At 49.7% G+C, this 238,115-nt stretch overlaps 7 protein-coding genes across 24 annotated transcripts; 3 read left to right on the forward strand and 4 right to left on the reverse strand.

Annotated features, from left to right (window-relative positions):
• The first annotated feature begins 30,538 nt into the window (after nucleotides 1-30,538).
• Nucleotides 30,539-116,494, forward strand: RAPGEF1 (Rap guanine nucleotide exchange factor 1). 6 transcript variants are annotated; one of them, XM_082775642.1, is made up of 27 exons: nucleotides 30,566-30,720; nucleotides 32,311-32,550; nucleotides 62,792-62,931; nucleotides 67,590-67,768; nucleotides 70,923-71,079; nucleotides 75,893-75,981; nucleotides 76,373-76,525; nucleotides 78,023-78,146; nucleotides 79,456-79,639; nucleotides 80,213-80,716; nucleotides 86,125-86,327; nucleotides 89,100-89,258; nucleotides 98,491-98,772; nucleotides 100,035-100,127; nucleotides 101,675-101,763; nucleotides 103,121-103,232; nucleotides 104,798-104,873; nucleotides 107,894-107,978; nucleotides 109,267-109,359; nucleotides 109,739-109,924; nucleotides 110,083-110,167; nucleotides 110,383-110,477; nucleotides 110,953-111,031; nucleotides 111,175-111,276; nucleotides 111,675-111,772; nucleotides 112,801-112,929; nucleotides 113,421-116,494. In XM_082775642.1, the coding sequence occupies exons 2-27, from the start codon at nucleotides 32,532-32,534 to the stop codon at nucleotides 113,569-113,571; spliced, it is 3,666 nt and encodes a 1,221-aa protein (XP_082631768.1). In that variant the 5' UTR covers nucleotides 30,566-30,720; nucleotides 32,311-32,531; the 3' UTR covers nucleotides 113,572-116,494. The 6 variants fall into 6 exon arrangements, with proteins under 6 accessions (XP_082631766.1, XP_082631767.1, XP_082631769.1 ...); XM_082775640.1 differs by lacking the exon at nucleotides 32,311-32,550 and having other exon boundaries at nucleotides 30,539-30,720; XM_082775641.1 differs by lacking the exon at nucleotides 32,311-32,550 and having other exon boundaries at nucleotides 30,539-30,720; nucleotides 89,103-89,258.
• A 787-nt stretch (nucleotides 116,495-117,281) lies between these two features.
• PRRT1B (proline rich transmembrane protein 1B) lies at nucleotides 117,282-118,717 on the reverse strand. Its single transcript, XM_082775648.1, has 3 exons — nucleotides 118,406-118,717; nucleotides 118,166-118,300; nucleotides 117,282-118,072 (listed from the first exon to the last, which is right to left on the reverse strand). The coding sequence occupies exons 1-3, from the start codon at nucleotides 118,631-118,633 to the stop codon at nucleotides 117,926-117,928; spliced, it is 510 nt and encodes a 169-aa protein (XP_082631774.1). The 5' UTR covers nucleotides 118,634-118,717; the 3' UTR covers nucleotides 117,282-117,925.
• A 190-nt stretch (nucleotides 118,718-118,907) lies between these two features.
• On the forward strand, nucleotides 118,908-123,735 carry UCK1 (uridine-cytidine kinase 1). The gene is made up of 7 exons (XM_082775324.1): nucleotides 118,908-119,036; nucleotides 119,116-119,275; nucleotides 120,173-120,269; nucleotides 120,393-120,535; nucleotides 120,638-120,732; nucleotides 121,739-121,787; nucleotides 122,199-123,735. Exons 1-7 carry the CDS (start codon nucleotides 118,920-118,922, stop codon nucleotides 122,384-122,386), a joined length of 849 nt encoding a protein of 282 aa, XP_082631450.1. The 5' UTR covers nucleotides 118,908-118,919; the 3' UTR covers nucleotides 122,387-123,735.
• An 85-nt stretch (nucleotides 123,736-123,820) lies between these two features.
• POMT1 (protein O-mannosyltransferase 1) lies at nucleotides 123,821-138,843 on the reverse strand. Of its 3 annotated transcripts, none has more exons than XM_082775461.1 (21): nucleotides 138,742-138,843; nucleotides 138,222-138,346; nucleotides 137,420-137,563; nucleotides 137,026-137,132; nucleotides 136,369-136,419; nucleotides 135,862-136,008; nucleotides 134,843-134,954; nucleotides 134,182-134,247; nucleotides 133,513-133,606; nucleotides 132,892-133,047; nucleotides 132,156-132,286; nucleotides 131,812-131,907; nucleotides 130,358-130,450; nucleotides 129,188-129,284; nucleotides 129,004-129,096; nucleotides 128,385-128,505; nucleotides 127,928-128,025; nucleotides 127,303-127,416; nucleotides 126,663-126,789; nucleotides 125,843-126,020; nucleotides 123,822-125,615 (listed from the first exon to the last, which is right to left on the reverse strand). In XM_082775461.1, exons 3-21 carry the CDS (start codon nucleotides 137,539-137,541, stop codon nucleotides 125,441-125,443), a joined length of 2,178 nt encoding a protein of 725 aa, XP_082631587.1. In that variant the 5' UTR covers nucleotides 137,542-137,563; nucleotides 138,222-138,346; nucleotides 138,742-138,843; the 3' UTR covers nucleotides 123,822-125,440. The 3 variants fall into 3 exon arrangements, with proteins under 3 accessions (XP_082631589.1, XP_082631587.1, XP_082631588.1); XM_082775462.1 differs by having other exon boundaries at nucleotides 138,222-138,342; nucleotides 138,742-138,832; XM_082775463.1 differs by lacking the exons at nucleotides 138,222-138,346; nucleotides 138,742-138,843 and adding an exon at nucleotides 138,081-138,203 and having other exon boundaries at nucleotides 123,821-125,615.
• A 278-nt stretch (nucleotides 138,844-139,121) lies between these two features.
• PRRC2B (proline rich coiled-coil 2B) lies at nucleotides 139,122-188,369 on the reverse strand. Of its 10 annotated transcripts, none has more exons than XM_082775840.1 (32): nucleotides 188,141-188,369; nucleotides 174,769-174,932; nucleotides 173,793-173,970; nucleotides 173,478-173,580; nucleotides 172,403-172,475; nucleotides 169,472-169,615; nucleotides 168,984-169,225; nucleotides 168,434-168,555; nucleotides 167,842-167,981; nucleotides 167,146-167,236; nucleotides 166,567-166,759; nucleotides 165,863-166,178; nucleotides 165,009-165,199; nucleotides 162,297-162,504; nucleotides 161,147-161,366; nucleotides 158,457-160,520; nucleotides 156,732-156,931; nucleotides 155,957-156,102; nucleotides 154,656-154,797; nucleotides 153,965-154,047; nucleotides 153,080-153,271; nucleotides 152,746-152,940; nucleotides 152,216-152,302; nucleotides 151,158-151,262; nucleotides 150,386-150,578; nucleotides 149,309-149,406; nucleotides 148,815-148,942; nucleotides 147,515-147,755; nucleotides 145,819-145,995; nucleotides 145,072-145,163; nucleotides 144,348-144,468; nucleotides 139,122-143,917 (listed from the first exon to the last, which is right to left on the reverse strand). In XM_082775840.1, exons 2-32 carry the CDS (start codon nucleotides 174,881-174,883, stop codon nucleotides 143,777-143,779), a joined length of 6,741 nt encoding a protein of 2,246 aa, XP_082631966.1. In that variant the 5' UTR covers nucleotides 174,884-174,932; nucleotides 188,141-188,369; the 3' UTR covers nucleotides 139,122-143,776. The 10 variants fall into 10 exon arrangements, 9 of the variants coding, with proteins under 9 accessions (XP_082631966.1, XP_082631965.1, XP_082631969.1 ...); XM_082775839.1 differs by having other exon boundaries at nucleotides 144,348-144,429; nucleotides 153,080-153,268; nucleotides 174,769-174,936; XM_082775843.1 differs by having other exon boundaries at nucleotides 153,080-153,268; nucleotides 174,769-174,936.
• Nucleotides 188,370-205,690: 17,321 nt separating this feature from the next.
• Nucleotides 205,691-219,461, reverse strand: PLPP7 (phospholipid phosphatase 7 (inactive)). 2 transcript variants are annotated; one of them, XM_082775738.1, is made up of 4 exons: nucleotides 219,337-219,461; nucleotides 218,143-218,331; nucleotides 216,859-217,331; nucleotides 205,691-206,516 (listed from the first exon to the last, which is right to left on the reverse strand). In XM_082775738.1, the coding sequence occupies exons 3-4, from the start codon at nucleotides 217,307-217,309 to the stop codon at nucleotides 206,152-206,154; spliced, it is 816 nt and encodes a 271-aa protein (XP_082631864.1). In that variant the 5' UTR covers nucleotides 217,310-217,331; nucleotides 218,143-218,331; nucleotides 219,337-219,461; the 3' UTR covers nucleotides 205,691-206,151. The 2 variants fall into 2 exon arrangements, with proteins under 2 accessions (XP_082631864.1, XP_082631863.1); XM_082775737.1 differs by having other exon boundaries at nucleotides 218,138-218,331.
• Nucleotides 219,462-222,517: 3,056 nt separating this feature from the next.
• On the forward strand, nucleotides 222,518-234,952 carry FAM78A (family with sequence similarity 78 member A). The gene is made up of 2 exons (XM_082775739.1): nucleotides 222,518-223,352; nucleotides 230,821-234,952. The coding sequence occupies exons 1-2, from the start codon at nucleotides 223,090-223,092 to the stop codon at nucleotides 231,347-231,349; spliced, it is 792 nt and encodes a 263-aa protein (XP_082631865.1). The 5' UTR covers nucleotides 222,518-223,089; the 3' UTR covers nucleotides 231,350-234,952.
• Nucleotides 234,953-238,115: the final 3,163 nt, after the last annotated feature.

A 238,115-nucleotide genomic window follows, 5' to 3' on the forward strand; every position in this document is an offset into this window, starting at 1 on the left:
GCTACGAACCCCAGCCAATTTTCCATCACCCATAGACCAGGAAGTCTCTGGTCCTGTCCTGGCTGAACGTTTGCTGGCCTGGGACTGTTGTGGTTTCAGTGTCTTCTTTGGTATTTTCTTGAGAACTCTGTTTCATCTGTCACCTCTTGATAGCTAATTTGGCTGTGCCACCTGTCCTTCCTGCTGGTGCACCCTCCTTTCCTTTACAAGCCACGAAGGTTTTAGTGTTAAGCTTGCTTTGGGGAGCCAGTAAAGAGGTGACGCATTGTCACCTGGCTGATTTTTAAAATAAGTTGACAATGAAGTGTAATGCTGCAGGAGGATTTTCAGGTGCCTTCTGCTTGTGTGAAAAGCTTCTGGTGCAGAAAGAACAGATATCCCTATCAGAGGCTTTAGTGGTCGCAAGGTTTGATTTCATTTTAGCAATGAATGTTGCGTAAAGTTAACCACGTTGTCTGAAAGGGGGCTGAGGGGGAAGAACAGGAAGGGGAGGCATCCCTTTGTTTGTAGTGGAGTGAAATCGGGTGTTCAGAGACCTCAAAGCACTCATCTCATTTTATTTGAACCAACAGCATTCACGAGACAATGCATTTAATAGCTGTGGAACCTGAAAAGTGAAGAAAATTGAGCATCACCCTGTACCTGTATGGTGCTGGCTGAGCTGTGTTTGCTGCTAACACAAAGGACCGAGCTTCCACAGACAGCTTCTTGTCGTGCGGACTGAGTGGTGCAGGAGTTTCAGCTTCCTAGCTGCAGGACTCGGGCGAGACTGGCTGTTATTAAAGACAGAGGTACTTGAAAGAGAATACATGTTTATGACTTCCTGTGGAGGCACAACACTGTGTATGAACAATGAGCGTATATTTGTTTGAGGATGTTGGTAGGTGACATTCGATTCTTTTTTTTAAACTCCCCCCTCCAGGCACCAAAGAGAAGTTGCCCCAGGAGGGAGATAATGGCTTTTCAAATCCAGCTGCAGCTGAACTACCTAATGAAAACTTGTGCTGCTATTTGACCCAAGCAGCCTTCTGGGTACAAAGATCACCCAAGACAGAACAACGTGTGCATCTTGGATGAGAGAGAGCCTTGTAAATAAGCAGCCCCGTGTCCCGCTACTGTACTAATTAGAAGGCCTGGGTTTCTGACGGTGTAAGCATTTCTTTCGTTAATAAAAAGGTCATAATGTGGTATCCAACCTGCTTTAGGCACTGCTGTCTGCTCCATTTTGTTTATACTTAAATAATGGTGTAGAAAGCAAATTCCAAAGTTCACAGAAGTATTATATATGGAATCGGCTATTGGCACTTGGAGATAATTAGTTTTAGAAAACAGCATCAGGCAGACCGTGTTAATTGAGCCTGAAATTTTAAACCTGTAATTGGCAAGTCTGATGGAGAGTCATAAAAATCACTGTAGGTACCCAAGTACAAAGATAATTGTCTTACAGAAACGCGACTCAAACCTGTTTGTGTTTCTTCCCCTCAGAAACTGCAGTTGGAGGGAGTCTGCTCCCATCGCACGCCTTGAGAAGGAACAGCACTTCCTATCCCTGTAATCTTTTGAAGTGCAACAGGTTGGAATATTTCCGTTTCAGGGAGTGGAATTTAACCATGTAAATTAATATAAGCTTCTAAATTTCAGCAGTTTGGATGCGGTACGTGCTTGTCTCTGCTCATTGTCCTGGAACTTGGAATGCTTGGTGGTGAGTGCCTGATTGAGATGCCAGTTTCCAAGCCAAGCAAAAGCTCTCTTCGAGTTTTGAATGCAAGGAATAGAAGCTGGGAGATGGGTTTGAACTGGAAAGCCCTTTTCACAGTACAGCACGTTGCTGTTCTTCCCCAGCTCTGCAGCTTCGGTACTGGACACTAATATTTCCCACCCTTGGTTAAAAGGGACGGGAGGCAAAAAGCAGTTGAGTTACGTGATGAGCAACTTACGTTTTAGTTTTTTCATTGGAGTTTGTTGCAGCTTTTAAAACCACTCACATCTTAAGGCAAACAGCAAAGACCATGATCCCTAAAGAGCAGTTGGCTCTCACTTCTGCATGTTCTAGACCTGCATTTCTTAGGGCATTGCACAGCCAGCAGCAGCCGAATCTAACAGAGAAAATGAAATTAAGTCATGTGCTGAAACAACTTTGCTGCTTTTAGTGGCTCGGGTAATGGGTTGTATTCTATCGAGCTGCATTGTTCCGACGTTTTTTATAGGGCAATGATACATTAAAGTCAGCCAATTCCTAGAAAAATGCATCGCCTCACCCTGCCCGGTGTCAGCTTGGCGCGCCCTGCCCTAATCAGAGCATGCACTTCTATTGCACCCTGATGGGAAGAAATCCCTTTTTATTTTTCCATGTGTAAACCCCGCCTACTGTTCTTTGTAGAGCTTGCAAGTGCTAAAGGTTACAAAATCCATCTTTTCTCTAAGAAAGCAACTTAATTAATGTGAAAGTGTTTCTCCCATGAAGGGAACCCTCAGCAGCTATGCAGTGTGTATTGCAGCCAGCTCCCCGCTTCCCTCCCAGCACCCCTCCCCAAACCACTTTAATTTCTCTGCCAATATTGGACAAATGTAACAGGCTGACTTTTTAATTTTCTACTCCCAGGTCTCCCTTGTCCCCTCATGCATTTTTCATCACAGCTCGTGGCTCCCTCCCTGCCTGCCCTGTGAACAATATTGATCGACTGATTAAGCCATCAAGCCGTGGCAAACAACTTTAATTTTCGAACCAAAGCCTTTTAGTTCTCTTCCCTTTCTTGTATATTTGTTACCTTCTTATGAAGTTTTAAATGCCTCCTTGGAAACAAATAGGATTTTTAAATTAGTCCCTGGGTTAATTGGGAGCTGCGCGCTACCAATAGCAATCCCCATTAAAATACTAACCCAAAAAGTGTAAAAAGAGAGAACGGGATGTGTGAGGTACTGATTCAAAGCCAGAATCATTTCTCCAAGCGCTTGGGGAAGGACTAAAAGGATGTTTGTGGTGCTGGCCTCTTCTCTTCGGTCTTTCCTAGTAGCCTGGTGGTAAATTTTGTGGAGGCCGCAGGGCAGGTACTGGCTCCCTGTTGCTGTGTGTGACCTTATTGGAGGTGCATGTCATAGATTTAGTTCAAGTACATGCAACAGGGCGACAGATCAGCCTCAAAGCTGCCTCCTAATGCAGGTTTTATCCGTGAATTTAGCACCTTAATCTGCTTCCTGGGCTCCTTCCCTGAGCTCAGCGTAGGGCCTGGCTCCTGAGTCGGGCTCAGACCAACCAGGCCACACGCAAGCCTCTCATTCCCCTGCTTTATCACTAATGTGCTATGAGGCAGGGCTTTTGTTCTTTAACCTCACCGGGTGTCCTTCAGAAGAGGAGATTTTCTGCAAGTAAATGGGGAAAGCGACTGCCTGGGGGGATTTGGTTGCACCAGAAGCACGCTGCTCTGCGGTGGTAGCCCTGGGGCAGCAGGAACACGACTTGGGGGTACTGGGGCTGTGTCACCTCTTGTTCTGAGGAGCTCTGAATCTGGTTTGAGTATCAGATAGTTCCTGCAAAAACGTGTGTTGTGAACTTGTTAGAATTTCTGAGGTTGTCTTTTCCCTTCCCTTTTGAAATCAAGTGATAAAAACAAAAGTCGTCTTGTTAACACAAGGAGAGCAGCGAACCCACTGGAAGGTCAGTGGCGTGTTCCTTCTCCAGAACCAGCATTTTTTGTTTGTTTTTTAATTTGGCATTTGTCATCTGTAAAGCTCAACGGTGGTACTAATACCTGATTACCAGTTTTATATGGTAAAAATGAAAGGAGAGAAAAAACTGAGGTACGGCATGGGAGTATAAACGGTCTTTTGTTATGCGCTGAGTTGTAAGAAGGCAGGGACAGCTGAGCATTCCTCATTTTATTTACTTGTTTATGTCAATAAGGAGACTAATTCAAACTGAGAGTCCTTGTAGTTGGCACTAGAGAGTTTTGTGCTGATCAAAAAGTTGCTCTGAAAAGCAGAGGGCTGGGATCAAGGATGAGGAGGGTTTGTTACTCAGATTCTGGGGCTGCTTGTGTTGGGTTTTAAACGTGGCTGCTTGCACCGTGCTTGGGTCTGCCTTTGTTCAGCGTCTAAGATGAGTTCCTGCAAGTGAACTTAGGAATATTTCCCGTAAAACAACAAAAAAGTGAAATTATTATTAGCAAGATAATTTCAAATTCATGAGAACAAATATCTGCATCGGGAACATGATTGTAACAGTTGCACTCGTGAAGCAGTGGCGCAGGCTGGGAGCTGTGTATTCGGGTACAATTAACCTCTGGCACCCACGTTTCAGCTCTCGAGTTCTCACAACAAGCTGCTCATTTGGAATCCACAGGTGAAGAATTATTAGCAGGAAATATCACCATGGCCTCGGTATAAAAATAAAATTGATAGCGGGGAGAAGAAGCCTGTGCTTGTACAGTGCTGCCATGCCCTTGCCTCTCGCCATCTGCACATCCTGCGTGCGTTTGGGTTTTGTTAAGGTATTTTTAGCTCTTTTTCTTTCCTTACAGCCTGTCTACCATTGACAATCCCCTTTAAAATGCTGAGAAGAAAGCAAGAGGCTTCTCTTTTTAAAGGAGCTGGCATCCCATCGGCCGGGGCTTGAGGATGACAATGAACGGCAGCCTCCCCTGAGCTCCAAACAATCCAGCAGCAGCTCCGGGAAGAGGCAACCTGCGGGCCCCATTCCTTTTCCTCGAGACAAAGCAGCCGGGCAGTCAGCTCTGCTTACAGATGCAGAGGCCAGAGCCCACAGGGGGGACCTGAAGGTGAGTGAAATGTCAGCGGAGGAAGGCAAACCCTGCAGCCTCTGGTCTGGGGCTGAGAATTGTGTGAGTCCTGCTGGAGGAGCGGGCTTCACTCACAGCAAAAGGCTCTGCCAGTGTCTGGGGGCTGCAGCCAGGTCAGGTCCCGGGATGCTGGGCTTGGGCAAGAACTGCTGAAGCAGGACCTTCGTGTCCAGGAGGCTGGGTTACGTTTTGTTCTCTCACTGAGTTTCTATTCAAGCTAGCTCACTCTTTTATAAACCCCATTCTTGTGCTGCGTTCCTCCTGAGCCAAGAGGTGACTGTTCCTGCACAATGCTGACGCGCTCCCAAAACACTTGCTCCTAAATTTCCCAAATCTGGTTTTCTGACTCAGATTGCAGCCAGGTTAAGGGAGGGAGAGAAAACTTACCAGCACGTCACTTAAAGATCTGTTCTGCTCACGCACGGGGTGAGTTCCCTGAGTTTTGAACGCCAATCCCCCGTTTGTTGCTGCAGAGGGGAAAGGGCTGGTGCTGGTGTGCGATGTGCTCGCGCTCCTCCCTCCCACACAGTCCCACTGCCACCACTGCACACGCTGTGAGGCAACAGCCATGAAAGATTACAGTAAAATTAGATTCTTATATTAAATATTTTTTCTCCTACTGAAAAACATATGGAAGTTAAACCAAGAGTATCTAACGAGACATGCCAAGAAGCAAAGCTGCTAAGCACTTCAGATTTTTTTTTTATTTTTACTGTTCACCTCACATAATTAGACATCCATGAAATTGAAACAGAATACTGTGATATTATATTTTTACATTCTTAAAGGAGCAGGCGGTGATCGCTAAAAAATGTTCATGTTCAAAATTCACTTGTGTCAATCGCATTGGGAAATTGGAGGCATGCTCCCTTTCATTACTGGGGCTGATACTAGGGTCTGCAAGTGTCCAGGGGGTGTTGCCTTCTGCAAAAGTCTTCCATGCTTGTTCCAGAGGTTATAAAACTGTAACTCTGATTGTGTTTAGCTCTAATCCTTGGGTATAATCCTATGGTGTGCCCACGTTTGACATCTCTGTTTCTGAACCAATTTGCTTGGGCTGTTAATAATCCCCTTCTTGGCTGTCCTCTGTTAATGGACTGTTACAAAATTCAGTGAAAAGATTAATATTTATTTTTAATCTAAGCACATTTGTAAAGGGTTTTCTTGGGGTTGGGGGGGAAAGGACATGATTCACCACCATTTGAAAAGCAAATACGTGCCTTTTCCTTGCACGATCTGAACTAGGAAAGAGCTGAGCTCTCTCTTTTTTAATACAACCCAACTTATAGCCCATGGAAGAAAAATCAATACACCCTTACCCAAGTTATCAGAAATACTGAAAATATTCATCATTAAATAGTGGTGATGTAAACAAAAAGTAACACCTTCAGCCATTGAGATTAAAAGTGTATTTGCTTCATTTTTTTTTTCCAAGTGCAGTGCCTGAAGAGCTCAGTGCGAGTAGGGTGTGAAGTTCTGTTTGATGGAGACACAGCGAGGAGAAAGGAAAGCTTCTACAGAGCATTCAGAAGGCAAAGTATTAAAAAATAAATAGAAAAAAACTCAGAGACCCTGATTTGTAGGCTGCATTTTAAGTTGGTGCTGCCAACCAAAGCTTTCCCTTGAAAGACTGTTAACAAAGAAAAACATCCTGGTCTGTTTTATTGCCGTTTCCATTCTGTTGTTTTACCAGCTTTAAGTAAAAGCTGTTCATCCTTAGATTGCGATTCAAAAAAAGTAACTCCACGCATTTAGATAGATGCCTGGCATTTTGGCCTCTTCCTTTTGAAGAAGCTGCAAAAATTGGGCTTTATTTCCTAACCTTTCCTATTGTGCCTGAAGGTGAAGTCCCCTGGCTTGCAGCATGCTCCGATGTCAGTTCAGAGGTGGGTTTTGGCACCTGTGCTCCCGTCTGTCCTCCAGGTTTGTGCTTAGGTTTCAGCAGCTCCCCCCCTGTGCTCGGTGCTTGTAGGACGAGGAGGATTTCCTGACGCAGGGCCCTGCCCTGCAGCGAGCAGAGGACAGGGGAGGTGTATTTCATAACAGCGCTGGGTTTTATTGGCCATGGAAAATTGAATTTCTTTAAAATGTAAATTTTGAGAATGGTTATATTTTATCATTCATCCCCGAGGTCTCGCAGGTTTTACAAACCCGTTTTAATCTTGGATTGATTGATGTCAATGGGAGTTTTCCATCGGCTTCAATAGATCTTGGCCAGGTCCCAGGGTGCAGCAATGCAACGATCCCTGGGAGGGAACGCAGCAGCTGCTAAGCCTCGTGAGGTGATGCTCTTGGACAAGAGGAGACGCTTTATCAGCCTGAATAAAATAGAGGTAGGCATCTGTGAACCCCCGAAACAGTACGAGGTCGGAGACGGCTCTGGGCAAAGAGCCTGGATCCCACTGTCGCTTCTAATAACGCCTCCAAGGATGTCAGCCACGTCCTCTGTGTGAAGGTGGGATGTGCAGGAGAGCCAAGGCTCTGTGTGTGTGTGTGCCCAGGACTTTTGGTGTGACACAGGCCCATGGGGAAAGGCGGTGATGTGCTCCGAGGGGCGTCCGTGTGGGCTGGGAGCACCGGGCAAGCAGTGCTGAACACTGGAGGCTCATTTCACGGCCTCACCGTGCCAGAGCAGGGGTTGAAGCCTGGTGATGCTGAGGGAGAAAAAATAGAGTCAGGTTCAGGCCTTAAGAGAAGGGGTCGGGGTTCGATCCATGCACAGCACCAAGGCAGGGAGGGTACCAGGCCCCCAGCACAGGCTGGAGGAGCGTGGGGCTGTCCCAGGCTCTCTTCTCTCCCTCCATTCAGCCCTCTGTTCGAGGCGTGCTTCTCCCAACAGGATCGAATTATGTCCCATTAAATTTCTCCATGTCATTTCTTTAACTAGCTGTGCAAACGAAAATGCTGTTGTGCGTGTTGCATGTATTGGTATTTGCTCAGGGACCATCTTAAAGAAATATCCTAATATGCGGTGTAATGTAGACATAAATCACTTTGCCTTTTGGTAATGCGCTTGATCAATCTGTGCTACGGATCCCCCCGCTCCCCCCATTTGTAATGATCTGTCCGTCTTTGGCGTGAGATTAATAGTAGCTGCTTCAAGAGCATTAAGATGACATTATCTCAAAAAAGAGCAAATGCTGTTTGAATTGGGGATTGTAATGGGATCGACGTTCCTAGGTTCGGTGGGAGAAGGTGGCTGCTTGTGGGAGAGCTCCTGCCTCCAGCCTGAGCTCAGGTGGGTGTTAAATGCAGCAAAGTGCCAGGGTTTGTGCCCTGCTTTGGGAGGGATGGCATCGAGGGGCCACGTGTGACACAGCCCCATGAAATGCTGAAGACTCAAGCCCATCACCCAAGGGTTTGTGGACCAGGAGACTGCACAGACGTGGGACTCACAGGCGCCTTCGCACACAGCCCTGTGTGAAGAGCTGATAGATTTTCTTTTAAAGATCTAAAAGCCAAGGGGTGAGACCCCAGGGGACACTTTAAAGCCACCATCCTTCCTTCACGCGCTTTCAGGAAGAGCAATGCCAGCAAAAGCCAAGCTCGCTGCAACCTTCTCTCTCCTCCTTAGCTCCCCCCTTGTTTCCGAGCTCTGCTTTTGAGGACCTTTGCACAAGCGACACGTGGATGTCCTCTGCGTGTCCTGCTTTGAACCGTTCGGTTGCAGCGTTTTCTCCCAAGCTCGGTGCTAAAAATACTTTGAAGGTAAGCCCTGGAGTGGCTCTCTTCACCGGTGCCTTCTCCTCCTGCCCAGGCAATTTCCCCCACAGAAGAGCCCTTTTCTCCCAGAGGAAACTTGGTATTGATCTCGCCACTTTGTGAAGGGAGGGGAAACACACGGCACCTTTCATCTTCCCCTCTGGTGGAGTGATCCCGGTGTTGGTTTTGTGTTTGATGACCGGAGGATTTTAATCCGGCAGGATCGGAAATCTTTACCTGATCAAAGCCTCCTCCTGCCCAGCGAGGGCTTCAGCCGGGAGCTGCAGCAGGAGCAGGCGGGTGGAAAAATGGGGTAGCAGGAGGGGTGCCCGCTCCCTGCAGGTCCCCCCGTGGTGGGGAAGTGCCTCGGGTGTTTCTGGGGTGGGATCACCAAATGAGCTCGGTCAGGCATCGCACGGGGCCCCTGCAGCAATCTCCTGAACAAAATCCAAACTATTGTGTGTTTGTTTTAATTCCCCCCTCTCTTCCCTTTCTTCATTAACTCAGTCGTTTTTGAGCGTGAACACCCAAGCTGTAAATCTGAGGCAATTTAGCGGGTTAGGTGAACTGTGAAAAGCAGATTTGCACAATTTGCAGATTGCTTGTTGAGGTGAGAGCTAATGCTGCTGACTCACGGGCTGATCTGATGCTGCTGGCAATCCCTCCCCAGCCTCCATCTACTTCCACCCAGCCCTTCACCCCGCTCAGCTTTTGGCAGCATCCAAAGTTTATTCCAAGAACAGAAGTTTTCTGGATCCAGCGAAGCCACCTGTTTTCCCCGAACGGTGCAAATCCATCATCGCCTCTTCCAGAGCCTGGCCCCTGATCTCCTTCTAAGTGGCCTCGGCTTTGAGCAGACATTAGTATTCCGGCGGGCCAGCCACTGCCGGCGGCAGCGGGAGGAAGACGGGCACTTGATCTTTATTCATAATCCGGAGCAGTGTTTGCTCTTCACAGCCCGGCTGCTGCAGTGCTGCCAGAGCCAGCTCTGGCTGAGCCGCAGAGGCCCTTCCCGTTGCTTTCAGGCCCTGACGATTTTTGGCATTTGGGGTCATTTTCTGTGCTCAGCCTCTCACCCAGCCCACAATAACCCTCCTGAGCCCACAGTCCTTTCCCAGGGCAAACCTCAGAGGTACCAGCTTGTGTGGCAGCAGGCACCTCTTTGTCTGCCTGCCCCATTTTCCCTCCCCGTTGTGGCCACCACTTGCCGGTCATGGGAATTTTTGTAAAAATAAATAAAATAAAATCTCACTTCTCACTGCAGCTTGCATCCTGCTCCACAGGCTCACGAGCTCTGCATGTTTAGCAGCATCTCCCCAGGTGCAGCGAGCAGCTGCTGGGCTGGGGCTCGTTGGCATGAGGGAGTGAGGGACTCAGGGGGATTTGGGGCTCCTCCAGAGCTGTTTTCCAGCCCAGCACCCCCGGCTGAAAGCACAGAGCTGTCCCCGGCACCCACGGCACGGCTGCCACGAGAGAAATGCCTTGGGAGCTCCAGCCCCGTGCTGCCCAGGGAGGCAGTGATAGATTAATCTGAGCAAAGATTAATCAATAATTTATTCTGGTGTTTTCACTCACCTGGGGCTCAGGCAGGCTTTGATATGATTTGATGGGGTCGGACCCACCTTGCTTTAATTAAACGTGATGCCGAAAATTAAAAGGAAAACCTATTGGCTACTGGAAACGAAATCAATCTGTGATCGGTAACGAGAGGCTGATTAAAGAGGTGATACCCGGGAACGAAAGGACATGTTCAGCAGACGCTTTCCGAAGGCCAGATTAGCGGGACGTATTGAATGTAAATACACCCATCGGCGTTGTGTCACGGCGTGGCCTTTAGCGAGGGAGCTGTTTGTGTGCGGTGATAAATGGCCTGGCCACAGGCTGTGAGGGCTCAGCGCGGCGCTGGGTGCTCTGCTGGAGAGTTTTGGGGCAGAGCCCGGCTCTCCTCAGCACCCGCTGCCCCTCAATGGTGGGTATGGGCAGGGCTGGGAGATGCCAGCAACTTTCTGGAAGTGAAGGTGTGGGGGCATCGTGAAGCAGGCTCCAGACTGGCCCCGTAGGGCCTGCAGTGAGGTGCTGAGCAGTGCTGTGACCGCCCCGGGAGGCCCTCTGAGGCCTGACACGGCATGGAGGTGGTGGAGGCTCCTGGTGACAGCACCCGCCTTGGGATTAGGAGGGTCTCGGGGGCTCCCGGGTGAAATAGGGCTGTTTTGGGGACCTTGTGGGACACTTTGGGCTGTGGTCTTGGTGGATGGCTCTGCCAACATGCCCCCCAGCGGTGTCACCGGGTGCCTCTCCCCGTGTCCCCTGCCAGGGTGTGCTGAGGGAGAGCCCGGCCTGGTGCTGGCTCCCGGCTGCCACTCGTGGCAGTCAAAGCCCAGAGGGTCCCTTGGGTGCAGGGGCAGCACGTTGTGCCCTGCAGGGACAGACTTCTCCGAAAAGCAAGGAGAAAAGACATTTTAGTGTTTCCTCTCACTCCAATCTACCTCTGACCCTGTTTCTGTGGGGCAGGGGGTGAAAGTGGCATTGTGCCAGTCCCCCTTCATGCCCCGCTGTCTTCTGCATCTGCAGCTCTGCGAAAGACGCCTGCAGAGCACCACCGAGAGGTGGGAGAGGGCCCTTTCCTTCCTTTATTGCTCTTTCCCAACTTCCCCATCACCTCGCAGAGGGCAGAGGCTGCGGGCCTGGCTGAGGGGCTGCAGGGCCCCCATTAGAGAGGGGTCACAGCCGGGGCCAAGCACACCCCACACATTAGTGCCATCATAGTCTGGATCTGGGGGGTGAAAAGGGAGAGGGACCTCTCTGGGAACAAGGTGACTTGCCTTAAAATAAGCTTTTGGCATCAATTATTAACACACAGGATCTTGGAAGGAGCCGGGGAGCGGGAGCGCGTCCATCAGCCGCTAGCAGAGCAGGGCCGGGGCCGGCGCGCGGGGGGCAGCACGCGGGGGGCTGAGCGCCGCTGCCTCGCTCGGGCTTTGATTCCTCGCTGACAGCGCGCTGAAGGATTGATCTGAGCGGGGATACATAATTCATGAGCCTTCCCTTTTTTTTTTTTCTTTCTTTTTTTTTTTTTTTTTCCTTGAGCAGCTGTGAATTTTGAAGCGCGAGCTCTGCAGAGCAGACGCTGTTGGGACTAAAGGAACAGTTTGAGGAGAAAGCTGTATATTTTTGTTGTTGTTGTTGTCTGTTGCCGTTTATAATCTTTAATCTCCTTTCTCTTTGTCACCTTCCCTGTTTTTTCCCCTCCCGAGGCCCGTTCGGCTCATCTGGCCCCCGCACGTGGCTGTGCTGCAGCACCCCAGCCCTGGTGCCTGCACGGTGCTGGGCACAGGGTGCAGGAACCCCCCTGCCCAAAAAGATGCACCCCCGGAGGAACACAGCACGGCTTCTGCTTTGGGAAACAAGCGCCAGGGCAGCTGTCTGCGTGGTGAAGTGGGTGGGAGAGGTGATGGCTTGGGGGCATTGGTAAAAGAGCCTGGGGAGGCTCCGTGGGGGCTGCGATTTTTGTGACCTTTGCTGTCCTTTTGGGCTTGGGGTAGGGGGCTGTGCTGGGAGAAGAGCTGGCTGCAAGCCCTGCAGGGATATCTGCCTGTCCTGGGCTGGGACAGGGATGGGAACCATGGGGTCCCGCAAAAAACTGCCCCTGGTGTAACTGAATTCTGCTGCGACGATGTTCAGATGCTTTAAATGACGTGTTTTTAGCAGGTTATCTCACAGTGTTTGTTAGCTGGGACCCATGGCTTCACCAGCTCCTTAAAATCAAGTGTCCAAAGCTGCAAACGACATAATGAGAAGAGCTCCTGGCCCAACGTGGCTGCTGAATGCCCTGTGAAGCCCAGTGCTGTAAAACTGCGCCAAAATCCCATGCAGCAACTCCAGGTGATCCCAGGGAGCCCACAGCCCACCAGGAAGGGAAACGTGGTTCAAAAAGCATCGTAAGGGAAAACCAACGGCAAAACTACCCTGCTGTAAGTCAGCCCAGAGCTGTAGCTCTGGCTTCTGCATTGGTTTGCAGATGGGTTCATCTTGGCAATGTGGGGGCAGAAGGGGATCTGCCCCTTGCTCGGCACCGTGACAGGGCTGTGACTGGTTCCCCCTCCTCTGAAAACAGCTCTGCCACCAGCCGGGGCCCCTGTGTCCTGTTTTGTGTCTTCTTCCACAGGCTGAGCTTGGCTCCATCACTCCAAAAAGTTCTTGTGTGCCAGAACAGCAAAGCCAACACAAAACATTAATTGGAATATTTCCGGGTAACAGGGGATGACGGTGTCCTGGGATTTTTTGCATCACTTTACCTGGCTTGTACAGTTTCTTATTTTTCCATCCCGTCCATAGATGGGGTGAAGCCTTCTGCTCGTTCCTCCCAGAGCAGGGGCTTTGGGACCCTTCCCATCGCATCCTGCAGGTCCCTGCACCCTGGGGCCAGTGGGCTCCAGCTGGAGAGGAGGGAGAGGGTGCCTGCAGGAAGCTGGAGGGGGGGATTCTTGTTTTAGTTTGGTTTTCAGAAGGCTGGGGCAGGCTTTACAATTGCCTTTCTTTTGCTAGGTGGTCAAGTAATGTGAAGAGCCACCCACTCACACAGCTCCGGAGAGGAACTACAGACACTCCTTGCACAAGAAACATTTCATAGGGGCCTGGCAGTGTCTGGTGAGGCTCCTTCCAGGACACACCTGGGGTCTGGAGGTGGCAGGGGACAGCAGAGCAATTCTTGCTATTCAATTCTTTGCCCGTTATGTGGAGGAGGGAGGGACTGGGAGAACAAAGTTCACCTGCACCTTGCTGTGTGCACGAGCACCCCTCTGTCTCCAGCACCATGGCGGAAACCCTTGGAGCCCTCCTGCCCCGCTCACCACCACGCAGCAGCTGCTGCCCCAAGCAGGCAGCCAGCTCGGCCCCTAATTAAAAGGCAGCAATCAGTCCCAGCATCCAGATGCCAGCTCGGTGTAGCTGGGCTTTGTTTCTCCCTTCGGTGGCTGAATAATGTTCGTGACAGCGCTTCCTCCACGCTGGGCAGTGGAAGCTTTCCTTCAAGGGTTCGCCGCGCTCAGCCGCAGCCGCCTGCCACGGCGGAGGCACAGCTGTGAGGGGAGAGCGGGATAAACACTTGAAACGAGAAATGAAGGAGGCTTCAAACATCTCCACTGCCTGCGGAACAGAGTCCTGTTTCCCGCTCCCTTTCTGAGAGCCGCAGAGATCACACGGAGATGCTCAGAACAGGTGGAAATCTGTGGCGAGGCGTAATTTATTCGTAAAATAATGTGTAGTCGTTCCTGTAAAGTGTTGGGGTTGGCAGGGTCGCTGCGATGCAGATGAATCCCTCTTACCCATCCCAATTTCCCCTCAGCCAGGTGGTGGGATTGGAGGCAGGGCAGCAGTGAGTGCCTCTCCCAGGGCTGGAGCCATGCAGCCAAGCCCGGCAAGGCGAGGCTCCAAAAAATCTGCTTGGGGCATGGTGCTGGGCGGGCAGGTCAATGGCAAAGGTGCTCCCTGAGGAGCTGTGCCATGGGGATGGGGCCCCAGTGGCATCGACCCCATGGGAGGCGCCTCTTCTGGCACTGTGTGACCAGGACACCAAGGGGGTGCCCCCTCGGGGCTCCCCAGCCACCACGAGGGAGGGAGCGGGGTTGTGGTGCAATTTGGGAGGTTGTCCACCAAGGACTGGGGACATTCAGCATCTGCCCTGTGTCTTCTGGGGTACCCCTAGGAGCCGAGAGGTGCTGTGGGTGTTGCCGTGCGATGCCACGATTTTCACACCCCCAGCTCTGCTGGTGGCATCGTCCCTCTGCAAAACCACTGGCACGAAAAGCCAGTGGGGAGCGAGACATCTCGTGAAAGGGGGAAACCCGCTTCGTTAATCGATGGGAGATCAAATGCTCCTCGCAGGAGCATCGTGCTGCAATTACAGTTATGAGATTCCCGGGCACTTAACACATCGCTGCTAATTAATTTGCCGTGTTAGAGCATCTAACTGTGCTAGCGAAGGGCTGAGCGCTGGCTGCCACCGAGGAGGCCCCGCACCAACCTGCCCCATGCAGAAATGAACCATGACGAGAGCGGATGGGCAGCGTCAGCATGGAGGAAACACCAGCAAGAAGGCAAGAAAGAAACTTTTTAACTTTTTTTTTTTTTTCCTGAATCCGTGCTGGTGGTTTGGGAAACCACAATTTCTTTGCCCTTAGCGCTTTTTGCTTTGAAATCCCATCATAAATGTGAATGACGCCCGCAGCGCGGTGGTGAAGGGGGCATCCCCACATCCTCCCCAGCTCAGGGCTCCCAAAATGGTCACCCAAGATGAGTGCAGGTCTCGGTGCCACCTCCCAGGGCCACCTGCCCTGTGTGATGCCACCCCCACTGCCCGCTGTGTCCCCCAGCACCCCTGTTCTTTGTAGCTCTCACCACGAATCTGACTTTTAGTACAAAAAAAGCAGTAGAGAAGTGATGCTGGATGCTCAAAGGGCTCCTGAGACGGGACCTTGCCCACAGCCCCGTTCCTGCACGTGTTGCTGTGGCCTCTCCGGGGCTCTGGTCCTGCCTGGGCACCTCCGGCTTGCTGCTGGCTCGTGAACAGCCCCGAGCGCTTTACGTGGCCTTGGAAAGACGCCCGGTCTGCTCTTGCTCAACGCCAGGATTTCATTAGCTTGCAATCAAATATTAGGGCTTGTGCTGCATGTTTGATTACATTTCTAATGCTGCTGCCGCCCCCGGGGGCCGGGAGCTGGGAATCGCTTCTCCACCTGAACGCGGAGGATGCGGAGAGGCTCCTGCATGCACCGGCCCCGAGAACAGCCGGGAAGCCCCCAGGGGGCTGAGATGCCTCCAGGAGCACAGCTCAGGGCAAACACCACCCATGGTGCTGGGCAGCAGCTGCCCCGTGGTGCTGGATGAAGCTGCTCCTTCCAGCCCTCCCCAAGACTCGCGCTTGGCTCTGGTCAAGCTCCCATCGTTTCCACGATCCCTTCTCCACCCTGCAGCTCACACCTTCAGGACAAACGTGGGTTTTCCTGCAGAGTCAGGAGCCGGGATCTCCAGCCCCAGGTTGTGACCCACCACCGGTTTGGGACCAGCAGGGACCAGGTCATCACTGCACGCCGCTTGTACCCCGCAGGTAAATCACTCACGAGGTGGGGCATGGGATGTGTCAGGCTGGAAGGGGCCCAGGAGGAGCCCTGGCTCCTCTCCCTCTTCTTTTGTGTGTGCAAAAGTTATGAAAAAAAAAAAAAGACAAAAAAAAAACCAACAAAACCCAACAAACCAAACCCAACTAGTTCCTCAGCTTCAGTTGGACGGAGGCCCAAAACACAGTCTGGCGAGGCCTCACGCAGCGCAGATGGAAATCCTATATGGGGCTACTGACTCACTGCACTAAAAACAACCCGGGAGGCGATGGTAAAGGGGGTGGCAGCTCCCAGAGAAACCCTCCCCGCGGGCCCTGGTCCCCTGGGGGATGCTCCGGGTGGGGACCGCTCCCAGTGAGAGCCATGGCAGGTTGAGGAGGGGACGCGATCGACTGGGGCTCCTGGTTACTGATTTCCCATCCCTCCCCGATGCACGGAGCTTTTCAATCCATCCAGGTCATGGCCCGCTTGAGTGGGGCCAGCCAAGGGTTTGACACTAACGATATGTTAATGAGGCTGGGCCAATCAATGCCCCCTTAACCAGGTGATCAATCCCCACTGTCGGTGTCCCTGGTTTCGGGCTGCACAGGAGCATCCCTCTCCTTTGACAGTGAGGGAGTCTCTGAACTGGCTTGTGATGGTGGGGCCAGACTTATTAGGGTTTATAATTTAAAAAATAATAATTAAAGAAATTTAATTTATCTTTTTGTGTGTGACTGGAGCATCCTTTTGAATCCAAGTGCTGCTCTCTGGCCTGGTAATGAGTCAAAGCTCGTTGGCAGCAGGGGTTTGGGGCACATGGGCCAGGTGGAGGGGATGGGGATGCTGCACCCCCAGACCCCATCAGCATCTCCATCCCCTCCGCTTCCCCTGCTCAGTTTCGTGCCACCAGCGAGGTCCTGCAGGGCTGGCGCTGTGCCCTTGGGCGTCCTCGCATCTGCCCCAGCCGCTCCTGCTTCTCACCCAGCACCTCCCTGGCAGGAGACATCCCAAACCCTCTGCCATGGGTCACGTCACCACCAGGGTCACTGGGACGTGTCTCATCCTGCACCAGCAGAGCCATGGGCACCTTCGGCAGCTCCTTTTGGGAGCTTTCACACCACGGCCACCCGCGCCGCTGCGTCGGCAGCGATGGGAGAGGCTCCGTGGCACAGACGTGGAGGCGGCAGCGAAGCTCTCCTACGGTACGAGTTCCCCCCGTTAGTCATGCAGCTCTGGGATGTTTACATGCCTCTCTGATTTAGTTGAGGCAATTGCTTTTAAGGGCTGATTATTTATGGATCTATAGTACACAGTGCCAGCGGGAATAAATTTCCCCATCTAAATAAGTTATTTTCCCAGCACGGCGCGCTCCCCTTGCAATAGATGCACCCACCCCTTCATTGCCCAGCCCAGCACAGCAGCAGGTGCCTGTCAGCACAGTGCAGCTCATGGCACGGCATGGCACAGCATGGCACGGCACGGTATGGCACGGCACGGCGTGGTGCCTGCTCCTCCTGCTCCTCCAGCCTGGGCTTCCCACTCTCCTCCCTGCTGGCTCAGGTGCCTGCCACAAAACGGTGACTTTTGGGGGGGTTTTCTTCTCCCATCTTCTCTAGCAGCTGTAAGCAGATGCACAAGAAACACTGGGAAAAGGGCAGGGGCTTTGATCCCCTCTGATATTTTCTATCTCAGCCCTATGATTGTATTTCAGTGTCGATTATTTTTGGCTCCGGGAATTTCCTGAGCTTGATGTGGTTCGCCCATCTCTCTTTCAGCTTCTCACCCACTCTCCTCTTGCACCTACGTGAGGTGTTTTTTTTCCACCTCCATCTCCCTCGGGCGAGGATTTCGGCAGCTCGGCTCACCCCTGCATGGGGAAAACCCTTGAGCAACCTCAAGTCCTTGCACCACAAAATCCTCTCCTCCTCATCCCCATGTGCCACACGAAGCCTCCCCTGCACCTGGGCAAGGCTGGGTGCTGGGCAAGGCCACGGGGTGGTACCAGAGGCAGTAAAGATTTGGATGTGTGTGGGGTCGAGGCACCGGCTGCTGTTCCTGGCAGGTCAGTTATTCCTAAGCGCCTTCCCCATCTACCTGTCAGCCCCAATATCGTTGTTAATTGCAGCGCACATCCAGGTTCAGCTAATGCGATGTGAGTGCCCCGCTGGCCTGTCATTAGCAGCAGAGGCCGGGGCTGATGTGATTACGGGTCCTGCTGTCCTCGCCCCCGGCCCTGCTGACCAAGGAGCCAGCGGGGGCAGGCTCCAGCCCCAGAAGTTTGATGTCACCCGCGGAAGGACGCTGATTCCTGGTGCAAAGCCAGCACGGAGGCAGAAATTAGGTCCAGCAGGATGGCTGATAGCAGGTCATTTCCTTGTGCTGTGATGCTGTAATGTTTTTGATCCCCAAATCATGCTGGATTTATGGCTGTGATGTCCCCAGACCTGGCGGGTGACACCCACGGATAGGACCATCCCATTGCAGCCGCGCTCTGTGGCAGTGGGTGCACCCCAGCATTTGGGGACACCCCTGGGCACCAATATCGGCCCCTGCTTGTGTCCATCCCATCCTGCTCCCCCCAGCACCCTTCTCCTGGGACTGGAGTGTCCCCAGTCCCGGCTGTGCCCCGGCACTGCTCTGATTCCAGCCTGGAGCTGGCATCACCCCTCTAAGGGCTGAGCTCTGCCTTATCTCTGTGCTCACCCCAGGTGCTGCTTTCCCACCAGCGCGCTCCCTTCATCAGTGAGAACTGTCTTTCCTTAACACTTATTAAGCCCTAATTTTCATCTTATTCATTACTACAGAGTCATTAAGCCGGTGAGGAATTAAATGAGGTGAAATGAAAAGAATTGAAAGAAGACTGGAGGGTCTGGGGGGGTTGGCTTTTATTTTTTATTTTTTAAAGACACCAGAAAATAATCTCCCTGGATTAAACGGGGGACCGCAGAAGGGCACATAAGACTTAACGAAGAGGCTCTAATTAAGAAGCAGCACCACGCGCCCCCGAGGCATGCTGTCTGCAGAGGTGGCCACGAGACCAGCCGGCCCCGTCGGTGAGCACACATGGTGTGAGCACCGTGGCTCTGAGAGCGAGTGAGGGGTGCCTGGTGGCAATGGTGAGGCCTCCAAACACAGCCTCTGCTGGTGGCAGCGCTCTTGGTGCTGGAGCTTTTTGGGGAGAGACACATCTCTGTGCTTCTGGGGTTTGTGGGGGGCTAAACACAGCGGGGTGGGTGCATTTAGGGCTGTTAACTGGTGTATTAGTGCATCAGTATGCATTAGTATAGTATGTAGTGTACTTGTATTATTTTAGTTGATATTTATATTAATAAATGAGCATGTTTAGGGTGCGTATCGATAGATCCACACATGTAAAGCCATTGGGTTCACAAACAGCCATCAGCCTGTGAAGTCACCACCAGCTCTTTCCGCCGAGGGCAGCTTTCTGCCAGCCTCACGGAGCCTGCACATGGGGTTTTTGGGGCGCTTTGGACTCAGAGGTGGCAGTGTCCGTCTGCCTGTCCCTGTCCCCGCCGTGCCTTTGCTCTCCCTCCCCTGCCAGCCCTGGGCATGGCATTGCTCTGGGACCGGCTGTCTCTGAAGCTGAACCAAGCATCCAGACCCCTTTTCGCCCCCATTTCCTGACCCTCCCAGTGCTGTAGCCACTGGGCAGAGCGGGGAAATCAGCTGCCGCCGGGGCAGCTTGCACCAGCGCACCGCTTTTGTGTTCCTATTGTTTTTTCCTCAGACGGCATTAAAATAAGGGCTACGCGGAGCAATGTCAAACCTGCCGAAGGAATCCCAACTCTCTGGTGACTTCATTAGCTCCGGCGCCTCCAGTCAGCGGAGGCACGGGGCTTGATGAGCGCGCCGCGGGTTTTCTGCTCTCACCCTCTCGCATGCACCAACCTCATTAGCGGGGAGCGTGGCACGCTCAGGAGCCCCATTTGGGTGCCGTCCCCACGCGTTTCGTCGTCCTTCCCGACTCACTGCCCTGCCACCTCCAGTGCCACCAGCAGAGCACGCAGAGCCCTGCTGTGATTGCGGGGATTTGGGACCCAGCATCCTCCCCCAGCACTGCAGAGGGGTCTTGGGGACACCAAGATGTCTGGCCCCAAGGCAAAAGGACCGTGTTTGCATCACGTCACTCTCACTGGTCTGCACTGGTGGTACTGGTTGAGAGCCACCTCCATGCACAGGGAGATGTCTCCGTGAAGCCCCCCCAGCCTGGCGTTCCCGGGGCCCTCTCCTGCTTCTCTCCTGCCTCATGGGTGTGGGTTTGTTGCCTCCCCACCTCCCCCAGCCCTGCTTCACAGTCAGCATTCCCTATTTACATGGTGACCCCGCTGGTCTCCCATTCATTTTGATGCATTCAGGATCGTAAGAGGCTGTTATTTTATGATGGATTAACGATGCTGTATTTGCTTTTAGCCTGTTTTACGGTGCCCCAAGTTCCTCGGCTATAACTCTTCTGTTTACTTGTTTTATTATCCTGACAGGCTGCTCCTGGAGGTTTCTGCGAAGACACCCGCTGTCCCCACCATGAGCCTCTCCGGAGAGGCTGGGGCAGGGATCCCACCCCGGGAGAGGTGCAGGCTGTGGTGTGTGGGGTCCAGCTGGGTGCCCTGAGCACTGCAGGATGCTCTGCAGACAGGGGGGAGGCAGCTGGGGATGTGTGTGTGGGGGAAATTGTGACTGCTTTTGTCTGGCATCCGTCTCGATGCGTCCTCCTGCCCGTGTGCAAGGAGCCAAGGGCTTAGGAGAGGAGGTGTGGAGCCGGCACCGCTGCAGGAGGTCACATCCATCCCCTCTGTCCTCACTGCTGGGGCTCTCCTCCAGCCTCCCCTGGACACATGTGCTGCTGGACACCCCTTTGCTGCCCAGACAAGGCGTAGGTGAGGTTTGGCTGGAAGGCAAGCCCAGCTTCGTGGCTCTCCCACCTTCAGGGTGACCTTGGTGGCAGCCCTGGACCCGCTCCTCCACCACCTCCCTTCCACGGGCTGCTCCTCTCCATCCTCGCGTGGTCCCCAGGGGCTGGTGTAGTTGTGGTGAAGAACCTGAGCACTAATAACTCCCATTAGCACCTTTTGGCTGATGGACGTCAGTGCCGAGGGCCAGATTCAATTTCGGCTGCAAGCCCGACTGCTCATTTCCAGTTGCAAAGATCAACCGGGAGCTTCGGGGATTAGAGCGGTGGGTGGAGGGGGAAACGAGAAATGAAAGAGGAAGATAAACATAAAAGTCACACAAAACAAATAGCTGGCAGTAACTCCATTAAATCAGGCATTTTAAAAGGAAATATTAAAATATTAACTATGTAATTAAGTATTTATTAATTAAAAAGGAAGCCAGCCGCATTAAGCTGAGCACAGCCCTAATCATGAGCAAATTCTTGTTTAGCTCAGCTGCCCGTTCAGCAGAGCTGGGACCCAGACCTCGACCTGGCTCCCCAAGACCTTGGGACCGGGAAGCAGATTCCCGGTGAACATAGAAGGGGAAAAATCCCCTTAACGGCCCCATTTTCCCTGCCGTTTGGGGTGTCCAGCAGCACACCATCCCTGCTCAGCGGTGGGGCAGCAAGAAGGGACAGGGCTGTCGGCTCCGGTGCTTGGCCTCACAGGCTCTGCTGGGGACAGTTCCTACTTATTTTGTGACATCTTCTGAAGGTCTTTCCCAACATGGATGATTCAATCATTGTATATTGCACCGGGGGATGATCAGATTAAATATTTGGAAGAAATTTTGTGGAGAGGGCGGTCAGACGTTGGAACGGGCTGCCCAGGGTGGTTGGTGGAGCCCCCATCCCTGAAGGTATTTAAGAACGGTGTAGACATGGCACTAAGGGACGTGGCTTAGTGATGGCACTTGGTGATCCTGAAGGTCTTTTCCAGCCTGGGTGGTTCTGTGATCCAAGAGTGCTGGGGCCAGCGCCCTGCTGGTTTTGGCACCCTGAACCCCAGGAGGTGAATCCTTACATCAGGGACTGCGATGAAAATGGCCCAAGGGAGAGCTCAGCACCCAAGCAAACGTCCAAAGGGAGACCTCAGCACCCAGCCAGCCACCGCTCAGGTGGGCTGCACCTTCTGGGCGGTGGGATCCCATCCCAGCACCGTTCCTGGCTGACGTTTGGCAGGAACCCCTCTCCCTGCTGGACATTCCCAGGTGTCCCGCGGCCACCCCGTCCCCACGTGAGGACCCGGTGCCACCAGCCCCGGAGCTGTCACTCGTGCGGCGATGCCGGGGTCACATTGAGCCCTCCCGGCCCCGCAGTGGGCAGCGGGAGCTGTCTGCTGCCTCTGACAACTCATCCGTCACGGAGCAGGGCCAGCGGCTGCGAGATGCCACGGAAGGGAGAGAATTAAAAGAGGGAGAGAGAAAGAGCAATCAATACATTATTTAACAGCGGGAATGCAAATGACAAAAAATTAATGAGGCCTCTCCCCCCCTCCCCGCCCCCTCCCCCAGCCCTCCTTTGCAGTGAGATTGCTGACAAATTCTCTGGAAAATATCAAAACAGCCGGAGGGTGTAACCTGCCAGAGTGATGCACCATTATCTATTATTGATGGAAACCTTGACAAGTTCCCTTTAAAAAAAAGGAGAGAGAAAGGGAGGGAGAGAGGGAAAAAAAAAATGCATCTAATCTTTGTTTTAAAGCTACAGTTGCTCGTTTTCTCTCCCCCGAGGGTGGACGAGCTGCAGAAGTCCTCCCGGCACGGCTCTGCCCAGCGATGCTCCCAGCCTGCGGGCTGGGATTGATGGGGATGTGAGGCAGGGTGGTGGTTGTTCCCTCTTCCCTCAGCCCCACAAAGAGCCTTTTAAGCCTCATTTAAAGATGCAAGGGGGCTGAGCTGATGGAGATGGCACTCGGGATTGTGTTTGGGGAGAATTTGGGGAGCCTGGAGCGGAGGGAGCAGAGGATCAAAGGAAGCCCACAGGAGAGGCTGGTCATGGCATAGGGGCTGAATTCCTTCTAGGAAAAGAGACTAGGGGAAAAAATAGCCATCAAGTCCCCAAAGTGAGTCAGAACCACTGCTGAGTGCCAGCGAGGCAAGAGACCCCAGGAGCCAGCAAGCAGCAGCTATCGAGCATGCTGGCGAGCGACACACTGCAGGGATTAATACTTTATAAATGTCACTGGCCTCCTGACAGGCTCCTCTATAATCCTTTTCTTCAGCCTCTTACAGCAAAACCCTCCAAACAACCCGCGTCCCTCCTCCCACCTGTTCCACCGTCCCCATGCCAGCATCCCTGCCCCGCCTTGCCCTGAGTTGGTGGCCTGGCTCCCTTTTTACTCAGGTTCCTCTTTCCAGAGCTTGCCACCAGGAAAGCAGCGCCCTTCACCGTGCCTCAGTTTCTCAGGGCACACATGGAGACAGCCACGGGCACTCAGTGAGGGCCAGAGCTGAAGGGCACGACGCTGGTGCCAACTATTTTTATTCACTGCTGCTTTTTTTATGGCTCCTCAGGTGCCTTTCTCTCATCTCACGGCCGAGTCCCTCAAGGACGCCGAGGGATCTGTTCCAGGCAGATGCTGAAATCCAGCCCCGACATCCCAACCCGCCAGCTGGGAGCTGCAGGAATTTCCCCCGGAGGTTTGTTTCTCTGCCTTGATGTCCCGTGTCCAGCAGAGCCCACCTCAGAAACCCCAACGAAGGTACAAGCTCCTGGGCAGGACAGCCTGTACCCCACTCAGCGGGTGCCAGTGTTGCTCTGATTTAAGTCCCAGCAGTGCAGGTCCTCCTGAAGCTATATGGCCTTGTGGCCACGAGTCCTGTGGCTCTGCCCGTTGGGGTTCCCTGTTCCCATTTTGGGAGGTGTTGTCCTCTCACCACGTTGACATCTCTCGTCTTGGTGCCACAAGGGCACAGCTGCTCCCCTCTCCACGCCAGCCGTTGCTTTGTATGCCTCTGCCGTGCCCTCCTTATCGTCACCTCCATCCCATCCCCTCTTAAACTAAATAGTCCTAAAGCTTTTTAATCTCTTCTCATGGATTATTGATACTATTTGTTGCACTCCTTTGGATCTTTTCCATTCCTGCTGTAGCTGTGCTGAGGCAGGGTGATGAGAGCTGACTCCTGCTGAAGGTGAAGTTGACAGAGTCACAGAGTCACGGCGGCGTTTTCAGCTTTGCTGCCTCTCCCTCACTGCCAAATCCCGCTGGCTTTGGGGAAGGGGCAGCTTCTGCTCGTTGTGTTGTGTCCCTGAACCTGTCAGCAGCGATCCCAAGCTCTTCCCTGTGAGCTTGCTGCGAGCTTAGACCCCATCCATGAGCAGCAGGAGCTCGGTTTTGTTCCCTGGGTGCTTGTGTTGGAGTTAGGTGATATCCACGGTCACGGTGGGGCTGGGTTTGGGCTGGCGTGGGTGCTGAGGCAGCGTCCCCTGGGCAGGGGGTGGCAGGCAGCACACAGGCACCAGCTCAGCCAGGAGATGGCCAAATTCACACCCAGCTCATCTGGGGCCCTTGCAGATGGTGCCACCTGCCTGTTCGTTGAGCTTGTGGGGTGTCCCTGCTCTTTGTGCTCACCTGGGTGCTTCGTTAGTTAAATCAGTTAATTTTCTTGGTACAGGTAGGTCTGTGATGCCCTGATTTACCCCCTGGGTCTCCGTTAGGGTAGGGTTTGGCTTGTGCTGCCTTTCCAACCTGCTGGAAGGGCTGCTGAGAAGTTTTGTTTTCCTCCCGTCCCAGCTGCAAGGAGTTGAGCCTCGATGTCCACCCAAAGTGCTGCGTCTGGTCCCATCTCCCCATGCAGGCTGAAGCACTGAGGACCAGAAGAAGAAAAAGATGAGAACAAAGACAGTAACAAACTGGAGAGGTGGGTGCTGAGATACTCCAGATCCTGCAGGGGGGCTCCTTGACACACCTTGGGCAAGGAAAGCCGCTCTTCGTGGAGCCAAGGGTCACCCCCAGGCCAGCTGCAGGGGACAGAAAGCAGCCAGCACGGTCACTGGGGTGCTGCAAGCGCTGCATCCAGCCAGAGCATTGTTTTTGCTTGTCCACTCTCTGTCTGCTAAAGAAAGCTTTGTCTTTAAGTGGACTTAACAGAAAGTTTCTTTCTCTGCTTCTAACTTCATGCAAAAAAAAAAAAAAAATAATAAGAAGAAGAGTATTCCAACATAAAGTCTCAGACAGAATCAGAGGTCAAGTTTAAAAAAAAATGAAAAGGAGGAGGGGAAATGACACTAAACAAACCCTTGGTGCTGGCTTGACGACAAAGAGAAGCGCTCTGGGCTGAGAAATAATGGTTTGAAGTTCGCATCATTATCAGGGCTACGTGCCCCACATTTGCAATGCTGTCTGAAATGTATGCAAGCTGGGATTTGTGGTGTCACTGCACCAGCATGGGGGCTGGCCAGTCCCTACTTTGGGGACAGGACAACCAAAATCCAGACTGGCTCGAGCCATTTCAGCTCACTATCCCGTGCATTGCTGTGAGGACCTCAGAGGGGCTGGGGGAGGCTCGTTGGATAAGCGTGGTGCTGGCTGCCCAGCGGCTGCTTTCTCGGAACTGCAGTCCAGAGGAGTCTCTGCCTTTCTCTTCTAGCTGTAGAGGTGACACAGCCCTTTTACAAACGGGGAAACTGAGGCACGGGGCTGGCAGAGAGAGGGAGGCAGAAGCTGGGCTGTCACCTCCGATTACGTTTCTCTCTCAGTGACCTCTGCTTCCATAACGCGATTTTTATTATTTGACTTTGGAATATTGATTTTGATTTCCTTTTTTTGATTCGTTTTGGTTTCACTCTTTCCTGTAGGGAGGGATTTGGGTCACCTTCAGCTTCTGTAGCGGGAGGCAGGTCGGGTCACTTGTCCGAGGGAAACGGCCTGGCAGAAAAGCCAGGGTTTAGAGAGCGCTTGCGTATGGAGCAGTCATGGGACCTAGGGCTGTGTTTGTGTCTGAGGCCCTGAATCAGGCCCCTCCATGCACTCCCCGGAGAGCTGCTGAGCCCCCTGAATCTCCATAAGTCCCCCAGGCCACCCAGCCACTCATCTCTCCCTCCAGGAGCTCCTTCATGAGGCGATCATGAATCTTAGAGCAATGGAGCAGAGCTGGACATGGAGTGCCCCATCTCCATGCACAGCAGCACCAGCGTTGTCATTCGGACCCATCGCTTCTCCAAACCAGCTCCTGGTTGAAAGGGTTTGCCATGGAGGTGTGTCCAGCTTCCTTGTGTCCCTCCCATCTCCAGCAGCGCCCCATAACAATGCTTCAGAAGGAAAAACTCAGTCCTGCCAGGCAGGGCCTAAGGTAAATTCCCCCCAGACCCAATGACTGCAAGACAAGGGCAGTGCTGCCACCCCAACCCTGTGGGAACAGCAGCAGTTGGTGGTTGGAGAAAATTCTGCATGTTTTCATTTATTGTTTATTATTTTATTTCCCTTTAAATTTTATAGCTCCAGCTCCAGTGCCTGTCCATGGCCTCTGTGATGCGGAGTGGCAGCAGCTGATGTGCAAGCTGCGCTTGCACACGGATGGGGACCGTGTGTGTCTCTGAGCAGATATACTCAGAGTTTGCAAGTGAAACAGCTGCAAGCACTGACTGAAAGCTGGGAGGGCTCTTTCCACCTTCCCCCTCCTCAGCAGCAGAAACTCCAGGGCCAGGCCACAACCCAGGACTGAGGTCTGGCTGCATCGGCTCTGCTTGGAGCTGCTGCTCGCTGGGGACAGCGGGGAGGACAGGCCACCCGCTCGGCAAAGCCAGCAGCCAGGATCCTGCCGTGCACAGCAGAGGCCTTCACTGAATTACCTGCCACCGCCTCAATAACCTCCGAGAGGACGAGTTCTTTGTGGAAGGGCGGTCAGACATCAAACATGGAGTCAGTGCTGGCAGCAGCACCCTGCAGGATCGGGCAGCGTGTTGGCCTTACCCCTTTGCTCTTACCCAATTTACCTGTGGTTCGTGGTGATTCACATGCTTACTTCCACCGGGAAGTACAAACCCCAGCAGAGGGCTAAGGTTAATCCAAAGAACCTTTATAGCCTCTCCCTTTCCCCCCTCACCTTCCTAATTACTTTAAATATACACGAGGGCTGACAAAAATTTTTAATCTCCTTCTTTTTTGGTTTTTCTTTTTAAGGATCCTGGGGCATGGAGTTTTTCTCAGCCTTCCCTTGCGGTTCTGGTGGCTCATTCCTTTGGGAGATTTTTTTTTTTTCTTTTTTATTGGCGGGGGGGGACAGGCAGGGACGAGCCCACTGTCCCGGCCCCCGGTTCTGTGCTCCCAGGGGCTGCGCTGCCCATCCGCCGGCATCTGCCGCCCTCTAGAGCCCGCAGCCAAACGGCATTTTTTTTTTTTTAATTTATTTTTTTATTTTTCTAAAAAAAAGCCGGCAGGAAAAGCAAGTCCTGTCAGTGATGGGGCAGGATGGGGCACATCTGCCTGGGCCAGGAAGAAGTCCCAGCGGGTGCAGGATGAGATCCACAAGCTCCCAGCTGGGGAACCCACTCCTCGCCCAGCCCTGGCCACCAGCTTTCCACGCAGCAGCTCGTGTCTTGCTCCAGTGCATCAGGCTCTGGGGCCATCCTGCAGCCAGGACCAGCAGCCAGGTAGTAGCCATTGAACTGAAAAAAAAAAATGCAGAATGCTGAGGGTGAAACTGGGGATGCACTCTAAATCAAGATCCTTTTGCTTGTGTCAAGTTTGATGCAGCCCACAGCACTCATGTGCCTTTCCAGGGGCTGTCACAGATGCTCTGTCCTTGCCTGCTTCTTGGCCTTGGCTCCTGGATCTGTCTCCTTCTGCAGTGCTCCTCTGAGCCTCTTACACATCCCATCCATCTCTCCTTCCCTGAGCAATTCCTCTCCTCCTCATCTCCCCACACTTTATTCTGCCACCGCAGACCTCAGAGGAGTTGTGTTAACAGGCACTGAGAATCTTGTCCTTGTGCTTTAGTTTGCTTCCTCTAAAATATCTTCACCTCTTTCTAGTAGCAACGCTGCTCACCCTGCAGAATGCGTTTGTGTGGCAGGAGCAATATCGGGTCACAGTGGTGTGTCTGTCACTTGGGGTTCATCACGTATATTGAATAAGGCCTTTACAGGGAGCTGCTCATGTCTTACCCAAATCATTTAGCAAGGCCAGCGCTGGTCCAGAAGCACCGTGCAAGACGGCTGTTGGCTGAACTGCTTTTCCCTGCGCATTCCCAGTTATTCCTGCTACTGAGGCCCATTTAGCAGGGTTTGGGGGTGACCAGCTGCTATCTCCTGGCATTTCTGAGGGAAAGACCCTGCATCAGCCCAACCCTAACCCTGCAAGTGGAGAGGAGCAGACCCAGGTGAGGGATTGGGGCGGGAGGAAGCAGCTCGGGAGAAGGGAATGGCACTAGAGGGCAGGAGTGCTCTTCTCTAATTGCAGCAATGGTGTTGGCACTTCTTGCTCAACTTCCCCTGTTCAGTGGGTCAGCTGCAAAGTTCAGGGCCTCCAGTGACCCTGTGGGGTGCAGTCTGCCTGCGGGCCAGGGCAGAAGCAGAATGCCTCGGAGAGGTTTGGGCTCTGAGGCCAACTGCCTGCCCAAGTGCCGTTGGCACTTCTGCTGCCGGGTAGTTTCCCTCAGCAAAGAAAAGTCACAGAAAGGAGACTGAGGTTGGTAGCTCCCCTTGCGTGCCTCATGCTGCTGGGTGAGTATCAGTACTGGTACCAAGGCCTGATACCTTCTGCCTGATGTGGCAGTGGCGCCTGAAAAATTGGTTCTTTGCAGGACACCTCAGTGTTGCTTTCTCTTAAAGGCGACCAGAAGCCATCATCCCCTTTCCTCTCTCCTGAGCCTTCATCAAGAAACATCCTCACAGGAGCTTGCACCACTCTGTACCGCTGTGAAAAGCCTCGCCTCCCGTCCCAGCCCTCCTCCCGCCACCCCAGCCCAACTCTGCCCACACCAGCATGTTCACACCCACACAATCAAATCCAGGGTGTTTTTCCCCAGCCTGCTCACTGGGATATTTAGAAGCATCGGGTTCTCCCAGTATTGCAAGTTGCATCTTAATGCAGAAGGCAAAGGAAGCTTCAGCTTCCCCCACCAGTAATACAACACAGGAGGAGTGGGGCTTTTTATATCAGTGTCTATGAAAAACCCTTCCAATTCAGTAGCTGTTCTGTTTGTATCACACGTTATCGCACACGTTCGCCTTCTTCCTTGCACAAGTCTGACAACAGAGCGTGTAAGAATAGCAGCTTCTTACTTCATCTGGCTGCTTCCTGTGTGTGCTTGCGCTCGACTCTGCTCACATTAGCATCACCTGCCACGGCTCCTACTTTCTTTCACTGGCACAAGCGAGTCAAAACAGCTCAGTACAGCCACGTCAGCCGCCTCTTACACCCGTGTAAGTGAGAGAAGAATCTGTCCTTAATCTATTTTTCTTCAAGTCTGTTTAAAAAAAAAAAAAAAAAGGCGCAGTCAGGAACTCTCTGCTCAGGAATGGAGTTTTGTTGGAGCAGGCACAAGTCTCAAAAAAATTAATGGGTGAAGAATGCGCGCTCTCCTTCCCAGAGGTGTTCTCCTATAGCCTGTGCCAGCCCCACGTGTGTGAGGTGTTTAAAAAAAGCTGATGAAGTCACTTCAAACATCATGTGTAAAGCTTACGAAAATACCAGCCTCGTGAATGATTATTTTGATAGAGGGGGAAGTAAACAGCCTCTGCTGCCTCAACAAGCGCCGGAGATTTATTGGCCTGTAGCACAGCACACCACCTGCAAGTCAAGGTACTGCTGTGATGTTTATCCCTAATTAAGTCATAGAAACGAGTTCATTTTCAAATAGGCCCATAATCCTTTTATTGTGGCCTAGGGCCATCGCCACCAACTGCTGTCGTTTTCCACTAGGCAGAACCCACTTCTCTCCTGCACGTCGCCACACTCGTGTCCTGCCACCACTGTGTCCTGCACAGAGCTCTCAGTGCTTCCTGAGCACAATTTGCAGCCAGCACAGATGTGAGGACAGCAAACACGGAGCTATGGGGTTTATAGAAGCCGAGAGCTGGAGCGTGTTGCTGTCTACAGCCTCTGTGGGGCTGCTGGTGGTGGCGATGAGTGCCCCCGGGTTTGTTCGCAGCGAGCTGCGTGTGTAGAAGTCGAGGTGTCCGTGTGATGCCACGAGGATGCTGAGCACTGCTGTCCAACTGGCTAAAAACTAGGGTGAGGTTTGTGCAAATCCCACCGTCGCTCCCTGTTCATTAACTTCACTGCCAGCACCTCTAAAAGCAAGATTCTACCCCAATTTGTGAAAAAGGCAGAGCGCTCGGTAGGCCCACTGAGCTTTTGAAGGACTTCAGGATTCTTGGTTGGTCGTGGTGCTTAGGAACATGGTGCTTAGGGACATGGTGCTTAGGGACATGGTTTACTGGCTAACATTGCTAGTCGGGTGATGGTTGGATTAGGTATTGTGGTGGCTTTTTCCAATCCTGATGACTTTATGATTCTGTGATTGTGGTACAATTCTAAGGTTATGTTCAGGACGAAGCTCCCCTGAGAGCCCCAGGACCCTGAGGCACATCTCCACACTCCACCATCCCCCGGTGCCCTCACAGCACTCCTCAGAGCCCCGCACCTCCCCCGGCCCCACTGACACCCCAAGAAGACCCCTCGGAGCCCCCCCACACCCAAGAAGACCCCTCGGGGTCCCCCCACACCCACCTCCCCCAACCCCCAGCACCCCGAGGCTCCCTCCCAGTGCAGCCCAGCCCCTGAGGGGCCCTCCCCGAGGCGCCTCCCGCCAGGCCGGGCCCGGCCCCGCCCGGTGCCGGCGCTTCCCCGGCGGTGCCGGCAGGCGGAGCTGCGGCCCGGCCCGGCCCGGCTCGGCCCCGGCGCGTGTGTGTGCGTGTGCGGCGGGAGCCCCCGGGCCGCCTCTTCCCCTCAGCGGCCCGGCGGAGCTGGGCTTAACGGGGAAGAGGGTGGGTGGTGGGGTGGGGGGGGGGGTATAGGCAGGCAGGCTGGGCGGTGCGGGCGGGCAGCGCTGCCCTGCTCCGCCGCCGCAGCAGCAGCAGCAGCGCCTCTCTCCCGGATCGCAGCCGGCAGCAAGCAGAAGGAGAAGGAGGAGGAGGAGAAGGAGGAGGAGGAGGTGGCTCCTCCTGCACGGCCGGGCCTGAGCGCCGGAGCCCGGCTGCGACATGTCCGGCAAGCTGGAGAAAGCAGGTGAGGCGGCCGGGGAGGCTCCCGGGGGGGAGCCCGGCGGGGAGGCGGCGCTCGCCGGCCTCCCCTCACGGTGCGGCCCGGAGGAGCCGCTCGCCGAGGGCCTGGCGAGGCCCGGCTCGGCCCGGAGGGGGGGGAAGCGGGCAGGGCCCGGCACCCTGCGGCTCCCCGGGCCGCCCCGAGGCTCCTGTCACGGCGGCCGGGGCCGGGGGAGCGGCGGGGATGCTCTGCCCCCGCTGCCGCCCTCAGCCCCCCGCCGCGCTGCCCGGCTCGCACGCTGGTTTTTGTCAGGCTTTGTGTCTTCTTCTGGTCCGTTTTTGTCCTTTTTGTTTCCCTTTTCCCTTTGTGTTTCTGTCCTCTTTATTATTTTATTTATTTTTTTTTTTCTCCTCCTTCTTCTTTCTTCCCCTATCGTCCTTTCAATGTAGCAAAGCATCAGCAAAGCCAGGGCGCTGCAACGCTTTGGGGCCTACCCGCAGCGATTCATCGCAACTTCTCCAACTTTTCCTCTTCTGGGGGTTTGTGCGAGATCAGAAAAGGACGAGTCCGTGGGCAGAGGGCAGAGGGAACTTGCTCATTTTTTCCTCTTTTCTTGCAAGGCTCTCCCTCAGCCTGGGGCGCTTGCCTTCCAGCGGGGGCCGGGGGAGGCTGCTGAGCTGTCTCCTGCTGGCCCAGGGAGCGCTGAGCCCGGCCGTGTCGTCCCGCTGTGCTTCTGGAGTCGTGTCTGGTTCTCAGCTGGCACTTGGGGTGGCTGAAAGCCCCTGTTTCTTCCGTGTAGCGGGAGCAGTACGCTTAAAGATTCAATTAGTGTTTCGCAAAGCAAGCGCTGAGGTTATTTAGTCTAATTACGTTGCATTTAATTAGCGGAGAAAAAAAAAAACAATGCTGTTTTGTATTTATTTTTTTTATCGTAAGGAGCAGCTAGACACTTTCCTACTGGGGACCGCGCGGTAGCAGCGTGAGTCAGGATGTGTGAAGTACAGCATTCAGGCTTCCCAGGACAGCAGCCGCTGATTTAGGAAGATTCCTATTTCAAAGGAGTAGAGTTGGGAGCAGCCCTTCTCTGGTTTTGATCATTCAATCCCGGTTTGTTCTGGCTTCCGTGCTGTGCTCTACGAGAATACGTTCTCTTGTGCTACGGTTCTGGAGCAGCCTCAAGGGATGAGCAGACTGGCTGCCTGGCAGCCGGCTTTGAAGCGCAGCACATAGGCACGTTTCCAGCCCTCAGCACTAAGTCTCTGTCTCACAAGTGTGCATCGCATCACGGGACAAATGTTATTCCAGAAATATCACAGGTTAATCCGATGCACCAGCCCTGACACAGTATCGCAATGTCATGCTTTGCTTTGGGGTTCTGGCTCTCTCTTTCCGATGCTTACTGGTATATCGCTGCCGCTTTTTCTCCTGGAAGCAGGCAACTGCTTAAGGAAGGGGCTAGCGGCCTTTAGAGACCCGGGGCCAGCTCTAAAACAATTGCCACCTGTTAACATTAGAGGTGAATTTGGCTTGGGGTTTTAGTAAATGCTGATAGCGCTATAGACAGTAATTGCAGATGTATAAATAAGTGATCACGTTTTGTTTATTCGCGTGCAGTAAATAACCCTGTGAGAATAGTAAATATAACTCCACACCAGCGAAGCAGCGTGAAGAGTTCAAACATGGGAAGATGACTCTGTAGACACACACAAATGCAGCGCGGTTCCATAAACAATAGAACAGAAAGGCCAAAAATACCATACAAAAATCATACCCTGCGCAACCTAGAGACCCGACCTTGCAACACACTGAACTCCCATTGAAGAACTCAAGACATCATGCAGGATCCGTCCCCAGGTCAGTGCTGTAAATGTACAGTTTGAAGATGCAATGGGTGAAGGCTTGATGCGGAGGCGTTCTTTCTAGTGGGTGTGTATCGTGGTGATGATTTGCTGAATGAGAGAAACTGTAAATCTGGGAAACTGTCCTCTTCGAGCTGCTTTAATTTCTTTAAGACGGGTGTTATTTAAAAAAAAAAAAAAAAAAAAAATCCAGTCCAAACAAACTGGAGGAGAAGAGACGGGGAAGGGGAGGGAAGGAGGGCTGGAAGCCAGCTGTTTCTGTACAGGATGCTCTTGATCACTGTTCCTGAGTGTTTGAACTTGTGATTGACACAAACAGTTCAGATAATAACGTCACCGAATAAACAGAGTCTGTAATACTGCAGCAATACTGGAATAATATTTGTTGAAATGTATACAGTAGCAGAACAAAGGATACAGAGTCATGAAACAAATTCTGTGAGGTCTAAGGTCTGCCTATTTGTGTATATTTGTATTTGTTTTTTCCTTATGGGAACGGAAATGCATGCAAGGCTCGTTACGTTGTAAATAAAATAGACAGTTGCCCGATAATGAGTTATCGTGAATAGCTTCAGAATTGTTTTGGGCTTTGGTTTGACTCTGCATGAAGGAGAAAATGTTCATCGGGGCAGGCTGTGGGACTAGAAAGCATGTTTTAGGGGTGAGATCCCTAGAGATCTTACATGTATCTCTACTCCCTGGTTCTTTAAAACAAAACACGTTGTCAACACTTAATAATAGAAAAAATAAATAAAAGATAGTAGATAATAGCTACCATCTTGTCCACCAAGGAAGGGAGGACGAGGCTCCCTCTGGAGCCTCTCTGTACTGCTATTTAATCACCAGAAGGGCTACTGTAGGCTGATTCACAGCACTGCTTTGGAGCGCAGGGGAGCCATCTGGTAATGTCAAGCAGGACGGGACATCTCGTTTTTACTTCTTGTAGAATCCCCATTTCTTTAGGCTCCAGTCAGGAAGAGCTCCGAGTGTTTTCTGAAAGCAGATCTCCCTTTGACTTGAGGAGCAAGAACAGCATCCAGCCTTGGTTTTTCTTTACTCTAGAGGTGATGTGTTTGTACTTCTTGTCTCTACTTACAGAAGATACTCGCTCTCACCCTGCTTAGTTGTGTAGTTTTGATATAAAATCCAAAGCAGGGATGCCAGGAAAGCAGAGAAGGCCGTAGATTCTGCTTGGTTTTCCTGTTACCATGGCAATACATGAATTCCTGTATTTATTTACCTGATGGATTACACGCTCCAGGGAGTTGAACTATTCTGCATCATTCAGGGAGAATAAGGGAGCAGTAAGACACCATCAGGTCTAAAAATACAAGCTTTTCAGTGAAGAAAGTCCATTCAATAATGCCCTTTATTAAAGCCAAGGAACATATGGATGCTGTACTTTGAAGGCTTATTCTACTTGAAGTTTTCAATCTTAATCTTGTACTTTCCTGAAGGTTTTTCATATCCCTTGTAAGCTTGCCTTTTCAATAGCTGTCTGCTAAAGGTTGTTGGAGAGCACTGTTTCAAGCGTTCAGCTGCATGGAGCACAGTCAGTTATCTCTGTTCAGCTCAGGACTCAACTGGAGGTGTTTATTCCCCACAGACTGAAAATGCTGTTGTCTTCACCTTTTTCTGATAAGCATTTGCCTGATAAGCAAATTCATCTCTGAAGTTTCCTCCTTTAGTATTGGTGATATCAGCGTGGAGTGGTAATCCTAGGAGAGAGACCTCTGTTCTTAAAGCACATGGCAAAACAGAACAGTTCCGGGGGCCAGATCGTTCCTGTGTTGAGAGGAACTTCACTGTGTGTCCAGAGTCCTCCGTGCTGATTTACATCACTCTGAACTGTGCATCAGTCTGTTTTTTTGTACTGAGATGAAGTTTGCTTGGTTCTTCTTTCTGGAAAACGTATATATTTGAACTGTAGTCTTGTCTTTTTTTAAAAAATTTTTATTTTTTTTACACCTGTGCAGTTTTCTGCAGTTTCTCTTTTTCCAAGTTAAGTGCGGTTGAGTTAGCAGGCTCAGCTCTCTTGGTTCAGTTGTGGCCATACCTCTACACCGTGTGCTTGAGTTTAAGTGAAGGCTTTCACGTCAGTCACTTAGAAGTGTTGCAGTTGACCGGTATAAGTGGTTTTTCTACCGAGGTTTTTTAAACCAAGTAATAATTTTCTGTGAAATGCTTTACACGCTTTTATCATCTACTGCGTTTCCTATTACAGGCCCCTCAGACAGTGGCATCACAGCTGAATTTTCCTGTAACTTGTTTCAAAAGCATCAATAATGCTGTGTAGTTTTGTGTAGAGGCCAATGCAAGATGATCGTTACTTACTGCTTCCAAGAAAATGGCACAAAGAGTGTAATTTTACGTTTTGATAAGTCATCACGGCTTGACAGGTGTTGTGTTGTGTTGCACAGCTTCAGCGCTGGCGTGTTCAGAAATGTCGCCTGCAGGACGGCTGGTGCAAGGCCGAGATGGTCGTAGCAGTTCGAAGAAGGAAGTGGACGACCAGTGTGGAAAAAAAGACAGCTGAAGGCTCCTGGAATGCAAAGCAGCTGGGTTGTGCCTTAGTCAATGAAAAAGCAGAAACTGGAAACAATTGCTAAATTTATTTTCAGCGCAAGCAGTCGTTTTCCTTGAACCGCAATGACTAAATATATCTGTTTGTGTGATTTTCTGCGGTGGTAACTCTTACTGGCTCTTGCTGACCTCCTGGCAAGCAGAGAGATGAGTGGAAGGTTGCTTCAGCCAGAACGTCACACAAATGTCCCTCGCCTGGGTCCTCGTTTCGCTTGCAGAGAGTATTTTGTTTTAGTCAGGGACCTGTAATCTGTCAGCATGGCTTCAGTTGTTGCTCTGCATAGCATGAGTGGAAGAAACGAGGTATTTCTTTGGGAGATTGTACTTTGGTGTGACGTCTGTCTTCTTTTCTTTATTACCATTAGCAGATTGGAGCATTCAGCCATTGTGATAGCAGCGTGGAAGCGGTATTAAATTCACCCAGCTATTGCAGGAATATTAGCTTTGTTTGTTGCTTCTGTCTAAGTAACTGAAGCTTGGATTTCATGTTGTACAGTTGAGAAATGCTGGAGAAGATACTAGATTGGCGGGATGGTAAGAGAGAACAGCGTGTCATTCGCAGAGCTTTAGTAGGGATTAGATGGAAAGGGAGAGCTGGTTGGAGGAAACCGAGGTGCATTCACCTTTGCAAGTTGTAATCTGCAGCCCTAGGACTCTGTGCTGCGATAAAAGGAGACTGGCAAGGAGGAGGCAACTGGTGGCTTTCATGGCACCTTGTTCCAAGGCAAAGAGACAGAAGATGAATTGCAGCCATCCTGAAAAGCTGCAGGAATCCTGCAGGTTGGGACGTGCTGCTGCAGGAATGTGCTGCATTTCTGCTATTCACGTTCCTGCAGCATGACAAAGTTCCTGCTATAGTACCTGACCCATAGCATCCATTCTTAAAAACACATTGCTGAGCTCTTCTGGTGGCACTGGTGCTCCTAGAGGAAACTATTTCATCTATGTGAGAGAGAGACCAGGTCCCCACATACATGGGGATGCTTATGTGGCTTGAGGCATCCCAAGACAGTTGCTGGGTAAGGTTCTTGGTCCACTTCTGTTTGTGTTGCATATTTCACTGAAAGACAGGGCTGAGGCTCTGTGGGTCAAGCAGATGGGTGTTTTCCATGATCCTACTTTATCTGGTCTCTGCTGCTGTGTGTAGAGCTTTTTGGGTGTCATGAAAATACTGTGCATTTGGTGAGTCAAGTTAACATCGCGGTGTTGCTGTCGGTGTCTCTTAAGTATTTATTAATTTTTCTGGGGAGGGTGAAAGGTTAAAGCTTACTTCTACTCTGATGCTCTCGCTCTCTGAAGGCTTCATGTGGGGGTGCTCTTTGTTGCGTACCCAACATATGCACTTAGAATAAGTAAGAGCTTTAATTTCATCCCTTTTATGTACAAAAATATTGGATAATTCTGTATTGAAAGAGAACAGATGAGATTTTCCTTCTGGAAAGAAAGGAAGAAAAAAAAACAGTAGAGGTTTAAAGTCAAGGAATAGTTGCCGACAGCTGGTAAATGTTGGTGGAAAAAGGTTCTGCAACTTGGTTGGATGATTAAACCTTGACAGAGTTTTCCCAATAGACCAAGTACGCAGTTCTAGAGCTGTTAAATCGTAGTTTGCAGGTAGGCTGTAATTGGTGGCAAAGGAATGTGTTCGCAGTGTACAGCGTGCGTTGTTCCATCCCCTACCTTTTGATATTATTTTTTTTAATTGTGTTTCTCAGTCTACCAGCTTGTCCTGTCCTTACAGCCCATGAGGAGGTAAAATAGCCGCAGGAATTAATTCCATATTTAGAAAGTTTCCTTTACGAACCAAATGTCATGTAATAAAGGGCACCCAGGGAAATCAATATTTTCGTTCTGGTTGCATAGTACGTTCCAACATAGCTGTGTTCAGTCAGTCCTTCTGATGGCGGGCTCAGAAAGCAGGCAATACTGCTTAAAACACAGCTTTCACTGGGTGATATATTACGTTTTTATTTGTGTTCTAACTTTATTAACATAAGTTGGTCGGTTTGAGTACGGGGAAGGGCAGGTGGTTCCCAGCCACTCTTTGCTTAACTTCCAATGCAACTTCAGCAGTAATGAGTGCTGCAACTCTATAAATAAGGAACTTAAAAATTCCTTTTTGGATATGTTTTTATCACTTAAATGCCTTTTTTCACGTGTGGATTCTGTTTCTCTAATTCGAAGATGCTTTAAACTAAATTATGAACACACAAGAGTAGTTGATTTGAGGAATTAGGAAGGTCTACCACCAGGTTTGGTTAGAGCTCAGCTGTGAATTTACAGGGACCTACAGAAAATATAGAGCATTGGAGCAGGAGGTGGCTTGTCCATATAAATGTCCTCAGAAAGAGCACACGGAATTATATGTTCAGTTTGATGCCAGCTTTTTTCTGGAGCATGCCTGCCATGGTGATGGTTTGAGTTGACTCTTACAGCTTGGGGTTGCTCCTCCAAGGCTCCTACAGGGGAGAAGCTTGCTGCACCCAAAAAGCATTGTGTGTCTGAAAGTCCTATGACACTGAAACCTCTTCTTCAAGCTTTGTGAGCGATACCTAAGAGAACATAACCGGCAGAATTGGGGTTTCTCTGTTTTTGGCTTAATTTTGCGTGTGCTCTGTGGATAGCTGTTTGCTCTTCACCCCTCAGACCAGCAGCACTTCAGTCTCCTGCTCTGTCAGCCTGGTCTGTTGCAGTTTCCAGGAGAGACACTTAGGAAGGTTGGGGAAGCACCCTGTTCAGATGTCTTCAATTCATTTACGAAATGCTATTTAGAGTATGTTGTTTACAACGAGGTGGCTCTCTTGAACATGGCCAATGTTGTGAGACTCAGTTGGTCTGTGTCCTTTTAAAGAAGCACCGAGTCTCAACTCAGAACTTGCTGAGTCTGCTCAAAGGTGAGCTTCCTTCTTACCTGTGTACCCTTCTTAAATGATAACCTCTTTTCCTATGGAAATGTGGTTGCTCATCCATCATTGTGCTTTTATTACTGCAAAAGGGAAACGCAGCTGTCCTATGGCCAGTTTGGCCATCCAGCATCCAAGCGTGTCATTTCAGAATTGCTACCATGTGGTGCTTGTTCAGAGGAATGCCAAGGAAGATGCAAGGAAGCTGGGTTTCTTGTTTTGGAAGAAGAATAGACAGTTTGCTAGCTTTGGTGCTCATATTTAAAAAAAAAAAAAAAAAAAAAAAAAGTCTTTTTTAAGGCCTGGATGGTGCAGTTTGCTGTTTGATGATTGAACTAAGGTTGTGATTTTACGCTCTGTTGCTCAGGCATTCTGTCAATCTAAACACGTCTCAGCTGATCTTGCATTTTAAATTCACAAGCACAAGACAGATCTGACTATCCTCAGAAAATGAGGGAATTGTGCAGTTACTCTGTTTAACCTCTGCTGAGTTAGTTGATGCAGCCTTTGTGTATAAGCAAGGTCTGAGCATGGTAGGGTATAGGTTCTTTACAGCGTAGAAACTTCTCCTTTTTTCCTGACTTCTGGTACCAGCACACCTGTGTTAGTGAGTAAGCTTTTGCTTCTAAGTGTATGAAAGTCTGATAAAGTCATAAAAGAGAGATTTATGGTGATTCAGGAATTCAGAATTGCAGTTTTTGCGAAGCTGGCTTAACGTCGCACCTATGCTGAAATTCATACTGTTTGGCTTAGATCAAGTGTAAAACATTTTTTTAAAATACTTTTTAAAATAATTTATTTTGAATATAACTTTTGTTCCCATAGCTTCTAGTCCCTCAAGGATTCCTGCAATTGTCAAAACGTTTTAATGTTGATTACATTGTTTTGCCACCAGCTGTAGGAAGAGCCCATGAGACCGTGAGTAGTGCAAACCATAACGCTGAACATTCCCAGCTCATTTCGGGGGGGATGAGTGCCATCCTCCGGCAGGTTTCTGTCCCGTTGGGAAGTTGTTCTGCACCTTCCTTGGTCCTACAGTTACACAAAGCAAGGCGCTCTGCCTTAGTGAACTGTGTGCTGCGTGTGTGGCGAGGCTGCCAAACCTTGCCCCCAAAGACAAGAAGACCCCTTGCCCCTAGAAAATCCTGTCCTGTGCAAACTGAGAGAGCTAAGAGCAAACCCGTGCACCACAAGGGGAGGCCTGCAGGAGCTCCCTTAGTCTTCCCCCTGCTGCTGGTGGCAGATCTGTGAGCTAGCGAAGTTTTTATCTAATTTGCTGCAGCTTCCTGAAGGTGAAACAGATGCTAGACCTTTAAATTTCTTTGGATTCCCTTGTGCTGCTCAGCCTAGGGAGATGCGGAGTATCACGTTCCTTCAGCTGAGATGATTTGGCATCAGGCTGAAAGGTAAAAACACTGATAAACATGGTTTCCGTTGCTGCTAGAACAAAGACTGCTCGAATTGTGAACTGGTTGGCCTGGAGTGGGGAATGCCAAGGAAAAGCAAAATCCTTTGGAACAAAGGAAACGTGTGTCTGTGTGTCTCTTCTGGGGATGGGTTGGAGGAGGTGATCAAGGACACTGGGTTGCTGTTCAAAGCTGAATATCGCAGTAAAAATGGCAGGGCAAGAACAGAGAGACTTAAGGTCTTGTGACTGCCTGTGTATTTCTGTATAGACTTCAAACAAAGATGGTTTTGCTCCTGTCTGTCTCAGGTGAAAGCGTTTACACAAATTCTTTCAATATGCATTGGCAGCTCTTACTCCTAGGTTCTCTCCTGAATTGCAGCCTTGTTCGGGAGACCTCAAATCTTTGGTGTACATTTCACTGCAGTACGTCCAGGGCTCCTTGGAGACATCAGGGAGACCGCAAGTGATAGATGTGAAACTTTCCCTGAGCTTTCTCTTGGCTGGCAGCCTGGGAAGTGCCAAGGTGGAAGGGATCAAAACCATCCCCCTGACCAGGCGCTGGCGCAACCTGCGTCATTGCCCGGGGCTGTCTGGGTTGTGGCTTTTTCCCATGTGCAGCCACGTAAAGAATAAAAACACAGACCTGGCAGTCACTCCTTGTTGGCTGTGTCCAGAGTTCCCACCTGAGAGGGTGTTTTACACCTCGTGTTTGGGCTGAAGGCGACGTGATGCAGGAGGAGAAGCCAAGGGAGCATCCGAGGGATTATTCCTGGCAGCGGGGCAGGTGGGTTTGCCTGCACGGCGCTGGCAGCAAGGTGTGGGATCGTGTTAGCAGCAACCACAGCCACGTCTGAAGGGTGTTGATCGCTGATGTCATTGTTTTGATACCTCTTGAGTTCTCTGCATACTCACGGCTGCTGTAAATAATAACGTGTAAGCTTGCTGCCATGGGTCACTCGGTCTACTGGCAATAGCCAAAGAATTCCCACATCAAGCGAAAGCGTAACCGATCCCCAAATCGCTCTCAGCGCGATTGTTGTGTGAACACGGCTGTTGATTGAGGCCCGGATCTGAATCTGGTATCCAAAGTTGATGACTTATGCAAAACAGCATTCGCTGCGAGGTTACCGGTGTTGTGGCTTGCCCTGTGGGGAGAGCTAACAGGCTGTGGGTTTTTTATTATTATTTTCGTTTGTTTTTATCTTTTAACTCTTCTCAGATGAGGTGCTTCACATCTACAAGCTTTGGCAGCCCGGTGTAATGTTTCAAGTGTTATCACAACGGGGAAACAAAATCACAGGTGAAATATCACGGCTCAGCAGCGCCCGTTTGGGGAAGTTGTTGCTGGGTGGTGTGCCCAGAGCTGTAACTCTCCTGTGGTGCTGCTGCACACTGAGATCTTGGGTCTGGGGATGATAACAAAACACAGAGACTGGCTCCTCCTTCTGTCCTCCTGTGCCCTTGAAGGAGTCATTTGGTTAAATTCCTTAATATTTTTGCAGCTGTGGTTGTGGTTTATTAACTGATGCTGCCTTGAAGAAGAGCCTGTGTCTGCAGCAGGGTTTTCATTACTCATCTGTCAATACTTGCAGAGTGAAACAAATGGGTCTAGGTAGAGAGGCTTCTGCTCTTCTGGGTAAATGCTCCAGTTTATTTTTCTCCCTCCATCTTTTTTACTGAGGGAGACCGTACAGACAGTTCTTGGTGCAGCACGTGGTAGTGCTGTGCTGGATAGGAAGGTCTGGCCTGCTTTGTCTGTCGGGATTATTTTAAGCAATGATGTTTAGATTTTAGTAAATGAACCAGAAGGAATTGAAAACATCTCTCTTTCCCCAAATATTCTAACTCGTACAGCTGTAAATGCCCTTTATCCTGAATCAGACCCGCTGAAGAATTGCCAGTTTTCTCTTTTGCAATGGGCAAAATGGGATTTCTGGCCAGTGGTTTGACATTGTGCTTGTCAGGAGAAGTCCAGTTGAGATTATTATTTATTTTTCTTACATATTCCATAAAACTGAAAATGGAATAAACCACGATTGCTTTGTCTACTGAAGCAAGCTGCAGGTTTTGCAATAATTGTCTCGGCTTCTGGGCGAAATGTAGGAGGCAATTTATCTGCCTGGATTTCTTTTTTTGCATGCTGATTGGAAACAAAGGATGTCTTACTTCAAAACCCCTCCAGAAGAGGGATACCTGCTCCGAGAGACAGAAATGCAGCTGGTTTTCGTGTTGGTACGTAGTGTGGGAGAGCACAGGGCACTGACATTTTCTGCAGCAGGCACGTGGTCGCTGCGCTGCGCCTTGCCGGCACGGGGCAAAGCTGCAGCAGGAGGATGAGGGAGTGGACTCGAGGATCCGAGGGCACTGACTCATCCACATGCTGCTCTCGAGTCTCACACTTGACTGTGACAAATGTTTAACAGAGGAGCAGCCGGGCTAGCGAACAAGCGGACTCGGGAGCCCAAATTTAGTGCTGATCGCCTTCTGTGCGTTTGCATTTTGGGGAAAGTACTGGAGTCCTTGCCCCCTTTCCCTGTTGTGCCACCTGGTTTTGCTTTGTTTTCGTCCAACTTTGCAAAACACGGTGGGGAAAAAAGCATGTGCAGCAGTTCCTGGTGCAAGAAGACCCAGACAGAGCTGAGGCACAGCCTGGTTAAGGAAGCTGATAAGTGGAAGCCTTGCTGTGTGCCTTTGTACCTTGACCACATGAGGTGTTTGCAGGTAAATGGGTGCCAATTTCCGTAGTGCAGAGCTGCCTTCTGCGCTGGAGTTGCAGAAGTGTTTGAAAGCCTCTCCTGTGCGAGGCTGTGCTGTGTTACCCCAGCCTGCAGCGGGAGCGGAGGGAACCAAAATCTCTGCCAGGCTGAGCTCTTGATTAGCTGCAAGCGTGAGGACCTTGTTTGGAGATAAAAACTGGCCAGCGGGTATTTCCATGGGCTTCCCCCAGAATGAGCAATCTCAGCGTTAAGTGGATGCATTGCAGATTGATTTGAATGAGAGAGATAAGGACTTGGACTCGATGATCCTTGTGAGTCCTTTCCAACTCGGGATATTCTGTGAGTCTCTGAATTTCGAAATACCACTCTTTCAGTAGCCTTAATCTGCTGACCTGATGTGAAACAGTGGAAAATAGTTCAATTGAGGGAGAAAGGAAGAAAAGATCTGCACAGCGCAGTGGTAAGCGTGTTGGTCTGATCCCCACCCAATACTGTATTCTGCTGATTTGAAAGGTTTTTTGCTCTGTAATGACAAAGATAGCTTCCAAAATGTGGAGCAGAGCCATTGTAAACTCCCCAAGTGAGAAGAGTTAGTATCTAACACGACTTTTTAAACTATTTTCAGCTTGCTTATGCATCTTCGCACATCTTTAATCTGTGCACAGGTGTCAGTGCGTGTGTTTAGCCAGCTTTGACTGTGAAGTTTGGAAAAAAAAAAAAAAAAGAAATGGATAAAAAAGGCACAAGCTATGGAGTGTATGAGCAAGCATCGTATATAAATTCCATTGTTTTGTGTAGCTGTGCAGCCTATCAAATTCCAGCAGTGAGACTCTCTTTACAAACGCTTTTGTATTTTTTCTGTTGACTCATCCATCCAGCACTTGTAGTAGCACTTCAGTACTGTATTATAAAGCCGAAGGTTGAAACAAGGCTGTTCTTGAGCCGGTTTAATCAACAGATGCAATTAATACAATAATGTTTGTGCTGCCACCCAGTCTCGCTGGGACTGCATTGTGGGCAGCGTTGCCAGACAAGGAGATCTCTGTGGCCGGGGCCTCACTGTACGAGCAGAGCACGAAACGTTTGTGTTGAGCAGAAGATGAACAGTGAAAGAGCTTCAGACCGATCCATAGCTGGCAAGGGGCCTCCCTGGTGCTACAGGCAGCGTTAATGAGAGGTTGAAACGCAATCTGCAGCGCTTCTGATTTAGTGGATGGGTTTATGAAACGCTGGGATTTCTGCGTTACGGAGCAGCAGAAGCGTAAAAGGAAGGCTCAGATTGGTTTTGTTCGGTGTGAATGGATGCGGGGTGGTGGCGAAGGAAATACAGTTTGGACTCGGAGCTTTATTCTCACATGAGAACAATGCCAGTCCCAAACCAGTGCTTCTCGGATGCGTTTTACCCTGGGAACTTGCATAAAACGTCTTCCCTTTCAGCTGTTTCATTTTTAGCTGCATACAGGGTGTAACCATTGTTTAAGGGAGTGTCGGTGGCACGGAGCCAGTTGATAGGCAAACCCTATCATGAATTGTTTTAAAGAGAGCGCGATTTTCTGTGCTGAGATGTATCGATGGCTTTTCTCAGGGCAGTAAGTACACGCTGACTCCAGCAGTTGCCGGAGCAGCTGTTCATTATGGGTAAGCCATATGAAAAATCTTGTGAAAGCCTCAATATCAGTAGGAAGCAGCGCGAGCTTAAATGATCGCCACTCGAGTGTGGCAGAGCCGTGGCAGTAGCTGCTTTCATATTTTCGCTTGCTTGGAATTTTACATTGGAAAAAGTTTCTGGTTCTTACGGTGGCAAAGTCTGTAGGGTAGTTTACAGGGAGGTTTCTAACTTCAGGCTCGTTGATGGTTGTAAAGGCTTGCCTGGACGCTCCCCGTATCTTGCTCCAGGGTATGAATTTATTTGATTTAACCCAGGTGAGTTGATGGAGCAGCTTCTGTCTCTGTAAGGGTATCTCTCCTGGCTCTGTGGCTTCTAGGATTTCCTAACATCGTAGCACTGGTGTTACTTACACTGGGTTTCTGCCAAGTTCTGTATTAGGACTTGTGTTAGGACAGGGCACGTGCTTGTAATGCAGTTTCCTCCGTGTCCTGAGCTTCCTAATCGATAAGCTGTTTGTTTTTTTTTGGTATGGCCTGTCGCTGTTCTTAATCACGGAGCTGACTTTGGTTGATGCTGACAGCTTTCCAAACAAGTCCGTTTTGAATTAATGAACATTTTGGATCATTTCTGTAACTGCCAATTTCAGGAAAAACATTGTGATTTTGGTCTGAAAGCTTCGCCCTGTGCCAGCCGTGAGCAGCGGGGCCCCCTCTGGGTACGGGTGGCTGCAGCATCACCACTGACCTTCAGCTTGTGAAAAAGAAAAGTGTGCAAGAAATGCTGTGCTGCAGGCGTGAACCCTCCAGAGGCTGAGCATGCAGTGCTGGTGGGAAACCCTTCCGCCTGCAGCCGCCCTAGTGCACAAGCAGACCCGACGTGATGCCTTCCTTGCTCAGCTTCTGCGGGATTTCCAGCCCGTGGTTGGGTTACTTCCTTCATCCTACACTTGAACTCTGCGTTTGATTGCTTTTTATTTTGTATTGTTCCTCGTTGTCTGTGACACCAGGATGTGATTTCTTCTTTGTCACCTCTTCCCGCCTGTAGTTTTTCCCTGTGTGTAATTTTTTGATGCGTGTATTGTTTTTTGTACTGCATCCTGGCAGAGAGCTTGGGTCATGAAGTTTTGGTTCAGCAGGGTTGTCCTGGAGATGTAGAGGGATGTGCCCCAAATAGCGGGACGTGTCACAGCCAAGGGCAGTACACGCAGATCTTGCACAAGCAATAGGGCCGCTCTTGGTGCTGAGTGTGATGTGTCAGGGGATGCTTCACAGGGGTGGTTACAGGGGGTGTTCTGGCTCATTTGGAAAACAAGCTTCAGTTTCCTTTAATGTAATAATTTCATGAATCAAAAAGGGAAATGAGTAATAAACATTAAGGATTATTTAGAGCGTTATATTTTCAGAGCATCGTGCAATCATTTATTCTGTCCCTTTGACCCCATGCTGTCTGTAGCGAGGTGAGACCAGTAAGTACAGCTTCTGCCCCTGCCTCATTTACTGCTAGGGTTTAAGCTGTTGCTCTGGTCAGATGATGTCTACTTCTCCATAAGCTTCTGCTGGCTGTTCAGTTCATCGCTAGAGCTGCGTGCCCTCCCAGCGGGTTGGTAAGTCGTGTTTTAACACATTTCAGATCTCACCAGGCAGGGAGAGCGGCAGACGGTGCTGTGTAGGGGCAGCACTGCTTGTTTGTAGGAAGTGCAGGTGTGCACAGAGCATGCCACCTAGAGGAATGGAGCTGGCAAGGCTGGACGGAGCCACGCTTTGCTGGCAAAACAAAGGTGGCTGTGAGAGTGGCTGTGTCGAGACCTTCTCCGTGCAGTGCACGTTGTGGCCCTGCCTCTGGTACGAAGGTCCCTGCACAGCCAGCTTTCTATCAGCTCCTCAAAAAAAAGCTTCACAACTTTTTACCTGAGGTTCCTGTTGATGATTTAGCATTCTACTTACGTTGATCCTCATCTTTCACTGAGCCTCGAGAATCTGAAATTAAGTGGAGGATCTCACCTCAGATATTTTCTGGGAATTAGGGTGAGGAATCTAGCACAAGGTGTGAGCTGATGGGATAATGCTCTCTAAGCTCTGTGCTTTTTTTGGCTTGTATGTTGCAATTTCTTTTGCAGGAGACTAATAAATTTCCCAGAAGATTATCCTAATTTCCAAAGTCTCAAAGTCTGAGTTGTAATTAAGCACTTAATTTGATGAGGTTTTTTAAATGTGTTGCTGGTCTGCTGGCAGCTTGGGGAAATGGTTCCATCTGCAGCCCAGCTTCCCTCGTGTGGGTTCAAGCTCACAAAGCTGATGTATATTTAGAAGTGCCAGAACTTGAGCCTACCAGACAGGCCTCAGAAAATTGCTCCAAATTCATGCTTTCTGGATGGGTTAAAGCCAGATTTGAAAGAAGTCCACCTTCTTTGAAGAAGCTCAAGTGATCGTTAGGGAGATGGCAGATTTCCATTAACGCCTGGGCAGTGAGCAATTTTAATAATGCATCTGATTGCTTACAAATTACGCCGAGCTCCCCCATTTCCACAAATTGCAGCAATCATTCCATCCAAGAGGGAAGCTATTATTTTATTTCTTTGAAATGAAAACGCGTTTCTTTTTTAGTTCGTGTTTACCATCCTCTGTTCTTTGTGAGCTGAGCCTGCATCTTGCCTCTACTAGTGAGGTAGTTTCCCTGAGAGCCAGAAGCACAGAGTCAGCTGCTCTAACCGGGCTGTCGTCGTCGGAGGAAAGGTTTCATGGTGTCGTGCTGGTAAGCTCTGCTCTTCGTGGGACTCCCATGCAATGGTTTCTGTGGTCAGTGAACTGCTGAAAGCCAGAAAGGGACGGTAGCTTGTGCCAGTCCTGCAGCACGAGGGGCGGTGGTGGAGGTTTGGGAGGAGTGGTCCAGGTCCAGCTTTGATGCACCTCATGTGCAGTATGAGCAGTGCTTCGGCAGCCCAGAAGGGCACTCTCCAAACCCTGCTCACGTGCCCTGCTGAACTTCAGGTGCTGGAATATGGTGGCGAGGTTTTCCTGCGTGGGCTGAGCTAATTTTTCTTGCAGTCAGGGACGAGGAGCTTGTATATAGTCAGGAACAGTAACTCTACAGTGCAGTAATTTGATGATTTCCACCGTGTGTTCCTTTCTGTGGTCTCCTAGCCCAAGCCAGGCCACCATCCAATGTTGTGATCATCCAGCAAGCCAGGGAATTGTCAGGTAACCATGTGGCAGGCTTGACCAGACAGTATTTCCTCTTTAGGACACAAGTCTGGTTTTGATCCACGTTGGAGTAACGTGTGTCATAAGAAGGTCGTAACCAGTGACTTAGGCTCATGGGAATCTGATACAGAAATGATAACGACCAGGCAGAGGTTTTCTGTTTCATGCTATTTGAGGTCATAGCTTCCAGTTGACTCTGATAAAATTTGTGTCTTCTGCTAAGATTTCTCTCTGTTAATTTAGAAATCCTGCCCTTTTCAACCCTCCCCAGAGTTAAAACTTTTGTGCTCAAAACCTCAGAAGCAGGCTTGAAGACTTCATTATGCTGTGCCTTTGCGGTGACCCCCACATATTTCCATCGAGACATTAGGATGGCCTTCCCATTTCCTCCTATTCTCAGTTTAACTTTTCCTGTTATGGGAATACAAAAAAAAAGAAAAAAGAAGAAAAATGCAATTAGTCATATGTTAAAACAACCAGACGAAAGCCAGTAGGAAGAGCATCCTCTCAGTGATGCTTTATGGGGCTGCGGCCGGAGCTGTTGGGTATGTTGTCCACTCACACGTTTAACAGGCCTGCTCCGTGGCTCCCTCCTTACCACACATCCCTTTTTGCTGATAACTTTCTGTCCTCCAGGCTACTGACAGCTGTTGTCCACTCACTGCTAATTAAGAAAGCAGCATGAGCGATGGCAATGTGGTCTGGAGAGATTGAGCCCCCCTGGCTGCAGCAAAGCGTTTCAGCCTGATTAAAAAGTCTGAGTGACAGCTGAGCGGCCTTTTTTTTCCTCCCCTGTCTGTTGAGCTTCTCTGTAGATAGCCTGTTTGCTATCGAAACTCTCATGTCGGGCACCCTCTGTATCTCAGTGGTTTTTAGATCCTGTAACAATAAGCAATGTCAGAACAGATTTACTATTGAAAAAGGGGGCACGTGTGAAATTTAAGCGGCTATAAAGCCACGTATTTAACATGCAAAGCGTCGTGTACATCTGTGCTGTTACATAGAAATTCAAATGTAGGTCATTTTTTAAACGAAATGATGCTTACTTTGTTGAAAATGTAAAACTAGATAGAAAATCGAGATTATCATGAATGAACAGCACTTAAGTAGACGGATTGAGTGGATTTCAAAGATGCTCCCTGTTTGTTTAAGGATTTTCCTTGTCTGTTTTGTTTCCTTCTTTGGTTTCCTTGTTTTGTTTTCCCATGTTTTTCATCGGGTCTCAATGGGCGATCTTTTGCATACTGGTTGTGCTGTGATTTTCAAGATGCAGCAGGAGCATGGGCTTGAACTGTGGAATTCCCTTTCTGGGTTGTGCTTCTATGGAGATAAAATGGGAAGACTGACGTTAAGATAATAAAAGATTGTTGTTTTAACAGACATAGAATTAAGGTGATGGTGATTTGGTGGAAGCTGCCTCCTCCTGAACCAGTGATGCTCTCTGGAGCTGTTTACCCCCAGGAATATTATGACTCTGTATTTCAGACTAGACCTGCAAAATTCAATCTGAAATCTTGTTTGCAGGAAGTGGGGTCTGTGTACCCCCTAGCATGCTCTGCAGGCACTGCCCTTTCCTCTCATATCTGGACTCTAATTCCTTCCTGTTGTGATTTTTCTCATGCTTGGCTGTTACCTTTTATCTTGGAGGTGATTGTTTCATGATACAGTACCACAGCACAAGCAGATCTTCTCTTTAAAAGCACTGTGTGTATAGGAGTAAAATGGTTATGTTACAAATCACTGCCAGACTCGGCTCCTTAGGTGTGTGCAAATCCTTTAACTAATGATGTCTGCCACAGTACGATTGAACAGCAGAAACAAGTCTAGTGGGAGGAAGGTGAGCCTTTGACTCTACTTGCTCCTCGTCACCTTGCGTGCCCATCACTTTGCCTCGTGATCACCTTCTGAAGGAAATCCTGGAGCATTTGACTTCAGCTTTTCCAATAAAGAAGCGTTTTACGTGTGTTGAACAAGAGCTGCTCCACCGGTCAGCGCTGAAGATATTCAGCTGAATACTTTCAATACTAAAACGATAGGAAGTGCTGCAAAATGTGTTGTATTTATAACTAACCAAACCAGGCAGACTTTGGGGGATATGGGTGGTGCAGTGAAAGTGCTATGATGTCCTTGGGAAGCTTTTTGTTTTCACTTGAAGAGAGCAGATGCTGATATGATGCAAATAGAAGAGAAATCCTATCACCAGATCGGCCCCAAGTCCCCAAGCTGTAATCTGTAAATAAAGTGATTTATGGGTATTATAATGAAAATGGTGGTTTTTTCTCCAGACAAAATACTGTTTCCAGATAGAGCTCTCATTATTACACTCTGGTTTGGCTACTAATTTTACGAAATAAGCCTGGTAAATGTAAGGTTGGAAAACTAATGTTTCTTTATCCTCTGCCAGTAAGAATTTATGGAGACACCAAATCCCAATCCGTCTTGCTGTGGGAGCTAATTAAGACTATAAGGGAATGGTTTCTTGGTTCAAAATGTTGAAAACGACTGTAAGCATTCATTCTGTTACATCTGGAGAGCTTGTTACGGATGGCGAGATTGATTGTGCAGGCTCATTTGCTGCGAGCATCGGTTGTTTCCTTCCAGTAACCTGATTATTGCTTGGCCAGCTTTGCCAAACTGTTTACTACCTGCTGCTGGTGACTGGCAGTGCACGCTTCCAGCAGATTATAGGAATATTACACGGCTTCGGGATCGTGGTTAGTCCTTTTGTCCTTTGTTGTCAGTTAGGGTGACATCGGGAATGGAGCTGCCATCCTCCAGGTAGGTCTCCCACCAACAGCGACATGTTTTTACATCTGTTCTGCATTAGCTCTTCGTGTGACTGATGGCAAGCGTCAGTTGCTCTGGCTACCCACAGCTTATCCTTTTATGCCATGAATTTATGGCTGCCTAAAATGAAAAACCACCACGCGGTCATTTCAGAGGCACAGAGGTGGCGGATTTGACATTAAAGGGGTGACAGAAACATTCTGCAAATTCCTGTGTAAATTCCTAGGTGCCTGTTTGGTGGCAGGTTAGGCTTAGTTCAGCCTGAAGTACTAATGAAAGCCTAGAGCTCTGCTGCTAGCTCTGCAGTTGGTTTGCCTTCCACTGGGTGTGTGAATGGGCAAAGTATTTCAGTAGAGCTGGCGCTTCTTGGTTGGATGGTTTTGCAAATTTAGACATGGTTCTTAAGGGAGAGCAAATTTTCCGTGCAAAAATTTTGTGAACGGTCCACGGGGTGTTAGGGAGAGTGCCTGCAAGAAAATCTCCTTGGAGGTTTCTCAGCTACTTTTGTTCAGCAGAGCTGGACTTTATCTTTTAATCTTTAAGAAACAGCTTCGCATATATGTGAGAATTATCCCAAATATTTTCTTTTATTGCCAATTTGGATCCTAATTAGCTTAATCCACTTTGCAAGTGTACAGTGTTTACAGGAAGTTGATTGGGAATATGACGCTTGTGTTCCCAACGCTCACCTCGATTTGAATCGACTTACCTGGGTGGAAAAACCCTTTCATTTGGAAGTCTAAATTGTGAGGTTCTTGTGGCTTTGAGCATTATTACATTTTATCATGATAAATTACTGGTGTATTATGGTTTCAAGTGATCTCCCTTAAAGTATAGATTCTTACAGCTGCCAGAAAAACAGCTCAGCTCTTCTCCTGCTTCATTCTCTGCCAGCGAATAGCAAATTATCCTCACTGTGCTTGAAGTATTGAAGTCAAGGAAGCATTTTCTATAGATTTTTAATTCTCTTTTATAAGTGATGGAAGCCCTGTTGAAAACATCTTCTTTGAGGGGCTTCTTTCAAGGTTTCCGTATGAATGGGTTCAGCTTCACAATTTAATGTTGTGACTGCTATATACAGTGTTTCGTTTAGGTTTTTTAAATAAAATAGCAATCAGGCAGTTTTGTTGAGAGCTTTTGGGATCTATGGCTTGTGTATAATACAATGCTCAGGATGGATGTGGAAATGCTCTGTGTTGTTCAAAGTCACAGAGGCTGGAGGAGTCTTCTCTGGAGGAACTCAGGGCTCCTGATGTATTTTTATGCAGCAGGTCTTCCCAAGTCAATGTGCTTCTTTCAGATTTTTTTTGAGACATTTTTGTGTTTTGCAATGCTGTGTAAGATACATCGCTGGTTTTCAGGTTAATGAAGAATGATGGCACATTGAGTGCTTTCAAAGACTTTCCTGAGTGCAGAGTTGCCAGAAACGGAGTGGGAAAGATACCTTCCATCTGTCATTCTTCTACAGAAATCGGCAGTTCAGAAGTGGATGCAGCTGAGCGTTACTTGCTGAGCATCAGAGCAAGGTTAATGAGTACACGGAGAGCGACAGGGGGACACTTATCTCCTAAATGGGGAGGGAGACAAGTTGATTTTGTAGGATAAGTCTGTAAATAGGGCAGAGAGGAAAGGGGAGCTTCCCCAAAATGTATACTAAAATAAACGAGGTCTGAGCTCAGATCTGAAATCTTGCTATAAGACCGTGCAGGGCGGAGCGGGAGAGTGCTCCTTGCGGGGTGCAGGTGTTTGCTGAGGCCCCGCAGTCGCTGGTTGCAGTGTTTGGCTGCTTACACCCCTCTCCCACAGTACAAGACTACTGCCAAGCAGCACCCCATCTCCTCCTCTTCCTCCTCCTTTATTCCTCTTCATGTGCACACCGTGAATCGTCAGATAAGAACAGAGAAAATGTCAAGGACTGTGGGCTAGCACTGCTCCCCCCACCCTTTTCCCTTATTGCAGTGTCCTAGAGAGATACTATCCCAAGCATAAGTACTTCTTAATTCATCTGATATTAGGTAGCCATTATAAAGCTGTAAGATTTAGCTAGGCTGCCACAAAGCTTAGTCCTAGATGCTTCATACACTGCAAAATGGAATTATTAAACGTGGATCCTACCAAGTCAGTTCTTGCAGGTGGTGGTTGGCGCGTGGTTTACAGGGTTTTTTGTTGCCACGCTGCAGTGTGATTTTTGATACTTATTTTTTTTTGGCTTGTTGGCTGGGCCCAGTTGAAGGCTGCTGGTTTCTGACAGGGGAAGTACAGCTTCCCTTGGGACAGAGCTGCAGCTTGCGCGGGGTGGTCGTGCGTTATCAGATGGTGAGGTTAAACGCAGAAGGTCTGGGAGGTATTTACCCCGGTAAGAACGGCACCAGGGATGTTTTTATAAACACGCCTTTGTGTCTTTTGGAGCCCAGCTGCCACGAAACGCTAAATCCGCTGCAGAAGTCAGTATGTCACTGAATGGGTTTGACACCGAAAGAGCATGAAGTTAATCAGGCTAAAGCTCTGACAAAGCACCAGGCTTACCCCGACGGAAAGGCAAGCGCTCTCTGGACGCACTGGAGCGTAGCCCGGCCTGACCTGGGGCTGCCAGACCTCGCGCACGTCCTGGGGCCTCGTGGGCTGAAATTTCTCCTGGCAGACCGCTCCTCGCTTGCCAAATGGACCAAGTGAGCTCCCAAAATATTGCTTATTGTGCTGAAATCAGTATCGATTCACCTTTCGGCTCTGGTCAGCAGGATCGCCAGACGATCGCCTGTTTGTTTTGCGGAGACGTAAATAGCTTTGGCAGTTGTGGTTTTGCTGCTTTGTCAAAACCAACATTAAATCTAAGTACCGTAGAAAGTTATTTCTTATTTATAGATTCCTAAAGCCTCCCTGCCGCATAATGTGGGCAGGGGACTTTGAAACATGCTTTTTCACTGGATCGTGGCCTTTGAACGCGTTCGCCCTGTGGCCCCACAACAGGTACGTCCCACGGGCAGGAGCTCGCTTCTGAAACGTAATGCCCTGCTCTGCATGGGATGTGATAGCCGAGCTGGGAATTCAAGATTTATTCAGTGATAAATGAATTGTTTCAGCGTGGAGTGTGAAGAGATGCTGAGATAAGGTTCAACTTTGTCTCTGATAAAATACGGCTCTTCTTTTAGCTCCCTTTACCTATCACCCTCCTTGCTGTATGTTAGCATTAAAGGCGTTTCTTCTCGAAATGCAAGCTGACTTCCTGTATCAGTAAACTGGAAGCTCATTAAAAATTAGAAACTGGTTCTTAGTAGGGCCCACTTTTGGTAATTTCCAGGAACTGCTTAAATGCAGCCAGGGTGATTCCAAGAAATAAGGTTGCGCTGGAGCAAAGAGTTAAGCTCAGCTGTCCCCTTCTTAAGTGGGTTTTCAGACTCATCACTGCATTAGGCAACGTAATACTCAGAAATAGCTGGGAAATAGCTGCTTTTTCTTCAGCACTGAATTAACAAGTAAAATTCTAGCGAGTGTTTCCATGCTAGTGAGGCCTCAAGGCTTCAAAAGGCTTGATTGCGTTGTAGTCAGCATGTATTTCTTCAGATTCCTGCAGTGCTGCTGCTGGCACTTGTACGGATCTGTAAGGGTTTGCCTCTGCACAAGCTCGTTGTTCTCTTATCTTTTTTAAAAATATATATTTTTCTTGTTTTAAAGTCTGGATTTGCTGAGAAGACTGAGGAGAGCTGCAGGTATTTGTAGCCTTCGCTTTGAAACCTGTTATCTGTGGGAGTGATGTGAGCAGGCAGTTTTAATTCAGGCAGGGGGAGGTAGGACGAAATGGAATTGCCACCAAGAATTGTTTACTGCTGAAGAACCTTTTAATGTTTATGTGCAGTGGTGTGAAAGATGGACACCTCGCTTAGACTGCTTAAGCTCCCTTATGTTTCCTGCCACCACGGCCTAGGTATGTGCTAATCCTGCAGCTGACAAAGATGAGGGTTAGTATTTCCTCTTCCTCCTGGGCTGCTCAGTTCAATTAACATCTCGGTTTCCCTTTGCTGGAGGCACTGATGTTTCAAATTGTGCTTATAGAAGACTAAAATTTCCTACTGCCTGTAGGCAGGCAATAAAAGCCGTGGTTTGTTTGCAGATCCTATCAGGTGCAGAACCGAGGCTGTGGCCTGCAGCTCCTTAACCCTTTGTGGCAGCAGCACTACAACGGTGCGAGGGCAGCTTCTGACCCCATTGCAGCCGAAATCTCACACCTGCAGCCCTGCTCTGTCACTTTGCACGCAGGCTTGCCTCTCTGTGTGGAGACGGAGAGCTGGCCCTTTGGGGCAGCAGCACGGAGCACTTCAAAGGCGAGGGATTTGCATAGCCCTCCTGCGATGCTTTTGTGGGGTAAGCAATATGAGGGAAGTTTACACTGGTCTCGCAGCGCTGCTTCAGGAGGTGGTGCTGGCCCGGTTCCTGAAACTTCTCTCTGCCTTTCCCTCGCAGAAATGTGAGCCCCCAGCGTGGTGCGGCGGAGTTGTGCAGACTTGTTTAATCTCCCAGAACCCAGTATCTGCCTTTCAGCATCTGAGCCCCGGGGACACGGCGCCAGTCAGGACAGGGAGAAACGAGGAGTTAGCTCATCTCCTAGCGTTCATGGAAAAGAGCTTACATCACATTCTCACCTGGACTGCTGCCCTTAATCTATGGCACTCGCTAAAGAAGGAAATAAAATCGAGCGTGTTTAAGCACATATTTTCCATGTTTTGATCTTACTTCTTGAGCGCAGCCCAGAGGAGCGTGGGGAGTGCCTTTTGGGCAGTGGATAAGGTTACTCCCAAGCCTACTAGAAAACAAGGGTTAGCTTTGCAGTTCAGACCGAATGTGTAAAGAGTGTGTAATCAGAGGTCAAAAATAAAATGTCTATAATTAGCAGTGTCCAAAGCAACTGGAAATTGTGTCAGGCAGATCTGAGCCAGCTTTTCTTTTCCATCGCCTAATGAATGGGAGCTGAGGTTTCTCTCCAAGGATGAAAGAAGGCTGAGTAGTTTCCCATTCAAAACTGGTGCTGTGGGACCGATGCGAACTCAGGACTCATTTACTACCCTGTTTTTCTGCTTTTGAACCTGCGGGCAGGTTGTGAGCAATTAGGCTTTTCCCTAAAGCATCTAAAATACCAGGGTGGTTCTTGCTGTCCTGGAGAGCGCGGGTGACGACATTTTGTCACCTTGGAGATGGATAAACAGCTCCAGCAACACGGCCTTACAGCTTTTCAGGTCTGAGTTTCAAAGCTAGCAGCCGCCCGGCTGTAACACAAGTCTAGCGAAGGTTTTTTTCAATGTGGGGAAGAGTCTAAATGTAAAACAAGAAGAGGGGAGGCAGAGCTGAAGCTGGGATGGGTTGCAGGGCTTTTTGCTGGGCCGTGGCAGCAGCTGAATGGAAGGATGTAGCTGTGGCTCACACGCTCCCTGCAGCATGGAGTGACTCAGGTACTGCACACATACTTGAGCCTGCAGGGCTTTATTTTTAGCTGGCTGAATCACTGTCATGACTACAGCCTCATAAAGCCGTGAGACGAGTGGGGATGCCCACGGCCCCCATATTAAGGCATGTTTGGTGAACACAGACTCCCTTGCAACCGTTGTGATTTCTGCCTTCAGAGCTGCTTGCTGAAGTAATGCAGAATCTATGCCCTGTAGCTGGATTCTCTCTCTTTTCTTTTTTTTTTTTTTTTTTTTTTTTTTCCGATTTAAATGTTTAGTTAGCAGCCTCAGTGGTTTTTCTGCACAGACCATGGTGAGCGTGGACCCCAGCGGTCCTGTTGATGTTGGAGGCCGCTCGACTCTGGTGTTGTTTCAGTGTTGCTGGCACAGGGGAGCCACGAGTCGTGTTACCAGTGCTGTAATCCCATTAGCTCTCTCGGGCTCGCAGGGCTGTGCAAAATCAGTACTTAAATGGGAAATTACCAGCGACTCGCCAGATGCCGCACAAAGGTTTGCTAGTGATTCGGTAACCGGCAGCGTTTCTGCTTGCGAGCTGATAGGGAACCCGTCTGCTGCAGCGACTCTTTCAGATAAAGCAGAGCAGAAGCCCTGACTGCTGCTTATCAATGCATTACAGCATCTTTCAGAAAGAAGTCTCGAAGCTTTGGCGTGCTGGAGGAAACTGAACTAGAGCAGCAAAGTTCCGTTCCCATAAATTCCTTCCTTGTTCAATTAATCGTCGCTTTGTCCTTTTTTTTTCCTTTTCTTTTTTCCTGCAAACCAGTTGGGTAGCTACAATGTTTCCAGCAGCTGAAGGATTCCTAGTTTGTGCGTCTGCATGCAAGGTGATTCCTCTGTTCTGAAATATTTCAGGCTAAAAGAGGACGAGGAGGTAACCCCACGAGCTGCTCCAAACTCGCTGCTCAGTGTCTTGCGCCCTCTCTTCCTCACTGAAGATTTGCTTCCAAACATGCAGCTGGAAGGAAGAAGAGCCGTACCACTGGCACACCATAAAATTCCTGTCGTTGACTGATCCAATCCTTTCTGCTGCAGTCGGGAAACGTGGCTGAATTGATAAGCTGCCCTGCGAGCCTCCCAATTCCCTTGCAAACACTGCGAACTCTTTCCACATGAGGTTGCTGCAGCTGGAGATGTCTCATTCATGGTTGCTTAGAAAGAAAAAAAAAAAAAATCAAAATAAAAATGTGCTCTCTGACAAATAAAAATGTTTTGCTTCCTCTGGAGGCCCCAGAGGGCGGCATAAAAAATAATGAAGGCTGTGAGTCACTGAGCAGAGCCTGGCCAGCTGAGAGGGAACTGAGCCTCCCTTTTCCATAGAAGTTTGTGTGCTGTCATTGCACATCATTAATGCTCGCTGGTTTATGCTCATTCACTGTAATGTTGCCAAAAAAGAAAAAAGGGCAGTCGGTCTTTCCGCTTCCAAACGCTGGCTGCTTCGAAGGTGACGTGATGTTAAAGGAAAAGTTTCTCCAGCACTCGAGAGCCATTGTTTGATTCTCAGGCTGCCCCTCCTCTGCCGTTTTCCTCCAAAACCTGGCCGCTCTCCTAGCAAACAAATTCCCTGGAGGGGGCCTTGGAGCAGCTCACGGCCAGCTCCACCTAGGGTACAAAGGTTAGGGTGGGCACGCTTCCTGATTGACACGGGACCCTCCCTTTTTTTTTTTTTTTCTTTCTTTCTGAATCCCTTACCAGGTCTTTTTTGTCTCTGGATAAATTCTCTAACAGAATATTGAAATTCTCTGTCTTCTCTGTGTTCAGGATCTCAGCTCATCCTTTTGAGAGCGCACAGCATTACGCAAGTGCTGCGTATCAGCATCTTTAGGCTTCTAACCCATCCCTAGGACTTCTGAGAAGGGGGGCGTGAAATGAGGCAGAAAGCTGATGGAGGACTGAGCTATGCAGGGCAGGTGCAAAAGCCAAGAGCGTGCTTGGGGTTCCCCTCCTTTTCTGCTCCTTTCACCCTTGGAGGCCTCGTGCTTCCTCTCCGTCATCGTACACACGCGGTGACAGCCTGGGACTTCTTGCCTCAAGAAAGACAGAGATGCCCTCCACCACGAAAGGACTGGAAAAGGGCCCCTGCCATAGCCCTGCCTTGTCCACAGCACGCCGATGAGCTTCGGGTCCATCCTTCTGCCAGTTCCTCTGCAGAGGGGCTCAGCTGCTGGAGGATGCTCGAGGAGTTTCTGGTTAGAGCAACATTTCTGCACAGCTCAGAGGCTTCGGGTTTCCTTTATTTGTTCTTATTTTAGTGTTTGCATTACTGGAGAGCTTTCAGTTAGGGCAAAGGCCCCACAGCTCTGTGTACTTACAAGTGCCCACTAGATAAGCCCTTTGCTTAGAGCAAAGGTGGAAGGAAGGTGGCTGGGAAATCCAGTGATACTCATCTAAGATCTTTACAGATCCATGCTTTGCAGTATATTTTGCATTTACGGTCAGTAGCTCTTATCTGTCTGTTGTGAACTGGTTGTCCTCTTGTTTTCCTGGCAGCAGAATTGGGTCTGGAGGGGCAGGAACCCGTTCCCATCGCTGCTGCCTCGTCGGTAGCGCCGCAGCACCAAGTGGGCAGGCTCAGCAGAAAGGTCGTTTTCAACTCTCTCATTATTTTTCCCTTTTGCTTCTGAACCCTTAAAGTCCCTGTCATCGAGGGTTTAGTTGAAGCCTTGCAACTTGCCTTTTGTCTTCCACAAATGATCGAGCTGTGCCCAGGGGAACAAATGCCATTTTAATGGGCATTGTTGTGTAATTCATTACGTAAGTCACCTCTGTGTTCAAAGGACTCGTGGCACAAATGGCAGGAGCGCTTGATTAAAAATGTGCACAATAGCTTCATTACGACACTGGGAGAGATGTTCTCTGTTATTTTTAATCTGATAGCTTTTAAATATGTGCATCCAGCAGAGACCCAAATGGCCTTTAAAAAGGGAACCATTTGTGGGATAAGATTTTAGACTACTTCGTTCTTTCCAACGAGCCTGGAGAATCAGTGCAAGCTGGAAAATGAACTTTAATCCTTTTTTAAGGTTTTGTGTCCTCTAAAGCCTCACGATTTCTGTATGTGAGCAAATAGAGAGAGAAGGTGGAGGGTTTTGTTTTTCAGGTGAGGGATAGCTATGATCCTGTATTCTGTAGCTTAAGAAAAACACTGCATTTTCTATATATTCAATATGATGCCAATACCACCCAAGTTGAGCTGTTAAAAGGCACATCCATGCAGGTGCAGCCTGCCTGTCATCGAGCAGTGCTGTAGTAACACAAACCTTACCAAGAAGCCCAGAAGCAGACAAGGGGCTTTGCTCGTCCACCTCTGCAAGCTCCCATCAGATGGGGCAGCGCTCGCAGCTCGGGCAGGAGGTGGCCGGGAAAGTCTGCAGTGCCTGAGCTCTGCACGGCGCTGAACTTTCAGTTTGACTTCAAAGTAAGTAATACGCTGCCAGGCCAGGCTGGTGGAATTCACCATGAGTGTTTTGTCTTCATTTTGGTGTTCTTTCGAACCCAAGTGGGAAACAACCACTTCGCCATGGTGGCAGTGGTGTAGCCGTTGGGCTTTGACCTGCCAGCCTTCCCCTAAGCACTCCGGTTTCTTCACACGTAAGCTGGTTCATCCGCCTTCCCTCGTGCCCCTTAACCCCCTACCGCTTGAAATCTCTGGTTATTCATCCTCAGGCCAAGCTCTCAGCAAACCAAGGGGCAGCACGGCTGCATTGTGGCGGATGGAGCTGCGTATCCCTGCCTTCCCTTGGTGGGAAGGCCACGTCGAGCCGAGGCATGGAGCAAGGCTTCTCGTGTGTGTGCCCACCTCGGGGACACGAGCTTTGAGCCCAGCGAGGCCGTGACTCAACAGCTGGAGCGCGTTCAAACCCAGCAGAGCAGGAGCCTCATTAACAGGGAGGTGGAATTAGCCGTGAAATGGGTGACGTATGAAAACTCCCGGTCAGAAATAAGACACTCAAATCCGTAGTAAAGTGATTTTGAAGGGATTTTTATTCTCCAGTGGTGTGTGGCAGCAAAGCATCCAGACATGACATACGAGGGGATGGAAAGTCAGCGATTGCTTTGAGACAGAAAGGCTTTGATGCAGCATTTTCTTTTTTTTCCCCTATTCCAGCTGAAATCACCGCATCCAGCTTATTACCCTGTCTCTTCCCATTCATCTTACCAATGTTTGGACTTTTCAGAGAAGTACAGGTACCCTACTTCTGCAGCCCAGAAAGGAGAAAGAGGAGCTCAGAAGGTGGTGCTGGAATTCAGTGAAACGCTGCTGGGTATCCATCAACAGGAGAAGGGAGTAGTACGACAGTGATTTCTGACGGGCAGGCTGCCGAGCTCAGGAGCAACCTCAGGGCTGCATTGAGAGCCTGCTTCTTGCAGGCTGGCAGGAAGGTGCAGAGGGACAGGACAAGCATTTTGAGCACTGCCATGGCTCTGGTTTCTTCTTCTCTGTGTACGTTATCACATTTTTGGATCAGTGAAGGCAGGCTGCGCTGCTTGAACTTTTCACTGGGCAGACGTAGGACATGTTACATACTTATATGGGACATGGTGCACAGAAAGTGAGCTTCTCAGAGCAAACCAGTGCAACGGTAACGAATCTAAAAAGTCTTTCACAGCTGTGCTTCTTGCTTTTTTTCATCTGTAAAAGCTTTGGTCACTTTCACCTTTAATCTAGAATACATTCTTATTTCAGCGTGACTTCTCTTTTATACCGCTTCATCCAATTTCATTAAAATGCAAATTCTGTTCCTAGTGCTTGAATGATGTATCTGCTTGAAAGCCTTAAAGCCCATCACGCTGAATGTCTGTTGGCATTCAGTGAATATCATCACAGGAGCTCCGCAGCTTGGCTCTTGAATATCGGAAGAGGGACCAGGGACTGCGGCGTGATTTTGATGTTTGGAAATGGAGAGATTCTGCGCCAGAGTCACTGACTCACTCTGTGCTCTGTTTAGACAAGTTGCTTCACCTTTGCGCCTGCTTCCCATCTGCAGAATAAGGTTAAGACCCAACTGTTTGAGGGTGAAATAGATACGTTTGCAATGTGCTTGGAACAAGAAGAGCGCTATTTTAAGTGCTATGTGCAATTGAGTGTAAGAGCATATTGGTTGTGACTCATTTGTTTAACTACAAGTGCATCAGAAACTTATGAGCAGATGAGATCTGGAAAATGCCTATTGTAGATGGAAAGACGGTAGTAAAAAGCTGTGTGAACGTGTGATCGTCGAAGCAGGTCTTCATAGGGCTGTTCACACAATAACCTTTATTATTTCACAAATGTCAGCTGTTTTACTTCATTAGTACTATTTTAGGAAGTTCCCATTCTGCTCCAGCCACTTGTTCCTGTCCTTGCTCTGTAGATCTGTGTCCCCTCGGAGCACAGCCATGCAAATGATTCAGCACTGGATGTGGCAGAAAAGTAAAGAGGGCTAAGGGCAGTGGTCAGGCTGCTGTCAGCAGAAGAGAAACTTTCTTCACTGACAAGACGTTGCCTTTTTGAGGTGCCTCACTGTGCACTCTTACTGCTTGAACTGCTCGTGTGCTGCCAAAGTTGGGGAGAGATGTCTGGTGGGAAAGAGAAATGGAAATTGCAGCCTTCTGAAATCTTCTTCCCTTCCTAATTTCTTGTCTCTCCAAGGCTAAATTATCACCGTAAGCAACCAAGGGTTTTGTAGGTACTGAGTATTGTCTTACTCAGACAGTTTGGAGCTCACTGCTGTCCGTGGAGGAGCCAGACACAATTTGTTGTCTTTTCCCTGTAGATTAATTATTGTAATTGCCAGTCCTTTTAAAAATAAAGTCTGAGCCATGACTACTTTTGGCAAGCATGCATACCTGCATGTGTATAGCAATTCTCACATGACGTACCAAATAAATCCTTTTTTATTATGGAGCACGAGAGCATTATCGCAGCAGCCAGGGGCTGTTTTCAGTGGTGACCTTCAACACTGTGGAGCCAGAGAGGTTTTAAAGGTTTGGAGATCCCCTTGAGGATGTAAAGCAATGACGTAAATCGTTGCTAAGTTAGGGTGCCAGCTGCTGCCCGTGATTCTTCAGAGGCCAATTGATACGTCTGGGTTTATCTGCAGTGACCAAGGTTTTTAGTGCCTCCCTCCCCGGTGCATTAAACGGGACTTTATGGTACAAAGAAAACTTGGAGAACCCTGTAAATGGAGAGCAGGTCTGCAGCCAGACTGGGTTATAAATGGTGCTGATGCAGCTTTCCATTAATAGCACGGCTGAAAAAGTTTGATGCAGAGGAGCCGACTGACTGGAGTTTTGGCTGCAGTGAGGGTGTTAATAGTAGGGTCTTAACACCCTATCGGGAAAACACGTTTAAAGGGAGACAAGCGCCGGTTCCTTCCTTCAAGCTGTGGTTAGGTAAATTCTGAGTATTAGGAGTGGTGCTCGCGCTGGTGTGGTATTTAGCTGCTGGGTGCTAGGTTTGACTCAGCAGCCTTCTCTGCTTGCAGGCTGCATGCTAACGAGGTGGTGCAGTGCTGCGTCCAGCGGCTCTGCTGCTTTGACTCAGTACGGGCAGCACAGTCAATTCCCAAATAATGCAAAAAGAAAAATGAAACGTGCAGCAAAACTGCTTACTTTTCTCGATAATGTAGTTAAAGATAAGTTCAGTTCTGTTGAATTATCTGGGTCACTAGAGAGCAATTTAAACCTTCATTTATTAAAGTGCTGTTTGCTTAAAATACATTTGTAATTGCTCTGTACAAGGCAGCATGGTTTTATTTAGCTTGCTGGCTGAACAGATAAAAATACATTGCAACAGTAAGCCTGCATGTGGCACGACTGCGAACCTTTGAGACTTCTGCTTTCAGATGATCAGAAACCCTTGAAAATAGGATCTTCAGAAGCTCTGAGCAGTCCTGTAATTAAGCTTCTTCGGGGATGCACCAGCGCCAAAGTGCTTCCTTCTGTTCTCGTGGTTTGTGCGGGTACTTCTGGTGCGAAATCCACCATGAGTGACAGGGGCTGGTGTTTTTGCTCAGATATTTCATCGAGCCCCAACCAAACAGTGCTACCAAGCGGGTGGAGCTAGGGACCAGCAGCCTGGGAAGGGTGTGAGGTCGGACGGTGCTTTCCTTTCCTGAAGCTGCCTGTGTGGCCAGGGTGGTTCCTGACCCCGCGAGCAGGAGCTCAGGCAGCCCAGGTTCTTCCCCTGCTGTGTCAACAAGCCACTTCATCCCCTTGACTTAGCATCCTCATCTGCAAAAGAAGGACAGTGATTACCTCCTTTGTGAAGTACTCTGGGACCTGCTGGAGATAAGTGCTGTTCAGAGAGGAGTTTTTCCTTCTCTCTCCAAGGCGCAGAGCAATAGCAAGCCTGCTGTTCCTGCCTTGGCACTTCAGCCTTGCTGCCTCCGAGGGGAAGCAGGAAATGGTGGTGATATTGTGGTTGGAAACATAATAAAGAGCCACAATTATTTTTTTTTTTATCCTGTTCCACTCAATAAATTTACATGGTTGCAATGTTTTTCGTAGGCTGGTTTCCCAGATAATGCTGTAGCACAATTTCCCTGTTTTCAACAACTTCACCCTAATCCAGTAACGCATTTCTGTGTCTTTCTAGATTCTGAGCGTTCCCATCTCTCCTCGTTCACTATGAAGTTGAAGGGCAAGTTTCATTCACCAAAGATAAAGAGGACCCCTTCAAAGAAAGGAAAGCAAGCTGACCTGACAGTGAAAACACCAGAGAAGTCAGCGAACAAAGTAAGCAGATGAAGGACATATTCTGTTAGCCTTGCTGGTTTCTTGCTTGCTGATACTCAGTTTATCAAAATCTGCAGCCCTGCTTTCAGCGTGTGACTGTCCCATGCAGAATTCTGCAGATATGTCGGGGAACTTCAGGGTTACTTTACGGTTAGTTACAAACTATGCAATAAGAGACGTATTTTCCTTTTTTGAGATGCTGACGAGACCTCCTTCCATCATTATTTAAACATCTCCTTATGGAATGCAGCTTAATGCCTGACATCCTCCCAGCATGCACACCCTATGATTATTCTTACAGCTTCCAAATGACTGCCTGGTTTTGGGGCGTGATCCTTTAAAAAACCCCAAACCTAGGTGAGCAAATCCTTGAAGCTCGTCCAGAGACGTGTGCAATCTCTGATGACGTTAGCAGGGAGAGTCAACCAGGCGCATCGAAGGAGCAGCTGATTCCAGCACGCTGGTCCTCACGTCCAACATACTTCACGCCCTGTAGGAGCTGAGGGCTGAGCACTCCTTCCCAGCACAAACCTATCAGCGTTATCTCCTCTGCCGTTGTGACCCGATTGCATAGACTGGAGGCTCTCTCCGTAACAGTACTGTTGCAGTCAGTTTTCAAGCATAAATCTAAGCCAAAAGTTAAGAACAGTCGAGGTTATTTATGATAATTCAGGATCTTTCCCAGTTGTTGTTGAAAGCCTCATCCAATGTGCAGCGCCAGACGTGCAAACTTTTTTAGTTTATCTCTGCTGAGGATTGTTGTAGTGCTGTTGCGAGCAGTCAGCGAGATACAGTTATCTGACACTGTGCGATGTGCTTAACACCCAGCGGAATGGCTGCAGGGCTTCCCAGCCCTATTCTGCGCCATCGTAGGGGAGATGATGAGGCTTTTATTTTCCACACTGTAGTTTGTACCCCAGGAGGCAACAGGTATGCTTTCCAGGGAGCTGAGCACCTTGCTTTGCCCCACTGAACTCCTGCCAAGAAACATTAAAAAAAATCTGTGAGTTCTGTTTGAAGGCTTTTAAGTCCAACAATATTTCAGGACAGTATGTTGAGATCAGTTCAGAGGCGTACCATAGAATCACAGAATTTCTAGGTTGGAAGAGACCTCAAGATCATCGAGTCCAACCTCTGACCTAACGCTAGCAGTCCCCACTAAACCATATCCCTAAGCTCTACATCTAAACGTCTTTTGAAGACTTCCAGGGATGATGTAGAACATATTTCTGTTCTGCCAATGTGTTGTACTGTTTTACTGGGAAGTTTTCTCCCAGTGTTCTTTTTATTGATTGATTCACTGAAATGCTTGTGGAGGATGCATTGTTTTTTTTTCCTCTAAATTGATGTGTGATCAAAAATGAAATAAATTTAAATTAAATGCTGTTTTCAAAATGCGATTCTATAGCAAATATGTAGTGGCGTGTTAATTAAAGGCAAAGCTTTTGCTTTTCTTTCTTTCCTATAATAAACAGTGTAAGATAGATGACTAATAAAGCATGCTGAATATGTAGAACCTTTTTTTAATGTACAGAATGGGATTTTTTAATTGGAAAATAAAACACTTGAAATATTTTTTATTATTGCAGACAATTATTTAAGCTGTATACACTTTGTCCTGTGAAATATTGTTGATTCCTGGCTTATTCCATATCTATTTTAATAGCCACTGTCCAGCTAATCAGTTAGCTGGAAATAGTCAGCTCATTAGCTTTGTGTGGAGGGAGTGGGGAAGAGGATATGCCTGGATTGTCACCAGGGTCTCTCACTTGTGTACAAAGATTGGTTGATAAATAGGAGATTTTGTGTCAGAAGACACACTTGGTACGCTAAATAATCATCCTTTCCTCCCTCTCGAGTGCTAGGTGCTATTTTTATACTCCTGAAGTAGATAATCACTCTAGAAATAGCAATACTAAAAATTAATGTAAAATCACTACTTGTAACGTGAAGGTTATGCTCAGCACGCACACACCTCTTCTCCTCTTCCCCTTTATACCTCTACATGGGGAAAATAAAGGGATTTTTTTCCAGACCCTCCTTTTTTGGGCCATGTCTTTGATTCTTATCTGAGGGCATACTGGAGGAACAGTAGTGTCCTTCAACACTACATACAAAGTTATAATAGGATTTTCACTGCCAAAGTCTAGGGAAAAAATGGACTTTTCCTGCTTTTATAAGCAGTTGCATTCCATACGGCTCACTGTAACCCTTCTGTATCTCATCCCCGATGCATTTGTAATGTTTTTTTAAGGGAAACCTTTCAAAATCAGGCAGAAATACCTAACTGTGTCAGACAGGCAGGGAAGTGGGGAGGAGATGCTGCTTTGCCTGAACATTACATTTATCTCATTTAATTCCCCAGAGGGTCATTGCTGAATCCCACATGGCTCCCACAGTTACAGAGCTGCTCTGTCGTGGCGATAAGTTAGCTACTGAGGCAAGTTCATCTCTGCTGGGGAATTAAACAAGAGATCATCCCGGGTTTTCTCACCGACCCAGAAGGATTCCATCCCACGTTTACTTTGGCTTTAGGGGCACACTGCAATGTTTGGTGGAAGATCTTGGTATCATTACCCTTGTGAGATACTCCCATCCTGGTGGATTACTGTTCCCGTTTCTAGAGTTATTGCTGTTATTCTCAGGCCTTGGTGAGCCTGAACAGTGCTGAACACCAGAAACTTCAGCCTCAAAGATAAATACACGTTGATTTTGCTGAGCTCTGTAATAGAAGCTGCAGTTCTGAGTGGGGTATGCCAGATTTTTTGTATGATTACGTGTGTGTGTATTCACACATACCTATGAGGCCTTTGGACCTCAGAAGGGGATTCATAAAAAGCACTCCTCTAGGCTTGCTAACAAAAAAGCTAGCAGGAAAGTCATGAAAAATGGGCTGTCCCCCGAGCAGTGTCCGGTGGCTGGAGTTGCACACCTTGATGCGCTCAGCAGAACGCTTTGTGTTTCCACTTGTCATTCGCAGCCCTGAGTTATCAAGAGCCAGGCCCATCCCTGCTATGCTCTAGGAGAGTGTTTAAGCTATTAAGTCACAAGCCTTTCTGCAGGAAACAGTTGTTGAATGAATGCATAAACATTAATCAGAGCAGGAACTGCGATCCCCATTTTTTCACTTCTGTTTGAGAGCTCTGACCACTGGCCCACAGGCGTGCAGCTCATGGACTATACAGGCTCTCCCATCCCTCAAGTCTGCAGTCATTTCACACAAAGTGCCTCTCCATATCCTAGAATGGGCTGTGCAGTGGTGAGGGCACACACCTGAAGAATGGGAGATGGGATTTTTGACATCAGCAGCTTGCCAGGATGCTCCTCAGCAGTGGAGTTCAGGCGACTTGGAGCAGGGATTGAGGTGCCTGGTGAGCATCATCATCAGAAGCTGAAGCATCAGCAGAGTTTGGGCACTTCCCAGAAGAGATGGAACATGATAGAGTGGCTTGCAGGTCTTGGATTTGGACTTGGGCTTCTAAAATCAGAGCTAGATGGGACTTGAGATTAATTCTTTTATGGAACTGGCCCCAAATTACTGACCAATGCTGCCTATAAATTGTTCTTCCTTAAACCTTTCAGGCTGCTGGCCTGATTTTGGAGAACAGCAGCATTTTAACAGCTGACAAGAGTATGGGGAGCACACAATGCCCATAAGTCATTAATTCTTGAGGCTGAATTTACTGAAGAGATAATGGATGAAACCTGACTCTGCTAAGCTCTCGGCTCCTTTCCTAGCAGTATTCAGTAGTTAATTTAAATCTCACTTAGGAACTACTTGCGGCACTAGAAGTCCTCCAGGCATACTCTGTTAAACTTTTAAAATATATATCCCTGTCCAGATTGCCATTAGGATATCATATATCATTTATTAATTTCTTTTTTTAATGTTGGCAATGGCACGGAGGTTGGTGACCACAGCTCAGCTTTATTCCAATGAATTTTTCTCTTCTTTAGCATTCCCTCACCGGTGCCAAAACTTGGCTTTCACAGTCTGTCCTGTGGAAAGTGTGCGAGTTCCCTTGTTACAGCAGCAGCACAAAATGAATTAGACTGGAGATTGGAAAGGAGGTTTTTATTTGGAAATGGAGAGACAAGACTGTAGCCTTGTTTCAAACGAGTAGGCATATAGCAATCAGCTGAACTACTCAGGATGATAAAGGTGAACACCATACGTGTCACTGTCAGGGTTGGAGGCATCTTGTCGGGATTGTTTTGGAGTCTGAGATTTGTATGGGTTCTTTTCAGGAGGACAGCTTTATTAAAACAGGTAGTCGTTGCCTCTTGTCTTTCATTATCATTACTTATCTGCACTTAGTATATTTTTTTCTTTCACTCTCCCAGTTTGGTGCGTTGGTTTCGAAGTAATGCCCTAGAAGACATCAGTAGTGTGAATCTTAGCCAAAAACTGATCTCGATTAGCCTTCAATTTGGAATGTGCATCTTGTAATTCAGAAAGTCAAAATGTTGGTTCAATTTTGCACTATTTTCTTGAAAGAGTAAGAATTAAATTTGAAGTGTTTGTGGTGGAAGGGGTTTTCTCCAGTCTTCTGAAGCAGAGTATTTCTCTTGAGTTTTCGCTGTCCTTCAGGTAAGTTAAAGTAACTTTGCCCTTAAAAATGCTGAGGTTTTAATATTTCTCTCCCTTTCTTCTCTAGAACGTATCGTGGCTAGAGGAAAAGGAGAAGGAGGTTGTCAGTGCATTGCGCTACTTTAAGACTATTGTGGACAAAATGGCAATTGATAAGAAAGTTTTAGAGATGCTGCCAGGTTCAGCAAGCAAAGTGCTGGAAGCCATCCTACCCTTGGTGCAGACTGATCCACGCATCCAACAAAGGTAAGTTTCCTTCTTTGGTTTTGGAAATATGACAGATCTGCAAGCTTCTTTGTTTCTTAAGTCTGAAGAATTATATCACACAGGAGACAGAAAAAATGCTGTAGTAGCTAATAAATTGACTACCATTTTTATTAATTATGCGGTAGTTTTTAAACGTAATTTAAAAGCAAACTCCCTGCTGTGAAGAAGCCCATGCTACGGAAAGATAAAACAAGTTAGAATGGATTCAGAGAGGAGGAAAGACTGATTCTTAGCATGAATGTAGAAATTCATCATTTACTAGCTATCTTATTCTCCTCTAAATTCTGTACGGTTTCTGAAGTCCATGGTAGTATGCTAAAAGCTAGCAAAGTCCAATAGCTTCTACCTGAAAAACAGCTTATCTTCAGGGTAATCCCTTTCTGAGTTCAGTTTATCTGTCCCCATATTAGAGAAGTCAGCCTGTACTGTTTGCTGCTTTGGTTTTGAATTTACTGGACCAGATACAGAACAGAAGTAAACAGATGTACTTCAGTAGATTAGCCAGTTCAAGTTCATTCCTGTGTGCTCTCAACAGATTATTTATAGGTTTGCTCTGATGCCTACTGTATTATGTTTTAACCAGTTAGGCAATGAGTTTGAAGCCAGAAAAGATGTAGAAATGTGCCAAAACAAAGCTCAGCGTGCATTATAAGAATCTGTGGAGTCATCAAGCCACGGAGATACAGCTGCTGTTCATAGATGCTGGAGCAATTGATTTAAACAAAGCAAGCAAACATCGCTGAATAATAAAGAATGAGCAGAACTAGCACACACAGACAAAAGCACAAAATTAAGCAAGAAATGCACAGATTTTTGGTTTCTGAATCCTGCCAGTTTTTGCGCTGTTCCCGTTTGTTTTCCCAGTAAGCATCTCCAAATTTCTTGTTCGAGATGTTTATTTCAGTTCTGATGCGGGAAAGGTTTATGGTATGGCTAAGACAGCTAGCTGTAGGGTGCTGATATTTCATAAACAGATGCTTAGTGCTTTTTGGTCCTGATGCATAGGGCCTGGTTTTCTGTGACAGTACAAATGGAAGGACACAATGGGTGGCTAAGAGCTGTGGCTGGGACGGGAGACGTGCAATTTAGGTTAGGTTTGTAGAAGTACAAAGAGCAATAGCTGTTAGAATTGGAGCATTCACCAGGCTTCTGGGATCAGACACAGAAGTTTCTTCCCTTGCTATCAGGTTTCCCGCAGTCATTAAATTTCTGACAAGCACCTGCTTTCACTTAATAAAAGAAAGAACAAACTTTCCCCTTACATCAGGAGAACATGTAAAATGTCAGCAAATATTTTTAGGATAGATAGAAAATGTCATCTTTGTAGTCACTCGCTTTGATTTGTGTATCTACTGGGTGTTTGCTGGGCGATGTTTTCTTCCAATAATATATTTGGAAATAAATACCAACTACATGGTCTTTAGCAGCAGCAGCAGCAATATTTCAGATGGTTCTATTCTTCAAATCCCTTATAACCTCTCTCTTAGCAGTAGGATAGTGTAGCCTCGACAGTTGGATATCCTCAGTTAGCCCGTGAGCAGAACTTTTGTGGCTAGTTGTCAATGGAGCAGTCTGTACTCTCTGGAAATGTCATGCATTACAGCACGGATCCTGTGTGTATGTTCTGCCTTGTTTGACTTCACAGATAAAAAGGGGATTTGACATTCTCAGAAAGCCATGTCCTTTCATGCCTACCTGTACGCTTTATTTTGAGTCGTGGCAGGGCATAAAGGGGTGGTTTTGATGGTAAATCCCCCTCAAGAAAAGCAAGCAAGGCTTGTGTCAGTGTGGAAGAAAGCCCTACAATTACTGTTGGACTTCTTTTTGCTTGAGGGGAAGCATTTGCATCAAGGAAAAAAGTAATTAAATCTAGCACAGAATGGGCTTTCAATTACTGCCTCTTTAGGAGGAAGCAGGCTGAAGATTAATGGCAAAGAAATCAAAGCCATAGAAAGAGATGGGGGAGGGCCCTATTTGGGAAATATCTCCTACGAAGATAATTTCGTTTAAAATTAGAACAACTGGCAAGCACCATGCTTTTAAAACAAACAAACAGAAAAGCACTTGCCATTGTTTGTATCCCTCTGGTTGTAACTTGACAATAGTTTTATCCCTGGTTCTGCAAACCTGGTTCACCTCAATAATCTCATTGAAGTTTGTGGGCTTGATTCTCTTCTCACAGATAATGAAATTACTGGAGTTAAGCCAGTGTAAAATGGATACCAGACAGAAACGGGAAGGTTCAGAACACTCTTATCAGTAATGATGGCAAGATTGCACCTTCTCTTATCTCTTTATGGTTTTGATGCAGTTTGAAATTGATTTAACTTTACAAAGAATTGTTGAAGCATTGCCATCAGCAGTCCTGTTAGCACACCTTGTTTAGTAATGAAGTAAGTGTTTTCAGAATAGCCAGGAAAATGCCTGCAAGCACTGTTGTTACAGTTAACTTTTATTTGGAGTTGTCATCCTTCCAAAATTCTTTTTTTTTTTTCCTTCAGAACAATAGCTTCAGTTCTGTTTCTCATTAAAAGCAAAACAAAGCAACACCCTTCCTCTTCCAGACCTGAAATTCATTCAGTTCAATTTCTGTTAAGAAGCAAGTTTTAATTACATGTTTTCAGGCGTTATAAACAGTGAGAAAATGATTTGTAAAAGAATGAATAGTCATCTCTCAATTATCTAAGACATTTTTGGGAGAGTTAATAAGGAGGAAGAAAAGCATAGTTAATGCTGAAATAATATCAATTAGACTTAACTACAGGATACAGTAGTTACCTTTGAAGTTAAGGCATAGGATGGAGGTGTAAATTAAAAGGGGAAGAGCATTCTTCTGAGCATTGCTGTGTTGACTTGCAGCCCAGATAATGGGTTGGTTGTACTTTCATGCTGTTGTTCCATTTGGTACTGGTGAACAGGAGAGCAACAGCAACGGAGTCGAAACCCTGGCTTTGTCACCTGCTAAACACAAATGATGAATGTCAGAGTTAAAAAGAGAACAACAGAGGACACAATCAAAATTTTAACAGTATGAAATACACTTTAAGTCAAGCACTTTGTAGAAACTTCTGGTGTTATCTCCATAATTTCATTTTATTTATTTTTCTTGTCTATTTCCTTCCATGCCGTCCAGTTCTGCCATCTCATCCTGCTACAGCCGTGTGTACCAGAGTCTGGCCAATCTCATTCGCTGGTCTGATCAAGTGATGCTGGAGGGTGTGAATTCGGAAGACAAGGAGATGGTGACAACAGTTAAGGATGTCATAAAAGCTGTTCTGGATGGAGTTAAGGTATGTGAGACAAGAACTGTACATTATAGAAAGTATACAGTATCTGTGTTTTAGAAAAGATCTAGGTGAAAATCTGAAGTTTTTAAGTGCAGGTAAGATCTATTCTTGGCTTCAGTAAACTTACTTCAGATCAACAGCTCAGTAAGTGAAATGATCCTGCTTGGTGTGCTGTTTAAAGACTAGCATAAATGGCTTCACCGTTAGTGTGCACTTCTAAAATGTTTACCCTGGCATTTGGATGGCTTGCAAGAAGCCCTAATTCTTTATTGAGCATTGTATTAATTTTTCAGCAAGCCATTCTCCCCATCTCCCATGCAGATTACAGGTCAGAGTTTGTATATTTTATGTCTAGACAAAATTTAACGGAAATGCTTCCTGTCAATGCCTACAGAGAATCAAAGATTCCAACTTCATCTTTTAACGTAAGGTTCAAGGTATTTGTCAGTGATACGTCACCGCTTTCAGCAGTTGGATTAGGGTGTGGGACCGGTGATGAGCTAAGCTCAGTTTTCTGGAGATTAATTTTGCATAACTAATGGAAACGTTTAACAGAAACCTTTGTATCCTTTGTGAGACCTGCTTACAGTATTCCCTCCCTGCCCTACCCAGGAAAATCTGTTGGCTTCTCTTCTACCTCCCAGTAAGTTTTTGGTACCCATTATTTCTTACTGTCCCTTACTGTTTTCCCTCTGCTGATGGCCACAGAAGTTGTGCGTTCAGCTGTCCTGGCACTGCAGTTAAAAGTTTGCTCAGGATGCTGGTGGAGAGACCATCATATCTCCTAGAAATCTTATTCTGAAAACTGTAGAGAAGGTTAAGCAGGGCTGAATTGAAAGAGGAATGTTTAAAGGAAGCACAGTAGGACATTTGGGGTAGATTTTTAAGATCTGCAGCAGATTTTTCAATTGGATTGGTATATCAGGAGCAATTATCTTTCACTGTACTCACTCAGTTTAGTTTCTATTACCCAGAGTTAAATGTAAAAATCAAATGGATCTCCCAAGCTTTGCCTGTCACATTTTCAGGAGTCTTGGTGTGTTGTTTGCGTGCTCTGAATATCTCTGTAACGTTACTTAAGCACAGCTACTAAACCCTAGTATGACTTGCTGAGCCATTAAAACAAACATCTTTCAAACAAAACATTTCCATCACCAAAAGATGACAGATTTTCCAGGATTATTTTGCACAATATGCCCTTCAACTTTAAGCTCCAGATTTGGAAGGTAAAGCCAGTATTAAATTTGCACAGCAGGGTGGAGAAGAAGAGTTGAGCGTCACGTCCCAGCTTCTGTTAGCGTTGGAATTCAGCGGCAATTTGTAGTACGTGGAAATCTGCACCGTGGTAGCTGAACTTCAGGACCCCAGTAAACAGTGAGACAGTTCACCCAGCTTAATGAACAGGTTCACTTAATGAACCTGTTCGGTCCCGTGTTAGCACAGGATCCAGGCTACAGTGGTGCGGTCTCGTTGCATCAGACTCGGACACCGGCTGTCCTTTCACTTCAAGCAAGATTTAAACACCTGGTTCCTGTGGCTTCCCAGCCAAAGCACCGTGCCTGTCAGAGGGGGAAGCTCTGGGACGTCTGCTGGAAGTGATGCAGGGAGGTCCGTGCACCGCTACGCCTGAGCTGTTAAGCCCTGCTGAGCAGCGTGGATGTAGCAGTCTCCTCTTGCCGTTGGACTAAAAGTTATTTTGGCCGTCCACTTGGAGCTGGCTCGTGTCTGGTCAGCTCAGAGCGTGATTAGAGCAGATGTGAGGCCGTCTGGGCAGATGTGGATGTGTCTGCCCATCCTCGGGTCAGCGTTTGGAAGTGGCTCGAGCTCATCTCCTGCTGCCTAGCAAGGAGCGAGGCTTATTTTAGAAGGGCCAAGGCAGCCTTCGTATCTGGAAGCAGAACTGAGAAGTTGGACACTTCTCTGCTGTGGGGAGCTTTTCTTGTTTTTCTGGCAGATCACACCAGCTCCACTTCCACATTTCAGTGCTTACTTCCCCCTTTACTTTCAGAACTGAGCATGAACGAGTCTCTGCTTCACTTGTGTTATTTGCTGTTTTCATCTCAGGTTTTAGCGCCTTGCTAGCTGTGTATAACAGGAAAGAAAAAATCCTTGTTTTGATTACATAACTTCTTTAAAAAGCGCCTCATTTGGAATTTCCAGTTTGCTGAAGTAGCGTAAGTTTGTGGAGAGGCTTTAATTAGCTCTAATTACTGCTGCAGGTATCTCTGCTTGCTGATAACGAACAGCACAACGTGCATCTGGCTCAGGCACATGCTGATTACCTCGGTGTGCACACTGAAGGTCCTGGCTTGGTTTCCAAACACCAGTTCTTCTTCTGGGGCTAGGGGAGAGGAGAAAAAGCCAGGGTCTGGGCAATCCGGTGGTATTTGTCTAAGTTTAGAGGAAGAAGTGGTCCCCTCAGGTGTTGTCAGTCATTTGTTGTCTCAGTGTCTCTGGTGTGTGGTTTTATTATTTGTTCGTCTCCACAGCAGCCATGTGCTGAATAATTCTGAAGACATTTTAGAGCCAAACGTGCCTGTTTCACCTTGTAACACACGCTCCCATGTGGTGGGCAGGCGTGCAGCCACAGCAGCCGGTGTAACAGGGAAGCTTCCCGAGCCCTTTGGCCCTGGGTGTCAGTAACGATGACAAATGATGGGGGCATTTTTCCTTCCATAGCCCTTTCTGTGGCCAGGAGCATCTATGGAGCGTTTTGGCTTTAGGTCTGAATGCCCATGTGTTTTATTTCCCTTATCACGCACTGTGTGGCTGCTCTTGCTCGGGAGCACCTGGTGGTCCTGCAGGGTCGGTTTGAGCCCAGGGAAGTCTCCAGAAACCTCTTCAGCAGAGGGGGTTTGTCCCGAAAGCAGGAGGTGACAATCCCCTGGGTCACCGCTCACTCCTGACACTGACTCAGAGAGTGGGGCCGGCTGCAGCCGGAGGCATCAAGCGGTGTCACTCGGGTTTCCAAATTGCACAATTCACAGAAAAGCCTTGTTTGGGGATCGTAGGCTCCCATTCCTGTGATGTTCTGTAAGCTTTATAGGGGAATTTGGAAGTCTAAAAGGAACAGCAAGTTTTTGATTAAACATCATTCTGAAAGAGAGAATGAAACAGTGGAAAGTCCATCTTCAAAAATCAGTTTCTCCTATGAGAGCTGGGGGCCTGGGGACATTCATCAGAGAAATCTGAGGTCAATTCAGTGTCTGCTTTGCTTGTGTGGTTCTTCTGTGATAAAAGAGCCTTAATGATTTTACTTTTCTATGTAGTGTGTGATGTACCTTACCCCAGGGACATTAGAGGTTATCAGAAGCCCTGACAGTGTTGTGTCCGTCTTTGCCCAGCATTTACCTGTTGGCAGATGTGGCCCTGTTTGGAGGTGGTGTTGGCGAGGTGCTCGGCTGTGGTCAGCTTGGTGCTGGGCTTTTTCTTATCGAGGCTTCTCAGAAAATGCTGTTCCTGGCCAGAGCTCTTCTCTGTCTGCCCCAGACAGGAACGGCTTCATAGCCTTAGCCCAAACAGACATTTGGGTGCTCTCTTCCTCCCCAATGTGTGGGGGATTTTCCAAGACAGCTTCTTTACAGCTGAGCGTTTTGTTGTGTGCTGGGGGGACACGGTGTAAATTATTTCTGTGCCCAAGCTCCCACCAAGATTGTGAGTGTGATGTCTAAACCCAAATCAGTTGTGGTGTACGCTTGATATGGCCTGTGCTTTCCATCCCTCGCACATCCAGGGCAGTGCTTTGTTCCTGTTGTTGTACATCTGCTGTCTTGTGGAAGTTCAGCTTTAAATAGAGCCTTATACAGAAATACGTGGGCTAGAATATTCTCATTCCTCAGAAGGAAGAGGCAGTGACAGTTTCTGACCTCAACAGGCGTGAATGTGACGATGATAACGGAATGATGACACTGTACTTCAGGCTGCTTTAAAAAATATACAGAATAAAAAATTGATCCCATATAATTTCCTTTGCATAATATGCTGGGAAGCCAGTACAGTCAGGAGGCGCTGCCAGTTATCCAGCCTAGCTGTAAGAGGGCACGTGTTTGTGAGCAGTAGATCTCTTTGTTGGCCTCAGACACCTGTAAAATGCTCTCTCCATCCTTCTGCTGTGAGTGATTGTGGTTTTGACTGCTGACAGACCGGTAGTTCAGGATTATCAGCCCTTATCTCTTTATCCACAGCCTTATCTGTCTGTAGCAGATACACTGTAATAGTTCCCTGAATTACTGAGACTTCCACTGCTAGCATGTTAAAAGTTGGCTTTGGGGGAAGCTGGCCTTTTAGTAAAGGTGTTCACTATTTAATTTGTTGTTGGGCATCTTACAGAAAACCTTTTTTTTTTTTTTAATGAATGGATGAAAGACTTATTTATGGAATATAAAGCAATTAGTTGACTCTTTTACTGGGTAAATGAAATACTTAACTGCAGAAGGTATTTCTGTGCTTTATGTAAAGTCAGCTTGCCATTGTCTAGAGTGTTGTGGGAAACACGCTTGTGATGACAGAGGGAAGAGGAAGCACAGCAAAAAGACACGTATGTGGCTTTGTGCAGAATCCCCATAAGGCCACGATTTGTGGCTAAAATGCTTAAATATGGCTAAACTGCTGCTGGGTGCAGGCTGTTCCCTGCACCACCTCATTTGTGGTATCAGATTTACACCCAGCTCACAGCTTTCTTGGTGTCCATGCCAATGTTAATCCATACCTGGTAACCAAGAGTGCATTGCAGTGGCATCCCTTTTTGTCCTAGAAGGTTTGAGTGTTACATGTGTAATAATTCTTGCCTTTTTCTTCTCTCCCCTCCACCCATCAGGAGCTGGTCAGACTCACGATTGAAAAGCAGGAGCATCCCTCTCCCACCAGCCCAGTTAAACCCAGTTTACCAACATGTAAATCTGACAGGTGGGTCACTGACAAACATGTGTCATGCATGCAATCTAATACAGTAGCTGGGATTATTTCTGGCTACTGATAATTGGATTAAAGCACTCAAATATTTTTCACAATGGATAGCATAGTGCTTTTTACATAGTCTTATGCATTACAGTGGGACAACTTGAAAGAACAATATGCCGTAATAGGGAAGTTACCAAAATCTGGCAATGAAGCATCACTTGGCCATGGTGTGCACGTTGTATTCTGTACATACATCTAATTCTACTTGCAGATGTGAATTCTGCCTTCTGCTGTAGGTTTCTCTCATGGCATATGATTTAAAGTACGTATTAATCTGTCAGCATGCTGCATTCCAGCGGTGTTTTATGATCTACAATCTGTATTTTGCTTGTTACAGCCCATCAGAACTTCCTCTTACAGACCGAGAAATGGAGATCCTAAACAAAACAACCAATATGACTCAGTCAAATGAGCTACTGACTGACTCCATGGATGAAGAGGTTGCACCTCCTAAACCCCCTCTGCCTTGCATTCGTGTGGCAGAAAACAGGTAATGCTGGCCAACTAGCAGTGCCTCTTACCAGCCTCTTGTTTTTTTTTCAATATTCTTGTCAAAATGTGTATGAGAGGTCATTGTGAGTGTTAGTAATGCCTCTGCATTTCTAGCCCTCCATGGTAATTCTTTGCAGCTCCTGCAGTCTGTTCATGACTTTATGTTCTTTGTCTTGTTTTGAGCAGTACCCTTCATTGTGTTTTCCTTGCTTTCTTTCTTTTCTTTTTTTTTATGTGAGGATAATAATGCTTGAGCCTCTCAGATGAGAGGCATTGCCTAAATGCATCAAATCTTTTATTTAAAGCCATGTAAATGCACACCGTGTTCTGCACAGCACTGCGCAGCAGTTTCCTGTGCAGTTTTAGTTGTGGTGTGTGCTTTTATATCCAGTGGGAAATGTTCTCTTAACCTCGGCTGGAAATTACCAGCCTGTCCTGCACATCCAGGGGGTTCTGCGTTGGTTATTAGCCTAAGAGTGAAAGGAGTCACTACTGTGTGAAAAAAATCTTTTACTCTGCTGTTCTTACCCTGTTCTGCGAGTAACCACATGAAAGTTTCTACGTTCTATTTTGGGACGGAAAAGAAAACCCCCAATTTACAGCTTTTTGGTGTGTGTGTGTATGATGTTTTTCTTCTCTAGTACTGGTGCTAATGGATGGTGTGAAAATGCGTGTCGTGTGCTAATTTGAAAATACAGCATTGAGGGCTGTGGTTAGCAGAAAAAAAAAATCCCATTTCAATGTGTATTATGAATTCTCATGGGTTATATTATAAAAATTTCCCATTATGATCCAGGAACAGAATATGTGTGCTCTTGGGAACCTCGTAGGTTTGGTAACGGCCAGAATTATTTGTCATTAGAAGCAAAACCTAAATGTACAGTGGTTGAAATCTCACTGGTTACTACTAGTGGGTGTTTAATAATGTGTGTATCCACACCGATTAATGCCAAAACGTGGGCCCATGCTGCATATATGCATGACAATACTGACTGACCTGTTGCCTCAAGTTCACCAGGAGTGGAAAAAGGCAGACGGAATTTTCCTGACCTGTAAATTTTTGCAACTTTGAACCCCTTTCAAACCTGGAAGGTTTGAGGAGGAGGAAGAAGAGACTTGTGTGAAATGAAAGCTTGTTCAGGTCAACCAAAACATTTCATTTGGACTTCCACCACTTTCATTTAAAAATAATTGCTGTGCTAATTAGCTTCATTAAAAATAATTTTTCAAACAGCAATTATTTTTGTTTCTGAAACACTAACTCTTTTCCAAGCTTAAAAAAATAAATCATTGCACAGGACCTTCCCTGTGAGAGTGTTCTTAAATCGGTGTTTGTCACCACTTCGTTGAATAGCTTCTGGCCAGCTTTGGACAAGAAACTGTGAGGTTTGAGCCTAGCAAGGCAAAGGCTTTCTGCAAAGCCAGCTCCTGAAGCCTCTGAAAGTCTTTCTGATGGTTGAGTAATGGAAGCATTAATGCCTCTTGTGTCTTGCAGCCCTCCTCCAGCCTTGCCCCCTAAAAAGCGGCAATCAGCACCTTCCCCAACCAGAGTGGCAGTTGTGGCCCCCATGAGTCGAGCCACCAGTGGGTCCAGTTTACCCGTTGGAATCAACAGACAGGTAACGGCATCACCCCTTTGTGAAAGCCAAGGGGGACGTGCTGCAGAGCGGAGCAGAAGCTCAGAGAAATGCTGGGTCCTGCAGCCGTGCGGTTCCCAACACGCCCCTGCTCGTCCCAGGCAGCCCCATACTGAGGAGTGCTGCAACAGGAGCTTTAGTGGCAGGAACGTTGATGTAAGAAATCATGGGAAGGAGCTGAGTTTTCTTTTTACATTGCTGTTGTACTTGAATAATGAATTTCTACAAACTTTGTTGCCTTGAGGTGTAGCAGAATGTGAAAATCAGAAAGGTAGAGTGGTGCTGTGTCAAATAGACCAGGGTGTAGGGCGGTTGGCTGAACTTACAGGATATTACCAAGGCTTACTTACAGGCCAGGGATCCTGTAGCAGATTGACATCAGAGGTCTGTATCCATCCAGTCTCAATTTAAGACATCTTTTAACCTAAGCAGTAATGTAAGCATCTGCTCTGACGGCTACAGGTGCTTTGGGGAGATTTGCAAATTTTCTGGTAGAAGCATGGAAAACTTCGGGCTGTGTGTGTTAGTCATAGCCTATCGCTTATGCTAATGTGGGGTTTACAGGATTGTAAATGAATCATTTTTCTTCACACCTTCAGAAACTGATTGACTCAGCAGTGAGGACTTGAATCATGTTAAAAGTGCAGCAAAATCGAATCTTGTCCTCCTCAGCTCTGGCTTAGGGAGGGAGCCTCTGCTGTCAGCTGGCTGACCCAGCTAAAGCCGTGGCAGTGCCTCAGTTACTGGTACGATCACACTTACACTGGTTTGCAGGGGTGGGAATACCTGAGAGGTTGGCCTGAGGTAATTTCTGAAATAGAAATGTAGTCATAGGCACAGAGAGCTGACGTTAGCTGCATCCCACTATCTCTTATTTACCCTTTGCATACACAAAAACTAACCAAATATTTGATGAAGCCCGTTATTTAATGAGAATTCTTGCCATCCAGTTACCTCGTATCAGTGCCTTGATGAACAGCCGTCAGCTGTGTGTGGCGGTGAGGAACTCACTCACCTCAGCAGCTGGTGATGTCCTCTGTGGATCACAGCACACCCTGCAAATGCACGCAGAGCTCCCTACACAGGCTTGCTCTGCCACGTGCCCTTTAATCAGAGTTTTTCTGGGGTTCTGGTGTCTAAATAGGGAGGGCGAGCAGCACTGATCCTCACCCATCCTGGTTTTCTTACCACAGCTGTCAGGTGTTTGTTCCTTGGGTTGGTCCTTAAAACTAGCAAGCCGCCAGGAATGCTGATGATTTGTTGTTTTGTTTTTTTGTTTGCTCTGCCTCAGGATTTTGATGTTGACTGCTATGCCCAGAGAAGGTTGTCAGGTGGAAGCCACTCCTATGGGGGGGAATCTCCTCGCCTCTCACCGTGCAGCAGCATCGGCAAACTCAGCAAGTCAGACGAGCAGCTCTCCTCTCTGGACCGCGACAGCGGTCAGTGCTCTCGCAACACAAGCTGTGAAACGTTAGGTAAGCAGGGACGTGGCCAGGGCTGCCGAAGGAGCCCCCATCACTCCCGTTTGGGAGCTGTCATAGCCATGACGCAGTAAATAGATTGTGCTTGTAACTGTCAGCCTGCAGTTACTGCAGGCGGTTCTGTGCAGAATTACATCCCGTTGGATAGGAAAAAGCCCAGGGGAATGTGTTCCCTAGCTATAGATGATTGTGTTCAAACTCAATTCAGCTCTCAAGGGGAATGTTTGGTTGATTTCAACCTTGCCTGCAGACATCAGTAGGAAGTAGCAGCCCTGCTAGACTTCTAGGAAATAAAACAAAAATGTAAATATGAAATATAGTGATGTCTGCAGTGACCTACCTATTGAATTCGTGTTGTTTGTTTGCTAGCATGAAGAAATAAGGTAAGAGTTTTATTTAGTCTGGACTTTACTGAAGGTGTAGCAAGATGGTCCCCGTTGCAAGGAGATTAAGAGAATAGTGCGCTCTGATTAAGTGAACAGCTTAATTAACTGATGGAATGGGATGGGCTGAACGGTAAAAGAGAGAAACTGATGGATGATTCTCCTTTCCTCCCTGTTTAACCAGATCAATCAGATCACTATGACCCGGACTATGAATTCCTGCAGCAGGACCTCTCGAATGCTGATCAGATACCTCAGCAGGTGCCAGGTATCCTCAGCCCCTTGCCAGAGTCCCTGGGCGAGTCTGGCTCCCCTTTCCATGGACATACTTTCCAGCTCCCCCAGGGCAGCTCTCCTCCGCTGGAATTTTGCAGCCTCTCGGGAGCTGCGCAGCCAACAGAGACTCCTCCAGCTTTACCAGAAAAGAAGAGGAGGAGCGCAGCCTCTCAGACTTCAGATAACTCAGGCTGCAGGATCTCGTATGAAAGACACCCTTCACAATATGATAACATCTCAGAGGACGACATGCAGAACGCAGGGTCTGTCGCATCAATACCCTTCACACCACTTGCTGCTGTTTTGCCCTTCCAGCAAGGAAACTCTTCAGCACCGGTCGAATTAATGGCTGACTTTTCTAACAGTGACCCAGAGAAGCCACCACCTCTGCCGGAGAAGAAAAACAAACACAGTAAGCAAGTTCTTGTGTTTGGGTATTACTTTTATTTTTACCTTTCCCTTTTCTTGCCGTTGCCATATTTCTGATGACCACTAAGTAATGGTGACCCCAAAGAAACGAAAAGTGCATTGGCTTGAAGCATCTACAGGATGTTTAAGTGACTGCTCCATGTACAAACCTGGGATCTTAATCAGATCACAAGGCCTGATCCACCTGAAAGTGATGGTCAGGTTGTAGTAGTCTGGTTGTAGCTGAATGTCCCCATATACAGAAAAGCTCTTCTGTCTCTCTCTGGTAAGCAAACAGTTAAAAGACACAGAAAGCAAGTAAAAAGGAGCTGAGATGCTGGTTTGCAAATGACAGAAAGGAAATAAATGCTGGCACGGTGCACAGCCAGGGCTGCTTGTTACGGTTCCTGCTGCTCTAAATACTTGCATGCAGCATCAGCTGCAAGGGGATGGGTACAGAACCTCCTCGCCGTAGGGTCAGGCCGTGTGGGCTCTGCATATGAATACCGAGGGCTGGGCCAGGATGGTTTGACATCAGGCAGGCAGGGATGGACGCAGGGCCACGCGCCTCTGTACACGTAGACAGCTTTAGTGGGGAGAGGCGCCGGGATGGGCCGTGGCTAAAAGGCAGTTGGACAGTTGAAAGAGAGACCTGGGCTGTTTGCTTTTCTCTCTAAGCCCCATGTCTTTGTTTTCTCTTATCATATAAGATGTCAAGGGGTTACTTTAAAACCGATTTTAAAAGCTCTCTTCTCCTTTATTGCCCGCGCACACTTTTAACCTCAATAGCAAGGCCTCGTACGTGAATTTTCTTTGATGTTAGAACAGAGCTAACTGTCATCTGGCACTATCAGAAGCTCGGGGGATTGATCAGATTGCATTGTTAGGAAAAGCAGAAGCTGTTATCTAATGTGTTGACAGCTCTGCTGGCCTGATAAAGCCTCCTTGGTGCAGAGCTTGTAGTGGTGCCTGGGTGATACCTGACTGCTGCAGGTCTTTAGCTGCATTCATGTGACACTAAACTTGTTTTACATTGCCTTTCCTTCGCCGATTATCACACCACAGATCTGTGGTTGTTAGTTTTACTTTTATTTTCAACATAAAAAGGGCAAGGAAGCATTACTCAGGCCGTATAGTAGCACCCAGGGTTGGGGGCCCAGAGGCTGATTTCTGTAGATACTCTTGTGTAATCGCACGGATGAGGCGGTGCTGCTTGCACAGCCCCAGCAAACTCCTGGAATCCTGAAGAGATGCATGAATTTATTAAAGATCTAGAGCTGTCACAAATGCGACTTGGTTTTAGTCCCTTTGTTGTGGGTCGTCCTTTGGTGGTTGGCAGGAAATGTTGCAGCAGAGACTTTGATGGTCTATTAATAATGAACAGCAAATCCAGCTTGAGTCCACCATGTGTACTGCTGGGAGCTATGCTCAGAGGGACCTCCAAGAGTTGACTTCTCTATAATTTAAACAGGGGAGTGGTAAGCCTTTTAGACTGGCATGAATTGTGCTTTTACTGTGCTGTACATGCTACTGTGCTAGGGGCAAATGACTCCAGCCTTCTGCTTGAGCACCGCTCGCGCTCCTGCTGTACAAGGCACAGACAGGGAACAGCTTCTGCCTTGAAGAGCCTGGAGTCAGAAATAGCAAGATCCTCCCCCCAGCCAGCTTGCAGACTGGTGGCGAGGCACTTATTCATGTTTCCTTCCCTGTCACTGGGAACAAAATGCAGCCTGGTGCCCCGCAAGCAGCTGGTACTTAACTGCAGGAGCCGTGCTGGGGGCATTCTGGGCTGAGCCAGCGTGTAATGGGAGCTCTGAAAAACAGCTCTCCTCCCAGAGGTGACAAAGACTGGCTTCTTTGACCTTGACTTCTGCACTGATGTGTGATGTAACTTTAAAATTTCCATTATTTTGGCTTTTGCCTATGCTCGTGGCTCTGTCACTGCTGTGCGGGGCTGGTTGTAGCGCAGCCTGCTGACACAGCACCACAACCTTGGGGGGGTTCTCTTCATCAGACACTGCTGTGCCTTCTCTGTATTGCAGATGCACCTTACTGCTCATAATCTTCTAAGAATTCCTTGCAGACCCCAGGAACCACAGGTCCACGGGTGTTCTCGTGACACCAAATGGTTTGCTGCCTATTTTCTCCCTGCTTCCTGGACCAGCAGCTGCTCCTGCCGGCTGCGGAGCTCCCCCAGTACCGTTAGCGGCCACCGGTGCAGCGTGAGCAGTACCCGTGAGTTTTAACCATGTGGGCAGAGCTGGTGTATGCCACCGATCCCTGAGCAGCTTTAGCTCCTCCAGAAACAACAGCCGAGGCACTGCAGGGAAGGTGTTCCTAGCCACAGTAGCCACAGTCAGTCGTTAGTTGTTTTTATTTTATTTTTTTTTCTTTCTCCGCTTTCAAATATTTTCAGCCTTGGTTCAGAACTGACATAAGCTGGGCATGGTGCTGTGGTGGGAGAGGTTCTCTGTGTCTCACTCCTCCCTTCTCTCCCGGGTGCTGCTTTCAGACCGTGTCACTCCACCCGGCTGCTGACGGGTGAGGTTGCAGCCCCCATCCCCTCCCTCTTCACAGAGCCGCTGCAGGGCGTGCGGCCCGATCTAAGCCGGTGATGTAATTTCCCATCTGCTTTTTAAATTTCTGCCTTGTTAAAAACCACACCAGGGAGGGGAGGGGAGAGAAAAGACCCTTGGCAAACAGCAGCCTCAGGAGTGGTCCCGCTGCCTTAGTACCCTGCTGAAGATGGGCAGCGGTTTAACGATGCCTGTTTTCATTTACGCTCTGCAGTCCCTACTTCTGAGCCAGGTTTGTATTTCACCATCCCAACTATTTTTTGCTTCACCTAAAAACGGAGATGAAGACAAAGCAGAGGCAGAGACGTGCTCGCCCGCCTCAGACGAGTAGTAACAAGCAGGGCACGGGAGCTGCCCTGGCAATAGGATGCATTAGCCTAATAAAGAGCCGAGATAAAAGAGCTCTTCATTATTCCCTTACAGATTGAGTTAAGGCTCTCAGCAGCATTCAGGCTTCCTACCTTGAATTACAGTAATTCAATTTTACGCAAGTATCTAATGTGTTACCCTTTTCACCAACACTTCCCAAGTCCCTACTGCCAAACAGGCTGCTGAGCCCAGGAACTCAGCTATTGATCCCGGTCTTGGGATCTGAGCACCAAGTGTAGCGCTGTTTTTGTAGGTAACTGCATGAAGGCTTGGTCTCAATTGAGCAATTTCAGCTGCATTATACCAGGACTGCCAAGCCCAAGTTCTTGGCTTTTGTCCTAATCAGTTGATGAGCTCTCAGAATGTGGCCTTTTCCCTGAAGCTCTTGTCCTCCACCCTTCTCCAAGGAGTCTGGATCCTTAGTTCACTTTTGCTGCTATAGAAATATCTCGGAACTTACCCTCTGAAGTTGTTTAAATATCTAAATGCATTTTTGGAGTGCAGGTATTAATGGGAACACCCGAGTCAACGGAATTGCAGGTACTCCAAAACACTTATTATTTCAGTAATTCGGTATTTTCTGTACCAAGACTCCATTCCAAGAGGAATGGTTTAAACCAGCAAGGATGGCGACTGTCATCTTGGTGCAGTGCTGGGAAGCCAGGAAGGTGGCCGGGGGAGGAAGAGGAGCAAGGAACACACAGCAGGAGTGCTGAAGGTCAGGATTGCAGCAGCCTTGGCAGAGCTCTGCGGGAGCTGGCAGAGCTGCGGGACACGGACAGGTTGTCTGCTGGCAGCCCCGTGTGGGGTCACAGGACAGGGACAGCAGGTGTTGCCGGTTGGGATTGAAATGTACCAGCTGAGCTTTCCTGCACTCTGTTGTTTTTTTTTTTTTTTTTCTTCTTTATTCTATTTTCTGGAGGAGGGATGTCATTCTGTGGGAAGGGGCAGCTGCGTCAGCTCCATTTCTAAGCAGAATTTAAAATACTGGAGGAAATCTGAAAAAAGGAGCAAAAGACAGGTGCAAAGCGACTCCTTCCTGCCGACACATTCGCACGGCTGCATCCTGTTTGAAGCAGGCTGGTCTGTGTCTCTCCGCTTACAGGTGAACAGGGGGGTTGCCTTGGAGCTAGCATGGGAACCAGCTTCGTGATGTGCAAATACTGCGCTGGGATCACTGCATTTATAGCTCTCACTGAAGCCATCCGTGCAGTTCAGCTGTACAAGGAAAATGCTAGCAGAAGCTGAATGATTGCCTCCTAATGACTGAAGTTACAGAAAATGACAAGTGCGCATTTATCGGGGTGGGGATGAATGATCAGAGGGTGTTGTGCTTGACAGCATATTTGCAAGAAGGCCCTAGTTAGTTCTTCCTATGACACTTAACTACAACTGTTGCTCCAGTTTGCAGGTACGTAGATTAAAGTTATTTGATTTCCATTTATTACGTACATAATAGTTCTGGGGTTTTGCAGTAGTCTTCCTGTGCTCCTGGGTGTCTTTCTCCCTCTTCCACACTAAAATATTGCAGCAGGAGCTAATCTTTTGTCAGAGCTACGCAGGCAGACCTGTGTGCTTTTTCACATATTTTTGAAGGATATTTTACAGATGCAAAAGTGCCCCGAATGAGATCTGATCCCATTTAAAACTTCCATCAAACAGCATCTCAGAAATGCTTTAGAATCAGCTGGATTCAGTTGCAAATTTAGAGATGCAAGGATGCTTCAGAGAGGGATGGGAGCGAAGGATGTTGGATTTGAGCTCATGGAGGAGGAAGGCGAGGTCAGTGGCACTTCTAAAAGGCCAGGCTCTTGTGCCAGCAGTGGCACACGAACAGCTGAGGGACGGGTCATGCAGGCAGGTGTTTTCCAGTAAGTTCGATCAGCTGCTAGGTTGGGGAAGCACTGCGAGCCCTCTCATTCTAGAAATCATGCTAACTACAGATAGGAAAATTATTACAGGCACAGGAATTATTACAGCTTTACTGTCAAGGTTGCATCTGTGCGAGGTGATTTGTGTCTCCTACAAAGCAGACCGAAGTCGTTCTCTTTCTTTTGGTGACCTGGGGCATCAGCTGTTGAGGAACATTCCCCAGATTGCCCCAGGTTACATGAGGAAGGGGTTCGGTCTGAGACTTGGAGAGTCAAACCCCTCAGGTAGCTATTTGGAGACATCACTGGTTTAAGCAAAACCGGTGCCAAATTCGTTTGTGGCCTGCGACAATTTTCATTGTGTGCTGGCTTGCAGGATGGGAAGCTCACAGATTCTTTCCTCCAAGGTGATCTGCAGCCTGCTGTGCGAGGCACCGCAGATGCCTTGCTGCTGCTGCCCTGAAGCAAGGCCCAGCTGCAAGAGCAGCGTGGCATCACTCCTGTTTATTCCGAGGGTGGGCACCGTGCCTGCTTGGGGCAGGACAGGCTGCAGCACGCAGACCAGAAGCAGTGAGCGTGACCTTTTTGTGTTGCAGTGCTGGCCTACATGCAGTTCGTGGAAGACTACTCGGAGCCGCAGCCATCCATGTTCTACCAGACCCCGCAGAACGAGCACATCTACCAGCAGAAGAACAAGCACCTCAGGGAAGTCTATGGCATCAACGACTCCTTCATCAGCTTAGAACCCTCTCAAGACCTGGCACCTCCACCCGCTCTCCCCCCGAAGCAGCGGCAGCTGGTGAGTGACACTCGTGGTGCCCTCCCCAGCAGGGCGCAGCAGCCTGGTGGGAGCAGCTCTGGGTTTGCTGCTCCTCCTCCTGACAGGCTGTGGTTGTGGGAGGATGGATGTCTCAGTGGTGTTACCCACCCCGTGTTCCTTGCCATCTTGTTAACACGTTTTCAGGCGTTTTGCATCATCTGCTTTGAGCTCCTGTGCTCCTTTCTTAACCCCGCGTTCAGACTATTCCCCGTCAGCTCTCAAAGTCCTGAAATGCCCTGAAAATGAGATGTTAGCCTTCCACATGGCACGGCTGAATCTGTGCCAGACTGGAGGCTTTTTTAATGATGAGTGCTTTGAAGATTTTGACACGCTGGGCGACACAATTTTCGAGAGATTGCTGCACTGTTGTTCCCAGTGTTGTTTTGAGTTTGTTGTCAAGGATGCCACTAATAATAACCATTTAAACATAATCACTGCTTTTATGGCTCAATCTTTGCCAGAGCCACAGAACTTTGGTCCAGCCATTATTTAACTCGTGCGTGTTTTCCCCACATCAGCCCCCTTCTGAGATTCAGGATTTTACCTGTTTTCTGCAGTTCTGTGGCCGTAGGAGCCAGTGGCACCCCTGCCTTTGTGTGCCCCAGGGCTTTGGTGGTGCTTTTTTAGCTTGGTTTGGTTTGGCTTGTTTGGTGAAATTGTTTCATTTATTGGCATTTAACAAGAATGTTAATTGCCTTCTGAAAAATGGATTTTCACAGTGATCTTCTGGCCATTTCAGCCTCCTGGCACACAAAAGCACGTCCACAAGTGTATGTGCATGGGGTTGAACACTACGGTGAGCTCCATTTTCCACATGGGGGATGAAGTCCTGGCCTCAGCGATGGCAGCAGCAGCAGCTTTATTTCCAGCCTCAGTGGCTGAAATAAAATAGATTTTGTCCTATTTCTTTTTAAGGACCTTTTTTTCCTTTCTCATTTTTGACTCCAACCTCCGAGGGCTTGTTTATATTTTTCTTTATATTACCTTTTTTTTAAAGAACAGCTAAAATGTTTTTAAAATGCATCGTTTTTGTCGATGCTATCTGACTGACATCGGCCATGGCTTTAATAAAACAGGAGGAGATGCTGGAGCAGAGCCATGCTCTTACCATCATCAGGGCAACTGTTGCAATATGTGCTGCCCTTATCTGTGCTAAAGTTGGACTGTCCCAGAGAGCTACTTTTTAACGAATTGGGAAAAGCTACACAGAGTTCTAGTGCGGGAATTCACATAACTACATTCCTCTGACACAGATAGGAGTCCTAAAAAATGAACATTCCTGGCCAAATGTTAAGTAAACTGAGTATTATGCATTATTATTTTGTGGGGGTGAGACCTTAAACGTCCCGACCCATCCAATTTTTAGGGATACAGAAGGCTCTTCAGGACTCCTCTCTGAAGGATCAGGCACTTCCCCAGGGGCTCTGGTCCCCTTGTCAGAGAGATCCTTGCACGGTCCCTTGTAGTCCCTTGCCCTACCTCCTCTTAGAGGTGACCGTGCCCTAGTGGCAGTTCCTAATGATGGCATGGTCTCTGCATGGTCATGTAGGGTAAGTAGCAACGCACAGATTTCAAGCTGGGTCCTAATAATTGTTTATTACTGTGCTCATTATTGTGCAGAAGGGAAATCCAGCTCCTTTTTAGAGTGTGTCAGCTGAAGCAAAGCGTTTCTGCGCTGCCCTTTAATCATTACCTGGGCAGCCAAAATGTCACTGCTTTGCCTTGCAGGCATTCTTGTAGTCTTGCAGGCTTGATATTATCAAGGTGATGCTCTGCCTGAAGCAGAAGTTTCTTAAAATGCAACCTTGTGCCCCTACCTTCATCTCTCAGCTGGGAAAGTGGTGTGAGCAGACAATGGCTCATTCAGCAATCCCTGTAAAAGCCATCAGACTCCATTGTTCCTCTGGTCCTGCTGCCCAGGGAGATCCTGAAACAGCAGATCACGTGGACATCAGCTGCTCCAGCAGCAGGGAAGGTTTGCTGGACGGACTTCTCCCTAAAATAATAATTAGGAAGTCCTTTCTTGCAAGTTTCGTATCTTGTATATGAAATATTTGCATGTTATATTTGACAAGGCAGGGCTGAGAAAGCCTAGGTCCAGCTTAGCCTCCCCCAGCCCCTTACAGCAGTGAATTGAGGTGAAATTCCTGATAGTATTTATTATTTACTGCGTAATATCTCCCTCTTGTGCAAACAATGTATAATATGGGCTGGACTGAAAACTCAGTGGGCATTGTTTTTATCCAGTATCCCTGCAGCATCCGTGAAGGCCCGTAGACCACCGGAGAGTCCCGAGTTTCCAGCCCACAGATTGCCAAAAAAACTAGTAGTGTGCAAGGGATGGCTGCTTAACAGCCAGGAGGAAGACCCAGGTCCCTGCTGGGCAGCAGTTCGTGCCCATACCTGCTCCTTTGGGCATCTGTCCCCAGCGTTATGGGGAGAAAAGGGCGTGTGGAGCAGCCTGCCTCCCAGCAGCTGCCCACAGGTGAACTGGGAGGGGGAGGTGGGCGTTTGTTTTTAAGAGGTTTGTGAAAAAAAGATTATTCATACTGTCATTTTTGTTGTGCCCCCTGAGCTCAAGAAGGGGGTATCGGTGTGTCTGGTGCTGATGAGCTGTACAAATAGCTGTTTGCTCAGCAGGCCATTGTATTCATTGTTTTACAGTTAGCAATTTCTTAGCCTTTATTCATCGCTTTTTCTGTGCTTTCTTTCTTTGTTTCTTCTGTCTCTCGCTTTCTTCCCCCTCTTCAGCAGGCCTCCTATGCTGCCTCTTCTTTCCCTTCTGTCTCCTACTGTGTCCAGCAAACTAAAGTGCCCTTCACCCCCGAGGACACCGGTGCCACTCAGGGCCTCACTATGTCAGTCTCTAACTCCTTTCTCAACCGGCACAGCTCCTTTCCTGTGCACTCGGTGAGTTGCTTTCTGCACTTCTGTAATGTGTGTGTATTTGTGCCAGTGGTTAAATGCTCGTGTCCCAACCTGTGCTGATGTTCTGGGTAAAGAGAAAAGCTCTTGGGGGGCTACGGGACTCAGTAGCAAGCAGCCAGGTGATAAAACTGGTGTGTAAATCTCATTAAATGAAATGCGGGGCAGATGCAGCTTTCATTACTGTCTATCCACATCTGGAGTGACATCTGTGGAGGGGGACTGGCAGAGGAGATCAGGCCTGTGTGTGAAGGCACACTCCCATGACCTACATGTTCCCCAGGCTGCACGCTGAAACTGCCAAGTCTTTTTGTTCTGCTGCAGAACGTCAGCGATGTGGATGAGTCGATTAAATGCTGCTGCGTGAATCTGGCCCTTGGAGAAATAACGAGCTGCCATCCCTGAAGTACACGGATTTAGGCAAATGCATGGAACAGTGGCTGCAGCTCCTTATTTTTTTTTTTCCTCTAGATGGCCTCTCCCACATCTTTCATCTCGTATTTGCTTGTCCGCTTCCCTTCACATCCCCTGGTCCCAAACAATCCCAGTAAGCTTGTATGGTTTGCTGGCGAACGAGCAGGGTTTCTTCTCCTACAGCTCTGGTCTGAAAAGAGAACCACAGGAGGAGCTGAAAATGATTGAAATTGAAATAATAATCTGAAAGTACCGCTTAAATCTGTGATCAGCTGCTTAAATTAAATGGTAGCAATAACAAAGTGTTAATGTAATGAAATTAAATCGAACCATGGGATTCCAGCAGCTCAACAGCGTGAGGAGCGCTTGCACGTAGGGCTGTGTGGTTATGTGCTGATTGTCTGCCTCATGACAACTGAGAATGGATTATTTTTTAACAGTAACTTGGATATTTAGTAAATTAGATTTATTCTGGAGAAATTATCAGGCAAGAGTTAAGAAAATCCAAGAGTGTTTCAATTAGTTTAATGCTAAATGTTTGAAAGCCGTGTCCTCACGCTGTCACTGCCGTCTTTGCATTTCAACGCTTGCTCGTTCTCTAAAAATGAATGGCAATGATGTTATTAGCTGCGTCTGAAGAAGAAAGTATTCAAGTAGAGTTAACTTCACAAGCCCTAAATTAAAGCTTTCAGCTTCCACTTGTAGGAGAGAGAGCAGTATCATCATTTGGCTGCATAGTTAAAGGCTGAGGTCTGGTAAGGTTACTGCTTGCATGAGTCTGTGGAAAACAGTTTTAAAATTTGAAATAATGCAAAAGTTCTGAATTGTACAGCTTTCTGTTTGATAGCAGTCCTTGAAAATAGAACTGTAAGACCAGGTAAAAGCACTTCACTATTTTTGATTTAATTGAGAGCCTATAAATATGATGCTATAACATTCTAAAAATGTGTGGGCACGTTCACTTTAAAAAGTGTCCTGGTTAGATGGAAATGGTTACTGCATACTTAATTATTTTGACCTGTTCTAATCTTGCTTTGGACTACAGTATTCTGAATAGATTATTTTATGAAATGTTAAAACTTCATTAAAAAATCCTCACTCATTTTTGCAAGGATTTGGTAAAGGGAAAATGAATGAAGCATGAGGAACAATGAGAACAGTTGGGCAATGCACTGTCAAATGCACAAAGGAAATAACTGAATTAAAAGTGGTGACTTTTCCATTAATGCCTTTAATTTATGGTAATCTTGTGGTCGCTCATGACTCTAGCTGGTTTATTTTTTCACAGGCAAAAATGAGATTTTCACCTTTGACAGTGACTCTTTGTCTCAGAGCTGCAAAATACCGATGTCCTTACATGCTTCAGAGCTGGCCCATATAATATCACAGCCACGGTTTATCCCATTTTCCCTCTCCCTAATGAGACAGAGAAGTGAAACAGCTGTCAAGGTTTGGATGGCTCCCAGGGTGACACCCTGCATTCCAGCACTCAGAAGGACCTCGGAGCCCTTCTTGCAGTCTGCTCCTGAGCATTGCCTGGCAAGACTGCCTCTCACGTGGGGGATGCTCCAAGCTGCACCAGGAGCACTTTGTGTGCATTGCTCTGCTCTCCTGTCATTCTCATGCCTTCGTTTTCTGCACTCTTTCACTCAGATGAGCACTGTGGTGAGCAATAAACCTGTTAAGAGCTAAGCATTAGCAATCCACCGGTCCCAGCAGGGGAATTAATTCGAGGAAGAGCACACCTTTTGTGCACCAGCCAGCTGAGGGGTTGGCCTCCTATGTACCCAAAGAATCAGTGGAGATCATCAAAACGATACGTCTCCTGCGTTAATCTTTATCCCTTCTGTACATGAAGCAAAACCCTCCTTAGGTCAATACCAGGAAGTCGGAGCTAATAAACCAAATGGCTGTGCATTACCACAACGTGAGCAGTGCTCTGCAGATTTCCAATCATAGCCAAGTGCCAGAAAGTGCCCCGTGCTTTTGTTTTTCCCATGAGACTGGCCTGGGATGGACAAGAGTCAGTCCCAGGAGAACACCTAGCCCCGTACCAATCTGTTCATGTGAAGGCATCAGGAAAGCCAAGCCTATACCATGTTTTGCATGTAGCTTACTATGCCTATGCACAAAGGAGTAACGACTCCATCCTTACTACTAATTTATAGGGCTTCAAAAAGTTCTTTTCAGACGGTGCTTTGAAGGAAGGAGAAAAAAAAAAAAAAAAAGTGAAGTAGTTCAGACCATCTTTACTCTCTTAATTTGTGATTCGTGAATTTCTTTTCCAGAATCCTTACTCTTTTTTTCTTTCCCCTCAGAGCTGCAGACGCTGCTGCAGTCCAGAAGCCACCAGCGCTCTGCGAACCCACTAATCGCGCTTTTCCCTTCTTTGCAGGAAATTGTGTCAGAAGTAATAGCTTTTACTGGATAGAGGCAGATCTTAAGCAACTGGATCAAACCTCATAGGTTTGGCAAGTTGGGTCTGTTTTTCACCGAGTCTGATTCGTGTCTAGCCTCTGTGCCAGCAAGGGTCATGTTTGTAGTGTGGGCCGATGCTGGAAGGAAACACAGCATCATCGTCCCCGCTGTTACACCGTGAAATCTCACATTGCCGGGACAAATGGATCATAATGTCAAGAGTCATTTTAGGGATTCCCCTCTCTTTTGAAAGCAACTCTCTGTTGCTAGACAGTGGGGAAGGAGGTATGCAGTAAGAATGCATCCTCCTTCCTATCCTAAACTTGGTTTGCAGAAGTTTTTCCCCAGCAGATCTCCTCCCTCCCTTCCCATTGTGAGACAGAGATGCTGCCTTTTCCATCTCGTTGTGCTGTTGACTGGAAATGGGTGAGCAGATTTCCAAATGGCAGGAATCAAATCTCACGGCTTCCTGGCAGTGGGGGAACTCTGCACTGATAGAAGAAATCATTGAGGAGACAAGATACACTGCTCTCTGTCTACGTATTTTCCACCAAAGACCGCAGAGAGACTTGCATTCACTCACAGCTAGGAAGTTTTCTTTGTTGAAACAAGGGATGCAGTTGTTTTCTCTGAGTCCTGCAAATAGCACTAGTGGAAATTTGGCTGTGTTCTCCACTATGGAGAAATGTCTTACCTTTCTCTAAATGCTGTTTTGCCTTGTGTTTTCTTCTTAATTAAAAACCATTTCCAGTAACTGCCAAGGAACCAAATTGGCCGCCTGCTTCCACCAGAAAGCATAAGTGATTTCCTTATGAAAACTCTAGTTCAGCGCTTCTGTTTTCACTTGCTCCCACAGTTCTTTTGCAAATTGAGAAAATGCTCAGAAAATTCACAGCAACTGTTTCTCTTTCTTGTGTGCGTGTTAATGTATGTTCAGGAAAAGGAGGGTCAGATAAGCGTTTAAAGGCGCACGCAATGCCGACATGTGCTTTGCATGTTTTCCCCACCTTGCTCCTATTTGTGTAGCTCAGTTCCAGTCTGCAACCCAGACTTCAGCTCCGATCCTTGGCAGAGACTGCGTTTTTTTGGATCCATATGGTGCTCTGATGGTGGGAGCCACTACGAAACCAGGACCGTGAGATCCCTGTGTTAGTTCCTTTCTGTCCTAAGCAGGATTTGGCTCCTTAGTTTGGAGCAGAGGGAAAGGGGAAACAAGGTTTGCGTCCATTTAAGCAGCTGTTGAGTACTAAGTATTGTTTTGCCTTTCCTGTTTCATGTTCCTTTTGCATTTCTGTTCATTTCCACTGCCCGCAGCAAGCCTGCATGGCAGTATTAAGAGTGCTGTTGTATGCCAGCATTGCTGAATCCTGCTTCAGAAAGGCACTTCCTCCGGGTGCTTACATTTATCTTGCACTCTCTGTCTCTGCATAGGTCTCTAAACAGTCAGCCTGCTGGTTTCACAGGCCACATGCCACGTTTTTATGTGGCTGGCTTTGGGAGTCTCCATCTCCACGCTCTGCCTTTGAAAGATCTGTCTGCCAGATGTAGTGGTATTGTTCACAGGACAGCCAGGAGCTGATGCTGTGTTTGTGATCAGATTGAGTTCTCCTGATAGTTTCAAGAGAGATACACGATAGCATGGTTACTGAGTCTTGCAAACCTTCTCATCCCCCCAGCCATTCTCACTGCAAGGTTGTACAAGAAGCCTTCCCTTAAGAAATTCTCCCTTAAGGAGGGTTCGGATGTTGCGCTTTTGAAGCAGAAGCCAGGAGACCCTTTCCCAAGGGAACCGAAACCCCGTCCATCCATCTGCTGTGCTGACCACTATTTAAAAATAGCGAGGTCAGCCGTGCAGCCGGGTCAGAGGCTTCGCCGCGAAGCATTCAGGCACGAGGGGTTCCTGCCTTTCCTGTGGCAGTGCTTGAAGCCGGTCTGTTGGCAGCCTGTGTTTCCAGCCATTCATTGTAGGAGCGTTTCCTTCCTCATTAGCAAAAGTACCTGGAAGTCCAGCATTGTGTCATGAGATAGGAAGTGTTTTCCAATAGTTGTCTGTGTAATTATATTCCTCGGGTTTGTGCAACGCCCAGGGTTTTGCGAGCACAGTTCTCCGCTGTTAGAATCTGGGCATCCAGTTCTGGCGCGGTGCCCACGTTTCTCTCTTAATAGCCTTAGCAGAGGAGATCTAAAAGATTGATCCTTTCCTCTGATAGCGTCGTGTTTTGGAATTCTGATGCTCTATCTGATCTGGGAGTGTCTGGCAAGATTGCAGATTAATTTGGCAGAAGTCGGTAGGGCGACTGAGAAGGCTTTGCTTAAAAGGTAAAGACGGGGGCTGCTGATGCTGCAGATGCTCTGACAGCCATTTAATTGAATTCAGCTCCGAATTTAGGATGGAGATTGCTGTCGCTGGCAGTCAGTGACTGCCATAAACACCCTTCCTCCCTGTTACTTGGTCAGCCGTGCCTAGGGGGTGTTGAGAAGCATCACTCTTGAAATAAGAAGTTTTCTGTTAGTGTTTATCTCCTGCCAGCTAATCCAAATAAACGTCTCTAATGTCACTGACCTTTGGGACATCCTGTGACTCCCCTGTTAACGATGGAAAGCTGTTCTAAAACTAAAAATCAAAGGCAGCAGCTTGGGGATGTTGAAAGGTGCCATCCCTGGCAGCGCCGTGTGCCGCGCTGGTGTCAGTGTGTGTAAACTGTCAGGTCTGGGCAAGTCGGCTCCCGCTGCTCTCAGGAGATTGCTTCTCGCTGAGAGCACGCTTCGTGGGAATGCTTCCCAAGTGACAGAGAGCTTTTTATAAATATACTTTACTGGTAAGGGGAGAGGGATCTCTCTTTGCTCTCTTTGCTCCCTGTGCTGGCCATTTGCTGTTGCAGGTCAGAATCCCCCGCAGCGGGAGACCATCCTCTGGTCCCTTGCTAGGAGCCTGGCAGCGTGCGCTGCGTTTGGAAAGAGGAAAACATCGGTTCTCAAAGGATCTGGTTGCTTTCTAGCTTCCCCAAAATTATTTCAAATTATTTCACCTGAAGCAAAGCCGTGGAGCAGGAGGTTTTGTCAGTACAGCCATCACCGAGGCCTTACTGACCCCGCAAAAAAAAACACCAAGAAGCAGAATGAAAAAAAAAAATGCCACTGATAAGTTTCCAAGATAAACCGCTGCCTGTGATTCTGTGGGGCCAGGGGAGGACGAATTTGCTTATGACAGTTGTCTTGAATGGCCTCTCCCCTCCCAAAATAAGCGTGGATTTTACAGGATGACGGCTTCCCAGAGCCGAACACCGCCCAAACCCTGCGGAAACCATCGCAGCAATTCCTGCTGCAGCTGCCGGCTGGGCTGGGCCGGGCTGGCCAAGGGGCGCAGCAGGAATGGGTGCCATATGGACATCATCTCCACCGCAGGGTGTTTTTCCACTTTCCAACTATGCTGCATTCTTGGCTCTTGTCCCAGCATGGCTGCATAGCTGGAATTCCCGAGCTGCTTGCCGGGGAGGAAGGAGGGGAGGAAGGAGGGCTCTTCCTGGCTGCCTGCTCCGAGCTGCAGCCGTACGGGACCGGGAGCTGAGAGCAGCCTGGTTAATGAATGCCAGCTCACCAAAGGCTTCCCTGGGCCGTTCCCTTTGTTAACAGCATGCTGAGAGCGTGTCTGCACCGTGAAGTGATGGATCACGGATCCCATCGTGAAGATGAATGCGTTTTCCTGGCTACCTGGGCCTTAAGCTGGTACTTTCTACGCACCTCGTGCCAAGATATTGTTTTGAAAGGCGCACTGGCAAGGCCAAGGGGAGATGAATGTGTACAGATTGTCAGTAGTAACGTATCCACATTCAGAGTTTTAAAATTGATGCAAAGTCGTGCTATATTTAGGCCTAAATTGCCTTCGAATTGGCATTAATGTCTCCGAAATTCTGCAAGTCAGAAGCTGTGCAGATTTTCCTTCCCTAGCAGCAGTAATTCATCTCCCTGAGCCTGCAGGCTGCACACCACGCAGCCCACCAGCTGCCGAGCCTCCGGCCCCCGTTTGGCCTGAACTAACCCTGCTGCTGCCCTGGCACGGCCTGAGCCCTTCGAGGACGCCTGCCTGTCCCCAGGCGATGCGGTTGAGGCCAGGAGTTCCCCTTGCTCATGGTCTGAAGGAGCTCTGCTGCTTCCCTGCAAAACCTTGACTTTTTCTCCAGGTTCAGCAAGTCGGAGATGGTAACTTTTGGGGGGGACCTCGGTGGAAGATGCCCGTCAGCTGCAAAGTAAAGGACAGCAGGGTGCCTGCTAGGGTGCAGGAAGCCCAGCAGCGGAGGCACTGGGATGCAACCCGTGTTGGAGAAAATCATTTCCCTTATGGCAGTGTTGTATCTCACCATTGGGGCAGCAGTTTGCCTTCTCGAGCCATCACAAGAGTGGTGGGAGGTCCATGTTCTTTGTGCTCTGCTCCAATTCTCTCTGTGGGGACTGGCCCGGGACTCGGGGCATTAGTTGGCGCGTTAGCGGCAGTGAGATCATGGAATAGCGGGGGGACGGGGCAGGCACAATGAATCTGCTGAGCCAAGGTGATGTCATGAGCCTGGAGTCTTACGAGGGATTTAGTGTTTTGTGCCATGCAAGTGAAAATGAATAAATGTAGAGCATTTATCCGGGCAGAAAGCAAATAGAGAGATTAGACTTGTCATTGTTACGAGGCAGCACCACGAGCGGATGGTGGCCCTGGAGCCGGGACTGCTCACCCGTGAAGAGACGAGCAGGAAGGGAGAGGAGCCTGTCCTAGAGCCGGGCTCCTTTCAGCCACGGGCATGTGGTAGGGATTTGCATTTTGATTATTCTTCAGTAGTCTTTTAAGCTCTCTTTCCAAAGCATCTCCCTCTGCTCCTCTGTATTATGGCCCGCGATTCATTTGGGGCCCCTAGACAGCACCCAGAGCACAGCCGGACTCAAGGCACGGCGGAGGGCAGCCGCTGGAGGACTGGGGTGGTGGAAGGTAAAGTCTAGCCGTGGACCTTTGTTTCCTTTCCAGCTTGTAGTGGAAAAACTTCTTTGCCCGGGCTTCGAGCCTGAGACAGTTCTCCGTTCAGATTTTTAAGCTATTGCCTATTTCAGAGGTAGGAAAAGGAAACCAACAAACACCACCGAGGTGATGGACGGAGCTTTGATTTCATCACCTGCTTAATTCCCCATAAAAAACGTAGCCTGAATTTTCCAACTCATGCCTTTGTTTCCTTTTTTTTTCCTTTTACCATCACAGCAGGGTGTGCGTGTGCTTCCTGAGAGCTCTGCAGCGCGCTGTCCTGCAGCAGGTTGCTCGAGCAGGCAACCACCTCAGCTTCATTTCAGCATGGTGTTTTTGGGTGACGTGATGCTTCCTAAAGCTCCTCTCCAGCAGGTTTAGCATTGTTGTCTTTTTTTTTTTTCTTTCTTTTTTTTTCCCCTCTCTCTCTCTCTCTGGTGGGTGTCGGCTTTGCTCTCTTCTTGTTTTGGAGATACCCTGGTGGTAAATCTTACTAGCACCAGATGTTAAAAGACAGAGGATTGCTCGTGTTTTTCTTGGCACAACATACTCCCACTGCACCCTGCTTAATATTATCTGAACAGTAATCTGATGATTAGGAGAGAGAGTGGAATAAAGCTTTCTGTAGATGATCTCTTTTCATCTCTTCAACTGACTTTTAGAGCCACTGCATTAAAGGATTGGTTTGATGAGGAATTCATTGCTCCTGAGGGCAATTATCGGTTTTGCTCCCAGTGTTTCTCAGATGGGAAGGAGTAAAAGCATCTCCTGTTGTAATCTCCTTTATCCTTCAGCGTAGCTTTGAAGATGGGATCCAGTCACCTCTCCCTGGGAGCTGTGTGTTCTGGAACAGACTTGACACAGGAGCTGTTAAATTACAGGGCTGGAGCAAACGGCATCTTAATTTTGGATCCTGTGGAAAATCCCAGAAAAGCAACCATCCCCAGCGTACTTCTCTCTGTTGAGACGCTTCCAGCGTGCTCACAGTCCTGGTTTCTGTATGGCTTCACATCCTTTCAGCTACCCAAGCGCCTTCCAGGTGCACGTTGTCACTAAGTGCTAAACCCAGGCTTTCCCCGCTGCCCAGCAGAAGCTGGGTTCCTGCAGACAAACACCACTGCCCACCTCCCCTGCCCGGCTGCTGGTGGTGTCAGGGCTCTCCTCACCATGAAAAAGCCGCCTGCCAGCCCAGGCAGCAGTTCCTGCAGGAATGGGGGGATGATCAAATAACGCTCCCTCTGCTGGGGTTCGCCTCTCGACCGTTGTTGGAATTGCCTTGTGCTGTCACTGCTGAGCTGCTGCTGATCTAATCTCTTTTTCTTTTGTCTGTCTCCTTCCTTTTCCCATCTTCCTCGTTTGTGTGTCGTCCATCTCCGCGTCCTGTAGTACAAGTCCGTGTTTAGGTCCTACTCCCAGGACTTTGTGCCTCACAACCAAGTCTCCATACCTCCTTTCCTGTCTTCTACCTCCTCGTCCTGCTCCACCCCGCCTTTCCCCCCCGTCCACCCGTCTCAGAGCTCTGACCTAGCGGTGCCAGCCACGGCCAGCCAGTCTCCCAGCGCTGGGGATGTGCCAAACTCCTCTTCGCAGGAGAGCAGCTTTAACGGGAATGCTCCTGTCTGCCTTCCTTCTGAAACCTCTTTCACTGATTCTCTCCAGACGGCTTCGGTGAGACTATCCAAAGGGATTGTAATGCACCTTAATGCAAGGCTGGGGGTTGGTTTTGTTTGAAAGAAATGTCGCTTGTATTAATACATGCTTAAGCTCGATGTGATCTAGCCTGGCTTCCAAACTCGTGTGGGAATGCAGAGAGGTAATTTCATACAGAGATTGCTACAAAAAAAAACTGAACAACCTCATGGGTTTGAGAAAATGTTAATGCCTGTGTTGGAAACGTAAAATGTCAAATGCTGGTGAAGGGGAGAGGAAGAGAAGTTGCTCTAGCTTCCTGCAATTGTGATACAAGCCAGAGGAAGGTAAAGGGGTGGTGTGAGGTTGGTAGTTTCTGAACACAGGCTCCCAGCAGGGGTTCTGTCCCGCAGCTGCTGCTGCGGCAGGAATTGGTGAGTGCTGTCCTGCTCCCTTCCCCCTGGGGAGCCCCTGGGGCTGTGGGTTTGGTTCAGCTCGTGCTCTCCTGCAGCTTCCTCCAGGCTCCTGCTCTTCCAGCAGCACCGGCTGTGCACGTGGTGGCAGAGTCGGTGCAAAGCATCGCTGTCGGTCGAGTGGGACTAAAGCAGTTCCCTCGCTGGCGGGCGCTGCCGTGAACTCCAAGTCCCAGGCAGTTTTTGCAGGCAGCGGGCAGGTTGCTTCGTTGAGCACCTCGTGTACAGGGCAGCGTCTCTCCTCTTCGCTGCAAAACCCAGAGGTGACGGGATTAGAGCCTGAGCTGTGTGCATGGTGGTGGTGCCTCTTCACAAGGCTTGGAAGAGGGACACAGACAGCAGAAGCAATGAGCATTTTTCACCCTTTGGACCTGACCTCGCTGTTGCATCTTCCTTGCTTTGGGTCCTTGCTACAGCCCAGTGGCCCTTGAGCTTGGCTCAGCCTGGCGTGATGGCTGTAGGCTGTGCTGTGAAGCAGTTTTAGGACACACTTGGCTCTTTGGGGCTGCTCTGCACCTAGCAGCAGGCCTGGTGTCAGCAGGGCGGGTGCGTGTGCTCCAGGCTCTGACCGCTCAGCAGCCGCAGCCTTCAGCCCTCGTGCGCGCTTGGCACCTGCGCAGTCCCCTCTTGCCACGCAGTGCCTGCTGCAGCTCGGGGCCCTCTGGATACTCCTGGAGACCCAGAAAACACCAGCTGAGCCAGAGGCAGGGCTTCTGGCTAGGTGGCAGCGGCCGCAGGGCACCGCTCCTCCCAGGCATGGGCACGGGCGCTCGCTACCAGCTGGCGAGGGGCACCGTCACCTATCTCCTTTCGTCCTGTCTCCCCTAGAGCGAAAACGCCAGCGAGGAGGCTGGTGAGGGTGAATACGTCAATCTGTATTCCTCTGGCCAGAGCAACGGGGAGGTCCCTCACCCTGCAGGAGTAAGTAACCTGGAGAGGGCCACGCACCGGGAAGGGGCTGCCTGGTGCATGCTGAGCTCGCGCTTGGTACCGGCCCCGCGCACCCCGGGGTGCCCTGTCCCCTCGCCGGCTGTCCCTTTGCTTGCCCTCTCCTGGCTTGCTGGCTTTGGTGGCCTCCTGGTTCGGGTAGAGAGCAGGCTGTCAGGATGCCCTGGCAGGATGGAGGGGTGGCTTCTCCTTCCTCCCTCTCTCACCTGCGCTTCGCTGTTTGTTTGGAGCTGCTTGCGTGAGGTTCCCCTTCAGAAAGCTGCGCTCTCACCAGCACGGTCCTGTGTCCGGGCTCACTCCTGTAACCGCTTTGGCTTTCCTGTGTCAATAAATAAAGCCTTCTACTCCTCTTTTTTTTTGTTAACCTTTTACTGCCCCATCTGGGTACGAAGTGCTGGACTGATTTAGGGCTGTTTCTTCCTTTCCTCACGCCTCCTATCTTAGGAATTTCCTAGAGGGGGCAGGGTGTGCTCCGCGCCAGGGAGGTGCCATCTTCCTGTTGTGTCAGAGCGAACGGCGGCAGAGGTCTGTGCTGGTCCCGTGCCCACCTAGGCAGGCGCTGCTCCTGCAGGATGTCTCCGAGACCTTTATCTGTGCTGGCGTTACATGGCCGAAGAGATAGGGCTCCCATCACTTCCCTTAGGAGACACAACGAGGCAAGCCCGGCACTTCGGGCAGTCGCTGTTTGGTCCTGAACTGTGAAAAAGGGCTTTACAGACACAGTCCGGGACAAATCTGCAGCCACTGACACACCTCACCTCGCTGCTGCGTTTTGCAGGCTGGATCTGAGTGCAGGTGGTTTCAGTCCCATGTGTTCAGCAGGTTGAGTCTTCAGGTTCCACTCTGCGTGGCGTTAAATGACTCTGACCTCCAGCACCATGAGATCAATGTTCCCATTTGCCATTCATGGCTCTTTTCCTCTTGAAATGGCTAATTTGAAATACCACGTGATTTGCTCTCCCAGGCTGGGTTTGGATGGCTCTGCTTCTTGCGTTAGCCTCGTTTCCCAGCCGTGAGTTGTGAAGTGGGAACGTTTTGTCGCTGTGGAAGCTCTTCTGATGGGCACGAGGGGAGCAGGAAGGGCAGTCTGCACTCACCCCCTGATGGTCTGGTCTTTTGGGGGCTGGATCTGAGAGGGGAACTGAAACGGGAGCCTGGAGCTGGCTGTGCCCCTTCTGATTGAAGGCAAGGACGAGTGTATCCAACAATAAGGGCTGAAAAAAAAGTGGCGAGAGGGTTAAAATCCAAGACAACAGCTGACTTGTGTTGTAACTTTCAGCATCATTTCACAATGTTAAAAGCAAACAATACTAATTACACCAGTCTCCAGAGATGGTCCCAAATTTCCTGTCTAATTAACTTCTGTGTTTTCCTGGCATTTGGCATTAACTTGCATCAATCTTTAACCGCTCCGTAGGAATTTACAGTAAAGGGCCGTTTAGAGGCAGTAAGACTGTAAATGCAAGCCTAGCAGTGCTGTAGGACCCCAGGCAATAATGAGAAACTTGTTCTCTTTGCAGGAATCTCCCTCCGTCAAAGAAGGCCACTCCAAAGACTCCGGTTCAAACAGCAGTGCCATGGGGAAGGAAGGCAAAGATGGAGCTGAAAGGTAAGCCCAAATCCCACAGAGCACACGCTTCCCAACCTCGGGGTGTACAGAGCATCATCCTTTCTGTCCACCCCCTGGCAATCAGTCCTTGTGGCTGCCTCTTCGGCCCTCAACCGTCCCAAAGCCCTTCAGATTTTAAGCCTTTTTTTTTTTTTTTTTTTTTTCCTACAATGGATGAGCGGTAGGATGCTACTGCAGGAGGAGGCAGGATATCAGGATCCAGGCAAGATATCAGTACTTAACTCAGCGAGCCTGCAGGGGTTAATGCAGCCTATGGTCGTCATCGCAAGTCCATCTAATTGGCAGTCCTGTCATAGACGCTGGCTGCTCCCTCCTGCTTCCAGGGAAACGTGCAAAAAAAGTCTGTATTGCTGCTGGGAAATCGTCTTCCAGAAGGGAATTTCTTCCTAACGCTGCTAGTTAGAGGCTGGCTGAGGCCCCAGAGCAGGAGGCTTTATATCCCTCCTAATGCTCTTAGCTATCATTTGTCTATGTAAATGAAGAGGTGCAGGCTGTAACAGATGGGCTTCAGGAGGAGTGGAGTGAGTGCTTCCCTGCTGCTTGAGATTGCTCTTCAATTGCATTTCTAAAGCAAAAATAGAGAACAGCATTGTTTGGTGCGTGATAGTCAACTTCCCTCCCCCATTTTCTTGCAGTTGGTCTCAGGGTTTTAATCCCTGCAGTGAAGGAGACAATGCAGCAGTGCTCTGCAAAGCCCCATGTCAGGGGAGAGCACAGACTGGTGTGCTGGATTCTGACCTGTGCCTGGGGAAAACTGTTCAGGACGGGCACTTTTTTCATTTTTTTTTAGGAATCCAAGCACAAAGAGCACGTGTCCAGGTGTAAGAGTACCTGCCTTTGGGGTAAGAGTACTAGGGTTGTGAATGTACACCAAAAAAGGGGTCAGAGTGCTAAAGCTTCCTGCAGAGAGAGCCTGCCATTTCCCCTTGCAGCAGCACAATGGGCTGTGAGCTGACTGAAAGGTATACACAGGCAGAGGATGTTCAGGCTCTCTGCATTTGAGGAAGGGCTTAGGTTTGTGTGCACGAAAAATGTGGTGAATTAAAGAGATGTGGAAGTGTGCACTCATGCAAGGCACAGTAAAATCCTTTCTGCCAGAAATCCAGGCACGCGAGTGTTCAGGTCCTAAAGGTTCGTCTTCTGCTTTTCAAGAGGTGAGCAAAGCAACAGAATTAAAGCTAGACGTTTGGGCTTGTTTGCAAAAGATTTACCTCCAGGCTTTCTGTGTACTTACTGCTGTTAACCAGGGTCTGTGTACTGAGAGCTTGGGTTGGACCCAGCATCTCTTCTCTTGGTTGGCGATGGCACTGATGGTTGTTGCCTGTGGTTTTTACAGGCAGCAGCAGTCACCGGATGCTTTGGAATCGTCACAGTTGGAGGAAGAAGTAGATGAGCTCTCCCTTATTGACCACAGTGAAATTATGGCTAGGTTAACGCTGAAGCAAGAGGTAGGTTCCTGCAGGGTGTGCTTCCATACCCCTTGGTTTATATTCTGCTGAGATCTGGTTCTCTGTGTGCACAAGCAAGGTATCAGCTTTTATTTGATAGCAAAACTAGGTTGCAGCACAAGTGGTGTGCAGCTTTGTGTGTGCAGTGTTGTGAAAGCGTGAGATGCTCTCTAAGAACCCGTTCGTCCTGTGCCCTTTCCCCAGCCTGCTCCTTCCCACGTCATCAGCCTGTTCCAGTCCGAAATGAAGCACAAGTAATCCAGGTGCAGGTTTGTGGCACTGCCCTTTCGGTCCGGAGGCACGTTCAGCAGATTTCCTGAGCAGGACATTATATTACTGACATGCAAGAGCAGCCAAAACAGTGCTCTGTGCTGGAGAAACAGCTTTGTTTCTAGCCTTGGGTGTGCTCCCAGACAGCTTTGCTCACTGTGCTTTTGAACCAAGCTGCCTTTGACGTGCGGCTTGAGGGAATAGGCAAGTTTTTGAACCTTTCAGCCTGTCAGGGGGCTAGCTTGAAAAACAGAAAGAATTTATCATTTACTGGCACTTTAGGAGTGGTCTTTGGTGAGCGAAGATGCAGGGGAGAAAGTGAGAAGCCATTAGTCATTCTGTAAGTAGCAGTTCCTGAATCTTGCCAGAGGGTCACCTGAAAAATTCACATTTTAGACATAGCTGCTCCATGACTGTAAATCCATGGTTTTTTTCAGTGTTTTGCATATTGAAATGACAGACCTTTATAAAGAAAGCCTGGCATGACTCCAGTTTTCCCTGCAGGAATATCTCCATTAACTTTTTTTTTTTTTTTTAACCTGTGATTTCTGAACGTTTGGGAGTAGCAGCTTTGTGTCAGCCCCTAACTTTTTGCTGTATGGTCTACGCGTTGAAAACAATACAGAGCCACTCTGTGCACCGTCTCCTGCAGTGTGGGAACCCCTGGCCGAGTGGCAGATCAGTTTTGCATATTTTCAGTTGTGAACAGCAGTAGCTAAAAGAAAGATGTTGTCAGAAAGTGGTAAGGCAGGGGTCAAGTATTAGCAGAGCTGTTTTCTGCTCCTGCTCATCGGATTGCTTCAGGTGACCTCCAGCCAAGCGGTTCCAGATCAGGGAGTGAACTCGCTAGGTTATGATGTTCCAGGAACATGCGAGTTGAATGCACAACCTCTCACCCCACAGCAGCTGTGGTCCATGATCTTGCACTTTGAGACAGTTCACACAGAGCTACTGCTCCATTAATGGTCTTCTGGGAGCGTTTGGGAGTCTGGGACATTTGGGTTCATTCTTCTGTGGGCAGAAGGTTCAGCATTCGCTGCGCTTCCCAGCCTGGCTTCGCAAAGTCAGAGGCCCTGAGCGCAGATCAGCCCAGATCCTCATCTGGGACACCAAATGTTTTCCTAAAATTCCCGGATTAGCCCAGCACTTTTAAGACCGTGTCCCGGCTTGCGCTGCGAGCGGTGCCAGGAACATTGTGTGCTCTGCCAGTCAGCACAAAGTTTGAACCCCCGAGGTGGTGAACCAGGCCGAAGGGAGCTTGGACCACGCGTAACGCCTCTCCGCTCTCATTGCAGGGAGATGACGGCCCAGACGTCCGTGGTGGATCTGGAGATATTTTGTTAGTGCACGCGACAGAGACCGACAGGAAAGGTACAGTGAATGCACCAGAGCAAAGCTGAGGAGTTCAGCCTGGTGTGGGCTCCTGCTGCTGTTCTTCCAAGTCCCTGCAGTGTGAGCAGTGCTGATGTGACTGCCACAGCTGGGCCAGGCTGGGGAGGACTGCAGTGATGATCCCCCAAGTTTTGGGGGGGGTCATGCTTAGCTTTGGTGGAACGGAGGTAAGCTGGATGAGCACCTGCTCCTTCCATTTCACAGCAGGCTGGTGTTAAATCCTCACAGCCTTGCCCCGATCTGGGAGGCGAGGCGCAGCGGTGGAGTTGGTGACAGTGCTGCATCAAAGTGAGAGATGGTTTGGGTCTGAAGCAGTGCCCGTGGGATCGGGCAGGCTACCCAGGTGCTACTGACACCCCTCGTTTCCCTGCTGCCTCACTGCCTAGTGCAGCTCTGTACTGCTTGCCTGCTGGTGGCCACCCAGACCCATTCAGGGAGGGAATCCACAGTACTTGAAGTGAGACGTGGGGGAGGGAAGCAGGGGGTGGCAACCCCTAGCTATATATTTGTTAAAACCCCGCCATCTCTCCAAACCCAGACACCGCCCACACGAAGCAGCTCCTTCCCGAGCGCTGTGACAAAGACAGCCCTTGCAGCATTTCCAGCGAGTGATTCTGAACCTGCCAAATGCATTTGTGCTGATGGCCTTAACCAGAATTGATCTCCTCATCTCCTGGGATGCAAGGCAGAATGCACTAACCCACTGAGCCACTCAGCTCTCATATTTCAGAGGTTTGATAGTCAAAGGGGAAATATCTTTCATGTGCATTTTTAAATGGCTGCCTTTTTACTGTAGCATAAGGTGTTTTCAATTACTTACCAGCACCATTCAGCTGGCGAGAAAATCCTTCCCCTGGCAGATATATGTCTGTGTTTACGTCAGGCAGCAAATCCAGGCACAAAGGACCAAAGATAGGAACATATTAGAGAAAAGCAGGCAGTTCATTGCACTATGTTTAGGTGTGTATATGTAAAAAAATATATATGTTGAAATGAGATGGTGGAAATACCCCTTCTGGAAAAGCTGAAACTGAAATAGAGAATCTCTGATTTACTCTTGCCATTCTCCAAAACAAGCATCATACTGGAAGAATTTCCCTCTTAAAGACAGCCACTGGATAAAGGGGTGTGTGTTAGAGCACCGGCTCACGAACAGGGAGCTCACAGGAGGCTGCAAGCAGTGAGGCGAAAGCTCTGGAGAACCTCTCAAGACTGGGGAAAACCAGAGCAGGATTTTAAATACACAGCAGCACGGCCAGGGAGAGCGGATGGGCGGAGGGGGATCTGCGCGGTGCGTGTCTCAGAATAGTCACAGAGCTTAGCCTGACACACTCTGCCAAGCCGCTGATCTGAATGGAGCACGGAGGAATTTGTGCTATGCTAACCCAGTGTTTGGGTGACTGCGAGGGTTAATGAATTAAGCTTACAATGAGAAGAATTCAGGGCTTGTAAATCAATCAGCCAAACGGCACAGAGGGGTATAGTTAAGAGGCTTTCCTTTAAAGATGAATTTCTTGGCAGCTTCGAGTGCCAGAGCAGACCAGCTGTATTACCTCACATCGCCTTTTGGGCAGATGGGAACCCAGAATAAACGTAACTCCACGCCCTGCTGCATGATGCTTCTTGTCCTTCTGACTTCTCTAAAGGAGCTAAATGGAATAAGGGATAAAAGGAGAACGTGGGATCTTTACGAGCAAAACCCACGGTCAGTTAAGTGCTCGCAGCCGCGTGCGCTTGCCGCCAGTGCAGGATTACAGCCGGACACGGCCTGGGGCTCACCCCGACGTGACCACCCAGCCTTTAGAGCTGTCCTTAGCCAGGAGCCAGCAGCGCTCTGTGATTTAGGAGCAAGAGGAAGAAGCGTCTCCACGAGGCTGCTGCCAAGAGAAACACCGCAGGTAGAGGAGAGGCACGGCTCTCGCAGCGATCCCTGCTGCTTCCCACCCTCCCCGCACAAAGGGCTGGTGTTACGGCACAGGGTGTGGGGCGCTCCTCGTCCTGCCCGCAGCCAGCTCTGCGTGTAGGGCCAGGCTCGAGCAGGCACAGCAGGAGCTTTTTCTCCCCTCGGTGCTAACGAGCCTCTGCCAGCAGTTGCAGCGGGCCAGGCAAGGGCAGCGTGCCATCCTGCTGCAGATGCTGACTGCAGCACCGAGAGGTTGAATATTGGGGCTATAAAACTCCCAGTTTGACCACTGCTGCCCACGGTGGCCAAGCCTTGCCTAGGCTGCAAGTGTGCTGCAGTCGTGGCCTGAAATCTTTCGCATTTGGAGTTCCTGCTTTTTCAGATGCCGTCCTCTGTACCAGCAGCCAAAGCTTTGTGGTTCTGGGGCCTGTAGCACTGCTGCAGATCAATAAACAGAAGTCGGCAGCGTGCACTGTGTCAGTGTTTGTGCCATGGCAGGTCATGGTCAGTTTTTGCAGTGCAATTTATTCTTTTGGCTGAAAATAATTTATATTTACACTCTCCTGGGGCAGGTTTCCTGGAACACAGCAAGGGCAGAGGATCTGCAGCACCATATCATCATATCAAAGCATGTAACATATCAAAACATATAAAAAAAAAAAATCTGATCATGAGGGAAACGACCACATTCATTTGCAGGGCTCTCTGCTGCCTGAGCAATAAGGGCACCCGCTTCTCATCTTTAAATTATCCCCAGCATTGTCAGCACGTTTTAATTTGCCCTGTTATTAAAAGCTCCTGTCCCACGAGCAGGTGTTTTCCACCAGCCCCTTCGGTGGTCACACAAGCTAGGAAGCAAATGGGAGCGCTGCAGATGGGAGCCAGGCCAGGGGGAACGGGGCAGTGTCACTTCTGCTCTTGTGCCGTAGGGTCCATCTGCTGGTAAGAAACAACAGCACAGCTTCTCTGTGAAGTGAATTCTGGTCAAAATGTGCACGTGTCTGTGTCCTCTTTCTGCAAGGCTGGATTCAACCTCGTACAAAGCTTACTTTTCTGAAAGCATGTTTGACTGAGGCTTCCTTGTCTCTCTCCACAGATCTGGTGCTGTACTGTGAAGCCTTTCTGACTACATACAGGACATTCATTACCCCTGAAGAGCTCATCAAGAAGCTGCAGTACAGATATCCTTTTGCATGAAAGGCAGCTTGCCCCAGGGACCATGGCTGAGCAGCATGAGCATCATGGAGGGAGTTGGTGACAAGTTTGGAGGATGCAGTCAGGAACGTGCTTGCCCTGCACCCCCTCCATTCTGCAGCCTGCAGGTGGGAGATGCTGCAGGGCACATCCACGTGGAGTGGAGCACTGGATCTGAGTGTAGTCACCAGGGGACCCTGGCAGGGGAGAAGAGCAGTTCAGATTTTCCATACAGAACTGGGGAAGAGCTCTTTTGTTTGGGACATCTTGTTTGTAGAATGGGGATCGTGTGTTCTGCCTTCCAGACAGGCGGTGGGGCAGCTGTAGGTTAACACTGCCAAGACACCTTTTCCCTCTTCCTACAAGAAATACAGCACAGTCCTCTTAGCACCCCAGCTCAGAGCTGAGCTTGTAAGTGCTGATGAGGCCGGGGCTCGTACGTGGCAGCGTGAACGTTTGTGTTTCTGGCAGGGCATGGGGAAGGCTTCTTGCTGAGCCCCCTGCCTGTGGTTCCTTCCCCTTGGTTCTGTCCTCGTGGCTCCCTTTGCCATCAGCTGCGTGGCTCAGTGGCTCGGTTCAGGCAGTGCAAAGACCTCGTGGGCTTTGCTCCTGTACGCCCAGGTCAAAGGGAGCCTGACGTCAGCCTGTCCTAAGGCACGGCTCATCACTGCCATCTGCAGCAGAGCCGCTGCTCCCCTGGCTCCTGCTGGGATCAGTGGATCCTGCCAAGGACGCAGCAAAATCTCACTGGAGAGCAGGTGTCAGTGAAAATATTGGCTGGGTCATTCCTGCCGGCCCTTCTTGATATTTGACTTACTGGCACCCTGTTTCTCTCTGCCTTTGTGCACCTGGTGGAAGCTCTTCCAACCTCTGCTGTCTCCCTCGCTGCTCTTCCCCTCGCAGAAAACTGGGCGATGAGAGAGGCAGAGGTGACATCTGAGAGCTGTTATCAGACCAGATGTCTTTAACCAGTGGGGGAGATGACAGCGTAGCAGTGCTGCTCATTAAATTCCACCTTAGAGATTAGAGCCTGAGGGTACACCTGCTCTGCCAGCATCAATCCTGCGAGGCCCCAGTACCTCCTCACATCCCTGCTACCTGCAGCTGGGGGCAGATTAATACCGTGCTAATTAGAGCCAGATTGGTGGCCCTTATCTCCTAGAAACTGAACACCCATTTCGGTCAAGACCGAACAGTTTCTGTTCTGATGTTCCTCGAGGCAGCTGTTCATTGTGCTCTGACTGCCGTAAGTTGATTCTTTAATTTGCAACCCACATATGAGAAGTTTTGCCACTTCCCAGACACGTTCAAGAAGCGAGTCAGTAAGAACACCTTCTTCGTGCTGGTGAGAGTGGTGGATGAGCTGTGGTGAGTTGCCTTCTTTGTTTTGGGGTGGGAAATGAATGGTCAGTAACCATACAGAAGCCTACCGGTTAAAAAAGTATCTCTGTATGTATGTGTGTGTTTTAAACCCTATAGATGATGACAGCTGAAATCCCCTACCCTGACCAACAAGATACCCGTAGTATACCCAGGGAACCCTCTTGTTGGGTGTGTCCTGTCTGGGTCAAGGATTTTAAAATAACCCTTGAAAGGGGAATCTCCAAGAAAGGAAGAGCTGGGAAGGGGAGGAATTTCAGTCACTCATTTCTGCTTGTGGGAAGGAACAAGGAGACTCTGCACAGACACAAATTCTCTAGCTCGGAGCTGTAGCGCTGATGCCTTCCATTGGTTTTCCATCTTTCAGCTTGGTGGAGCTGACAGAGGAAATTCTCAAGCTGCTGATGGACCTGGTGTTCCGGCTGGTCTGCAACGGGGAGCTGAGCCTTGCCAGAGTGTTACGCAAAAATATCCTCGATAAAGTAGATCAGAAGAAAATGCTAAGGTTTGCCAATTCCACCAAACCTCTTGCAGCCCGTGGGGTAGCAGCCAGGTGAGGAAGCGTGCACATAACCATATTTTGGTTCTGTCTGAGAGACGAGGTGTCCCTTCGTTGTGGACACAACGTTTATTCTCAGTCCAAAACATAAGAAAGGGAAGAAATTAGGTCACATTTTCTTATCCTTTATTTTTCATCCTTCTCTCCTACAGGCCGGGGACCCTGCATGATTTCCACAGTCACGAGATAGCTGAGCAGCTGACCCTGCTAGACGCTGAACTCTTCTATAAAATCGAGGTACGGAGATAAGGATGGGGTGAGGGCAGAGGGAGGGATTTGAACACAATCTCTGCAATCTCTGGTATTCCCAGCACACCTGCTGCATTGTAGGAGACAGCTGAACTCGTGTCAGCAAAAGACTGCGAGCAGAGGCTGTGACTGGGAATCTTAAGGCAGAAATCCCGTGCTAATGTGTGGTATTCTCCCACCCCTCTCTTCTTCTTCCTTGACAGATACCAGAAGTTTTGCTTTGGGCGAAAGAGCAAAATGAAGAGAAGAGCCCCAACCTGACACAGTTCACAGAGCACTTTAATAACATGTCCTACTGGTAAGGAGCTCAGGGCAACCAAGGCATGAACTGTGCTTAGCGTCCGGTGTCCTAGAGTTCAAGACAATGCTTGCAGAGTTGGGTTCCCTGAAGTATACATGTACATGTTTTTGGCCAGGAACTAGATGCCAGGCTCTCGGAGACCCCAGAGCACAAGAGAAACAAAATCAGGAGGGTTTTGGAAGGCCCTGTAACCTGAAGGAATTACTGTTAGTATTGAGCTCTTCAAACAAACTTTCCCCTTGCAAATGAATGCAGTCTGTGAAGGGTTATTGTTCTCATCCTTGGAATTATTCTGTCTTTGTTGTGAATTAAAGTGCTCCATTTAAGTTGGAGATACCATGAACTTTTTAGTATTGTTGGTCCTTCCTCATTAGCTACTGGTTTTGTAAATGAAACAGCAAGAAATCTGAGATCTGCTGAAATAGGTTTATCTTTCTGTTTTGTTTTTTTTTTTTTCTGTCTGATTTTCCAGGGTCCGTTCAATAATAATGTTACAAGAGAAAGCCCAAGACCGAGAGAGGCTGCTCCTTAAATTTATAAAGATTATGAAGGTACCAGCTTGTTTCTTGCTATGCATCACACACGCTGTTCATTAAAGGAACTGGAGAGTGGGACATGACAGTTGGTAGAGCTGTTTGATGCTCCAAGCCTTTCCAGATTTCTGGAGTAATTGGTATGTTCTCCTTCTTTACAGCACTTACGAAAGCTGAATAATTTTAATTCCTATCTGGCAATTCTTTCTGCACTGGATTCTGCACCCATCCGAAGGCTGGAGTGGCAGAAACAAACCTCAGAGGTGAGGAGCAGCACAGCACGGGCTCTCTTAATTGGGGGAAAAAAGCTAACTGTGGTCGCAGGGTGAAACAGCTGGGTGGGTGTTAAGAGCTCAGGGACATCCCAGGATGGAGAGACAGTGGATGAATGCTCTCTAGTGGAAATAATGCCACAGTGGGAAAAGACTGGGAAATTGTCACATAACCCAAATATTCTGTGCTGGCAGCCTGCAGTGCTGCTGGGCTTCCTGACAGCTGCCAAAGTGCCAGCGCTGTCACAGGCTGCGAGAACAGCCTCCTGCTTCCTCCCTGCAAATTGAAGGCTTGGTGAAGAGGTGTTTGCAGGACGGCCTTAACACCCTTGGGGGAGAGGTTACAAGGATGGGTTTGCGGCAGTGACCGGGGCTTTGTGTTCTGCTAGGGCCTGGCTGAGTACTGCACGCTGATCGACAGCTCCTCGTCCTTCCGAGCCTACCGAGCAGCTCTGGCTGATGTGGAGCCTCCCTGCATACCTTACCTGTGAGTTGGTCGTTCCTTTCCTCTGCTCTTCTGCACGCTCAAGTGGTTTCTTCAACAATTTCTCAGCAGCTTCTGCTCAGCTCAGCACTCCTCTTTTGGCCGACATGTAAAACAACCCATCAGTGTGCCACGTCAGACCCCTGTGCCCGCTCTGAGCAATGTGTCCCCTAGCAGGGACATCCCTTGGCACGGCTCCTCCTCCACTGATACTGCGTTCCTGGTACAGGATGGCTGGATTTCTCCAGACAGTCACCACCAAACATCTCATTCCCTTTTGTAACCATCAGTCAAAGCTCAGACCACCTCCTGCTGTTTCAGATGCTTCACTCCGTGTCTCAGCTTCCTTTTTGTAAAGGTGATTTGGCTGTGGCAAAGGGAAGACCAAGTGGCTGGATCTTTAGGTGACGCCTTTCAACTTGGGGCTTGTGCACTGTGAAATAAATATTCCAGTGAGGAGAAATGGATCCCACAGCTTCAAGCTGCTTCGTGTTCCCCTGCAACAGCTCTGATTCTGATGACTTAAGAGCTGATAAAATAGGAAGCTTCCTTGTCAAACACAGACTGCTTCGTCGTGTTTCTAGATGAAGGCTTGAAGCCCTTGCCCTTCTCCATAAGGGCCCTCTGATCTAGAGCTCAGATTTGCTCTGTGTTTATGCCAGTAAAATTTCTAGTCTTGCTTTCTTCCATCATAAAAGTCCTGTAGGAAGATGCTGTGCACATACACAGCTTCTCTCTGTCTGGGGACCACAGGAGGGATGCAGAGGAGCTGGGGAGGCAGAGGGAGGAGGGAGCACAGACCCTCTCGCTCTCAGCTCTGCATGTGATGAAAGGTTCTTAGCACCTGAACACCTTCATGTCTGCTGCTGGGAAGACTTTTCCCTCTAGTTTAGAATTGCAACGCTGCCGGCAGCAGCAGGAGGAGGTAGTTAGATGTGGCGCTGCCTTTGGCCAGCTCTCCTGCCTGTGTGTGACAAACACCTCGACTTGTTTGCCTAATCCCTGGCCCGCTGCCCCTTTCTCTCTTTCAGAGGCCTGATTCTGCAGGACCTGACCTTTGTTCATCTGGGAAACCCAGATTACATTGACAGCAAAGTCAACTTCTCTAAGCGCTGGCAGCAGTTTAACATCCTGGACAGCATGAGGTGCTTCCAGCAAGTGTAAGTGCAGCGGGGGGAGCGGAGCTGGGGGCACTGCTGGGGGTGGAGGCATCGTGATAGAGAAGAAGGGAGACTGGCTCTGGTCGTGGTCTCCTTCCCTCTCTGGGTTAGATAAGGCTACAAAGGTGTGGTGGCATTTTTCTTGGAGTCCCAGCGTAGCAGCATAGTTCCTGTTCTCCCTTTTCACACGACAGTTCCTGCTCCAGGCTGTGCCATGGCTGGTTCTTCTCCGGGTTATGAAGGGTTTTCCTAAAGGGCATCTCACAGCAGATCCAACTGCCAGCTTCAGTGCTGGGGGTCTTTATCCCCACTTCAGCAGCGAGCGTGATGGTTTTTCCCTTCTCTGTGTCACACCCCTGCCACAAGCAGTGGGCTCAGGCCATGCAGAGCGCGGTGCTGGGTCTATGCTGGAGCCGGGTGGGGGTGGCACCGGGCTGGGGAGGTCCCTGGCAGCCCCGTGGTTGACTGCAGCCTCTCTCCATGTCCCGCAGACATTACGACATCAAAAGGAACGACGACATCGTGTCCTTCTTCAACGACTTCAGCGACCACCTGGCGGAAGAGGCCCTGTGGGAACTGTCCCTCAAAATCAAACCTCGGAACATCACGAGGCGGAAAACGGACCGGGAGGAGAAAACCTAGGAGGAGGGGGGGGCTGTGCGAGCGAGGAGAATTGCTCGGCAGATGCGCAGAGGGCAGCTATGAGACTGGAGTTCAGTATTTGTACCTGTTACTGGGTGACGCACCCTCCCTCCCGGCTGGCAGCGATCGCTGGGCGTGCGAGCGTCGGGCCGCTGAGGGCAGAGATCAGCCAGCGCTCGCTGCACTCGCCTTCCTCCTCCTCCCGTCCCTCTGTGCCATCAAGCAGCTTTAACCCCGAGGAGAGAGCTTCGTGGAAGGAGGGTCCCAGGCAAAGCGTGTTACAGGTGGTGTTGGGAGAGAGCCGGGCTTTTGGTTTCGTCCGTGGAGGAATCGGCAAGAGCTCGGCGCCCACGGGCCGGTCGCGGCAGCGCAAGCAGCCGTGGCAGGAGAGAGGTTTTTGAGTCTCGCCCACGCCGCCACCTCGCAACGTGTTTGTCCCTAGGAGACGAGGATGGAAGAGCCTCCGCTGTCTGCCAGGGGAGCTCTGCTTTCGGAGAGCTTGCATTTGTTTACAGGGGTCTTCGGTTTACCCCAGATCTCTCTCACCTCCTTTCTGGGAGGAAGGCACCGGTTGTAGATACAGAAGAGGCACTGAAAACGTGGGCAGGGACCCGCCGTCTCCAGTCATCGTACCCCCCCCTCCTCCTCTTAGATCTCATTATTTAAACGGTCATCCCTCCAAACCCTGAACCAGAGACTTCCCGAGGTACTGCGGTCCACCCGTGCGTGGACCCGTGTCTGTTAGTGACGGTACTAGCTTTTGCACAGTAAGTTCTGTAGTATACGACTGTAAATATTAGTGTGTAGAATCCAGTGAGGAATTTTTTTTTTTTTTGATGCATGTCCGAAAAAACCCGTGGGTTTATAGGAAAAGGAAAGAAAAAGTGCAAAACATTACGTATAAAACTCCCACCCCATGACAACGGCGTTCAAGTACTGGAAGGAAGGAAGGAGGCTCGGGGCCGGCTGTGGGGCTGGAGGAGTTGGGGTCCCCTCTGGGGTGGTGACAGCCAGCAGGGACGGAGCCCAGCCCGCTGGCCCCACCGCCTCGCTCCTCTCCTCTCCTCTCCTGTCGTTGCCAATTTTTTTTCTCGGGGGTTTCCCCTCCCGGATAGCCCCGGTGCTGAGCTCCTTGCCCCATGCTCTGGAAGCAGCCCCAGCCAGGCCCTGTCCCCAGCCCTACCCGGCACAGGAGAGGGGTGAGCACTGCCCGCCCAGCGTAACCCATCTGTCTGTCTGTCCGTCTGTCCGGTGTGCCTTATTCAGCCCCTCCCTGTCCCCTCCTGTCCCCTCCGTCCCCTCTCCCAGGGTGTCCTTGCCAGTGCCGCCCCAGCTGGGCCCTTTCCCCTCCCTCCTTTCTGTCCTCATTCAGTTGTTTACAGGGTGGGTCGTGGTTTTGAGCATTTGCTGTAGATTTTATCAGCCTTGCAAGGCCTTTTTCAGACCCATGGCACGTGGTCACAGGTTTTTAAGCCTTCGTCCCACAAAATCCTGCAGTTTTAGAGCAGTGGCTCGTACAGGATGTTTTGCAGAGCATCCTTGATTTGTTTCTCAATAGCAGGTCAATGTTTGCTAAGCCTCTGTTTATTCTGGGTGAATCAGAGGTGCGAGCACTTCCTTCTACAGATTGCAAAGCCTTTGCGGCTCCCTGGACGTGCTGGCTCCAGCTGCCAGCCTGCAGCAGGGCACACCGGTGGCGTTACCCCATCCTCAGGCCTGTGTCCAGCTCGATCGCGCCCCTGAAGCTGCAGGCAGCGGGCTCCCAGCACCTCGCCCCACGCTGCCCAAGCTGCTGCAGTGGCCTCCAAGACGCCCGTGGTGGGATCCAAACCGAGACACCTGCATCGACAGCGGCAGCCCCGTGAGAGCAAGACACGGCACAGTGAAGCAACACGTCCAGTTCGTGCGTCCGCATGGGCTTTGCAGTCTGGTTTTGAGAGCAAAGCAAAATTCTCGAGCGTTTCCCCCGCCCTCCCCTTCGTGCCCTCGCAGTCCCCAGAGCAGGAGGAGCAGGGCTCTCGCTGTGCCAAACACGACACCTGAGTCAGAACACTTCAAAAGCTTTTTATTTTGTTTTATGGCACTACCAGCCCTGGAGCTGCATGCCACGTCTGGTCAAGGCTTTGCAACCCCTGAAGGCTTCGCAGCCTTTGAAGCAGGAAGTAGTACTTTGGTTTTGCTTTGTAAATAAGATTTTAAAAAAAAACAACCTGACGAGACTGTGAAAAGGCAAAATCCGATCTCTGGCTGGCACAGGGCTCTGCTGGCTCTGAACAAGTCACTACCACCGCTGTGTGCTGTAGCATAGGCTGTTCCTAGGAGTATCGTGTGTGGTGATAGCACTAAAACACCCCATCGGTTCAGTTCCCCGCGTGCCGGGCTGCGTGGGGAGGCGCAGCGTGGCGTGGGCTTGATGCCCCTGCTGCCGAGGGGGCTGCTCCCCTTCCCCTGGCCATGTGTGAGCTGCTTTCAGTTCTCACCCTGCGTGTGGAGCCCAGAGCCCCCTGCTCTGGGGCAGCAGGGGCTCAGCTCACGGCGTGGGGCCGGGAGGCACGAGACGGGCACGGCCGCAGCTCCTCGGCCAGCAAAAAGCGCCGAGCGCGGCCACGGCTGGTGCAGCTGCGAGCCCCTCGCCTCCCTCGGGGGGCAGCGGGGATCTCGGGCTCCTCGCTGGGCAGGGAGGGGGGGAAGCGGTGCCCAGCGCCCCGCGCTGCCCCCAGCCTCTCCCCCCACCCCCAGCTGTTGGGCTGTATTATAGATTTCCCACTAACCCGGTCCTGATGGTGGCATCTTCCCGCAGACATTTCAAACCTGTAACTTTTATATTAAAGACAAATAAACACCAGTAACGAACCCGCCTAACGATCCTGTTTACAGTGCATGCAGCAGTCTGTGGATTAAAGTGACAATCAAATCCGCTTCTTGAGCTGGTGTGGCCTCATGTTTTCTCATGACCCCCCCAGGTTTTCCCCTGCTGTTGGCCCTTTTTGCTTTTAAGTTTCCCCTGTCAATCACTTCCTTACCTCCCAGCAAGCTGCTGTCACCCCAGCAAAAGCCCCTGGCACAGCCCAGGGACCTCAGGGGGACGTCTGGCTCCCTCTGGGCACCGATGTGCCCACTGTTGGGGCCAGGGGCTCCTTTCCCCGCAACGCGTGGCACAGCCCTGCCAGCACAGCGGCCTCACGCTGACTGCCCATGGCTATAAATAATCCCTGCGGCTGCCTGGGCGGCCCCCACACACGCTCCCGCGCTATTTCAGACCTGGACGGGGTTCAAAATTCCTCTGGAAATAATCGGCATCCACTGGCTTGGGAGGAGGATGCCCAGACACCGAGCGAGCCCGCAACGCCGGCTCCTCGCAGCGGTCCCAGCTGCACTTGCGGGGGCTGCAGGCTGCATGCCCCCGGCCAGGTTTTGGGGCCCCCATTCCCAGCAGTATTACGCCGTGACCCCAAATTCTCCAGCTTAGGAGCTGCTGCGCTCACTCCCAGCCCAGGTGGCACCCCAGGAACAGTGGTGATGGTCTGGGGGCTCCCAGCAGCCTCCCCCTGGCTGGCTCAGGGAGTGGCTGCTTCTGGGGGAAATGCCAGGTTGGGCACTCACAGGAGGGTTTGTGCTAAATTTTGTGAGAAAAGCCACGGTCAAGGGTCCGCGGTGTGCACAGAAAAGAGAAGCTTTGGCTGTGCCTGTATTTTATTTAAAACTGGAAGCAGCAAGAAGGTGGTGATACAGCATAGTTAAGTGTGCAGAATGATCATAAAAGCTAAAATACGTATTTTTATATTTTCTCACATTATTAATTACTGGGAGGGGGAGGGTGCACTTGGACGCCCAGAGCAGCAGCTGCCTGTGCGGAGCAGTCGCACGCTTTGGCCTTTCATTAACTTCTTGGCCATTTACTCCATTTCCAGCCCCAAACCTGCGAGGTGCTCCCCCTGCCAAGCAGCCAGCGTGCCTCCTGCTGCGTCCCTGAGCTCCGCTGCCGGGTATTTTGCTCCTCCAAGGGACAATCCCGGCAGCTGGACTAAATAACCTGCTGCAGAGCCCGATCCTGCGGTGCAGCGGGGCCAGAGCAGCTCCTTGCCAGCTCAGGCAGGGCTTGGCACCAGTATTGCTTTGGTCCGCGTCCGTCCTGCCTGGGCTGTGGCTCCTGGGCAGCCAGCGAGCACCTGCACTACCTCGGCAGGGCGATTCCTGATGGTGCCCGGTTGTCACCTTCCTCCCAGTGCTCACCCTCCTCCCGCAGCAGCCCCGGCAACACCACATGGGCACCGCGGCCGCTCTGCCCACCCGGAGCCCCCCAGGCTGCAAGGAGCCCCCCGCACGCTCCGTGCCGCTGGGGCTCGGGGCCCTGTCATAGGTAGAGGGCCACCAGGACGTAGACGACCCAGCTGAAGGAGGCAAAGAGGCCGAAGAGCAGGCTGAAGAGCACCAGCGACTGCGCCTTCTTGGACGCCGCCTTGGCCTGGGCCAGGTCCCCGCGGCTCAGCGCGGCGCGGGTCTGGCACAGGGGGGAGAAGGAAGCGAGAGGTCAGCGGAGCCCTGGCGGGGATGAAGGACGGGTTTGGGGCGAGCTGCCCCTCGCCACCCTTACCTCGTGGGAGTAGACGAGCGCCACGACGCCGGTCAGCAGGCAGCAGAAGACGGTCACCAGCACCGACTCCACCAGGTAGTCCTTGGGCGGCCGCTGGCTGGAAGCAGGCGAAGCGGGGCCGGGGCGCAGCTCGAACTGGAAGGCAAAACGGGGGGCGTCAAGGGTGGGGTGGGGGGGCACCCACCGGGCTCGGACCCCCTGAGGGGTGTTGGGGGGGGGTGCCGGGACCCGGCCACGTACGGGGATGAAGGGCGGGGGAGCGCCGGGCTGCGGGCAGGGCTGGAAGGTGCTGGAGGGCGGCGGGGCGAAGGGCGGGCAGAGCAGGTGGGCGCTGCGGGGGTCGGGCGGCGAGTAGGGCGGCGGCTCCCCCTCCAGGGGACCACCACCGCCGAGCACCGCCACCGCCACCACCCGCGGGCCCCGCTCCGCTCCCTGAGGGACCCCGACCCCGGCCCCGGCCGCCTCCATGAGGGGGGCGCTGAGGGGGCACCGCGGGCGGCCCCGGGCCCGCACCTGGAGGCAGCCGGGGCCCGCCCCGCGATGGGGCCCCGCCGGCGTTAATCATTGACCGGGCTGGGAGCGAGCACGCGGCTGGCAGCGGGGCCGCCCCCCCCGCCGGCTGCCCCCTTTGGGGCCGTGCCCGCGCCTCCCCCCCCAGTTCCCCCCCCCCACACCCTCCGCGGACTACATCTCCCGGCGTGCCCCGCGCCCCGTGCCCCCCCCCTTCCCTTGTGTCCCCCCCCCCCTCCCCGTGATGGCGTCCGCCGGTGGCGGCCCCGGCTCAGGGCCCGGTGTTGGCAGCGCGGAGCCGGAGCGGCCGCAGCCGAGGCCGTTCCTCATCGGCGTCAGCGGCGGCACCGCCAGCGGCAAGGTGAGCGCTGGGGGAGGTTGGGGGGGGGGATTATGGAGGCTCCCCTCAGCCCCCCCCCGCCTCAAGCCGCCCGTCTCAGTCCACAGTGTGCGAGAAGATCATGGAGCTGCTGGGGCAGAACGAGGTGGAGCAGCGGCAGCGGCAGGTGGTGATCCTCAGCCAGGACCGCTTCTACAAGGCGCTGAGCGCCGAGCAGAAGGCCAAGGCGCTCAAGGGGCAGTACAACTTCGACCACCCCGGTGAGCTCCGTTGTGGGGGTCAGGGTGGGTTTTGGGGTGGGTCTGGGGGGGTTTTGGAGTCGGGGTTGTGTTGTAACCGCAGCCCCGCCGCCTCCTCTCTGCCCCCGAGCATCGGTGTTCCCAAAGGGAGCTGAGAGCTGGGGGGGGGTCAGTGAGGAGTGCTGGAGGGGTGGGAGAGCACAAAAAGGGCTTTTCCCCACCAAAATGCTAGTTTGTGTTTCCAGTGTCCCTGCCAGTCTCATGAAAGCTCGGAGGTTGCTGCAGGCAGCGCCTGCCCTGTAACTGCACCGTGCAGGGAGCGATGTCAGGGAGGTGGAGGGCACCCAGGCCTGCTCGATGCTCTCATCGCCTCGTTTGTGGCTGTGGAAAGGCTCTGTAATAAACCACAGCGACTCCCAAATTCTTTCCTGGTATTTCTTGTCCACATAAAGAACTGCTCTGCTTGCTCTGGGGCACACTGCTAATTGCAAGTGAAACGATGATCTGCCCTTGGCTGAAGTTTAGTGCCTGCTAGAAAGAGGGTGGATAACACTGGAAAAGTGTTACAAATGTCTGAGGTTTTGTAAACAATTTTCAGCTAACAGAGGTGCACAAAATTATGCAATTAGCGAGTAAAATTGCACTATTAGCAACTTTACATTTGGATTTTTAAACTAATTGTATTGTTGTTCCTTAAGAACAGCAAATTCTCTCTTCCTCATTTCTGAAACCAAATATAACGATTGTAATTTGGGTGGGGGTGTCAGACCCCTGCTGGTAGGGAAGAATAAGCCGTGAGTTCCTTTTTTCCTAGTGTGACTGGACAGCGTGCTTTTCCTACAGGACTAGGAAATCTGAGCAGAGCGCTTGATGTAGCTGCATCTGAACTTCTTCCTCTTTCAAACCTTCCTCTTGCAGACGCTTTTGATAATGATTTGATGCACACAACCCTGAAAAATATTGTGGAGGGGAAGACAGTCGAGGTACCCACCTACGACTTCGTGACCCATTCTAGGTAGGTGTCAGTTCTGTGTACTCTCTGGCTGGTGTTGGTATCCCCAGGCACAGCGGGGACAGACTGCTCCGTGTGGTGCAGGCCCCACGTAACAGCGTGCTCTGGGTATTTCTGTCATGGCAGGCTGGCGGAGACGACTGTGGTTTATCCTGCTGACGTCGTTCTCTTTGAGGGGATCCTGGTTTTCTACAACCAAGACATTCGGGACATGTTCCATCTCCGGCTCTTTGTGGACACCGATTCCGACGTCAGGCTGTCCCGCAGAGGTACTGCACTGCTGTCAGTGTTCTGCTGGTGTTCCTCATCCCTCCATGTGGCAAAACTCATGTGTTTTTGTTTGTTTTTTTTTTTTAATTTTTCTGTTGTAGTTCTGCGAGATATGAAACGGGGGAGGGACCTTGAGCAGATCCTCACCCAGTACACCACGTTCGTCAAACCTGCCTTCGAGGAGTTCTGTTTACCGGTACCAAATGTCTCACTAACCTGATTTGTGATTTCTGGGAAGAGAAGGAGCAGAGTCACCTGGGGATTGGCTGCACTGTAGATGCAGCAGCAGTTGCAACAGCTTTTGATATTTGCATTTCATGAATGAGTTCTATGCTTTGCCCTTTGCCTCATCTATGTCCCTTCTTGTAAGCACCACGGAAATCTCCGGCACCTATGCGTGTTTTATTACTGCTCGCGGCAACAGCTATTGTAGCATAGGGCCCTTCGACTGGGAAAACTCCCTCTCTGCGTTTATTCTTAAGTCTTGCAGAAAGAAAGAAGAGATGGGTCTTGCATTGTGTGGTGTAGCAGGCAGACTTTATAACTCTATAATGGTCCGCCTCTGATTTTCTCCACTGTTCCCTGTTGAGAGTCTGCTGAAAACCAATTTAGGTGCTCACAGAACCAAATTGATTTGTAAAAACCCTTTGAGGACAAAATCCTGTATGTAGATAAAATAAGATGGAAAAGAGTAGCTCAGGGGTTTGTAGAAGTACTCATTAGGAATGCTGGACTTACCAGCCTTTTTGTAAGTAGGAAAAAAATTGAAAAGCAGGGGCCACGTGGATGGTAAAAATCAATGAAATGCCATCAGAGGCAGGAAGGAATTTCACACGTGCACTGGGTACCTTTGGCTTGCAGCAGAGATTTAGCAATGGCTTGTGAAATGCTGATTAGATCCAACTCTTTACAGACTTCAGCCTCAATGTGACAGCACACTCTTCTGAAGTGTAAAAGCAAGTACCCTCCACGCTTGGCCTACTGCTTCTTCATGGTTAAAAACTACAAAGATCAAGCCCCAGCCTTAAATCTGCTGTATGGTACCCAGCATAACTTCTAAATTACTGACAGAGAACTTTAACTTACAAGACCAGAGCATAAAACCTCCATCTCTGCACTCAATTTCTGGTTTTAGCAAGTTCTTCTTAGAATAAACCTGCCTTTCCCCAGTAACGGTCTCTATCACCCTTGCTGTTTTGCAGACAAAGAAGTATGCAGATGTGATCATCCCCCGAGGAGTTGACAACATGGGTAAGAGGGAATCCAGTTCTTTGCCTGATTTCTCTGGGGAGACCACGTATGGGGCTGGCGAGAGCACATGGCACGTCCCTGCCTTGTTTGCATGCTTTTAAGCATCCAGTGTTCTGCTGGTGGGGAGAGAGCTGCTCAGAGCCTGCCCTGGATTACCAGCTGCTCAGGCTATGGAGGGCTGGAACCAAGTGATAAGGAATTGGAGATGCAAAACAGGACACCAGTTCTAAAGCTGATGCTGGAATTGCTGGTCCCTGCTGGGCTCTGACCTCACTGCAGAGGGTCGGCATGCCTTCATTTAAGGGCTGGTTGTTAAAACTTGAGTTGGATGGGGCTGGATGCTCCACATTTTCTAGATAGTTCAGCCAAAAAAGCCTACGCCTGTCCTGTATTTCCCATTCCTCTCTGCAGTTGCCATAAACCTCATCGTGCAGCACATTCAAGACATCCTAAATGGAGACATCTGCAAGTGGCAGCGAGGGGCAATGAACGGCCACGGTCGGACCTACAAGCGCCCGTTCCCTGAGCAAGCAGAGAGCAGCACCGTGCTGGCAGCTGGCAAGCGGTCCCACCTGGAGTCCAGCAGCCGTCCGCACTAACCAGTCAGCCCGAAGGATTTGCCTCTGGTCCACACCAGCACTGAAGACAACTTTGGGAAAGAAAGACTTCAACAAAGCGGTTGGTGAAGTGCCCTTTAAATTGTCACAGCAGCATTGGGGCTGCTGGTGCAAAACTTCTTGCGGAGAGAAGAGGAAGGAGTTGGACTACTGCCCCTCTCCCCTCAAAAGTCCCTCCCCTGTCTCCCCGAGATGTCTGATCTGTTCTGTTACTCAATGAACTGGCTAAAGGCGGTTCTGCCTGCCTTTTTACTTTTTAATTTTCAAAATGGAATCTGTTGCTGAAGCCTCACGTGAAAGGTGAATGTTACCAGGTATTTAGCAAGATACCCCCATTCCCTGATGCTGCTGGTTCTTAGCAGGGAGATCAACTGCCTAACCAGTCTCTTTTTCCCAGACTAGATCACACCCTCTTAATTCAAACAAGCAGGTGCAGCCCTTACTCTTCTCCACCTTGCTTGGGACCTTGAGTTCTGGCACTGCTCTCCTGCTGGCCAACCTCCTTTGTAACGTGTGGGGGGAGGAAGTCACCTGTAGGGTAATCTCTCTCCCAGGATAAAACAGAGCCAGTCTGGGACAAAGGGAGACTTACAGCTCACTGAGGACAGGCCCGAGAGGTGGTGTGATTCTCATTCCTAAGTGATACCTTCAGGATAAGCTCCTGAGCCTTGCTGCGCTGTATGCAGAGGTTTCAATTTTTGTACCCTTGAATGTCAGTGAATGTATGAGCTCCAACTGGATTGAGTTGCTCATGGAAACAGAAACGGCCTTGTCAGTATTAGTGTCGTTTGGGGCATTTCTGTACTGCTGGTTGCAGATTCTGCTGGGCGGAATCCGTCCGCTTCCAGAGCTGGGTGGTAAAATTGGCAAGGGGGAAAGCTGTGAATTGCAAGACCCTCCTTCTGATGGCACAAACAGCTGGCTGAACTCACAAATGTTCTGGTTTTCTAACAAAACAAACAAACAAAAAAAAAAAAAACCACCACCACCATCAACATAAACCAGACAAGAAGCTGGTAGTGTAAGCACTGACAGCCAAGTTTCTGAAGTTTACCCCAAGTAAGTGATACTGCAGCAATATAAAGTTTCTGGAAAAAAAATATGAAATAAAGGTGGGCCATTGAAAATGTCCTTGTTGTATCCTTCTCAGATCTGTACGTAGAGTAATTTTAAGAATGGGTTGAGGGGAAAATGTTAGGAAAACTAATTTTTTCATATTTGATTATAGTTTTTTTCTAAACCAGAGTCTGGCTGTCTTGTTTGTGGATGTGTTACTTTGGCTAATAAAGAAATGAATCAACAGTGAACAGAAGTGACCATTCTATATAAAAGTGTTGTTGTGCTACATCTACTACACCAGCAGAAAGGTATAAAAAGGAACACCTCTGGAGATGCTCTTAGACTCAACAGTTCTTTCTCACATTGACTCAGGATTGTTGTAGTTCAGTATTGGCTGAAGCTTTAGAGAAAAAAAAAAAATAAGAACTGCTGTCAGCATGTCCTGGTGTTGTCAAAGCTGGATGTCAGTAAAGGTTGGTTAGCTAGAGAGCACCACGCTTCAGCATTATAAAAATGTAATGCTCAAGAGAAGGCTATTTCCTAATGGCTACTGGGTGCTGTTTAGGTCAAAGTGACAGTTAGAGCATGGGATACTGCACTGAAGCACTAGCGATTAGTGCAGCTTTAAGTAGTCACTAAATCTTACTTCCAATGACAGGTGTTTGCTCATAACTTCTTCACAGGGAGAAGATCAAGGCAGCCTTGAACAGCAGTTGTTATGGCAGTAACTCTACAGTAAAAAGCACCCTGGTCTGTCTAGGGCTGATGTTCTTGGTCAGCTTTGATCTCGAGTGCAAGAGCCTGCTGCTGCAGCCAAAAAAAAACAAAAAAACAACAACTGTGGCAACAGTACTGTCTCTCAGTGAATGCATGTCCAGTGCTATTACATATCCCCCATAAAAAGCCTCCCCAGTCCTTAATTTGCACCTTCTGCTCCTTTATGAATTCCCCTGCTGCTGCAAGTTAGGGCGTGGGCTGAGTTACCTGCACCGTTTCACCCTGAACACACGTACACGTTAGAGCAGGTTTCCTGCATGATTAGTTTACCTTGCTCAGAGTTCTCCCTGTGAGATCTGAGGTGTAACCCTGTAGCTCAGAATTAATACCCTGCTGCTAATAGCAGGCCATAGGCATTAATAAAAGGGTTGCAAGGCCTCTGGATGTATTTGGCTTTGTCTGACTTTGTGGCTTGCCCTGGAACCTTGTTTTAGCTTGTTTAGATTTAACAGCAATTTTCTAATGCCCAATTTATCTTACTTTTGCTTAACAGTATAAAAATTATGGTTATGCCACATGATTATACATAGAGAAAATTAACACGTCCTCTGCAAAATGACCTATTTACAATCTTACCTTAGTTCTTAGCGTAGAGAAATGTATCATCATGCAGCTGAGAGCAAAGGCACTGAAAGTGGGGGCACAGAATACGCTGTAGAGGAATACAGGCATGGTATGGTGCTGAAGAATGTAACAGCTATAAGTGATGGTTAAAAATGTGAACTTCGGAGCTGGCAAAAACCCAGGAGTAACAAAGAGAATAGGAAAGTACCCAGTATGATGAGGAGTGGCTGTTTGTAGGGACTTCTGTTGCAACAATGAATTGCAGACCAAAGTGTATAGGTGGTGGGAAGCACACAAAATGGCCCCAAGTGCAACACAGAGCAAGAAACCATCACCATACTCCCAGAAAAGAGGAAAACCCCTTACAATGTACTTTGCCCAGCAAAGGATCTGGGATACTGATAACTTGCTGTTGACTGAAATCCACACCCTTCAGACACAGAGGGATGGGGGAAAGGGGGAGCTACTCTTACTATCTGTAAGAGTATTCTTTAATAAAAGATTTTTTTCCCAATTAGATGCAGATTACTAGCAATTATTTGATCAGCCTTTAAAGAAAACCTGCAATACTAACAGCAAATTCTTGGTTTTGCATAAAAGGTGTGTTTCCTTTTGCCTGTAACAAGACTGTGAGTGTTACTGTTTTCGGATAAGGATGTTCCAGCTGTCCTTCCAGCGCAAGTCCTTGAGTCCAGCAACAGACAGCGAGGGCTCCCCGTAGGTCACAGGGCTGAATGTGCTGTAGACGAGGTACACTGAGGAGAACCAGGCTACGATCAGTGCTCTGAACATGGTCTTGGGAAGCAGCGATCTGGGACGAGAGAAGGAAAGAGCAGTCAAGTTACACCAATGCTAGCTGAATGCTCCGTCCAAAATGAAGACGTAAATATGGCTTATCTTTTCTAAAGGAAAATGAAAGGGGAAAAAAAAAGCACACGCACAAAAACTCAAAAACTCACTGCTTTCCTGCAGCAGCTTGCCAAGGTGCCAACCCTGGAGAAAAGACATGTCACTTGTCTATCTGTACAAATAAAATACCTGCAGAGATAATCGCTGAGATGCTGTAATACAATGGGAATCAGGAGAATCTGGAATGTGAGGGCAGGCAAGTAGTGGTACAGGAAAAGTGTCTTCTCCATCAGGAAGAAGGGCAGGTAATTCACAGCCCAGCCTCCAACACAGATCTCCCCAGCTGATACCCACAGCTGCCATGCATCTGTGGGAGACAGGAGAACATCTCTGACTTGGATCATATCAAAGCACAGACTCTGGAAATTAAAGTTTCTAAAAGGCCATCCATTTACAGTGTGTTTTCTTTTGCCTTGTTTTTTTTTTAATAGTCTGTGGTAGTATGACCTTTAACTTTACCACACTTAAACTGAACGGAATGGTTACAATCCTTTCTCCGTGCCCTTATGACATACCCATCAAGACAGAGTACTGCCAACATGAAGCAGAATCACAGCATGTCAACAGAATATACCGCCAGAAAGGTCAGCATAAAACTGCCTGGCCACATGGAGGAGATGGAACTTCCGTTGGAAATACCGTATCTCAAATAAATCCCTCCCCATACAGCCAATATTTATTTCTATTATTTTTATATCTGGCACAAAAGATCTCAGTAGAAAGTAAATCTGATGCCTGGAGCTCTTTTACGTCCAGGGAATGACTCAAATGCTATGCTGGCTTTAGGGGGAAAAAGGGGATGCTTTATACTTTTGTGTGTCCCAAATAAAAATGTCAGAGTTAAAGGGCAGGAAAAGGTAATTGCCAAGCACATAGTTGAAAAAAAAAAATGTGGTTTTGGGTCTGTTAAAGTTTAATAGATCAAAAGCCACCCCCAGTGGAGTCAGACCTTCAGGAATGTCATAAATTTTTCTCCTTCGTCGTACCAAGTACCACAGGGACAGACACACATAGATCACAGCAGCAACGTTAGCTGAAGCCCAGGTGAGAACGTTCCCAAGGAGATGGATCTGGGCCTGTTGGATAGAAGATGGTCTAAGCCAGAAGAAGGAATATGCTGCAGTTCTTTTAGGTAAGTTCAGATATTACCTACACATACTTGCTAAATTAAACTTCAGCTTGTGCCTGGCTAGTAGTCTGATCTTTCCTGGAATGAAGCAAGCAGATAAACTTTGCTGCTTTAAGACTCTTTTGTGAAGTACAGCAGTTAAAATATACTATTGGAGATGAAATCATCTTCTAAATGGAATTAGTAATGAAAACTATTAAAGTGCAGTTTTCCTTTTTTAAAAAAGTGCAAGATGACATGGTTTAATTAAAATAAATCACGGTCATAGTTGTATCACAAGACAAACAAACAAAAAACACGTTCCCACCCCTCAGAAAAAGAATGTTTGCTTTGAAACGTTAAAAATTCTTGGCACAGTACCACCTCCTTGGCTGGAACTGCAACCCTGCTCGCACTCATACATGAACTGAAGTCTGCTTCCTTCACCAGGTTCACATTTACTCCCACCTCTTGTACTTACACCAGAGGTCGGGTGTAGCCAGTAGGCAATATTTGTATCCATTGTGATCCAGTCAAGAGCAGAGGAGCTGTACTTGTGCTCCGTGTCTTCATTTTTCAGTGTGAGTATCTTCCACTAGCAAAAAGTAAACAGAAGGCTTTCAGAATTAGAACGATGACCTAGACAGCAGGCATAGATGAACAACTTCAGATTTAAGATGGTAAATTCCTAACCTGAGATTGGAGAATTATTTTTCATATTTCTTACTGGATATTTATCCATAAAACTGTTTTATTTGTTCTTATATAATGAACTTTTCTTAGTGAATTTCTGAAATGTTAGTAAGGGGCATTGAGACTACTGACCTTACACAACACAATGCTGCAGTTCAGCTGCAGAGAACTTAGCATGCCCAACTGCTCCTCCTCCCCTTTCTTTTTTTTTTTTTTTTACACAATTCTAACAGTAATGACAGTTGTGCTGTCATCTAATGCCCAAGTGCATTCATAATTTATTTATTTTTTTCTGGTGAGGAAGCCAAACTACTCTATCAGCAAGGCAGAACCAAGGAATTCTCAGGTTCAGAGTCTGCAGAAATGCTTTGGTTACTACAGCAGAAGAAAGGATGAAGGGAATAGAAGTTCACCTGTAATTCTGTGAACTTTGCCATGAAGCTGAGGTTTTTACTTATGTCCATCTGTGTGGGAGAGTGGAGTTCCACTTCCCTCTCTTTTTGCTCTTGGCCTGGAAGAAAACACTATGTCTCAGAAATAACATAACAGCTAGAAACCGAGAAAGGAGAACACCCATGTGTTATACCCTTAGCTCCTCACACTCCAGGATTTCAGCACTACATCTGGGGGAGCTCTCTGAAGAGACTTGTAAGGATTCTGACATCGGAGTATAATCAAAGCCCACTGAACGGCTGTCTAGACCCACTACTGTGTCTGAGTGTGGACATCCCCATGTCAGTGATCCTGGGAACATCCCCGCTCTGTCTCCAAGGTAATTCCACCAGACTGAGTCCTTCCGCCAACGCCCCACTGCAGGAAGCCCTAGCCTTAGTCACAGAAATTAGCTTAGAGAACAAGGCTGAGACGTACTTTTCCCATATCTGTGCTCTTCCACATTCCACACCATGCTCTGGTGGTAGCCTTTGGACAGCTTCTCTCCAACCACCTCTAGCTGCCGGTATCCCCACTCAGGTAAAGATGCTCCACTGAGCTGAAAGTGAAAGATGATTTTAAACTTACAGTCCTGCCAATCTGAACCTCAGGCTGGAAGTTCCTAGGCCCTGACTGAGCAGCTGATCGCAGCTAGGAAATATGTGAAGAGTCACCATGCAATACCGTTTGAACAAATGCTACAGCCATAAAGTCAGTGATTCTGGCAAGCTTTGAGAAGAGATTCTTCACTGTTCCATCTGCTGTCACGTACTACACGGACTCAGCCTCAATTTCTGAGGCAATATTTAAGGCTCAGTTGTATACAATGGTCACAGCCTTCTCAGAAGCAGGACAGCTCTGCATGCTGTGAAAGAACGAAGCCATGAGTACACTCACCTGAAACACATGCTGCCCTTTTACCATACTGAGCAAGTTTATTGTTTTCTTTATTTGTTTTATGTGGTTTAGGCATTTTGGAGGAGTGAGATTAGTAGTTTATGAGATTATGAATTGCATGGAGGAAAAGCTGTAGGCAAATAAATATAAATCCACTTACCTTTAGCACTGCAGAGGTGTTCACATGAACAAACCTCACTTCTGACAGAATTGTCTTCCACACATCTGTGTCAGACTCCCGATTTACAATTTCCTACGACAGTGAGATGACTTCTGATTAGTATTTTGTCTCAGCTGTTTCTGTTGGAAAACAATGAGCTCCTCCCTTCCCTTTGACTACTCACCACTCTCCAGAGGTTCTGTGCTGGCATGGAGACGTTATAATCAATATAGCAGGAAACTTCTTGGGAGTGGGGGCTAAGAGGGGCAGCAACATCATGCCTGTAAGACAAGAAAAATCAACATTCCTCCAGTACTATTTTCCAAATCTGTTAAAAATAAATTAACCCATAAAGGTCTTGGATTGGCTTAGAGCAGATTCAGTAGTAAAGCAAATAACCCAAGTGAGCCATTCATACAGACTGCACTGTTTACGCGGAAGGAGAACACTCCCTGCTGCTGAGAGCTGCCAGCAGCAGGCACAGAGGAAGCCAATGCAGACAACTGCCATCCTGGGCTGAAGAACAAGCACCGATTGTGACAAACAGAGATGCTGTTCACTTGGGTTTCCAAAAATGAACAGACTAGGTTTGGAAGGGGCATAGCAAAAGCCCAAGCTCAGGATGCCCCCCTTCCTGGTGTGCATGATATTCAAGTACAGGCTGACTCCCTCTGGGCAGCAGTCAGGGCACCATTTCATGCTGCAGCCTCTGCAAAACAGCCAAGAATCTGTGCCAATGAGCCACAGCACAATGAATTCCTACACATACACATCCTCCTGACTTTCAGAGTGCACCCTATGTGCAGGTGTATGCCACCAAAGTCAGTGGAGACATTACATGACTTTGCGTTAACAGTCACCCAAAATACTGCCTGAGTATTTTGGAGAGGAGGCAGTGAAGGAGGAGGGATGATGGCTCCCCCAGGGCACTCTGTATTTAGAAATCTGAGAATTATCACAAATTGTCAATGAGGCTGAATCCACCATTAGCCCTTCTGAAGGCCACCAGTACAGAAGACCAGAAACAGCAAGCAGGCGCTGAACAGGGTGTGTTCAGTGACACACACAATTGACTTGACAATCCAGTTGTCAAATTAACTGCAGAAAAATAAATAAAGCACAGGGCATCATTTGCCTGGGGCCCAGGGCATTGTTTCCCTGGGACCCAGGGATTGCCTGTCTAGCTAACCATGTGAGGACCTTCCTAGCCCCACCATTTTCAGAATCCACAAATAACAAGGGTGTGTGCAGCATATCTGAATGCAAGGGTCACTGCACTTCACCCCTGAGCAGTTACAACAAAGCAGAATAAGCCACAGGTTTTGGAAGAGCAAAGGATAAGGGAAGGACTCACGTGTTGAGGTACCGAGTCGTGATGCCGTGGACCAGCTGCACGATGTGCCCGTGCCGGACAGGACGGGGTGGGTTACTCACCACCAGCTGCTGCCTGGTGGAGTGACACACAAGAGGAAGTGGTCACGTTCTTCTAAATAATGCAACCTTGTCATGAACAAACCGTTAGGTCAAGATGCTGCAGATAGGGACTGACATTCGGGCAGCAAGATGGGAAATCCAGACAATTTGTAGATTGTACCAGAATGGAAAGAAAGCTCATGGTGGCAAAGGCAAGTTAAGGGCAGAATGACTCAGGGGATCAGTGCTGGGATACCGACACCCCAGCCATTCTGTCAGTGGTCTGAATCTAGGTCAGTCAGGAGCAACTTCAGATTATTCCCACCCAACAGCTGTTTGGTGGCCTCAGTGAGGTCTGACAGGTGTTCTTACTACAGCTGACGGCACTTTTGGCAGGATCACAAGACAGATCAATGATTACCATTTCCACCATGGAGACCAAGCTCTCATTTTGCTTCTGGACAGGGCTAGTGCATGTTTTGTCAAGGGGGAACACTGCAGTTCACCTAACTGCTGCCTACACCTTGTTGTTCTATAGAAGAACTTCGCATCCTCCAAGGTTCATGGGAGTCCAGAGTTTGAAGCTAAGAAGATACTGGGTTTCTGTGGATCTCACAAGGAGTCTTGGAGAGTCCCCACATGAAAGGTTTGCACTATGGACAAACTTCCCCAGTGTGGGTATGATTTATAATGGCACACAGCCCTTTTGGTGGGACTGTTTACACAGTTTCTCATAAGAAACCTACAAAAGCAACTTTTTCATCAGTATAAAATGATATCACACAAGGGCTTTTACTGGCAGAACTGCAAGAACAAAGAGTCCTGCTCCTCGCTGACAGTTACAATGCCAAAACACTTTAGCACAAACCAAGCTCTCTCAGGCACAGACACCCACTTGGAATCTCTCCTGATGTGGCAGACTCTACAGCTTATCTCACACTTTCACTACAAAGGAATACTGAATCTGCAAAAGTGATTTCTCTTGTCTTCTGAGACCCATTCAAGTTTGATGAAATTCATCAAAACACTCTACTGCCATGGCTCCCACACTTCAAAAAGCCGAACTTCACTTTCATGCAAAGCACCTAAAGAGTTCCATCAGCCTCATGACTCTTTAAAGTTCCCCTCGTGCAAAGCACAGCCCATGTTCTGGCAGATGCAGTTCAGACAGAATTTCTGAGTGCTCAATAATGCTTCTAATTTATTGAGAACTGTGCAAATAGGCACCCTTACCAACTCTGCAGCTGAAATTACTTGTTCATGATCACAAATGGCCTGTAAATCCATACGCAGAGAATACTAACGTCCAGTCCAACCTGTGCCCTATTTAGGTTTTGGAAGTGCATTGAAGCTATGCTTACAGCAGCTTGGCATTTAAATATTTTGCATACTCACATTCCAGGATCTTTGACAATCCACCAGTTGTTCACATCCTTGAAGGGATAGCAAGTCACCTGCTGTTGATGGGAACTGCCTCGGCCATTCTCATACCTTTACAGGAGATTTTAAAAAAAAACACACGTGTGTAACAGTACGTTTCTGTGCTCAACAGTCACTGCAACACAAACCAGCACCAGATCACTGGTTCCACTCCTACACAGCACAGAGAATCTGTGCATTTCCAGTGTTCTCTGAAGTTTTAAGGAAGCCATTTGCAGGACCCAAACTGAGATACCTGCACTGTCAGATGACGAACCATACTTTCACCCTAACAGTACAGAACCAACCACATTTCTCACCTGATGGGATAAGTATTCGTGTGAGAATGGAGCCAACACTGCATGGGCTTGCCAAACACATTCCGGAGAGTGATCTGAGAGCCATAGGCCACCTCTAAGGGCTGACCCTGAGTGATTCGAGCCAGCCCACCCTGAGAAGCATAATGAAAGGGTAAGTGGAAAGAAGCAGAAACAACCCAGAGGCTGTATAAATTCTATTAAGAGTCACTTTTTACTTTAACATAGTTGTATCTTAGTATAATGCCTTCTCATCTGGTGTTATCTAGGAAAATCAATTCCTGAAGCACCATACTCACCAGAAAGCAAACACATCAAAGCCTGTAACCCCTACAGGGTCTTTGGAAATATCCCTAAAGCCATACTATTTTAAGAGACAGACTAAACACTCTTCTACTCAAAATCATACAATCTTCCTTTAGTTTATAAAGTCATCACTTAAGAGTTCAGCACTGTATCTACTTCTGTGGAGTTTCCTGTAGGAAAGGACAAATCTACAGCAGAAGACTGGACATATTGCTCTTGGTTCACTGGGAAAAGCTTTCATCTGCTATTAGGATTTCAGTCCTCATTGCTTCAACTTAAAGCAAGTACTAGACCAGCAGTAAAATGACATAAAAGGAATAAATGTGCAGGATTACAGGAACAAGAATGCAGACCTTTCTTCTAAATGTGAACACAAGACAGATCATCCTCTCATGTCCCCTAAAAATTAATTTCACGACCACGGTTCATTTACCTCTAAGCTGGCTTGGAAAGCACTTGTCATAATCTGGTCATGAGGCCCAGAGCGATACAGCAAAGTCAAGTGAACATAGAAGAAGGACAGGTACATTGCCATGGGGATGATGATGAGGGCCAGTCCCCTAGCTAGAAAATGGCACAGTAAAGAAACCTAAAAAGAACACAGAGAACTCACTAGTTTCATGCTCCACATATTAAAAATCCTAAAAATCCCAGTGCATTTAGCTTGTTTTGTTTGCCTTTTTTTAAGTTTCCCTAACCACCCTCCTTCAGCTGTAACTCTGAGGACAGCTGGATAACTTCAGCTGAGGATTTGAACTGGAGCCAGCAGGAGGTCTGTGAAACACTACAGGTTTTGAGTGAAAAATCACCAAGAGGTGGATAAAAGCAGAAAAGCCAGTCATATATGCATGTTTTTCTTAAACTTAACTCCATCTTCCCCAGCAACTGAGCTGGAGAACTGTTTTATGGCATGAGGGTTTGCAGGCCATGACAAAGAACGTTAGCGCAAAAAACAGCTACAGAGAGCATCGTTATCTGAGGGCTTGCAGGGCATCCAGCTGGCTCCTGTTCTGAAAAGTTACACACAATATAATTTGCATGTTGCACCACCTACGTTTGACAAGTTCTGGTTTCCTAACATTTGCCAGAAGTGGAGTCCTGCGATGGCCAAGAGCAGCATATAGGTAAACAGGCCCATATATTTCACTCTGAAATGAGAGCACATAGAAACTGAACAGGGTTAAAAACTACACAGATTTACTATTATTACTTAACGCATGATGTAAACATTCAAACTTTCTCTTGGAACGGATGCATTTAAGTCCAAAGGCTTAGATTCAAGATAAGTGTGGTACAACAACATAAATAAGCTTCAAGGCTTTAACACCAGATGATGTCATTTATTTGCTCATTGCATTAAATAACTGCAGTGACAGAGAAACCTCTTGATAACAAGGTGGCAGATCACAAAGCACAGAGTCTATAAATTCTGACTTACTGAAGCTTCAGGTAACAATGAGGGAGAGGTGAAATGCTGATGCTAACTTGAAACATAAAGCTATCTCCAAGAAACATATTTTGCTCTTTCCTGAACTTCCTTATGCCCAGTATTGCTCACTGTGAATTGACATCCTCTCTATAGAAACAGTCTAACTCGTAAAAAGTCACAAAGAGGTCCACTCAGAAAAGCACCAAGAAAGAATCTTGAAAATCTGAAGCCCCACCAATACCTCAGATAGGAGGCAGGAAAGCAGGCAGGACAGACAGACATGCCATCACTTACCCAACTGCACAAGAACAAGCCACTCCAGTCAACAGAAGCCAAACCCACCAACTTGCAGAGAAGGAACTTAAATAAAAGAACAAAGAAAACAATGTTAAGGCAGCATCTGGGCACATTCTTAGGATCCTGAATTTAGGTAATTTGACTTGTAAAAAGCTCCTCTATACTCTGAGGTATCTCATTCTGAACCTCCCAAGCCACAAACTCTCAGCCCTGCCCTACAGGATGTTTTCAAATGTACCTCTCTTTATTTTGAAAAGCAACACTGAACACTACCTGCCTTCTGATACTAAAAATAAAAGAAATGCATTAAGTCACTTGCTGGCCTCTGCTTACAGAAGATTTTATTTCACTAAAGATTACTTTAGTTTAACCTCTGCAAGGATCAGAGAATGTGTGAAATCACAAGAAGAGACAAGGATCTCTAGATTCAGTGCCTGTAATTAGTAACAAAGGAGCATAAATAGCCTATTATCCTCAGTGTTTCTGTGGGTAGAAGGAAACTTTACAATGTAAGATCTGGGTGGGCAAAGGAGCACTCCCAGGCGATTTCATTTTTTATAACAAAATGACAACCTTGCTACCAGTTAAAACTGTTACAGTCTGTAACAAGGAGTCACCACAGGATTACCCAGAACGATGGGAGGCAATCCAGCTTTACCTGTGCCTTTGCAAGTTGTAGAACTTCAGGTAGGACAAAACCGCAAGTAGGATAAAAAAAATCAGTATGGATTCCAGGAGCATGAACCTTGACTGAGTGATCAAAGAGTTCTCTGTTGGAAAAGAGACAGACAAAAGTAGAGAAACTTATATGTAGGCAAGTGCCAGGTCGGACAATAACATCATTATGCTTGGGCCTGCCCCTTCAAGGACAGCCAATTTATATGCAATTCTACTGGCAATAACAGGGAGGTGTTGGGTTAAAACAATAAAAACCTTCCAGCAGGAACAAAGTACATGGCCAATAACTGTCTCCAAAGACAAAGTGATGGACAAGTAGCAGAGTCTGTCAAGAGGCAGATAAAGCTGCTGTGCTTGCCTACAAAGGCAAAGAAAATCAATGCTGGGAGATCCAGACACGTGCTTCTCATGGCAGCAAGAGTTGAGGCAGCGACCCAAGCAGGCATGATGACAAATCTTTAAGAAAAGGAGCTGCAAGGAACTGCTTTGTGCAGGATTCCCCAAACCAGAACCAGAGCAGCAGTTAGCTCTCCTAGTCTCTCCTAGTTCCTCCAGAGCACTAAAGGGCTGATGAAAGGCTCTTTCCCTTTCAGGCATCTTCCAGCAAAATCTCAGAAAAAAAAAAAAAAAAAACAACAACCAAGATACACAGATACCAGAACAGTGTCAAATGACGGTGCAAAGGCCACAAGCAGTTTGGAGACGAAGAAATTTGATGAGCTCCAACTGTAAGTGAGGTCATCCTGCTGTTATAAACCAGTAAACCTCTAAGGATCAGAGTACAGGACTCCTTGGATGCAAGAAATGTGGGTTCTGCAAGGCTGTTAAGGCTGCACACTTTGCTCAATAATGAAGGGAACTAACAGTATCTTGTAGAAAGTCTCAGCCCAGAACAGAAGCCACAGAGCTCTAAGGATGAGAGAGGCACAGCAGAGACTGACACAGGTCGGGACCATTCTCCCCCTGTACAAAGAACGGGGTTCCAGGGAATAAACTTACCTAAGAGAATCAGCAGAGCACTTCCAAGCGCGGCACAGTGGGAGAACTGCAGTTCTACCAAGATCTGGTATGCTAAAGGGATACAGAGAGCACCAGCCAGCGCCGGCAGGAGTCGCAAGGACCAAACAGGAACGTTCATGCTATATTCTGAAATCAGAGATAGCAGTTACACACACAGATTTGGAAGATATTAATTGCAGAGAAGCCTGATCAGTACAGAACTCCTTACGACTATAACTACATTAAACAAGTTGAATTTAATTTCTACTTTTAGTACATTTTTGACAGGCTTGTACTGCTTAAACTATTTAAACTGATTTTAAAAGAGTGTGCTATAGAATCATAATGTCTTAAACTTCTGTTAGAGACCAGCATAACACTACTTTAAGAGGAACTGAAGGAATCACATAAATTATTATTTCCACTACTCAGGCAAAAGTAGTCTGCCAGCCGCTGAAATACTGCTTTCTTCCCCAAAAGAATGAGATGGTGAAGATCAGTTCTTACCAGCTCCAATCCTGTTCCATAAGAAGTTTCCATCAAATCCTCCTAAGTAACCTGCAGCATAAGCAACAATTCAGAATTTCCAGTGTCCAAACAAGTATAAAAATGGGCGCTAAACTAGTTCTGGAACCATTTCTTAAACACTGGTCATGAAAGCCCCAAAAGAAGATCCAAAAGGATCCTCTTTTGTACTGTTTTGCCTGCAGCAGAGCTTGATGAAGCATAGCATGAAGAACATAAACTGGGAACAACAAATTCTCAACGACACAGTGATATATATATATATTTAATCCCTCCTTCCCATACAGACACTCTTATGTTGTGCACATCTCAGCTACAGAAAGGACCTCAGGCCTGAAACTCTGCTTGTTTTCTATTCTTTCTGGTCACTAGCAATTCTCATCTTACTTTCCTCTTTATCCAAAGGACTGGATAGCAGTGAGGTAATGAATACATGGCTCCATCACTTCCCTAGTCCTCATGCAATAGCCCTGTGACAATACTAAATAAGGGAAATCCTAATTCTCTCTGCTTCAGGATCTCTCAGCTGCCCTGTGCTTTTTCCCCAGTGAGAGGATCTGATAACTCATTTCTAACCAGCACTTCTCCCTACCAGAGCAGCAGGCACTAGAGAGTTCTCAGTTTCAGAAGGCGCCCTACCTCCCAAAGCCAGCAGCATATGGCCAAAAGGTGGGCCGCTGTCATCGACGAAGAAGATTCTCTTCATGTAGAGGGAAACAAATTGGCCATAATAAACTTCATCAAAACTGGAACACAAGAGACAGAAACACATTAAGTCCAACTAGAAGTATCCTGCTGGTTACAGAGAGATTAGGGCAGAAAACACTGATCCACTGGCAGAAGGCTAAGAATATAAGGAAGCACCATAGCTTTGGCCCCCTTACCTTCCCCTCAGGGGTTTCTATTAGGGAGACATTATCACTTTACACACAGAGACTGACAGATCAGCTCTGCTCTGCCACTCCTGCATTCTTACTCACAAATAGTTAAAAAAGTTGCGTTGGTCAAGTAGGAAGCAGACTGTTTTACTCACACCACAGCACGGGGATAGGAAAGCCCCCAGAGACGGCTTATTAACCCCATCACAGTCAGCACCACAAGGTTCACATTTATCTCCGCCGTAACCACAACTGGGTTCTTCAGAAATCCCAACATCCTGTCAAAGGTCTGTCCAAACCTTCAAGGACAAGCAGAGAAGCACAGCAGTCACCATTTGGCTCAAAACCTGGTTGACAACCAGCATGCACAACTCTGCTACTAGCAGCTCATGGCAACTGATCTTCTGAAGTTCTTTTTTTTCACAATTATGTGTTTTCTGCTATATCTACAGTAGCAACTTTGAAAACAAAGTTACTAAACTACTGTCTGCCCACATACACCTAACTTTTCACTTGCCCTACTTCTACATTCATATAGTTTTCTGTCATCAACAGTAAGCTGGAAATTTTGTGTATTCCTACATTGCTTCTGCAGAAACACAAGAGATTAACTCAAACCTATACTCTACTGTTTGTGCTAGGCAAAACTTCATGCCCACTGATGTTACTGAGAGGCAAGCCACATGCTCACACACCAGACTGCTTGGGTAACTTTAAAAAGAAAAAAAATGGTTACTTCTTTACAAATTGAGTGTATTCGCTTGGTGGGTGGGGAGTAGAGCCCACAAACATCCTCTAGCTAAAAAAGCAGGCTACCTGCAAGGGTGCTGCAGGAGTGTAGCACAGCCTAGTGGGGGAGTGCTGCAGGGCGCAGGAGGGAACTGTTGTACGGGCAGAACTGCTGGAAGCGAGGAATACTGTCAGGAACTGTAAGGAAGCAGTGCTGCACGTCCTCACCTCACCGTCACTGCACGTTACTGGAATGAATCCTTCTGTATGGCTTTGGTGGGGGGGCCAACAAAGCAGGACGTGAGCACATCGCCACCACCAGATGCGGTGCCACTGTCCTGGTTCCTCGCTGCCTACAAAACACGAGCGCTGGTCAGCTCTGCATCGCCCTGGGGAGCGGTGAGAAGCCCCCTGCCAAGCTGGGCCCTCCCCCTGCCCGCCCCTGGCCAAGGGCAGGCGCTGGCACCCCAAAGACCCCCTGATGGGGACGCCCCCGCTCTGGGCCAGTTCCCCACTCCCCGCAGGAGCACAGCACAGTCCCCACCAGGCCCCTGCACCTCCCGCTGCCCTGTGACTGAGGGGGCAGCGGGCCCCAGGCCTCGCCCCCCCCCCTTGAGTGAACGGGACCCCTGACCCCCCCCACACGCAGCCCTTGAGCTGAATGGGGCCAACGGGACCCAGCCTCGAGCCGTGGGGAGCGGGGCCACTGCCCTCACCAGGCCTCGCCCCCAGCCCCCCCGAGCCTTACGGAGCTGTGGGGGCAGCAGGAGCCCGGCCCCCAGCCCCAAGGGGAGGCGGCGGCGGCACCGGGAGCCGGGCCCGAGAAGACGACGCCCCCCTCACCCGCCCCCTCCTCCGCACCTAAGGGGCGGTGCCGCGCCGCCGGATGTGACGTCAGACGCAGCAGGAAGGCGGCCGGGCGCGTTGCCATGGCAACGCCTGCCCACGGGGAAGGGACCGCGCTGTCATGGCGGCTCTTCGCTGGGTCCTGGCAGGGTACAAGCACGCCGGGACACGGCGCTGGGTCCTGGCAGGGCTACGTAGTTTTCTTCAAAAATCTTAAAAATAACCCCGTTTGCCTTAAAACCTTTAACTAAAAGAACGAGAGGAAGGCCTTAAGAATTTGAGAAAAGCATAACCTGCTTTATTTTTTTTTAATTTTTTTATTTAAATAAGGAGAATTCTTTCATATGGAAAGAGCTAATACAATCACATATTTGAAAGGAGAAACAATAGGTACTGAAACGAGGAAAAAGGGCAATAAAGAGTGTGCCGCAACTGGCCTGGTGATGCCGTGATTCGAGTTCCGGTCCAAGTAAAAGTTTCCAAAAAATATAAACAGGTTGCACGTTACACAATTATCCATCGTCTGCCCTTTCAAATATCTGGTCTACATGAAAAGACAAAGAGAGGAAAGGCCAAAAAAGATTTACTATACAGGTCATGAGGTTAAAAGCTGTAAGGAGTACAATATCCCCTTGAGAAACAACAAATGCAATTTATACAGAACCAGAGGAAGGATTCCAGCTAAGGACGACGCCTTGAGACATGCTAAGGGGGGAGCGCCTCGCTGCTGCTGCTGTGATTCCAGGGTCACGGGGGCGGCCGCAGCCCTCCTGAGCTGGCGGGGACACAGCAAACACAAGTGGGTGCCCGCAGCCGCTAGGAAAATGTGGTGGTCTTTGGATCAAAACAACAATAAAACAAATAAATGTCGGTGGATTGCTGCTGTCGCATCACAGGCAGCAGTCTGCTTCAGCAAAATTCTTGTTTCCTACTGCCGGGCCACAACCAAGTATCCCGATGCCTGTTGTAAGGTAATTCTTACAAGTGCATCTCTCTTGTAAGGAAACTAGGCTGCTGTATATCGAAAATAACCCACGCTACAAGGAATTAACCTGTGCTTAACTAGCCAGAAGCAAAACAGAAGGTTAACAAAACGCAACAGAACAAGACCTTCGCATGCAGTGGTGCTCGCTTCAAAGTGAATATAGTAGCCTGCCAGAAGGTGAGACATAGCAAAAATGCTAAGCTCGTTTTTTCATATATATCTATAAATACACAGGAACCACAGGGCAGCTTGTAGCTTTGCAGCATTCTTGCAAGGAAACTGTTAAATGGAGTGCCTCTCTGCATGAGCACGAACACATGTGGAGTTCAATGGGCTGCAAACACATTCAGAGGGACTGACTACTGACTGTAGAGCTGTCACCTGGCAGAGCCAGGAGTGAATTATGAGAGATCAACAATACCTGTTTCACTGGTGACTGTGCTGCTTCCACCTGTCATTTGCTTTTTTCCCCTAACCTTTTTTTTTTTTTTTTTTTTCTCTCTCAAGAGCCAAAAGCAGGCTGAGCTGAGAGGAAAGCAGCACTGAACGCAGCTGCTAGGCCGTGAATCACTGCATACAGAGCTGGTTACGCACGTGCTTCAGGCCTCCATCTGCACAAAAAGCAGCAAAGTCAGTCTCTGAATATTTCTGCCTCACCCATTTTTGCTGAAATATGGATCCCACCTCTCCCTCCCACTGCACACTGCACCTTTCCAGCAGGAGCCTGCAATTTAGTACCAGATTTCCAGTAAAAGCAAAAGCAACTCGCAAAGGAATAAATCATCAGGACCCTACCCTTCAGCAATATAGACGGCAAGCAGAAGTATCCCCCTATAAACCATCTCAACATTCAGTACATCTCCATTCTCCTCTTCCCCAAGCTGACCTTTTAATCAGTGCACCAGCACCCCTGGCATTTCTGCATGTTGAGGATCAGAGACCTTCCTTGCGACTTGAGAGCACTGCAAAATGCAGTAACCTCAAGCTAGCTTTAAACAAAAATACATGCCAGAGAAGGATATTGCACCTTAGAAATTTGGGCTCTAAAACTGCTTTCCAACACACAAAACTCCATTAAGTGAAAGAGCGTCTTGCCAACTGCAGCTGACAGTCACGCAAAGGAGAGGAATGGAATGAAGCTCACATGCATTTCTTGGCCTTTCCTGCACAGAATAATTCAGACATAATATATAAATAGAGCAGTGAAACAATTACTTTTTCACCTAGACCTACAACATCAAATACGTATAAATAAATTCTAGTGTTTTATTCTGTTGGGGGAAGGATGGGGGGAGTTAGAAAGAAGGGTGACCTTTTTCAACAGGAAGTATCGTAGTTCTGATGGCATTTACACCAGAGGGACTGCAATATCTTGCATCTATCAATAACCCAGTTTCTCCAACACATTTGACCATTTTAAAGTCATATAGGTGGGAGGAAAGAGGTTAGTGTCTTTGTAAAGCTTAAGTAGTGTGTTTAGGGTAGGAAAGAGATGAGAAGAAGGGAGCCTGGATAAGTCTCTTTAGCCATTACAGTTAGATTCTGAGCTGATATTAGCTAGGGCCAGCTGGGCAGGAGGATAATAAAAAAAAAGAATTAAAGACAACTCTGTTGTTCATGATATTCCAAGGAAGAAAATAAAAAAGGGGGGTGGGATGACTTACTAGTGGAGCAATCTTTGGAAAATGTCGGGAGCAGGACTAGCAGATGAGGAAGCAGGTCTGGGAGATGTTTGAAAGCTAAGGAAATATTTGTCGCTTAATCTCAAACCCTGTACTCTAGGGAGGTACTCTGGCACACACTGCTCTGAAGTTAAAAATCCATAAAACATGAGGAACAAAAAAAGAGCTCTTACTTTTCCTTAAAAGTACCATCCTATCCCTTTCCCTTCAGGTTCTCTGCCACAGTCAACGGGGACACCTGTGGAGAGGGAACATACTATTTCTAAGTTAGTTTAGGTTTCTAAGCTCTTTTTAAAGCTACTGTATAAAATTCTTATTTATACCTAGCTTAAAACTTCAAATGCATCCCTAGAAAGTTATGAAAGATCTTTCCAAGAAAGGGGGAAAAAAGCAACAAGAAAAGAAACAAGAACACCTTTCAGATCCCTTCCCAAATACATTCTTTGTTCAAAATATCTTCTTTGGAACCACCAACAAATGACTTGCTGCCATCTAGCAGATGCTGACGGCACAACCAGTTAGCAAGCTATCACCTACTGTGGAAATTAAGTTTTCTTTCCATCATTTCAGAGTGACCAGCCTACTTCACATTTTGAAAGAGCTAAACAACACAAACCAGGTTAGCTGAAAGTAGCTGATACTTAAGACTACGATCAGCTGAAGGACTCCAAGCACTTTCAGGAACTTGCAAGTCCATCCTAAAATCTACATACACACGCGCACACACACGCAGCACACAAACTGAAAACCAAATAACCAAAGAAATAAAAACCCAACCCACTCCCACTGGGACCCTCCTTTCATATACCATCAAATACTGGCGAGGAAGTGTAAGGTTGTGACACCGTGTATGTGCTATATGCAATTACATCAAAACTAAAGAACCCTTTGCTGTTCACCTGGGGAAGGAGATCAAAAGGATGATTCCAAACTGGCTCTGTAACCATGCGCTTCCAACCGAAAAAAGGAGGTTCCAAGTGTGCTAAAAAGGCTGCCTTGCAGAGGGGCTCCCTTACTAATGCGTTTCTATGCAAATTTTACAAGAGGCCATGACAGGAACAGAAAGACCGACCAAGGGAAGAGGGAGAAGAACAAAGCTTAGGAGAGCAGCCCCAAGGGATGAGCTCAATATAGAACAAGTCTCAGGAGACACGAAGAATTAGAGCGGCCAAGGTAGGGAGCATAAGAGAGCATCACAACTACAAAAAGTAGTCCAAACAAACCCGTTGGTGCTAGCCAACTCTTCTGACCCATGTGCGATGAGGAGATTTCGCTTAGAAGATTTTACATTTTGTAAATCCATGATTTACATTTCACTGCGTGTTTGGCAGTCACTAAAATAAAATCCGAAACAAACAAAAAAAACAGATCCAGAGGAGCTTGCAACAGAAATTTTGGTGCTTTTCCTTAAAACGAAAATGCCACATTTTGTTGTGCACAAGGCACCCCAAAGCTACAGTTAAAGTGGTGCAAGTTTCAAGATGAATGTACTGACTTACTATATACCTTCAGTACAGATTTCTAATGCAAGCACTGCTTCTAGCTTAAAACAAAAATACTGAAAAATTAATGAATGCCATAACTGTCCTGTGTTTTCTTTTTTTTGTTTGTTTTTTGTTTTTCCACTTAATCTGAAAGGCTAGATCATCTGGGAAAAAAAAACACTTAAGCCAACTCAGTTTAGGAGTCTTGATTCTAAGCATAGCACAGAACCATGTATAAAAACTACGGAGGGTTCTGTCAGAACATAATTTTAGTTAAACGGACTTATTTTCTGGAAGGAATGGGGAAAGCAGAAAGAAGGGGGGGGAAAAGTGATAGAACATATAAAAGTTCTGCTATAAACAAGGATATAGCTTCTTTTTTTCTCTGTAAAAACCTCAGCTGCCTTTAAAATGAAAAACCTCAAACTAACCCCTCTCCCCCAGTTGCCACTCTGCTTAGACAGAAGTAGGGAAGGAGAAGGATGGGCTTTGCCAAGTGAGCTATCACAGCTACCTGTGCATGGGGCAAAAAAAAAAAAAAAAAAAAAAAAAAAAAGAAAAGGCTCGAGCCACTTAAAAGTCACACGGTTGGTTTGTTTTAAAGCAAGCAGGTCAATGTCATATCCACTGTTTCAAACTGCTTTGTTGGAAGAGGGACTCGGATGATGTCGCTGTAGTCAGTCAGTGTGGGGCGGGGAGTAGGTCTGGTGAAGTTTTCAGGAGATCCAGTGGGGTCCAGTCTTAGCTGCAGTGCCTCTCAGGACCAGCTGGGCATCAGAGGTGCTCCTAGGCCTTGCTTTCCTCCACTTTTACTGCCTGAGGTTTGATCGCTCCTGTGCGCACTGGCTTCATCTGGTTTGTGGATGCTGTTTCTTGCAGCTTTACTGCTCCCAGATTGGCTTTACTTTCATCCACCCGCTGCTTTGCCTTTTGATACACAGAAAGGAGGCATTAGATAGCACAGATACTTGTACGCAGATACAAAAACCAACCGTGACCATCACTCGTGCAAGTCATCAAATTTGCTCCAAAATTCAGGTATTATCTCTGTTCTGTTACTCTGTTTTCCCTAAAACACCTTATACATAAGGATCTTGAAGAGCCCATAAAAACTCAACGGTAAAAAACGTAAGCACCATAAGACAGGTCATCCCCTACTCCTGATCTCTGATCACACAGCGTTACTCACGGGCTCGGTACAGTCCCCACCCACCCATCATCCACTCTCTTGCCCTCCCTGCAGGAAAAACAACTTCCACGTAGAGCTTTACTACACTGCCACCCCTCTGGAGGACAAGGCCCCAGTGTGACACTAGAAGCACAGACGCTGTGGGGTCACAGTGCTGACATACGCTACCTGTTGTACATAGTGTCCTTGCACCGAGCCCATACTAACTGCTGGTCCAGACGGCTTCCCATTTGGGCTGGCAGAGCTAGGCCTGGAAATCGAAGAGTCGACAATATTCATGGAGTAAATTCTACAATGGAACGAGAACCTTATTCATGTGTGAAAGAAAACAGGACTGTAGAAAGCAGCAGTAGACAGGGCATGAGTCTGTACTGTGCAGATCAACGAGCTCCCCAGCCCAAAAGACAACACATGGATTGGTTAGAGGTTAAAAAAATAAAATGAAGTAACTGCAAGTCCCCAAATTCTCAGTGACCTGAAGGTTTGGAATGTCTACGCATTAGCATCTCACATCTTGAGAAGATGAGACCATGCTGGAACTAAAACATTTGGGCAGTGTTCCACAAATTTCTATCTTAACAACAGACAAGAAAACAAAAAACAAACAAACAAAAAAACACAATTCCAATTTGCCTTTAAGACATGGAAAACAGCTTTATGTACTTCCCACAAGCACAAATGACCAAGTCAGAGACATCTTGGGCTCTACTCAAAACTGAAAGCCACGATCATACAACTTAATACAAGTGTTTGGACTACAGTAAGCACATTCTACACATGAAAATCCAAGTAGATCTTAAAGAGCACTGATGTATGCACCACGTCTCTGCAAATGGGGAACACTACTACCTCCCCGTTCTGACTACAGAGGCTAAATTCCATCAGCATTTACCTGTATGCATGTGGTGATGGTACAGACCCTCCGGAGGACATGTTCTGTTTACCGTCGGAAAAATGAAACCCTTTCATTTCCATTTGGGAGGACTACAGAGGAAAATGAGCGAGAGCACATCATCTTTGCATCCACAGTAACGGATATGACTTCATATGAACATATAAACCAAGTTTTTGCCCTTCTACCCATCATGCCCATTAAAAGAAACATTTTTCATGTGAAGTAAATGAGGCTTGTAAGTGAAATGATCCGCTTGTATTAAATCAACAAGCCAGGAGCACAAGCAAACACTGAACCTGGAAGTTAACTGCTGTGCTTTCTTTCCCCTGGAGTAGAAAAACTTATGATACAAATCCATCAAACCAGACATGACATTAATATACCTACTCAAATGGACAAGCTTCACAACAGTGTGAAATATCTGGGCAGTATTCCAACTGTGTCTGGAGCTCACCACCCCTCAAGCACTCTGGGGAAACCTGTGTAAACATGTAATAAAACTGGAGACTCCAAACTGGATCAAGGCAGGATGGGGCTCCCTGGAAACAGAACGATGGCCAGCAGCAAAACCTGGGAGGCTGCTGACCTGTGCTTTCTAGATGAGAAGGAAAGGCCTCCATTTTTACATCAAGCCTTGGCTTTGATATTTAAAGATCCCCTTTAACAAGCAAGATCAAAGAGCAAAACTTCAGTGCAAGAGGGGTTAATGAACGCCAAGATGAGCATGCAGGAGTTAATCCTTACCTCCCTGCTGGTAGCAAGAACTGAAGGCTGCGATCCAGGAGGGAGAATTCTTCGGGGAGCTCCTACAGGCAGGTTTTGCCCCTGAGGAAGCTGGATGGACTGCGGTAGAATCAGGGGCTGCTGGCCAGAGCCATAGCGGGGCAGAGGAAGCTGGGAGCCAGGCACAGGCATTGTTAACTGTGTGATAAGGACATGTAGTTACTTAATGGCAGCAGCGGTGTGGGGTTTGACACACCCTCTCCCCATACCCTGAAAGCACGGTACTGCTAAAAGCAATCTCACTAACGGTGCAGTCTGGCACAGAGTAAATGCAAATTAATGTAACAGAGCAAATTTCACACTGAAATGCATGTGCGGGTAGTGTTGCCAACACCCTACCAGCTGGGTTTCTAACATAGCATTGATTTAACATAACTGTGCTCAGCCACAGGGCTCTTCTCCTTGCCTAGAACCTACATCCCGTTCTTCAGGCTTCCTCATGGTCTCTGCATGGGTGATTTTTCTCTTGATCCCACAGCAGCGTCAGACAGCTGAGTCAGTGTCAGACACCCTGTTTGCAGCTTTAGTACCTAAATCAGGAATTGTGTTCTACTTTCATGCCAAAATGTTTTGGGGAGTGGAACTCTAGAGCAAGTAACAGTTACCTCTCCATGTTCTGCAATAAATTTCAAACCAATTATGGCAACAATTAATCCTAATTTACAAGGAGCAGCTCATGATTCAACAGCCTCCTTTCTCTCTATTTTTTTCCTTTATTCCCCACAACTGTTGGATTTGGGAGGTTCTATGACACCACTTTGTGACAAAAATAATAAAATTTAAGGCTAAATTTACCCAGTGATCCAAGCATAAGAGATCAGGTTATTAGGTTATTATGGATAAAGCATTTATTCAAATATTTAATTTGGCAGTGTTCTCTGTATTTTCCTCAGCTAAATTACTTTCAGAATTAACTGTTTTTAAGTCAGTCACAACATAGAAAACCCTGTTTAAGTAAAAAATCAATGGTCCCCATAAACCTTAACATGTTGCACAAAACACATGCAAGCTGAATTTAATGAAAGTACCAAACCTCTACAGAGAATCAGAACACATTTATCCACGAACACAGCTATGCTCACAAAAGGATTCAAGATCTTTTTCTGAATGGTGCTTTACAAAAGCTTTGTACCCTACACCAAGGCACACAGTAAAATTCTTGTTAAGATGCTGCCAAACAGATCAACAGAAATTAAGACCACCTGGATTCCAAATGAACTGAGAAAATACATGAGCTTTAATTAAAACATTAATTACTCTGGAAGCTATGTTAAATCTGAAAGAGATGGGAATTTGGCTCTTGAAAGTGGTACTTTTAGGACAACTATCACATCATGACCTCCTACCCGGGAAGTACTGTAAGGTTTGATTCTGCATGAAATGTTCATCTTGCGGCCAAAGACATCCAAGACAGAAAAAACAAATGGGCATCTCAGCAGGGGCAGACGAGTAATCAGCAAGAATCACATTAAATAAAAGTGCTACATCTTTGAAACAATGGCTCATTGACTCACAGAAGAGTCTCTTGGGGAAGCCTTTTGTCCCTACAGAGAGCTTAGCCCACAGAAACACATGGCTAAGCACAAATATCCAATCCAGTCCCAGAAACACATGGAACCCTGCACAACTGAGTGGCTTGAAAAGTCCTGCTCCTAACCTGTGTAAGCTGAGAGTCCATCATCTGGGAGGCTCCCATCCCAGCTGCCTGGTTTATCTGGCCTTCATAAACCAGTGCCTGGCTTCCGTTCATGGGCTGATAGGGGGACCCAGACTGGGTTTTCACCACCTCCAAGGGCTGCATGCCTGGGAAGGCGGAATACGGAGCCTTCAGAGCAGTGCCTCCTGTCAGGACCATCGTGCTGGGCTGAGACAGACTGGGGTGCATGTACACCTGAGACCTGGGGAAGAAAAACATGCTTAAGTCACTAGGCAGAAAACCTTTAGAGACTGTACACACATACCACTATCAGGATAGATGTGGCTTGCAAGTAGATCTCAGAGTATCTACCGAATTGATAGCTTAGAACTAAGATGCAGTCTCTTTTACAGACAGGATTTTTCTTTTACTTCCACTTTTAAGCCCTTACAACCACGTCCTTGTGTTGCAGGAACATTCAACAGAATGACAGCATGTCCCATCCAAAATTTAAATACTAATGTTCTGCACAATATGCTCTGGATTAGCAGTAAGGAGAGGATCCAAGTAACCAGAAGTCTGTAGCAGTTTTTCAAAGTAGAAATCAGAAATTGAAGATTCAGCCAGCTCTAGCAATTTATTTTTTTAAATCTCCATGTCTAGTTTTGAGGCCTCAAAGTACCATTCTGACCACTTGCTCTCATCTTATGCAGAACGATTCTCACAGCCAGCCCAACTCTGAAGAGGACGTCTCATTCCTTCACTTCTAGTAAGCAGTTCTTTTAGCCAAGTACTCTTGATGTTTCTTACATTAGTTTGATTTCTAATTTGAATCTTACTATATTTTACCCAAAGAGCAAACATTCACTCTGTTCTCGTCTTGCAGTTTTTATCTAATAAAAAATGTTATGCAATGCCCTTATGCAGGTACTCAGCTCTGATCAAGCCATCTCTTAGCACAGTCATAAACCAAATCCAGTAAGCAGCAGGCTCTGAATTTCTCATTAAAAAAATTGTATTCCAACCCACAAACCTCCTCTTTCCGCATCTTTCTCAGGATTTGCCTCCCCCTTTGAGGCATTACAACTAAATACAATTTTTCTTTGCCACTGTCTTACAAAGAAGCATGCTACAAAGAGCCCTTATGTACCCTGATAACCTTGTTCTCCACCCCAATGCTTCCCAGCCCTGTTACTATGAAATAGAAACAAGATGTCAAAGGAGGAAGAGGAGATGAATACAGAGTATCTGACCAATCTACTTCCCCATAAGCAACAGAAGAGTTAAGGCCACAAGGAAATGAAAAACTGGAAGCAGTTACCTGAAGGGCTGTATGGAGCTGTACATCTCCTGGGACTGGGAAACAGGCAGACCACCCCTCAGGCCAAGCTGAGCTTGGGCCTGTAAGGATGTGTGGAGGGAAATGGGAATCTGTTGAGCAGCAGCGGCCTGCAGGAGAAATTAAGATGACTGAGAGGTATGAGAGCAGCCAGAAGCTCTCCCAGACTCTTAAAAAGCCATCATTTTCCTCAGTGAGTCAATGTGCCGTGACAATTACCTACACTGCAGCTTTACCCAGCCCCTCCTTCTTCCACAGAACAGGAGCATTGATATAAAGGCACTGATACAAAGAAAAAAGCAATTCCCTCCCTTTCATTTCACTAACCTGTAACACCTACTGGGAAGCAGCATTCAAGGAAGCTAAAGGGAGCCACACCTAAGCCCCTCTGGGCTGCCAGAGAAATAAATGACTTCTTGTTTCTGACCCTGAAAGACTTCCTGAGAAACCATTAGCTAGTTTGATTTCTCCCTTACCTGTTGGTAGCTTTGCTGCTGAGGTATTGTCTGAGGAACCAGGCGGGGCTGACTTGCAAACACATGGCCATCCAGATACAGGGGTGGAATATGGTTACCTGAGCATCAGAGAAGACAGGCTGTAACTCAGGGTACAGGCAGGGTACGCTGCAGAGACCTGTGGGTCCATCAAGACTAACAGTTCAGGAATTGGCCACCTGCACTCCAAACTTTTCCTATCTGCCAGAAACCGACTCCACAACAATTTTACCTTTGCAGCTACGAGGGATGGAAAGGGCAAACATGGCATGTGAGACCTTCACACAAGCAATCTAAAGCTATTTTTTACCAAAGGGTGGCACCAAGAAGAAAGTGGTGTGCCACTCCTTTGTTTACATATTCGAACCAAGGGGTTTTCAAGCAAAAAGGGGGAAGAATTTGGCGGGGTGGAGGAGAGAAGAAATCACCATGCTTGGAAACGATCTGTTTTCCAAATATATTCCCTACAGTGGCCCCATTATCACTTCTGCCCAGCACATTCCACTCCCTTCCTGAATTGAGAAGTAAGAAAGGCATTCATGAGAGGTCTTCTGGGACCCAAGAATCAGAGTCCAGGTACATTTCTTCTTTCTTTTCCTGACACTCTCCCTAATTATAAACACAGTCAAGTTAGATGGTGTTTAACTTTTCCCTCTGTAATTCAAGGACAGCAACACCTTCTCACCTCCCAGAGTTATGCAAACTGTAAGGTATTTTGTTATGTACAAAGAGCAAAATGTACTCTGAACTTGTGACACACAGAAAGTTTTAAATAGTAAAGTGAGTACCAGAATGCTTGATACCGGGATTAAGTGTCTCAGCCATGGGTTTCTTCTCTTTCTTTCTACTCTATTGAGTACACAGTGATGGGTAGGTAATACTCAAGTAACCTTCTCTAATGTGGGGAAACAGTCCCTTTTTCCTTCTTGCCTGATTCTCCTTACAGATCCATTAAATACCAACCGGTCTGTTAATTTACACGGAAGCTATTCTCACCGTGCTCTCTCTACTAGAATCCAACCAAACAGTGCAAGTACTCCTGCTGCAGTTTGCAAATACCTGGAATAGATGCAGAAGGTGCTACGGACGCCACAGGCATAGGAGGCATAGAAACTCCACCAAAAGAGCTGTAGCTGACACCATTGGAAGCTCCAACACTGGAAGGAGGCTGGATGCCCGAGCCTGCACCTCCTGGAGAGTTCTGTTCTGGTAAACTAGGAGAGTTTTCCCAAGCTTTACGGGCAGACTCCATCTACGGAAATGAAGGGCAGTAACTGCAGACAATTCACATGTGGAGGGGAACACTGAGGCCTAGGGCTGCTCATCTGTAAACTCTTACTTCAAATTCAATCCAGTCTAAGCATAATGGAAAGCTAGCACGGTTTAGGTCAAGAGGCTTCAGAACCATTCCCAATGGGCAAGCATCCATCAAAAACATTCATCGCTTGTGGTATTTGCAGAACTGTTTTGGGGGGGAGAGGGTGCAGGGTAAAGTGGTTTTTCATGTTGCCTTTCTTCTTTTTAAAACCAGTAGGTGTCTAGGATTACTGGTTTGTTATCTTATCCAGCTCCTGAGACAGTCACTAACAGGAAAGCTTTGCTGGACATTTTTTTTTACTTTACAATAAGGACTTCAGCATCCAGGACTGTTGGAACCCACCCCTGTCCTCCCATGCTGAATAGAACATATGCATAACTTTTACAGGAGCTAATTAAAGATTTAGCAGTGCCTGACAAAACACTCTGGGAGAGATCTCTCCACCCTTCACTACCCAGGTCAAGAAGACAAGGCAGCCGGGCCTAGGACGAGCACACCTGCCAGCTTACCTACCTTAAGAGTAAGGTCTGCAGTGGGGAAGGACATTGGGTTCAGGCCAATGCACCGTTGGAGGTGATGATCTCTTCGCAGAATGGGAATGGACTGCGTTAACCCTGCCTGAGGGGAGATTGGTAAATGGTGAATACTCTGTAACTCTCGTGAGAATTTCAAGAGGCACCACAGCCTCAGCTGGCAGCTATAGTAACTACACCTCAAAGGACTGAATCCTCAGTGGTACTGCAGGAGTTAAGTGCTGCGTTCAACTGTTATCCACTCTGCTGATGGAATAAATTAAGCTTTGGCAGTGTGCAATGACTCCCTTTATGTAGAATTACACCAGCTTCCATTTAAACATCAATTTGACCCAGTAACTTCATTCTGCAGAAGTGCTCCCCCCACCATATTTGGAATCTACCTGAATTTCTGACAGAATCTGTTTCTGAAAGAGCACTTCTGAAAAGAAAGACCCTTTAAGACAAACCTCCTAAACCTAACAGCCTACAAACTTGAAGGCATTTCAAAAGCAGCTTCGTGAGTTTTTCACATTGCTGTCCACAGCTGAGTCACAAGCTGAGCTTTCGCTGTGCTCACTCTTTCATACAAAATAATGAAATACACAGATGGCTAGAACAAGCTAGAAAACCTCTCAGAGGGCCTGGCTAACAAGATACAGCTCTGTGCCTTGCTGTGGCAGATGAGGTGTTCTGAAGAAGCTAGCAGCCCAGGCCTAAGAATGCCACTATCCACATCGTGTCCATTATCAGCTCTCTTCTGAGTCTCGGGGCAGGAGACTGGCGACCTCAGAGATCTGCTAAACCTCTTGCCTTACAGAGGTCACTGAATGACAATGGAGTTGCTCGCTGTATCACTCCTGAGCTAGCCATGCTCATTTCATCAAGGTACCTCAGGGGCACAGATATCCATTATGGATTTTAGTCACATGTGATGCCCAAGCATCAAGTGTTAAGTGAACTGCAAAGAAATACTCTTGCTCTGTTTGGAATTGTCTGAGATTTAACCAAGGAGAGGCTCAGATGAATCAAGGCCAAAAGAAAAAAAGAAATACTTACATTACTGGCCAAGGCATCCTGCAATTTGGTGACAGGGTTAGCTGCAGTGCCAGAAGCAGAACCAGGTGGCAAGCTGAAGTCAGAGTCCTGAAAAAGCAGAACACACAAAATTCAAATCGAGGCCTGAAGGCCACCCACCTGCTTCTCATGGTTAATGAATTTAGCCTGAATCATGACACTAGAAACTAAAGACTGTCCTCCAGTAAGCCTTGCTGAAAGAGAACATGGAGACACTTCTCAGCACTCAGTAGCAGACAACCCCCAGAGGCACACAAAGCTTTAGAAGGCCATGATCTTGTCCATCACCTCTGTCACCACCCCAAATGGTCCTTGGGACACTATTTCTAAAAGGACATTATGCATTTGCCAAGACATCTTGAGCACCTGGTTTGTGTCAATAATGAAATCTAAGGCAAAGCTACAGCATACGTGCTGGAAGCTTCCTCTAAATAATCCTGCTGCCTCAAACCACCGTCCACATCTCGACAAGCTCAAACCACCAAGAAGATAAAATTAAATTCAATCCTCACTTTAGGATTTACTCCAAATTCAATGGGTGGCACAGGAAGTACAGAATCCACGTGAATTTCCACCCCGTTAACAGGGGGAATATTCCCTTCCAGCCGTTCCGTTCCCTCCGAACCCTTTCTGTTTTTCAGGGAGCGTTCGTTGCCGATTGGTCCAGGCTTGTGTTCCTTGTTCTGTCCTGAGCCTTGATCTGAATCCTTAACAGGAAAGCAGAGAGGCTGAGACACAAAGACCAAATAACCCAATCTCAAGCCTTAAAAATGCTATCAAGAACAACAGAACCACTTCACAAGGTCTCTCACTACGTGCTCTGGCTTGGCTGCAAATCCAGATTACCTTTTTATCAGATTGCTTCTGCACTTGCTCCTTCTGGCAGTCAGGCTTTGGATCCACCAGGCCAGCCCCATTCATCTCCTCTGGTTTGAGGGTGCCATATGGAGAACTGCGCTGAGAGGAGGTCGCGGAGGATTCCCGAGACTCCGCGCTCAAGTCAATGCCACTATCCCCCTGGCTGCCTTTAAAACCCTGCTATGCAAAGCACGAAATGTGTTAAAGCCCCGGACTCCGACCCAGCTCCACAAAAGAGGAAAAAAATCCCAGAAAACAGCAAGACCACGTCCCCTTTTCAAATCACATTCTTGGTTAACTGCAAGGAGTTGGTCTTGACCTGCAGCATCCCTTGGCTACTGCTTCACCTCCACACAACTCTGAGCTGGGCTAACCAAAGCATTAACCCGACTCTGGCTTTAGAATAAAGGCCAAAGTGTCGCACGTGGCAACAAGGCAGAGACTTCCAAACTCATTACACTTGTAACCCAAACCAGATTTGGGCTCTGGTCTCCAGAGGTGAAGCATTCTGGAACTTCCTCTGCCGTCCCTGCGTTTAGGCTATAGCTACACACTGCTCATGGAATGAAACAAAAATTAGCTATGGGCTTCCACCATCCTGGACAACACGCTGCCTCCAGTTAGGAGCATAACCCTGGAATACCCCTACCAGAGAGTTACTACAGATTTATACCCATGTGTAGCGCTACGCATCACTTGGCCCTCTAGGTTAGAGCAGCATGAAGCTCAAATCAGAGCTGCAGAGAGACAGTTTAAAATTGCACAAGCAGAGCTGACAGTCACTAAGCACAGATGGAGCATGGAGAAGCATAAGCCACCTACTTCAGTACATCGTACATGAGATACCTGAATGGCACATTAGGTGCCACTTACCTCAGCGGAGCTAGATTCAGTACCATTAAAGGTATTTACAGGCTTGCTCCAGGAATCACTTCCAGGAGACTGAACGGAAAGAGCTGGAAGAAAAGGGAGGGCAGAGTTCAGCTGCTTAACACGAAACTGTGGGCACATCTTGTACACCACGCATGCTGCGTGATTAACATCCCATTTCTGGACACGAGAAAGGATATTTTCACCACCACAAAAAGCCATTGCTCCCCAGTCAGCTGAGACATGACAGCACAGAATAGACAGGCTGCAGAGAGGGAGGCAGAGAACAGGGACAAGAGATTTCTTTGGGAACATGAGAACGATAGGAGAAAGAAGGAGCAGAGATAGAAACAAGGAAGGCTCTAGATATTCAGTGATGGAGGATGAGAAAAGAGGAAGGCACAATAAGAAAGCAGCTGAAGTAGATCCAACCCAACAAGCCTAGAAAAACATTGCGCAGGACCTTGATCTCACAAGAAGGCCCAGGAACCAGATTAGGAGACTGACATGGTCAACAAGAGAAGGATGGTTAAACAGTACAGTTTTGAACAGATGTCTGCTAGCTCCCTTCCCACCTCCAGCATCAGAAAATAGAAAGTTGTCTCCTCATAAGCACGGACACCCTGTCCTTCCTACACACACCTGAGGATTCCCCACTTTCATGAAATACTCTAAACCAAACATACAAACTTACCTGGGCTGTTGCTCTCCCAGATCTCTGTGCCCAGGCTGTTTCCAGACACTGTTACATCACTTTGCTCCAAGCACAAGCTGTTCTGCTTCTTAGCAAATCGAGGAGGGATGCGAGACTGAAGGACGCGGGCCTTAGCTGGTGCCTGACAGAGAAAAGACACAAGCTCTAAGACCTGTCGCTGAACTGGGGCTAACAAAGCCTGCTCCAGGCAAGTCTGATCCCTGGGTTTCTAAACACTGCAATGTCAAGAGCCCCTAACCCATGCAACAAAACTGTGTTTCACAAGAACGTGAAAAAATGCTGTCTTCAGCAGCATGTTGTTGTTTGTTTTTTTTTCAGGGTGCTAGGGAGTGTTCGCAGCACAAAGCAAAGTGGTATCACTCGTACATCAGACTTGCTCTGCTTAATTCCTCTTCTTCGCTCCAGACAAAGAAAGATCAAGTCATAATTTCACCATATAGAGATGGCTCTTTCACAGTACCAAGCTTTGGACGGAGGGAGAAGCACATCTCTTTAAAACTTCAAGACCATTCCTGTTGCCCATTCACACGTTGTCCTCAGCTAATTTTAAAAACCAAGCAACCAGGCTTTTATAGCTTTGCTTGGAAGATTTACTCCACCCACCACGAGCCTCCCCTGCCAGAAAGCATTTCCCAGTGATGCTTTTTACTTGCATTTCATCCTCCACATTTTATTAAGTCTCCTTTCACGTTAAAATACTCTTTTCTCCTAGTACATGCAGACAAATTCCTCCCTCCTAGATGTTACTTAACTAAGCTATCCACATTACAGTCTTAAACCTTTTATTATAAATCAACTCCATTACCCTATTCTGAACATAAAACTGTGAGAGTTCCAGTTTGTTTTTCTTTCTGGTAAGGTGCCCAGACACAAAACTGGTAAGCCTGGCAAAGAAGCTACCACATCCTGTTCTAACAGTAACACGTTGATGTGGCCAGAGGGTGCAGAGGTCCTCCACTGCTCACTGCTGCCCAGTGTCCCACCAACAGGCTCAGTAAGTCAAGTCGCTTTGAGTAAGTCTCACTTTAAAGAAACCCTCCTTGACTCACAATTAATGATTCTGCTAGATGAGAATAATCAGAAATCTTCAAACTATCCTTTTCAGACCAACAGCCCCTGCCATCAAAGCTAAAATACATTTCCCAGGCCTGATACCAGATCAATCCTACTTTGGCCAACTGCGTTTTTCTGCTTATCCAAACACTTTTGGGGGCCTTGTACCTCTGACTACTGTCAAAATAGCCTAACAGTTCAAGTTTTTTCTGCCTTCTACTCCTTACCTGAGCAGCCTGTTCCTTCTTTCTCCGTTCCTCTTCCAGCAAACGGCGCTGCTTTTTGGTAAGAACTTCAATGAAGCCTTCACCTGCCATTGAACCTACTTCATTCTCTTCTGCTGTGCTCGACACCCGATTATCAATGATGGTACCTAAACAAAGTGAACATGGGAAAAAAAATAATAAAAATTGTGCATGTGTGTATGCATATAAAGCTTTGAAACTGCACTCATTTAAAGAGTGTGTTCCAAATAGAATCCATACACAAGCAAACAAGTTTAGCCAGCAGCACTGCAGCTAAGCTTTGAAAACTAAGGCACAGAACAGACATCTACTAGTCACATTGTCCACCACTGCTTTGCTGTCCTCTGCCTCGAGGTGAGCATGCTCCAGCTAGGAGAGCTTGGGAACACGTGTTAGCTCAAGTAACTTCAGATGTGTTATCAGCAGGAAGGAACCCGAGGCCCACTTTAGATGTTCTTTCAATTTCCTTCTCACTATGTAATGTATTTTGGGCTTGAAATTTAACAGCTTACTAGAACCAAACTTTCCATGAAAGACAGATTTGATTTCTGTCAGATTTGGCTGAAAGTTTGGGTTTTAAATTTAAAACCCAATTGCCTTCCATGTCGTCCCTATTTAGACGCACTGCAACCTTCCTGTATAAGTAAACAGAAAATAATCTAGACACATTTATTAAGTTACACTGGTTTGAATTTGCCTTGCTTGAAGTCAGCCACAGTGTGTTAGTTATCCCGTAGAAAAGAAATAAGACACTCACTTCCATAATTCAGTTCGAACTGTGACAACACCTCTCCCTTCTCGCTTGCTCTCTGCGCAGTGGATTTGGGCTCCTTCTCTGGCTTTTTACCCGGCCCTTCAGCACTCTCTGAGTTAGCATGGGAGGCCCTGTCCAGGCTGTAAATGGAGTGGTTGCTTCCACCACTGGTGTTCCCAAGGCCTCCTCCTTCTTCTGGAGATCTACAAGGAAAGAAGAGAAAGGAATTAGATTTGTTACAAGATGAAAAGTAGCAGCAAGAAAACAAACAAAACCCCATGGGCTGTATTTTCCTTGCCAGGTTTCTAATCATATCTCATTCTTCTTCAGCCTTTGCGCAACTGAAGGTAGATATTAATTCTGAGCACATAACTCATTAGAAGAGGAAATGGGATGGAAATAGAACCTGTGCTCATGAGTCAACCAACAGGTTGCTCCCCAACAGAGCTGATAACCTAGCCTGTCCCCATGGGAGGGCTCTGTGCTTCTGAACCAGTGTCTCCTGACCTCCTGTGACACTGCCCCAATCGTTCCCCTGCTTGTCTTTGCAATTGGCACACACTTCCCAGCAGGCATAAGCTGAAGGGAAGGAAGATGGAGAGAAACTGGCAACACTGAAACAAAAAAGTCATTTTCCCCTTTTTGTTTCTCCCAGAAGTTTTTGCCCCTTTGACCATCAACCACACATCCTTTCTCAAGGGTTCAACTCAAAAAAGAGGCATGATTAAAGGCAGCAGGGGCAGGGAGCAGCTTTCCCCTTCCCTCACTTTCTCTACCAGCACGCATCTCTCCTGACATCAGCTCTCCTCTCCCTCACTTCCATGTAAGCTACGATTAGCTACTGCCTCCTGGGGTTGGGGGAGCTGGGTGCCAAGCAAGGACCAAGTTGCCTATTTGTCAGCGCTTTAAACCCAATATGATGAAGCTGCACAAGGACCTTTATCTCCTGTTCCTAGGAGTGGAAAGTAATAAGGTAGCTGCCAAATTGGCCAGGACCAAGGCACAGCTAACCCAGCATCCTGTCTCTGATGTTGGTGGCATCAGATTCTTCACTAGACGCTTGCAATGAAATACTTAATCCTTAGTACTCACGGGAGGAGCTCCTCCCAGCAGGTTAGGAACATACAGCACCACTTACCATTCATCACTGGGCTCCACTAAGGACTGAGAGAATCCTTGCTCAGGCATGGCTAGGAGTGGCAATGACACGTGGCTCTCAGGCCACAACCACACTCCTGGGAAGCCAGGTTAGAGATGCTCAACCTGCACAAGCCACAGCAACCCATGCCAGATAAACCCAACCCTTGCTTTATTTTCTGGCACGCTCCCTGAGGGACCCACAGCAGGAGAGGTTTGGAGTTACAGATCAGGATTTCCTCCATTATCTTCCAAGCCTCTAGTGAGAGGCAGACCAGAGGGTGCTGAGCTCTCTTGGCAGGAAACTAGGACAAAGAAGGGCAGGAACTCAGAGGTCTGTCATGCCCACATCATTGTGAACTTCCACATGACTGGATTTCCAGTGTGGTAGTAAAGGAATCAACTGGTTGTGAAGCACACACTGACAAAAACCTTTATCACGAGGTTGGATAAGAGGTGCTGGGAATCATCTGCACTAGACTGAGAGAAACAGGCAACAGCTCCCCCCTCACAACCCATCCCTTCCCCACTGCCCTGACATCTGCACACCCGATGACAGGCATCTATCGGCACGTCAGGACGCAGCCCTACCTTTTGCTTTTGATCAGCGTCCCGTTCTGCTGGCTCTCGTATCGAGAGGCTGCTCCTACACCACTCCTGACCGACTGCTCCACGTAGCCTGCCGGCTCAGCCTTGCGGCTCTGCCTGTCCACGAGCGGCCGCTGGCTGGAGAAGCTCCTCTTCGCCAGCTCTCTCTTCTCTCCCAAGCTACCGCTCCCGAGGCCGCCCTCAAGCTGCCCTTCACCCTCCGAAACTCCGTCTCGCCTCTCCCGCCGCTCGCTGAAGTCACTGCTCTCCGAAGCTGTCTCCCACTCCTCGTTGGCGTGGTCTGAGGAGTTCTGGTAGGACAGCTCAGGAGACCGCCTGCCCGAGATGCTGCTCTTCTCCGCCGTGGGCAGCTTGGGTCTTCCCGGCCACTGGCTGGGCAGCAGGTTGGGGGCTCCCTCCTCGGGGTTCCACTGCCCGACCGATTCCCGCTCCTGCCTCAGGCGCCTGAATCGCGGAGGTTTGTCCTGGCGGGGGGGACGCCGCCTGCGGAAGGGCCTGTTCTCTATGTTCTCCTGATCCGCCGAGTAATCCTCCTGGAAAAAGTGCCTCTTGTCATCCAGATGACTCTCCTCGAAAACCCGGCTGGAGAAGGAATCCACGTGCTTGTAAGAATCCTGGATGTAGTCCCTGTCAGACTGCTGCCTGCTCCCAAAAGCGTCTGACGGAGAGGTGTGGCTGTACTCCTGCCACCCCGCTCCCCCGCTCCTGCCTTGCCACTGGGTGGGCTCCTTACCCATGAAACCCCTTCGCCCATAGCCAGAGTTGCTCAGTCTTGGTGGCAGTGACCTCCCGAAAGCTCTCGGGGCCCTCATCTTAGGGTCCAGACTAGTGTGATCATCCGAATAGATTTTGTTGGACCTCCACGACTCTTTGAAGTCTCCCTTCTTCAAATCGCTGTCTTCCCTGTCCAGCACGGAGCCTTCGTTGCTGTTTTCTGAGCCCCTCTGTCGGCGACGTTTCGGGAGCTCCTCGTACTCCGACCCTTCGCTATGGGTCTCGCTTGCAATGCGGCGCCTTGGCTTGCCTCTGGGGAAATCTTCGGGCTGGTTGAACTCCCGAAGCCCTCGCCCTCGGCTGCTCCGCTGGTTGTTGTAGACCCCCCGACTGCTCACAACAGTGCCGCGGCCTCTGAAACTGAACTCCCTGAAGCCTCTCCCTCGCCCCCGCCCTTGACCTCTCCCACCAAAGGCTTGCTCCTCATCAATGAAGATCCAGTTGTTTCTTTTCGTGGGAGGGAGATCACTGGACTCTCTAGACAGCTTGTTCTCCCAGGATCTTTCTGGTTTCTCTTCCTCCTCTTCCTCCTCCTCTTCCTCTTGTGACTTCTCAGCCTCTCGGGCAAGGCTGGCTTGGGAAGAACCTTTGTCATCCAGCAGGTAACGCGTGGAGCTCAGCAAGGTTGTAGCATCATCTGATTCATTTTCCACCTTCTGAACAGCTGCCTTCTCCTTCAGTGAGCGTGAGGTGTCCTCTCCCTCCAGTTTAACCTTCTCCATCTCCTTCTCCTTCTCCTCCACCTTGAGGGCTTTCAGGACTGGCTTTTTAATCGGGCCTGATCGTCGTGTCCTCCCAGTTTGCTCCTGCTGTTGACCACTTGTGTTTCGGATTTCAGGGGTCCACTCCGTCGTCTCCTCAGCAGGCTGTTTGGTATTAGCTCCTTCTTTCTTCCAAGGGTCAGCACTGAACGACTGCTCGTCCCTGGGAGCTTCTTCAGCAACTTCTGCTGTAGTTTCTGAGGGTTTCTGATGGTGGCTGATATCCCAGCCATTATACTCAGGCTTCTTCTCTGCTTGGATAAAATCAGGCTCGAGAGGCGAACACCTCAGGTTTGCATGCCGGCTGCCAGGGCAGGTTTCCTGCACATTCTCCTGGTGCTGAAACAAGAGATCTTGGCCTAGCCTCTGCGAAGACAGGCAGCTGTCAAAGTCTGCTTGGGCCTTCTTGTCAAAAGCATTCAAGTACTCCTCCCCTCTCTCCTCAAAGAGATCTCGCTGCGTGCTCAGACTCTCTGGCCTTCCAGGAGAGGCAGAGTAAGAGCTGTCGTTCCTGAGGAGGAGATAAACAACAAACAGAAAACAGTCAGCTAATGCAAAGCACAGCATGAGGCCAGGGGCCCAAGCTGACTGAAAGAGGTAGAAAAAAAATAAAGCAGGCTTTGTTCTACATCAGGAGACAACAGGCCTATAAATACACGAATGCTGGGCAGTCCAAGCCAAATCGCCTGGCTTGTCAAATCAATGGATGATAAAGCAGTTCCTATGATGGGCAGCAAACTTCAGAAATAAAGGAAGACAGTCTCCAACATACATAGAGATCTGAGAACAAGTAGTTGGATTCAGGAAATATCAAAGAATTAGGAGACAAACTAGAACCTGTGAGAATTTCCGACTCATAGCTCCTACTGAACAGCCCTGCAAAGCTCCAGGCTGGTGAGCACGGACTGGCATCAGACAGAAAAACTCAGTTAACTCAGTCCGTAAGCACCTTCACAACAGAGGAACTCAACAGTGTAAGGCTGCTACCAGATCAGTATTTTGGCCTGCTCAGAGACATTTTTTGGGTCAACTCTAAGCCCGCTTTTCAGTAGGAGATGACCTGTAATGGCAGCACAGCCTCCTGCCACAGCCTGCCTCCCATCACAGCACGTGTGAGGACAGGAATTGTGCACTCACCTGGCATGCAGCCCCTCCATGGTGATGTTGTCAGCCTGTTTCTGATGTGACAGGGAGTACCCTTTGCTCTGCAGAGATGTGTAGCTCTCCTGGCCCCACACCGGCACAGGGTCCATGGGAGCAGCTTTCCTTTCTGCCTGCCCTGCCTGACAGTTCTGATCTTCAGACCGACAGCTGCTCCCACCGATGGAGTCCTGCTGGATCATGGGCTTCATAATTCCTGGTCACAACAGAGTTCACACCATTAAGGCTAGGATCTCACTGACAAGAAGAATTAACAGTCTACTACTGCTAGCCTGACTCCCCTTCCTTCCAGGGCTGCGGGTGACTGCAGCCATGGAAACCTTTCTGTAAGAAAGGAGCCTCTGTTTGGGAAACACACAGCTGGGAAATGTACTGGGAATGATACAGAAGGTGACACAGCTTTCAGAGAGCAGCTTACACACCACACACCATCACTAGCTTGAAGATGAACAGGTATATAAAACAAGCCGCAAACTCAAGGGAACGATTTATACATCCCAATGTTTATATTCACATCTCCGAAGATCAGTTAGAAGGTAAAAAGATGCTAAAAGCACACAGCTCGGGAACTACAAAATTTTTCTGTCACGTTTCTTGAAAGCCTATCAAGATTTCAAACAATTACAGTCACTCTCAAACACTCTCCTGGAACAGGCAAGGTCTGCCTTTACAACTGCTCTGGCTCCACAGCTGCTAATATCTCCCAGTGCAGTGCAGGGGATGGGCAGGCAGGTGTCCTCCCTCCCAACCTCCTCTGCTTTCTCTTTAGCCCTCACTGTGCCTAAATTTCCCATCCCTAGAGAAGGCCAATCACAGCCAATCAGGCTATGAAATCTGGGCAGAGGGCAGGTGGATGAAGCACAACAAAGTTAGGACAGCTGTAACCATCTCAACAGCTCAAATGCTCCCCCCAACACACACAGAGCAGAAAGCCCATGAAAGCCCAGTCCTGAGGACATCAGGCACCTGGGCTCTCAGAGAAGCTCTAGGACTGTAACGCATTCCTTGCGTTCTACAATCCAGAAAACCAACTTCCAGTCTTAGGTCTGAGAAACATCTGCAGTAACTTGTCTGGTATCTGGAAAGTTAATGGCCATGATAAAGGGAAATACTGGAAATCCCTTACCTGAAGGGTGAAGGGCTGAAGGGTAGAAATCCACAGGGGTGCGACTCTGGGCCATACGAGGGTCCATGTAGGAGGGCATCATCATCCAGCGAGGATCAAAGCCAAGCATCTGGGGGTGTGGTGGGTAGAATGTCCGCTGGGGGTGGGAATGGGACGGGGGAGGATAGACTTGCGGCTGCTGCCAGTGATGCATCTTGTACAGCTGCTCCTGCAGGGACGAAGGATGGGCTGTTTGACACCAACTGTTACAGTGCCAGGAATCACACTTGCAACCCAGCCAGCCCAAGGAAAACACATTCAACGTATTTGAGGCTCAAAACCAAATCAGAGCGGAGGGTAGAGCAGTTCAGGGAAATTCATTACAAACTGGGAACGCAGCAATTGCTATTCTTTAAATCCCCAAGACACAGTAAATGCAGACGTGAGATTAAGCCACCACTATGGGCCACGGCATACTGCCAAATGCAAAGGATCACTTTCAAGACATGAGTTCAGATTTTTCCCAGCACTTCTATGAAATATAGGACAGTTTCCTGTCAAACATCATTTCCTAATTGGAATTAAATACTTCAGAAGATGTTGCTCTTTGAAGAAAATGCAATTATAAGTTTAGAGTGTATGCATAATACTTCTGTTCTTGTTAGGCAAACAGATTAGATAAGAACATCCTAAATTCAATTAAGAGAGCTATTAATATTGTATAGTGTTTCCTGTACATCCTACAGAGATGGACTGACACTGCTGGGTTGCTTCCCATCTCCCACAAGGCCAGCACACCTTCCTTTAACATCCTAACAGTCCTCAGCTAATTTGACTTAACGTTTAACTTTTGCCTAGAGTCCAAGAAGAACCTGTATTTGAAGGGAGCTTTGTGTACTGCAGAAAGCTTTCAAAATGTGAACAACTCCAATTAACATGAAATACCCCTATTTACCTGTCAAGCTCGCCACCACATTCTTCTTACTAAGCTTACAGAAGTGTCAAATGCTGCAACTGTTTACAAAAAAGGCAATCCCCTACTGCAGAGCAAGAGGGGAACCCTTAAATCTGACGTGTCATTATGTCAAGAGAGAAAAACCAGATTAACGCACAGATTCTGATTACCTAGCACTCCAGGATCTTCGAGAAAATGCTTCCTTAATGCCACCAGCCTATTTTTTATTTTCTTCTTTTCATGTAACCACTGCTACAAAAGCAGCAACACAAAGCACCCAAAATACAAACTGCTTTATACATACTAACAATACAAATGGTAAGAGCAATAAAATGAAAATTTAATGTTCTTCCAGTAACAATGCTGTCATGCTAATACCACCTCAGGTTAAAGACATCCAATTATTTTGAGTCTCAGATTATTTTTAGTTTCAGATCATCTCTTTCAAAGAGTAACATTAGCAACATTTGCTGCTGTACGTTTGATTCATGAAAATGCCAACTGCCCAATAACAAAGCACAGAATAACAGCCACGAAAGAGTAATTACTAAGCCTCCGAGCAAAAGCCAAACGTTGGCTCTTCACTAAAGTTTGCAGCAGGGTTGATTATATCACATTTCAAGTGGCCATTCTATGAAGAATGACAATTAACTCTGCATTATCACAAGCCTGAATATTCTGCCCCTTGGCTCGATTCTGCTGCTCTAAGGAGACTCACTGCATCTGAGAGAGCTGGAAAGCACGTATGAAATATGAAGTACCATAAAGCTGGGAAAGATGCAAGATGGATGAGGGAGGTAGCTCAGGCTGGTCTCTGAGAGCCCCAAGAGAGTTTTCAGTGAACCAAAAATGAAACAAATAGAAACAAACGCATATTTATGGGGCAAAGAAAATGGTGATCTACAAGAACCTCATAGAAAAAAAGGTTAGGTAGAAACGGAGAGCAGATAAAAGAATAACCTCCCTCTGCAAAGGCAGGAGGTGGAGCTCAAAGTATGCAGCTTTATACCCCTCACATCCAGCCTAGAAGCAGAGTCCAACCACCTGCCACCGTGACCACAGTTTGCAAATAGCTGCCATACCCAACAGGGTAAGGACACAGTGAGGGTAAAATCAAACAGAAGCAGCTGATCCCCAAAGGGATTCAGCTCAGCAGCCTCCTTTCCCTTGGCTGTATATTCAGCACCTTGCCCCTGCAGCTGTGCTGAAGAACAGAAGCTTCCATCCCGTGCCAGGGAACAAGCCCAGATGCTCACCAGGTTTGCTGCCAGCCAAAGGTGCTCAGACACTTTGCTGGATCAGGCCGACAGTAAGCACCAGAGTACTCAGTGCTGCTTTTTTTGACTTTGGACATGGGAAGGTGAAAAGTCCCTGGCTTCTTTTATGTGCACACATTTGCTCTGCTACACACCCCAGCCCTAAGATGTCACATTATCAGGAGATACTGAGGCAGCAGCGCCAGACAAGGCAACATTTCTGACAGCAGTGTCTACTTTTCTCCCAGACAAGTGACAAATCTGGCCTCCCCACACCTCTCCCCAGCTACTGAAAGCACAACAGCACACAATTCACATAATCTACAGAGCCCTTTTAGCCACATTACACAGTAGAGATCTGTGATCAAGACAGTAAAAAAGGCTGGGGGAGAACTCTCATTTGTCATCTCCCATTCCAAAGAGAGTCGGTTATTTGGTGCTTACAGTGGTAAGAAGTAGACAGAGAAATGCTAATGTGGGAGTCCAAAGAAGAGGGGAGGGAGTGTCCCACCTATTTATTACCTGCTGCTGTTGCTGCTGTTGTCTTTGGAATCGTGGGGGAAGAGACTTCTGGTATTTGTTGAATTCCTGTGCTGGGGAGGGAGCTTCTCTGAGCTCCTCCTCACTGCTGCTTTGGGCGGCTGCTGCTGGGGCAGGAGTCTCCTCTTCCAGATAGCCAACAGAGACATCCTGTGCGTGAAACTCGGGGGTTGCTGGAGAGAAGAAAATAAGCCTTGGTGAGTCCTGCCGTGACACGGCTTGTACACACCACCACAGCACAACATGCGCAAGCATGGGCACATCCTGGCTGTTAATGTGGTTGAACTTTATTACAGTCATACATAGCACCTCACACACAACCTGATTTGCACTGACAGTTCTAAGGGGCTTTGTCACTCCTGTTTTAGCAAGAGATTTCAAGATCCCCCTCTGCTGTCAGCCTTCTGCTGCAGCACTGTGGGAGAAAGCCCGTTTCCCCTGTTATTCCTCCTATCTGCCAGCACTTACTAATAAACTGATTTTGTAACCCATGGCCCATGAGCACTTTCTTAATAAGATCATCCAACCACAAGAAGAACAAGAGGCCCGTTCCAACAAGGTCTCTACTAGTACAGCTGATTGAGCATGCATGAGACAACCACAGAAGTCTGTGCTTGTTTCAATAGGATGCTTGCTTTTTTTTTTTTTTTTTTTTAATAAAATGAACCTTCATCACCAATCCATAATACTCTGTAGGATACATGAAGCAGACGAGCTCTTAAGAGCAACGCAAATACTCCCCAAGTTCCCACTCCACACACAATTCAGGTAAAAGACAGCACCATATCAAAAAAAACACACACTTGTTTTTACAAGGCAAGTAAATGCTTCTGTACCTCTACGGAAAGTGTGTCCATTCTCTTGCACGGCACTTTTTTCTGTGCTTGGGGGTCGTAGGTCTTCATTCTCTGTGTGTTTCTGGGTCTCCCCGTTCTTCTGAGCCAGTTTGCACTTCTGATCAAGTTGCTTCAGCTTTGCAGCACAGGCTGCCAGACGTTCCTCCCTGGCTCGCCGCTCTTCCTCCTCCCGTCGCCTCCTGGCTCGCTCAACTGCCTCTGAGATCTCAGAGTGCACAAACTTCTGTCTCAGTGGCACTTTTTCTTCTTTATCCTCGAGGGACTGCTGCCTGAGAACACTTCCCATGGAGGGCTTCTGCCAAAGGAAAAACATTCCTCAGTGAGCATGACCCGAACGTATCCTCTGCCTTGAACTCTGCAGCCCGTGCTCAGAAAATCTCCTCCCATCTGCCTCCATCCTCATGCACAAAAAACCCCACTTCTCATGGAGTTATTGCTGTCTGATTCAGTTACTCCTTTTTCTAACTGTCTGACAAACCTACTGCTCTAGACCAAATTCCACTTCCTCTATTTAGTGGCAGTGCTGTGCAGATGGGTTTCTCTCTAGCCAGATATAAGCAAAGAACTGAGAAATTTATCAGCATCCTGTTTTCAATAAAGCGTCACGCAGGTCTCTTAATGACAGCAATGTGTTTCATCCACCAGCCCAGCACAAAGAGCCCATTCACAAGAGTCCAACCTACCTGGTATTCAGATGAAGAGCTCCAACCATTCATCTTCCTTGGAGGTGGCTGTGAATCCTGCACTTTCCTGACTGTCCGGGACAAGCCAACTGACTCGCCCCAGTTCTTTCCTTCCTCGGAGGTGTGTTTGACATCTGCACCATCTGCAGAGCTCAGGGACAACTGTCGCTGCCTTCTGGGATCCCAGCTGTTCCTGTCATAAAAACAGATTTGCTATTACAATTGCAATGTGCCTTAAAAAGCACTCACAGCCTTACTCATCAAGTGGCAAAAGCAGTTGATTGTAACAGAAACAAAGGATCCAAAACAAACAAACACAAGCCCAAGCAATGGGCTTTTCCTATGGCACTTAAGAATTAACACCATTATTGTGCAGGTGAGACACAAAAGGGACTCAGTTCCATGACCCACACACACCCTTGAGGCCCACTCAGAAGCCAACAGATGGAATCAAAAAAGCCAGGGGGGTGGGGCTAAAAAAAATATCAAGCCTCTATGTATGAAACAAGTTTTTAAAAGATCCCAGTACTGTTTAACCATATTGAAACAACTATAGGCGGGAACACAGCCAGTTCTTACCACTTCTGTCGTCCATCTTTAACAACTTCTTCCTCTTCCTCATCTTCACTAAACTTGAGTTTCTCAGAGTAATCCACTTCATCATGTATACCTGAGACAGCAGAATTGGAGAAGGGATGTGTGAGAGAAAATAAGCAGGGCCTGCCTGCCTTGTCCTGATAAAGCTTATGCCTTCACTGGCACTAAATCAGATGCTACTGGGAAAACAGCGTCCAGCAGAGGTCCTGGAAGTGATATGACTAGGACAGACCCACACTGCTGACCAAGCTGGGTTGGTCCCAAAAGCTGTGCAGCAAGCAGTCTGGGAAGGGAAGCTGCAAATGAAGACGCAGCTACCAAACTGGACTGTGTGCAACTGCATGCTGAATGCTATGACTGAAAAGATGGGGCTAACTCTTCTTCCCAGCAGTCATACTGCTATCCTGCTGCTGTGTGGTGTTTTCAGTTTTTAGGCGTCTTCAGATCCAGTTCCATGAGTACTGTGTGATGGAAGGATCGGAAGGATCCATTGTGTCATCATTTACACCAACAGCAATTTCACAGCTGCACAAACCACCCCTTCCTTCCTCCCTCATCCACCTCATGGCAGTGAAATAGCCAGAATATTCTAATGGCTCTATTTCATGTTGCACGGAGGAAAATGCTATGCTTTCCTTCTAAATCACTGACTGAAGCTAGAGGATGGAGGTACTTTACCTGCCCACCCATCATCTGCATCGTTGTCTAGTTCATCCAGCCCCTTCAGGTTCTCTGCGTTGATAATGGTGGGCCGAGGTGCTCGCTCTCCCTGCCGCATTGGACGTGTTGGGCGGGACAGGCCAAGCCTGTTCTCTTTTCTATGGGGAGATGCAAAAAAAAAAAAAAAAGTTAGAAATAGTAAAGAAAGGAACATGCAATTGAGTTTGTAACAGCGAATCAGTCCTTTACTACCACATGCTTATATAAAAAGACTCCAAGTACCTCTCTGTCCAACAAAGCTTCTCTTCCCTACCAACCTGGTACCAAGTTCCTGGGGCTTATAGATCAGAACTGCACACTTGCCAGTCCACAACCACACACCCCAGCTTTACACATCCACCTGCTCCTGACACACAGTACTCAAAATCTTGCAATGTTTCTGCTGCTGCTGCTGTTGGAGCAAAGCACTGATCCTTTGAGTAAACATCAGGCCTCCTCTGCGGCCGTCTATAACCTCACAACTGCATCCTCGGTCCAAATTCTTGCACAGTCCAAGTCCCATTCACAACCCAAACCAGGCTCTCAAGTGGGACAGTTGTGGGAGCCTTACCCATCCTGGTCATTCATCTGGTATTGTCTGAAAGGGACGCGAGGCTCAAGTCGAACTTGAGGAAGGGGGAAAGACCCTCGGTCCAGCGATGCAGGGGTCTCAGGTGGCTGTTGTGGACACATCTGGAACAAAGCAAACAACAGCCTGCTTATTCACTGCCACAAGGCTTACCCAGATTAGGTTACAACACGTGCAGCATGGTAGCTGCGACTACACAAAAGGAAAACAAACATTTCACGTCTTGCTGGCTAACAGACATGTTACTTCTCCAGCTCCAGAGGAAAAGCAGCAACTTTTCCTTGGGCTGAGCAAGGCTGCGTCTGTTTCATTTCTCCTCAGAGCACATTAGTGCTACACTATTCCAGCATCAAAGGGTAAAGGCACAACAGGGAAAACTAAAAATAGATAAAGAGAAGGATCTCTGAGCAACTCCTAGGAGCCGACTCAGAGGAGAGTCTAGAAAAATGCTATCTTAGCTGAGTTCCTCAACCCTCACACCATGTTATGAGAAGCAAGGACATTACACAGCTGTATGAAAAGGGCAACTTACAAAAGCAGGTAGCATGTCATGGTACGTAGGTGGTTGGTAGACATTTCCCATGAACTGCGAAGCCCCTTTACGGAGAGGCTGAGCTGGGCGGAGAGACGGCTCCTTCGGATCGCTGGCACTCACTGAGGAGGGGGCTCCGTCTCCGGTGGTCGAGGTCTTGCTGCCCAGCTCAGCAGGGGAGGCGGTCAGAGATGTGGCAGAGGTGATGTTCCTCCCACCGCCCTCCCTCCAACTGGTGACATCTGGACGAGAGGTAATAATTATGTTAACATCTGTAACTGCAGACAGTCACTTTGCCAGAAAGTCTCAAAACTAAAATGCTCTGGTCAAGTCCTAATTACGCAGAGAATGTAGGAAAACATCAGGGACTGAGGAAAACTTCCAGATGCATTTATTTTCCCAAGAGACTAGCAGCATCAGCTGTTACTAGGTAAAGCACAAGCTAAGGGTTCTGAGCTGGGGCAAGGCAGAAAGCCACATTCACTTACTCTGGGGGCGGAGGCTTGGTCCTGGCCCATACGACGGATCTAAGGCGCCCTTTTCTTTGCCAACCTTGTCCTGCTCGCCAGCTGCTTTCAGCGTCGGAAATTCCTCGGGAGAGAAGGATAACAGTCGGCTTGAGGCCCTTGAACCTGTCAGACAAATAGTTACAGGACTTAGAGAATGCCTTGCCAGTCTTTCCATTTCCTTATCAGATCAGCCCGGAAGTATGTTTCCTGAGAATCTGGGCCTCCAGTATATTTAAACACAAGTTACTACTGTACCTGCACCTCAGCTCACATCCAAAACACCCTCAGACATCATCACCAACTTGACAACAGATGTCCTTACCAAATACTGCCACACTCTTAACTTGGGATCGTCATTTAAATTCTTACATTCAACAAAGTCAGGGCGAACCTTCTTAGCTTCCAATTAATTTTGTGTAGCACAAGACTCAGATTGAGGCAGGGATACAAATTGTGAAAGATTACTCATAAATGATAGCCTGTTATCAAGTATTTGACATTTCTTTTCAGAGTACTACTGCTGAGATCTCACTCCACTAGGGAATTCTATTGTGAAGATTTCTGGCAATACACTTGGTGGAAGACCACAGATAAGAACCAAGTGTTATATGCTATACCCCACTCTCCTCCCTGCTGCAGCACATTTAAGATGCAGATTGCTGGCCAGATCAGGCCAGCTTTATTTCCTGTCATTGACAGATTGTCTTGCTGAGTCACCAGCTACCCTAGAATACCCTCACTTTCTCGCTGTTACAAAGATCTGATGGTGACTGGAAAACAAAACAACAATTCTCCTAAAATTGTTGGCAACATAACACTGAATAAAAAGAAATTGTTGGCATTTTTGCACTACTTTTTTTTCCAGAATCAGTTCTTTGTGTTACTTGGCTAATCCTCCTTCAGAATTATCATGTTAGAAGTATCAGCAGTGATTACTGAAGACCAGACAAAAGAGTCTCATCCATCTTTATACCTCCTTGCCCTAAAGAGTCAAGAAGGACTGCCTTCATTAACATATCTTCACTTTCTGGAACTTGTACAGAAAGTGAATCTTCAGGAAGATTTCCAGAGAAGACACTGCAACTACTGCATGTAGCATCCTCAAATATTTTGGACAAATGAGAATACACAAGAAGAATGTTTCTCAAATGGACCACAAAATAGCTGAGATGTGTTAAGAGTTCAGATTTCCACTGCATTATTCCCCTGAACTAGAATCTTGAGAACATTAATAACATTGAGGTGTCTTCCAAGAGACACGCCCCCACCCCAATCCCTTGTAAATATTATGTTTTCCCTGTAGGTAAGGCTGCACAATACAACGACTGTTAACGTGTAGTCATTAACAATTTACACTCTAACCCTAGGCAGTATTATACTGAGAAAAGTTTGGTTCTTTTGGGGTTTTTCTATTCCCCCTGCCCTCCCCTCCTTTCCCTCAAACTGCCCCTTATATGGAAGAAACAGGCATGGTACCGCTCATCTTTAATTCACGAGGCCACATTAAATCTTTCTGGGAGGGCCTATCCTGAAATAACAGCAACAACACCTAAGAGAGCCAAAAGCAAAAGACTTCCCTCTTTGTCAATATTACTAGAAACTGTTGTGTTAGCTTGGAAGGAAACGCAATTGCTCAATGCCACCGGAGAACTGATGCAGGGATGGGGTGGGCTGATAAATCCTTTCAGCCAGAATTCTGATGCTCCCGTGGTTCAATTACCTTCCAGTTAAGCTGCTCTTTAGCCACATATGTAACTCTTTTCTTGGCCTGAGAACTCTACACTGATAAGAGTGTGACCTAAAATGAGTTTTCAGAAAATCTTTAAGAACATTGTTAGAGGATCAGATTTCAAAACGTCTGCATAAGAGGCCCATAAAGCAACAGCCTCAAAAATGTACCAATTAACAAAAACAATAGACAGCCTTTGCACTGGCTACCAACCTCTGACAAGCACAAGTTTCTGCTTTACCATTTAGCCTCTGAGAAACACCCTCTCACTAAGTGACTCATTCCATTTAGGATAAGCTTGTCCCCTCCGTTTCTGCAATCCGCAGCTGTCCGTATTCTTTCAAATCTCTGCAATTTCACTTGATGACCCAGGGGTTCCCGGTCTGTTCACATTAAACTGTGGCACTAAGCTGTTATTCTCACCACAGTTTTAATCCCAGTACTGGAAATCACCTCCTGTGTGGAAATGGATGCATCTGAAGACAACTCAACTCCCAATTTATGTTAACACTGCTGCAGAATCCCCAGTCAAGCAGAAGCAATTAGCAGCACAGCTACTCGGGGAGACTTAATAGAGGGGCATCAGCCAAGGTGCAAGCAAGTGCATCCTGTAGCAGCTTCAATGCCATTTCCACCCACTGACACTGTAATACCCTTTGCCCGAGGACAATGTGTACAGACTTCCTGAACATTATCATCACAGCCTCACTTCTGACCACCTCATTAAGCCAGGCTCCCCATGCTCCCAGCCATGGAAATGCCTTCCAGGCTCTGACGTGCTCTCTTCTCCTAAGCCAACCCCCTCTTCCATTCTGTTTTCTGCATCTTTCCACACACTACAATGGGCCGAGAAAGATAAGCATGAGAGGGCAAATGTTTCCCTTCTCCTACTGCTTCCCAAGGCAAGTGCACGAGCCACTGCAGTTCAGCGTGGTGCTGGGACACGCTGTCCGAGCTGGCTCTTGCACTGACGGACCCAAACAGATGCAGTTGCATCATTCCAGCCAACACATTACACAGATTCAAAACTAGATTCGTATGGCCTCAGTGCACTGTACCCAACACAGCTGTGTCCCATTAGGCACCAGTCTAGACAGGGAGGACAGGAAGAAATGGAGTCCGCCCCAGCTCCTGCCTGAGGAGCAGGCAGGCACCCAGCCCCCTTTGTTTACCATACTCACCACCTTCTTGTCCTGCTGGCTTTCCATTCAGCTGTGCCCATGACTTTGGTCCACCTGGCACTGAATTTGTACTCTGAAAACAAAACCAAAACAAAAAACGAACAAAAAAAAATGCCCACGGGTCAGTGAACTGCTCCTCATTTCCTGGGTGGCATTTGCTACAGGTCAGACCTCCAAATCACCCAGACGTCACCGGCTACCACAGGTCTCCCCAGTTCCTTGTTGGGGCTGAAGTCAGCTGCTCCCCACTGCAAAGCACTATGATGCTACAGCGAAAATATTCTTCTGCATCCTGCCTTTTATCTCCTCTCAACTTCACCAACTATTTCCTCAAACCATTCTTCTTCCTTTCATCCCTCTAATAAAGCTTTCCCTTTGTTCTGTTGCATTTTCCCAAACTGGCCTTCTCAATCTTCCAGATTTGTTCCATGCTATCCCTCAGCTTGAAGGCTATCCTGCTTTCTCATGCATTAACCAGTCTCCTCCTCAAAACACAACTCCTGTCCTGATTTTCCTGAACCTCAAGGGCTGGGATTTTTCATTTTTATTTTTAAACTAGAAGCATAAAACCTGCAGCACAGAGGGGCCAGGTCCTTGCACTCTCTGGGGAAGCTTTCTTACTTGCCAGTAGTTTTTTCAGGTCCTGACACTGGCTACTTCTCCCACATGACCAGATCTCTTCTTATCAAGTCTCATCAGGCTGGGAGCAAGAGCTGGATCTGCTGTCACCAAGCGACACTTGAATTAGACCCAAAGTAATGGAGTTTACAAGTGCTAACCAGCCATCCCGCATTCCAGCCATTCTTTCTAGATTGAAGCTTGACTTTCCCCACACACTTGAAAGCTACAGAGGTAACATGCACAAAATTACACTGTAACCGCAGCACAGCATTCCTGGGGCACAGCGACTTGGAGTCAAGAGTCAATTGTACAGGAATTGATTACACAGCAGCTGTTCCTTAAATTACAGTCCACCAATTCTTACTTGTGCAAGGTAACAGAGACAATTAAAGGAAACCCTCGAGCTGACTGGGAAGAGGGGAAACAGGGTGGCACGGAGACCGCTTGCGCCTACCTCCTGAGTGATTGACTGTGTCTGCTTCTGTAAATTGGAGACAGATTTCTGCAAACCCTGCTGCGGCAGCGACTCCTGCAGCTGTGCAGCCGTCGCACTGGAACTGGGGAAAGAGACAGCAGAGGTGAGATCAAAGGGGAAGGCAAGATGACACACTGTGGCAACTCTGCAACTGCTAAAATATCACGCTAATTTTGAGTCCGCGCTGGCTTAGACAACAGAGAAGCGATCTCTGCAAGGTCCAACGCACAGCACAGCAGTGCAGAACTGCTGCTGCTTGCCTGACAAAACTGAGCAATGAGCAGTTCGACCTACCTCTTTTGGTCTGGCTGATCCTGCTTGTTTGCCCATCCTGTACCGTCTTTGGGTACTATAATGATGTTGGGGTCGTTTCCTCTGTTTTCAGACTTCAAGCTAGGCAAGTTTGCAGGAGGTGGCATGCGCCGGGCAGCAGCAACTTTCCCAAGACTCTGTAAGCCATGTCTAGGAATAACTAGTGAGAAAGGAACACAAGCAGGTCATAAGGTGGCTAGGCCCTGCTAGCTCAGGAACCTCAATTAGCATCCCAACAGAACTGTAGGATGAGCAGCACCACTGCTGCTATTCGTGACACAGACAGCCAACCTAAGATCATTTCCTGCAGGACCATCACAAAGCAACTGTCTGTTGTAGCAGACAGATAAAAGACAGCGCCCTACAACAGAGGGGAGGGAGAGACCATTGTCCCTAATATCAAATGCCCAGTCTTTTAGCTTCCAGCACAGACACTCCTCTTTCATTTCACGACAGAGAAACAGCATCTCCCTTTCACAGCTTGGGGAAACAGCCATCGCCCTTCCTGGCTGGTAGGGCCCACGGCTGGCTCATGGCCACCTTGTTGTCCACCAGGACTCCCACGTCCTTCTCTGCAGCGCTGCTTTCCAACAGGCCAATCCCCAACCTGTGCTGGTGCATGGGGTTATTTCTCCCTAGGGGCAGGAGCCTGCACTTGCCTTTGTTGAACACCATGAGGCTCCTCTCTGCCAAATGAAAAGCTAAACTGAAAGGCCAACGGTCTCCCAGCTGCTTTGCCAGAATTCCTCCATGGCTCTACGATAACAGCAGCTCAGCAGCACAAAGAATCACCACCATTTCCCTCAGAGCCTACACACATGCATAGATACCAGTACTAACAGCTCTGCAACCCAGCCCCTTCCCGTTAGGCATCCCAGTTACAGGGCCAACAACTTGAATTAGCTCTGCAACAGGATTTAGAAGACCCCAAAGGGAGCTTGCTGAAGGTATTCCTTACCTGTAGTTCTGATAGCTTCTATTGACTTTCCTTTATACTTATCAAACAGGCTGAGAGTTGAGTACTTGCTTTTCCCATCCTTTCCCTTGGTTATTTGCCCCAAACGATCGGACATTGCGATGAAATGTCATCTAGTAAGGAAATTTCTCTGCGCCGCTCCCGATCTGCCTTTTAATGAGAGAAGCAGGGAAATGCCATCAGATTGTTTAGCCAGGGATAAGTAAACAGTAAACAAGGCACAACTGCTACAACTGCAGACAGATTCATTGAGCAGACACTGTAGGTTACAAGGTTTTAGCCCCTTCCCCCTTAGTTGCTTTGGGGACTCCTGATTCATAACCTACATTAAAATAAGTGCAGGAACACACTGCAACATATTTTTCCTGCCATTCTGGTGCCAAAAGGTGAACTTCTTTATGTATGAGGAACAGAATAGAGTGGTCGACTTAGTCCTTGCTTTAAAATAAATCTAACACAAGCAGCTACACACAAGGATTCCTAAATACAAATGAAGGAAAAGGACTACAGCTCGTCCAACACTGGAATTTATCATCTGATTTCCCACTGAAGTGCACTGCTAGCTGAGCTCGTTACATTTACGATAATGGTTTCACGCTGGCGACAGTTAATGACTTGGACCAGCAATTAATGCTTTGAAGGCATCACCTGAACATAACAGTAATTTCTCCAAATTCCTTTTCCCTATCTGCTGGCCATAAGAGAGTGAAGGAGTCTGAAAACCAGCGCAAATGAAACAGGTTCAGACCCTTGAAACCATGGGTGCAGCAGTTCAACTACAAATCCCAAAAACACTTTATAAAAAAGACTATTTTCTCTGTCGCCTCAAACACCGTTTTTAGCTATAAATCTACTTTCCACAGTAGATGTGGTTTGCTAATTTTTCACTCTGATCTTGGCCGGCACAACATACTGCAATTAATGCCCTCCACTCAGGCAGTCCCTCTGCTTCTTCTGCCTCGCTCCGAGAGCCTAGGACAAAGCTGAAACACAGGGAACGCCAACGCTGATGACAAGTATTTATCTCAGAAAAGAAACCTTGCTTACTCTCAGTGGATGTTTCTTTCGCGTTTTTAAGGAATAATTCATTGTTCTCACTTTTCCAGAGATCTCGGAGCTTAATCTAACCTTTTCACGCGTAATTTAGATTTCCAGATTTCTTGTTGCAAAATCTCCACTTCAAGCCCATAACTGCTGACAGCTTTATTATACCATCTGCTAGGTCCTATCTCATGGTTGCAGCTCTGCGTTAGGAGTAACAAAAAGCTATATATATATATATAAATACGTATCAGACCTTTCCACCTTTCAGCCTTTCTGAAACTCCTCCAGCTGACAGCATGCTTCCAACGCAGCCAGAACCGCTCAGCACTCTGAAAGAGAGCGTCGCTGACCAGAGGCTACAGCTTCCCCCAGCAATGCCTTATCAGACCTGATTCCTGGGTAAGAGGATTAGTCCATTACATTATACACAGAGCAAGCACGGAGCACAACCAGGTTGGACACAGCCAGTTTGAGAGCATACTGCAAACCTGCAGAGAGCCAAGCCAAGGCTGCTGCCAGGGAGCAAGTTTCTGACCACCAAACCTGGCACCCCACAGCAAACACCCCACGGTGCAGGATTTCCATCAGGCCTGGCACGAGCAAGAGGCTGTGGGCTCGGCGTGCAAGGCAGCAAGGGGCAGGACAGGGGACAAAAGATGAAAAGTGGTTTCTGTCACTCAGTCCCAGCCCTCGGGGTGCTCAGGAACACCATCAAAAGTTCCACGCAGCTGCAGCAGAGGCCTGCGGAGGCAGCAGGGCTGGCCAGCGTCCTTCAGACACCTTTTCCTGCAGAGCAGCAAACAGATCTCTGGCTCCAGGCTGGTTCCATCCTCAGATGGTCACCGTGTGCCAAAGAAAACAACAGCTCCTCCCTCCCTTCCCCATTTCCACCATACTTTCTTAGTAGGACAGACATAAAAGAGAAAGGGAGAACGCTGTGATTAGCGCAGGGCTGGCAGGAGGGCAGACGCTGGGCTGAACCATGTCCTGTTGGAACCAGCAGGGCTGTGGGGAGCCTTGGACCAGCACGAGTGGCAGAGGGAGCAGCACAGCAGCCCTCAGCTGCCCTGGCAGGAGCACGGCCACTCCTCTTACAGGGGCACAGAGCCTCAGGGAGGGAGCCTCCCCAGACCTCTTTGATCCCGTATCAGCCTCACACAATCCCGAGCAGCAAAGTCCATTCTGAGGTTTAGAAAACCTCGAAGCAGACCAAATGATTAGGCATTCGAATAAAACCAACCATCACATCAGGCTCAGGAATTAGCCAGTTAACAGCAAAGCCCCAAGTTCCTCAAAGTCAGCATGCAAACAGCACGCGGGTAACGCTGCCAAAGAGAAACCCTGACAACCAGTTATGTAAGCGGGTCTCAGCTGCCTCCTGATTACATCTTCTATCATTAAAAGGATGCGGGAGGAATAAACAACCACTTCAGAGCAGAGGAGCCGGGGACACGCTGGGAATGAGCTCCTCGTCCAACTTTCTGGGGCAGCCACAACTGCCGTCTGGCTGAGGGAAATTCAGACGTGCTTTGTGCTCCCTCAGAGCTCTAAAGCCGAGAAGACAAACTGCAGTTTTGTTTGTGTGCTACGTACCGGCGTGAGCTCCCAGGGGGAGCACAAATCCACGGGGAGCTAAGGTGACTCCAAGCAGGCCTGCATACAAGGAGGCTGCAGTGATGTGGAGCTCCATGGAGCCTCCGCAGGCTGTGTGACACCGGCTCTGGTGTTCCCCTCACGTAGAAAATCCAGGCAGGCATTGCCAAAGCTTTCTCGTCTTGCAGAGAGAAGCCATTTCTGCTACAGATCAACTTAACTGAGAATTAAGCTGCCGGCCTGCACGCTTTTTGTTAGGAGAATCAGAACCAGGAGGCACCTGCCGATGCTGCCACGTGGAAACCGACAGCCTCTGACCTGTGCTCCTGGTCCCCTGACCGATCGCTGACCCTGAGGAAAGCATTATTCCCTGTTACAGAGGAACGAGCAACCAACAAAATCGATCGCCTGCATTTCTGCAAGCTTCCTCTCCGGGTTTAGACAGGTCTTTCAGGGAAGGTTCCCTATCAGCTTTAGCACACAGCTCAGCTCTTTCTGTTCTCAGGACTAGCAAGGTCTCCTGCAATGTCCACGGACAGCAGAGTGCAAAATGCTGAGCATCTTGGAGGACTCTGAAAACACTGCAGTGTGACCAGTTATGTTAGAGGCCCCAGGGTACAAATAACTTCACCAAAATTATGTCCTGGGCAGAGCTCTGCTGCCAGGAGCCTTCGTGCCCTCACCGTGCTGCCCCGCGCTTGATGTGTGGGCACTGACCCCACCTAACCCCTTTTTAAAGGGGGATTTCTCCTCCTTGGAGCTGCAGCAGGGATCTACCAAGCGCTGGGAGCCCTTCCTGCAAAAGGAGCCACGTGAAGAGCTCGAGCTGCTGGCAGCGGTCAACAGCTGGAAAACCCTGAGCTGGAAACAGCCAAAGGGAGAAGAGTCCTGACGAACGGGATCGTCTACAAAGCTCTCTGCGAAGCTGTGTAGGAAGGAGGCAGGGCTGCTGGTGTTTTATTCACAAGACTTCAATGGAGCTCGAATGCCTGGAAGTTAGCCAGCCTTAATTGAGCAGGGCAAACAGATTGATCAAAGGTAGCACGCACACCAGAAGGAATCGCTTCAGATACTCACACACCGCCGCGCACGATCGCCTGGGCAAAACCTGGGCCACTGCAGGCTCTTTGCTGCAGACCTTCACTCCTTGATCTTTTAATGGCAGCAGTCACAAACACAAAACAAAGCAACAGGATGGAGATTAACACGGAAAAGGCTTTTCTCCAGAGCAGGAAGATTCTTGACCTGAAATTTTACATGAATTGCTAAGAAACGCACAGGTTGCAAAAAGCTGAACTGTACTTCCAGGGAAGAGAAAGTGTTTAGAGCTGGTGCTCAGCTGAGATCTATTGTTGTTCCTAATGTTACTGGTAATGGCCTTATAAAAGAACAAGGCATGGTTTTACAGATCAGTGGTGTTTGCTCTTCCTTAAATACAGCCAGCTGCTTTTCGGTAGCAGCCCTCAGAGCTCCGTGTTTATCTGTCAACAGGAACTCAGCACTGCTTCTCCTGGACACCCCACTGCTTCTCCTGGAACACCTCCCACCACGAAGCACCTATTTGGGAAACGGTCACCACCTTCCTCAGCAGTGAGAGGTGCCACCGGCTGCCCTTGGAAGAGCTCTGGTGAAGCATCTGGACCAGCTGCCCTCGGGGCCTGGTGCCACATTCACTCATATCCCCTGCAAGTCCTGTGGGGCCGGGCAGGGATCACCAGCCTGGAGCGGAAGGGACAAGGTGAGCACGCAGGTCCCAGGAGAGAGTGCTTAATAAACAGGGGAGCACCAGGAGAGTACCAGCACCCAACTACGAAGTCAACAGGATGAACGCAGAAGAGCAGCAAGAGCCTAGCCCACAAGAAGCCAGGCTCTCAGCCTGTCGCACAGCCCAGGGGAAGCTGCTTGGATTTGTTCATGCACCTGTCAGGGCCTGCTGAGATGCCGAACGTGGGACCGAATCCTGCCAGAGCAGAGAAGCAAGTCAGCATCAGCAGCACAAAGAGATGGATGCCCCTCAGCAAAGGTGGCTCGTGGCTCACCAGGGGCCCCTCCTTGCATAGCTGAGCAGGCACCTGGGGCAGCAGGGATTCCTGTATTCGCCATTCCAGCTGCTCCCTGCATCTCCTGTCAATCTGCTCTCCTTGTAGCGACAGGGAACGGGAGACCGGGATCACATCTCCCGTGATTTATCGCAGAGGTATGCTGCCAGCCGAGTGACACGGCTGGAGGCAGGGAGGCAGCAGGCGTCAGGAAGCCAAGGAACCGTGACCCAGACGTGCACAGCACCACCGGGGAGAGGCCGAGGCGTCTGGGCAGCGCAGCCCTCACCCTGCGGCGTGGAGCTGTGCACGCCAAGATAAGGCCTGAAGAGGGAACCAAGAGGGCATGCCCTAGAAGATGACCTGATCTCATTTTCTGAGCTGTCTTCACCACGCTTACCTGCTGCCTCGCTTGTGAACGTAACAAATGCACCCACGGGCTGGGAATCGCTGCTGCAGGGCCACTGGGCAGCTCGAGAGAAAAGAGACCTCCGTGCCTCAGGTTTGGCCTGCGAACTTCAGACGCCTCACCTCTCTGCTAAACAGCTTTCCCAGAGCTGGGAAGGCCAGGAGCAGAGGAAGGCAGCCAGAAAGGATGGATTCGTAACACTGTGAAACAGATAATGCAGCCTGGAGGCTGGAGAAGAGCTCAACTGTATTTACACAAAAACATTAACGAGCTCTGGACAGACAATGCCCCACCCCGAAGAGGGCCCCTGACCTCCAGTAATTGAGCAAACAGACAAAGATAAGAAAGACTTCATCCTGAGCATGCAGAACTACAGCACAGAGAACAGGGGGGGGAAAATCCAGCCAGAATGCTGGCCTGCAGCCCGCAGAGTGCTTACGAGCTCCTCTGCTCCTGAAACTCCCCCTCCTTCTCAAGCAGCAGCAAACCCAAGTTTTTTTCACCCATCATGCTGTAATAAAGGAACTGACCCCTTGGTGCCAGCTTGTCAGGAAAAAATAACTGCATGTTCAACCCAAGCAGCAGCACTGCAGGGCTTTCATACCTCCCGGAATCAGGAATTGATTACTGCAGGGATGCAGCAAGTTCCCTGACACGAAGCAGCCTGGAAGCACGGCCTGCCAGCACCACGCTCTTCACCCTCTCAGCCAGGCCAGAACGCCGTTAGATGAGATCAGCCCTAGCACAAACCGACCCCAATGACCCTATCAACATATCTCCCCAGGTTCTGAAGCCGTGACTTTCTGGAGGCATTTCTTCTGCAGCAAGAAACAACGAGAATAGAGAAGAACATTGCCTTGTTTCACATTTCAGAGGCAAAACCCACAGAGGATGGAGCAGCTCTGCTGAGCCAGAGCCACCTGTGGCATCAACAAATCCAACCCACCTAGCACCAGAGGAAAGGGAAGTGAGCTAATGCTTCCCAGAGCCACTCGAAGGAGGGCTCAGACACAGATGCAAATCTCTACCCTTAGAGCTGTACTTATGCTCTGGCTCCTCCACAACTACATCCAGAGCTGAAGCACAGCAACTACAGCACCTGAAGGGTTTCTGCCTTCCCCTTTGCCCTGCTTTGCATCCCCTGAGAGCTGAACGTCCACGGAGAATACACAGGCACCAGGTCCTGTTCCCTCAACACCAAAACAAAGAGGCTGATCGCAAACAAGCAATGTAAATCCAAACAGAGCATTATGCCAGAATTTTCTCTGTTGGCAAAACCTCCTGGCAGGATTCAGCTAAACTGTAAGGTAAGCTGGGCATTTAGGTATCTGAGCAACAACAACAGACCCTGAGGAGCTGGTACAGATCTCCTGAAGGGTTCCAGGGCCAATGCTCTCTTACAGGCTGGGTAACCAAGGCAGAGCCCGCTGGTTGCTCCAGTAACACTGCAGGCAGCAACGCAGGTCCCAGAGCTCAGGTGTCTGCACCTACCTCCTTGGGCTCCTGTTCTGTAAACAGCCACCCAAACCTGCACTGCCAAGACCCTCAAAGAAAACAGGTCTCCAGTTCAATCATAAAGGAGGAAAAGTGTCAAAAGAAGTGAGAACGGGAGGGAGTGTAGTGCAGCAGCAGCTGGCAGGTCTAGAATGGCATCTCCTCCAGTGGAAGAGACTGCCCGCTGGTTCACAAAGCGAGCCCAATCCTGCCTGCTGCTGCAAGGGAGCCCACGAGCAGAGCAGGCACCCACACAAGTTCTCAGCTCATGAACAGCACCAGGTCTCTGGACCAAGAGCTCAAGTCTCCACATCTGGCTCCAAACTGGTGAAGACACTTCCATCACTAACTACAAAACCAAACCACCACATTTTAAGACTGTGAAATTCTCTTATGTCTTCTCTGTGGAGTCCTCATGTTCCTGCCACATGGGCTTTTAAAAGTTATTGTAGGAAGAATACCCATGTAGCCAAGGTGAGACATGGCTAGAGTGATGTAGATGAAAAACTTACGCTGCCAGCCCCCAAATCCAACCGTAAGCCTTTAGCCATTAGCCAAAGCTCACCTGGGAAAAGCCCAACACAACCGGGACAAGGGACGAGCCAAAGCACTGCAATCCAGGCTGCTGCAAGGGAACAGATGTGTTCCACAGAGCAGCCGCACCGATTCTTCCAGTGAAGTCACAACCAGCCTTTCACAAGCCCTTCATCTGGTCCCACGCTCAGGAACTTACTTCACCTACCCGTGAGCACAGGTTTTATAGTAAACAAGCAAGCAGGAGATCAGAGATGTCACCGAACCAGGAGAGGAAACCGGAGCAGAGCTGGCAGTCTTGAGGGTTACGATGTTCCTTCAGCAACAGATAAAGCTCTTTCCACACAAATGCCATCAGTCGTTGAGTAAGCAGCTCTGTTTTCTCTGCAGCCTCGGGAAGGAAGGATCAGGCTGCCACGGGGAGGTGGGAGCTCACCTCGTGCCGACGAGCCTCTCTCCAGCCGACCTGGCTCTGGGAACCTCTCCACGCTCCCAGCCAGCTGCTGACTTGGTGGCCTCAGCTCCCACTCAGGTTACGCACAGACGAAGCCCGGTGCTGTTAACCTGCAGGCAGCAAACGCCAACCCCTCGGCACACACACACGGGAGAGGCTCCTGCACACTCCAGCTGAGCTGATCTCTGCAGACCTGTCCCTTCCCCAGCCGCTGGCCCATTTCCCACAGCCATCAGGACTGACAGTGGGTTCAAACCATCAGTAAGACTCCAAGCAGTTCAGACAAGCCTTTGGTTCACACGCGCTGCGGATACCCAAGCTTCCAAGGAAGCATTACTTGAGGTTTCCCGATTTTCACAACACCAGGGCACAGCAGCATTTCCCAGCAACCTTCCTTACAGGAGCCCCAGTCGCAGGAGCCATTTGCACTACAAACGAATGCCGAGGATGCTAAAAGGGATCCGATGGGGAAATGGACACAGGTACAAAGCTGTAAAAACCTGCAAGGTGAGGTGCAGCGTGGCTCAGTGCTCTGATGACAGGAGAGGTCTTAACTGCTTTTCGAGGGAGCTGAGCAACTCAGACCATGCACGAGGCATCTGCACTATGCTGAGCTGGACAGGAAGCGAAAGCATTTCACAGATGCCTTAATTTACAGAGATATTCTCGGTGCATAACTGACAAGGTGTGTGAGCGTCACCACTCACATTTTCCAGACAGAAAAATGACACCAGGGAGCTACGCAGCTCTGCTGAGCGGCAGGGCAAGAAACAGACCCTTCTCCTCCAGCTTTGTGGGGCTGGAGGAACCACCCTCTCCATCACCTCACCTTCCTAACGCTGCGTGGCCCAGAGCAGCGCCAAGTCCTGGTCCAGGGGAGGTGTGCAGGAGCAGGTCTGCGATGCTGGGGCAGGGAAAGCTGCTGCCACCTCCTAGATGAGCGACCCCACGCACTGCTTGTCCTACAGCAGGATCACAGCCGTCAGTAAAGCAACGTTTTGCTCAGATGCGGAATGCTAATGCTGTAGGAATGCTCAAATCCTGTGAAACCACTCCTAAATGACGGGCCGTGAAGTTTCAGTTGCTAGGTGGGAGCTTGATGCTTCGGTTATTTAAGAAAAAAGATAAAACCATACTTTGCACTATTCCAGCCGTGAAGAAACATTCTCAAGCATGTCCCTACTCCCCTGCCTGCTTCACAACCCACTCTAAACTCTGAACAAGAGCACTCAAGGCTTTTGTACGGGCTCCCAGCCCACATACAGGTAGGAACAGCTGAAGAACCTACCCCACTGCAGAACACTTCCAAAAAAAATCACTACATTCCCACACAAGAAGTGCCTGTGGGAGGCAAAGTCCCAATGCAAGCTCTTCAAACCTGCCTCTACGTGCTCCTTGCAGCGCCAATCACAGCCAAACGTGGTGCCCAAAATGTCTCAAGGGCTACCCGGGAAGGATTCCTCTGTCAAACCTCTTCCAGCAGGGCACTAACTCTGGAAATACTGCATAGTTTACTCCTCTTAAGTGCCACTCATCTAGAATTCAAAGGCTATTGAGAATGCTCCCAGCTGCTAATTCAAGCCCCTTGTATATTCCAAGCACAGCACTGCAACAGAGGAGTCCTCTTGGCCAGATGCTACCTGCCACCAGCAAATCCTCACTTTCTTGGTCTTTTTTTTTTTTTTTTGTCTTTGTACTTAAGCCTGGCTCACCTTCCCTGCTCTTCCACTTTTACATGTCTCAGATCAGACCATTACCTCTTCCCCTGCACCCAAAGCACGGCTGTTTTCACCAGTCCTCCACAACTTCATGCCTGCAGTCTCTTAAGATGGTTGGACTCGATGATCTTGAAGGTGTTTTCCAACCTAGACAATTCCGTGATTCTATCCAGAGCTAACAGTGAGCTCCTGCCCCTTCTAGCTTGCCAGCACTTTCCTGAACATTCAGATGTTCAGAACCAGACACTGAAAAAGCAGAATGGCCCCCTGCAGAGTGACACACACACCTTTTCCCACCTCAAAACCTCCATCTGTCCTTGCAGACCCCACAGCACCGCAAGTCAAGCAGCTTCAGAACAAACCAATGCCACAGGTAAACATGGAACAAAACAGTGCCACCAAACCAGCTACTAGACCGCTTGTGTTACTGTACCAGGGATTCCAGAAGGGAAAAAAAATAAGAATAAAAGAATTTGTGGCTATACACTTCCGAACAAGTTTGCTCATGGGCTCCTACTTCTCAGTTGCCTCTGCACAGGAAGCACATGCTCCCAGAACATCCTGAATACAAGCACAAGTTGCTAACTGAAGACAAGCCCAAGGTACATTTCAGCAAGGCTTAACGTTGTAAAATACAATCTTCTGCTTCAGCCCCAGTTTTCCTCCTGGGGGAAAGACCATTTCAATCAAATCAGATGGTTTCCGCATAGATCTGCGAAACCACCTTCAGCAGGGGCTTTCCAGGAGCACACCATACCCAAATCACTTCGTTTCAGCAGTTAGAAATAGCTGTTCAGTGGAAGGAAAAAGCTGCACGTCCCCGGCCTTTACCTGCTCGCAGTGCTTTCACCTCAGTGCCTGATGACACCGTCTCACTTCTGCATTTCTTCTGTTCCAAATGACAAACTAGCGATAAGGAGCTGTGAAATTATCGACCTATTAGAAGAATGAGTCAGTGCCACACAAAAAACAAAGCCCACTTATAAGGCATGATGAGCTGAAGAGCGAGGCCGGATACTGAGCCACCACGCTCATCGCCAAGTCGCAGAAAAAAAGAAGGAATCTAGTAAAGAGAAGGATGACCACAGACATCCAGTCCTTGCAATAAAGCCTCTCCCTCCTCACCCTGAAGTTACCGTCCTGCATTCAGCAAGTTTCTGCTGCCCTTGCTGCTTCTGTATCTACAACAAGAAAACATGCAATTACAAGTAGGAAAAGCCCTGCCACAGCCAGGTCTCTTTGTACATGGCAAGCATCATCATAAAACAAAAACTGAAAATGCGTGCTATTATTTTCGGTGCAGCAGCACTTAAAGTTAGCCCAGCTCGCCTTTAAACACCTCCCATTACTCAGGTGAGCACAATGAGGGCCTTGAGCAACTCACACTCCTGGACCTTAAACAGGTAGCTCTGTAAGGGATAATCTAACAGGCGCTGCATTGTGCAGCTCAGGCACACTGCAGGCGCTACGAGACGCGCCAAAAACATGGTCCTGGGATTTGCCAGCTGCACCTCGTATGGGAAAGCCTGCAGGACACGGTACAGGCGTCGGGAGCTATGCAAAAGCATCGGCACCAGACACCCGAAGAGCAAGGATTTGTCTTTACACCATCCCTCAGCCAGGTACCAGGGCGCGTTGCGTCAGGCACGAGAAAAATAGAGCCTCTAATGCCACCCCGACTCTTAGGAGGAGGTTGTTCACACAAATTAGCCTTTGAAGTTAGGTTTTACAGAAAGCTTTAATAAAAGGCTTTATTAAAATGTCACTATAAAAGTTAAATCGTTTTAATAATGATTCTTTAGGAACATTACTCATATTTATTAAAACTAAAATACTTTTAAATCCTGCCTCTCCTTTCCAACACTTACTTACTTTCCCTTCTTCATCCAGGTTGGCTGAGTTTCATTTTTTAGCTCTCATGCACACACAAAAATAGAAAAAAAGCCCAAAGTTTATCAAAACACATACTGTAGGACCAAAGAAAAATGTCTCTGAATTCGAAAAAAAAAAAAGTTGGCTCCTCCCGTAAAAAAATAGCTCTTATAGACTAAAAATAAATAAAAATTCCATGCAAAGTGACAGGCACCATATAATAACAACTTTGGAAACCTGCATAAATGCCTATGTGTTTTACTGATTTTTAGGAGAAAAGATGCCTGTCCAAGTCACACAGACGTGTTTTCTTATCAGTGAACACGGCTGAAGATGTCCTAAGACGTGTGACATCTACTCAAGACGTGCAGAACACCAGACCAGTGAAAGCGACTAGGAATAAAAGAGGCATCACCTTATGCTCAATGTGGCTATCGAATTAAGCACCAAACCAAAATACAGCTACCAGCACGCATGCTAGGACTGGGTGGAGGAAACATGTAATTAAGAAAAAGAACACTAATCTCAAGCAGCATTTGTGATTTTGTCTGAGTATGATTTTTAATCTGAACTTTTTAACTATAAAAAGAAAGTACTAGAGAATTTCAAAGAGGTCACGTGGAAGAGGTCTTCTTTATCGTTCCCCCCAAATACATTTTGTTAACTGGAAGAACCTCTTGGACTATGGTTCTGAAAGAAGTAGCATCACCCATGTACCCATAAAAATTTGCAGGAGCCTGATGGAACTGAGGCCCACTTACAGTATTTCGTTTAAACTGAGACATGCAGATAGGTATTCCAACCAGAAAAAACAAGGTCCAAAGCAAAAAATAAATAAAATATAATCCCTTCCCTATGAAGTTTGATTCAGTCCTGAAATGGGAGGGATGCCTTCCCTCCCAGCCAGGTACAGCAGATGATGAAGCCACTGCAACCTGCTTACATTTAATACCTATTCCTAGAAACGGAACGACTTAAGGACCGAACGTATTTGTTTATCATATGTTATTGCCCCAAACACCAGTTAACGCTAATACACAAATATTTGATGAGCTGATACTCAAGAGTATCCCACCTTCCTGATGTTTGGAAGACAAAAAAACAACAGCAAAAAAGCCCCCAGAACAAACCAAAACAACTTTCCTAACAAAACCCCGAACTCCCAGCTCATTCAAACCTGGTCAGCTCTGATTTCCCAGCCGAGGGGGTTGCCTGTAGTCACCTTAACAAGAAAAAAAACAAAACCCTGCTAGCTGCTAACCAGCACCCTGAGCCCAGCACCTGCACCCCAGGACCCCTGTTGGGGGTGCAGCAGACACCCTCCCACCCCCCCGAGCTGTGAAACTCCTTCTCAAAGCACAAACACCTTTCCAAACCCACCTAGCGAGCTCGCCGAGCCCCAAAACACCCTGATCACATCCTCCTTTCCCCCAGCTGCAGGGTGAGCCCCCCATTTTTCCCCCCCTCATGGTGGTGGTGGTGTGGGGGGGACACCCGGCCTCGCAGCCTGTATTTTTCATCTCTCGGCCTCAGGAAGCCTTTCGTGGGGCTCCCCTCACGCCAACAAACCCGGGCAGCCTTCGCCGTGCCATCCATCCCCCTTGTTTTTGCTGCACGGCGCGACAAAAATATCTTTGTGTCACCCTCCAGGCGAGGAGGAAAAAACAAGCTGCCTGCGCGGCGGGCTGCGAGGCCGCCCCCAGCCCCCTAGGGGGGTGTGTGTGAGGGTGAAGTGGGGGGCCCCGGCCGAGGGGGGAGTCCCAAAAACCCCTAAATCCACCCCAAATCTCTCCCCAGGCCTCACAGCGCGGCCCTCGCTTGGGGAATGGGGGAACGAGGGGGGGGGGGGGGGGCGGCGGCCAGGCCCCGCATCGGCCCCAGACGCCCCCAGCACCCCGGGGGGGCCGCACACAATAAACAGCGGGGCCAAAGCAGCCCCAAATCACGGGGGGGAGCCCCCAGCGCCCCTATTTGTGTGTGTGGGAGGGGGACACCCTCGGCGGGGAGGCCGCGGGGTGCCGCAGCCGCTGGCTCCGGCTCCATTTTAGGGCTGCCTCGTCCCACCTTCCCTCTCCCTCCCCCTTCTTCTTCTTCTTCCTCCTCCTCCCTCCTCCTCCTCCTCCTCCTCCCCCCTCTCCCTCCCCCGGCCCCACTCACCGCCCCAAACACCCGCGGCCGCCGGCCCCCCGATACCCACCTGTGGGGGTGGCGGGGAGCCGGGAGCGCCTGAGGAGCCGGGTGCCGAGGGGCGATGGGCGCGGGGCGAGGCGGATGGCGGCGGATTGCGCGGCGGCGGCGGGGCGATACGGGTTCTCGCTGCCGCTGCCTCCTCCTCCTCCTCCTCCTTCTTCTCCACCTCCTCCTCCTCCTCCTCCCTCGGCCCGGCCTGTCAATCCCGCCCGGGAGGGCACAGCGCCGCCTGCAGAGCCCCGCCGGCCAGGCGACTGAGGGGCGGCCCAAAATGGAGGAGGAGGAGGAGGAAGAAAGGGGCAGAGCTGAGCCCTGACGGCTTCCTCCAGCCCCAGCCTCGCTCTCCACCCCGTGTCCACACAGCCGGAGCAGGCTCCGGCTCAGCTCTGAGGGGAGGTTGTTTCCCCGAGGGGGGATTTTTACCACCTCAGAGTCAGCAGGGCTGGCTGCCTCGCCACACACCGAGCCCCTCACGGGGGTAATTAAGAGGGGTTGGGGACGGTGAAGTCACCCAACGCACCCCATCCTACACAGTCTGCCCACAAAGTGCCACACGCAAGCCCCAAATTCGCCCCCCACATCGCCCTACAGCAGTCCTGAGCTCAAACCACCCGCCCTAGGGGTACCTTCAAGGGGGTTACAAGAGACTTTCCCTGAAGTTTTTGCCTCCTTGTTGAGGACAACCCAGGCAGAGCAGCAGGGCAATGGCTGTTGTGGGGATTTTTGTCCAGCCAGAGCCTTTCCCTTTCCACAGACAGCAGTGAAGTCAGCCTGGTATGCCTCCCTGGTTCTGTGGGCAACCTGGAGGAACTGCCCCCTGGAAGGATTTCACTCCAGAAACAGTTAAATTTATTTCATTCATGATGATGGAAATGAATGCAGCAGAGCAACGTAAGCACTTCTATCCTGAAAACAAAACAAAACCTAACCTTACGCAGCCATAAAACACAAGTAGCCTCATGAGGCAAGCCTCAAGCCCCACAGGCTTGAACAGAGATGCAGGTCAACACAGCTTGAGCAGCATTCCTGGCAAGAAGTTTGCACTAAAAATGTTGTAGAAGTTGCCGTAAAGTGCGGTTCCTCACCCAGGGCATCTTGTATAGCTTGGGAGTTGTCTCCTCACATGCAAGGCCAAAATATCTTCCCCTTTATTTTTCCCTTTCCTGTCCTGTAACATGCTGGTGTTCAGCATTGTGACAGCTTACATTTTGCAGTGAAAGGCCAGGCTGTAGGTATAGATGCATTTGTTGTTTTTGTTTGTTTGTTTTTAGAAATTGTCCAGCGTTTTTTGAAAATGACAAGCAGGCCATTTTTAGGGTGGTTTTGATTAGAGAAAAGTCACTAAAATCCTTAAAATCTGTGCTTACTTAACATTTTCAAGATCTTTGCATAGATTACATGATACATTCCCCTGCTTTGCCTCAAGTTTCTAAATTCTGCCTGTTTTGAACCATCTTGGCAGGGGCCACCACAGTGACAAAAAAGCCTCCGAAAATCATGAAGGAATCCTAGATCACTCCCATACATGTAAATACACATTATACACACACACATATAACAAGCACCTGGGCAATCTTATTTAAAGAACTGGCCTCTTGCAAATGCCCTCTTCAGCTTATTCATGGGTCACCAGTCCCGTGCTGTCACGCTGTGTGTCCTTCCCTATGAAGGGAAGGTGCCTTTAGATGGCTTTTGCAGCACACAGCCCTGGTGCTGCAGGGGAATGGCCCCCACCTCTCCCCAGGCTTACGGGAGCAGGGTGAGGGCTGGCACCTGGCTTAGTGCTCAGGAGAGATGTGTCTGATCTCAGTCATCAGGAGTAGTGCAGAGGGAGGAAATGCAGGAACAGCTTTCTGGACCATATGGGATGTTCCTACAGTTGATCTGCACGGCTATTGAAGTTGCCAGGCACTGAGCTACCAAGAGACGCACAAGCACTGCTAAAAACCATCATCTGGTTGTCAGATCCCTTCCTTCTCTGGATAACAAAGTATCACACTGCTTCTGCTCATCTCATCTTCCACGCAGCACTTTCTTCCTCTCTGGAGACAGCAGGCCAATGCCCTCTGCTTCTGCTCTTACAAGCACTTGCATGGAGAGGCCAACCCTCCTTGATACTACCAAACTCCCACTCACCCCAAATCTCTGGGGAACCAGGATATTAGTCTGGCCTGTTTGATTTTCTTTCTCTATCAGTCTTCTTGTCTTGCCAGACAAGTGCACACATGCACACGCACACACGAATAAGAATAGCTCTTCTAACTTGCTACCTGCCTGTCCAGACCTCACTGTCCTCCATCAGCAAAGCTACAGGTCAGCCAAATTTCCAGAGAGGGCCTCTGATTTGGGCTGCTGCTTTTCACCTTCAGGTGCCCTACCCTGCAGCACCATGCCGTTTCACAGCCCTTGTCAGCAAATGAGGAGGAAGAAGAGGAGTAAACCATCTTCTGCTATTTGTTGTTGATGCACAATAACAGCAAACACCCAAAGGCATTAATGCTGCCCTTCAGGAGTCGGGCACTGTGGGATCCCCTTGCTTTCAATGATTCACGCAGCCACCTACAACCCAAACCATCGGCAGGTGACTCACACAGGCTTGTCCAGGTCAGCGCTATGCACACCTGCTGCTGTAATAAGCACTTCTCTGAAGGTCCCATGTGCATCTCCAAGGCAACAATCCAAGGCCAAGGGAATAGATGTGCCAATTAAAGAAAAAATTAATGCAACCTGTTGTGGAGATCAAAGGACAAAGTAAACAAATGAAAGACAATTCTATATTCATTATCAGGTGTGTACGCTGCAGCTCCCACAAACTGACAGCTTCTTTACCTGTGCCTCACAGTGCACTTAGGCCACCTCCACGAAGCTTTGTAAAGTCTCATGGCTCAGGACCGTACTGGGGCTGAGCTCTTCTTTGTTCAGAGATGGTCACCATCTGAAAAGTGAAAAGACGTTCCTATCACCGAAGCAAAAAGCATGGCTCCTCTGCAACCTGGTCCATGAGGATGACACCGGACCTTGTCATAAAGTGATGAATTCCTGTGCCACTCTGAAAATCCTGCAGCAGCACCTTTCACCTGCCTGTGTATAAATGAGAATGGGTTTAACATGAGACCTGGTGTGATTAGACCCACAACAGACTACAGTGAGCAGGGTGGGGATAGTGAGAGGAGATTTGGACAGACTGATGAATGGGTTTCACCTGGATGAAGTTTAATGCACAGCTCTATGTAGGATCCATTCTGGAAGGACTGCTCTCCCACTCTGATTTTTGACCTCTGCCAGACTGCTGAGCCAATTTTCCCCTGGACGTGAGAGTCAGAACCTCCTGCTTCCTCTTCCCAGGATTAATTACAAGTGAACGCAGGAACCCTGCTGTGTGCTTCATCCTTCCACTAATTAAGAATCCTGTCAAATAGAAAATAACCACTGCAGAGGGCTTACAGCCCTAGTATAGAATTTGTATCTACAGAAATGTATTGTGCTCTAAGGCTTCCTAGAAATAATTGAATTACTATTATATTCTGCAGCTTCCTCAAACATTTGCTCTACATCTATAAATCCTCAGCCATGGCCTGCATCTTTCAGGATTGTTTACAGCAGAGCAAACTGAAGGCTAAATGCTCTTACGCTATTTTGCTCTCACTTTGCTCAGCTGTAAACGGCAGCCTGCAGCATAAGACAGCCCCTTACTGTCCTTATGGTCATTCACAAAATGCCACAATCCATTTGCAAAAAAGCAAAGTGATCCCGCTCCATACTCCATCCAGAGGCCGTTCAGCATACACAAGGCATGCATTTACCTTATGGGGTCAGATCATGGTCCTTCTGTTTTTTCCATCCATCTCAGACAGCAGCCAACATCAGCTGCTGCAGAAGAAACATTGTGGACAGTTGTGGAGTAACCTGTCCACGGCAGAATGTGCTTTCTAATCCCACAAGGGAGGAGCTAGTTTATGCCCTGAAGTGTGAAAATCTATTGTGTCTAAATCAAGAAGTGCCTCGTGCTTGCACTGACTTCATTATCTTGTCTGAGGCAGCTACAGGGAAAGCCAGGCCCACGACTAAGTGGATGGGGCCTTAGGACCCAAACCCAGTCAGGAAGAAGATGAATAGAGCCGAGCTGTCAAATATGTGAGGTGGGAAAGAAGACATGAGCAGCTCTGGCAGGTCTCTGGAATCCCATTTATGATGCTGTGTTATCCAAATATAAGGACGTGCTTTAGAAGATAGATCTCACACAGAACAAAGGGACCCTAGGCCTCACATATAAAAGGCTTCCTTTTTCCCCTCTTAGTTTAGACTTAATATCAGTAGAGATGGTTCCATACAATTGTTTTTAAGAAAAAAGAGGTTCTGATGAGAGGAAGCTGAAGCCTCTCACCTCTCCAAGCTCAGATACAGTATGAAATGTGGGGAATGTGAAAAGAGCATGAAAACTGAGGAATCCTGGCTTTTCCTCCAAACTGGGTTAAATCTGATCAGGGAAAGCAAAGACTGCAACACTGTGCTCATTTACACTAAGCTGTGGCATGGTCCCCTCTGTGCATCTAATTAAGTGCCTAGGGTCTTGCCATGCAGTTACAGCAGCCCTGCTCTCAGGCCTGGTTGGTAGAGTCTCTTGGTAGTGTTTCTTCTTTTTTTTTCCCTCCCACAACATTCATTGAATACCTGACTGGTTCCCAGGGTACTGAATTCATCTCAGGTCCTGAGATTGTTGAACCATTATATGCACAAAGATTTATTTTACAGATGGGTGTGGGAAAAAAAACAAAACAAAAAAAAAAAACAAAAAAAAAAAAACATGCCCTGTGGAGGGGAAAATATAAAAGAGAAAAGTAAACCACAGACTTTAATCAAGGTCTTCAATATTCTACCTGAGTTGCTTCAACCATTGGGAAAATGTGTTCTTGCTGGTGTTTCCGGAAATAAAAAGAAAAACACTACATGTCAAGTTTTCATTGTGTATCAAAGGAGGGATGTCAGAACTTTACTGTTTTCACTGAAAAGAACCTTTCTTTCCCAGCTTGCTCTATCTCATCAATAACTGCAATAGAGAAATCCTCTGGTCAAACACAACTTGTCTTTTCCAGACCCAAAGAAAAACAATCCTCACAGCTACCCAAAGTCCTCCTTCCCTCAGAGTGTCATCTGGTTCTGGCATCCCTGGCTGCACGCTCTCCCTCCTTTGCCTGGCCAGCTGTGTGTGGAAGGGCAGCAGTCTGGGTGCCTGGGTGGGTTGCACTCACTTCCCATCTCCTGTGCATTACACAGCCAGGCTGGCCACTTCTTTCCTGCTCTCACAAAGGCAGGCAGCCACCTTCTTGGGGTGCCAGCACCCAGATCCCCTCCCTAGAGGCATCCAGAGAAGGTCTGGCCACCCCCAGGTCTAGGGGTCCCTTCTGTCTGCCCCCAGCTCTCCACCAAATCTCACCACCAAGGCAGGACGGACCCACTGACTCCAGTTCCTTCCTACTGCAAGAAGGACTGTTGGCCCAAACTGGTCCGATTTGCTTTTTCCCCCCCCCCTCAACTCTCACAGGTGAGCAGCTCTTGCTCCTGTAGCTGCTGAAGAAGTTCCTCTTCTTTATTCCTTTGTGGCCTATGGGAACCGCAGGCTCTGCATGAGAGCAAGATGCCATCGAAGCATTTCCGTTTGCCAGACTATTGTTTGTCCTTTTAAAGTCTGCAGACCTATGCTGTTCTTAGTGAGTGAATGCTGGCTGCCTGAAGGATGAAATAAAATGACTATTTAAGGCTCTAAAAAAGGAAATCATTTAAAACAGGGCTGATTAAAAGGAAGAAACTATTCTTCCAATGAGAAGTGGATTGCTTTCAGCTGGCTTTAGTGCTGAGCTTTGTCTGCAATGAGGATCAAATACCAGTTGCCTGATACTGCAAGTATTTTGGAGGCACTTCATCAGCCATCACTTCAGTTTTTCCCTGGGTGTAACTGCAAAACAAGGCTACAGCTTCTGCTCATCCTGGCTTCGTGATTTTTCATTTGGCTGCACTGTTCAGAAGCTAACAAGGCTGTTCTTAGTCCAGATTTAAAACCCCAGTCTCCTTTTTACTACAGCCACTGGGAAGCCTTCCCACAGCCTTGATTGCATAAATAGGAAGAGGTTCCAGGAACATAAATCAAGAAAATTCAAGAAGCCCCATGCACCTTCCTCACAACAAAACTGTTTATATATTCTTGAAAAGACTCCAAAGACTGTTGGTGACATGCTGGCATTTCAGCACACTCAGAGAAGAGAAGAAACCAGGGAGATGTAGCTGCAAATACTAAAGAAGTTTCATCAGGCAAGGACCTTTTTGTTCAATGCAGCACTTGCCACCACAGCATGCTGAAAACCAGTTAGGAGTGTCTGCTTTTGAACTTAGCACCTTTGGTTAGCCTCTGTCAAACTCTCTTTTTTCAAAGAGTTTGGAGGAGGAAATAAAGAGAAATATGGGAATTCAGTTATTTGACATAGGATCCTAGAAAGCACATCTCAAAGCACAAGAAATATTTCCGAGAAAGGCAACACATGACTGCCTTAGCTCAACCTGTCTGACTTTTACAGCCATTCATAAGCAGGTCGCTGTGTTAGGCAATTTTATCAGCTTTATTTGGCTCTGACTTGGAGATCAGCAATTGTCCCAAACAATGCTTGAGCCAAACCTCTGGAGAACTGATGGGGATGTTTCAGCAACAAAAGCCACTGTCTCTTGAAAATGCTATTTCGCTTCGGTCTGTCCACTCATAAAAACCACAGTCTACTTTGGGGACAAACTCAGCCAAATATTTCAGGCTGGAGTTGGCCACAAGGCCTGCGCTGACAAAGAGGTGCAGACCTCCCAGAAAATGAACACACAGACAGGCAAACCCATAGTCACCCCAAATTTATTAAGGGTATTTTGAGGCACCTTAAAGTAATTGATTTTTGCAGTGCCTGATATTCAGTCGAGATTTAAACCAACACGGTTTTGCTGCCTGCCTCAAAGCCCTCACAATGACTGCAGATGTGGCAGGAATGCAGGCTCGGGGACGTGTTTGGGTTCACGGTTCCAGCCTTCAATCCCAACCATCTGATTCCCCCGCTCCATGTGCTGTGAGACAGCTGTTGTTTCGCAGTTCAAAAATATCTCGCTTCGCCCCGCCGAAGGGAATGATCAGCTGCCTCTGAACGTGATGAAGCTGATGAGAACGAGTGATTTGGGGAGAACTGCAACCCCTGCTGCAAGCGAGCAGACTCTCGCTGTCCCTGACAAGCCTGCCTCTGATCTGCAACGGGATGATCACAGCCTGGCCAACATGTGAATCCTGCACACATGCGGACAGAGCTGACAACTTGTGGTTAGCAGGGGCTGTGGGATTCGCTTCCAGAGCCCCCAGGCAAAGGTCACCGTCTGGAGCCTCTCCAGAGCTGCAGCATCCCCCATTTTTCACAGAGGATTTATAAAATAACGCTTTAGCGAGCCCTTTTTCTCCTGACTACTTTTGTCCCTTCTGCCTCATCAGGTCTCACCAAGTCCCTTATGAGCTCAGTCTCTTTAATTATTATCACGCTTCCTAAATATTCCAGCGGGAGCCGAGCACCTGCTTAGAAAGGCACACTCCCGACCCGAGAAGCTTCAGCCCCAAAAAGCCGGGATCCCCCTGTGCCCTGATGGGGAGTCTTTTGGGATCAGCTCGACAGCACGGGCCGGGATTTCTCCCCCCAGGACCCCCCCGGCAGCCCAGCGCCATCCTGCCTCGTCCCCGCTAGAGGGAGCGACAAACCCAGCCTGGGAGCCGCCGCCGGCCGCAATCCGGCCCCGGCATCTCCCCGGGGAGCACCGGGCTGGGGTGGGATGGGTATGGGGTGGGATGTAGGGGACAGCTCGATGCCCCCCCGGGGGTCCCGCACCTACCGACTGTCCCCGGAGAGGAGCTCAAGGCGATGAGCGGTGGTCCTGCTGCGAGAGACTGAAATCCTTCACCCGCTGCTGGGTTGGGATGTGGGGTGGGTGTACAGGGAGAGAGGGGGAAATAGAGGGGAGAAAGGTGGAGGGGATGGGAAAGGATGGAAACAGTCCTGGGAGGGAAATGAGGGAGGTGGAGGTGGTGGAAGAGCAGCAGGGAGGTAAGGGAAGGGGTCGAACTGCTGAATTAAATCTGTGTTGCAGAGCAGTCCCTTTCTTTTGGCCATCTGGTCCTGCCAAGGGGCACAGAAGGATGGAAATGGCCACAATGGTGATGGAGAGCCCAAACACCCTTGCTCAGGACACAAAGTGGAGCCGAGGTGCTGATTCAGCCAGGGAAACAAGGGGAAATTCATGCTGCCTCCTTCCCTAGCTCTGGTCCCCATCAAGGGCAGGGGCAAGTCTGCCTGCTGGGCTCACAGGAGACCAAAGGAGGAGGACCAGGGATGGAGGAGAGGAACAAAGCCAGGAGGAAAATAAGCCATGGATGGAGCCATTCCTCCCAGCAGGGCTCAGGGAGCTCCTCCAGGGCCCAGCAAGCAGCCCAGCTCTGCCACGAGCCACTGGGCTGGGAAGGACACAGACTCTGCAGGGGGAGGTTGGAAGGGTTGGGGATGCTGTTCCAAGTGCCAGGGGATTTATAGGGGCAAGAGCAACCCCTCAGCCTCTCCGTCAGGGCTTTGCAGAGCAGGTTCCCAGCAGCTGTAGCACATGGGGCCTGTGAGTAGAGAAGGGGGAACCAGAGCAGGAGGGAAGGAAGCGAGCAGGGGAAGGAACCAGGGCTCCAGCTGCACCCGAGGCTGCCCCAGGCCTGAAGGTGGCTCCCACTTGCCAATTTAAAACCTGCCCAGGGAGTGCTAATGAACCTGGCTAATGAGCACCAGCTGCGGTAAACAACACCTGGCTCACCCTCACCCCAAATCACCCCGCAGCGCTGCTGAGGCCCCTGGGGCCAGTTTGCAGGGTGTATGGGGGATGTGGGGGCACTGCTGCCCACCGGGGCACAAGGAGGCTCGAGCATTTCTGCTCCGTGCACCCCAGAGCTGGCAGCGGCCCCGTGTTTGGGGACCCCCTGGTGCACGGGGAGCCAGGAAGGTCCCGGTGTGCTCCAGGTGGAACAGCCCAAACCCACACTGTGTCATCAGCATGGTTTTGCTGAATGTGCTGTTCCTTCCCCTACATCCCACACCTACCTGGAGGGTCCCCTGCAGCTCCTCTCCTTTGCCCTCACAGCCCTGGCAAGAAGCGTGGGTAAAAAAAAAGAAGGCTGCGACCAAGGAACAGACCCCAGCCCCTCCGTATGGGCACAGGGACTGGGCACCACTGGGGTTTGCAGCAGTGGGGCCGCCCCACATCTCCCAGTCCAGGGAGGGGGCAAGCAGGTGGCAGTCCTGATGCTGTGGTCCAGAAAACCCAGCTCACCTCCTCTGCAACTGGGCCTGGGCTGATTTTAGGTACAAGGGGACAGGGGAGCCGGGACAGGGGTGCGAAGAGGCTAATTTCAGCAGCACCAGGAGCCTCTCCTGTGCTGCCAGGAGGCACGGGGGCCTCGGGGGCTGGCTGGGAGCCTCGCACCACCTCTGCCTTGCCCTGTGGGTGGGGATGGGACGTGGGGGCCAGCGGGAAGGAGCCCCTGACCTTGCCCGGGGTGCGCGTCTCGCCTGGCTGCGGAGGAGACAGGTGATGCCAGGGCTGGCAGGCGCTGCGGCAGGAGCACAGCCAGGGGGTTATTAATAACCTGCTGAGTCAGGGGGGGCTCTTGGGTTTCAGGATCACAAGACACAGACGCCAAGCGGCTCAGATGGATCCCCCCTCCCCTCCCCATTCCTGATTTTTTTTTTTTTTTTTTTACATTGACGGGGACAACTGTGAAGCTGGGTGGGGGCTGCAGTCGGAGCTGGGTGCCCTCGAGCATCACGCTGCCCGCAGGGCTGCCCAGCCCTGTCCTGACGGTCCAAGTCGCCGCAAGAGAGGGACATTCAGCTGCTGGGACATTCAGCTGCTGGGACACGGTCGGTCACTGGCTCCTTGCTGAGCCCCAGGAGCTACGCCAGGATATAGCAGCTCTAGGAGCCCAGTTCCCCGTCAGCATAATCAGATCGCATCGTCGGGAAATAAATGAGCACGTGGGCTTCACTGGCAGTCCTGCCTCCCTGCAGGATCATTGCTGCAGCCCCAAATCAGGCTGTGCCAGGGGCTGGTATCCTGGTGCCACCCAAAGGGATGGAGCCAAGGACCTTGTAAGATGCCAAGAGAATTCGGAGGATCTTGCAGACGTGCACTTCGCAGTGCCTAATTGCAGGAGTTTTCCAAGGGATAAAAAGCTGCAGGTTATGGGGCAGCTCTCGCTGCTCATACATCCCAGAAAGCATCTTGTCCCATCCTGGCTGCCACAGGGTCACCTCCACTTCTGTTGAAGCAACATAGACAGGCTGAGGTCTGCTCTGGGAAGGCGATTCCTTATGCATGGCTATGGAAAAGTAGTCAGTGAGGTGGAACAGATTAACTTTGGGTGCAGCAGCCGTGGTAGCAGCGTGCACCTCACACACCAAGGGACCCCATCGCTCCCTCTCTGTGCCCTGGGAAGCAGAAATTCACACCCAGAGCTCTCTAGGGCCACACATCCCATAGGGAGGGCTCACTCCCCTCCACTTGTGGCTGGTCCCATTCCCCATTTCCCCATCCACCCCCCCCCGGGTGCAGTGGGGACGCAGCTGCATTTCGGGAGAGGAGCACTCCTGCTCCTGCCAGTGGCGTGCTCCCATCCAGGCTGGCACCCGGCACCGCCGTCTATTTTTTCCCCCGGGACAGGACAAAAATAAGCCTGTCGCACCCCTCTGCAGCAGCTGCTAGGGACATCACGCAGGCCACGCTGCTTTTCCCTGGCCCCTCTGCTGTCACAGCGCTCACACCCCGGCGTCTGCAATTGCTCTCGCTGTTGCTGCCACTTGCAGTGGCTGAAATAAGTGAAGTGCTGACGCTCCGCCGGCCTGCAGCGTCCCCGGAGAGGTCTCGTTTCGTGGTATCAGGCTGGCTGAGCAGCCAAGCCCCGTTCATTTCAATTAGCCCGATCGCTCTCAAATCCTATTTACCTTTATGGATGTGTTAGCATCTCGCTGCTGCCTGCACTGAGCCCAGATGAAAGGGCGAGCAGGAATACGTGCGGGGCTGTGCAGATACCACGTGTGAGCCCTTGCTGCGAGGCCAGGCTGAGTACTGAGCACAGACACTGATAAAACCCTATCAGAGGGACACAGTGAACCTCACGTAGCCTGGAGCAGCCTGCAGCATTAACCACGGCCTGGCGAGGAGCTCAGGCTTTGGGCTTTAAGCATTTCACACTGTAGGAGATGCATCCGTGGAGAGATACAAGACAAAAAAGGCCTGGGATCCTGTAGCCCCGTGGGTCTCCTTTCTGACGAGGTGCTCCCTCCCAGCAGGACCTGTCCTTAGGTTCACGTACCTCATTAGGCTCTTAACAATCGTTTACCATCGCGACACATTCCAGCACTTAAATAAGCTCCTTGAGAGGCAGAGATAAGGTATCAGCCTTCCTGTTCATCTTGCCAGTCTGTCTGCAGCAGATAAACACGTTGGGCAGCAGGAAAAAGGTTATCTAGAAAGGAAGCCGAGCAACGGCTGCTGTTATTGCAGGAGGCTTTGAGAAAAGGAACGCCACCAGGAACCCCGCAAAGCCTACAAGTCCTTCCCGGCGGGACTTGATTGATGATGGCTGGAGCCCAGCTCAGCCTTCCTCCCGGGGCAGGGGCATCCTCCTGCCTGGCCAAGGGCTCCTGAGGAGGTTGTGCTCTCCCAGGGGGAGGCGATGAGTGAGGCAGGTGCCCCCGAGCCTGCTGCTTGCCTGCAGAGCAGGGGGCTGCTGTAGGGTCCCTCCGTGCCCTGGGCACACCTCTCCCATCTCAGCGAGCAGGGAGAGCGGGAAGGAGTTTGGGACAATCCCCGGACTTCCTTAACCTAAATATCGCCTTGCGTTTTGGGGATGGGACAGAAGAATCGACCTGTGCTGGGGGGTTCATTTACAGCCTGGTAGGAAACTTGCTTTTCATTTGGATGGCAACGTTTTGCTTTATTGTCTGGTCTTGGGTTTGTTTGCTCGTTTGCAGGTGCAGGAAAAAATGTGTAGAATTTATAAAAACAAAACCAAAAAGCTGCCATTTCCAGTCAAATTTGCAGAGCCCCTTCTTGTGATCACCCAGGGACAAAAGACCCCAGAAAGCAGCTACGTGGCTCAGGAAATGTCCCGGGCTGAGGGCTGCGGGGCAATGACGGGAGCAAATCCTGCCAGGAAGCACCGTGGGTCTGCTCGGCCTCTTTGCCCCTCCGGATCCATCATCTCCCTCCTGCCTCCCTCCAGACATCCTCCCCACATCCCTCCATGTGCTCCTCTACCTCACTGATTCCCAGGAAGCTGCGTTTTATATAACCCCTGGCTCGCACTGGACACCGAGGCTGTGCGTTACCACGCCGTTAATACACCGCTGTAGGTTCAGGATTTAAAGCAAATAACCCCCTCGCAGTGGGGGGGAAGCAAACCACGACCACCCAGGGCTGGCAGCTCCGAGGTGCAAATCCCAGTGGGGACAGGGCACCTGCACCATGATTTCAGGGGTGGATTCGTTGTCATCGTGCGTGTGAGCACTACGCGGCACTTTGGTCTCTGGGCAAGTGTTTCGCCAGCATCCATCATCCCGTTGCTCTTACTTTAATTAATCTCTGCAGGTCTGGCTTTCCAGCGCTGATGGTCTCGCACAAGCCTGCTGGTCCTCGGGGAAGGGAAAAAGTCAGACAGGATCCCATAAGCTAGGGGGTGTCAGGGGAAGGGGACTCGGCAAGGACAGGGCTCGTTCTGGGGAGAGGAAGCCAGCTCCGCCTGGTAGGAATTTGGTTAGAAATACTTAAATTGGGTGAGATTCCAGGGCAATGCCCAGGTCCCCAGCTCCATCCTCATCCTCTGAGAGGCTCGGAGTGACCACACCACAAAGGGAAGAGCATCAGTGTCCCCAAGAGCCCCGAGCTGTGGTGCGGGGCCAGCAGGGTTTGCCGCAGGGCTGCCTGGTGCTGCGGTACGACCCCGCTCACCAGACCCACTGAGCCAATTTGCTCCAAGGCTTTAATTACCCAATCATCACGGCCAAGCCTTGAATGAGATTCCTCCTAGCTGGAGAGGCTTCCCCTGCTCGGGAAGCAGGGGTTTGCCAGGGAAAACCCTCCTCGGGGGGCTGGGGAAGTGCTGCCCCCCGATCCCTCAGCACCTCCCCACGGCAGCCGGGGCTGCTCGGGCTGCACGAGGTTAACGGTTTTATGCAACCCCTGCGATTAACTTCTCCTAAATCTGCAATTCTTCCCCGCCTTCTATTTTTATAAAAAGAAAAGGGGAAAGGGGGGGGAGGGTGGTATTTACGAGGGATTTTGCTCACATAATGAAATAAATGTGATCAGCTGAGGGACCCGTAATCCGCTTTGACTCTTGCATCCCAGGGAATGGCCACGGAGATCTTCGCTGCTCTAAGTCCCAGCAAGGTGGGGAGCAAAGAGTCCCCCCTGTGCCTGCCCAGCCTTAGCTGGGTTTGGAAGTGTTAAGCGGGCAGGGAGGTGTCAGCCAGGGTCCCTGGGATGGATGCTGGAGGAGAACACCTCGGTCATCTGCACCCCCCTGCAGCCTGGAGCTGGCCCCGTCGCTGTTTGGGGCTCTCTGGCTCTGCAGCACACACCTGTACAAAAGGAAGGCACCATCCTGTTTCTTTAAGCTTTGCCTGATATATTAAATTTTTAGCCAGGAAATGGCATGGTTAGTTATTGCTTCAATACTGAAACTGAGCTGAAAATCACGCAGATGATCATCCTGACTGGGGAGAAGTGTCTGAAGCCCAGAGTGGGTTAAACCCATGGGTCCCTTGTCCCCATCAGAAGCACCCCAGAGTGAGGAAGAGGGACCACAGAGAGGATCCCAGCAGCCCTGGGCAGGGAGGGCAGCGCAGCCCTGATGCGGTGAGGATTTGTCCCACCACGTTTGGCATTACTGAGGCCACCAAAGCCCAAATCAGCGAGGTTCAAATAAAACACCGGCTTAGGCTGGGGAGGGGGAGCTCAACACCCCAGCCGTGATTCCCACATATGCCCACGGACATAATCCAGCTTTGCTACTTTCCCTGGCACCCTCTGTAGGTTTTTGTTTGTTGTTTTTGTTGTTGTTTTTAATAAATTACAATCCCTTTTTGCTGCCAAGCACAATCAGCGTTGGGGCGCGGGGAGGAGCAGCCCTGGCTGCACGCAGCAGAATCAGAAATGAAATCACCGCCACCGCTGCCTGCATCTCTCCTGCCTGCACGGACGCATGCGGCATGGATGGCAGCAGCCCCCCGAGCCCATGCACTGAGCTTTCCTCCTCTGGGGCTTCTTCCTAACTCACCTGTTAGCTGAACCGAAAGTCAGAAGGTGCTCGGAGCCGCCTGGCTGCGGTCCCCCAGGAAGGAGGCTCCTTCCCGAGCCTCGCGTGGATGAATTTGGGGGTCTGGGGGTGCAGGGAGAGCACCCACAACCCTAGGCAGTCCTGAAGGAGCTCAGCCCGTTTGGATTTTTGCCTCCCAGCACCCTGCTCCAGCTCCCCCAGGGCAGCCGGGGCTCAACCTCTGCGTGAGCATCAGCGCGGGCTGCAGGGGAGTGGAGGATGAGGCCCCAAATTATTGTCCCCAGCTGCTGACTTCTGTGTAACAAACCTGCAAGACCCACGGTGTTTCTGACAGCCCCTGTTAAATCTGAAGCGAGCAGAGAGCGCAGCCAGACGATGCCCCAGCACTTTGGCCCATGGGCAGGAGCCCACGGCTGATGGTGCTGATCCCCATCCCCGTCCCATCCCATCCCATCCCTATCCACCTCTGGGGAGAGAGAAGCCCCCTGGGGCTGGATCCCAGCTGTAGGGACAGCCACGCTCTCCTTGCTGCACACAGGACCTGGAAGGCAGGCAGCATCTGCACGGATCGAAAGCCCAAAGCCCGGGGACATTTTCCTTCCCCTGCTGCTGCGCCCTCCTTGCCGCTGAGCCAAAGCACTCAGCATCCATCCCTGTGGGTGCAGGGGGGGTGCTGAATCCCTTCCAGCTCCCCGCACAGCCTGCAGCAGGACGGCTGGCTGTGTTACCCAGCCTGGAAGCTGAGGACAGCCCCCCCCAGATTGCACCTTACCAGCAGAGGAGCCAGGTCACCCTGACACCGCTCCCCCCACGTCCCCCAGCCCACACGGCTGCATCCCCAGGACCAGGAGCCTCCTGCCTGCCCCGGGAGGTAACGGGTAACCCAGCACATGCGGGGACACGTAAGGACACGGGAGGGCTCCCCCATCCCTGGCTGTTGCCATAGAGACAGAAGCTGGATTTGGCTGCAGCGATGCTGGCACCCTCGGCACAGCAGGGAGGAGCGCTCCAGGCAGGCTCCGCATCAGGCACACCACGGGTGCTGTGCCACTCGCCTCGGGGGCTCTGCCACAACCTCCCCGCAGCGAGCACGCCAGCACCGGGGCCGCAGCTCTCCCAGCATCCACGCACCAGGGGCTGGGGGCTCCGGGGATGGTGGTGCTGAGGGGCTCCGGGGGTGTTGGTGCTGGGGGAGGCTGCCAGGAGCACCCCACATGGGAGCCAGCCCCGTCCTGCGAGCCCCAGCGCAGCCCGATGGCCACAGCAGCCTGGTGGAAGGAGAGCAGCGGCAGAGGAACCACAGCAAGGAGCTGCCCTGGGCTAATTCTGCGGGTTTTCCACCCAAACGAGTGCTGTGCCCTCACCATCTGGTATCTGCCTCACATATCTCAGCCGATGTCACCGCCACGGCCAGGTGGAGCTCCTCCAGAGCCATCACACACGTACCAGGAGAAGACAACACAGGTGCGAGGAGACCCAGCAACACGGCTGTAGAGGAATCTAAAAAGGTTGAATAAAACCTAGAGGTTGGGGTAAAATACCTCCAAAGGGAGAGCTTCCCGCAGAGCAATCAAGGCAAAGCCTTCCCCTGCTCCTTCGGGTACCCACCGCCTCCAGCTACGTTCGTGCTGTCAGAGCTGCAGTAACACAGCCCTGTCCTTCCTGGGGTGAGGAGAAATTCTGCCAGGCGTAATAATGCCTGGAAGAAAGAGCAAGAACCACGGATCGCTTCTCCACGTGAGTCTCCGCAGGAGAAGGAGAAGGTTGGTGAATGCAAACCCTGCAAATCTCTGCTCCCCGCCGAAGCATCGCCCCCATCTCAACAAGCACGGGTGGGAGCCAGCACCAAGTCCCCCCCTGCTGTGAGGCCAGCTGCTGCAGCAACCCGACAGCCCTGGGGGAACGGTGGCACTGAGAGCTCCCTGTCCCCGAGGACACCACGGCACAGCCTCCCCAGGGACCCTCGCAGCAGGGGGGCTCCGCGGGACGCTCACCAAAAGGACGCGGTGGCCTCCGCCATGCCCACGCTCCCGCTCGGCACAGAAAGTCACCGGCTCCCAGGGCTCCCAGCTGGAGACGCCTGCCAGGGATGGATTTTCTGTTTGTCTCCTTTTCGTGTTAATTATCAAAGAGCAGCAAATGTTAGCAGCCTGCTACCGGCATTATCTGCACGTTGCCTCCTTCTCGCCGGCCTCCCCTGCAAGAAGAGGGCTCCCCAGCCCTGGGGATGGGTGGGAGCACGGGACCCATCTCCTTGCTGTCTGGCATTGCAAACCAGGTGCATTTTGCTCAGCTGGGATGGACAGGAAGACAGGCACATCTGCTGAAGCATCGAGCCAGGGAAGGTGCAGGGTCTGGTAGTGTCTCCTGCCACCTAACAAACACCAAACTCTCCTCTAAAGAGAGGAAAACCACAGAGAATGGGATGGTTCTGTGCACAACATGGATTTTCTGAACCAGTCATGAGAGGTGAGCCATTTTGGCCACAACACGCTGAGCGTGGCCGTTACCTGGGCACAGGACAGCTGGGGAGAAACAACAACAAGGGGGAAACAACAGCAACAAGGGAAAGCAACAGCACCGTGTCTGTGTCACACATTCAGCAACATCAGACCACTTCATAGCCATCAATTAGCTCGGCCTTGTAATCAAGGAAGGTCGGGACCGCTCTCCTCTTTTCAAACAGGGTGAGACACAAAAACCTTCAGTGTTTTCAAAGCATTCAGGCCCGTACAAGACTTACCTCGGACATTCCCATCCACAGCATCACTTGGCATAAACAAAACCATAGCCACGAAGAGGCAGAAAAAAACCTCTTTGCTGTGTATCTAGACCCAGTTTCCAAAATTACACGACCCAGCACAATGCCTATTTAATTACCCCCTGCCAGGATGGAAACAGACCTTTTGTATTTGTCCCTGACCAGGCAAAACAAAAACCACACACCCTCGCGGAGCAGATTGTTGAGCAGCAGCTGAGAGCCCGGCTGCAGGTGGCACCCAGCAAGGTCCTGAGCACCCTCCTGCACCCACCCACCCTGAGCGAGTGGTCCAAGGGGCCGCGTGTCCCCTGGGAGCCCGCTGTGGCACCCACACCACATTGAACACAAACCTCAGTGCCATCCTGAGCTGGCCTCCGTCCCTTCCCTCACCACAAGAACCAAGCCGGGCAGGATTTTTAGGATTATTTATTAACTGCGAAACGCCAGCGGTGCCCTGACTGCACAGGACACAGTCGCAGCACTGCGGCCCAAATCATTTAGCCTCAAAAACGTTAACAAACGTGTCCTCAGGAGGCTCTCAGGCACTGCCCATGCTGAGGACATGCCGTGGTGCTGCTGTGAGCCACCCCAAGGCAGACACTTAGCTCACTTCTCTCACCCGTAAAGCTTAATTTGGTTGCTGTCCAAATATAGTTTGAGAATACGGCCGAAATCACAGGTCCGGCCCTTGGGTGCTACAACCAGACCCATTGCAAGAATATTTTTTTTTTTTTCCAGGGGGGGAAGCAACATTAAAAAACGCCACTACTCATGGAAGGGACAACTGTTTCCGACAAACAACATGTAGAAAATACTGGGAGGGAGACCCTGAACGTATCTGCTAGTTCCCAGTGCAAAGGCACCAAGCCCTCCACGTTCACCAGATGGATATCAACATCTGGCACGTGTTGGAAGACATCCATATCAACTCCACCAGCCGGAACTGCAAGTAGCCGAAAACAAAGCCGGAGAGGACGTCGGTGATGTGGTGCCGTCCGATCATGACGCGGGAGAAGCCCACGCAGAGGGCCCAGATGACCAGCAGGATGCGGAGGGGGATGGCCAGCACCAGGTGGTTGAGGAAGAATTTGGAGAGCATGGCTGCCCGGCTGGCGTGCCCGGCCGGGAACGCGTAGGTGTCCATGGTAAGGTAGTCCAACACGCCGGGGCTCACGTCGTACGGGCCCTTGCGCTTGGCCAGCTTCTGCAGGCCCGCCACGATCACGATGTCCAGCAGGAGGGCTGCGAAACGAGAAGCGAGGAGGAGAGGTCAGAGGCAGGAGAAAAGGCAGGGGTGGTTTTCACGGCAGAGCGGGCGAGGGTTGTGGTAGTTCTGGCCCGGTGCATGCCACAGGCAGCCCCTGTCACCCTCGGATCAGCACCCGGGTGTTAGCTGCCCCCACCCCGGCTCACCCGTGAGCAGGCGAGCGCCGTTATCACCACCACACAGAGGAGGAACCCCGACCACAGAGGCCAGCGACCTGCCTGGGGAAGAAAAAAGGGATCGGCGAAGCTAAAATGGAAACTGCCGGCCCTCCTCCTGCAGCACCGGGCTGCGTGTCCCTGTTCCGTGCCACCAGGACGTATCCGTGCCCACCGTGTGGTCACCCCACGCCACCACAAAGTCACCCGCAAGCAGCACACCTCCCCCTGCCCAGAGCCGGGTGGCACCAAGCTGCTGGATTTCACTAAGAAAAGAGCATCAGGAGATGGAGAGCCAAGGGAAAAGTCATGCAATTAAGAAAAAGGGCTCCTGAGTTAGAAACAGCACCTGGGGGTGCGGATGTGGAGCCAGGAGGGATCCCCCCTGCCTGCCCTTTTGCATGCCAGAAGGGCAGGCCAGGGAACAAACCCCCCAGCCCAGCAAGCACAGGCTGGTGGCAGCAGGGACAAGGTCCCCACAGCTCCAGGACTCAGCACCACATCGCCTTTTGTCCTTAACTGCTCCGGAGCGAAACCCGTCAGCACTTTATCCTCCTCCTCTTCATCCCACCCCCCTTCTCCCGGCCAACAGCCCTGTCAATTTATTTCCTAGCATTGATTTTTCGTTTCTCCTAAATCCCCTCCTCTGCTTTTCCCCGGCCCTCCTCATTAGGCAGAGTGCTGATTTCAGCTCCTGACGGCGATGCCAAGGAGACTCACACCGCGGGCACCTCCTGCTCTGCCTGGGGGAAAGCAGGGAGGCAGCACCCGCTCCCCTCGGAGCACCCCGTCGGGTCCCAGACACTGGGTGCACCCACTACAGACCTTCCCCCACCGAATCTGCCCGTAGCTCAGGGCACAAACACTTCAGATACACACATTGGCCATTGCCCGTCCTTATTTTGCACTTCCAAGATGTTTTTTTCTGGTCAGAGGTGGTGTCAGGGCAGCTCGAGGGAGGCAGGTATGTGTGCACGGGGGTGGTGAGAGCATGGATAACAAACCAAAGGGCTGCTTTTGTGCCCCTTTCATTCAGAGGATGAATCAAATGGACCTTCAGTGCTGCTAGGTTAGATTTTCATCAAACGGTGCCCAGAAAACAGGAAGCCTCATTCGCTCCTGTTTCATGATCTGAAGGCACGGCGGCATTAAAACCGGGGGTTAATTTGCCGTTAAAAGAAAAAACAGAACCAAAACCAAGATTGCTCCACCGGGTGCTTTTTCTGTCGCTTCCCCCTGCACTTTCTGTTCCCTGCAGGCTGCACACCCCGGGGGAAGCAGCCTCAGCAGCACCCCCTGCCCCGGCCCCAGGCGTGGGGGGGTCCCATCGCCCTGCCTGGGGGGCACAACCATCGCCAGTCCTTCCCCAGCAGGCACCTACGCTGCCATCTTTCAGCCCCCCCAGCCCAGCTCCTGTCCCCTTGCAGTTCCTTGACCTACATACCTGCTCGGACTCGGGCTCCGCTGACTTTTTCCCTGCTGCTGTTTCAGCTCAGTGCAAATAAAATCCTCCTCCAGGCAGGGGGGGTTTTATCAGCAGCACCCATGGGCAGTGCAGCTGCAAGGGGGGGCTCTGTGCTCCCTGAGGTGCCCGCTGGCCACCCAAAGCCAACCACAGCCCTGGCTGTTTGCTTCACCCATGGTCCACCCTTCCCCTGTCCCTAAAATAGGGACGTGCACGTTGTCCAGGCCGGGAGGACGAAAGGTTGGAGGAAAAAGAGCCTCAGGAGGGACCCTGGAAGGAGCCTGGTGCTGATTTAGTGGCCTGCCCTTGCTGGAGATGGCCGGGGCTGTCGGGCAGCAAAGAGGGCTGAGATGAGATGAGAGGAGCAGGGAGCTGTAGTGCTAAGCTTTTCACACCATGCTCTTCCCACACACGTGGGTAGAATTGGATTGAAAACACAGCAAAACCACCAAAGGAAGGATTTGCTCTCGCCCATTGCTCCTTTCACGTTTGTCTCAAAAGCTCCAGAGTTTCCCCTCTGCCCTGGCTATTAAGGGATGCACAGCAAAACCATCCGGTCACCCCAAGCTCTATTAGCATCCCAAACTTCCTTAAAGCACAAACCCAAAGAGCGAGGCCTGCCTGACTGCGACAATTTTAGCATCAGAGATCACCTTGGTATTGTAAACAGCCAACATCTGGCATCAGACACACAGTAAATGAGCTGAGAGCGAGCCCCCTGGGCAGACATTTTATATCTATTAATAAGAGAAGGAAAACAATTATCTGCCTTGCTCCTACCACCAGACGTTAGGAGCCCATTAGGAGCGGAGAGCAGAAGAGGCAAACCCTGTGCAGGCAAGGCACAAGGACAAACTCCAAGTTTTGGCCTTAGCAAAACTCCAGCCCTCTCCTTGAAGTGGAGACGAAGCAGCTGGATGTCCCTGTCCCTGATATGTCCCCTGTGATCGTGGCAGGGGCGAGGGGCAGCACTCACTGCCCATGGGCATTGCCTGCCCGGGCTGGAGCCAGGCAGCATCTCCCAGGGCCAGGCAGACTCCAGCCGAGCTGTTAATACAAACGCATTACCAAAAACCCAGCTGAAAAACAGCCTGGGTGCAGTGCTGGGGGAGAGAAAAACAGGAGAAAGCCAAAAAAAAGCTTTTGGCCTCATCTGTTCCTGCAGCACGGACCCGCAGGACTTCGTGCACATGGGACCGCTGGAGGAGCCAGGCCAGCTCGCAGCCCAGCCACGAGGAGCTGGGCACACGGGAGAAGAAAAGGGGAATTTTGGTGACATGAGAGAGACAGAGAGCGAGCACGTCCCGAGCTCGGCAGCCCCCAGGTGCAGCAGCAGACGGACTTGTCCCCTGGCCATATTAAAGCAGGGACAAGGCAGGCAGCAGCTCGGTGCCTGGATGCAGCAGAAGCCTGCCGCCTGTTTTGTCCCCGGTCCCACTGTGCCAGAGGCCACACGGCCCCATGGAGCACACACGTGCTCCCAGCCACGCTGGCTTTGAAGGTGCTTTGCTTCCCAGATTAGCCAACTTCAGACAAATGTCACCCTTCCTACGAAACGGTTCCTTTTGCTCCACAAGTGGAATTAGTTTTATTTCCCCAAATTTAGTTCTGAACTTTAACTGTTCAGTTTTTACTTACACGCCTCATCCTACTGCTTCTGAAACGATCTTCCCAAATCTCCTGCAGGCTCCCCGACCTGGAAAATGAACTGTTTGCAGCCTTGACTGGTTGATGCTAACGAAAGGTGCAGGTTTCAGAGCACCCACACCCGCTCTCCGGTGGAGCTGCTGGCAGCTGGACGAGCCTCACTCCTCTGGAAATGAACTCCTCTCCTTCATTTACTTCCCCAAACACGGTACCATTAGGTGCAAGAACTGACAGAAAGTCACAGATGGCACGACACGGTTACGAAGCAGTGAATCAGGCACTGCAGCGTTTTGGGGGAGGTTATTTTTTGGCTGAACAAGCAGCAGAGAGTTCTGGGCGCTGGGTGCAGGGCGCGCTGGGTTAAGTGGCCACGGGGAGGTGAAGGAATGGCAGAAATCAGCATTGTGCAGTTAATTAAAAACCCCCCAATGACTGAGAACAGACTTGCTATGCCCTAGAAGATCAGAAACAGCCCCGAGTGTATGCACAGGCTGCATGGAGCTCTGCCCTTTTGGAAATCCCCCATGGGTGCTGGGCAGTTTGCATCTCAGCACCCATCACCGAGCATGCCTGCCCTACCGGGGCTCTATATGGCCTGGGGACAAGGGGGTGCTGATGGCTCATGCTGATGAAGGAAATGAGCTGAGCAGCTCCCGACAAGGCGCCACGAGCACCCAGCTGCCTCCCAGAAGGGCTGCAGGAGCCAGCGATGTCCCCGCGCTCGGTGCCAGCGGTGCAGGAGACGCCTCCCTGCAGCAGCAGCCCGGGGATGAGCACGCACGGAGCTCAGTCTCAGCGCTGCTTAGGCTCGTGCTTACACCCCGCTGCCTTCAATAAAGCAAAATGGCAAATTAATTAATTAATTAATTAATTAAAATCAGGGGTTGATTCTCTGGTGCTCACAGGGCCTCCAACCCACATCTCACAGTGCTTTAAAGACGCGGCGCAGCGAGGTCGTCCAGCAGCCCTGCGTGCACAGGGATGGAGGCTGCGACCAGAACTGCAGTTTAGGCGAAATCACGGAGCTTTCTGCCAACGGGAGGAAGAAGAGAAAGGTGAAACGATTCCCCCCTCGCCATCGCTGTCCTCCACCGAGCCTGGCCTGGACCCAGGTACCCGAGCAGTCTCCCTGCCCCTGCTGCTCCAGCTGCTCATCCCGCTGCTTTCTGCACCTCCACCCGGCCTCTGCTCCTGCCGGGGTGTCGGGGCCGAGCCCCCCTCACCCTTTTCTAGGGATGCCCCTCGGGGCAGAGCCCTGCTCAGCTGCCCCGGCAGGGCTGGCAGTGCAGCAGGCAGGCAGCTCTCGTCCCTTCGCAGCGCTGCGGCGGGGGCACGGGGAAGCTGCTGGGGAGTGACAGACACGAGCATGACTCATTTCCCTTGTTTATTCCCCCTCTTCCCATTCAGCAACCCTCGCACTTCTTTTCTCTTGCAATCTGCATTCAGACCGGGGAACGCTTTGCCTGCTGGCTCCGCACAGAAGCTCGGCTTTGAGCTCCCTGCAGCGCCCCAAAGGCTGCAGGTGGGGACGTGGGGCTCACGCCGTGCTCAGCACCAAACAAGCAGGATAAGACCTCGGCGCTGAGCAGCACCAAGGGGCTGGCAGAGACCCTGTGCTGGTCCCTGGAAATATCCCCCGTGCCCTCTCCTGCCTCTGTGAAACGGGCCCTGGGCTGTCACTGACTGTCCTCTGCGCGAAGGGACACTGCAGGCACTGCCTGCCCTGCAGATGAATGCACTTGCTGTAAAGCAGGCAGGCGAGGAAGGGAAAAGTCACGCTGCCCGAGCTCAGCAGGGATACGGGAGGATGGCACCAAATAACCAGGGACTTTCACTACAGCCTGACACGATGAAGAGGAATATTTAATGTCGGGCTGGGCCTGATGCTGGATGCAGGGAGTGGGCATCGGCGATGCTCCCTCTGGCACCCACCACGGGTCGGTCACGCTGGGTTACTCACTGCCTGCATCCTCCTGCCCTCTGGGCAGATGTGCTGCAACCCTGCTGAGATGCCAGCGGGCACTGGCAGGGCAGCAGGGCTGGGGCTGAGCCTCCTGCACGTGTCCAGCTTCACGGGAGGGGATGAGCAGAAGGCTGGGAGCGGTCCCAAAAGCAGGGGACACGCTCCCAGGCTGCTTGCTCCTTCCCTGCTGAAATGCTTTCTGCCCCGTCTAGCTCAGAAAATCCCCAGCCTCACAGTGGGAAAATGAAAGGGAAAAAACAGACACATCTGGCCCCAAACCATCTCTGGGGCTCTCAGCTTAGCAAGCTCCGCTGCGCACAGACTGATCCATCTGCTAGCGCAGCTCCCCGTCCTCTCTGCTGGGGCTGGGCTGCCGAGCCCCGAGGCTCATCGGGATGAGCTCGTCCGTGCTGCCTGGGCATTTAATCTACTCAGTGACCTTTAACAGCCCCGGGCTGTACAACGATCTGAATTTTCACTGCACAGACTCCAAAGGAAAGCATCCCCATACACGAAGTACCTGCGTGCTGCTAGAGGAGGGACAGGGGGTCTCGGGGGACCTGGTGAGGACATTTCGTCTCTCTTTTTCCTCCCTGACCTACCATTCCTGCCAGCCTGCTCCTGCTTGCAGGCTGCATGGGCGGATTGCAGAGCCCCGTCCCTATATGTATTTATAAATACAAATACATTTATAAATACATACATTCTGCTCACGACAAAGTCCCAGTGCTGCAGGGGACTGTGCCTCAGCGTATTATGGCTTGGTTCCCAACCAGCCTAGCGCTAGGTCTGCATCCAGGGAGAAGGCTGGAGAGAGCAAGGACCGACTTCTGGCCGAGCTCCAGGCCTGGAGAGGTGACCCTGGCCTCCCCTCCTTTCCTCCCCATGTAGCAAGTGACCCATCCTGCAGCTGCTCCCCACAACGTGCCCGTGGCACTGTTTCCCCGGGTGGAGATAAATGCTCGGTGGCAGCAGCAGCGAGCTGCCCAGATGTCAGAACAGGGTGCAGAGCCAGCAGGGGATGGGTGAGGACCACTGCCCATGTCACAGCTGGACACGGGGACACAGCCACCACCAGGCTTGGCTCTGCCCCTTTCCAGCATGCCAAGAGAAGGTTTCAGAACCTATTTCACAAAGCCATGACCAAAGCTGAACCAGGTATCTCACACCATACACAAACACATCTACGAGCAAGCGTTAACCAACCAGATATCTCCTACAAAGGCACACAGCTGGACCACAGCTGAAAATGCAAAGGATCACGGTGATGGGTGGCAGTTTGGCTCTGAACACAACAGGGGGACTTCACCGAAAGCACCGCTTTGGGTAGATCACCATATTCCATCCCTGTCACTCTAAGAAGGTGCCTGGATCTGGAAAGACCATCAGCCTAACGAGATCAGTCTGTTCAGCTTAATGAATAGGAGGTGAAGAGGTGACTTGAGCACCATCCAAAACATTGAAAGGCAGAAGGGATGCTGGATAAAAGAGCCACTCGGCTGAAGAGACAAAGGTATGCAGAGGCAGGGGAGGGAAGGGAACAGTCAAACTAAGAGCGAGGCGCCGGGGAGAACACCTACCACTGCAGTAATACAGAAATGGTTCTGACAAGTTCACCGCCACTTGAAATTTTACATCTGATTGAGTGTTTGGGTTTTTTCCCTCAGCAAATTGAACGGGAATAAATTAAGGGATGTGCTACCGCCTGTATTTAGCCGTGGGTTAGATCGATGATCCAAATGTTCTTTGCTGGCTTTGCAGTCAATGAATCACTAAATTTGGATCCACATCCTCACCAGATGGATCAGAACCAGAAACCAAGGTACTGCTTTCCCTCAGGGCTTAACGCTTTTTCTGTCTGGTTCTAGAGCAGCTCTGGTAGTTTTAGTGGGAGCTTTATATCTGTTTTCCCACAGTAAGCTCGATTGCAAAGTTCAAATGATTTTCTAAGCACATCAGTTCTCACAAAATCCCTGCAGAGGGAAGTTTGGATGGTCCTAAAAGTCCCAACACTGGCAAACAACTAAAATGAACTTAAACTGGGGGGTTTCCTGAGTCACGATTTTCTCGATGTGGCAGAGGGGGAGCAGACTTTCTTCCCGACTCTTTCACAGCCAGGGCTGGCAACACTGAGCCAGTCTTCCTGAAAGCACTTTCTGGCAGAGGGATTTTGACAGTGGGCACAGATATCTGATTTCTTCCATCTTTTCAGTAACAGGCTGTGACCGTGCCTCTCTGGCTGTTTGGCATTTGCTGGAAAAAGATTACGATGAGAAGGAGAATCAATAAATTCCATCACAGATGACAACTGTGGAGGGAAAACATTGCTGGGGGTTGCTAATCAACATCAGCAGCTGGGAGGGATGGAGCGCCCCAGGGAGGGAGGTCAGAACCCCTCACCCTAAATGCTCCCACGCGTCTTGGCAAAGATCCTACCAAGAGCTCCTCCGGCGCAAGTGCCCCCCCTCCATCTGCAGTGGTGCTCCTGCCAGGTTCCCGGTCCCATTTCAGCAGTCTCCTGTCTCCTCGCCTTGAAAGCCTGATTGCAAATCCTAAACAAGTGCTCTATGATGGGCTGGCTCCCTGCCCAGAGACTGCATCAGAAATTCTGCTTGATGTATCAAACCCTGAGCAAGCCGCGGGGAGGGAGGAGAGCCAGGGGAGGTAAAGAAGGGGTGCCGTAGACAACCCCAACTTCTCTGCTCCCCTCCTTCCAGGACACCAGGGAAGCACCGGGGATGCTCCCTTCCCTTTGACCTGTCCCCAGCCAGAAGGGCTTCACACCACAGCCTGCTGGGTCTCAACCCAGGGAAAAAAAAACAGTGAGAGGGACCCGGGATGCCAGATGGAGCATCACACCCTTCCTATCAGCTCAAGGGACCACATCTCATGGTTGGTCTGGGTCTGCCAACCCCACACTCCCCTGCTGGACTCCTCCATTCATCAGCAATGCAGGCGTTACGGCAGTAGCTGCTCTGCTACTAGGAGCTCCTGACTGCAATCTTAAATATCAAGCCAAGGCCACGCTCTCAGCAGAGATCCTGCTCTGCAGGGTGACACGAGTCCTGCCGAGGATGCTGACGAGAGAGGCTCCGGGCACCTTGGTCGGTGCCAGGCAGTGTGGTCTGCAGGGGGGACAAAGAATTAGAGAATATCCCGAGTTGGAAAGGACTCACAAGGATTATCGAGTCCAACTCCTGGCACCACACAGGTCGACCCAAAAATTCAAAGGAAACTCTTTGGAGGGCTGTGAGACCTACAGAGCTGTCAGGTCAGGCCGTGAGCTAGCCCTTCACACAATTTAACCCATTTCTCTTTTGGCAGGCAGCAACAAGGGAAGGGAGCAAGGAACCAAGACTGTGGAGTCCCCAACCTGTCCTGGGCAGCACTTTTGAACCAAGGAGACCTGAAAATGCAGGACTGAGCTCTCCCAGCCATCACCCGACACTCAAAGTTTCAATGCAACCTGGATCTGGCTTTGTGTTTGGCCTCCTCAATGGCAGTGGAAGAGCGAGAAGACCTTTACTGGTTTTAAGCCAAAAGAGGCATTAGCTCGTCATAAAGACCTCAAATATTTTGGAGTCAAAGAGGTCGGTTTTCAGGCTCCAGAACTGTCAAAGGCTCTCAGGTCAAGAGACCTCTGGAAACTGTGCCGTCTGATGCTGGCCGCCTCCTATTTCATGCTCATGCCCTTTTACACAGGGCTTCTTTTCCCAGTGAGGGTTTGACCCAGAGCACCGGGCAGCCCCTGGGAGAACTGCTGACACCGGCGGGCTCTGCATCATGCCGATGCTATTCCGGCTCCCTCCCCGCCACGGCCTCCCCTTGTTAGATGTCACAGCACTGGGACAGGCTCCTTCAAAGGCAGAGGGGAGAAAAGGTGGCCGCAACTGTGCTTTTCAAGCCAGTTCAGTGCAATCGTTGCCCTCTCTGAAGGAAGAACTTCTGAAAAAAAAAAAAAAAAAAGCTGGGGCCGTGCTGCAGAACGTATCGTATCGCAGGCAGTCCCTGAGAACAGGACGTCCCTTTCCTGAGGTGCCTACTGCAGGCTCCCTAAAAAGAAAAGGCCTAAATCTAACGTCAATTCCTCGTGCTGACCAAAAGTGGGAGCTCCGCGGGCTGGTTTTTGGGGGAGGGTGAAATGCTGGGGTGACCTCAGCCAGATGAGCTAGAAATTAGTCATATAAAAAAAAAAGTGATAACCAGGCCACAGGCCAAAGGCAAAAGAGAGGGAAGAGCAAGTGCCTCAGGTGGACACGGGCAGGGTGGTTTGGGGCCTGGATGTGGGGAAAGTCGCACCCAGAGCTCAGCATGGTCGTGGTGGGATGTGGGGCCATGGGGCCGGGTCAGGCCCTGCACAGCTCCCCCAGCACGCCCCAGTCCGCAGGGGCAAGGAGACCGACCATCCCACAAAAAAAAAAAAAAAAAAAAAAAAGGGGGCTGTCAGGAGAGATCTGATCCCTTGTAACAGCCTCTGGGTCAAGCTAGCGTGTGGAAACGGGGCCAGCAGCAAGAAAGGTCCTCCTGGGACGAGGGATGTGAGATGAAGCGGCAGCAGGGAAGGAGATGGGACTACTCTGAGCAGCTGCGGAGATGTGGGGCCAGGATCTGCACAAGGAGGTGCAGAGGGGATGGAAATGCTTTTCTCTTTAGGATATCTTCTGTCTCTGATCCATGTGTTAAGATTAAAATCTTTATGTTTTCCCCAACCTGACCAACTAGCGAGGCAGACGACCATAAATCAAGGGCACTGCTGCTGGTATCCACCTGCACATCACAGACACTTTCTTGGCCCGACTCGGACCAACCCTGCCTCATCGGGGCCGCGGATTTGCCCCTGCCCTGCAGGGATGGCCGGCTACCGGGATCCATTCCACCCCCTTAGAAAAACTTTTTGCAGCATCCATCTCCCACCATCCCAAAACTGCCAAGGTGGCTGATAAGTGCCGCATTCACCCAAAAGGTCACTGCCTGCTGCCTGACCCCGCCGGCGGTGGGAGCAGTCAGAGGAGGAGTCCTGATGCCGCTGTCCCTTGTGACTAGGGCTGGGCTTTCCCGGCGGGGAAGGAAGGAGCTTTGCCACTCACCTAGCAGCAGGTTCATGAGGACCTCCTGGCCCGCCAGCGTGCTGCTCTTCACCAGGCAGATGAGCGTGCCCGCGATCCAGGGGATCCCGTGCCCCGTTATCCCCAGGAGGTTGATCATGGAGCGGGCGCCTCCCCAGGACGAAGCTCTGTTGGCGCACACTCCCAGCCGCTTGGACATGCAGATGTCGATGGCCAGCAGGGAGTTGAAGGCGATTCCCTTGAAGGAGGGGTTGAGCTGCATGCAGTCCTCTTCGGGCAGCTGCTGCGACTGCCTCCGCTCCTTGGGGCTGCTGTTCTGGGCGCCGGCTGCTCCCGCCTGGCCGCTCTGCTTCCTCCCCTGGCTCCTGCTCTCCTGGGTCCCTTTCAGGGGCTGGTTCAGGGAGAGGAACTCAGCCCTGTTCAGGACATTGTTCCTGTCTCGTGCCCTGGACCGTGGCTGGGATGCTGGCATTGCAGTCTCTCGCGAACGGAACCTGCTTTGCAAACACCGGGACGGAGAGAAATCCCTCTTCTCCCTGCGGAAAGCTTCCCCCACTCCCACCCTCACGAGCTGGGGATTTGGGAAGCTACAAAGGTTCCCCTCTGTTGCAGTTGCCCCCAGCACAGACTGCAGCTGTTAAATATAGAGTAAGGAATGCACATGGCTGTTTACTTCATGGGCCTAGCAAGCTTGGAAGGAAAGTTAATGCCAGGCTTGGCAGCCACTCCAGTGCCAGGGAAAAAGGTTAAACAGCCAATAGATTGGAAGAAGAGGAGGGAAATGCTTTGTGCCAAAGGTTGGTTGCTTCTGGTCTGGTCTATTTAAATCTTCCAATTGCTTATTCCCCTGGGCTGCAAGGGAAACTGGGAAATGTAGTTTTTTTTGGCACAGTAATTCATATTTTAGTGTCAGCGCATCAGCACTGGAAGAGATCACGGTGCTGTGGTGGCTGCCAGGGTGGGCAATGCAGCCTGGCTCCCAGCCTCTGTGCTGGGCATCACTTGGGGGCTTCCCTGCAAGGGGCCCGACCCGGCTATCTCCTAGTTTTGTCTGTCCTGCTATGTCTCACCTCTGCTAGGGCACCCTAAGTAATATTCCTTTCTCCCTGGCACGAACACCTCACGAGCATCACCAGCCCCATCCTCTCCCCCCGCTCAGCACGCATCCCCGCAGCTCCTCCACCGCCACCCCTGCCTGCAGCCCGAGGAGAAGCAGCACCTGCCTCTTGATTAAAAGAGACGCGGCGCCGCTAATGAATTCCCATCCCCCTGCCCCCGGCGCTGAGCGTGCCCTAAATACCGCACACGTTTCTGCCGTGTCATCCAGCATCGCAGCTCCGGCGCTGAAAGCAGGTGACAGGCGCTGCCGCGTCCCCGAGCTGTGGCTGCGACCAGCAGTGGCCCCGTCGGAGCTGGCACCAGGGCTCGGCGAGGAGGAAGGGTCCCCACGGCACAGGCTGGGTGCTGCGGGATTGTGCCAGGCCCTGGGAAGTCCTGCAGGGGGGAGAGGAAGAGATGAATATCACACCAAGCAGCGGCACAGGCACGGCTCTTGGTTCCAGTGATATTTACCTACGTAAAATTATAAAGGTCAATATTAGAAGAGGTAACACCGGGAAACATCCACATATCTTTGAAAGCCTTATCTGAAACCTACAGGAGAGCCTAAGTGCTAAATGGAGGGTGGTCCTGGCTTTCTAAGATAATAAAAACTTTGCACTTCCTTTGCACTTATTATCCTTAGTTCCCAAAATACTTTAGCTGAGCTAGTCCTCAGCCCATGCCCATCTGACAGAGACAGGCCCAAAGAGGCTGCTGCAATTTTTTGGCCAAGTAAATCAGTGCTGGAAGTGCTGAGGAGCCTTTGCTCACCCTTGTGTTTTGCTTATGAACCAAAGGAAAATAATACACAGCAACTGATTTCTGAACCACATCCTCCGGGAACTTACCCCGAGCCTGTGATGATGACTGTAGCCGTGGGAAGAGCTCTTCCCCTCCTTACCCAGCCCAGCACCACCAGCTCCTTTCAGCTCAGGCAGCAAATTATTGCTTGGGGCCGAGCCAGCCCAGCAGCACACGTTGGTGCTACCCCAGCACCTACCAGCTCTTGCTTGCTCACCGCCTGCACAGCTGCATTCTTCTGCTATCAGGCAGGTCAGTGCCCCGTCCCTGTGTCCCTGTCCCCTGCTGCAGGGCTCTGAGGCACGTGGAAGATCTCAGCCCGCTTGACAGCAGCCAGCGTGATATCGGGACTATCGGGACTCGTGGCAGTACTATGCCATAGCTGTCACCTCCCTGCCGCTCAGCCTCGCTGCTTCTGCAGATCACAGCAGCACGGGGCGCCTTGCAAGCAAGTGGCTGCGAGCAGAGGGTTAACGTGGTGGTGGCCAGGAGCCTGCAGAAATAGAAAGGCTCCTCGCCTCTCATCCCCTCACCATGCCAGGGATGCTGAGCTATTACTGAGCACGTTCCCTGGGAGCTGTCACAGGGAAAAAATACCTTGAAAGCACCGGGAGCTCGTTTTGTCCGGTGCCTGTCTGTTCCTCTGACCCCTGAAGCAGGCACAGGGCGCTGCTCTGCCTTGTGCACACCAGGGGCCAGCCCCCGGCCACCAGCAGGGAAGGAGATGAGGAGAAAGCACAGCCCGGGGTGAATGCACTGCTAAATGCCCCTGTTGAGAGGAACAGGAGAGGAAACAACTCAGTGTCCCATTTGTGGTGGTTATTTTCCCTATATATGGCTGAGATGAGGAAGGGGAGACCCTTTGGGCAAACCTGTGGGGTTTATATAGCACCAGGTGGGCTACGCTGCTGGGGGAGCAGCAGCAGGAGTGGGCCCAGCAGAAGGAGATGCAACTCCCAGCATCGCCAGATGCTCCTAATTGTTACTTATCACAGCTTGGCCTCAAAAGCCAATCTCCAGCAATTTCATCAGTGAGCACCAGGCTCACAGGCACAGGAGCTGCTCTGCGCACAGCTTAGTGCAGCCGCTCTTGGGCAAAGTGCACTAATTCCTTAATCACACAACAGTGTGATGGAGATGGGCATGGCCAAAAAAACAAGGAAAGCTCCAGCCGAAGATGAAAAGCTGATTTAATTAGGCTGAGATAATGCAATTTCCTAGTTGACCAGAACACCAGGGATTGCCAAAGTTGAAGCAAGACCTGGCTGCAGCGGCGGTGAAGCTGGAGTCTCAGAACATGCAGCTTCACCCAACACATAATGCTCTGGGAAACTGTGACGAGCTTGTTTGAAAAGTGTGAAAGAGTCTTGGAGATGTCAAAGTATTTCAGCACCTTCTGGAGGTTGCTGAAGAAACTGGATTTTTTCATTTGGAGATGCTCATTTCAGTCTTTTCCTGTACTTTGTGTTGTTTGTTTGCAACTTGAGCGCATTTTTAGTTTCTTTTTCTGTTGTGGGGCTAGGAACAAGGACGGTGCCCTTCTCAGAGATCCCACGAATGTTAACACAGATAAATATTTATCCAATGCTTTGAGAAACACACTGAAGGAAACCATAATGTTACCCTATGGTTCGTCCACCCCCTGCCTCTCAATTTGCTTGGAGGGCTCAGTACCTCAGCCTGGAAAGGGCAGGAGCCAGCAGGGCAGGAGGCGAGGACCCCGCAGCCCGTGCCCTGCATAGGCAAGGCTGAGCACTGGGGGCAGGACCTCCCCGGGACCTCAGAGCCTACAGGAGCAGCCTCCGCTCGTCCTGGGGCATTCTCCTGTCAGGATCACCCAGCAGCTCCAGTCCTTCCTACCTGCTGCAGGGCAGACAACAAGCGCATGGACGCTGGAAAATGCCACGCACTGCGTGAGCTAATCCTGCTTGCTGTGAGCGTGGGGCAGGAGGAAATAAAGGACATTTTGCTCTGTGCAAAGCCATCCTTCCTCCTCATTCCCCCAGGTTTCCCACTCAGAAAAGAGTCAAGGTGTACGCACGTGGAGCTGTGAGGATGCTCAGCACCCTGCAGTTATCGCTGAGCGCCCCAGCACCCACACCTCACCCGGTGCTGAGCTCTCTGCAAGCCATGGCCTCAGCTGGGTGATGGTCAGCAGGCAAGGCCAGACGCAGGGCTCCTCAAAACATCCGTGCCAGGGGTTTACAACTTCCCCACAGGCCACTGCCGCCTCGGACACCTCTCAGCACCCGCTCCTCAGTCCCTTTGCTGCTGCCAAGAGCATTTCTTTGCATTTCTAGTTGCTGGAATCGCAGCTCAGCCAGCCCAGGGCTGCAGGTTTTGCATGTAGAGAGGCTGTGCCTGCGCTGTATCTGTCAGCCAAGCTCCAGCTGGGGGAGAAAAACCTTCATCTGCAGAATGAAGAGAAAATACATGGCATTTAAGCAAGAGGGAAGGAGAGGAAAAAAGAGGGAAGGAGGAAAAGAGATGAAAGAAGAAGAGAGAAAGGAGGCGAGCAGGAGAGAAAGAAGGGGAGAAAGAAAGGGAGAAGGGGAGCAGGAGGGAGCCCTTATCTCCAAAAAAAACTACATTACCCACAAGCCGCGGCCGCGTGGGAGGAAATGCTGCTCTGCAAAGGAGGGCTAGCTCCAACAGCTGCAGTTTAAAAGAGAAACCCAGGGGGAGGGATGGGAGGGAGGGAGCGGCGGAGGGCGGCCGGCAGGGGCAGGGGGGCCCGGCCGCTGTCCTGCTGCTCGCCGGGGCGGCGGCGGCGCTGCGGGGCGCGGATGCCCGGGGTGGGGGGCAACGGCGGGGCCAGCGGGGACCGGGCGGGGGCCAGGGGGCGACTTGCGGCAAAGTTTGACCCGGCCGCGATGCCTCCGGTGCTGCCGGTGCAGGGGGAGCATCCCCCGCCCCGCTCCCCCCTGCTCCGCCGCAACCCGGCGCCGTCCCCGGCTGCATGAGGAGCGCGGTGCGAGAGAGGAGGAAGCTTGCGGCAGCCAAGAGGCGGAGGCACCGATCCTGCTCCTCTCACCCCCCCCCCCCCCCCCCCCCGGGTACACAGCGGAGAAGGCGAAGAGAGAAAAAAAAAAATAATCCATCGCTGAAGAGCCTCCCCCCCCACCCCTTTTCCTCCCTCCCTCCCTCCCTCCCTCCCCAGCCACCCGCCCCTCTCCCGGCGCTCCTCGCCCCCGCAGCGGTGAGCCCGGCAGCTCGCCGGGGGCTCGGCGGGATGCTGGGGGGGCGCCCCCGGCCCGCAGCACCCCCCCGTGTGCGGGGCAGCCCCGGCGGCAGCCCCTGAGCCCCGCAGGCTGAGCCCGCAGCAGCAGCAGGAGGAGGAGGAGGAGGAGGAAGGTCGGACACCCCTGCGGACGCCGCTCGCCCAGGAGGAGAAGGAGAAGGAGGAGGAGGAGGAGGAGGAGGAGGAAGGCCGGACCCCCCCCCCTCCCCGGGATGTCACGGGAGGCGATTGTGCAGCGCTGAGCGGCCCCAGGGCGGGGGCAGCGGGGGGGGCTCGCCGCCGCCTCCTGCCCCGCCGCACAGCCCCGCCGAGCGCCGCCGGGATTTATGGTGCCGGCTATTTCTAAGGGGGAAGGAATTAACCAAAAAAAAAAAAAAAAGAAAAAAAAAAAAAAGGAGGAGAGGGAAAAGAACCGACCCGAAGCCCTGACAGCGCTGGTGGAGGAGCTTCCAAAATCGAAGATCGGGCTACTTTTTTTTTTTTTTTTTTTGCATTTTCCACCCGTCGCTTTTTTTTTTTTTTTCTGTTATTATTGTAATTTTGTGCGAAAGGAAGTTGTGAACAACTGCAAGTCAGGAAGTGGAAATCCACACCGGTTGTGACAAGCTGGGGCTAAAAACTATTTCATTATTTATATAGATGTGTCTATCAACATTCTGCTTTTCATCCAAAGAATAAAGGGAAATACCGGCCAGTCCTATGTCTGACGGGGAATGACAGACCGCATCTGAGAAAAGGAAGGACTAAACATACCATCTAAGAACAACACCGTTATTTATTGAACTCGAGAGACTTTTCTTTTTTTCTTTTTTAACCCAAAGACTGTTTGAGTGAACGATTTAAAGGGTCATTAAAAGGGAAAAAAAAATAATTAAAGGCCCTTTTGCTTCTGAAGTGCAGCTAACCTCAAAATAGGAGCAGTGCTTGTAAGACAGATACTCAAATTAAGGCTTTACATGATGAATTTTCTATCCTATGGATATCGGTTCTGAGATTACAACCCAAGAAGATCTGTAATTGATCTAGCACCAGATAATTTCAATGCCTAATATTCCCCAGGATTGCTGGAGTACCCTAGGAGCTGCGTTGGACTGTATTCAGGGTATGCCATGGGCTGTATTCAGAGTATTAGCTGCAAATCCAAAGTTTTCCGGGAAAGTATTTCAGTGATTGAAGTCAAAGCCTCCATCGATCCCATTCCCACCAGCATCGACGAGTCCTCCAGCGTGGTCCTGCGCTACCGGACCCCTCACTTCCGAGCCTCTGCGCAAGTGTTGGTGCCCCCCATCCCCAAGAAGGAGACCTGGATCGTGGGCTGGATCCAGGCGTGCAGCCACATGGAATTTTACAATCACTACGGGGAGCAGGGCATGTAAGTATTTCCAGAGCGCGTGCGGGGGCATTTGCCTAAGGGGAAGGAAGAGCAGGAGAGCCACGGCCTGGCTGGGGAGCGCTGGGTTAAGCCAAAGTCAATAACCCAGTTGGTTTGATATTAAAAGCCAGCTCTTCTGAAACTTAACAGGACTTTCTCCTACGCTAAAAAAAAAAAATAATGAGAGCTTGTGCCTGCACCTTTTAAAGCAGTGGGTGTCCTTCTCTTCTAAGGGGAATGTACTCAAGCGCTAACCCCAAAATGTGCTCTGTTGGCGACCCAGAGCAGCACCATATTTCCCAAAAGCTTTTGAGCAGCACTGGGGGGGGGGGGGCTGAAATCCCAGGTCTGTGATCCCAGGTCTCCCTCAACCCTGCGAAGGGCACCCCCACTCTGAAACACCCTTGGCACGAGGAGGGGGGGTCCTGAGCGCCGGCTCCTCTCCTCTGCATCCCTCCCCGGCTCAAACTGCGCATTGACGAGCCCCAGGGAAGCCCGGAGGCTGACACTTGTGGCACGCTGTGCTGCTGCTGCAGTGTGCCATCAGCGGCCAGCGCCACAGCCCCCAGCTCTGGCAGCGCACGTTGACAGCGCAGGAGGAATCCTGCTCGCTTCGGGGAGCCCGCATGCAGAGAGCAAAGGGGATTTAACCCCCCTGATGATTTAACCCTTGGAGGAGGGTCAAAATTTTACGTGAGCCTCATTTTGGATAATGTAAGAGGGAGAATGTGCACGTCTAGGTAAGGTAGGAGGAAAGTAGGGGCTGTTTGCACTCCAAACCCCCCCGTGTTGCCGGTCAGACAGTCATAGCGAGGCAAGAATGAGTCAAATTAAAATGTCACCTCCCTGCTGTGAGGAGTCCTCCCCCCCCCCCCCCCCCCCCGGTACTGCTCCCCCGCTGGTTTGCTCACCAACCGTCCTTGCAGGCTTTGGCCCACGGTTACACCGGCAGCAGCCGCTCGCCAAATGCCTGCACAGAGCAGCGATTCTGCAGCTCACGGTGCCAGGCAGCCTGCGGGTGCAGCAGGGACCTGCCCGGCCCCACAGCCCCCTGCCTGCAGTGGGGTCACTGGCTGGAGGCCCCGATGCTGCCCAGCCTCCTCGGGGAGCACGGAGGAAGGATGCAGAGGCCGGGTTTAAGCAGCCCTCCTGGCTGCTAATCCCCAGGGCGCTGCGGGAGGGGGATGCTGGCTCGGCCGCTCACGAGTCGTTCACATAAAAAATAGAGGAATAGGGAGGGCTGAGAGAGGGTGGGAATGCGGAGGGCTAGGGAGCAGGGCAAACTCAGACGTGGTGCAGTGCCTTCCTGGAGGCCTGAGCATCTGCTCTGCGTGCGCATCCCAGCCCTCGCCTGCCTTCTGCCTGCAAGCCCAGATGCAGGCAGAGGTTCAGCAGCTCAGGCACGGAGCAGATGCGTGTTGGAAGATGCAGGCCGTGGGGAAGGGCACGCCAAGGAGCAGCTATAAGCCACAGACTGTTCCCACCCCATCCCTGCGTCCTCTCCCTGCTCAAGCAGAAAGTGCCTCGAGATGCAAAGTCCAGCACCTGGCAAAAGCAGGAGCAGTAAGGGAGCAGAGGAGCTTACCTTGATGCTAGAAGTACTTACAACAGGCCTGAGATCTGTAGGCTTTTTGGCTCCAAAACCATCTTCAGCAAGGACAATTTGTTGCTCAGATGTTCCCAGTTCCAGGCCTTCAGGATTTGCATGTGTAATTCTCGGGCTCATTTAGAAATCCTGCCTTCAGCAAGCAGCTGCAAGGAAAACAGAAAAGTCCGGTGTGTATAAATACAGCTCACATCCACTGGAATAAGGAGGGCAGGGCAGAGAGCTATTTAGACAGTGCTGCTGTGGATTGCAACCCCAGGCATGTTGCTTTACTTCTCTGCACCAAAGTTTCCCTATTTTTAAGGGAGGATTTGGTACAGTCTTCCCTTGCTGGAATGCTTTGAGAGCCATAGACAAAAGTTTCAGCTAAAAGCTGTAAACAGGTAGTCAGAATTAAACACTGCAGATGTGTAGGAGAGCCATTATCCAGAAAGTCGTGGAAGCAGAAAGATTTCTCCCTGGGAGGTTCAGGCACATTTCGCTGATACTGAAGAGCTGCCCAGCCCCAATTCAGGATTGGCCTGCTCCTCCACCCGGCTTCTTTACATGTGTCACCATCGGAAAGCTGTAAATAAAGGTGACTGGGAAGAAAGGCCTCTTTCAATGCCATCGAAACATACTCTTGGGAGACCTCTATAGAGCCAGGGACAGGACACAAACCTGTCTGAAAGGGTGGGCCTTCAGCTGATGCAAGTCAAGATAATTCCACTGACCTCCATGGAGCTGCATTGATTTATGCCAACGGACTGCTTGTCCCAGCTTTCCATAATGAAGAGACACCACTGGAACAACCATTTTTTTTAAATTATTATTATTATTTAAATCACTGTGGTAACAGGTAAACAGAAAACTCCAAATAAATGCCATCAGTTGGTCCACCTGGGCTTCAGTGCTTAGAGCAGGCTTCAGATTCATTTTTCACTCCTGCCCGCTGCAGTTGGTGGCTGTGCACAAGCTGCCCTTACGCTGAGGACAGAAACAGCTGAGAAATACTGGAGCAGATGGAGCTGTGCATAAGACTCATATACGGATGTTAGATACAGAGGGGATAATTTCGACACGCGTTTAAAGCTGCACTGACAATTTTTTGGCTAAATGCAGCGTTTTTAAATGGAAGGAGAGGAAAATAACTAAAGCTCAGCTCACACATAAATGCTGGGGTTATTTTGCCTGTAAGGCAGCATGTGCTGGCAGGAACACGAGCACCCTTGGCAGGAGGAAGTGGAAGCACTCTCTGACCTCTCTCAATGCAGAACTGGGGAAAACCCCCAAGTCCCAGTGCTGCCGTTACTGCTCACCCCGAGCAGGGTTTTACCCTCAGCAGCACCTTCCTCCCCCAGGGAGGCACAACATGGGGCATCAGGATCAGGCCGCAGAGGTCCAGCCCGCATGGGACCAGCAGGACCCAGCTCTGGGCAGCATCTCCTGGGCACCCTGTGGGACCCGCGTCAGCGTTGGGGACGGCATCACCCAGTCGTGCTTCTTCATCTCCATGGAGACGTGCGAGGAGCAGCGCAGATGGTGATATGCAAAACAGAGCGAGAAATAAATCAGAGTTTGAATGCAATCAGCTGAGAATCTTGGGAAGTTTCAGGTAGATTTGCTCCCCCGGCAGACTCACCAGGACGGCTGGGCAGCACTGCATTGTCGCTGCAGCTTAACGGGCATCTCTCTCCTGCGAGATTAAATCTTCTGTGCCCTGCAGCAGAGAGACAATGAACTCGAGAAAGCACCTTGTCAAAAGAATAGAGCCCTGGTCCTTGGAAAGGAAAACAGCCAAAAAAGGATTCACCAAAAAAATGATTTAAAAATTGGTTGCATTGCCCAGCTGAGGACAAATCACTGTAGCTGCCCCTCCAGAGGGGCTGAGGGAAAGGCTTTGCTGCCCTTACGTGGCCTGTGGCTCTAACCCCATCTAAAGAGGTTGTCCAGCCCCAACATGAGCCCGCTCAGCTAAACCAGCAGCAATCCCTCCCGGTTGCTTAGTGTCAGGTCTCTGGAGTTTTACTACCTGCACCCTGGTTCGGGAGGCACACGGCTGGAGGACAGGCTGGCGAGACCGCGACCACATCTAAAATTTCTTTCCTGTTCTCCACTGTAACCCTGGCTGGAATTGCTTGACGTGCCAGAGTAGGTGAGAGAGACACTGTAAAGGACAAGTTCAAATTAAGCAGCTCTGAATATCAGGTTTTCCTCCTTTCAGCCAGTCACCAACCCTGACACAGAGAGGCAGGGAGTCAGGGGAGCGATGGCTCTGCCTGCACGAAGCAAGGGCTGCATCCAAGGAGGGCTTTGTAAGTCAGGGAGCTGGTGGAAAGGAAAGGCACGAGAAAGCACGAGGTTCTCCAAGCTCATCTGCCCTGTGACTGATTAGGAGCTGGCCTTGAGGCGCAGGGGCTGAGGCTGCACGGGTGCCTGATGCCTGCCTGGATGGGTTAGCTCGCTGCACCCACGTGGATGCATGGAGCCAGAGGCTGCCGTGCCTGGGGCTGCTGCCACTGCACAAGACACTGACTCCCCCAGCACGTGCTGGGGGCTTGGATTCTCGTAGCAGAATAGGAAGAAATGTAATTGAACGGGAAGCAGGGGGGTAAAGCTGCCTAAAGCAGCACGGCTATCAGCAGCAGGGCTGCTGTTGGGCCATGAGAAATAGCTCAAACGCCCTCCTCCTGGTAGCAAGAGGACATTTGTCAGCGGAGATGCTCTGGTCTCTGGTGATGCTCGTGCTGACTGAAGGTTTCAGAGCGGCAGGAACAAGCTCGTCACTATCACAAGCTGGAATCTACCGCTTTTGGAGCTGCTCAGCCCTAGTGAGCCGATGAAACCAGATAGGTGGGTGCCTTCTCCTGCCTGCTCCCTGCTATTGTCAGCAAAGTGTTTACTGGGCACTTTCTGGCCTTTCCTTGGCTCGACACCATCACAGAAAGATGCTGATGCAGCCAGAGATCCTTCCATAGCGTTCTTCCCAAAGCCAGCCAGAGGCCGGCTGCTGGCACATTACTTAACACAGATGAGCCCTGCAAGGGAAGGCTACTGCCACAGCAGGCAAGGGGCAGCCACCAGCAGCCCTCATGCAGCCTCTCCTTTTGGTCCAGTCACAGGATCCTCACAAGGCCCCACTTCTTTCTTTCCTTGTTACTAAGCGCTGCACATAAGTGTGATGGCTTTGAAACCTCAGGGTTAACCGCAGTCACTCAAATTAGGCCCAGAGCGCTGCTCAAAGCAAGGCAGGCCGGCTTCCTCCTCCTGCTCCCTGCCCACGCCGTGTCTGAGGCAGAGCGGGCGCTGAGGCCACGCCGAGCACAGCCTCTGGGGCTCTGACGGGGAGGTTTCGTTTGAGGCTGGACCATGTCGGTTCTTCAAGTGGCCTCCTGCCCCTGCGTGCCGAGCCCAGCCCGGCCCTACTCCCCCTCCTTGCTCCTGTGTGGACCCTGAGCAGGGCCTGCAGCCTGGATGTGCTCGCAGGGAGTGGAGATGGAGGCAGGAAGCTCCAGGAGGATCCCCAGCTTTTAAAGCAGCCTCTAGTGGCTGTCCTGCCCTTCCTTTGCCTGCCCAGGAAGCAGCCCAGGCTGGGGGGATCAGCCCCTCACAGCCCGCTTTGGCACCGCCACATCCACGCAGCCTCCATCTCCGCACCTTCACACCACATCTGTCACTTACGTGAGCCTCCAGGAAATTGTCACATCTCATCCCTGGGCCGCAGTCAAGCTGAGAATCAGGCCTGTGGAAAAGGACCCTAAAAGGTCTGCTGTAAGCAGAGAAAGAGCCCCTGAAACGTTTCAGGGATGAGGCTGCATGGCAGGGACCAGCTCAGTGGCCAATGCCCTCTGGTTCATCTTCCCCGGGACAGCTGAGTCCATCCAGAGCCCCACCAGCTCTTCCCTCCCCAGGTCTCTTTGCAGAGGGGTGCAGCGAGCCTGCAGAGCTCTGATTTGGAGGGGAGCCTGTGAGCATCCCCCGGCTGGAGCAGGGCTCCTGGCAGGGCAGCTTGGGGATCTCTTTCTGGCTGCTTTGGGTACGCATTTTCTTCCAGGGAAAGGACTCCCTCTGCCTGCTGGCTGCAGGCTCAGGCGCAGAAGGCTGCAGCAGTCCAGTGCCGTAGTGGGCAGCTCTGATCCCACAGCTCTGATCCCGCAGCCTCACATCCTGCAGCCTCACACCCCAGCCCGGCACCTGCTGCAGCCTCAGCCCAACACCTGCCCTGGCACCCACAGGAGACTTTTGCAGGAGCCCACACTCCCATGAAAAAATCCATGAAATAAATCCTGCGAGGTGTCTTCCAGCTACAGCCAGATGCTTAGAGCTGACGAGCGAACGAGCCAGTGATTACAAACACGCAGGCACTTCACGGTCATTAACTAATTAACAACCAGCCTTTCGAGATGGCCACATTAGTGCCAGGCGGTGGAGAGGAGCAGCTCATCCCACGCCACCCTGCACAGACCAGGGGAGCAATACACTTTCCCTGTCCCTCAACCAGCTCCAACCAAGGGCTGTTTTAAGCTGCAACACTGTGCTCTGGGTGAAGGCCATGACAAGCACCCTGGTGAACTCCGACGCAGCCCCCCCATCTCCCTCCCAAAACCCAGCATCTCAGCACAAATCCTGGAGCCTGAGCACCACAGCAGGGACAAGGGAAGATGCCAGCAGGGAAGCTGTTGTGCCGTGTCCCCTTTCCCAGCCCCGGCAGCAGGACGCTCCCCGTGCCACCCATCTGTGGGGCCTGGCAGGAGCTGGAGGTGGCCGGGGTGAATTTGAGCCACAGGGCCAGCCTGAGTCATAAAAAAAAGGTCTTCAAATTACCAGCACGTGGGCCATGGTCGCACTGTTTTGGTGCCATTAGAATTACAGAATCAGAGAATATCCCAAGTTGGAAGGGACCCATAAGGATCTTCGAGTCCAACTCCTGGCACCACACAGGTCTACCCCAAAATTCAGACCATTAGGCTGCGAGTATCTACCCCTTTTTTCTAGCTCAGACATTTACTTCTCCTTGGCCATTTAAACATTAGATTGGAAGTCAGTAAAAAACAAAACAGTTCTGTACCAGCTCTGTAAGGTGACAGAGGACTGTTCTCACTTTACTTTCTTGCTAGAAAGTCTGACCTTTCTGCCAGCCTCGCAAGCACAGAGCAGGACGACCAGCGAGGGGCCGGGGCAGCCTTACAGCCAGCTGCCCTCTGTTTCTCTGATTACCGTAACTTCATCCCAGCCCCGCGCACAGCCTTTGAACCGGGCTCCTGCCAGGGCTGCAGAGGGATGGGTTACACTGCCAGCGCCACATGGACAGCAGGAAGGGCCAGTGGCTCACCCAGAAAGATAAGAAGTGTTTTACCAGCCGGGGCTCAAGGAAAGTCAGAGCTGAAAGGGGAAACGGGAGCCCTTGGGGCGGGAGGTAGCAAGGAGCAGGGACGCTTTATGGTCATGCTGAGTCCTCAAGAACAATCTTAGTTCAGAGCTTAGCTCAGCTCCCCTGTCCCTTAACCCAGAGCCCACCAGCTCTGCCCCCAGACAAGGACCTGAGGGGGATCCCTGTAGTGCTGGGCTTTCTAGGGGCTGGGGCTCCCCAAAAACCTCCCCCTGCAGCCTCCCTCAGACACCAGCATGTCCCCAGCTGTTGCCAGTCCCTGCAAGGAGCTCATGGTCCTGTAGGGTCAGACTTTCACCATCAGCCCTGGAAATCTGCAAACACCCTTTTAATGGCAGGGAAGAGCTCTGCCTGCAGGGAGGGCAGAAATTCCAGTAAAAGCTGAAGGGGGAGCGCATTCACAACTACTTCCTCTCCTTCCTTGAAGCCTCACGTGTTTCTAAAGCAATTAATTAATGCATTATCCATAACTCGTTGTTGATGATTGATGGCAGGTCAAGTTGGGAGCTTCCAGACCTACTGGACGGTAAAATCCAGGCCATCAGTGACTCAGACGGAGTGAACTACCCCTGGTATGGGAACACGACAGAAACCTGCACCATCGTGGGGCCCACAAAGAAGGAGTCCAAGTTCAACATCAGCATGAACGACAACTTCTACCCGAGCGTGACGTGGGCCGTGCCCGTCAGCGAGAGCAACGTGGCCAAGCTCACGAGCATTCACCGGGATCAGAGCTTCACCACCTGGCTGGTTGCCACCAACACAGCCACCAACGAGATGGTGACCTTGCAGACTATCAAATGGCGCATGAGGCTGGGCATAGAGGTAAACCCCAGCAGACCCCTGGGGCAGCGTGCCAAGCTGCAGGAGCCCTCTGCTCAAGAGCAGCCCCAGGTCCTTAGCAAGAATGAGCCAATACCACCCAGTGCCCTTGTCAAACCCAATGCCAATGATGCTCAGGTACTCATGTGGAGGCCAAAGGATGGACCACCGCTTGTGGTGATACCTCCAAAACACCGATAATAAAAACCTGGCGTCCCGGCACCAGAAGGGAGAACAAACAAACAAACAATCAAACACAAAAACAAAGCAAAACAATCACTTAGGTATTAGAATAATAACACGTGTAATCTGAGCAAAATCAAAATGCACTTTTTAGTCATTCAACAAATGCAACCATTCTACCTTCTCCCATTGGGACGGATTTCACTGTGCTAAAGCTAAAGAGGAGACCTTGGACTGGGGTCTGTCTCATCACTGGATTCCTAAGGGAAGAAACTAACACTGATGTCTATCCGTAGAGCTTTCTTTTTTTCTTCCCTACTTTAGTTACTGTTTGAACTTCAGTCTCATTAGCTTGTCCAGACTGCCCAGAACAATAAGAACATTTTATTTGGGATTTTAAGAATCTTTTTTTTTTTCTTTTTCATTTTGGTTGAGAACGAAACAAGTTCCTGGAGCAAAAAGTTGACTATTTAAGATAGGGATTTATTTTTTTTAAGCTGTAAGGTTCTGAGTTGCAAATCCAAGTCATGCGGCCTTATGTAGACTTTGCTTTGCATTGCCAAACTTTTGCCTTAAAGCTATGTTTGAAAAAAAAAAAACAAACAAAAAAATATCACCAGGCAGAATGTCCTTTCTACAGAATTTTTGGGGAAAAAGTTTTGGAGCAAGGAATAGATTGTGAGCATGTCACAGGCTGATGAAAAGGGCACAAAGCGTGATCAAAAGAGAAATAAATCTTCCTGGTTTTAAAACATGGAACAAGGAAGCATGGAAGTAATCCCAGTTTCAAAGCAATGCAAATAAACCTGCTGTAGAATGGCTTTTGAGTGGGAGCTGCTAGGCCATCTCCTGCTTCGCGGAAGGGATAGGGAGCAAGCTCGCACCGCTTGCGCTTTCTGTTCCCAGTCTCCCATCGGCATTACAACGTGGGATAATCTCACAGGCAAGGCCCACAGCTGGAATCGTGGCCACAAGGGGAGAGGGGGATGCTCGGCCTGGCTAGCCCACGGGCCTGCTGCCGCCCAGCTCAGCACAGGTGGTGGTCGGGTGAGGTGCTGCAGCCCTATATTCCCATGAAATCCAAACAATAGTGCTGTAAGAAGAGCAGGACGTAAAAGGGATCCTTCTGGAGCCACTGGGGAGATGCAAGGGCAGATTTTATCGACCAGGTCTACCCAGCAACAGCCAGAATTCAGGAACGGCCATGTCTAAAACCAACAGGCACCTATTCCTAGCAAACACTATAAGCAAACCTACGAAAAACTCTTCTTCCTACCAGTACAAACCATGCTGGGGTTGGTAGATCATTCTCTTCCAGATGACCTCATGATCTACACGACTTTCAGGAATGGGGCACAGGCAGGACCGCTGGTGGGACCGTACCCACTGGTGGTGGCACAGGGCTCTGTAGTGAAGGAGAAGGCCTGAGGTGGTGCAAGCAGGGAAAGCATGGGGTGTAGATCCTCCAGGAAATAAGGTGCATTTGGAGCAGGAGGCAGGACCGGTAGGTTTTAACAAAGACCGTGTCCAGGTGGCTCCAGAGGTAACCAGAGGCATTGCTCCCGAGGAAGGAGGCGAGGGGAGGCAGCTGGCAGGGGACGGGCACAGCGCACGGGCAGAGGAATTCCACTTCCCCTTCCCTCTGCAGCTCTTTCCACTAAGATAACGTTTCTTCCTCCTAGTCACAAAAGGCCTCAGGAGCTAGGACTGAGGAGAGCTCAGCGCCCAAGATCAGAGCCTGGCCCGGCCTAGCTGGTCCGGACAGGGCTCCTGAAAGGCCTCCCTTCAGAGAGGCACCGATTAGCTGCTATTGCTCCCTTCATCTTCCACACGGGACATTACCAACAAGAAATTCTCCCTCCTTGCTTCTCCAAAGCCATATCATCTACTTGGGCAACAGGTTCAATATCTCCCCTGCCTGGGGAAAGCTTGCCCAGAAGATCTGTCCCCCCCACGGCAGTCTCAAACCAGCAGACAAGGATATGGGGTCCCCGCGACTTACCCCATGCCCAGGGCAGGCCGTCCTCCTTCTCGCACCACTTCCAGAGATGCTCAGCTGCCGAGCTGCCCTCTCCCCCCTCAACGGGGGAGATCTTCACGGTAGGAAGTCCAGCATCACAAGCAGCTTGCAGACAAACGGACTGGATCAAACCCAAATCCACGAGCCAAAGGTTACCTAAATCTAGGCTTCAGGACTATAAAGGATGAGGCTAGGGAGGCTTTGACTTGCACAGTCGTTCTCTCTATTAAACTCCATTTTCTTACACGGATTCAAACCCTAACTACAGCTCCACTGGCACAGCCCTTCGGGACTTGTCTGTATTTTCTCCTAGGCAATACACGCAGAAGAGGACAAAACGGGAGCTGGGGGGGAATAGCTGATAACACTTGCACACATCTTGGCTACTGCTTAGATGCACTCTGGGCAGTCTCGTGGGTGGGAGTAGAAGGGGTATTTATGTCTGGTATTCACTTTGTCTCCAGGTGCTGAGTACTTACAGTTCTCACTGATGTCAGCATGGGTCGAAAAAAGCAGACCCGGTTGTCTTAATTAGCTGCACAAAGGAATTCCAAGGAAAGATTTCTTCTCAGTCACCAAAAATCACATTCAGGGAACACCTACGTCCTTTTCCACTTAGCTTTGTGTTGGACTCAGTCTCTCCCAGTGCGTTAAGTAAATCTGGTTCCTCCTCCTCCTCCCTCTACCTGGTGGACTGGATGCATCCATGCAATTCAATGCTAACCTCCTGGCTAGTTTGTCCTGTTGCACTGAACAGACCCAGCTGAGTAGTAAATATAAAACTCAAATTTCACGTCGGGGTCAGCTTTGCATGGACTTCTCCCCTCCCAAAGAACGCCTTTATCCCGTGCCTAGTTTGAAACGTGCCCCCCACCTCCATTCACACCACCAGACGCAGCACAGAAAAGGGATGCTGCCTGTCTTGAGATTTCATGCTTTGTGATTAAAAGTGATGTCTTTCCAATGCTGCTTCATTGCAAAACTGACGAGGACAGATCGTTTGAATACAAGAGGAACGGTGGCTGGAAGTGACGGGCGCTGTAGACACCGCTGCTCGTGGGGCTGGTTAGGATGGGGACCCAGGGCATCCTGCACCGAGCAGAGGCAAAGCGAGCTCCTGCTCGGGCAGCTTTGATGCAGCCAAGCCGGGGTGCAGGGGGATGCCCTGGGGGGGGTGACGGAGCACCACCACGGGGCACCCTGCACCTAAGACTGCCCCTGCCCAGCAGGGCCGGCAGCCTCACCGCCCCCACCTGCGGCACCCAGCGCCGCTCCTGCTCTCCCCACCTTCCAGCTCCCAACATCCAGGAGCCCAGCAGAGCGAACCAAGGTACTGAGCAGTGGTGGGGAGGGTTAGATCTGTTCAGCCAGCGTGGCAGAGAGCGAGGCCGGCCCCGGCAGCACCCCAGGGCTGCCCGAGCACCGCGTCCTCCCGGCCATCCTTGCCCTGGTTCGCGGCGCAGCAATAAGAATCGTCCTTGGTCTTGCAGAGATACTGTGAAAACAAAACCACGATGTACCAAGTCTGGACACTTACGGCGATGTAAAAACAAAACCCTGCTTTTATAACAGACAGAAAATAAAAATAAAGTGAAATTTTCAAACGCGTCTGCCTGGTGTCGTTAGGGCGGTGGCTGTTTTTACCCAAGAAGTTCCACCACCTCTGCGCGCACGTTTTCAAGACTGATAAACACCCTGTTTACCAGGAGCACATTTTCTCTCTGTTTCAGCTCTTACGCTGCATCAGATAGAGCAAGGAGGTTTCTGGTTAAAAATACCAGCCAGCATCCTGCATTTTTCATTACCAGGCTGCCGCGTGCCTTGTGATGGAAGGACGGCGCTGCTGTGGTTGGAGCAGCTCCGCGGGCAGACAGCAGCTGAACTTCCACAGCTCAGCTCCCTGCTGCTGCTTGCTTCTTTAGCAGAAGACGAGTGGTAGCTGTGAATGCTGCATCTGCAGAGAGGTGACCTGCCTGGAGTAAGGAGAGCCTGCTACACCCTTCTGAGGTCGTAGCCAGCCTTTGTAGCCCAAAAGCCTTTTTTGCACGCTTCTGCCAGCAGCAGCCAAGCTGCTCCCAGCCTGCAAAACGCCGGGGTGCATGTGGGCATGAAACATGAACAGCCATGTGCCCTGCTTGGCGGGGCTACGCCAGCACACGGCGGCGTAACAGGCACGAATGCTGCAGGGGAAGGGGGGAAGCAAAGCACAGGGGAGGGCACGGCTCGAGGAAAGGAATTTGCATGGATGGAGCCCGCGCAGAAGAGAGGACAGGTTCTGAGTGGGATTCGTTTCCACAGTGGAAACTCTCCAGCCTCATCTGTTGATAGCAGGCTAAATTTAGATGTCCTACTTTCGGAGGGAGGAGGGGGAGAGGGGATCCGAGGCAGCGCACAGCTGCTTTGGGTGACACCCTGAAAACGCCAGGGCACTTATTGTCTGCACGGAGACACTAAAAAGCTCCTGGCAGGATCAGGAGAGGGGGAAGGACGTCGGCTGCCAGACCCAGCAGAGCCGGGGTGATGCTGGAATAAATCCCCGCCGCCTGTGTGCTCACAGATGCTGAGGCTCCAGCTGAAGCCGCACCTTTCTAGAGGTTTTACTGCTCGCTTCGTGATTTTCTAACCTTGGTTTGAAGCAGACAGGCAACGGTTCCTCGATTTGCAGAAATACCCTGCTTGCCTCCACCAGCCTTGCCCAGAACTTTTTGCAGGGGACTTCCCTCTGCTGACGCAAATCAGGTTTTGTTTCCTATTTCTTCTATCTCACATCTCGGTAAGCCGTGCACATGCAGCAGCTGCAAACACCAATTTTATTCCTCCCTGTTTTCAAGCTTTAAAGCAAATATTTTTCAGCAACGCACTGACATGGACTGCAGAACCTTGAAATATCTGCTCAGAACCCGTGCTGTGCCATGCGCTGCGTGCACACAATTAAAACAGAGCTCCTCCAACAGCCGGCATCAAGGCTCCTGAGGCTGCCTTTGAAAATTAGCCAAGTGCCCCCAGCAGCCTGGTGGGTGCGGAGCCCTGGCAAACAGCAGAGCAGCGCTGGAGAGCCAGGTCCAAACTACAACAATCCATAATTTTGGGGAACAATCCATAATTCTGGGGCTCCCCGCATTTCCCTTCAAAATATATCAGTGGCTTGTTTCACCTCTGACCTTGCTGGTGTCCTAACACCCATTTAAACCCAGAACATTGGCAGCAGCAAAGCTCCTGGCACCTGCAAAGCAGAGCTGCCCAAGGCAGACCCTTTCCCACCAGCCCAATTCTTCAAGCACTGCATGACTCCAGCCCCCTTATCCAAAAGAGGGTGCTTCCAGAAGGATGCTGTGCTTAGGCAGGAGTAAAGAGCACTGAGGGCAGAGCACAGCTCACAGCCCTGAGCTCCTGGTGCCTACTGCAGCAGCTGGGTGCATGAAGAACCCGGTTGTATTATTTGAGGAAGAAGCTGGCTGGCAAGGCACTTGATTCAAATCTCGTTTGCAGGAAGCGTTGCGAGCTCAGCTGCAGGCGCTGGCTGCACAAATTGTGCCCACCCGTGATAAAGGCATGCACAGAGGAGTCCAGGCGTTCCAGCAGGAGCCAGATGTGCTTGCAGAGGAGCTTTGCGACCTCCTGAAAGCTGCAGAAAAACGAGGTGTGGACGGTGTGAGACAGGAAACGCGCTGAGTAACCCTGGGGCCCATCAGGGAGCTGAGCTGAAACTGCACGGGCACACGCAGGTGTGCAGAGGGGAAAACCACAGCGAGATGTCCACGCTCACCCCACAGTGGGGAACATTCGGTTTTTTCTCAATGGCTCCAAGTCCCTGGGGCCTTCCCCTTCTCCCTGGAATTGCTCCAGAGACCTCTCCAGTGCCCGTGCGAGTTGGAACAGTCTCGTAGGGGGATGTGAGGAGGACCAGAGGGCTCCTCTCCCTGCTGGAGGAGGGCTGCTCAGCCCTGCCGAGCTGCTGTTGCCTCATCCCAGCCCCTGGGGCTCAATGTGACATTTATTTAGGAACAAACTCCCTCAGCGCCACCAAACGCTGCCGTGCCCAAGCCTCGTGCAGGGTTATTTTCCCTTGCATGAAATGCTGAAAGCGATGCACAAGGGCAGGCCCCATGAAAACCAAGAAGGGATAAATAAAACATCGCTTCAGCCCGCGGGCCTGCTCTGGCAGGGACAGGGGCATGGGCAGACAGGCGAGGGGCTCACAGTGAGACCACCAGAACTCCATGAGGCACCCACCTTCTGGAACACCAAGCCTTATAATGCAAAAACAATTAAGACAAGAGATGGAATAATTTTCCTCTTTGTGATCAAGCTACACGTGATCCCTTCCATCCCAAAAAATAAAGCCTTTTTTTTTTCTTTGTTGCTCTCTCAGCCTTGGAGGAAGCAGAAATACCCAGCCTGGTCTCTCTGAGGTTGAGGAAATCCTCCCCGCGCCTCGGGCTCCCCCCACCCACGTCTGTAGCACCACCGCCAGAGCTCTGCCACGGCACAGCGTCACCAGCACTCAACATCTCGGGCGAGGTGGATAAATAAATAACTGGTTTTCTTGCATCAAAAATGATTAAGAATCTCCACCTTTGAGAAAAGCCTTGGAAGATTTCCTCTGTTACTGATACAGCCAAAAAAAAAGGCACAACCACAAGACAAAGCGATGAGCTCCTTCCGAGCAGTCCTGGAACAGTTGCCATTATTTCTTTGAAGATCAACCAGCACGGACAACAGAGCTAAGGACGTAAGGGCTCCAAGCCCTGTTAGTCCTTGGCT

The sequence above is a fragment of the Aythya marila genome, assembly GCF_965140915.1.
Source record: "Aythya marila genome assembly, chromosome: 19".
Classification (NCBI taxonomy): domain Eukaryota; kingdom Metazoa; phylum Chordata; class Aves; order Anseriformes; family Anatidae; genus Aythya; species Aythya marila.

Coding starts and splice junctions, on each gene's coding strand:
- POMT1 (XM_082775463.1), bottom strand. CDS start 137,541: ATGTTGGGATTTCTGAAGAACCCAGTTGTGGTTACGGCGGAGATAAAT. Junction 132,287..132,891: donor CTTTCCAAGCCAGCTTAGAG/GTAAATGAACCG, acceptor TATGCTTCTCAG/GGTGGGCTGGCTCGAATCAC. Junction 130,451..131,811: donor ATTGTCAAAGATCCTGGAAT/GTGAGTATGCAA, acceptor TCACTCCACCAG/GCAGCAGCTGGTGGTGAGTA.
- FAM78A (XM_082775739.1), top strand. CDS start 223,090: ATGGGCTGTATTCAGAGTATTAGCTGCAAATCCAAAGTTTTCCGGGAA. Junction 223,353..230,820: donor CACTACGGGGAGCAGGGCAT/GTAAGTATTTCC, acceptor GATTGATGGCAG/GTCAAGTTGGGAGCTTCCAG.
- PRRC2B (XM_082775840.1), bottom strand. CDS start 174,883: ATGTCCGATCGTTTGGGGCAAATAACCAAGGGAAAGGATGGGAAAAGC. Junction 169,616..172,402: donor GCCAGCAGGACAAGAAGGTG/GTGAGTATGGTA, acceptor TTTGTCTGACAG/GTTCAAGGGCCTCAAGCCGA. Junction 150,579..151,157: donor CTGCAGACCTTACTCTTAAG/GTAGGTAAGCTG, acceptor TCATTTCCGTAG/ATGGAGTCTGCCCGTAAAGC.
- RAPGEF1 (XM_082775640.1), top strand. CDS start 30,696: ATGTCCGGCAAGCTGGAGAAAGCAG. Junction 62,932..67,589: donor CAGAGAAGTCAGCGAACAAA/GTAAGCAGATGA, acceptor TTTCTTCTCTAG/AACGTATCGTGGCTAGAGGA. Junction 75,982..76,372: donor CCAACATGTAAATCTGACAG/GTGGGTCACTGA, acceptor TGCTTGTTACAG/CCCATCAGAACTTCCTCTTA.
- PLPP7 (XM_082775737.1), bottom strand. CDS start 218,160: ATGACACGGCAGAAACGTGTGCG. Junction 217,332..218,137: donor ACACGGCAGAAACGTGTGCG/GTATTTAGGGCA, acceptor TTTGCAAAGCAG/GTTCCGTTCGCGAGAGACTG. Junction 206,517..216,858: donor CCTCATGAACCTGCTGCTAG/GTGAGTGGCAAA, acceptor CTCGTTTCGCAG/CCCTCCTGCTGGACATCGTG.
- PRRT1B (XM_082775648.1), bottom strand. CDS start 118,633: ATGGAGGCGGCCGGGGCCGGGGTCGGGGTCCCTCAGGGAGCGGAGCGG. Junction 118,301..118,405: donor CTCCCCCGCCCTTCATCCCC/GTACGTGGCCGG, acceptor TTTGCCTTCCAG/TTCGAGCTGCGCCCCGGCCC. Junction 118,073..118,165: donor CGCTCGTCTACTCCCACGAG/GTAAGGGTGGCG, acceptor CCCCTGTGCCAG/ACCCGCGCCGCGCTGAGCCG.
- UCK1 (XM_082775324.1), top strand. CDS start 118,920: ATGGCGTCCGCCGGTGGCGGCCCCGGCTCAGGGCCCGGTGTTGGCAGC. Junction 120,536..120,637: donor CGTCAGGCTGTCCCGCAGAG/GTACTGCACTGC, acceptor TTTCTGTTGTAG/TTCTGCGAGATATGAAACGG. Junction 121,788..122,198: donor CCGAGGAGTTGACAACATGG/GTAAGAGGGAAT, acceptor TCCTCTCTGCAG/TTGCCATAAACCTCATCGTG.